This window comes from Rana temporaria, chromosome 13, assembly GCF_905171775.1.
Source record: "Rana temporaria chromosome 13, aRanTem1.1, whole genome shotgun sequence".
In the NCBI taxonomy this organism is placed as follows: Eukaryota; Metazoa; Chordata; class Amphibia; order Anura; family Ranidae; genus Rana; species Rana temporaria.
This window is the reverse complement of record NC_053501.1, coordinates 26058903-26347260: the sequence shown is the minus strand read 5'-3', so window position 1 is coordinate 26347260 and position 288358 is coordinate 26058903. Positions and strand designations below refer to the sequence as shown.

Sequence of the window (288358 nt, the reverse complement as noted above, 5' to 3'; positions counted from 1 at the left end):
CGCTCCATCGGACAAATGTTTTTCGCTTTTTCATCGAACAAATGTTCGCTGTGAAAACAGACAAACTTTCCGGCAACAAATGTCCTACGTCGGCTAATCCAATCGTGTGTACACAAGTTCATCGGACTAAAATCCAAAGTACAAACACGCATGCTCAAAACCAATACTAAAGATCAGACAACAATAGCAGAAGTTGCCCAAAGGGTGGCGGTAAAGGGCTTAAAGCGGATGTCCGCTCAAAAAAAAATATTAAAAGCCAGCAGCTACAAATACTGCAGCTGCTGACTTTTAATAGTAGGACACTTACCTGTCCTGGAGTCCAGCGGCGTCCGCAGCAGAGGACGAGCGATCGCTCGTCACCCTGCTGCTCCCCCCTCCATCCACGGTGAGGGAACCAGGAAGTGAAGCGCTCCGGCTGTGTGCTGGGAGCCGAGTGTTCCTAGCACACAACGGGGGACGGACGGGATGTCAGAAAAAACCCGTCTTTTGCCCGTGACGTGTGGCCGGAAGTGGGTGCAAATACCTGTCTTTAGACAGGTATCTGCACCCCCCTCCCCCCTGAAAGGTGTCAAATGTGACACCGGAGGGGGGGAGGGTGCCGATCAGCGCGACTTCACTTTAGGGTGGAGATCCGCTTGAAAAAACACGTGATTTGGTGAAAGTTGGCTGAAAAAGTCCTGCCGTGTGTATGCAGAACAAGTTCACGGCCAATCCCCTTCAAACAAAAATCCACAGAAAAGTCGGATGGAAGTCCGTTCGGGTGTATGAGGCTTTAGATGATCGATCCTCCAGATAGGTCAGCCTGGGGATATGTCAAGATAGCTCGTACACATAGGATTGTTCCACATGAGTGTCAGGCCCCGTACACACCTCCGAGAAACTCGACGAGCAAAACACATAGTTTTGCTCGTCGAGTTCCTTGTGAAGCCGCCGAGGATCTCGGCGAGCCAAGTTTCCTCATTGACTAACGAGGAAATAGAGAACATGTTCTCTATTTGACCCGACGAGATCCTCGTCGGTTACCTCAGCCAAAAGGGTTCACATGACCGGGTTTATCGGCAGAATACGGCTCCGATCGAGTTTCTGGCTGAATTCTGCCGAGAAACTCGGTCGTGTGTACGGGGCCTCACTGTTCCCATAGACATAAGATGACAGTAACAATATCCTGGGAACAATAGCATTAGTTTGGGAAAACTCATCATGGATGGTCAATATCTCCCAGATAGGTCAATCCAGGGCTTTGTCAACTTAGCTAATGGACATACGATTGTTCCCCGGGAATATGGACTAAGGGTACCCATTGACATAAGATGGCAGCCGCAAAATCTAGGAAACCATAGCATCAGTCTGGAAAAACCCATCATGGATGGTCCTGTTCACATGTCAAGGTAGCTCATAGACATACAATACAATGGTTTCCCACTGAGATTGTTAGCAGCTAGTTTGGATGCCACTAATATGTATATGAGAACCTTATATTTGCCAATTATTAAAGAAACAGTCCACCCAAAAGTGATGTATTATAGGAAATAGGACCAAGTTGGCTGAGTCAGACCCCAACATTTTAGACATTGTGACATTTTTACAAAATTTTAATTTTCCTGACACAGTTCCTGTTCCTGTCCTCCTGGAAGTTTTTGGTGTTCTTGCTCACCTTCAGTGTTCCAAGTTCCTCTTTTGGCATTCTCCAAAATATAAAGTAAGCAATTTAAAACAGAGTGGCCACAACATCCAAGACCTGAAGCCCAGATATCACTTGCCCGTATGCGTTACTTGTCAAACAGGTGCCAACTGTAATGCAATGTAAGACATCGTTGATGTCTTTAAATATAGTGCCCCCTGAGATCAATTTAAAGAGGTAATAAAGTCAAATAACACAGGAAATTGTAGGATATCACAGAAGCCATCAACTGTGTAGATCAACCCATCCACCAATTAAATTAGAGATCCTTGAGAACCACTGTCACGTTTTTACCTCTGTCTGTAACCCATTAGGGAGATCCCGCCCCACTTCCTGTCCCTGTGACACCTGTACATGAAATGAGAGTGCAGTTGTCACCTGAACAGGAAAACACAGACAGGAGTATAAATGACATTCTGCCCTCTTTACTAAAATTGTATTTTGTTTTGATTTGTGTTTCTGTTAGGCCTCGTACACACGACCGAACATGTCTGCTGAAACTGGTCCGCGGACCAGTTTCCGCGGACATGTCCGACCGTGTGTACGGTCTAGCGGACCGGATTCCTGGCCTAGCGGACAGGTTTCCAGCGGACAAAAGTATCTTAGCATGCTAAGAAACTTGTCCGCTGGAACCCTTATCCGATGGTTAGTATGACTCATCGGACATGTCCGCTGGTTATGACGTATAACCAGCGGCCCGAAATCCCGCGCATGCGTCAAATTGGATCGACGCATGCGTGGAAGCATTGACCTTCCGTGTCAGAGAACGTCGGTGTCATCTACCTCACCACGTTCTCTGTCCGTGGGGATTTTGGTCTGATGGTGTGTACACGCATCAGACCAAAACCTCCCAGCAGACATGTCCGATGAACCGTGGACCGTTTTCATCGGACATGTTCGGCTGTGTGTACAAGGCCTCAAGAGACTTCCCCATCATTCCCAGTCTGGATGGGAAGTGAAATAAAATTTCCCCAACAGGGACAGACCACAATAAAAGCTTGAGAGCATTTTTGTAGCATAGCCCCCCAGCTGTCACTTATTTGAATTGACTGTCCCTCTTCCGGAAACTAAATCTTGGTTATTCTTTCCTTAAAGTGATTGGAAAGGATATTTTTTTTTTATCCACTCTCCACTACTTCTTCTAAGGAGTTCCCCCTGAGCCAGCCGTGTGCTAAGGGGGGAACCCGTGCAGGCATGGATCTAAGACAGGCTCAGGGGCGAACTGACAACTTATGGGGCAACCGGGCAATAGAAGATTATGGGGCCCCTGGGCTTACAGGTGGCCACCACGCCAGGTGGCAGTGCAGAGATGGGGCAGCTAAAATCTCAGGATTTTCACATCAAAAGCATGTCGGTATCGGACATATCAGGGACAGATGTAAAAAAAAAAAAACACAGATTTTTACATAATGTCCCTGGTTTTCACTGAGCCTGGCAACCCTGATGGGGCCCCCTAGTGGCATGGGACCCTCGGGCAGTGCCCGAGTTCCCGAATGGACAATCCGCCCCTGGACAGGCTGTGTGTGTTCATAGATACGGCTCAGCCATCCTCTGCCCCAACGTGGTCATCGACAACCTCCCCTTTCCTACCAAAAATGTTATACTACAATGTCTTAAGCAATTGCAAAGCTGTCACATATAATCACCATAATGCATGTGTAATATGGTTGTTTCCTATAATCGGGAACTCCATCTAATGGCCATAATTCAGTATTTTCCTAATTGAGAGATTTCAGGAAAGTATCACATTATGGCCACTGGATGGAGCATATGATGATAGGAAATAAACACTACTCATATTAAAGTGATTATTTGCAATAGCAAATTCTTTTAAATAGACCCCAAAGCCTTTCATATAAACTCAAAACTAGATAGGGCAATATGAAGGAAAAGTACAGTAGTGGTGAAAATCCCAATTATATTTTGTGTATTCTGGTTTGTGGACGGCACAACCGTAGTCATGGCAAGGGTGTGTCTGTAGCCTACATACTTTATACTAAGAGGTGTCTCTCTTACTCATGTCAGAAAGTTGTAAAGTATGCATTTTATGCTCCTGATCGGATACTGGCGATATCTGCTGGTACCCGCCACACATGAGATAGAACACAGCCTGATCACACAACTGTCTTGTCTATGCCTAGTTTTAAATGCAGTATTAGCTGCATTACTGCACTTCATATGGCCTTGAGAATCTTCCCTTGCATCTGTTAAGGAAATAGTTCTTTATGTCATTAAATAATAGTTTTAACAATAGGACTATAAAACCTGTTTAGTTTTAATGGGCAACTCCACTGTACTTTACAATAAATTAGTCAGGATAAACAAACACGTGAAGAAAAGTCTCATGGGGAATAATCTACAGGCGACATTAACTTCCTATTCAGATGCTATTGTCATTGGGATTTCCTTTCTGAGTCACTAGCAGGCCGTGTACAGTACTTATGTTAGGAAATACTCATAGCGAATAGGGAAGTAAATAGCGTCTTCCAAAGATAATGGAACGGTAAGAAATTAAAAAAATTTGCAATGTGATGTGAATAGAGGGCCAGATTCACATATAATTGCGGCGGCGTAACGTATCATATATACGTTACACCGCCGCAAGTTTTCATCGCAAGTGCCTGATTCACCAAGCACTTGCGTGAAAACTTACAGCGGCGGCGTCCGGCGCAAGCCCGCCTAATTTAAATGGGGCGTGTACCATTTAAATTCGGCGCGCTCCCGCGCCGGACGTACTGCGCATGCTCCGTTTTGAAATTCCCGCCGTGCTTTGCGCGAAGTGACGTAATTTTTTTGAAGGGCGACGTGTGTAACGTACGTTCGTATTCCCGGACGTCTTACGCAAATTCGACCCGGGAAAGACGGCCATACTTTAACATGGCTCGACTAAAGTTAAGCCATGTTAAAGCAGCCTTAACTTTGCGTCTGGAAAAAATTACTAGCGACGAAGTAACGAACGTGAAAACCGTCGTGGATCGCCGTAAATCCTCATTTGCATACCCGACGCTGGAATACAACGCAAACTCCACCCAGCGGCGGCCGCCGAAGTATTGCATCCTAAGATCCGACGGTGTAAGACAATTACACCTGTCGGATCTAAGGGCTATCTATGCGTAACTGATTCTATGAATCAGTCGCATAGATACTCTGAGAGATACGACAGTGTATCAGAGATACGCCGTCGTATCTCTTCTGTGAATCTGGCCCAGAGTTTTTATTTCATTTATAGGCAAGGGAAGGGTCAGAATCTAGATCATGGAGTATGTTGCAACAGGTTGGAAAAATTCTGCATGTGATGACTTGGTAATCAAGCGGTCACTCTGGGAGAACAATTTTGCGACTCCTGTTTAAGCCAAGTACAAGCACATTTTTTCCGTAGTCCAGTGGTCTCCAACCTTTTGCTTGGTAGCAAGTAAAGAAGGTACTTGTTGCCAGAGCTCACTTGGATACTAAAGGGTGGGCCATTTATATGGATACACCAAAAACAAAAGTTGGATTCAAAATGGCCGACTTCAAAATGGCCGCCATGGTCACCCCCCCCATCTTGAAAAGTTCCCCCCCTTACATATACTAATGTGCCACAAACAGGAAGTTAATATCACCAACCATTCCCATTTTATTAGGGTGTATCCATATAAATGGCCCACCCTGTAAAACCAGAAGCACAGTGGACATTGCGAAGAATAGAAGATGAGCATCGTTATGGTCTACTTGACAGTGTAAGACCTTTAGCACCCACCTGACCCACATCTGGTATAAAGTCCCAAGTGGGCCCTTGTGCAGCTTCACAATCTGCAAAATTAGTCTGTTTCTTCGTAGCATTTTGACAACATCAAACAGGCCCGTATTTTGCCTCTCATTGGCCCCTCCAAGTGCTCTCCACCTTGACTCTCACTATACTGTACGCCCCACTTCCGTGCATACCCAGCACTCTCATCATTGCCTCCCCAATCAGCTAGAGGCTGGGATATAACAGCAGTCATGTGATCGTTGAGGATATTATTGTAGCTCTTTTACTCCAGTGGAACCCTGATAAAATTAACTGGGATCATGCTAAGAATGCCCCTAGTACATTGGTGGTCAGAATACCATCTTTCAGACAGCCAAGATGAGAGCCTGCTCTTCTACGTGCCATTGGACCTGGAATTATGCAGGCACCATCAAATGGGAAGTCAGTCAACCACAGCTCACGGATCTCCTAGGAACTCTAGTTGAGAATAGCTGTTGTGGAGCCACAATGCAGACTTATTGGTGTTGACTTACTAAAGGCAAATAGGCTGTTCCAGCACTCTGCCCCCTCCACATAAAAAAAGTTCCCATCTTCTCCCGAGACTTCATAAAAACAGTCCCCAGCTGGTAGCTTGCTGTAACGGCACTGTTATTGGCGGTGACTGGGCAAGGACTGGCGCCAGTTATGGGGCATGCTTGGCCAGGGGGGGGGGGGCAGGGACTGGCACCCCCATAAAGCATCCGGTGACTGGCCAGACCGGCTGCACTTAAATCAACCGGTGGAGCATTCCAACTCGGTGGCATCCTTACATCCTATCTATCAAAACTTTCTCCCGGCTCCTAGCCCGGTCTCTGTGTCGATGATGGGAGAGAGGAGGGCAGGAGGAAACCCCAGCCCAGGACAGGTGCGATTCTTACACCTCTTGGGCACTTCATGGGTGACACCACTTCAGTTTCTGTTCTTATTTGCTGCACTGATTGGCACGGATAAGGCTGCACTGATGGGATTGTACTGATGGGGCTGCACTGATGGGCACTGGTAGGTTGCACTGATAAACTGCCCTGATGGGCACTTTTAATGTACATACATAATTGGATGATGGAAGTCAGCAGAGCTTCATTCCCTTGCAAAGTGTAACTTTTCTTGCCAAGTGAACAAGTCTCTTGCATTCAATAAATCATCCCCAATGTGTCAATGATTGCAGGCCAAGGTTACCATTTGGGGATGTCAGGTGTCTTAAAGGGCACCTGTCACTGATGAATAACAAAGGCTGTCATAACTGAAAATGCTAGTTTCCTGGCTTTCATGCTGAAACTTTGGCAGACAGTTTTGTCCAGGTAGCAGATCCAAAACAGCTATAGCAATAGGGAATTCTGATACCCCTTAAAGTGTGTGTATTTATTCTTTGTCCCAACATACTAAAGGCATTTTTAACAGGAGACCAGCAACGGAAGCCCCCATACTTTCTTGCATGACAAGTTAATTTCAATGATAAGCAATGCTGTCCCAGAACAGAACAAGCAAAGATTCCAGGCATGCACGGAGGAGAGGTTTCTATACACGCAGAAAAACCTAGATACAGTAGTAACTTAAGAATGAGAGGGAAGGGGCAGTAGTATTATGGGCGTGGAGAGATGGCATCAAATATACAATACAGGGCCGGCCTTAGGTGTTCAGGCGCCCTGTGCAAGCTAATCCTGTGCCCCCCCCCCCCCCATCTTCACCCCTCGCCCCCTGGTCACCTAAACATACACAAAGAGGAAAAAAATATTTGTAACAAATAATTTGTTTTAATAACAGTTAATTTAAGTGCATGTGCAAACAATTACAATAATAAATAACTGGATAGACTGGTAACAATGATGTATATTAAATACATTAACCACTTTACTACTGGCCGCCGTCAATTGTCCTCGTTTTGCAGAGCCACTAGGGGGCGCGCCGCGTCACTGGGAACCCAATGCGCGTGCCCGGCGGCCGGGTGTGACAGGTGAGATGAGTGCGGGCACTGGCGTAGAGCGGAGGATGGAGGGCACAGGATGGCAGCCTCAGGGACGGCCTTTAGGGTGTGCGAGCTGTGATGGCCGCACGGCGCCACTGTTGCCCATGGCGCCCTGTGCGGCCGCACAGCTCGCACACCCCAAAGGCCGGCCCTGATACAATAATAGATTTTTTTTTTTTTTAAACATTCAAAGTTTATTGTAATAAACAGAGGCAGGACAGGTTACATCATATAGCAATGTAGCTGCTCGCAGAGCAGTAATATGATAAGAGCATGACATAGTAAGTTATAAGATATGCCAAAGGCAAACAAATAGAACAAAACCAGTACGGCCCATGTAAAGTGGTGTAAAAAGACAAAAGGAAAAAAGGATTTCCAACATAACCTTGCTTGTCAAATAATTAGTATTGCCCGAGGCAAAGGTAACTGTTGTTGGATAATGCTGGATAATAGGCCTCAGCCAATTTCTTTCTCTCTCAAAAGAAAAAACCAAAGCAACCACAAAAACAGAAGACCCCGGAATAATAGCTTTTTATTGATACAAAAATGTTAAAACCAAGGAGGAAATGTTAGGTACTTGACATAATAAAAAATGTTCCCGGTTTTCAATGCAATACCAAACTCCACCGCAGATTTACCAATATGGAGATGTGTGTGCATAGGCTTTCCCGTCATGGTGTGCCGATTCAGCTGTGTTATCTGCCTTTACCATGTGCTTGTCGTTCTGTGTAAGATCCAGCATAAAAGGAAAGAGATTACACTGTACAAACCCAGTTTATTGTAAGAAAATAAGTTCCCAGGTTATCTGGGTGTCCATGCGTTCCTACTCAGAAAGAGAAACCGCTCTAATAAAAACATGCAGAGAAACAGCTACATGACCCAGAACCACATTAACCACTTAACCCCCGGACCATATTGCTGGTCAAGGACCAGAGCACTTTTTGCGATTCAGCACTGCTTCGCTTTAACCAACAATTGCGCGGTCGTGCGACGTGGCTCCCAAACAAAATTTGCGTCCTTTTTTCCCTCACAAATAGAGCTTTATTTTGGTGGTATTTGATCACCTCTGCGGTTTTTATTTTTTGCGCTATAAACAAAAATAGAGCGACACTTTTAAAAAAAAAATTATATATTTTACTTTTTGCTGTAATAAATATCCCCCAAAAATATATAAAAAAAAAAATTTCCTCAGTTTAGGCCGATACGTACTCTTCTACATATTTTTCGTAAAAAAAAAAAAAAATATCGCAATAAGCGCGTATTGATTGGTTTGCACAAAAGTTATAGCGTTTACAAAATAGGGGGTATTTTTATGCCATTTTTATAATTTTTTTTTTTTACTAGTAATGGCGGCAATCAGCGTTTTTTTTTCGGTACTGCGACATTATGGCGGACACTTTGGACACTTTTGACACATTTTTGGGACCATTGGCATTTTAATAGCGATCAGTGCTATAAAAATGCATTGGATTGCTATAAAATGCCACTGGCAGGGAAGGGGTTAACACTAGGGGGTGGGGAAGGGGTTAAGTATGTTCCCTGGGTGTGTTCTAACTGTGGGGGGATGGACTGACATGGGGAAATTACTGATCTTCTGTTCATACCTTGTATGAACAGAAGATCAGCATTTCCCCCCCCCCCTGACAGGACTGGGAGCTGTGTGTTTACACACACAGCTCCCGGTCCTCGCTCTGTAACGAGCGATCGCATGTGCCCGCCGGCGATCGCGCCCGCCAGGCACGGGAGTCGGGGGAGAGCGGGGGGCACGAGTGGCCTGCGCAAGAGCCAATGTATAGCTACGTGCTCTCGCGCAGGGGAGCCGACCTGCCACCGTAAAACGACGGCGGCTGGTCGGCAACCAGTTAAAGCCCCACTGAAGACACAAATATATATTCAGCCATATAGACATTGTACTAATATAGGGACTGTACCGCAAACTGAAGCGTTTCTAACCCAAATTTAGTATGCAGGTAGGCTGTAGCCAGCCTGAGCTCCAACTTCAACAAAATAGTGGCCGTGCCTACAGACTGTGGCTCCCTGTTGCATAAATGTGAATGAAATGGGAAAAAGATGGCTTCAGCTCCTGTTCTGCACCTGTAATTCCTCAGATGCGTTTTGCTCTTTTTGGGGTTTAATCAGAGACCTTTACCATTTAGTCCCTAAAAGGGCGAAATGCGTCAAAAGGAGTTCTCTAGAGGTGGAGAACAGGAGCCAAAGCCATCTTTTACCGGTCTCATTCACATTTATGCAACAGGGAGTCTGTGTACAGATGGCCACCATTGTGTTGAAGTCTTCTGGAGCCTGACAAGCCGATCCTTTCTGTCCTGCACCAGTCTATGCCCATAAGGATCCAGCCAATACATGTGTGGGGGGCATTGAGTGGTACTACTTTCATTGTTTCACCCTGAGGTCTGGTTATGTTTCTGATTTTTTTGGGTTTGCCCTAGCCCTAGGGCACGGTTTACTTCTGCCTACCCACAGGGAGCGATCTCCAGTGGATAGAGCAAGAAGATACAAAGTTATTGGTTATGGAAGATTTCCTCTTGTTCAATCACTAATCGGTTTATTGCCAGTGATGTGGGGTTGGTAAGGAAACAAAAGTTTGAGGAATCCTTCTAGAAGGGTCTTTTCCTCCTAGGCTTTGCCTAGAGAGCATGTCAGTGTGAAGGATCCCATCATTGCCCTTGGGCTTGATGCTTTGCCTCCCTAGGCCTGATGCCTTAGCAGGGAATAGCTTTAGAGTCAAGTCCCATTGACATTAGACCTACGCTGGGGCCTAGGGGCAAAAGATGACTTTTAAAGTAAGGTGACCAGATTTTTAAAATTAAATTTTTCGTGCTTGTCCAATCGAATAATATCGGATGAACTGTCGTGATCGGCTCTCAAGTAGTGTACACACGATCCGAAAATCGTACGATTCTTCCTTGGACGATCGTTTTCGTCCGATATTCGGATCGTGTGTACAGGCCATTAGAGAGGCAGAAGTCATTTATTTTTAAGCGGAGGTGGGAGCATACTTTGCCACTATTTGGGTATTCTGTTACCTCCCCCCCCGACCCCCTCTTCCCTGGAAGCCAATAAAACCTGCAAGCAAAGAATGGCAGAGTGAACATCTGAATGGCGCCCATGCTGAGGAAGTGACCTCCTGTGTTCACCAAGCAGCACTTGGCACAGGACCAGAAAGCTAGCGGCAAACACTGTGGCAGGGTCGTCTTAATAGCATCATGGGCCCCTGGGCAAAGAAATACTCTGGGGACCCTACAACGATGACAGTGCAGGCAAACGGACATCAAGTAGGTAGGAGGCAGACTGCCTCCCCTGTGTATCTATAACTCTCAGTGCCACCATGGGGCCCCCAATTTTGGGGCAGCATGGGCTCAAGGACTAGCTGCTTTGGGGAAAGTGCAGGGCCCCCCCCATGCAGCTGGGGCCCCTGGGCAGTGCCCAGGTGTGCCCTCTCATTAAGACAGCCCTGCACTGTGGTAGCGGTAAGGTACCTATACAGTGATTTCCAGCATCCACAATAATCCCACAAGTATACAATCATATGTACATTGGTCTTAGCTAGTCTGGTGTTAACCTTGCAAGCAAAAAAAAAGAAAAAACTGGAATTCAGCTTTAAGAAAGTCTTCATACTGAGAAAGTGAATGTGGAGGAAGCAGATTACCCACGTAGCTTTTGTCTAACGTCGCTCACAAGTCTTTTGTAATACCGTGCTGGCAGTGACGAAGAAAATCTAATTAAAGTAGAGCACCAGATGCAAGATGTAATTCAATGTACGCTTCAAGATTCAGCTTGTTTTATGAGCATATGTGATGTACTCGAATCTGCTACAAACAGTCGCAATTTTTTTTTTTTTTAAACTGGTGATAATTCTAAAACATCTGAGCTTCTAAAATATATTAGCTGAATACATATAATACAGAGAACATAGAAGCTACAATCAGATTAGATGAAGCTATCAATAGTCTAAGCAGGCACGGTTACCCAATTGGTGCAAATGGAATAGATGAATATATACAATGTACACATAATAGAGTGGTTGCTCTAGCATTTCTGTGTGCCTTAAAGGGGTTGTAAAGGTTTGTTTATTTTCTAAATGGGTTCCTTTAAGCCAGTGCATTGTTGGTTCACTTACCTTTTCCTTCGATTTCCCTTCTAAAATTTTTTTTTCTTGGCCTGAATTTCTCACTTCCTGATTCTCCTCAGTAAGCTTACCCCCCATCATCCGAGCCGTTCTGGCTGGGGGTTAGTCAGCGTGCTCACCCCCTCCTGTGGGACTACATTCCTGCGGGAAGACGCTGTGTTCAGCGTCTCCCCACAGGGATGTAGTCCCAAGGGAGGGGGCGAGAACGCTGTCTAACCCCCAGCCAGAACGGCTTACTAAGGAGAAACAGGAAGTGAGAAATTCGGACAAAGAAAACAAAAATTTTTAGAAGGGAAATCGAAGGAAAAGGTATGTGAACCAACAATGCTAGCTTAAAGCGGGGGTTCACCCTATTAAAAAAAAATATATTTTTTTTTTTTTACTACCATTACATTCGGCATCGTAGCACGAGCTACGGTATGCCGGTCTTAAATTTTTAATCCCCGTACTCACTGTGCTATGGATCATTGAAGATTCCGGGGAATGGGCGTTCCTATGGTGAGAGAAGGTGATTGACGGCCGGCCCTGGCACGTCACGCTTCTCCGGAAATAGCCGAAATAGGCTTGGCTCTTCACGGCGCCTGCGCATAGCCTGTGCGCAGGCGCCGTGAAGAGCCGAGACCTACTCCGGCTGTCTTCGGGGAGCGTGACGTGCCAGAGCCGGCCGTCAATCATCCTCCCTCTCCATAGGCACGCCCATTCCCCGCGGGAGTCAGAATCTTCAATGATCCATAGCACAGTGAGTACGGAGATTAAAAATTTAAGACCGGCATACTGTAGCTCGCGCTACGATGCCGAATTTAATGCTATAATCATGTTAAGGAGGGTGAACCACCGCTTTAACCACTTAAGGACCGCCTCCTGCACATATACGTTGGCAGAATGGCACGGCTGGGCACAGCACGTACAGGTACGTGCTGTGCTATTGTCCAGCCGTGGGTCGCGGCGCGTGCCCGCGACCTGGTCCGAAGCTCCGGGACCGCGGACGCGATCGCCGCTGGAGTCCCCGGAGCTGAAGAACGGGGAGAGCTGTATGTAAAAAAACAGCTTCCCCGTTCTTCACTGTGGCGGCATCGATCGTGTGATCCCTTTTTTAGGGATTCACAATCGATGACGTCAGACCTACAGCCACACCCCCCTACAGTTGTAAACACACATGAGGTCACACATAACCCCTTCAGCGCCCCCTTGTGGTTAACTCCCAAACTGCAACTGTCATTTTCACAGTAAACAATGCATTTTAAATGCATGTTTTGCTGTGAAAATGACAATGGTCCCAAAAATGTGTCAAAATTGTCCGAAGTGTCCGCCATAATGTCGCAGTCACGAAAAAAATCACTGATCGCCGCCATTAATAGTAAAACAAATATTTTTTTATAAAAATGCAATAAAACTATCCCCTATTTTGTAAACGCTATACATTTTGCACAAACCAACCGATAAACGCTTAATGCGATTTTTTTTTCCAAAAATAGGTAGAAGAATACGTATCGGCCTAAACTGACGAAAATTTTTTTTTTTTTATATATATATTTTTTGGGGATATTTATTATAGCAAAAAGTAAAAAATATTGCATTTTTTTCAAAATTGTCGCTCTATTTTTGTTTATAGCGCAAAAAATAAAAAACGCAGAGGTGATCAAATACCACCAAAAGAAAGCTCTATTTGTGGGGAAAAAAAGGACGCCAATTTTGTTTGGAAGCGACGTCGCACGACCGCGCAATTGTCTGTTAAAGCGACGCAGTGCCAAATCGCAAAACCTGGACGGGTCCTTTAGCTGCATTTTGGTCCGGGTCTTAAGTGGTTAAAGGAACCCATTTAGAAAATAAAAAAACAAACCTTTACAACCTCTTTAACGAAAATCTGTACTTGCAGCTATACTTGGGATATCACACAAGAACACAGTATGTCACATCAGAAAAGTTATATTATAATAGAGGTACCCCCTAAACGTAAGACGATTGTCATGCAATCTGACTGACAATAGACTAGAAATCAGTTGTATGGCTGGGATGTACTCAACCTGTGTAAACACTATAAGGCCGGCCATAGATGGAGCAAATTTATTTTCTGCAACCACGGGTTGACAGGGGAATCCCAACCGCCGAGCCATTGTGGTCTCCCAGGAGGGTGTAGGGGGGGAGCTGTCCCCGAAACCCTTTAACAACCACTTGCATGTAAAATTCAGCAGGCTGGTTGATCAACTTGGGTAAACTCAGCCTGCCCATACATGGTTTAAATCTCAGCTGGTTCCTGGCCGGCTTAATGCAGGGGTTCACCCTAAAAATAATTTTTTAACAATACATGGAGCCGACCTAGGAGACCAACAGTATGCTGTTTTTTTTTTTTTTCGTACATACCGGTATAGCGCTATTTTCACCCCCGGCTTTCCCTCGGGAGTGGGCGGTCCTAATCACAGGCTGTGATTGACGTGCTTCTGACCGGCGCATACTGCGCGTCACGAGTTGCCGAAAAAATCCGAACATCGGTGCGCATGCGCCGTATAGAGCCGCACCGACGTTCGGCTTTTTTCGGCAACTTGTGACACGCAGTAAGCGCCGGTCGGAAGCACGTCAATCACAGCCTGTGATTAGGAACGCCCACTCCCGCGGGGAATATTGAGTGACAGGGGAGAAACTGCTGCAGGACTAAGGTAAGGATCGCCATTAAAAAAAAAAAAAACAATGGATTAATTATTGTCTCTGCCTGCTAGTTTACTTGAGCCAAAGTCAAAATTTCGGGTGAACCTCCGCTTTAAGTCAACCAATTACAATTGCAAGATAACAGCACTGCAACCCAATCATGCAATCAAGGCAGGGGCGGATCCAGAGTCTCGTCTTGGGAGGGGCACTGCCAGAAAATAAGGTGTTGCTTACAGAACTGTACTTAAACGTATCATACAATTAGCTAGTTAACCTAGTTAGTCACCGGCACTTTGTAAGACAACACCTCCATAAAAGGTCATCATCAGGAAGCTTCCCGATGACGACCTTTTTATAGTTTAAACGCGTTGAGGCCAAATTTTCATAATCATCGCAACGCAACTTCCGCTGACATCTATGGGCACCATGCTGCACTTCCAGGAGCGATAGACCAACACAAAGTGGCAAAGAATTGTGAAGTAGAAGGAAAATTTATAAATGGCAGTCAATTTTTTTTTACACATAAATGTGTGATAAGTGCGGTGTGTATTTGTATTCAGCCCCCCCCATTGGTGACAGTGGGATAATAGTGCCCCATCATTGAGGTCAGTATATATGCCCCCTATTGGTGGTAGTGGGAGGATTAGTGCTCCATCATTGGGGACAGTCGGAGGAAAAGTGCCCCAAGGGCCAGATAAAATCATGCAAGGGGCCACAATCCGCCCCTGGTGGCATTTGTAGACCACGGTTCTAGACGTAACAAGTAACCAGTGCAGAGGAAGGGGGAGAAGCCCCCACTGCAAGGACTGTTTGAGTCCAGAGATGAGCTTTAACTGCCAACTTTTGGGCACAAAGACTTTCACCCAAGAAGCATGGCATCATAAACCAATATGAAGTATGACATCAGTAGAGGGTGTGCAATGTGAGGGGAAGTGGAGAGATGGGGGAAGACAAGCAATTGGGTTGGATGAAGGAGCTTAAAATAAATTGCCCGTTTTTTTCTAAATAGCCAGCGCCAGTCTCTTTAACCATTTAAGCCCCAGACCATTTTGTAGCTAAAGGACCTGGCCCCTTTTTGCGATTCGGTACTGCGTCGCTTTAACTGACAATTGCGCGGTTGTGGCTCTCAAACAAAATTTACGTCCTTTTTTTCCCCACAAATAGAGCTTTCTTTTGGTGGTATTTGATCACCTCTGCGGTTTATTTTTTTGCGCTATAAACAAAAATAGAGCGACAATTTAAAAAAAAATGATAGCGTCTACAAAATAGTTTTATGGCTTTTATGGATAGTTTTATGGCCATTTTGTTAATATTTTTTTTTTACTAGTTATGGCGGCGATCAGCGATTTTTATTGTGACTGCGACATTATGGCTGACACATCGGACACTTTTGACACTATTTTGGGACCATTGTCATTTTTACAGCGAAAAGTGCTATAAAAATGCACCGATTACTGTGAAAATGACACTGGCAGTGAAGGGGTTAACCTGTAGGGGGCTCTTAAGGGGTTAAGCGTTTCCTAGGGAGTGATTACTACTGTGTGGGGGCGTAGCTTGTGATGTCACTGATCGTCGTTCCCTATGACAGGGAACAGACGATCAGTGGCAATCACACTAGGAAGAACGGGGAAAGGTTTGTTTGCACTTACCTCTCCCCGTCCTTCAGCTCTGTGACCCAGCGGCGATCGGGTCCGCAGGTCCCACGGGCGTGGTCGCGGAGAACAGGACCAGCCGCGCTAGCGACCCACGGCTGGGCTCTTCAAGGCGACGTACAGGTACGTGCTTGTGCCCAGACAAACTCTTCTGCCAACGTATATCGGCGTGAAGGGGTCCTTAAGTGGTTAATAAAGAAAAGGTTAACATGTGAAATATGACTTTGTCCCTTTTTAATATAATGTTCACACACCCGGGGGTCACACTGAGATCCTGAATTGCTGTTAAGGCTCCATTCACACTTGTGCGACTTGTCATGCAACTTTGGACATGAAGGTTGCATGACAAGTCATTTCCAAATGATAAATATTCATATATGTGCGACTTAAAGTTGCAGCGACTTCAAAGTAGTTCATGCCATACTTTAGTCCGACTTTCATGCAACTTGAGGGCCATAGACATCAATGTTAACCCTTTCTTTCCGTGGTTGCAGGAAAGAAATTTGCACTGTGTACGGCCTACCTTCAGGAGCTCTATACAAATATTTTTCAGGACTGTCTGGTTGATCGCATTCCAGTGAAGCATTCAGTAACATTTTCCTACAAAAAAAAATGTTACATTCCAAATCTTCTCAAAATACAGGCTGAAGACACACCCAACACTCACAGCGTACGCCTCACCGTATGTCATAATACCCCCCCCCCCCCCAGCTACATTCCATGGACAGGATTTACATTATTGCTGAGATGAGAAAAACGGTTTCTGAGGTGATGAGGCTGTATAATTGTATTCAAGGTCCGACTTTAGATATGTACCCCTCACACCAACTTTTGTTCTAGAATTTATATCAAGTCTTAAGAAGTACAGAACAGAGTACATAGTAAGCTTCAGCGCAACATTAAATGTACAGAATGTAAACAAAGATAAGCAGCTGAAACATTTTAGGCCTCTTGTACAGGCCTCAAAAAAATTATAAATAAAAAAAAAAAAAAAAAATCTGCTTTTGCGATTGAGCTTTTTTTTTATCTCTGCCTCTAAGGCCCCTTTCACATTACAGCGGGAGCCGCAGTGGCGATATATCGCCGCTAAAAATAGCAGCGCAATACCGCCGGGATTGCCGCGGGATTCGGCTGCTAGTGGTGTGGTATTAACCCCCGCTAGCGGCCGATAAAGGGTTAATACCGCCCGCAGTGCGCCTCTGCAGAGGCGCATTGCGGGCAGTATTGCCGCGGTTTCCCATTGTTTTCAATGGGAAGGAGCGGTGAAGGAGCGGTATACACGCCGCTCCAAAGATGCTGCTGACAGGAGATTTTTTTTGTCTCCCGCCAGCGCATCGCCTCAGTGTGAAAGCCCTCTTAGTTTTTAGGCGGTATAGCAGCGCTATTTTTAGCGCTGTACCGCCTGAAAAATTCCTCAGTGTGAAAGGGGTCTAAATGCCCCTCCATGTTAGGCCCCTTTCACATTGAGGAGTTTTTCAGGCGGTACAGCGCTGTTATCCCGCCTGAAAAACTCCTTCACTGCAGACTCAATGTGAAACCCGGACGGCTTTCACACTGAGGCGATGCGCTGGCAGGAGACAAAAAAATCTCCTGTCGGCAGCATCTTTGGAGCGGTGAGAGGAGCGGCATGTATACCGCTCCTTCCCATTGAAAACAATGGGAAAGCTCTATAGAGGCGCATTGCGGGCGGTATTAACCCTTTATCGGCTGATTCCAGCTAGCGGCTGATTCCCGCGGCAATCCCGGCGGTATAGCGCCGCTATTTTTAGCAGCGTTATACCGCCACCGCGGCTCCCACCCCAGTCTGAAAGGGGCCTTACATTCTACCTTAGGCTGTGAGGAGATTTACTAAAACAGGTGCACTCAGAATCTGGTGCAGCTGTGCATGGTAGCCAATGAGCTTCTGACCTCAGCTTGTTCAATTAAACTTTGGCAATAAAACCAAAAAGTAAATAACCAAAGCGCCAAAGATAATTAATAACAATAATCCAGTTACCAGCTGCAGTGATATAAAAAAAAAAAACTTGCTGTGCAAATATACGTATGAAAAATCAATACACCGCGCTAAATGCTATATTAACAGATTTAACCACTTAAGGACCGAGCCTCTTTCTGAGATTTGTTGTTTACAAGTTAACATTTTTTTTGCTAGAAATTTCCTTGAACCCCAAACATTATAAAAAAAAAAACGAATTCTAACACCCTAGAGAATAAAATGGCAGTTGTTGCAATATTTTCTGTCACACCGTATTTGCTCAGCGGTCTTACAAGCGCACTTTTTTGGGGGAAAATACACTATTTTTTTTTATTAAAAAATAAAAAAACTGAAAGTTATTTTTTTTTTATATTGGGAAAAATAATGTTACGCCAAGTAAATTAATACCCAACATGTCACACTTCAAAATTGCACCCGATCCTGAAATGGTGACAGACTTTTACCCTTAAAAATCTCCATAGGCGACGTTTAAATAATTCTACAGGTTGCATGTTTTGAGTTACAGAGGAGGTCTAGGGCTAGAATTATTGCTCTCACTCTACCGATTGCGCCGATACCTCACTCACATGTGTGGTTTGAACACCGTTTTCATATGCGGGTGCTGCTCACGTATGCATTCGCTTTTGCACGCAAGCTTGTCGGGACGGGGCGCGTTTAAAAAATAAAATAAAATATTTTCTTATTTATATTACCGTTTATTTTTACACTGTTCTTTTAAAAATAAATAACATTTGGGTCACTTTTATTCCTATTACAAGGGATGTTTACATAAAAGTGACCCCCCCCTTTGCTACAGCTGCGGACCGCGAAATGTCTCACTGCCTGTGATTAGCGCTGTGCAGTGTCGGCTTCCTGGAGGTTTCAGGCATGTTTCGAACACGCCAGAGCCCATCTCTACCAGGGATGCCATCACTTTGGAGGTATTCCTTCTCACTTCCTGTCTTGGCTATGGGACAGGAAGTGAAGGGAAATCTCCACAATGGGACACAGATGACTTAAAAAGGAGAAGTTCACCTTTTTGCAGGAAAAAAAAAAAAAAATTAAAAATTTGCCTTTAGTTCTACTTTAAAAAAATACTGCCCTTCTGAACCTTATTCACACCCAGAGACAGTCATGCACCCCCATAGTGTGTTGTACAGATCTGACATGGATGACATTCTTCAGCCTTCCCCTTCATGTTGAGTCTTACAGCCATTTACTAGGCACACCTCTCATAATGAGCTCTTTAAAGAAATCCTTGTGAGTTTCATGCTTGAGTGACGCTGTTTTTCCAGCTGGGGATGAATGATGGTCTGTGAGCTCTTCCAGGTATATTTACTCCTGAGCTGCTGCGAAAGATAAACCATTCAGGTAAGATGGATTTTGCTTAGTAAATAAAACTCACCACAAAACCAAATAACACGCCTCAATTCACAAAGATACAGATCTTTATTTTAGACATAAGTGTCATTTTCTTAACCTGTTAAAACAGAACTGTCACTTATTTTTTATTATTATTATTATTAATAAGGATCTTTAGCACAGAGTGTTAGCTTTGTGAATTGCACCAGATTCTAATGGTGCCCATACACTAGGCGAAAAATCGTTAAATCTGTCAAATTAAAAAAACGGTTGTGACGGTTTTGAGGCCAAAAAAATAAAATAAAAATGTATATATAATTTTATTATTATTATTATTATTATTATTATTATTATTATTCCTTTACCAAATGCATGATAAATTGAAAGGTTAATGTGTTTCTTGCCCGTTAAAAATTAGACTTCTTTGTTAAGAAAAAAGTAAAATTTTTAAACGGGCAAGAAACACATTAACATTTCAATTTATTATGCATTTGGCAAAGGTTTTCTAATAATAATAATAATACAAATATATATAAAAAAATATGATATATTTTGTTTAACAAAGAACACATATATATATATATACCGTATTTATCGGGGTATAGCACGCTCCCGCGTATAGCGCGCACCCCTAAAGTTGCCCCCATTCCTGTGGAAAAAAATTTTTTTTGTACTTACAGTTTTGGTGTCTTGCGCGGCGGCTTCGGGTGTCCTCTTCGTCGGGTGCGGCGTCCTCCCCCTCATTTCCCGCGCCGAGTTTGAATACTGAGCCGGCATATACCGAGCGCAGTACACTGGGGCAGGCTCGGCTACTGTCGCGCTCACGTCCAGGACGTGAGCGCAGAGGAATCCGAGACTGCCCGACTATATACGAGTGTACTGCGCTCGGTATATGTCGGCGCAGTATTCAAACTCGGCGCGGGTATCGGCGTATATCACGCACCCACGATTTTGCCCTGATTTTCAGGGCAAAAAAGTACGCGGTATACGCCGATTAAATACGGTATATCTGTTGGTTTGCCTGATTTCATACAAATTGAAACTCTTAAGGTTTGACCTCATATTATTCGGTTTTGGTAAATCTAAAGGAAAATTGTATAGTGTGTATCCATCTTTAGAGATACATACAAGTGTGGATATTGTAGTCAGAATACTGAATGCACTTTACACATTACCCAAGGAAGGGATGATTGCAGATCTTCCCATGGAAAACCATCCACAGACGGTGTAGTCACCAATAGGATTTTATAATCAGTGTGGCCTGTATGGGGGGGGCTGGGAGCAGTGCTGAGTCCAGCAAGACGTGGCTGGTCGGGGATTATGTTAATTACGGAGATTTTCATGTTACTCGTTGTGCAGCCAACTCTCATTCCTCAATCACATGGGAATCACTTGTGTTTGAGTCAACATTCTCCTCTTCTCTTAAAGAGGAACTGCAGTCTGCTCACATAATTTGTAATAAAAACTGATTTGCCATTCTGAAGCTTCCCTCCAACCACTTTGCATATTATTTTATATATACTGTGATTCTGTACTTGCCAAATATGCTGCAGAAATCTCCCTCCACTGAGTCTGGCTGCAGCCATTTTAACTGTGGGCAGATGAAGCTGCTGCCTGTTCACTTCCTGGACTCACACAGAAGCACACCTGCAGCTCTCATTGGCCCTCTTATGACTCATCCCCCCCTCCCTTCCTGGCAAACTCTTATGAGACCTAAAGAGAGAGAGAGAGAGAGAGAGAGCTGTGTATGATGTGATAAGCCTAGGCTAATTACCAGACAAGAAACAGGAAGTGGGCTGTATAAGGTATTTACTGGCAGAAAAAAAAAATTACTATCCAAAGTTAAAACAAGAGCAGAAGATTTAATAGATGGAAAGATGAAAAAAATCACTGAAGTTCCACTTTAAAGAGGAAAAAACAGGTCAGGATAGCAGATAATTGTAGATACCAGGGGGAGGCTGGAGGACACGCCTGCCCAGTAAAGTAGGACTATGGACAAAATTAACCACTTGCCGCCCGCCAATGACACATTGACGTCGGCAAAGTGGTTGTAGAATCCTGACTGGACGTCATATGACGTCCTCAGGATTCTGAGCTGCTGCGCACCCCCGGGGGCGCGCATCGCGGCGATCGCTGTTGCAGGGTGTCAGTCTGACACCCCGCAACACCGATCAAGGTAAAGAGTCTCTCACGGAGACTCTTTACCACGTGATCAGCCGTGTCCAATCACGGCTGATCACGATGTAAACAGCCGTCCCCTAGTGTTAACCCCTTCCCTGCCAGTGTCATTTATACAGTAATCAGTGGATATTTTTAACTTTGATCTCTGTAATAATGTCACTGGTCCTCAACAATGTCCGATCTGTCCGCCACAATGTCGCAGCCCTGCTAAAAATTGCTGATTACGCCATTACAAGCAAAAGAAATAAAATGCCATAAATCCATCCCCTATTTTGTAGATGCTATAACTGTTGTGCAAACCAATCAATAAACGCTTATAGCGATTAATTATTTGTATTTATTTATTTTAAGCAAAAATATGTAAAAGAATACTTATTGGCATAAACTGATGAATAAATTTGGTTTGTGTATGTTTTTATTGAATATATATTATATCAAGAAGTAAAAAATATTGTTTTTTTGTTTTTTTTTTTCAAAATTTACGGTCTTTTGTTTTGTTTATATCAAAAGGTTTCGGACACACTCCTAAACCTTGTGAGCCTCTTTCCCAGAAAAGTTGGAGCTGTTATAGCTGCAATGAGTGGGCCAACTCAATATTGAACCCTACAGACTAATGCCGCATACACACCATCACTTTATGTGATGAAAAAAAACGACATTTTCTGTGAAGTAAAAAACGACATTTTTGAAACTTCAATTTTCTAAGACGAAGTTGCCTACACACCATCGTTTTTCTCACAATGTTCTAGCAAAGCGAGGTTACGTTCTCACCACTTTTTCCATTGAAGCTAGCTTCTGGGCATGCGCGGATGTAAAAACGTCTTTTTAAACGACGTTTTTTGCTACACACGGTCATTTTCTGTGAAGTAAAAAACGACGTTTTGAAAAACGACACATAAAATTGAAGCATGCTTCAATTTTTTTTGGTCGTTTTTTACAAGACATAAAACAACGTTTTCCCCCACACACGGTCAATTAAAGTGACGTTTTTAAAAACGTCGTTTTTTTTCATCACATAAAGTGATGGTGTGTACGGGGCATAAGGCTAGGATGCCATCAAAGTTGTGTGTGTATGTGTATATATATATATATATATATATATATATATATATATATATATATATATATATATATATATATATATATATATATATATATATATATATATATATATATATATATATATATATATATATATATATATATATATATATATATATATATTGTGTGTGTGTGTGTGTGTGTATTTCTATCTCTTTTACACCTATATCTAAAGATCAATAAAAAGACCTATAGATTCCATTTATTGGAACACACCAGAAAGGTGGAGATATACTTTATTGTCCTCGGGGGGAAGGATGAAGAGATGTTTGGTCTTTGTGAAGAGAACAAGCCGGACGTTTTATAGCACGTTTGACGTTTTTTATTCTTCCAATTCCAACTAGTTGTGTTGACATCAGTCATCAATAAAGAATTATCTAACGGAGCCACTGTACGGAAACTAATCACTATTTCCTTCCTGTGAAAACTTCAATAGTACCGCATGGCAAGGACAAAGCAAGTCTATGAAGTGTTACATTGTAATAAGAAAAAGGTGTGTTGTGTCTACAAATAATGGAACCTTGTTAATTCAAATTGAGATTAAACATGATTGTCTGAGTTCAAGATGAATTAAAGTCCATTCTTTATCACTGTAGAGCAACTGTGTGGTTGCTTATCAATGGGCTGGGTTCACACAGCTTTGTTTTCCTTGTATTTTAAAGTGTGAAAAAAATTCCCATAGCATGTCCCAAACTAGCCGTGTCCTTATGGATGTGCCTGAATGTACTCTAGTTTTATTACAAAGTCCAGTTTGATGCATTTACACTTGCATTTAAAGCGGAGTGACACTTTTTTTTTTTTTTAAGTCAGCGGCTACAAAAATTGTAGCTGCTGACTTTAAATAATTGGACACTCACCTATCCCACGGTCCAGCAATGCGGGCGCATGAAGCCTCGCTCCTCTCCACGGTGCCGGCATTCCTACTGTGGGTTCCCGGTTGTGAAGCCACAGCTGGGCACGCGCTGCGCATGTGCGAGCCACGCTGCGCGCTGTGAATGGCCGGGCAATCTTCTGGGACCTGTGACGTGTTCCAGAAGATTGCGGGGAGGGAGGAGGGGGGGAGAGGTGATCTTCCTCCAGCACCAAAAAAAACAACATGCCAAATGTGGCATGTCAGGGGGTCACCGTCGCTTAAAGCAAAAGTTACATTTTTGGGTAGAACCTGACAGAGCATTAAAGGATTTCTAAATAGGGAGCCATTTAAACTATGCATTGCATTCCTACAACGCGTTACCATGCGATAAGGCACACTGCGTTAAGGCATCCCATTTATTTGCAAGGTTGAGATAGGTTTGCATAGACCCTAGATTGTCACCCAATCTGGCTGATCTGGGGGACAATTTTCTAATGTCTATGTGCACTTTTTAGGGGAAATATTAGAAAACAGAGGACTTAAAGAGTAACTCTACTTTTGTTGAGGAAAAAAACTTCCCTCTGGGTGATCTTTGTACATTACGAGGATTTTAACAAACTTTGTTGCAGTTTCCTACCTTTGTTATTCTGAAGAAACCCCTGTGTGTTTGTCTGTGCCTGTGCGCAAAGTGAGCCTAATGGGAGTGGTTTCATAATTATCAATCAGCTGCTGCACCTGCAAAGATCTAATGAGGAAAGTTGCAGGGTCTGCATCCCTTTTAGATGCGATTTCCTATTGGGAGGATCTCACCAAAGATGACATTTTTGTTGCAGGGGATGCCTGAAATCTGACTTGTATCTCAGTGCAGACTCCTGGGGAAAATCAGTAAGCCAATCACACAAGCAGGAAATGACATATCTTCGGGGGCGTTCTGTACACAGAATGTGTACAGAACGCCTCCAGGTAGCCATATTGCATTGCATATTACAGAAAATGACAGCATTGAGATTAAAAAGTAAAGATAATTTTTAATAACATTCAATTAGAATATGACTTTTGTCACAATTGTATACACTATGGGGCAGATCCACAGAGATCTGCACCTGCGCAGCGTATCAGAGATACGCTACGCCGCTGTACCTTACCCGGCTTTAGTTCTAATCCAGAAAGATTTTGCGCCGTAAGTTACGGCGGCGTAGTGTATTTCTGGCGGCGGAATTCAAATCGGCGATTAGGGGGCGTGTTTCATTTAAATGAAGCGCGTACCCGCGCCGAATGAACTGCGCATGCTCCGTTTCTAAATTTCCCGCTGTGCATTGCGCTAAATGACGTCGCAACGACGATTTTTTTTTAACTTAGACGTGAACTACGTCCATCCCGATTCACGGACGACTTACGAAAAAAAAAAATTCTAATTTCGACGCGGGAACGACGGCCATACTTAACATGGCAAATCTAACTATACGCCGCAAAAAAGCAGCTTTAACTATACGCCGGAAAAAGCCGACTAGAGACGACGTAAGAGAATGCGACGGCCGCGCGTACGTTCGTGGATCGTCGGAAATAGCTAATTTGCATACCCGACGCGGAAAACGACGTGAACGCCACCCAGCGGACGCCGAAGTATTGCATCTTAGATCCGAAGGCGTACGAGGATGTACACCTGTCGGATCTAACCCAGATGCCGTCGTATCTTGGTTTGAGGATTCAAACCAAAGATACAACGCGGGTATTTTTAAAGTACGCCGGCGTATCAGTAGATACGCCGGCGTACTCGCTCTGAGGATCTGCCCCTATGACTATATTATTTTTATTTTTCAATTTTTTCCCCCACAAAAGCAGAATTACTCTTTAAAGCATAACTGAAGGCAAAATTTCAAAAGGGACACTAGTCCCCCTGTACTCTATCCAAAGTGATTGTTTTGCCTTTAGTTCCACTTTAATGCACAGCATTCAGAGATTACTTTTTTGTATGACAGGCTGTTGCAACACACTGCATGTGCAATGTAGTGCACCACAGTGGGGGTACGTTGCTGCTGCTGTAATAGTGGGTTTGGGTGCCTGGCTGACATGCTAATTCAATGGCTGCTCTGGAACAAGTATGTAGATGAAGAGTTATGGCTTTTCAACATGTTCAGATCAGTGACACCAAAGACAGCCAGACAACTACTCTTATTAGGAGGGAGTGATCCAATGGCAGCCCTGTATTTTTTTTCCATACAGATTTCCTTGGATCTACGGGACCCAAAACTCACCGCACATAACATGAATTCTGATAGGCTGTGTAATTGATCCCTAGAAAATGTGGCATGGATCCCTGGAGAATCTAGACTTGATCTCTGGTCTTGATGGTTGAACCAGACCCGAGTACAATGTAATGTCTACTGAGCAGTGACTCATCCCTTATTTGGATGGCTAAGTAGTTCAGTCAGACAATGGGAGCTCCAAAGCAAGCTTCTCTCCTGTGTTATATCTTTAGCTAGCCCTTAGTGCTTTGGGAATGCCAGTGCTCAGCTCAGTGTACATTTGTCAATGAGAATATGAATAGGCAGGTAAGCAAAAGAGACATGGTGTTGATTGACTAAAACTGGAAGAGGGCAAAATGTGGTGCAGCTGATCATGGTAGCCAATCGGCTTCTAACTTCAGATTGTTAAAGCGGACTTCCACCCAAAAATGAAACTTACACTTTTTGGAATCCCCCCCCCCCCCTCCGGTGTCACATTTGGCACCTTTCAGGGGGGGAGGAGGGAGCAGATACCTATATAATACAGGTATTTTGCTCCCACTTCCGGGCATAGATAGCCGAGCCACCCGCGTCTATCTATGCCACGTCCGGTGCCTCCTCCGCCCCCCCCCCCGCTGTCTTTTGGGAGACACACAGGTCCCAGAATACAGCAGGGACCAGTGGGATTGCGCAGCACGAGTCGCGCATGCGCAGTAGGGAACCAGAAAGTGAAGCCGCAAGGCTCCACTTCCTGATTCCCTTACCAAAGATGGCGGCAGCAGCACGTGTCGACATTGCTGGCACCCTGGACAGGTAAGTGTCCTTTTTTTAATCCAAATTCAAATACTGTAGCTGCTGACTTTAAAAAAAGTAAAAAATTTGACAAAGAAAAACCTGGAAGCTGATTGGTTTCTATGCATCCAAATTTCCACTTTAAGATTGGAGATAAAGCTGGCAAGAATGTTCCTAGGAGGAGTCGGTGCTGTGTGTAACCTCTGCATGATTTGGCCGCTGTTTACCAGCTGTATTTAGTGCGAGAAAGAATGGCATGGAAATACACAGCGATTGTTATGGGACAATACCCCGACTGTGCGCGGCTCTATGCTGAGCTCAGGGTCAGCCTCAATGTACAAGTGTAATGTCATGCTCCACAAAGCCAGAGAGAGAAAAGAAACACAAAAACATTGTTGTGGTTCTTTTAAATGCAAAGAGATTTCTCACGGGTCTGCTGAGTCAAGGCACATAAATATAGTATAGAAAAGTAACCTGCTGCTTAAAGGGAAACTATAGTGGTATATTCTGGAATCAAACATTTTGTGTTCTTTTTGTATACCTGAATAATGCAGCAAAAGATCTGTGGTGGGTGTGTTTGGGAACACCTCTTGTTGGGAAGTAGAATGAAGGTGTTCTCAGATCACCACCAGATTACAGGCAAACTGGATTGGGTGGGCCGGTGCACTACAGGTATGCATGGATGAAATATTGACCATTTCAATTAAAATTCAATTCAATATTTGATCATTCATCTTCGCCTGTCAAAGCTGATAAGAATAGACACCTAACTGTTTAGGGCAGCCCTCGAAATTTCCACTCGCCTACTCGCATTAGGGGAGTGGGAATTAGCTGAAGGCGAGTATGGAGCCGCATTGGAGGGAGGGGGCGGGCACCGGCTGGCAGGTGGGGTTGAATAGAAGCCGATTATCCTCCCAGCCTCCGCCCCCCGTCATTCTCTTAGGGCCTGGCATACAGCGGGAATTGGCAAAGAACTATATGAGGTGGGGACGGGGGTGGGGAGGAGGGTTGGGCGGGAGCTACCAAAGTTTACTTTTCCTATTCTGGTGATTGGTTAAGCAGAATGCCTAGCAACCAATCACCAGCTTGTTAATAGGAAAAGTTAACTTTGAAGCTCCGGCTCCCCTGTCCAGTGCTGTGCTCTGCTGCACGTCTCTCTGCATCCTAAATCAGTAAAAGAGTCATTCGTTGGTTTTAATTTTTTTTAATGCTATATTTAATATAGCATTAAAATATTTACTTAACAAGGCAATAATGATGTGTACAGTATAGCAGCCAATCTTATTTTATTTATCAGAGTCAGATCAATGAAATATGCTTTATGTTGTTAATATTTATTTTTGTAACTTAATTCTGCATAAAACATTTAACAGTGTCATTTCATGAGATAATTTACAAGGGCGTGTTTAGGGGCGGAATAATGGGGGTGGGGCAGGGTAGGGGTTGGGTGGGGCAACTGGTGGCGAGTAACTCGTAAGGCTTGGCTAGTAGCTCAAGATTTTAAGTTTTTTTTGGGGGGGTCATTAAAGCATCCAATGCATTTCGGAAGATATACCACCTCCCCTTTATCAGGGTTCCAACACATTTCGAAAGCTACACTTCTCCTCCCTCATCAGGACTCAACACAGGATAAAGCTTGTATGGACTCAGTGAAAACAGTGGGCCATATTCCCGTAGATTTTGGGCGGGCGGCGCGTAAGCCATTTACACTCCGCTGCCCCAACCTACAGGAGCAAGTGCTGTATTCCCCAAACACTTGCTCCGTAGTTTGGGGCGGCGTAGTGTAATTGGCCCGGCGTATCCCCACGTAAATCCAAGGGGGCGGCTTGTATTTAAATTAAGCGCGCCCCCGATTCGAACGAACTGCGCATGCGCCGGGTTTAAAATAGCCCAGTGCGCATGCTCCAGTTCTCGGCGTAAAACGTCAATGACGCCGACGTGTGCGTCATTGACGTAAAGTCGTATTCAAGAACGACTTAGGGAAACGACGTACCCGACAGGAAAAGACGACGCGGACCCAACGCCATACTTAACATGGCGTACGTGGGACTGGCGTAAGGTTACCCCTCATATAGCAGGGGTAAACTTACGCTTACGCAAACGACGTTAGCGATGGTTACGCGACGCAAATTCGTTCGGGAATCGGCGTATCGGGCTCATTTGCATAAACAAATGAGACCTGAACGTAAACGCCACCTAGCGGCCGGCTGGGTAATCACATTTAAGATCCGACAGTGTAAGTGACTTACACATGTCAGATCTTAAGCGTATCTATGCGAAAATGATTCTAAGAATCACTTGCATAGATACGCGGGCCAAAAAAGAGAGATACGACGGAGTATCCTGAGATACTCCATCGTAACTATACTCAGAATATGGCCCAGTAACTTTTACAGATCTGTATAAGAACCTGTATTGAACTCCTTACATGGAGGAACAACCTAATAGATATTTCTGAGTGGGTTCCTGGTGAAGGAGGTGTGGTATTGTTAATTCAATCAAGCAAACTGAAGTTCATATAAAAAGTTTGTTGGTAATTGACAATATATGCTTGTAATTTTGAAAATTTAATAAACAAATTTGACAAAAAAAAAAAGTTTGTTGGTATTATGTTATGTTCTAGAATTTGTGGTGTATATACTCAGATACATATCTAGACATAATTATTCATCAGTGTTACTATGTTTTAGATGTGTAGCCCTGATGAAGGGGGAGCAATGTTGGCCCTGAAACATGTTGGCAGTTTTTATAACTTTGTTTTACCAACAATTAAAATTTTCTTGGACCATTTTATCTGGGTTTGGTCTGGCACTTCTTGCTCTATTTCTGTGGTTTGAGTTTTTCTTGAGAAACGCACAAAGAGGATATTGGTTAGAGTCAAAAGAGCTAGAATTTGCTTAGTGATACTCCCACAGCTGTCATTTGAACTTTTTTTTTTCACGGCCATCCAAAAACCTTCAAAGTACGCCCAGGATTACATTTTTGCTACGATATTAGACAGAATACCCAGCATGAATATGTAACAAGCATGACATTTATATCATGGAAATCTATAAGCACAAATACAAATTTTAAATGAGTTCTTCATATTGGCTATATTATTTATATGTCTGCTTTCTCCCTCTAGGAAAAACTACCAAAAATGTCTCTTAGCAAAGAAGGCGCCCATAAGAAATGGGTGAGCCTAAAAGAAAAGCTGTCACCTCAAGAGTCGGACCAAAGTGAGGCCAACTTAGAGAATGCGGATCCTGAACTTTGTATTCGTCTTCTCCAAATCCCATCTGTGGTGAACTATTCTGGCCTGAAGAAGAGACTGGAGAGTAGTGATGACCAATGGATGGTTCAGTTCCTGGAGCTCAGTGGTCTGGATCTTCTACTTGAGGCCTTGGACAGGCTGTCAGGCAGGGGAGTGTCAAGAATCTCTGATGCTCTTCTACAACTTACTTGTATAAACTGTGTCCGAACACTAATGAATTCCCATAAGGGGATTGAATATATTGTCAATAATGAAGGTTATGTCAGAAAGCTTTCTCAAGGTGAGCTTGTCATATGTACCTTGGTTTGTTCCAATGCCATTCCATCTTTAGCCTCATCTAAAATAACTATATAATGGACTAACATGCGTGCTAAGTAATGTGTAAAGGTAACATTTTCAGGTATTTTTTTCCACTCCCCCTAACTATGTCTAATGCCGCGTACACACGATCAGAAATTCCGACAAGAAAAGTTTGATGTGCGATTTTGGTCGGAAATTCCGACCGTGTGTAGGCTCCATCTGACTTTTTCTGTCGGAATTTTCAACAGCAAATATTTGAGAGCTGGTTCTCAATTTTTCCGACGGGAACATTTCTTGAAGAAATAATTTCGGACGGCTGCACTTTCAAAAATCCTTTTATTGAAGCTTCATATGACAAGTGGTTGACAGATGGAGCAGTCCACAATTCAACGCATGCTCGGAATCATTGAACTTAATTTTCTCGACTCGTCGTAGTGTTGTACGTCATCGCGTTCGGAAATTTTAGACAAGATTTGTGTGACTGTGTGCGTGCAACACAAGTTTCAGCCAAAATTCAGTTGGAAAAAAATCCACGGTCAGAATTTCCGACTTGTCATGCGACTTTGGCCGCCAAAGTCACATGACAAGTTGCGGCCCAATCTTTTCAATGGCACCCCTCCTGATCGATCTAACTTTCCCTTAATTTGCAGGGATTCCCTATCACTTCCTGTTTGACTATGGCACAGGAAGTGAAGGGAAATCTCCACAATGGGACACAGATGGAGAACTCTCCCTTACTCTATTCAAAATGAAAAAAAAAACCTTTGCCTATAGTTAACATGTTACTTCAATAGAAATTGATTAAATATTCAACTTTTGTCAAGCGGTGGAGCTCACACTAGGGTTGCCACCTCATCCCTTTAATGGATTTTTTCATCAGATATCCAATGAAGCTGACTTTCATCAGACTTGCCTACACACCATCAGTTAAAAATCCGTTTGTGTCAGAACGCAGTGACGTAAAACACAACGATGTGCTGAGAAAAATGAAGTTCAATGCTTCCGAGCATGCGTCGACTTGATTCTGAGCATGCGTGGATTTTTAACCGATGGACTTGCCCACAGACGATCGTTTTTTTCTATCGTTTTTTTAACCATCAGATCATTTTAAAACAGGTTCTAAGTTTTTTCATCGATGTGAAAAAAAACAATGAGGCCCACACACGATCGGTTCGTCGGATGAAAACGGTCCATCAGACCGTTTTCATCAGACAAACTGATCGTGTGTACAGGGCATAACAGTTCCCATTTTATAGCCTTTTAGTTACATATGTGAATAATTACTCCTCTTCATTGGTATTACCCCATAGAGACTTGATTGTATTTGTATTCCTATATAGCTCTGGACACATCCAATGTCATGGTGAAAAAACAAGTGTTTGAACTGATAGCAGCCTTATGTATCTACTCGCCGGAGGGACATGCCTTGGCTTTGGATTCACTCGAGCATTATAAGGTAAATAATTCTGTTGATTGACAATCTGAACCCTTCAACTGCCTGCCGATTAGGAAATCCTTGCATTTCTTGTGTTCTCATTTTTCAGCCTTGTCCAGATATACAGGGCCATATTCCCGTAGATTGTAGGCGGGCGGCGCGTAAGCCATTTACACTACGCCGCCCCAACCTACAGGAGCAAGTGCTGTATTCCCCAAACACTTGCTCCGTAGTTTGGGGCGGCGTAGTGTATTTGGCCCGACGTATCCCCGTGTAAATCCAAGGGGGCGGCTTCTATTTAAATTAAGCGCGCCCCCGATTCTAACGAACTGCGCATGCGCCGGGCTTAAAATAGCCCAGTGCGCATGCTCCAGTTCTCGGTGTAAAACGTCAATGACGCCGACGTGTGCGTCATTGACGTAAAGTCGTATTCGCGGACGACTTAGTAAATGACATACCCGACGGGAAAACACGACGCGGACCCGACGCCATACTTAACATGGCCTACGTGGGACTGGCGTAAGGTTACCCCTCATATAGCAGGGGTAACCTTACCCCTACGCAAACGACGTTAGCGACGGTTACGCGATTTCGTTCGGGAATCGGCGTATCAGGCTCATTTGCATAAACAAATGAGACCTGAACGTAAACGCCACCTAGCGGCCGGCGGAGTAATTACATTTAAGATCCGACAGTGTAAGTGACTTACATATGTCGGATCTTAAGCGTATCTATGCGAAAATGATTCTAGGAATCACTCGCATAGATACACGGGCCAAAAATGAGAGATAAGATGGAGTATCCTGAGATACTCCATCGTAACTATACTCAGAATATGGCCCACTGTGTATATGATATGATAGGTAGCATCATGTAGAGAATGATAGAAGTGACCACATTGAACTACTAGCCGTTTACAGATGGTGCTTTCAGGACCACCTATGGCTCAGATTTCGGTTGATTTGAGTTGTCTTTGGGCAGTCTAAAGGCCCATACACACGATCAGACTTTTCGACAATAACGGTCCGACAGACCTGTTTTATCGGACAATCCGATCGTCTGTATGCTCCATCGGACAATTGTTGTTGCTTTTCAACGGACAAATGTTCGCTGTGCATGCTCTCAAACTTTTCGACAACAAATGTCCGATGGAAGATAATCCGATCGTGTGTACACAAGTTCATCGGACTAAAGTCCAAAGTACAAACACACATGCTCAGAACCAATGCTAAACATCAGCCAATAATAGCAGAAGTTGCCCAAAGGGTGGCGGTAAAGAGCTGGTGAAAGTTGGCGGAAAATGTTCTGCCGTGTGTATGCAGAACAAGTTCACGGCCAACGCCCATTCGGGCGTTACGCCGCTGTAACTTTGGGCGTAAGTTTCGTATGCAGAAAGAACTTGCGCCCTTAGTTATGGCGGCGTAACGTATGTGTGGCGGCGTAAGCCCGCCTAATTCAAATGGGGATATTGTGGGCGTGTTTTATTTAATTTTAAGATGACCCTGCGTTTTTTACTTTTTTTGAACGGCGCATGCGCCGTCCGTGAAATATCCCAGTGTGCATTGCTCCAAAGTACGCCGCAAGGACGTATTGGATTCGACGTGAACGTAAATTACGTCCAGCCCTATTCGCGAACGACTTACGCCAACAACGTAAAATTTTCAAAACTCGGCGCGGGAACGACGTCCATACTTAACATTAGCTACGCCTCATATAGTAGGGGTAACTATACGCCGAAAAAAGCCTAACGTAAACGACGTAAAAAAATGCGCCGGCGGGACGTACGTTTCTGAATCGGCGTAAATGCCTAATTAGCATATTCCTTGCGGAACTATACGGAAGCGCCACCTAGCGGCCAGCGTAAATATGCAGCCTAAGATACAACCGTGTAAGACACTTACGTCGGTCGGATCTTAGGGAAATCTATGCGTAACTGATTCTCTGAATCAGGCACATAGATACGACGGCCCGCACTCAGAGATACGACGGCGTATCAGGAGATACGCCGTCATATCTCCTATATGAATCCGGGCCAGTAAATATAAGGGGTCAGATCCTCAGAGCGAGTACGCCGGCGTCTACTGATACGCCGGCGTACTTTAAACTTACCCGCGTTGTATCTTTAGTTTGAATCCTCAAACCAAGATACGACGGCATCTGGGTTCGATCCGACAGGCTTCGTATGCCTTCGGATCTAAGATGCAATACTTCGGCGTCCGCTGGGTGGCGTTCACGTCGTTTTCAGCATCGGGTATGCAAATTAGCTATTTCCGACGATCCACGAACGTACGAGCGGCCGGCGCATTCCTTTACGTTGTCTCTAGTCGGCTTTTTCCGGCGTATAGTTAAAGCTGGTATTTTGCGGCGTATAGTTAGACTTGCCATGTTAAGTATGGCCGTCGTTCCCGCGTCGAAATTTGAATTTTTTTTTTTGTGTAAGTCGTCCGTGAATCGTAATGTACGTAAGTACCGTCTAAGTTAAAAAAAAATGACGTCCTAGCAAAGTCATTTAGCGCAATGCACGCCGGGAAATTTAGGGACGGCGCATGCGCAGTTTATTCGGCGTGGGGACGCGATTCATTTAAATGAAACCCGCCCCCTAATCGCCAATTTGAATTCCGTCGCCAGAGATACACTACGCCGCCATAACTTACGGCGCAAATTCTTTGAGGATTCAAAGCAGCCAAAAGAAAGTTACAGCGGCGTAGCGTATCTCACATACGCTGCGCCAATCTATTTCTATGTGGATCTGGCCCAAGATATTCATAGCAAATAATTTTCATTATTCTGATTAGAGAGGAAAAAAAACTATGCATGTGTATGTAGTACATATACCTTATTCCTGATCATAATAAAATAAATACAAACACAACCTGCATAGACTACACATCTTTCAATCAGGAAGCACAGCATGAATATGTAATGGGCATATTAAGCCGCCCTGTCTACGTATGTGTTTATGTGTTTATGTGTTTATGTATCTACAAATTATAGACCGAGAGAAATGATTCTCGCATTTTGTATAACATCCTTCTCTTTATAAAACATTTATTTCCAGCCCGGCGCTTTCTTTGTTTCCGCATGCGATGTCTGTGTACTGTATAAATAGCTGTACACAGAGGAGCAGAGCTAAAGCAGCATAACATGAATAAATGAATTAACAAATTTATTATGTTACTGCTTATTATGCTCTATAAATTGAAACCTGGGATTACTCAACGCAATCTAATTAAATGCAACATGTGTTTTGATTCATAAATTTCGCTTTTTTTTGTTCTGCGCTGGGATTCGGTGAAATCTGCAAGACAGAACAAACAAAGCGTCTGACAGCCATTGGGAATGAATGTTTGTAGAAGACTTTTTTTTTTTACAATGACTTCACCCAACGTCCTCAGATAGGAAAGAGGGACACCTATTGGCAGGGCCGCCATCAGGAATTAAGGGGCCCCTTACACAGCTTCAGGCATGGGCCCCCTGGAGAAGAGAACTGGGGGGGGGGGGGGCGGATGGGGGAGCTGCCGCCTGAAATTGAGAAGCGGGGAGGCTGCCACGAATTGAGAAGCGGGGGGGGGGGGCATTTACAAAAAAATAAGCAATAAAGAAAAATATATGTAAAAAAGGGGGTAGCCATCCGGGGCCCTGGGGACCAGATGGCAACCCCCCTTTAATAAAAAGAAAAAAAGAAAATATATATATATATAAAAAATATATATTTAAAATTATTTATTTTTAAAATGGGGGGGTTGCCATCTGGGGCCCTGGGGACCTCTGGGCCCTTTAATATATATATAAAAAAAATTATATAAAAAAAAAATAAAAAACATTTATAAAAAAAGGGGGGTTGCCATCCGGGGCCCTCTGGGCCCTTTAATAATAATAATAATAATAATAATAATAATAATAATAATAATAATAATATTATAATATATATATAAAAAATAAAATAAATAAAAATATATATAAAAAAATATTTTTTTTTTTTTATAAAAAAGGGGGGGGGGTTGTCATCCAGGGCCATGGGGATCTCTGGGCCCCTGGGGATCTCTGGACCCCTAAAAAAAAAAAATGGCCCTTTAATAAAAAATAAAAATATATTAAAAAATATATATATTTTTTTTATAAAAAAAAAATAAAAAAAGGGGGGTTGCCATCTGGGCCCCTGGGAACCTCCGGGCCCCTTACAGGTGTACTGCCTGTACCCCCCTGATGGCGGCCCTGCCTATTGGCACAAATTATGCAGGTACAGAACTCGCTGCCACCCCCACTGCACCCCAGTGTCATAGGTCATAAACCCCCAACTTTTGACCACTGAACACTTCTTTTGTGTTGCGGTAGGTTATTGATGATGCGTTATTTTGCCCCTTACCATGCATTTGTTTTGAATAGACTGGCAACAACCACAAGGAAAGTTTAACCACTTAAGGACGACCTGCGCACGACTATATACGTCCTCTTTTTGAAGAGGGATACCTCGGTAACGGCAGCAGCTGCTGCCACAACAGAGATATCTATCTCTTCAGGCGCCGGTCCTGTAAACAATAATGGTGGTCTCCGCGGCGGATTCACAGCGAGGTCACCGTTATCGGCGGCAGGAGAGGGGGCCCCTCCCGCCACACTCCCGTGCCCTCCACCGCTTACCGGAGCCGTCGGCAGAGGCGGAGGCGATCGGGTCCTTCTTCCTGCTTGCAATGGATACCAGTGAGAGCAAGATGGCCCCCACCCGTCTCCATAACATAGCAGGGCGGAAGCAGCGTCAAAACGCCACTTCTGCCACTTCCGCCCATACGTTTAAGGCCGCGTACACGCGACCGAACATGTCTGCTGAAACTGGTCCGCGGACCAGTTTCAGCAGACATGTTCGGTCGTGTGTACGGCCGATCGGACAGGATTCCAGCGTACATTTGCCCGCCAGACCGTTTTCGAGCGGACAAATGTTTCTAAACTTGCTTAGAAACATGCCCGCTGGAATCCTGTCCGTCGGACATGTTCGGTCGGCTGTACAGACTTACCGTACATGTCCGAGCGCCCGCCATCCCTCGCATGCGTCGAATGACTTTGACGCATGCGTGGAAGCATTGACCTTTCAGCGTCGCGCACGTAGCCGCGTCATCGTCGCGGCGACGGCGCGAACACGTCACCGCGCTGTCTGTCCGCGCGGATTGTCTCTCATTTCTGTATGATGGTGTGTTCAGCCATCATACAGAAATCTCCGGGCGGGCATGTCTGCTGAAAACGGTACGGTGGACATGTTTGCCCGTGTGTACAAGGCCTTAAAGAGACAATTTTGTAATTTTTTCAAATGACATCTTTTTTTTTATTTATTTTTTATTGCATTTTAGCCCATATATGAGATCTGAGGTCTTTTTGAGCGCAAATCTCATATTAAGAAGGACCTGTCATGCTTTTTTCTATTATAAGGGATGAAAAAACTGCTTCCAGGTTTTTTTTGTCAAAGTTTATTTGAACAAGCTGAAGTTAGAAGCTGGCTACCATGCAAAGCTACACCATATTTTGCACTCTCCAGTTTCAGTAAATCAACCCCAATGTATCCTTGTTCTGTAGCCTTCATGAATACCACATCACATATTCCAGGAGGCAGCAGTCGCGGGGCACTCACAATGGTGTTTGGGTTGATCTAACGCATGTTACTGGGGCCAGGTGCCTAAACCCAGAAGAGGCAGCTGGTTCCTAATGACTAAGGAGGACCAAGGTGAGACCAACGGCTTGCAGAAGGACAACACTGAATTTGTTGTTCAGGTGAGTATGTGAAGTAAAGTTTATTCTTTAAAGCCGAGTTCCTGGAATTCAGCTCTTTTGTAAAAAAAATGAAGGCACATTAAAATTAAGGACGTGCATGATATCTCATGAATATCTCTATTATTTATATCTGACAGGTATATAGTACTCCCAGAATAAAGCTATCAATGTAGTTCAGGGAGCCTGACCTTGATTCTTCAGGTCTAAGCATCTTCAACAGTAAAGTCGCTGCAGCTGTTATTCCTCCCCTTTTGTCCACCTGCCCATTCACAGAAGCCTTTGTATTATGTGAACTTATTCATAAAATACAAAGGCTTCTCTAAATGGGCAGCAAGGAAAGGTCAGGCACAGCTTCCCTGTATGCCTCTCTCTTCTCTCACATCCCTGAGTGTCTTGCATATCCTCCTGCAGAGCCATAAATCTATCAGATATAAATAAATAGGATAAGTTCAGGAGATGTTGTGCACCTCCTTGGACTTAAATCCCAGTGTGCCTACGCTTGGTACAAAGTGGCTGAATTCCTGGATTTCAGCTTTAATCAACATAACTATGAAAATACAAAGTTTTGAATAGCGTGTAGAAGGATTGGTTTGGAGTGTGGAATAAAGTTTGGAATCTCATTCAGATTCTTATTGCTGTCCTTGTCCCTGCTGGGGAAATTTACTCTCCCTATTCGTTATAGGGACCATTGTCACCAAGGCACATAGTGTACCGAAATCCATGGGCTTAGCATCAGGGGTTGCAGGGGTTGCAACTGTGACCCCCCCCCCCTAGCTCCAGGGGGCCCCACAGCTCCCTGCTGTCATATTACATTTGATTTCCTCCACAAATTCCAAAGCTGGAGCCCGGCTCTGATCCACCTTGTGTCCCCCAGGGCCCAAGCCAAGTTCTATAATCCAGTAATCAGCTTCCAGTTTGCCTTCTCCCCAGTCCATACCCTTCCTCTACTCCTTATTGGCTGGGGTCATGTCATTACTAGGATGAGGGAGGGAGGGAGGCAAGGTCATGTCATTACTAGGATGGGGGGGGCGATGGTTTCTACAAAATATTATGAATTACCCTCTCAATATGTACATACATCTCTGAAATAACTCTTAAGCCACTCTGAGTATCTTGGCGCATATTGGGAGTATCTTGGTGCGCAGTGGAAGGGGCAGATAGTAGTGAGGGGCCCCAGGACAACTTTTGCATCAGGGCCCACAAACTTTAAGCTTCACCTCTGCCGAAATTCATTTTCAATTGTCACAGAACAAAATGGGAGAAAACATGTTCCTTTATGGACACCTGTTCTGGTCACAACTGTCCAAGGCCTCGTACACACGATCGGAATATCCAATGGGAAAAAGTCAGACGGGCTTTTTCCATCGGAATTTCCAACCCCTGTGTATGCCCCATCTGAGAAATTCCGATGAATTCCATCGGAGATTACATAGAGAACATGTTCTCTTTTCCTTTTTCCTCCGATGGAATCCCGATGTGAATTTGGTCGGACAAAGGTCCGATCGTGTGTACAGGGCATTTGAGGAAATTTCCTCTTGCTTTGGAGAGATTTGCTCTTCTAGGTTGAGCCGCCAGAACAGAAGTCAAAAGGAAATCTCCCCAATGGAACACAGACCTAAAAAACAAAAACTGATAAAGGGTTTTTATCCAAAACTGGAAAAAATTGTTGTGGATAGAACCACACTTTAAAGCTGAATAGTTATGTAGCGCCCCCTTGCTTTTTGCATGGGCACTACGCCTAAAGTTAGTGGGGAGTGGGAGAGTTACCTTGCTCCCATTCAGTGTTTACTTCAATTTTGGGACTTCTGTCGTTCCAGAAAGTCCACTGGGTCAGCCTGCGGACAGGGGGTGCAATGCCACCTCTGGCCGGCAGTTGGCGCCAGAGGGGTTCTGGCGGAGCAATTCTTCCCCAGCAGCCAATTGGAGGAGTTTATGCCTCGCTGGGGGAGGATATATCTGGGACAGGGGTCATGTGTTCGGGAGTCTTCGCGGGGTCCCCGTTCCAGGTGCGGTACCCACCTTCAGGGTACGCACATCCATGGACCCCGCCGGCGCGGCCCACCTGGTCAGAGCTGACCTCTGCATCGAACCTCATCCTGATGGGAGAAGGGACCTCAGCGTTTCACTGGGTTCCAAGGCCTGTTGACAGAATCCCAGTCTGGGATCGGGTGTCCGGACCACTGACAGGTATGCTTGCTGTCATCCGGGGACTCTTTATAGAAAAGCCGACTGGGAGGATTCTCTTTTCCTTATTCACCCAAGTCTTCTATTGAAATTGGCCCGTGGCAGGGGCCCTAGAGTCGGGTCTGTGAGATAGACCTGTTCCTCCCAGTATTATCCAGAAGTGGCGCTCCGGCTGCCAGGCCTATCAATGGGGTCTGTCCGGGGGCACTTTACCCACTCCGAGCAGAGTGGCGACGTGTAGCAAAGTTGGTTCTATACAGAGCAGTGTTGATTGCTCCGTTCTATATCCAGGCCTGATACAGCATGGTTCTATTTCTTCCTTCATCAACCTTGACCTTCCCAATGTGTGTTGATGTTGGCCGTGTTTGGCCTGGGCAATAAAGCATTGAAAACTCTTTATTGAATGTCTGCACCCCCACTCACTGCTGCTATTCTCACAGTTACACCCCTAGACACTGCCAGGTTAATTTGGTAGGCCGGTCCCAAATCAAACAGCGGCTCCTTCGGGGGTAGCGCTACAGTTGCATCCTTCCAAAGCCTAGTAATTTTTATCATATCTAGCTGGGGCTACTTCAGGAAAATGATCTGTGGCCTTGAATTAATGTCGCTTTTTTTTTTTGTGAAATATATTAATTTAAGCATAATGTCCGCTGGCTCGTAGTGTATTATCTAATTACAGTCACTACGTGCCGTTCTCCAAACCGCAGCTCCCTGAGCACACTTGTATGCAGAGTGACTTCTTCCCTTGTAAAATTATCATTTTTATTGTAATTGGTTTGCAGATATATACGCTGCTTGTTAATTAATTGGGGAATACTGCTCCGATGTCTATGTAAATTAGATATGGAATGTTATCAAATATGATGTTTGCTGAATACGTACTGCTTCCTCAATTAATTTATTTTTAAATTCAAGATTAAAGTAATTCTAAAATCATGACATGTCAAACATGTTACACTTAACTGCTTCTTGCTATGGGGGCACTTGAGCAGGCTCGCTCCCGAGCTGTGCTATGTGTGTCCATTCACACACAGAGAGCATCTCGCCCCCCCTCACTCTCTCCTCACTGGCTGTGATTGACAGCAGCAGGAGCCAATGGTTCCCAATGCTGTGTGAGCCAATAAGGACAGAGAGACTCTTTGGTAAACAACACAGAGCACTGGACGGAGGGAGTGATCTCTCAGTTTCTCATCTATGGTAAAAGCAGCACAGTTGGGCACATTTTTAACGCCTTAATCGCCCTACTTGTTAACCCCCCCCCCCCCCCATGCCAGTGTCATTAGTACAGTGACAGGGCCAGATTCAGAAAGATAAGCGCATCTTTCTTCCGGCGTAACGTATCTCCGATAAGTTCTGTATTCAGAAAGAACTTGCGCCCTTAGTTACGGCGGCGTAACGTATGTGTGGCGGCGTAAGCCCGCCTAATTCAAATGGGGATGTTGGGGGCGTGTTTTATTTAAATTTTGCTTGACCCCGCGTTTTTGAAGTTTTTTTTGAACGGCGCATGCGCCGTCCGTAAAATATCCCAGTGTGCATTGTTCCAAAGTACGCCGCAAGGACGTATTGGATTCGACGTGAACATAAATGACGTACAGCCCTGATCGCGAACGACTTATGCAAACGACGTAAAATTTCAAAACTCGGCGCGGGAACGACGGCCATACTTAACATTAGCTACGCCTCATATAGCAGGGGTAACTATACGCCGAAAAAAGCCTAACGTAAACGACGTAAAAAATGCGCCGGCGGGATGTACGTTTCTGAATCGGCGTAAATACCTAATTTGCATATTCCTTGTAACTATACGGAAGCGCCACCTAGCGCCCAGCGTGAATATGCAGCCTAAGATACGACGGTGTAAGACACTTACACCAGTCGGATCTTAGGGATATCTATGCGTAACTGATTCTCTGAATCAGGCGCATAGATACGACCGCCCGCACTCAGAGATACGACGGCGTATCAGGAGATACGCCGTCGTATCTTGTTTCTGAATCTGGCCCACAGTGTATAGTAAGTGGCTGGTGCTCAAAATTTTTGGGGGGCGCAAACAAACGGAAAAAAAAAACCACATCAAATTGCAGGCTCACTGTGCCCATCAAACACAGCTTCTGTGCCCATCAATTGTCGCCACTGTTCCATCAAATCCTGCCAGTTTGCCCCCTCAAATGCCGCCAGTTTGCCCCCTCAAATGCCGCCAGTTTTCCCCCTCAAATGTAGCCAGTCCCCCCCCGGCACTTACCTTTCTCGGGTCAGCCGTCCTCCTCCACGCTCCCTCGATGTCTTCTCTGCTCGCCTGTCGCTTCAGCCAATCAGGTGACCGGTAACAAGACCCGGTGCACCTGATTGGCTGAGAGGCCGGTCGGTGTTAGGGAAGCGATTCCCTAACACAGCACTGTTTAACCAGGGAACACACAGCCCGTGCGCTCTCTGGTTAACCATTTGGACGCCAATTGGAGCCCACAGGATATTATCAGGAAGCCTTTTAGAGCCATCCATACGCCATCGTATCTCTGAGTCCGGCCGGTCGTATCTATGCGCCTGATTCTTAGAATCACTTACGCATAGATATCTTTTAGATCCGACCGGCGTAAGTCTCTTACGCCGTCGGATTGTAACTGCATTTTTCCGCTGACTGCTAGGGGCGTGTACGCTAATTTACGTGTCGAAATATGTAAATCAGCAAGATACGCAAATTCACGAACGTACGCCCGGCCGACGCAGTACATTTACGCCGTTTACGTTAGGCTTTTCCCGGCGTATAGTTACCCCTGCTATATGGTGGCGTAAGTGCGGCGTACCAATGTTAAGTATGGCCGTCGTTTCTGCGCCAAATTTTGAATATTTTACGTCGTTTGCGGAATTCGTCCGTGAATGGGGCTGGACATCATTTACATTCACGTCGAAACCAATGACGTCCTTGCGGCGTACTTTGGAGCAATGCACACTGGGAAATTCCACGGGCGGCGCATGCGCCGTTCGGGAAAAACGTCAATCGCGTCGGGTCAAGCCTAATTTACATAACACACGCCCACCTCTTCACTATTTGAATTAGGCGGGCTTACGCCGGCCTATTTACGCTACGCCGCCGCAACTTTCTTTTAAGAATACGGCACTTGCCTGTAAAAGTTGCGGAGGCGTAACGTAAATAGGATACGTTACGCCCGCACAAAGAAACGCCGATCTACGTGAATCTACCCCATAGTTTCTGTGCGGCGTGATTTTGCAAAAGGGTGAGGGGCTTCTTTTGTATGTTTCTCTCACACACAGGGCTGTCCATCTACATGAATGGGCTGCCCTACACACGACATGCGGAAGGATGCATGCGCTCCATTATACCTGTATGGTGTATACAGAGCCATACAGAGAGTATAGGCCCAAATTAATTATAATTTTTTTATTTAAAAAAATTCTGTTCTATTGTATCTGATGTCCTTTTTAAAATATTTTTTTTATCACTGGAAAGAAAAAAGAAAATCCTTTTTAACATAATGATAGAGCTTCACAGAAGATTTCCTTTCCACTAACAGGCAGTGAAGAACCAGCAATATCGATTTAGTGTCATTATGAGCGAGCTTTCAGCCACGGATAATGTTCCCTACATGGTCACGCTGCTCAGCGTCATCAACGCCATCATTTTCGGGACGGAAGAGCTGAGGATTCGTGTGCAGCTGAGGAACGAAATTATAGGTAATAATTCTGCAAAGATAACGTTATTCATGCTTTCCCCCTCATTGGGAGATCTATGGGATACGTATTTAATGTTTTCTTATACACGGCTCGTGTTTACTAAGGTAAGATTAGAAGGAGAAAAGCGCTGTGAGGACCATGAACTCCGGGCACCAAAGCTTTCATTTAAATATACACTATATTACCAAAAGTATTGGGACGCCTGCCTTTACACATGAACTTTAATGGCATCCCAGTCTTATGGCTAGATTCACGTAGGGTGTCCTAACTTTGCGGTGGCGTAGCTTAGCGTGTTTAGGCTACGCCCCCGTAAGTTAGCGAGGCAAGTACTTGATTCTCAAAGTATTTGCCTGCTAAGTTACGGCGGCGTAGCCTAAAGCGGGCGGGCGTAAGGGCGCCTAGTTCAAATTTGTCTGAGGGGGCGTGTTTTATGATAATGAGGCTTGACACGATGTGATTGACGTTTTTTTAACGCCTACATTTCCCAGTGTGCATTGCGGCTAAGTTCGCCGCACGGGCCTATTGATTTAGACGTGGACATAATCGACGTAAATCCCTATTCACGGACGACTTACGCAAACGACGTAAAATGTTCGATTTTCGAAGCGGGAACGGCGGCCATACTTAACATTGACTACGCCTCCTAGGGGCAGCTTTATCTTTAGGCGGCCTATCTCTTACGGAAACGATGTAAAATTTACTGCGACGGGTGGACGTACGTTCGTGAATAGGCGTATCTAGTGATTTACATATTCTACGCCGACCGCAATGGAAGCGCCACCTAGCGGCCAGCCAAAATATTGCACCCTAAGATAGGACGGCGCAAGCCGTCGTATCTTAGATAGGTTTAAGTGAATCTCTGTTTGAGAATACACTTAAACCTAGGTCGGCGCAGATTCTGAGTTAGGTCGGCGTATCTACTGATACGCCGACCTAACTCTTACTGAATCTAGCTATTAGTCTGTAGGGTTCAATATTTAGTTGGCCCACCCTTTGCCGCTATAACAGCTTCAACTCTTCTGGGAAGGAGTGTGTCTATGGGGATGTTTGACCATTCTTCCAGAAGCGCATTTGTGAGGTCAGGCACTGATGTTGGACGAGAATGTCTGTCTCACAGTCTCCACTGTAATTCATCCCAAAGGTGTTCTATCAGGTTGAGGTCAGGACACTGTGCAGGTCAGTCAAGTTCCTCCACCCCAGACTCACTCATCCATGTCTTTATGGACCTTACTTTGTGCACTGGTCCTAATCATTTGGTGGAGGGGGAATTATGGTGTGGTGTTTTTCAGGGGTTGGGCTTGGTTTCTTAGTTCCAGTGAAGTGAACTCTTAGGGCATCAGCATACCAAGACATTTTGGACAATTTCTTGCTCCCAACTTTGTGGGAACAGTTTGGGGATGATTCCTTCCGTGCAGACTTCCTGGCGGGCTTTGCATGTGGACTGTGCGAACACGCCAGAGCTCATCCCTACTAGGAACAAACGATATGTCTCCTCTCCCCTGACAGAACAAGGTTTTGTGTGTTTACACACACAAATCCCCATGCTTGCTCTCGTGCCCGCGAACGCTGCGGTTCAGGAGGCGCGTGCGCCTCCGGTGGCTCGTAAAGGGGACAACAGATACCCATACGTTGTTTTGCCCAGCTGTGCATTCTGCCGATGTATATTGGCGTGAGCCGTTTGGCAAGTGGTTAATGCGGCTTGCGTTTTTTGGGAGGTGTCTGTTGTCATGCAGGAGAAAACGCAAGCATTGCATTTTTTATGCATTTCCGTTAAAGTCTATCAAACCAAAAACGCAACCTGACCCTGACCCTTTTCAAAAAATACATTGGTGGAAAACGCAGAGATGTGAACGTGACCCATAGGAAGTCATGTTAGGCTCTGTTCACACCTGTGCGTTTTTATTGCTTTATGCAGAAATGCACTACAGTCCATTTAGCATGGTTTCCTATGGGACACGTGCACATTTATGCTTTTTTTTCAGCCACTGGCCCGGATTCAGAAAGGAGATACGATGGCGTATCTCCAGATACGCCGTCGTATCTCTGAGTGCGGGCCGTCGTATCTATGCGCCTGATTCAGAGAATAAGTTACGCATAGATTTCCCTAAGATCCGACAGGTGTAAGTGTCTTACACCGTCGTATCTTATGCTGCATATTTACGCTGACTGCTAGGTGGCGCTTCCGTATAGTTACGCAATGAATATGCTAATTAGGTAGATACGCCGATTCAGAAACGTACGTCCCGCCGGCGCATTTTTTTACGTCGTTTACGTTCGGCTTTTTTCGGCGTATGGTTACCCCTGCTATATGAGGCGTAGCTAATGTTAAGTATGGCTGTCGTTCCCGCGCCGAATTTTTAAGTTTTTACGTCGTTTGCGTAAGTCGTTCGCGAATACGGCTTTACATCATTTACGTTCACGTCGAATCCAATACGTCCTTGCGGCGTAATTTGGAGCAATGCACACTGGGATATTTTACGGACGGCGCATGCGCCGTTCAAAAAATACGTCAAAAACGCGGGGTCAAGTAAAATTTAAATAAAACACGCCCCCAACATCCCCATTTGAATTAGGCGGCCTTACGCCGCAACACATACGTTACTGAATACAAGAACTTGCGCCCAAAGTTACAGCGGCGTAACGTATCTGAGATACGTTACGCCAGCAGAAAGATCCGCTGATCTTTCTGAATCTGGCCCACTGAGTTTTAGGAAAGGGTCAGGGATACATTTGCCTCCATATCCCTTTGAAAACTGAACGCATATTAATGACACAGGTTCTGTGGGTGATTAAGGTGGTAATTAAACTCACTTGGTGCCTTATCTGCATTAAATTAGCCTCAGAACCTGCATAATTATTATGTGTTCAGGTTTAAAGGGATGAGGTGCCAACCCTAGTCAGGCACTTTTTAAATTGGTTTAGCCCTGGTTCACATTGCTGCTACTTTGAAATCGCGCTACTTTACTTGAAGTAGCGTGATTTCAAAGTAGCAAGGTCAGTGCGATTTCAGGTGCTACCTGATAGACATCTGTGTGTCTTCATGCACAGATGTCTATTGAAGTCGCACCTGAAATCAGCAAAAGTAGTGCAGGAACTACTTTTGCCAATCAGTGCGGCGCTGACAAAATCTGTGTTGCACCGATTGGAACAGCGCCATTGCCTCCAATAGGCTGCTACTTATCAGGCAATTTGATCTCTCAAATCGCATCACAAATTGCTCCAATGTGAACCTAGGCTCAATAGACTTCGATAGAGAAGCTGCAGAAAAGTATGTAGTGCGTTTTTGCAGCAATTTGAATTGTGCGTTTTTTACCAAAAAAAAATAAAATAAAAAATGTGTCCAAAATGCACTGCAGAAACGGATCAAAAGCAAACTGCATAGGTGTGAACCGAGCTTTATGGACTGTAGTGCATTTCTGAAAAAATGTGTTTGTATACCTTTTTGTCTTATAAAGCCCAGGTTCACACTGGGTACGATTTCCTTCGATTTGAGATGCGATTTCACATGTGAAATCGCATCTCAAATCGGCGGCATTTGCCGCCAATTGTCGGCAATGACACTGTCCTAATCGGTGCGACACCGCATCTGCGGCGCTGCACCGATTTCAAAAAGTAGTTCCTGTACTACTTTTTGCGATTTCGGGCTGCGATTTACATAGACATCTGTGCAGAAACCTGCACAGATGTCTCCTAAATCGCGGCCGAAATCGGGACTGCTGATCTGCCGTGCTGGTTCCAGGTGTCCTGGAAGTTCCAGCGCATGCGCAAACTGATGCGCTGAGCTGGTTCCAGCTATCGGGAAAGTTCCTTCAAGCACTGCGCAGGTGCAAACTTGCTGACGGAAATCCCCGAACGGCGGCCGGCATCCAGGGCGACGTGGATTGTGAGGTAAGTGGCCAGTCGGCCTCACGTCCTCGCTGCGCTCGGACGGCTCGCTTCGCTCGCTCGGCCTCCTGGCTCTTTTTTTAACATCCTCCAATCCACGGGGATGTTAAAGAATGAGCCTGGATGCCGGGCGAGGTTCGGGGATTTCCGTCGGGAAGTTTGCGCCTGCGCAGTCAGTGAAGGAACTTCCCCCACAGTGGAACATTGAGGACAATACACCGGCGGGAGTGAAATCGTGCGAGTTCAGCTGAACTCGCACGGCTTCACTCCCGCAGCCCAGTGTGAACCAGGGCAAATAAAGACATTGAACGCACTGAAAAACGCAGGTGTGAACCAGGCCTAACAATATATTACAACATGCACACAGCACATTTGTCATTAAAGAGTTAAATGCAATTTCCAAAAACCTGGGTCACTTTAAATTGAACTAAAGGCAAACATCGCCCTCTAGTGGACAATGAAAGGTAAATGCCAAAATCCAAGCAAGTCAATCAATGCACTTAATGATCACCTGCTGTACCAATCTCAGGATTCCCCCTGACTCCCTCCAAGGAAAGCCATCAGCAGAGCACAAGTGCAAAAAACATAAAATAAAACATGTTCTGCTTTAAAAGTTAATTTTGTACTAAAGAGAGAGAAATATGCCTTCATGAACTGATCTCAACCTGGAGTAAAACTGTTGAAAGATTCATCCATACATGAGAACATTTCCCATCAAGCTTAAAGATCACATCCTGTGTGCATTCTGTAACCTCAGCTCAGGTGAACTGGTCTGTATTGGGGTTGGAAGGCGGCTGTGGTGTGGTGCAGGTTCAGGTTGTCTCTGTGTAAAGATTTCACTGATAATTGTTATTTCTGATGAATATGTCCCTATCATGGCTGTTGATTGATGAATCCAGGGACACATGAAGTTACATTTTTAAAGTATATATGTATTTTGCTGGGATTACTTGTAAATCTATAACTGCCCATTATTTATAAATGTTGCGCCTGTGTGTATAGCAGTGTTTCTCAACTCCAGTCCCCATGGCACCCCAACAGGTCATGTTTTCAGGCTTTCCATTATTTTGCACAGGTGATTCGATCAGTTTCACTGCCTTAGTAATTACCAGAGCTGTTTTAATTGAGGGAAATCCTGAAAACATGACCTGTTGATGAACCTTGAGGACTGGAGTTAAGAAACACTGGTGTATAGGGACTTGCTGTATACACAACAAGTACAAATGAGTATTTTTTTATATTTGCTTGTAAATGCTATTCTGAAAAACATCAGATTCAGTAAACATTTATCAAGACAGCTTTTTTTTTTTTTTTTTTTTAAACCCTGTAAGTAGCCACAATTGCTTAGTAAATGTTTGCCGAGTGTGAGCTCTTCAGGCTAGTACTTGTAAGCTTAAAAAAATGTCTCTGTACATAGCCTTCCATGTGCGGGGCTCGTTCATACATATTGTATTATTCAGGGGGGTACAGGCATTACACCTGTAAGGGGCCCGATGGTCCACAGGGGCCCCCCTCCCATTTTTTATTTTTTTGTATTACACCTGTAAGGGGCCCGATGGTCCACAGGGCACCCTACAGGCCCGGCTGGCCCTCCTCCCGTTTTTTTTTTTTTTTTGTTAAATTTTTTCTTGCATTATTTTTTATTTATTTTTTGCATTACACCAGTAAGGGGCCCAATGGTCCCCAGGCCCCCCTCCTGTTTATTTCTTTTTAATTATCATTATTTTTTTTGCATTGGGGCCCGATTGGTGTCGTTTCTCATGCGAGGATGTTTTTAATGCGATGGTGTTTCTCATGTGATGACGTTTCTCATGGTGTTTCTCATGCGATGACGTTTCTCATGGTGTTTCTCATGTGATGACGTTTCTCATGGTGTTTCTCATGCGATGACGTTTCTCATGGTGTTTCTCATGTGATGACGTTTCTCATGGTGTTTCTCATGCGATGACGTTTCTCATGGTGTTTCTCATGGTGTTTCTCATGCGATGGTGTTTCTCATGCGATGACGTTTCTGATGGTGTTTCTCATGCGATGACGTTTCTCATGGTGTTTCTCATGCGATGACGTTTCGCATGGTGTTTCTCATGCGATGACGTTTCGCATGGTGTTTCTCATGCGATGACGTTTCGCATGGTGTTTCTCATGCGATGACGTTTCGCATGGTAGTCGCTCATTCGGTTACGTTTCTCATGCGATGACGTTTCTCATGGTGTTTCTCATGCGATGACGTTTCGCATGGTAGTCGCTCATTCGGTTACGTTTCTCATGCGATGATGTTTCTCATGGTGTTTCTCATGCGATGACGTGTCTCATGGGTTTCTCATGCGATGACGTTTCTCATGGTGGTTGATCTTGCGATGACGTTTCTCATGGTGGTTGCTCATGCGATGACGTTTCTCATGCATTCATGTGGCTCATGGCATTTATCGCATACGTTACGTTTCGCATGGTAGTCGCTCATTCGGTTACGTTTCTCATGATAGTCGCTCATGTGTTCACGTTTCTTATGGTAGTCGCTCATGCGTTTACATAACTATAGTATCATGCGATTGGTCCCCAGGTCCGAGACACGCCCCGCATATTATCTTGCGTCAGGACAGAAGAGATTACACTTGTATTATTTTCTGTCAACCCCCCCCCCCCCTCGGTTCTCTGCTCCAGAGGGGCCCTACCTAAAGCTGTGTAAGGGGCCCCAAAATTTGTGATGGCTGCCCTGTCTATATTACATGCATTTGATCAGTTTGCATTGTGATCCTTTTTTTTTTTTTCAAGAAAAGCAAGTCTGAAAGAAAATTGCATGCACATGTTCATTGTATTTTAAATTGTTGATCTGAGCAATCCGACCCAAACCCCTACAGAGTTGGAGTCAAAGGGGAACTAATGCTGGCCATACACTATACGGAAATCCCGCCGACATTCGGTCGTTAAGAAAGATCTTTCGTTTTTCGGCCAGTTAATAGGCACAAAATCGATAATCGTTTTGACGTTTTTGAGCCAAAAAAACGAAGGACAAGTTTGGAAATTTTCTGCCGAACGAACGATAAATCGAAAGGGTAATGTGTTTCCTGTCCGAACTTTCTGTACTAGGTATATGTAAAAAAAAAAAAAAAACATTTTTATTTTATTTTTTTTGATGTCCACTGAACGATTTATTCGGTCATTACATGATGGCACTATCGTTTGCGTTTACGAACAAACTTTCGTTTTTCGAAAGTTGGTTCGGACGATTTTTCGTGGAGTGTATGGCCAGCATAAGCCCTGGTGTTCACATTGGTGCATTTTGACATGCGACACCACCATGTGCTACACCACAGAAACCGCCTTTACCCCCCCCCCCCCCCCCCCCAAACCTGAACACCATGAGACCCATTCCAAATGAATCTGTGCAGTGGAAGTAAAAATAAAAAATGGAAAAAGTGCCAATGTAGAATATATGTGGGGTTTTGACGCCCCCCAGAGACCCATGCACTGTGGCTAAACACCCGGTGTGCCTGAGGCCTATAGTGATGTAATATACATACATTTCCTACAACATGCAATCAGGTGACCTAATTATCGGACCTGCGCTAGACATGGGTTGCTATGGGTAACGGCTTCCTATGAATGCATTATACAGAGAGGTGTCTTGTAAGAGCAGCCACCTATGTCTGAGAGGGATTACTGTAGGTCTTGCCGTCGATCAATAATGTTATATAAATAAAGTAGATTTGCAAAGACGAAGCAATTAATCTCTGTACTTTTCAGGTCTTCAGCTGCTGGATGTGTTGACAAAATTAAGGTAAATTTAATTTTAATTTTTTCAAAGCATGCTTATTACAAATGTTTCTAAACGTCCTTTTTTTTTGTTTTTGGCTAATGTGAAATTGTTCAACTTACGGCTACCCTGTCACTGGCTGAATACTTACCTGTTATAGCTGCTGCTGTCCTACATTTCCAGGTGTGTTGGAAAGCAGCCAGGGCTGTTGTTAGAATTCACAGGGACCCCATACAGCCTACCTGACGGGGCCCCCTTTCACCCGTCGGAAAGTGACTGAGGACATCGATTTTTATCTGTCCTTTTCTCTGTAGCCTCAGTTGCACAGGTAAATGAATAGGACGCGCTCAGAGGCTTCCTGTTCATTTAAAAACCAGAAGCATATTAAACAGTGTACTATGTTTCAGTGATGAATGGACACAGGAGTAATTGGTACCGACCGCTCACTGCATTCATTCAGGACAGAAAGGATCCAGTAAATTTAAATATTAACTGGCTTCTTTCCCTGCTCTCCATCTTGAAACATCACCCTGCGTGTCCATAGCAGCTCCCGATAGGAGGGAAGCTGGCAATGCTGTGGGGGAAAGGGGCACACGGGGGGCCCAGAGAGCAGTTGGAAGGGGTGCATGTGCTAGGACCTATCCCTCTGCAGCTGGAGGGGAGAAGAAGAGGAGAAGTTGGGTAGCGCTGCAACGGGGAGGCCGAAGAGGATCGGTGTCTGCAATAAGACATTTCAGCCAGTCCACAAGTGCCTAGGCCCCTCTTTTGAACTGATGGGTCCTGGACCCAATACAGGAGGGCTGGCTGTAATGTCTTCTCAGCGGCCCTGTCCCTAGCTGCTCACCATGGTTTTTCAGACTGTCCACTTCATCAATACAGCACAGAATAAAGGCATGAAGGTTTGGCGGAAGAAACCACAATTCCCAGTGGGGGGTGAGCTATCCAGCATACCCTGATAGCAGTGTCTGTAATGCAGCTCGAATTTCGCCTGGTTCAGCAGGGACCGGCCAAAATTTGAACCATGTATGGGCAGGCCGAATGTACCCAAGTTGATCGATCAAATTGGGTACAATCAGCCTGTTGGATTTTAAATGCAATTATTGTTAGCGGCTATTATAGCCGCCATCAGTATTCACTGTCAGAAGAACACAATGGCTCAGCAGGAGGAATGCAGTCTGTTGTTGAAGGGGGAATGGAGCGATTCAATGGTTGAGCCCTGGTTCACACTGATGCTACTTTGAAATCATGCTACTTTACTTGAAGTAGCGCGATTTCAAAATAGCAAGGTCAGCGCGATTTCAGGTGCTACTTGATAGACATTTGTGTGGCTTCATACACAGATGTCTATAGAAATCGCACCTGAAATCGGCAAAAGTAGTGCAGGAACTACTTTTGCAAATCGGTGTGGCGCCGCAAAATCGGTGTTGCACCGATTGGAACGGTGCCATTGCCGCCAATAGGCTGCGACTTGTCATGCGATTTGATCTCTCAAATCGCATGACAAATCTCTCCAATGTGAACCTAGGCTGAAGGAAAGAAATTTGCTCCTTCTATGGCCGGCTTAACCCTTGATTTACCTCACCACCCTCTAGGGAGGTAAGTATTCAGCCTATTATTTTACAGGGTGCCACTTTGCAGTCTATGTAGGATATCGACCTTGTTGTTTTAAAGGAAGCCGGTCCCATTGGGGTCAAAGGGAAGGGGCAGTAGCATGTATGCCAAAGTCTAACTATAAAGGCTATGCTCCCTGTTCGCATAATATAATGAGCTCTTAGAGCTTTGGGGTTCTGAAGGATATTTAGGATGTGAGGGGTCCCGACAGTCGATGTAGGTTAATAAATAGGATTGACAACATGTATTAGTATCATAAACTTGACAACATGTATTATTAACTCTGCCACACAATCAGATTGCTATATTGAATCTATTTTCTGCTTCTTGGCTCTTGTGCTGCGTAAAAAGACTAGCTAATGCTGGGTACACACGTAAAGTTTTTTTTTTGTTCAACCCAGCGGGCTGAACGAAAAAAAGCTTACAGTTCGCCTTACTTTGTGTGGCAATTTCCCCACTGAGCTATTTAGGTAGATTCAGGTACATTGGTGTATACTTGCGGCGGCGTAGCTTAGCGTGTTTAGGCTACGCCGCCGTAAGTTAGCTAGGCAAGTACATGATTCACAATGTACTTGCCTGCTAATATACGGCGGCGTAGCCTAAAGCGGGCGGGCGTAAGGGCGCCTAATTCAAATGTGTGTAAGGGAGGCGTGTTGTATGCTAATTGTGCTTGACCTTACGTTTTTCACGTTTTTTTTAACTGCGCATGCACCGGGCGCCTACATTTCCCAGTGTGCATTGCGGCTAAGTACGCCGTACGGGCCTATTGATTTCGACGTGGACGTAAACTATGTAAATCGCTATTCGCGGACGTTTTCCGCAAACTACATAAAAATTTCGAATCTCGAAGCAGGAACAGCGGCCATACTTTAACATTGCTATTCCATCTAATAGATGGAATAACTTTAGGCCTGATAATGGCTTACGGAAACGGCGTAAAAGTGCTGCGGCGGCCGGGCGTACGTTCGTGAATCGGCGTATCTACTCATTTACATATTCTACGCCGACCGCAATGGAAGCACCACCTAGCGGCCATCCTAAATATTGCAATCTAAGATAGGACGGCGCAAGCCGTCCTATCTTAGATATGTTTAAGCGTATCTCTGTTTGAGCATACATAAGTCGGCTTAGATTCTGAGTTAGGTCGGCTTATCACTGATAAGCCAGCCTAACTCTTACTGAATCTACCTATGTGTTCTGACAGGGGACCCTCCCCACCAGAACACAACGGTCAGCGCTCACCCATTGGCTTGCGAGCTCTGATCAAATGTTGGTTTTCCAGCATGTTTGTTCGACAGAAGACTTCTGTCCGACAAGGAGCTGTACACGGGCTGAAAAGTCGGCCGAATTGACGTTTTTCAGTCCGTGTGTCCTTCGCTTAAGGTTTGGCTGGAGTCGTCTATTTACCTTGTATATTGACCCTGAAGTAAGCCACTGTTAATGGACCATCCAACTATATCCGATGTATCCATTTTTGATGGAGTCTGCTAAGCTGGTTTCTTGTACCTCTCAGGGGCTCACAGCAGGTGGAAAGATGAATTCCAAGTTTTGACAAAACCTCCTTTGCCATTTTTTCCCAATACAGAGATCGCAGCAGAGAAATTGCATAGTAGATTTTATACCAATTCCATCCACCATGTCTTCTCATTACTGATCAGAGGTCTTCAGTTCTATAACTGTTATTGATGTTGCCTAATCTTAGGTCTGTTTTCTGTGTCATTCAGAGATTTGGAGGATGAAGACTTGTTAGTGCAAGTCTACGTCTTTGAAGAAGCCAAGTCAGAAGATGATGAAGATCTTCTCAAGCTATATGGAGGAATTGACATGAACAATCACCAAGAGGTCTTCTCCACACTCTTCAACAAAGTATGCTTCCATATGCAGTTACAAGATAAAGAAATCAGCTTTGTCGAAAAATATATTTCAGTTCCACTGGTTGTATGACCAGCTGTTACATTCCATGTAAAAGTTGAGGCCAGGCTTACAATGTATTTACTCTGTAAATTGATGACTTAGACCAGGGTCTCCAAATTTTCTAAACAAAGGGCCAGTTTACTGTCCTTCAAACTTTAGGGGTGCCGGACTGTTGCCAGTGGGAGTAGAGAATGTCTTGGCGTAAGTGGGAGTAAACCATGCCCCATCCTTCTAGGGGGAGGAATAGTGCCCCATCATTGGTGTCAGTGGGAGGAATTGTGCCCTATGGGGCACAATTCCTCCCACTGACGCCATCTATGGGGCACAATTCCTCCCACTGACACCATCTATGGGGCACAATTCCTCCCACTGACACCATCTATGGGGCACAATTCCTCCCACTGACACCATCTATGGGGCACAATTCCTCCCGCTGACACCATCTATGGGGCACAATTCCTCCCGCTGACACCATCTATGGGGCACAATTCCTCCCGCTGACACCATCTATGGGGCACAATTCCTCCCGCTGACACCATCTATGGGGCACAATTCCTCCCGCTGACACCATCTATGGGGCACAATTCCTCCCGCTGACACCATCTATGGGGCACAATTCCTCCCACTGACACCATCTATGGGGCACAATTCCTCCCACTGACACCATCATTTGTGTCAGTGGGAGGAATAGTTCCCCATAGAGGGTTCTCAGATCAAGGAATAGTTCCCCGTAGAGGGTTCACAGTTTGAGGAATAGTGCCCCATAGAGGGTTCACAGTTTGAGGAATAGTGCCCCATAGAGGGTTCACAGTTTGAGGAATAGTGCCCCATAGAGGGTTCACAGTTTGAGGAATAGTGCCCCATAGAGGGTTCACAGTTTGAGGAATAGAGCCCCATAGAGGGTGTCAGTTGAAGGAATAGTGCCCCATCATTGTTGTTAGTGGAAGGAATGGTGTCCCAATCGTTGGTGAGTAAGAGGACTAGGGCCACATCATTGGTGTCAGTAGAAGGAATAGAATAGCAGAAACTATGCCCCACTGTTGCTGACAGTGGAGGGAGTAATGTCCTAAGGGCCTGATGAAAACGAGCAAAGACCTTCAATTTGGAGGCCACTGACTTAGAGTATGAGATATGTTGGTGCGCTTTTCAAGAGAGAAAAAGTTCTTTCTATATGTAATCATTGTGATGATGTGTACCAACGTCACATATAGCAGGCAGGAGGTTGAGTAATGGGCCATACTACTTAAAATTGCCCCCCTCTTGTACCCCACAGCCATATAACACAGCAGGTGTGAATGGGTATACATTCTACTCTTCAAACCGTGCGGCAAATAAACAGTTCCTACATTTGGGCTTCAAATGTTTTAAATTGTTTGGCTGGAGTTGTCTGCAAACTTGTTGTAGATGTATCTATTACCTTGCTTCTTCCTCAGCACCATGCATCTCTTGTGCTGCCTGGAGCTAGATGGGTTAGCACAGCCATTCTCAACTAGAGTTCCTCGGAGGTTGCTATGGGTTCCTTGAGCTTGGCTGGTTTACCTCCCATTTAAAGGTGCCTGTATAGTTCTAGGGCCAATGCCACTTGGGCAAAAACCTCTATGATTATGCCACAAACCATTATAATATAGAACAAATATATGGCCATGTCTATGGGTTATTTTTATAATGTTCTCCTTGAAACAAGGGTTTTGGATCTCCATGACCAAGTAGGTTTGTAACTTTATATGGTGCGCTGTGTAATGCCCACACTATACAGGCAGTACAGCTTCCAGCCACACAACCAAAAATCCCCAGTGACTGGTCAAGGATTCCCACCACAAATCATATCTGCTTCCTTTCTATTGGCTTTTACTATTATTCTGACAGTTGCGTCAACACATAGTCACTTGTGATTACAGTAGCTCAAGGTCCTTAGATGTGGTGGCTGTATTGGCTTTCTTTTTTCGTTTTTTCTTTTTTGATTTATTTTCACCTGGTGATCCGATAACACACTATCTGTCATGGGTGGCTACATGTTTTCCTCCACTTTATTTATGGAGGGAGCCCTGGTTACCATTCGGACTAGGCTTCAACCAAATGTGTCCATTCTCATTTTACTGGGGCTGATAGATTAGTAGTTTTGATTACTGGTTAGATTGTTTTGATATCTGTCAAGCCCATAGCAATTGACAAGGACACTGCATTTATGGCAAGGCCAACAGGTATTTTCTGTACTTGCTAAAAAAAACGGTTTTAAAAATAAATTAATGCAGCCACTATTTGATGGTGCCCGCATAGTTTCAGGGCCAACGCCATTTGGCAAAGCCAAATACTTGACACCAATGATGATTTTCTGTAAGGGTGGTATTTTCATCCCTACCATAAGAGGATAATTCTTCCCTCTGGCCACCATTGTAAGGGGCATTTTCCCCACTGACTCCCAATGAATTTGTTCTAGCCGGGGTTCCCCGAGAGCTGAAAAATGTTCTAAGGGTTCCTTTGGGGTAAGAATGTGGAGTAAGGCTGGGCTAGCAGCAAGGTGAGGTGGGGATTAACAAAGCTCTGGGCTGTACCAACTAGCCAAAGGGACATATTGTTACACACCAAAACAATAATATACTACTTTGCCTGCTTGTGAAAACATAAAATTATTTGGACAAATTATCTTTCTTAGGGCCCTTTCACACCAGCAGACAGTATGTCGGTATTTCATTCATCCATTTTCAGATGAAATATGGCCATACATGAACATCCGCTGACTCCCGATCTCATCGGTGTCTGCTATGCTCCAGGCAGTGGCCTCTCTCCTCAACCACCAGGCAGTGGCCTCTCTCCTTCCAGGCCTCAAGCCAGCTACAGATCCCCTATCCTGTCATAGTTCCTTCCAGTTCCCATAGTGCCACCCATCCTGCCATAGTGGGTCGCAGTGCCCCTAAACCCCTTACAGCGCCCTTGGCAGCCCTCAACCCCCACAGTGCTCCCGCACTTGCTGCAGAGCCTCCAGCTCTTTATAGTTCCTTCCAACAGTGTCTGCAGTCCCTTTAGGCTCCCCTAGTGCTACACAAAATCCCCACCACATAGAGAGATCTCAAGCGCCCTTCAGAGACACATTCCCTACAGTTGCCCTAACCCTCTTTACAACCCCCATTCCCCACAGTGACACGTAGCCCCATCTAGAGCCTTCCACAATAAATACAAATTTTGTATTCCCATACTTAATATTGTGCGATATAAAGGGGTTGCAAGCCCAAACGTACACTGGTTTTACCTAACTGTAGACCATTTATCTTTATTATATTGTGGGGTACAATCCATTCCTTTCTTTTGTTTTGTTGTATCTTTCAGATCAGCTGTTCACCGCTATCGGCCCAGCTTCTTTTTATTCTGCAGGGCCTGTTGCAGTTTGATGTCAATCATCCTTCAAGTGCCCTTCTCTGGGAGGCCCTGGAACACGTGGTGAACAGAGCTGTACTGCTTGCAGATGACTGTAGGTATCATAAAGACCAACCGCTATACAGCATTTAAAATGTTTTGCTGCTTGGGGGTCTAATGTGGAATTCTTCACCCTGCCCTCAAGAAACCGTTCTGACAGGAGGGAAGGGGTGGCGTTTATGTCCCTGCAAAGCAGGGAATAAATTCCGTCTCTGCAAAGCAGGGAATAAATTCCGTCTCTTCCCCTAGTAAAAGCATCTCTCACAGTATAGTAAAACATTGGCTAGGCACACAGTTAACCTTTGATCGCCCCTGGTGTTAACACCCAGCCAGTGTCATTAGTACAGTGACCGTGCATATTGTTTAGCACTGATCACTGGATTAGTGTCACTGGTCCCCAAAAAAGTGTTGTTAGTATCAGAATGTTTGCCGCAATATCGCAGTCCTATAAGTCGCTGATCGTCGCCATTAAAAAATATATACCATAGCTTGTAGATGCTATATCTTTTGCATAAACCAACTCATATACACTTATTGGGATTTTTTTACCAAAAATGTGTAGCAGAATACATATTGGCCTAATCTTATAAAGAAATTCCATATTTTTTTTGTTATTGGATATGTTTTTAGAAGGTAAAAAATATTATTTATTTTTCTAAATTGTCTGTCTTTTTTGTTTATAGAGCAAATAAAATAAAAAAACGCAGAGGTGATCAAATGCCACCAAGAGAAAGCTATATTTGTGGGGAAAAAAAATTACGTAAATTTTATTTGGTTACAGGGTTGCAATTGTCAGTTAAAATAACGCAGTGCCAAATCACAAAAAAATTGCCTGGTAATTCTTCCAGGTCAAGTGGTTAATTATGTATAAATATTATTTTTTTGACAGGTAAAGATAGCACCCTTGAGGGAGTTATGGATAGGCTCTTGACTTCAAAAAAACACCCAAATAAAGAGAAGAGCCAAGACAAAAAAATTGAGAAAGTTCATGTAAGCATACAAACGGAAAAACCTACGTATGAATCCAGCAAAGAAGGAATGAACAGTCTATCTCTAGCAGATGCATTGCTTGAACACTCAGGGGATGTTCAGAAGGTACCGGTTGGAAAGCCTTCTACCCATATTACTATAGCTGGAAGTTCACCTGCCCCTTATCCATCCCTTGGTGCTGATGTACAGTCTACTCCATCACCGCCTCCACCTCCACCTCCTCCTCCCCCTCCCCCATGTGAGATGTCATCTTTTTTCCCTGGCATGAACTCCTTTCCTTCTCCACCTCCTCCAGTTACAGGCACAGGAGTAAGTCTTCCACCACCTCCCCCTCCCCCCTTGCCTACCATGGGAGGTATTCCTCCACCGCCTCCATTGCCTGGCATGGGAGGCATGCCGCCACCACCACCTCCCCCATTTCCTGGCATGGGAGGCATGCCGCCACCACCACCTCCCCCATTTCCTGGCATGGGAGGCATTCCCCCACCTCCCCCATTTCCTGGCATGGGAGGCTTTCCCCCACCACCACCACCTCCCCCATTTCCTGGCATGGGAGGCATCCCACCACCTCCCCCATTTCCTGGCATGGGAGGCATCCCACCACCACCCCCTCCAGGAGGCTTCAGTGAAGAAGTTGTATTTGCCCGTGTGGATTATTCTTTGGGATCCTTCAAACCAGCTTGCTTCAAGGTCAACAGGCCTTCAATAAAAATGAAGAAACTGAATTGGCAGAAATTGCCTCCTAACGTTGCCAAAGGTAAGACCTTTTAAAAAGTTCCAGGCCTTCAAGTTGATACAAGTACTGTATCTAGATGTATATAGCAATGTGAAAGAGTGCAACTTTATTCCTGTATGCTCCGAGCTGATTTAAAAAAAAAAAAAGAATTCTGATGATGAAAAATGGTTAAAATGTGTCTGCATCCAAAATGTTTTCTTTGTTTTGGGTGGCATTTAGAAAAATTAGAACTCCTGTTGCATTTGTACTGCTATCCAGGGCTCCCTCACTTCCTATTCTGCAGGCAATGATTTACCAGAGCGGAAATGAGGAAAACTGTCCAGCGGTAGTAAAGAACAAAATAAAAATGCTTTTTATTTTAGAGTAGCGGAAGACTAGGACCCCCTTCTCTCCTCCCTTTATTTTTTTTTATTTTTTATGCTCATGCCTCTGTCCTTTCCGAATTCCCAAAATGAGAAGAGCTGATCAGTGAGGGAGAGAGAACTGTTACTGAATGGCAACAGGAAAACTGCTGGCTGGTACTAGAGCTGTACGATTCTGGCCAAAATGAGAATCACGATTTTTTTGCTTGGAATATAGATCACGATTCTCGCGTAAAATCTTTCACATTATGCAAAAACAATTTGGCCTAACTTGGTTAGTTTTTTTTTTATTCATTAAAGTAATTTTTTCCCCAAAAATTGCATTTGAAAGAGCGCTGCTCAAATACAGCGCGACATAAAATATTGCAACAACCACCATTTTATCCTCTAGGGCAGTGGTCATCAACCCTGCCCTACAGGGCCCACTAACAGGCCAGGTTTTATGTATTACCTTGGGGAGATGCAGTCTAGAATACTGCAATCACTGAGCAACAAATGATATCACCTGTGATGTATTTCAGTTATCTTGCAAACCTGGCCTGTTAGTGGGCCCTGAGGACAGGGTTGATGACCACTGCCTAGGGTCTCTACTAAAAAAAATATATGTATAATGTTTTGGGGGTTCTAAGTAATTTTCTATCAACAAGCAATGATTTTAACTTGAAAACAACAACTGTCAGACAAAAGGTTTGGTGTTTAAGTGGTTAAAAGTTCCTAATTTACATACAAAAGTGTATTCCTTTGATGTAAAAGTCAAATTGATACAATGTTTAGACTTAACATTCCACTGATAGAATGTTTTAAAACTTGGCAGACTGCTCAGATTTTGACTTTTGATGGCTGAGAGCAGAGAGAAAATTCTCTGCATACCAAAGATCGGGAAACCCTTTGACAAGATCCCAATGGGGAAAAATCGCGATAATGATTCTTGAAGATTAATCGTGCAGCTCTAGCTGGCACAGATACAAAAGGGCCATCAGATTGTGTCTGCACATTTCGCCCCTTCTAGTGTTTTAAGGCCAGTTTAATATCTTGAGTAAAAAGCCAGCGACTATCAATCAGTTTTAGGATGGGTTCACGCTATTGCGAACTGGATGCAGGTTTCCCTGCATTCAATTTGCAGGACAGGAGAGTGTGACTGGCCTTCAATGTATCATACATCTTTGGGGTGGCCGCGGAGCGCACAGCAGAAAAGTCCTGTGCGTCTTTGGCTCAGCTTGGGGGTCCAAATTCAGCCAAAAATTCTGACCTAATTCAGACCTGAAACAGTGAATGGGGACGCACGGACCCCCTGCTTTTCCCCATGGCTACACAGTGTGAACCCAGCCTCAATCTTTGATCAATCCAGAGCAGGCAGACCAGCAAAAGAGGTTGTTTGGTTGTTATGCATTATTGCACTTTTCTGTAATCTCGCTTTTAGATGGACAGTCAATGTGGTCTTCAGTAAGCAGCTCTGAAGAAACTATGGAACTCAATTATTCCAGCATTGAGCAGCGGTTTTGTGTTCCACAAGCCAAAGAAAAAGATAAAGAATCAACGCTGGCAAAAAAGCCACCTAAAGAGGTATGATTTTTTAGGGTACATCCCAACAACTTCCAAAGTATGCTGTGCAATGCTAAAGTGGAAGTAAAGTCTAAACTTTTCTTAAAAACATTCCCTCCCCTTCCCCCTACCTATCCTGCATAAAAGGATCTGTACAATTACATATTTTTAGTCTGGTCTGGCCACGTGATTCCACAGTCCTGACCCCTGCAAGAGGGGAGGACTCGACAACGGCTGTGAATTGCACTAGCCATGACATCGCTCATAGGATACCATGGCCCAGCTTTTCTTGGCACTCCCTCCTCTCCCCTGCTGCAGCAGTTCGCTACAGGGGAGTCAGAGCTGCATGATCATATGACTGGACCACAGTGGATTAAAAATGGGTCTGGTATGTACACAGACCTTTTTAATACAGGGTATGCAGGATAGGTGGGGCGGGAATATTTTTTAAGAATAGTTGGGCTTTCCTTCCACTTTAATTTTCTTATTTTTACTACTTATTTATTTAATTATTTTACACAGATTTCCTTTTTGGATGCCAAAAAAAATATGAATTTGAACATATTTTTAAAGCAGTTTAAAAGGTAAGCGTTTAAATTTGATTTTTATTGCTTACATGTATCTCATTACAGTTAAATAATGTTTAAAATGACTCTCTGTGGCCAATAATTGTCCTTTCGATAGACACCTTAAGATCTGAGTCATGTCTTCCAAACCTCTGTAGAGCATGTAGCACAAGAAATGGAAGGCTGCTATTGCTGGAATCCTAAAGTCCTTCTCTGGGCAGAGATGAACTACCTCTCACCCCCTCCCACCCATTTAAAAGCTTTAAAAATCCTTCTGAATCGGTCTTCTGCTCACCCAAGTCTGCCATCCATGCCTTGCTAACCCCTATTCCAGTGGGGAGACCAGTGATCCAGTGGTGCATCACCTGGTCAACCATACTGATGGCACCATGATGTGCAATCTTCTAAAGCTTGAGGGAACCCCACCACTGTATAGCCAATAGAAAGTGTCTATGCTACCCAGGTAGTAATGTTGAGACCCAAAGAAGGACCCCTCCACTCTGCTGTAGGAAGAAAAGAAGACTCAGAACGTGATGCATCATAGGAGCTTTAAAATTGTAATTCATTGAATAAGATCAGGAGCTCTAACTTACTGTATGCTTATTGCAGGTCGGTAATCAAAGGCTTAAATAAAGTCATAGCTAACTATACAACCACTATAGGAACCCAATACTGCCCAGCTATGCAGGAAGAAATTTCATTTGGCAATACATAAATAAATTGTGTGGATGTTTTTAGTTGGGAAACCTCTATATAAATTAAGCTATGAAATTGGATTCTCTATCACTAGAAGGAAAGCCTGTGAGATGGAAAGAGGAGAAGGAATGGTTTGTAAATAATGAAGCTCCATTTTAAAAATTTGTAACCCTGTTAGTAATTCAAAATACTGAAGCCAGAGATGCCCAGGTAACTAGCTAGTTCAGGGCAAGGTAAAAAAATAGAAGCTTTCTTCTTTTCTCTCTGTACAGAATTGGTTGTGGATTGGTCATTATAGTTGTAGCGGCATCTCGGACCTCCAAAGGCCTAATGATGACCTCCAGAGTCAGGGAGAGCTGACAACCTTCCTTGTTGTGTGGGTTATTAGGCATGGTGGGTGTAATGCAAGTTGGAATCATTGATGGCAGTCACTTTTTGGAATGCAAGAAAAGAGATGCATTGTCTCTTAAACAGAACTGAGGGAGAGAGGGTTAGGGCCAGGACACGCTTAGGCGGATGCAATAGTAATTGGCAAACTTCACAACAAAAAAATTGTCAGACAGCTATACGGGTAGAGGGCCTTTAAGCTGGAGGCTGCAACTGTATTTGTAGAACTGCCATCTCCTATGGCAACTGAACTTTGAACAGTCAATATAGATCCATACACGTAACTCACAGTATAATCCATTATAGATCTTCTCTCACAGTATCCTACTGTAGATCGTCACTCTCTGAGCTCCCGGTCTCTCACTAGACTTCAAGATCCCATGTGTCACTGGATCCCCTAAGCTATTCCACAGCTAAACCCACTGTAAACTCCTCAAGCTTCACCCACGCTACCCGCTGGGTCCCTGGCTTGGCACTCTGCTGAAGCTTTCCCACTTCTTAACCATCTCCGGCTGATGAAAAGGCTGCTCTGGTACTCCTTCAGACTTCCATACACTGGCCTCTGATGACAGGAATGATTGCCTGCTGCTTGCTACTATTCCTCCCTTTACCTCTGGCATTGATCATCAATTGCCCCTTGTGACAGGAGTGGTCGTCCCTTGTGGCAACTTCTTCTCCCTCACTGCTGGCAACGATCCAGTTCCCCCGACTGGAACTTCTGTAACTTGGTTGGGCTTCCAGCCTGAAGCCCCAACCCAGCTCTGCCTCTCTCAAACTTGGATAGGCCTCAGATGGCCTAGCAGCCAGGTGCTCCTGGGATAGGCCCCAGGCTTCTGGCCTAGTAGCCCAAAGCCTTGTGGCACACGTTCACCCAGACAGCCGTCCAAGTGGCACAGAACCCTGATCACCTGACTCCTCCCAAATAAATAGGTTCTTCCAGCAGGCCAAGGGACCAAAGAAACCCCCTGCCAATTGGAGTCAACCTTTTCACTCCTATCAGGATTCTCTATGCCCTTATCATTCCACTGCCACAGGCAACAATGCCACCTAGAGAAAGAGAGGTGCATCAAATCCAGAGTTAGGTAAAAAGCCAATCAGCCAGGCTAATTACCAAGAAGCTAAATTAGTTGGCAACCCTGCCTTCTATCAAGGTGCTACATCGTCATTTCATGCAACATTTTCTGACAGAACATGTCGTGTTTGGGGGGAAGCCTGCATTGATCAGGTAAGAAAAAGTGCTTTTTACTATAATTAACCATTTAAAGCCAAACTAAAGTAAAAAAAAAAAAAAAGAAATGCAAGCAGGCAGGCTCTTTAGTGCAGAAGAGACATGCAACAACTCCTCCCCAATTAAAAATAAACCTACCTGCCTGCTTGCAGCCTTCTTTAAAATGCACACTGAGCCGTGCATGCTCAGCTCATTTTACATTATGGCACAGTTCCTGTGTGCCAGGATGACTGAATTCCTGGGCATGCTTAGAAGTGACATCATCCCATGTTTTGTCAATTTAGATGGCTGAAGTCTGGCACCCTTGCCGGCATCAGACCATTAAAGTAAGTATTTAAAACTTTCTTTTCACTTTTAACCCTTGCAAAGAGGGGGGTAGCCCCTCTGCAAGGGAGGATTTTTGTTTTCTCTGGAGCTCAACTTTAAAGACAGTATTCCACTCAATACATCATTAATACATTTGCTATATGTCTGTTTCATTGCTTTGTAGCCCCAATCAACAAGTTGTTTCCATGATTGAGCAGGGAGATCGGTCAAAGTTTGATATTGAAGTACTAAAACAGTTTCTCAAGCTGCTTCCTGAAAAACATGAAGTAAGTTTAATTTGATAACCTGTTCATTACAATGGTTTAACTGACATAGTGGCTACTAGTCATTCTCAATCAACAGCAAACTGTAGGTATTTTTTTAGGGTTCCTCTGGGGTAAAAAAAAAAAAATGAATAATGGTGTTCTAGATCAGTGGTCGCCAAACTTTCAGACCTGACAGGCCACTAAATACACAACTTTGAATCTCGAGGTTCACTAACATTAATTTGCATGCCGTAGACACACAATCCCCCCTGGATCACACTGTTGCCTTGTATACACACGAAGGTCTGGCTCTCTGACCGACCCCCTGTCTCCAACGCCCCCCCATGTTGGATCACACTGCTGCCTTAAACAGATTAATCATTGCATCTCATTATCTTATCCAGCCTCGTGCTCAGTACTGCCATTGGAAGTCCTCTCCTTCTTCACCTCCTGCTCTCTGCACTACTTCCAGTGCCTCCCTCTGAGTTTATAGAAGCCGGAACTACAGAATAGGCATCAGGTATCAATGCGTGCTGACAGTATTGACTGTCAGCGCACATTGCGAACAACATTGGGTGGATTACATCTGCCACAATGATGATTCGCGGCAGAACCCCTGGGGACCACCAAAATGTTCATGTCGATCATCAGTGGTCCAAGGACCACTGGTTGGCGACCGCTGTTGTTGATAATTGGACAAATATCTCATAAAGCACCTGTAGACATAAGATGACTCCAGGAATGAAACCAGTTCTGAACAGTTGCTGATGAACCAAGCAGTGATCTGCATTGGTCATAAACACGGCTTATTACTTGAACATGTGATGTCCCAAACTTTTCATCTACACAACGATTTTTATGGAAGTCTGATTGCTGTCTCAATTCTGTAGGGTAATTTATAGTAGTATTCTTGAAACTGGAACTGTTTAAAAAAAGTCGTTTGGAGCCTTATAAAATGTATAGCATAAGGCCCAAACTACGCAAGTTGTTTTTAGTACAGCTTCCAACCACACAACCAGAAATCTCCTGTGATTGGCTAAGAACTCCCACTTTAAATCACCTGTCTCCTCCCAATTGGCTTATATTGTTGTTCCTGATCATTGCGTCAACGCACAATCACTGTTGATTAGAGTGTGAGGGTTCTTAGATGGGGTTGGCTGTATTCGCTTTTTCAATTTATTTTCACAGTTGCCACCCAGGCTGGTCTTTAAACCAAATTAGTTCACCTCCATTCTATTAGGCCCCTTTCAGTTTTGACGACGGTCCTGAACAACCGCTCCATTGCAGTCCTATGGAGTGTCGGATGTCAGCGGAGACATGTCCGCTGACATCCGACCCGATCCGCCAAAATCAGACAGATGGCAATACGTCCCCATCCGTCCATGGCGGATCTGATTGGGTGAGATCTGACGAAAACAGACATTCTGTCTGTTTTCATCAGATCTCCCCATAGGAGACAGCGGCGCTGCGCAAGCCCCTCCCCGCTCAGTGAGCAGAGAGGGACTTGTCATCCGCTGGCTCAGCGGAGAGATCTCCCACTGAGCCGGCGGGAGCTGGAGGACTCCGTAGCAACGGAGTCCGCTTCGTGTGGAAAAAGCCTTGGGGTTGGGTTGATGGGATTAGCAGTTTACACAAATAAAGATTAGATCATTTTGGTTTCTGTCGAGGTCGCCACAAAGTGACAAGGACACTAAATTTATGACAAGATCAACAGGAATTTTTTGCATTTGCTGAAAATGGTTTTAACTTGGGGGGGCACCACATCTAAGGACTGGTAAGATGCGATATATTACATTTTTGTTTTTGGATTTAGATATCTATTGGGGCCATTCTCAACCAGGGTTTCTCCAGAGAATTCTAGGGGTTCTAGTTTTTGAGCTGTAGCTGATTTATCTCCAATTTGATGGTGCCTGCATAATTCTGGGGCCAACATTACTTGGCAGAGCCAGCTGCATGACACCAATGATCTATTTAAGCTGTCTATTAAGGGTGGCACTTTGACCACCACTATGAGAAGACAATTTCTTCCCACTGGCTACCAATAAATTAATTTTTTTCAGAGGTTCCCCAAGACCTGAAAAATATTTTAAGCATTCCTCTGCGGTAAAAAAGATTTACAAAGGTTTGTCTGAAGTAGAGAGATATCCCTATCTACTTTCCTTTTCCTTAACATCTGTCGTTTACAGGTGGAAAACTTAAAAGGGTTCAAAGAAGATATTTCCAAGTTATCAAATGCAGACCAGTTTTACTTGCTGCTTCTCGGAGTGACCAAGTAAGTGACTTTAGAGAATTGTGAGATTGGTGAGATATCCTATATTAGTAAATGTGCTTGATGAGGATACCCTTAGGAGGCTATTTTTCTGACACTTGGAATAAAAACATTTGATTTTATATTTGCTACAGAGTAGGCTTAACCACTTCCATACAGGGCTTTTATACACACATTCATACCAGGCCTATTCTGGCACTTCTCTCCTACATGTACAAATCCTATTTTTTTTGCTAGAAAATTACGCAGAACCCCCAAACATTATATATGTTTTTTTAGCAGACACCCTAGGGAATAAAACGACGGTCATTGAAACGTTTTATCTTGCACGGTATTTGCTCTATAATTTTGAATAATAATTTTTCAAACGCCTTTTTTTTGGAAAAAAATTGTTTCATGAATTAAAATAACAAAACGGTAAAGTTAGCCCAATTTTTTTGTAAAATATGAAAGATGATGTTACACCGAGTAAATAGATACCTAACATGTCACGCTTTAAAATTGCGCACACTCATGGAATGGCGCCAAACTTCGGTACTTAAAAATCTCCATAGGCAACGCTTTGATTTTTTTTACAGGTTACCAGTTTAGATTTACAGAGAAGGTCTAGTGCTAGAATTGTTGCTGGCACTCTAACGCACGCGGCGATACCTCACATATGTGGTTTAAACAGCGTTTACATATGTCGGCGGGACTTGCATGTGCGTTCGCTTCTGCGCGCGAGCTACTGGGGACAGGGGCGTTAAAAAAAAAATGTTTTTTTTTACATATTTATTTATTTTTTTACACTTTTTATTTTTTATTTTTTATTATCACTTTTATTCCTATTACAAGGAATATAAACATCCCTTGTAATAGGAATGTGTGTGACAGGTACTCTTTATGGAGAGATGCAGGGTCAATAAGACCCCACATCTCTCCTCCAGGCTGGAAAGCATGAAATCGGTGAAAAAAAATTCACCGATCTCATGATAACTGTTGCTTAGCAGCCGCAATTGTGGCTTTGTTTACTTACGGGGACCCGGGCGTGACGTCATCACATCGCGCCCGGGTCCTCCGACGGTCATAGAGATGACTGGTGACCATCTAGAACATAGCTGTAGGAAACACTGTTGGGATTTCCCCCTATCCCTAGTGTGCACAGAGAATTGTATACTGTAATAGAATAAGGTTTCATATATCACGTTTATGTTTACAGCTACCAGCTTCGGATTGAGTGTATGCTGGCTTGTGAGGAGACCAATGTTATGCTGGACATGTTACGACCAAAGGCTCAGACAGTCACCTTGGCATGTGATGGTAACTCGATCTATTCTTGCTCATTATTACGTATTATAATAATGGTATTTTATGTTTAGTTTTAGATCAAGTAGGGAAGGGTGAAAAACCCTGTTGGGTTATTTTTTTGCTGCTTTTGTCCCTCTGGAGAAATATACCTTCGCTTTGTGACCTGGAGACCCAACAGAGAGCCCGAAAAACTCTCCACAAAAAAAACCCCATCTTGGGGAGTTCTTACAGAAAAAGATGTCCCCTTTGTTCTGGTGACGAATCCGAATTTTTGGATTACTCCTCACTTTGAGTGACAGTGGTTATCTGTGCACATAGTGGGGAGACTATCCCCAGCAGGGACATAGAGAACAATACAAAATGAGCAAAGGGTCTAACCCTTCTTACTTTATTTGGCTGTTAATGAGTATTTATTTTTTTTTTTTTTATGTTTTCAGACGTTCTTGGCAGTCAGAGACTTCCACTCTTTTGTCAGCTTGTTCTGAAAGTCGGTAACTTCTTGAATTATGTGAGTATTTTGAACTGTTTTACACTGAAAGTTTGAATATTTAAATATTAGGGGAGGTGACACTGACCTTTTTCTAATGATGCCCTGTAAGCCCAATACTAGACATGACTACTTAGAAGCATAGGCTCATTTATGACCAATAAACCAGTACCTTGGCCCCCCAAAAAGACACAGAAGCTGATCAGGTTGGAAATAGGGCAAGGCCACAGCTTGACTGCTAAGAAGCATAGGCATGTATTAACCAGCTATTACAAACCAATACCTTGCCCCCCAAGAAGACACCATAATGATTTAAGTTGGAATTCGGGTAAAGCCACAGCTTCATTGAATTTACAATATTCAAAATACCACATAATGCCAGTCACAGTTATACCGTGAGCATTCAAAACAAAACACAGATGGTCTAGGAGACCTGTCCCCACCATCAGTGCGAGGCAGGCATTAAACGGATCCCAGAATTAAACTTGAGGGCATGGCCCATAAAGTAATATGCATTGCTGGCAGGATAAAACCCCAATAAAGCTGTGATGAAACTCACAACGGGCGGGTGGGCAACTCTTGTGATGTCAGAATTTCTTTAGAGTAGTGGGATGTGCCCTTGCGTAGCCTTTTTCTAGATGTCAGGCTCCACACAGTCACCCCGTACCAATCTAATTGGAGCCACTTAACCTCCCCGTTTTTAGGTTAATGCCCACGTAGTTGCCAAGCTTCCAGCAGTCAAGGCTTCCCTTTGCTTGGAGGGAGGGGGGGTCATTATTGAACTTTCTAAATGTACCAAACAACAATGCCAGTCACAGTTATACTGTGAGGACCCATAAAACATAAACTCACATGGTCTAAGAGGCCTGTTCTTGCCATTGGTGCCAGACAGGCATTAGACCAGCCATTCTCAACTAGGATTCCGTGGAACCCTAGGGTTCCTCCAGAGGTGGCTAGGGGTTCCTTGAGCTGTTACTGATTTACCTCCTGTTTGATGGTGCCTACATAGTTCTGAGCCAATTCCACTTGGAGGAGCCAGTGGTATGACACCAATGATCTTCATAGTTCTCTGTAAGAGGGCCATTCTTACCACCACTGTAAAAAATTGCATTCTTCTCACTGACCACCAAAGTAAGGGACATTGTTCCCACTGACCCCCAATGAATGGGTTTTATCAGGGGTTCCCCGAGACATGAAAATTATTTTAAGGGTTCCCCTGGGGTAAAAAGGTTGAGAGAGGCTGCATTAGACTAACCCTAGAATTTACCTTGAACGCATAGCCCATAAAGCAACATCAATTGCTGGCAAGGTCAAAACTGCTAATAAAGCCATGACAAAACATCACAACAGGCGGGAGGGTGGGTAACTCTTGTAACAGCTGAATCTCCTCAGAGCATTTAGACATGTCCCAGTGTAGCCTAATCCTATAGTTCAGGCTCCACCCAGTCACATCAGGTCTTTGTAGCCTATCCTAAATGGAGCCACTTAACGTCCCTTTTAGATTCACACCCACAGCGATGTCATGCTTTTAGCAGTCAAGGCACCCTTTCCCTAAAGGGGGTTTAAGGGGCCTTCACTATGGCTTCTCTATCTTTGTGCTAAAACAACTGTAAGTCAAACACAAGAATCAAGAACCAATGCCTCACCGGATCTAGGCTAGACCCAAGTTAATGTAAGTGCCTTGAATGACTATGCATATCTTGCCAAAGCTGCTCCAGCGCAAGCTCCCCAGAGATGCAATTGGGTGCTTTGCTTTCTGGTTTTGCCCCTGTATGTTTTCCTGCCTTGTACCAAGTGCAGCTGACTTTTTAAGTTCTAGGCTTTTTGATGTTTTTAGTACACTGTGTAAGATTAATATACAGCACGAGCCAGGGTGTGCCCAATTGGCTCTGTTTTGTACAGTTCTAGAAGACCATAATCAATTAGAATAATTGCTGGATTCAGATTTTCTGAAGATCACTAAAATTATTACTGGGTGCATTGGTTCTGGTTAGACAGCACTCCAAAAAAGACAGACCTTGGACACAGAGAGAGAACCTAGTGTTAAGAATCCACATACATACAGTTCAATGAGGGCACCAAACAATTTTCCAAGATTTTTATACAATTCATAGCAGAAAAACCCCAAGGCATTTTGGGACCTAACACGCTCACCCTTCATCAGGGCTACAAAGTATGTATATTCATTTATTTTTGTGTTCATGACCTTTTTATATTTATGACCTTTTGTACTTGTTTTGTACCCCCCGATGAAGGTGGAGTATATTTGACCCCTGAAACCCGTTGTATTCTTTTTCTGCTATGAATCCATTTTATTATTAAAAACCTTGGACATTTGTTTGCCACTCTCATTGGACTGTATGTATATGGATCCACCGCTAGAAGCCAGTAAGGTTCATGTCTTCATTGTTTGGGTTTATCTGTGCTATAATCATGTGTCATAAATTACATTTTTCCGAAACACTTTCTTGTCTCTGATGCCCAATTCTACTGGGTGCCAGCCTGGAATCTACACTTGGATATTATATGTTTGTGATGGTTCTAGTAGTAGTCACATTTAATTGGTCTTCTCCTGTAATGTTTAAGACATTCCACCACTTATCGAAGGAGCTTTTAAGGTTCTGAGTACCAGGAACATACCCCGGTATGCACAGTCACACGTAACTCAATCGCCAATAACAGTGTTATGAAATTTTGGATTGTTGTTTATGAGATATTATGTTTTTTTACATTGAAATGTACTGTACACAGGGTGCATTTGGTTGACTGGATCTTTCTTCTGTCACGTTCTAGGGAAGTCACACTGGAAACGCAAATGGCTTTAAAATAAGCACTTTACTAAAGCTGACCGAAACAAGGGCAAACCAAACCCGTATGACTCTACTGCACCATATCGTGGAGGTGAGGTCTCTCAATAAAAAAAAAAAAAAAAAACGCTAAAAAGACGAAAAAAATCCAAGACCAGCAGGTTTACTAGCAGCAACCAATCAGTTTTAGCTAACATTTCTGTAGTCCATGTACAAAATGAAAACTAGTTAGTGATTAGTTGCAGTGGACAACATTTTATTTTTTTCTCCCTTTTTGTCGTATTTGTTTTTATAAATCAGTTCTTTACATTTCAAGGCATAAGTAAATCTCTTAACAAAAAAGTCTATTCTTTGCTAAAGTCCAGTTCATGTTTTAGAAAATGCTGCCTATATTAAGCTTGTAGAATTTCGTTAAAAATGTTGAAGAATTTGTTTTCCTTTTCGTTACCTTAATTTGATTTTCTTATGGTTACTGGGGTCAAATTGGCGATGGTTTCCGACCATAGTGGCCAGATTCAAATGAGAAGGTGACATTTTTTTTTTTCTATTTTTTTTTGTGATATGAATGTTTTAGGCATAAAACAAACCTGTTTAAGATGTTTGGGATTCTATTGAAGCAGCAGGACTGGATACAATTTTAAAAGGCTTAGAAAGTGAAAATGTTTTGCTCAGGGATGGCGAGATTAAATGCGCTGATATTTTCTGCCTGTGTATGACCAGATATAAAGTGATCTTAAACCCTTTTACTTTTCTCGGGTCCCTCCTCCCAGTAGATAGGTTCCTGCTGCTGCGAGTCAATCTCCGCTGACCTTGGTGTATCCACTACAACAGTGGCCCCCAGATTCTGTCCCATGGGCCAGATGCAGCCTTTTGCTTGCCTTTATCCAGTCCTGTTCTTCCCACTAATGTGAGGCACTATTCGTCCCATTGATACAAGGCAGTATTCCTCCCACTGAAGCCAACATTTAGGCACCATTTCTTCCACTTGACACCCAACAGTGGAGAATATCGATGTGTATTCTTCCTTCCAAAGACCTACATTTTGGAAAACTATTGCTTCTACAGACACCAATGATGCAGCATTTTTCCTTCCAAAGTCACCAATGATGGGATGCTTTTACTCCCATGGACACAAACCATGGGGCAGCATTCCTCCCACTGATATAAATGATAGGGCACTATGCATCACACTGACACCAATGATGGGGCACTATTCCTCCTCCTACTGACCACATGAGCCATGTAATTTTTATTTACTCCCACTGACCACCAAGACTGGTCCCATTAATGCTGGGGTATTATCTACTCCTACTGGCTACAATCCAGCCCCTCTAAAGTCCAAGTGACAGTAAACTGACCTTTCTTTTTTAGAAAGGCTGGAGTCCCCTGCACTAAAACAAATACAGTAAGTATGATGCTGATCAATCCTGGAGGCAATGGTGCTGACAAGAACAGTAGTAGAGTATCTGGGGTAGCACATGGGTAGCACATGTACTGGGGTGTTTGTTCCTTAAAGCAGATATTCAAGCTCGGTATGATGCCACCTCCACCACCCCTTCTCCCCTCCACTGTGCAAATTGGTCTTTTTTTTTTTCTTTTACTTTTTCTTTTTTATAAGATACTTCTGGTCCACCCCCAGACCACAACTCCCCCATGCATGTCACTCACCTAGGTGATTGATATGCACTTTTCCCACTGTGCCCTTTGGGATATGTATGTCACATAACCCAGGAGGCATAGTCCTTCATTGAGAAAGGGGGAGGGGGTGGGCCTAGTGGCACGTAATCGGGAGAACAGCTGGCTGAACCTGGAAAAGGTGTCTGCTCGCCGATGACATCATGCAAGAAGATGGAGGCACAGGACCAGAAGAAAAGTGGATCACAACAGGACAATGCTGGATCAGTTGGGTGGGTGAGTACCTTAGCTGTGCCGGACCCGGAACCAGGTAATCGGGGGTTATAACAAAAAATTTAGAGGCGGGGGGGTTGTGAATGCATTTAAGTAAAAGACATGAAGCCTTTAGTAGAACTTTAAGGCTGTGTGTTTCAACAATTCTTCCAGACTCTGTGCTATTGAGAGAACTGCTACAAGACTTACATTGTTAATGACTTCACTTATTATCTCCAATTGCAGGAAATAGAAGCAAATCACATGGATCTTATTGAGCTTCCAAATGATCTTGAGAAGCCTTCAGCGGCTGCTGGGTAATATACACATACATGTTTATAGAATAGGTTAAAATATATTTATACATCTTTCAGCGAGGGTAATGTGAAAAATTACGCATGCATATTTCAAATTGGCCTAGTTTTATTTAGAAGATGAAAATCTATGTTCCCTTTCATGTGTTTACCAGGCTAATTTTAACTGCTTTGCTGACAAAAGCCTGTTTACAGAGCTTACACAACCAATTGCACTCCTTAGACCCATAGGAGAAGCCTGGGCTGGACTTCTCTTTTAATAGTTTAAATTACACACAGCTCCGTGAGTTGGAAGAATGGTTTACCCCGTCTTTTATACCCTTCCCCTCTCTCTGCTCTGTAGCGCTCCATAAAGACTTTCAATTAGGGTGAGAGAGTCTGAAAGTAAACGGCAATTGCTCTGCTTTCCTTAGAAAATAATGATCTGTTAGCTAGATTCAGGTAGAGTTAGGTCGGCGTATCAGTAGATACGCCGACCTAACTCTGAATCTGCGCCGACCTAGGTTTAAGTGTATCCTCAAGCAGAGATACACTTAAACCTATCTAAGATACGACGGCTTGCGCCGTCCTATCTTGGGGTGCAATATTTTGGCTGGCCGCTAGGTGGCGCTTCCATTGCGGTCGGCGTAGAATAAGTAAATCACTAGTTACGCCTATTCACGAACGTACGCCCGGCCGTCGCAGTACAGATACGCCGTTTCCGTAACGCATTATCAGGCCTAAAGTTATTCCATCTAATAGATGGAATAGTAATGTTAAAGTATGGCCGCCGTTCCCACTTTCGAAATTCGAAAATTTTACGTTGTTTGTGTAAGTCGTCCGCGAATAGGGATTTACGTTGTTTATGTCCACGTCTAAATCAATAGGCCCGTGCGGCGGACTTAGCCGCAATGCACAGTGGGAAATGTAGGTGCCCGGCGCATGCGCAGTTACGGAAAAACTTCAATCACGTCGAGTCAAGCCTCATTATCATAAAACACGCCCCCTCAGACAAATTTGAATTAGGCGCCCTTTCGCCCGCCCGCTTTAGGCTACGCCGCCGTAACTTAGCAGAAAGTACTTTGAGAATCAAGTACTTGCCTCGCTAACTTACGGCGGAGTAGCCTAAACACGCTAAGCTACGCCGCCTTAAAGTTAAGGCAATCTTGCTGAATCTAGCTATGTGTGTTTATTTGGAAAAATTAAGGGATATTTAGAGGGCAATATGTCATGTAGCAAAGCAAAGTCTCACTTGTCGTCCTTTCACATTACCAGAATGGACATTGATTTGATGGGGTAGTACAGACATGGGGCCAGATCCTCAAAAGGGATACGACGGCGTATCTACTGATACGCCGTCGTATCCCTGTTTCTATCTTTGGAACTGATCCACAGAATCAGTTTCCAAAAGATAGGCAGAAGATCCGACATGTGTAAGGGACTTACACTGCCGGATCTTAGGATGCAGTACCGCATCCGCCGCTGGGGGCATTTCGAGTCGAAATGCTGCTTCGGGTATGCAAATTAGCACTTATGGAGATCCACGAAGCTTTTACGTTTCGTTTTTTCTCCATAAGTATTAAGTTGCATGTGTAAAATTAGGGCTGCTTTTACAAAGTGTAAACTGTTTACACCTTGTAAAAGTAGACCCTTCTTACCCGCAATGCTGTTATATTTTTTATTTATTTTTTTTTTTTTTTCCGCCGTATCTTTTTTTTTTCCCGACACAACTTTTTTTACCCGGCACGATTCACAAAACTCGGCGTAACGTAAAACCGCGCTATGCACGTCGGGAAAATTACGTCATGAGCGTGCGCAGTACGTCCGGCGTGGGAGCGCGCCTAATTTAAATGGGACTCGCCCCATGAAAATAGGAACGCCTTGCGCCGGACGGATTTAAGTTACACAGCCGAAAATTTCTAGGTAAGTGCTTTGTGGATCGGGGCACTTAGGTCGAAATTTTGCGGCAGTGTAACTTAAATCAGAATATTTAAGTTACGGCGGCTCTTTGTGGATCTGGCCCATAGATACTCGGATAGTTGGATTTTTATTTTTTTTGTAATGGTTTATAGTTCGAAATAAGTGCTTCCATTCCCAGTGTCAACCTTATCTTGAGCGTGAGGGCAAGCATTCATCTTGAGAAAAAAAAAGTAAACCGCAGGCAATGCTGAGCTTTCTCATTGGAAACACCAACATCATGTGCAAACGGAGTGTCGCTGTGCTACATGGTTTTGTAAAATAAATGTTATGCAATGTGAAAAGGAGAGATCACATCAGTTCACAAACTTGTACACTTTCAAAAATAAATAAATTGAAATTGACCGGCAGCCATCATACTTTCCATTTAAGAAATGCAAGCCTTATGTTTCCCATTACCTTGGGATGATTCACAATAACATTGAATGCACTTATTAGAATGCTATACTAGTACATAAAGTCTTCAGATATCTTGGAAAATGTTGTGTCTGAGTGAAATGAGGTTCACCCTGGCTGCAGATTGTAGCCTTGCTTCCGAAAGACCGCTTCTTTAGATCTTTATTGTAGTAATAAGAAACTAAATAACATGGTAACTGTGGGCCAGATCCACAGCCAGCCGCCGTAACTTAAAAATTGCCATTTAAGTTACACTGCCGCAAAATCTCTACCTAAGTGCCCGATCCACAAAGCACTTACCTAGAAATTTTCGGCTGTGTAACTTAAATCCGGCCGGCGCAAGGCGTTCCTATTCAAATGGGGCGAGTCCCATTTAAATTAGGTGCGCTCCCGCGCCGGCCGTACTGCGCATGCTCACGACGTCATTTTCCCGACGTGCTTAGCGCGGTTTTACGTTGCGCCAGGTTTTGAGAATCGCGACGGGTTTTGAGAATCTGGCCCTGCGTGACTACGCCATTTTCAATATTTATCGAACACACAATCAGATTTTCTGATGGGAAAAGTGTGGTGGCAGGCTGTTGTCGGATAATCCGACCGTTTGTATGCTCCATCCGACAATTGTTGTCGGGAATTTTCGACAACAAATGTGTGATGTCGGATTATCCAATCGTTGTGTACACAACCTCTGTCGGAAGACAATCCAAAGTACAAACACGCATGCTGAGAAGCAATGCTCACCATAACGCAACATTAGCAGAAGTTGCCCAAAGGGTGGCGCTGAAAAAACACGTAGTTTCGTGTTTGGACGACAATTATTTGCCGTTTTTTGTATGCAAGAACAAGTTCCTGGCCAACGTCCTTCGGATAAAAGTCCTACGATTTGGCTTAATAGTGCTAAATGGATTTTTCCATTCAAACCACTATGTTTTTCTTTCCTGCAGGTTGTCTGTCTGTATAAAGGGCTTCATTGGTTATGCCTTGAAAGTTACATTTTCTTTAATTTTTCTAGGGTCAATATAGAACATCTGTATTCCGAAACTAGTGCTAATCAAAAAAAACTGAAGGATCTGCTGAATAAACTTTCCAATTCAGAAAATGATGTGAAGGAACAATATGAAAAATCAATTCAGGTATGCTTTAAGTGGGCCGGGGTGCAGGTTTGCAGGGTTTTTGCTGTGATTTTTTTATTTTATCTCGGGTGGCGCCCTCTAGGGATGACAACGTTTTCCTTATACCTATTAGTGCTAAGCAGGGGACGGAGTATTCCTGTGCTGTTTTTGTACTACCTTTACTATGCAAAGCAGCAACTACTGCTACATAGGTTGGGAAAAAAAAGACAACTGTCCATCTAGTTCATCCAAGAGAAAAAACAGAACTGGTGTGGTGTTCCTCCCGCTCTGTGAGATCAGAAATCTGAGGAAGCGACAAGGATTTCTTTTCCGTACATCACGGGACACAGAGCGGCATATTCATTACTATGTGGGTTATATGGAGTACCTTCAGGTGATGGACACTGGCAATCTCAAACAGGAAGTCCCCTCCCTATATAACCCCCTCCCATAGGAGGAGTACCTCAGTTTTTTCGCCAGTGTCTTAGGTGTTGGTCACAGAGAAGTTTGCCTCCAGGTCTTTGAGACTAGGCAGACTATACCGGATCTGTCCAAAGTGCCTCAGAGCCAAAGTGGACAGTACCCGGGCCCCAAGTCGTGGGGTTTCGCCTATAATGCCCCTTCACTAAGGGGCTGGATCCTGGGCCCAGAACTTTGAGCTTTCCAAAAAGCCCAAAAGGCACTGTTGCCAGGATGCTATATAGGTCCAGGGCAGTGGTGTTCCACCGGACCCGGGTCCCTGAAGGTCTAGTACAGACCCCACGGAGATGGGGGAAGATTGGGCCTCTTGCTTTTTGCAAAGCCCTGCAGCGTGGAGCAGGTAAGAGGGGGGCCTGCGGAACTTGGTTCGTCGGCAGGTCCCTCAGGGGGAAGACTAGTTGGGTTTAGCCTGGGATGCTCTGCATGGGCAACTTCTACCACTATGTCTGCTAGACAGGATGGTCACCTCCCATTTACTAGTGTACCCCCCCTCCCCCACGGACTGTGTCTGCTTGTGGCTGTCCCGCATGGTTTTGGGGGGTAGAGGCTCCTTTGCCTGGTTCTAGGGAAAGCAGGGCAGGCCCACCCCCCGTTATCTCCCGGCTTAAAGACCAGGGACTTGCCTGTATTGAGTTCCCCTGCAGCTCTGGGTCCTCTTGCGCCGCCGGCGTGCTGCTCCTCTCCTCATGGATGCTTCCCCTCTGGAACGCGCGCGCGCGTGCGCGCGCATGATGTAGATGCGCGCTGAGGGGGCGGGGAGCGTCGCGACGTCGGCGGGGAGAGGGGGGCGTTCCCCCCTCGCTGGTATCAGCAGCAGTTCTGTCCTCCGGTCAGTGTGGGATTCGTCTGCTGACCGGAGGGACACAGAGCGTGGACAGAGCGGAGGAAAGGGTGACACCTGGTGGCGGTAAAGAGACCTGTATAGGTCTGGAGCTAAGCTCCTCACTGATTAAGGGAGAAAATAGGAAGTTTTCCCTAATTTTCTCTATTAGCCAAAGGGTCTTTGACAGCAGTCTGGCAATTTACACAGTCCCTTTTAAAAAGTGCAAAAAAAAAAAAAAAAGGTTGTTTAACTATTTAAAAAAAAACAAAAAAAAAACAACAAGACAAAAAAAAAAAAAAAAAAAGGGAAAGAGGTTTTCTTTCAGGGGAAAGGTGTGCACTACCTTCCCATAAGCTTATAAGGTTTCGTGCCTTAAGCTACTTGTATATTTTTGGTTTATTCTCCTTGCTACAACAGTCAGTTGTTAGTAGCGGAGTGCCTCGGTATTGTATCATGGGCCCTAAAGGTTCGGGGACTAAAGGTGCTAAACAGGCAAAGAAACAGAAGGGTTCCCCCTCTAGCTCTGAGGATCTTAATCTATCTATGCCGGTTCTGTCCTCTCCTAGTAAGCTAGAAAATACCGCCCTTGAGGAGCCATTAGATGTGGTGGGTGCTGTGGCTGGCCCCATTCTGCCCGACCCAGTGTTTGTCACACAGGATATGTTATCTGTCTCCCTGCAGGGGTTAGAACAGAGGCTGACAACTTTGCTTACTAATTCTTTGACAGCCAAAAAGCGGACTAGATCTCCGTCCCCTAAATTGGTGTCCTCTGATGCTGAGATTCTCTCCCCAGAGGATTTAGAATCCCAGGAGGACCAAACGGAGCAGGGCCTAGAAGGTTCAGACATTGAGGAGTCCACTATTGAGGAACCTTTTTCGGTATCTCAAGCGGAGAATCTGTGGGTACAGTCTTTAACGGACATGGTCCGCTCGGCTTTTAAGCTGCCCTCGCCAGGGCCTCAGATTCCTGCCGTATCCTCTTTGGGCTCCTTAAAAGCACCATTAAGTAACGCAGTGTTTCCGGTTCACCCATTATTGGAAGACCTGATCTTTCAAGATTGGGCCCGGCCCGATAAAATTTTTGTGCCTCCTAAAAGGTTTTCTGTTTTGTACCCCATGGAGGAAAAATTTTCAAAGAAATGGGTGCTTCCCGCTGTGGATGCAGCGGTCTCCTGCGTAAACAAATCTTTAACTTGCCCAGTAGAAAACATACAGATGTTCAAGGATCCGGTTGATAAGCGGTTGGAAACCCTTTTGAAGGCATCCTTTTCTACTGCAGGGGCAGTGGTGCAACCGGCCGTGGCTGCAATTGGCATTTGTCAGGCGTTAAAAGACCAGACTAAGCAGATGCTAAAAGAGCTCCCGGCTCAGCAGGCACAGGATCTGGCCGACCTTCCCAGGGCTCTATGTTTCGCGGTGGATGCCATAAAGGACTCCATCCAACAAGCTTCCCGTCTATCGCTGTTCTTGGTGCATATGCGAAGGCTCCTGTGGCTAAAGAATTGGTCGGCAGAGACTCCGTGTAAAAAGCTGTTGGCGGGTTTTCCCTTCCACGGAGGAAGGCTCTTTGGGGAAGATCTGGATAAATATATACAGACGATATCTAGTGGCAAGAGTACTCTTTTACCAGTCAAAAGGAGATTTCGGGGTCCAGCGTTTAAGCGGCAGCAATCCCCAGCCCCAGGGCCCTCGGCCCCCAGGCAGTATCGACGGCCTCCTGCACGGTCAAACTTTGGTAATAAGTCGCAAGGGCAGGCCGCGGGTGGCAAGCGACCATGGGTCCGCAAGCCAGTTAAACCTGCTCCAAAGTCAGCGTTGTGAAGGGGCGCCCCCACTCAATCGGGTGGGGGGCAGGCTTCGATTCTTTGCAAAGGTTTGGGAAGCCAAGATCCCCGACAAGTGGGTTCTTTCACTGGTGGCGACTGGTTACAAAATAGAATTTCGGGAGTTTCCCCCTCCGCATTTTCAGGAATCAAGAATTCCAAGCGATCCGGAAAGGAGGGCTGCCTTGCTAACAGCCTTGGATCGTCTTCTAAACCAAGGGGTAATCGTAGAGGTACCAGTTCAGGAGCACAAGCTAGGCTTTTACTCCAATCTGTTCGTCGTGCCAAAGCCCAACGGCGATGTAAGGCCCATCCTAGATCTAAAGATTCTAAATTCTTACCTGAGGATTCGGTCCTTTCGGATGGAATCCATACGGTCTGCCTCCGCAGCCTTGCAGCGAAACGATTTCTTGGCCTCAATAGACATAAGAGACGCGTATCTTCATGTCCCAATTTTTCAGGGTCATCAAAAATTCCTACGCTTTGCTATCGCAGGGCGCCACTATCAATTTGTGGCTCTTCCTTTCGGGTTGGCTACTGCCCCCCGTGTGTTTACAAAGGTCCTGGCCCCCATCTTGGCCAATCTAAGGACCCAGGGAATCTTGATCCTGGCCTATTTGGACGACCTCCTGATCATAGATCACTCTGCTCCGGGCCTGTGTCGAGCGGTAGCCCTTTCAGTTCAGTACCTCGAGGTATTCGGTTGGGTGTTAAACCAAGAAAAGTCGGCTTTGCAGCCCACAAAACGATTGGAATACCTCGGCATGCTGCTAGACACGGAGCAGCAAAGAGTGTTTCTTCCTTTAAAGAAGTTCAAAGGGATCAAAGAATTGATTCAGTTGGTGCTAAGCAAAAGGCAGCCAACTATACGATTGTGCATGAGATTACTGGGAAAGATGGTGGCCGCTTTCGAGGCAGTGCCATACGCTCAGGCGCATACTCGAATCCTACAGGCTACCATCCTGTCTGCATGGAACAAAGATCCGCAACGCCTGGATCTTCCGTTGATCCTCCCATCAAGGGTCCGGCAAAGTCTCTACTGGTGGCTAAAGCCTCAGAACCTCCTAAAAGGGAAGTCATTCAGTCCCATCATCTGGAAACTGGTAACCACAGATGCCAGCCTGAAGGGCTGGGGAGCGGTCCTGGATGGGCAAGTCCAGCAGGGAGTTTGGACAGAGTCAGAAAGGGGGCTACCAATCAATGTCCTGGAGATCAGGGCGGCCCGTTTAGCCTTAAAGGCCTGGACGTCCAAACTTCTAGGGTTTCCAGTGAGAGTGCAGTCCGACAATGCCACGGCTGTAGCATATATAAATCACCAGGGGGGCACGAAAAGTCGAGCCGCCCAAAGGGAAGTGAGCTTAATTTTCCTGTGGGCAGAGTTGCATGTACCATGCATCTCGGCGATCTTTATTCCAGGGGTGGACAATTTACAGGCGGACTTCTTAAGTCGCCAGCAGCTGGTTTCAGGGGAGTGGTCTCTCCATCCCCAGGTCTTTCAGGAGATCTGCCAGAAATGGGGATCTCCGGATGTGGACATCATGGCATCAAGGTTCAACAGGAAACTGAGCAAATTCATGTCCCGATCAAGGGACCCTCTGGCCTGTGGAACCGATGCGTTGGTTTGCCCTTGGCATCCGTTCAATCTGCTGTACGCCTTCCCCCCGTTACAGATGCTGCCCCGCCTGCTGCGCAGGATCAGGGTGGAAAACAAACCAATCATTCTGATAGCCCCCGCATGGCCCCGGAGGTCGTGGTACTCACTGATCGTGAGAATGTCAGTGGGCGAACCATGGACCCTTCCGCTTCGGCCAGACCTACTCTCTCAAGGCCCGATACTCCACCCTGCCTTACGGCATCTAAATTTGACGGCTTGGCGGCTGAATCCCTGATCCTCAGGGGTAGGGGCCTATCTAGCCAAGTTATTACTACTCTGATTAAGGCTAGAAAACCAGTCTCCAGAGTAATTTATTACAGGGTCTGGAGGGCCTACGTAAGCTGGTGTGAGTCCCAGAGATGGCTTCCACGCAAATACACCATTGACAGGGTATTGCGTTTCCTCCAGATAGGGGTAGATAAGGGTTTGGCCTTAAGTACTATTAAAGGACAGATTTCTGCCTTATCAGTATGGTTTCAGAGGCCGTTAGCCACGCACTCTTTAGTTAAAACCTTTTTTCAGGGGGTCCTACGCATTAATCCCCCCATCAAGTCTCCGGTTTGTCCGTGGGATTTGAATCTTGTGTTGTCAGCACTGCAGAAACAGCCATTTGAACCTCTGGCGGAAGTTCCGTTAGTTTTACTGACTCGGAAATTGGTATTTTTGGTCGCTATGGCTTCCGCTAGAAGAGTTTCAGAGCTGGCAGCCTTGTCTTGTAGAGAACCTTACCTCATTCTACATAAGGATAGGGTGGTTCTCCGTCCACATCCGTCTTTTCTGCCCAAGGTGGTGTCCAGTTTTCACTTGAACCAGGATTTGGTCCTACCATCCTTTTTTCCAAAGCCCTCTTCTAGAAAGGAAGGGTTACTGCACACCTTGGATGTTGTCAGGGCCATGAAGGCCTATCTCAAAGCTACAGAAGAGATTCGAGAGACGGATACATTGTTCATTCTGCCGGAAGGGCCTAAAAGAGGTCAGGCAGCAGCTAAAGCTACCATCTCTAGATGGATTAAGCAAGTAATCGGTCAAGCCTATGGCTTGAAGGGGTTGCCCCCTCCTTTATCAGTTAAAGCCCATTCTACTAGGGCCATGAGCGCCTCCTGGGCAGCACACCACCAGATCTCTATGGCTCAGGTTTGCAAAGCGGCAACCTGGTCATCGGTCCACACGTTCACAAAATTTTACCAATTGGACGTGAGACGAAGGGCCGATGCAGCCTTTGGACAGGCAGTGCTGCAGGCTGCGATTTGAGATCCTCTAGACTCGGGGCACCCTTGATTGATTAATGAATTAATTAAATTAATCAGAATAATTATTTTTTGTTGGATTTAATTTGGATTTATTATGATTTAAAGAATACTTTCTGAATTAAATCTCCTGGCTGAGATGTCTCCCTCCCCTCATTGGAAGCATTGCTTTCGGACATCCCACATAGTAATGAATATGCCGCTCTGTGTCCCGTGATGTACGGAAAAGAAAAGGGGATTTTTAATACAGCTTACCTGTAAAATCCTTTTCTTGGAGTACATCACGGGACACAGAGCTCCCACCCCTCTTATGGGGAACATTTTGGGTGGCATACTGCTTGCTACAAAACTGAGGTACTCCTCCTATGGGAGGGGGTTATATAGGGAGGGGACTTCCTGTTTGAGATTGCCAGTGTCCATCACCTGAAGGTACTCCATATAACCCACATAGTAATGAATATGCCGCTCTGTGTCCCGTGATGTACTCCAAGAAAAGGATTTTACAGGTAAGCTGTATTAAAAATCCCCTTTTTGTCACTTCCGGTTTCGCTTTGATGTTTACAAGCATCGGATCATACCGATCTCAGTTTGATCAGATGCTTTGGAGGCCAGAGAGAACCCTATAGACGCAAGATCCCTCCAAAAGGACCTGTCACAGCCCAAGCAGGGCCGGATTCCTGACGAGGCCAGGCCTTGGGGCCGCAGTGGGTGCAGGGGCGGCATAGTGGTTGAGCTGGCGGGCGGCTCGACGTACAAGTGACTGTGCAGTCGGGGGGGTGAGTGAGCTGCCCATCCCCTCGGCGCTTGCACAGTCACACTGACTGTGCGAGCAGAGGCGGCTCGGCGGGCGGGTGAGAGAGACCGGAAGCCGCCTGCTGGGAGGCTCGGTGGGTGGAAGGACCCAGCCTTGGGGCGACAAAGGGAGTAAATCCGGGCCCGAGCCCAAGTGAAGTTGTTCATCCATTGTAATAGCAATTAAGTTAATACAAAAAAAAGCAGTGTTAAAGTAAAAAATCACTCCTTATCTCCGCCCCCTACCCACCTCTGAGCACCGTCGCTTGGTTCCACCTACCTACCAACCAGTTATGCCCTTTTAGAGAATACAAAGCATCGTTTTTGTGGTGATAAATCCATTTGTATGGAATTTGTTATTGATAAACAAGCAATAAAATCAATCGATCTGCAGCCAGCAAAATAGATCCCCCACCCTCAACAAAATACCACCAGTAACAATAGATCCACATGAGCAGCAATATATCTCCCAACAGTCAGCAACAATAGACTCCTCCCTTAACAGTAGATCCCTCCCAGCAACAACTGCTTCCCCACAAGCAACAATAAATGCCCCCACTATAATATATCCCCCAGCAACAATAGATTCTCCAGCACACCCCACTACTTTTTGGCATTACATACATTCAGTGCTGGAACTACGTTCCCCCGTGTTCCTGCTGAAAAAAATGGCACTTTTAGGGTTAGGAAATGTTTAATTGTACTCAGCTGTACTCAGCTGTTCGCATGTAACCGCTCATCTGAGCGGTTACATGTGAATAGAGCCTTCGAACGACCATTGACATGACCAGTGCACATCAAGGGTTAGCGTTTCTGATGAGTTTTGGCCACACATACCTGGCAGCAGTAATTTAACCCGTTTGTATGCAGCCATAGCACAGAGTTGTCCTGTGTCTGCCAGCTCTAAATGCAGCAAACTGTCTCCACCCTTGTGATCTTAGAGCTTAGCCTTAGATGGGCCTATAGTTTAAAACCAACTTTAAGCGAGCAACAAAAAACTCCAGGTTAAAGCGGACTTCCGCTGAAATTTCTTTTTTTAAAAGTCAGCAGCTACAAATACTGCAGCTGCTGACTTTTAAAATATGGACACTTGCCTGTCCAGGGTGCCCGCGATGCCGCAATCTGTCCCTTGGCTCTCGGGTTGAGGCACCGCCATCTTCGGTAAGGGAATCAGGAAGTGAAGCCTTGCGGCTTCACAGCCTGGTTCCCTACTGCGCTTTTGTGAGTCGCGCTGCGCGTCCTTACTGGTCCCTGCTGTCTTCTGGAACCTGTGTGTCTCCCAGAAGACAGCCAGGGAACGGAGGAGGGGCTGTACGTGGCGTCGATATCCACAGCTATCTATGTCTGGAAGTGGGAGCAAATACTTGGCTTGGACAGGTATCTGCCCCTCCCCCCTGAAAGGTGCCAAATATGACACTGGAGAGGGGAGGTTTCCGAAAAGTGGAAGTTCCATTTTTGGGTGGAACTCCGCTTTAATGCTTTTAAAAATCCCAGAAACAGAAAATGAACATCAGCAGAAAGGACATACTGTAGATACAACATATCAATACAATATTGTGATGGAAGGCTTGTTTTCTGGCCTGTAGGACTGCGTTGATGCGCTGAAGGAGCTTGAGGGACTGTTGGAGGACCTCTCCCAGAAGAAGAAGAAGCTGGCTGATTACTTATGTGAAGATGTAGCTAAACTATCTCTGGAGGAAACGTTCAGTACTATGAAAACATTTCGGGATCTCTTCATAAAAGCAAAAAAGGTTCGAAACTCATCTAGGGTGTTTTTGTTTTGTTTTTTGTAATTCCTTTATTTAGCCATAAGTTGCATTGTATAAACCGTGGCAAGAAATTGTATGATACAATTATATGGGTAGGCAAATAGCACAGACTAGGAAGTCCACTCAACGAATAGAAGCATAAAAGGTACCACAGGTTTCAAGTCATTCAATCCTATCCCTGTCACTTTCCTTCTATTGGCATGCCTTTTTTGTTAGCACATGAATGGATTTGTTCCTTGTGATCCCTCTCAGGACTGGGAAGTTATGGTTGTCATAGTTGATCCTGTCTGCACTGTGCTGGCAGATTTCAGTTACCGTATTTATCGCGGTATAACGCGCTCCCGCGTATACCGCGCACCCCTAAAGTTGCCCCGAATCCTGTGGAAAAAAGTTTTTTTTTGTACTTACAGTTTTGGTGTCTTGCGCGGCTGCCTCGTCGGGTCCGGTGTTCGTCTGCGGCTTCGGGTATCCTCTTCGTCGGGTCCGGCGTCCTTCTGCGGCTTCGGGTGTCCTTTTCGTCGGGTCCGGCGTCCTTCTGCGGCTTCGGGTGCCCTCTTCGTCGGGTCCGGCGTCCTTCTGCGGCTTCGGGTGCCCTCTTCGTCGGGTCCGGTGTCCTTCTGCGGCTTCGGGTGTCCTCTTCGTCGGGTCCGGCGTCCTCGCGTCTTCCCCGCTCGTTTTCCGCGCCGAGTTTGAATACTGCGCCGACGTATACAGAGCGCAGTACACTCGTGTATTGTCGGCAATGCTTGGCAACTCTCGCGCTGACGTCCTGTACGTCCAGGACGTGAGCGCGGAAGGAGCCGAGACTGCCTGACTATACCCGGGTGTACTGCGCTCGGTATATGTCGGCGCAGTATTCAAAACTCAGCGCGGGAAAGCGAGTATCGGCGTATACCGCGCACCCACGATTTTGCCCTGATTTTCAGAGCAAAAAAGTGCGCGGTATACGCCGATAAATACGGTATACTGTAAACTAGATGTGCTCACTGTCTGTCCTAACAAATGTTTGAGAATCTTAGGGCTGTGGTAGTGCATTGTATGGTAATGCACCTCATTTCAGTCTGTCTAGGAAATTATTCAGAATAGCTTGCAGTTCTGTATACACCTGCTCCAAGTCAACAACTTAAAAGGACATATTTTTTAAAATTATTTTTAGATATAATGGATAATAAAAAACGCATAATAAACCTATACTGGTGGAGGGTTTCCAGTTTAACATGGAACTACACTTTACCACCTCTTTCCGGAGCTTGAATATCTTTCAATGTCATAAACTGGCCAAGGGAAATGGCACATGTCCAGTATGGCTGCCTGATTGGAAGCAGTTAAATGAAAGACGGATGCAAATGGAACAATCAGTGAGTCATACTGATTGCATGGAGAACTGTGTAAAAACTGCAGAAAGGGTACCAATAAATAAGACTCCAATCTGAACATTCCCCAGGGAGAGTTTTATATATATTTGCCTGTACAACCTATTGAAGCTATTATATGAATATAAAGCCTCCCTTTATTTTAATTTATTATTTTATTTGCTGTATTACTGAAGACCATATAAAAATTAACTGGTCTTGGAAAAGCTCTGTACTTAAGAATAAATGTTACAGAGCTAGTTATCCACTGCTTCAAGTTCAGCCCCCTGTCCTGTAGCTAGCATACTGGCCAATAATGGTGTGCTATGATACCAGGTAAGTTCTGCTATGGGGCAGGGCTGGACTGGGACAAAAATTTGGCCCTGGACTTCATCCAGACTGGCCCACTTTGACAGGTCTCTCCCATGGCGGCCGGACAACTCCCGCACCCCCGGCCACCCGCACCCCCTCTCCCCCTTCACTAGCTGTTCTACTTTATTAGAGTAGAACGGCTGGTACTGGTATTCTTATAGGCAGTACCAATGGGGAAGCTAGACATTATTTTGCAAAGAATCAGTTTGGTGCCCCCCCCCCTTTATGGGACAAGATTAGGCAGAAGTGAGAAACTCCCAGGCCATAGCTGTTGAGTCAGCTGTCTGTCCCCTCCCCCATGCCCCTCTGTCGTCATCCCTGCTCCTCTGGTCCTCCCCCTGCTTCTTTGTTCCCCCCAAGGTGAGCGCTGCAGGAAGGGAGAGACAGGGGGGCGGCGGTCCGCTGTCACTGAAGCCGGCCCACTGAGCCATCGGCCCACCGGGAAACTCCCTGTAGTCCCAATGGCCAGTCCATCCCTGCTATGGGGTAGGTGCCTGTAATGGTGTGCTGGGTTCAGTTAGCAGGACCTGAGTCTTCAGTGCAGGCCTCACTGTTCCCTTGTGCTGTTTTACTGTTAATTATTATTGCCTCTATTTGTAGCTGCATATCAATGCATGACCACCTAAATCTATTTTAATTGTAGGACAATAAAGATAGAAAGGAGCAGGCGGCTAAAGCTGAAAAAAGGAAAAAGCAACTAGAAGAGGAAGAAGCCAAGCGACAGAAGGGTGAAAATGGAAAAATCAGTGAGTCCTACTAATAGAACGGTGTTTAAGCAATGTATTCATGTCACTGTGGCCATTCACCAGAAAGCTGAGAAGTGCAAAAAATATCTATCTATCTATCTATCTATCTATCTACGCTGCAAACATTTTAGGCCGGTGTAAAAAGATGCTTTAAAGTAGGAATGCTTTGAAAAATATACATTTTAATTGTTTATTTTTTTAGCAATTTGCAAAGTGAGCAAACAGAAGAAAAAATGTAATATCGGCAAATCAATATTTTACTGTGACTACCCTTTGACTTCAAGTCAGCATCAATTCTTACACTCGCACACTATGTGCACAAAGTTAAATATTTTGTAGGGTTAGGGCTCTTTCACACGGATGTTCCTTTTTTTCTTTTTGTTCAGTTCCTTTTTTTTGGGGTTAAAAGCGGATGAGTCAGGTGAATAAATTAACCAATTATACCTAGCAGCTGCTGATGAGATTCAACTTCATATAAAGGTTAAAACGCAGTCATTAACTGAAACAAGGCTTAAAACTGGGTGAGGAACAGCCAAACTCTGCTACTAAGGTGGTGTTGTGGAAGACAGTATAATGTCACAGGTCATACACCATGGAAAGACTGAGCCCAGCAATAAGATGTAAGGTAGTTCTGCATGAGCAAGGTCTCCCCCAGGCAAAGATTTCAAAGTGGACTAGGGTTCCAAGATATGCTGGTTAAGCCCTTTTGAAGAAGCCCAAACAAATTGGCAATATTGAAGACCGTGGACTCAGTGGTCAGTCAAGAAAACTTAATGCAGCAAATGTGAGACACAATGCTTACTTCCCTTCAATATCATAAAAATGTCCAGCAGTGCCTTCAGCGCAGAACTGGCAGAAACCAGTAAGACCCAGGTACACCCATCTACTGTTAAGAGAAGTCTGGCCAGAAGTGGTCTTTATGGAAGAATTGAGACCAAAAGCCATGCCTCCGAAGTGGAAACAAGGCTAAGCAAATCAACAATGCACAAAAACATAGGATCTGGGGTGCAGAAAAATGGCTGCTGGTGCTCTGGACTGATGAATAAACATTTGAAATATTTGGCTGTAGCAGGAGTCAGTTTGTTTGCCGAAGGTCTGGAGATCAGTACAATAATGAGTGTTTGCAAGGAACAAGCATGGTGGAGGTTCCTTGCAAGTTTGGGGCAGCATATCTGTAAATGGAGTTGGAGATTTGGTCAGAATCAATGGTGTTCTCAAAGCTGAGATATACAGGCAGATATTTATCCATCATAAATACCATTGGGGAGGAGAGTGATTGCCCCCAAATGTATTTTGCAGCAGCAGGACAATGACCCCAAATGTACAGCCAATGTAATTAAAAACTCTCTTTGGTGTAAAGAAGAACAAGGAGTCTTGGAAGTGATGGTTTGGCTCCCACAGAGCCCTGATCTCAACATAATCAAGTCTGTCTGGGATTACATGAAAAGACAGAAAGATTTGAGGCAGCCTACATCCACAGAAGATCTGTGCTAAGTTTTCCAAGATGTTTGAAATAACCTACCTGCCGAGTTCCTTCAAAAACTGTGTACAAGTACACCTAGAAGAATTGATGCCGTTTTGAAGGCAAAGGGCGGTCAAATAATATACATATAATTTTTTTTTTTACATATTGCTTATAGCAATCACTCTAACTGACCTCTGTGAAGGGTAATTATTTTTTCTGCCCTCAGATAATGGTGATCTTAAAGTGGAGGTTCCCCCTAAAAAAAAAATTCTAACAATACATTGAGAAGACTGATTACACTGCGGGTAGGCTGTTTTTTTTTTTTGTTTTTTTTTTTCGTACATACCTCGATATCGCCGTTTCATCCCTCGGCTTCCGGGTATGATTCTTGCTGGACCTAGTTGATTGACGTTCCTCCGACCGGCGCATACTGCGTGTCACGACTTTCCGACAGAAGCCGAACAGTGTAATCAGTCTTCTCAATGTATTGTTAGAATTTTTTTTAGGGGGAACCTCCACTTTAATACTGATTTGAAGGTTATCATCATCCATGAAAAGTTTTTATCAGAGGTTCCGTTTTTTTTATATTATTACATGAATGAGCAATTCCTCTATTTTTATGGAGTAGAGGTCTCCTTGCCACCCTTCACCTTAACTATTCTTTCTGTAAATAAAGATTAACTTTACTAGCAATTCCTAAATAATTTTGCGCTGATATTCATTTGATGGTTTGCAGTGTCATTGCTTTTGAGAAAGCAGGCTGCCATAAAATAGGTTTGTAGCAAAGGTGGCCATGTCCCTTGCATTTTTGTTTTTATCCATGTACTTTGAAAAATATTATATTTAAAGTGGTTGTAACTCAAAAAAAAAAGATAATGTTCCTTTAAAGCATGTTAAAATGCATAGTGCTTGTGCAGTGTCGGTTTTCCTTTTTCTAAGCTGTAAAAAACCTGGTTGATCCTGCCTGCTTGTGTGTCCTGACCACGGTAGTCATGGCTGCTAAACCCTGGTTACTGTGGTCAGTTTACATGCCTCAGACATCCCGCAAGCACTCCTCTCTCCCTGTCAGCTCCTGTATGTGAGCAGCTGCTCCCTTTCTATCGCTGTTCAGAGTGGCAGTAATGTTACTGCTCACAATTGCTGGCAGGCCGCTTGTTAGGACAAAATTTTTTACAATGTTTTACTTTGCTGATCTGCGGTCACGTGACTGCCCAGCAGACTATCAGAGGGGGAGCTCAGCCCTTCTCTCTGTAGTGCATTTATCAGAGAATGAGACTGACGGGTGGTCACGTGACCGCTGATTGGCAATATGAAAAAAGGTATTTAGAAGAAGACTTTAAAAAAAAAAACATACACTGTATAGTACATGTTATGCTAGCAGAGGGGCTGGCATGGATTGTGAGCATTTCCCTTACTACCCCTTTAATGGGGCAATTTGCACAAAATTTATATTTTAGAAATGGGCCAAGACTGGTGGGCTTAATCACCCATTGGCTTCTCCTACTTTAAAAGCATAGTAAACCTTCTACGCCTACACATGGTGTTTTTCAGCTGCATAATAAGTGCCTTGATTATGATAGATCCTCTTCCCTGCCCACCTTTTGGAGCTTTAGGTGTTCACAACAGCCTAGTAGCATTGGCTGGCTGCATTATTTATTTATATATATATATATATATATATATATATATATATATATATAATCAACTGCAAAAAAGTTGGTACCCCTTAAACTGACCATTGTAAATATGAAGACCTCAAATAGGTACACCAGACCATCACTTGAAGAACTAGGTAAAAAATGTTGGTCTTCCCTACCTTCACAGAATAATTATGTTATCTGGTATATTGGTGCATTGTGATATAAAAATGTGGGCTATTTTATTCATATTTATCTATTTTTTTTTTGCACTGTCTAGTCCGAAAAGGTGTTGTTAAGGTGGAAGAAGACTGTATTATCGATGCCTTGCTGGCGGATATCAAAAAAGGTTTCCAGCTACGCAAGACTGCAAGAACAAAAATGGAATCTGGGGCCCTCAAAGCTTCTACAAATGATTTGGGCACAAAACCTCCTACAGAATTAGGTATGAGATCTGCTGCCTCGCCCAGGAGATCACTCTCGCCCAGGAGATTTAAGCTAAACAGAGACTAGTGGCTTTCCTGCAGACATTTCTGGTCTAGGCGTTTCTGAGCTTGTTTGCATGCTGCCGCTTTTACTGTCTTCTTAGAAAAAAAAATTGCTTGCTTGCATAGTTTGTAGGCTCTGCACGTGCATTGTTTTACATATGTTCTTTTTGTTTCTTGCTTATATTTGAGATACAGGGATCAATTGTATGCCCAAAAAAACTTGCAGTAGTGACACATTGACAAAAGCAGTGGGAGGTCTATTTTGTTGCTACCCCTGTGATAGAGTAGCAACATGTTAACTTTTTTGCAGACTTTCCTACGATGCATTTGCTTTGATTAATCACGCTTGATTGATGCAAATGTATTGTGAGAAAAATTACTAGGATGTTGGTTTTTGCTTTCACTGATAAGGAAAATGTAACACAAAAAAGCACTTAAATGGACAAATTAGCATCAAATTTATAATCTAGTCTCATTTTAAGGGTAGTCCACTTTCGGAGGAGTGGGAAAAGATTTTATCCAGTGGGAAAGGATTTTATCCTCCAATAACACTTCAAATTTTGCCTTTGACTCTAGCTGGAAAAATTGATCCATTTACCCATAGCAATAGCAGGTCAACTCAACTAGCGTACTCTTGTGATTGGCCTAAGTGAGTTCTCCATATATTCTAATGGAGAATCTCTAGTAGAAGGTTAGCATAAATACTGTATCGTATGCCCGTTCAGTGGCTACATCAAAGGAATAAATGGAGAACTTGCTGGTCGTTGATCCACTTGGCTCTTCTTGAAATACAAGTGCCATCTTGTATGGCAGGGCAAGGAATACGATTGAATTCTTTGCTTAGGATTTCAGAGAGCAGTGGCGATCTGGCAAAGAATCGGACACTGCACCAATTAACCAAAAATATGGGTATTTAATATTGGGTTAATAGTCCTTCAGTCTAATGCGCATTCTGTGCAAGCTTCCCTCTGGAAGGGGTGATATGTGACCATTTAGCCTATTGCAAAGAACAGACTTTGGGACTGACATAAAAAAATAAATACAAATTTTGTTAATGAGACCCATAATGTGTCGTATAAAAAAGGGACATTCGGTTTCTGTAAGAAAGAAGCAGTCTGGAATATTCCGTCCCTAGAGCTGGTCATCTATATTGTGCTTTAGTGATGTCACGCATTCCTTGTCCCTATAAAGGCTGAATATTTAAAACAAACCACAAGATTGCAACTTCCATTTTTGTGAGTATTATACCTTACAATTTTTCATATACACCAGAACATTCTATCTTTAGTAACAGGAAAAATTATTCATTTTCCATATTGTACGGAAATTAAACAGGTAAACGGATGGTACAAGAGTTGGAATAAAATGTATTATTTTGTTAAAAAAATAAAAGAATGGTGGTAATGGTTAGAATAGTCATATTTATTTTGTAAATAAGGATACATTTCAGATTAGGATGTGCAATATGAGTTTCTTTGTTTCATTTACCAAAAATAAGAATTTATCTCATTTGCATGCTAAGAAATAAAATAGATTTTGCTATGTTGTCTGTCCTTGATATGATGTAAATATCTTGTCTGGTTCTCTGCATGCCAGGAAATAAACTAACTTGCTTGATTTTTTATTTATTTATTTTTGCTTCTAAAATGCTTTCCCTAACTTTATTGCATGCCCAGTGGCAAGTACAAGAAATTGCTTGGTGTCGCATGTTTATGTGCGCTACTTACTAGTGTCTTATATGAATCCACTAAAACTGTCTGGTCTTGTTTTTATGAAGGCAAACCTGTGCAATTATTGAATGGGGATGCAAAAGAGACCACTAATGACGGTCCTTCCACAACAGTTGATGAAAGTGTCTCTAAATCCTCTCTGCCAACTGAGGACAACAATAATGTGGGTCACATTGAACCAAAGGACCATGTCAAGAAAGAAGAAGAGCCTTTATGTCCTATAAACCAAGTCACTAAACGTTGCTTGGAGAACACTGATAATATACAGAGTGTTATCTTGGGTCCAACCACACATCTCATTAATGAGGCCAATCTGGAAAAAGAAAGTCTTCCAGGCAGTATGCAGATTCAGTCTTGTGAAGCTGTTATCCCAAAGAATACAAGTACTATTGGATGCCAAGAAGATTCTCAAAAACCTTCACAGACCAATGTTCTATCTTATGTAGGTGCTTGTTCATCGGAGACGAGACGGTACCAGTCAGATGAAGTGGACTCCAAAATCACAGATGTGCTGAATAATAATAACATCCAGAGTGCAGAAAAAGACATTTGTAATAAAGGGCTTGCGCATGATCAAATTGATTCTTCAGTTAGTGTTTCTATTGGATCGCCAACTTCAGTGGTTGATGGCCCTTCAAACAATAATTCATCTGATGTGCCTTCTAAGGAAGATAAATCAGTGGCTGATGGTGTTTTGCCAACTCAGAACCCAGAACCAAGTTTTTTGGAGGAAGAAGACAGTGGGAATGTGTTTCTTATTTCAGGGTTAGCTGAGGAGGTTAGCGTGGCTGTAAATGAGAAGGATAAGAGTGTAGAGGTTTCCCCACCAGCTCAGGATAAAGATATTGCCAACATGCCGACATCAGCACTTAACAATGGGAACACTGATGTCTCTTCTAATGAAAATATTGAAATTTCTGATGTTCCCTCACCAGATCAGACAAATGGGACCCAAGTTGATAACAATGGTCCTCCCGATGCTTCCACACATGGGTCACTAGACATTGTCTCACAAACTAAAGAAAACCTGTTAACTGATGACTCTGTAAACAGATCTTCAGAATCGGCCACTCCTGTCCAAACTTCTGATGATTGCAAGGTCAGAAAAGGCTCTTCCAAGAACAAAAAGAAAAAGAGGAACTCCAAAAGCGGTGAAGGTAATTGGCTATTTACATATCTCTAGATTGTATATCACTTTATTATCATACCGCAGTACGTTTTTAAATGAGCATTTCAAATTATGTTGTAGTTAGTATATTAGCAGAAGTGTTGTTGGGTGTAGTGCTTTTTGAGGGGAGGCTTTCAAGAGCTACAAATGCCCTAAATATCCCCTAAATGGAATCCTTTAATCACAATGAATACTTTCATTTGGAGCACTGCTATGTAGATCCAGGGAAGTTCCTGGGGCTCAGCTGCTGCTTTAGTGTGTTCAGTGGAACTATTACCTATACTTACAGCTAAAAACAGGCCCACAAAGGTGTGGATCATGCCACAAGAGCTAAAATGTTTTATTGACACTTTAAGCTATATGCACTTTGTATATGTTCCAAACACATTCCCTTATGGAATCGCATATACAATTTTCAGTGAGGAGGGAGAAGTGCAATTTTCAATAAACCATTTGAAAATGGGGAGGGTAGTGCTGCGCTAATCAGTGGTGAATGGATAAGTGAATAAACAGGTGGGGGAGGGGAATGAAAGTAGGTGTAATTGAAATGAGGAGCAATATAGCCCAAATGGCATCAGCATAAAAATAAATATAAATGATCAGTGAACAATAACAGTAATGGTGCAAATCATATAACTACACAGGTTCCTCTTAATGTGATGAAATACACTATAAGTAATGGTGCAAAAAAAATTTCAGGTAACTGTGCTAAGTGACACTCCTATATTGGTGATAAACAGTCCATCAACAGAGTTTCAAAAATATTAGCAAAAAATATAAGTAAAATTTCAAAAGTCCAAGAAAGCAAAAGTGCAAGTGTAGGTCCGCAATATGGAGTGAGAGGAAAATGGGTATCCAGTGATCCTTTTAGGGTAAGTAAGGATGTCCCCTTACCTTACTGCTGTAAGGTAACAGCATATAGATCCAACCACATTAGATGGTTCACTCGATGGGCTCTGATCCAACAACGGCAGGTCCTCCTTGGGGTTCTCGTCCCAGATTGGTCAGTTTCTCGCCCCAAAGAAATAAAGCATCGATGGTGTGATACCGTTTTAAAAATTTTAATTCTCAAAGAAAATAGACAGGGGTACTCACATAATCCAAAATACAATTGAGCATGTAAAAAAGAGGGGCAATCTGTCGCCAACGTCACCTCCGATACCTCTCAGTGGACGTTGGCGACAGATTGCCCCTCTTTTTTACATGCTCAATTGTATTTTGGATTATGTGAGTACCCCTGTCTATTTTCTTTGAGAATTAAAATTTTTAAAACGGTATCACACCATCGATGCTTTATTTCTTTGGGGCGAGAAACTGACCAATCTGGGACGAGAACCCCAAGGAGGACCTGCCGTTGTTGGATCAGAGCCCATCGAGTGAACCATCTAATGTGGTTGGATCTATATGCTGTTACCTTACAGCAGTAAGGTAAGGGGACATCCTTACTTACCCTAAAAGGATCACTGGATACCCATTTTCCTCTCACTCCATATTGCGGACCTACACTTGCACTTTTGCTTTCTTGGACTTTTGAAATTTTACTTATATTTTTTGCTAATATTTTTGAAACTCTGTTGATGGACTGTTTATCACCAATATAGGAGTGTCACTTAGCACAGTTACCTGAAATTTTTTTTTGCACCATTACTTATAGTGTATTTCATCACATTAAGAGGAACCTGTGTAGTTATATGATTTGCACCATTACTGTTATTGTTCACTGATCATTTATATTTATTTTTATGCTGATGCCATTTGGGCTATATTGCTCCTCATTTCAATTACACCTACTTTCATTCCCCTCCCCCACCTGTTTATTCACTTATCCATTCACCACTGATTAGCGCAGCACTACCCTCCCCATTTTCAATTGCTTATGGTTTGATACACCTTCCAGTGCCGCAGCTGTACCTCCACTTCTCATCACTTTCATTTCCCCTCCCCCTTTCTTCCCCTCTCTGTTTCCCCTCCTTTGATAAGCGCGGTAATATCCATTTTTCCACTTTCAATAAACCATACCAACAAAGCGCTGACAGATAAATGTAAAGAAAAGTATGGCGGCAATTATCGGTTGTTGAGGAGTCGAGCCGCCGCATCCCTAACAACTGATGACATTTCAGCTGTCGGCAGGATTCCCCTCCTCTCCATCTCGCCAGCTGTCCCTTCTTCCTATTGTCTCCCCTTCCCTCCACCAGCTGTCGCCTCTATCCCTATCTCTCCTCCGCTCATAACCCTCAGCAGTCTCCAGCCCTCCTGTACCGACCTGCTTCTGAAAACTCAGTGAGGGGTCTGAGGGTAGAGCAGGCGGGGACTCCAAAATTCTGTGCACCAATAAGCGAATCCCCGTTGTGCAGCTTCTTTTTTTTTTTTTTTTTTACTTCTAAAGGTCCCCTGTGTTCAGTGGGGGCTGGGGGACAAAATTAAAACTATTTAATCACTTTTGGGTTTAGGCCGATGAATCCACAGCAAGGCTCCACACAACTGTAGCCTGAACGCTTTAATATCAATACACTGGGGGCTGATGAATCCGCCTAAACCCGAAATGTATTCAATAGTCCCCTTTCAGTCCCCCGACACCCACTGAACACAGGGGACACGGAGAAGTTTATTTTAAAACAGCCGGTCATGTGATTGCAATCTCGGCTCTGAAATAAGGTATTTGCAGCGCTTTATTTTTATGAATCGTACACAGAGGGGAGAGGGGGACACTACAAGGCAGTGCCGATGGTGTATACAGGTTGGAGTGGCTGAAATGGGTTGTAAACCCTCGTGTTTTTTCACCTTAATGTATCCTATGCATTAAGGTGAAAAAAGTTCTGACACTGACCAGCCCCCCAGTTTTACTCACCTGAGCCCTTTGATCCCTTGGCGGAGATGCACTGTTCCTCTCTGCCTGGGGTTATCAGGTCTTGATGGGATAGATTGATAGCAGCGCAGTCATTGGCTCCCGCTGCTGTTAATCAAATCCAATGACGGGGGTGCCCGAGTCCATCTTCTGTGTCTATAGACGCAAATGCTTGACTCGGGAGTGTGCCCCCAAGGCAACCCCCTGGGAGAGCGCTTCTTCTAGGGGGTTTCCTGATGCAGGGAGGAGCCGCGAGCACCACCGGGGGACCCTAGAAGACGAGGTTCGGGGGCCACACTGTGCGAAACAAACTGCACAGTGGAGATAAGTATGAAATGTTGATTTTAAAACAAACAAAAAACAAAGGTTTAGTTTCACTTTAACAACCACTGTCGCCAGTGATCGGAAGCAGGGCTGCAATTGCCATCAGGCACAGAAAAGAAGGCAGGTTTTCCCTTTAGAAATTCTGTCCTGGTCAGAGGTGCTCATTATTTCAAAGGGAGATTTTCCAACATGAAGTAGTAAATACAGAGTAGTAAATATGGTCAAGAAGTAAAAGCGTCACCTAAGTTTCTTAAGTCTAGATGATTTTATTTATTTTTTGCCACAGTAAAAGTCACAGGAGTATCCAACGCATTTTATGGGCATCACATGCAGAAACATTTGACAGTAGATATTATAAGATCAAAATACTGTACATATAATATCCATTTTAAATTCATACTTCAAGAAAGCTACCAGCCTAATACTGCATGTATAAGATCTATAGAAAACAATTCTAAAAAAGAAAGGAAAATTCTAATAATTGTACGAATATTAAATGTATAGTATATGACCAGATGAACATATTTATATCTAGAAATTCTAAAATGGTGGTTTCATCTTATACTTTCTTGGGTATATGGTTCTATGGTTGGGGTCCCCAAACTTTTAAACAAAGAGCCAGTTTACTGTCCTTCAGGCTTTAGGGGGCCAGACTATGGCCAGTGTGGGTAGAAAGTGCCCTGGTGTCAGTGGAAGTAAACTATTCCCCATCGTTGGTTTTAATGGGAGGAATCGTGACCATTGTATCGGATGCCTTCATCGTTGGTGTCAGTTGGGGGAATGGTGCTCCATCATTGGTGTCAGTTGATGGAATGGTGCCCCCTTATTGACGTCCATGGATTGAATGCTGCCCCAAGGGTCAGGTATAGACAAGTAAAGGTCCACATCCAGCCACGGCCCGAAATTTGGAGACCACTGCTGTATGGGCACCATTCCTCAATTTAAGGACAAATGAACACCTCCTATCCATATAGCACAGAGGTAAATATTGGACTTTAAATGGGCCACACATGGGTCGTAATACATATACACACACACACACACACACACACATTCACATTATATATATATATATATATATATATATATATATACACAGTACTGCGCAAACATTTTAGGCAGGTGTGAAAAAATCTTGTAAATTTAAGAATGCTTTCAGAAATAGAAGTGTCCATGTTTCTTTTGGGAAAGGCTTCCTTTAAGCCCACTAGAGTGAGGCTGAAGATGAGTGGGACCTTCCCACAGCAGACAGTAGTGAGGGCCTGACAGAGTATCAATACCTGTCCTATGCTGAAATCAGTGAATCTATTTAAAATTGTTAATTTGTTACAAAGTTCAATTATAAATCTAATATTATGCATTTATTGTTTTCTATACAATATATTTTCACCAGTGACCTAAAAGCCCTAGTCTATCATACATGTTTTTGTATTTGCCATATAAATTATAAAGTGTAAGCACAGGCTATGATGCCAATGTGGTTCTCCTAAAAGCCATAAGTGATCATTGTATCAAAAGCAACATTGCATTTTCTCTCTCAATGAACAGAGCTGGGAGTTGATTCTGGCACTCATAAAACAAAGAGTTGTGTGGTACAGTAAGGTATGTAATCCAAGGATTTATGTTGACTAACGTGGTCACCTATGTCCAGATAAACCCTCGTTCCCTACCTGGAGTTTAAATCAAAATTATACAAACTAATTGTTTTCTTGTTTCCAGCAACTTCTACTTTTGTGTCGCTTTTAATGTCAACTAAATTTATTGTTTATAATCTTTCTCTTCCTTTTAATCCAATAATGAATAATCACGTGGTGTAACTCTCATTGGCGTGGTCAAGTCGCTTCTCATGGGCAGTGGGTGTGGTCTTGCTGGAGAAAAGAGAGGTGTGGCCTAGCCAACACTTTATTATGTGCCCTTTTGGGCTACTTTTATTGCACTTTACACATGTGACTGGGTGATGGGATATGCTATGAGGACTGCGCTTTGGCTGCCGTATTTAAAATAAGCCTACAAGACTTATTTCATGTTAGGGCCTCTTTTCTGGTTGCAAGCTTTAGGTGCTAGATCTGTATATTGATTTGTTGCTTATATGGGCCATAAGTTAAATAATTTGATTAACTGTTTTGATAAATTATCAAAAATAGGTGACATGGGTGGTGTGTGTTTTTTCTTTTTCTTATTAATATACCTACCTACCTTATAACATTTGAACTCCAGGGAGCTATAAAAAATACCAAAAACTGCAGTTAAACTGTAGATTTGGCAAAAAAACAAAAACCTTGACTTTATTTAAATGCTACTAGTACAGGGCCTGGTACTAATTCAACAGCATAAAGGCACAGAGGGGGATAGGGGATACTCAGAAAGTTGGGTTGCTCTACGTGCAGAGGGAGGGGCTGACGGGAGGAAAAAACAAGATTAGTAGAGTGATGACTTTATCAGTGTGTTGCGTCTTTCATTGTACAGCAGAGGTGTAGAGTTTTACCCAATATTCTTGACCAAAGTTTGCCATATATGGCTAGATATTCACACAAACATTTATCAAATGAAATTCTATGTGTATGACCAAATAAAAGTGATTGTAAACCAATTTTTTTTTTTTTTAAATAACAAACATGTTATACTTACCTGCTCTGTGCAATGCACAGAGCAGCCCTGATCCTTCTCTTCTGAGGTCCCCTGCAGGCACTCCTGGCTTTACCCCCCACCTGCTGAGTGGCCCCATAGAAAGCGGCTTGCTATGGGGGCAATCATGGGGGCTGGATCCCACGCATCGTGGTTCGGCCCGCCCTCCCGCTCACTGGCTGCTAACAACAGCAAAAAGCCAATGGCTCACACTGATGCTTCCCTGTTTAGTGAGAGAGCAGAGAGAACCACTGGTCCCAGGCACAGCACTGGATGGAGATGGGGCTCAGTTAAGTATAGGGGGAGGAGCTGCACATTAAGGCTTCATTTCCACTGGCGTTTTAACAGCCACTTTTCTGAACGTTTTTTACAGCTTAAAAACGCCGGTCCATGTTATTCTATGGCATCATGCCCACATAGGCGTTTTTGAGCTGCAAATGGCATAGGCGTTTTTGAGCTGTATAAAAAAACGCAGGGCCAGGGCGTTCTGAAGCTCCAGAGTAGAGCTGTAAAAACGCCAGACGTTAAACGCTCAAAAACGTGCGAAAACGCTCAAGTAACCGCTACCGCGGCATTTTTAAAGCTGCAGCTCACAGTTTTTTTTTTTTTTTTTTTTTTACAAAATAAACATGGACAGGTGTTTTTAAGCTGTAAAAAAGGCTAACAGTGGCTGTAAAAACGCCAGTGGAAATGAAGCCTTAAGGTTTTTTACCTTCATGCAGAGAATGCATTAAGATAAAGCAACATTTTTTAGCTGGCTGTAACTGAGACATGAGTGCTAAGGGAGTGATGGTAAGGCGAGTTTAACTGAGTCGGGAAGGGCAAAGGATTTGTCACTAGCACACCAAGGAACTCTATAAAAGAGTCCAGCATTTTTATTGAACAATTGCATCACAGCAATGAACAGTGATGTTTCAGAGACACACAGAACCCCCTTCATCAGGCATGTGACTTGCCTGTTGAGGAGGTCCTGCATGGCTTTGGCATGTCGCTGTTGTTTGCTTAGATGGGATTGTTCAATACAATTTTGGACCCTTATACGGAGTTCCTTGGTTTGCTGGTGACAAATCCTTTGCTCTGAGTCATTCGTTTTCAGCCAGTGATTGCTCTTGCACCCACTTGCTTTACAGCCACTTCCAGGAATGTATGCGTTGGGAATCTTGTTCTGGATGAGTCGGAGAGTTCATTCATTACAATGACACTGGGACTTTGTCCCGCTTGACCAAGACAACAGTGTACATTTTTTATTAAGATGAACTACCCTTGTAGCAGAACTTTTCTCACACTGCAAGGCCTAACATATTTGTTCTTGTCCAAGATAGTTAAAAAGCAGTTTTAATTACCTTATCGCTTGCACCCCTGGCAGCCAGCATTCTCCTCTTCCCTTCAGCACCTAGGATTGTAGATGGGCTCTTTGGCCTCACTTACAATGCCGAACTGCTAATCCTGAACTCATACGTAATCATGTGAGAAATGCCTACAACCAACAGAGAATAATGGATTATTTGGCATTATTCACAAAGGCGCCTATACCCATAGTCTCGGAATGGATCATGTTTTTAGGTGGCTAGAGGCGGCACAAGCTGCATGCAGTCAGCCTATTCATTGTCTATTGGAACGGACACAGCCACCCATCCCAATTTGACAGCCGTGTGGGCCCAGGTGATCACAGGCAGTGTCAAATTGGGACCAACAGCTGTGACTGTGCATCCATTGCATTTCCATAGACAAGAAATGGCTGCCTACATGCAGCACGAGATGACTCCAGCCATTTAATCACACGGCCCATTCAGGGACTACAGGTGAACGCACCCATGGGAATAAAAACTTCTAAAACAAAAAGACTCCTCCTGCACTTGGATGTGGTGGATATAAATCATATTCTAGTTTACACAGATCCTTCAAATGGCCAGCATCTTCCCAGGTCACTCAATGCATTCTAGTACCCATGTGAATGAGGCCTTAGAAGGACAGGTTGCACAGAAACGAGGAATACATAAGTGAGGAACAAGATGAGCTAAAACTGCTTTTTGGAGGTGTCCCAGACAAAAATTAGCATTTAACCATTGTGTGATGGGAAAGTCAGGTAGTTGTGAACTTTCCTGGAATTCAGTTTTAACTTTTGATCTCTCTGTGGTCTGAGAATCAGAAACCTGTGGTTGTATTGGGCCTAGTCAAATGAAAAGAGCCTTCAGGAGTCCGTTCAGTCACCCAGCAATTTAGGACATTACAAACATTACGTATCAACAAACTTTTTTTTTTTTTTCAGGTGCATTGGCTAAAGCCTAGTACACACTGTGAGTTTTTTTTATTCAACCCAGTGGGCTAAACGAAGAAAAAAAACTCTCCCGCTGAGCTATTGAGTTCTAACGGGGGGGGGGGGTGGCCCTCCTGACAGAACACACTCTGAGACATTGACTAACAGCACAGATCAGATGCAGATCGGCAGACCTTTTTCGGTAATGCACCTTCAACAGAAGCCAGACTGGCTGCCATACACCCAGGCCTAATGTCAGCTGGTTTCTACTGAACTGGTCGATAGCCCCCGATATTCGGCCTGTGTGTATGGCCCTCAAGTGGTTATTAGTATTTGTCCAGCTCAGACCTAATGGTTAGCTTTGCATCTTCTTTTTTTTTTTTTTAATTGTCCCTCTCCCAAGTTGTATTAGTGAGGACAGCAATCCACATTCGGTTTAGTGTTGAGTTGATGCAGCTTGGTATGGGGGGGAGACACAAAAGACGATGCATGTCTTATTCATACACTGGCCCAAATCTGAGCAGCTTTAGATATGTACTCGTTTCTAAAATAGCCTGCCCATAAATGAAGAAAACCCTCTCGGCTCACGCCAATGGCTAGTTCCACCTCTATATGTTTGTTCTATAATCAACAAATCCAAAATTAAATTATATTTTCCCTTAGTCTTTCCTAAATGTTATGTATTTGTGTTTAAAGTTTAATAGGTGACTTTTATGTCTTCTGTTGTATATGTTATGTTTGGTGTTGTGGTCTTTTTAACAGATCCAATCTCATAATTTTTCTAGCTATGCGGTAAGTATCATAAAAGCATTGATAACTGATAGGCTGACCCCTGCTCTTGTGCATCAATGTCTATCAGAATACAGATTATAGACCAGTCATTCATCCAATGCTGGCTATTTGCAAATGGACATAGAGGAGATACAAGCAGTTTGAGAGTACTACGAAGGCCCAAAGAATAGCACAGTTGTGTTCCTATTATATGTATAATTTATTAATTTTCGAATGCTTGTTTTGTAGATTTAAAGATACAGAATCAGTTCCCCACATGCTGGTTCTTTGTTATAGGCAATAGTTGCCTTTTTTTATTTTTTTTAATTTATACTCCATTTTTTTCCCTCATGGTAGATTCATCTTCATAGATGCCCCAATGCAGTATATATTATTTATATACAAGCATATGCCTTGCCCAAAAGGGCAGATCCATAACAATAAATTATTTATCCTTCTGGTTAATAGACATGTGCACTGCCGAAAAATTTGTTTGCATTTGTTGTATTTATTTATGCAATTCGTAATTCGAAAATAAGAAAGAGAAAATCTGAAAATTCTAAAGACTAACTAATAACAACTAACTATTGTAGGGATTGGAATTTCCTTTAAAATGTGTCTGTTGGTGAATGTAACAAAGTTAGGAATTATCCGAAATAACGAATGCCGTATCTAAGCAAATAGAACGGAACAAATGAATAATAAAGTTTTAATTATTAATTTGTTACGTTCCATTCGTTCAGATACGTCATTCGTTATTTCGGATAATTCATAACTTCCGATAAATTTGTATTTGTTACGTTCAATATCAGCCATGTTTTTAAAGGAAATTTCAATACCTATAATTTTAATTTCATATTTAATCTTTTATTTATTTAGAAGGAAGCAAGGAATACACTTTAACTTTATAAACATCATTTATGACAAAATATCAATATCTATATACTGATCTAGTGTACATCTAAATTCCTTTTCTTCTAAAACATAAAACCCTGCCCACTAGATACATCAAAATCAATTCTGTCCCTTTCTAGTCACACAGATACACAAAACAAAAACAACCCCCTATCCAGAACCCACAAATCTCGGGCTCTGGGGGACTTCTATATCCATAAAGTGTCAAACCATCTCTTGTCTCCATATTGTATAAACAAAAAACCAACCCCCCCCAAAAAAAATGAATAGTTATCATTAGTTATTTCAGATTTTCAAATATTCGAAAAAAATTACTTAAACGGGTTTTTCGCTAATTCAGATATTTCGGAACAAAACGAATTGCACATGTCTAGTTAATAACGATGTTAACTGACTGGTTGTGACGTTTGTCTAATCTATAACATTTTTACTTTACTGTAGGTTTCAGAACAAAGAAAATGCAGAAGCAGTGAATCCTGGGGCAAAGCTTGCAACTGCTCTTCCACTATATCTATTGTGACATACAGAAAATGACTAAATGCTATTTATTAATAATTTTCTATTCCTCTTCTATTGAAAAGAGGCAATGTATATCAACACCTTCTATTAGTTATACTATCTGCTAACTAAATGGTCATTTAAAAGGATCTCATCACACTACTATAAACTGACCCTACTTTCAGTTACTGTTCTGTATCCTGAAACAGGTGTAAGTTGTTTCCCGAGACTCTATACATTTTTTCCCGACAGCAAGTTTTCTTGGCTGCCTTGGTGTTCCGTCCACAGGGAAACTGCATGGAGGGGGAAGTTCAGGTGATTGGGCAATTAAATTGTCTTTTAAAAGCTTTACTTGAACCTGTTGCAAGTGAGAGCCTATTGGGAAAATTAGAAACAAAGCATTAGAATGTAACCCAGATTTGTTTTCTTATGACACCAGCACTGCAATCCCACTGCCAGCTTTATAATAAAATAGAATTTAGAGCTGTGCAGAGAGGTCAGCCTACTCAAAATGAGCAGAGTTCTAAATGTTATATCCAGAATCACACTCTCTTATATTCAATAGGAATAAAAGCATCAAAATTCCCCTCTTAGTAATCAGACTTAAACAATCACCTGAACTTTTAGTTTAAATCAGCTGAGCTAAATTTACATTCCAAGTGCACGAAAACCAAAGAGGGGGGGGGGGACGATTAACAAAGATTGGCGTATGTAAAAAAAAAAAAAGTGCCAGTTTCTATAGGCCGGCTTGCTTGTTAATAAAAGTGGCCTATCGCAATTTGATAATTTGTCTCATACTGGGGCGCCAGATAAGTGCGATTACTCCGCATGTGCCAAAAATTTGCTGCAAAACTGAAGATATGGGTGGATAGATCTATCTAATCCCTACTCTACTTTTTGGTAGAATATTGGGTGTAGGCTGCTGCCATAATAAAATCATAGCGCAGTTTTTATTTTCATCATTTGTCATTAATTTTTTTTACTTGCTCCAAAGCGCAAAATTGGTTTCTTCTTCAAAACTAAAGATATATTCACTAGAGTATTTACCGTATATACTCGAGGATAAGCCGAGGCACCTAATTTTTACCACAAAAAAACTGGAAAAACAATATATCCCACAGCAACTAGAATCAATAGATCCTCCAGCATATCCCAGCACCCCTTGCCATTACAGACATTCAGTGCTAGAGGTGAAGGAGCTGCATTCCCACTGAAAAAAAATCCTCGACCAAAACGATATCATCGAAAGACCCACCTTAACAATGTATTCAATTATTATGAAATTAGGCAGGCCCTTGCACAACACTGTTGATAGTAGATCTAAAGGAGATTGTACCATCCTAGTGTATGGTCACCGTAAAGCGGAGTTCCATCCAAAATTGTACTCTCCCCCCCCCCCCCCTTCTCTGGTGTCACATTTGCCACCTTTCAGGGGGGACAGCATACCTGTCTTTCACAGGTATGCTTCCACCACTTCCGGGAGCCTCAGCCGGAATTTTTGCAGCAGTGGGCGGAACACCACTTTAAGACACCGACTGCTTATAATGACCATGGGCTTTATTTTCTAATTGCCTATTACCTAAGCGACAAATACATGAGCTTTTCAAGACTTTTTTTTTTTTTCCTTAAAAATAAATTTTTGCACCTTATCTTAAAATCTATTGTATAATATATTATAGTGTTAAGCAACAGTCAGCTGTTTGACTGGTAAGAGTATTACGGTTTCTATGATCGCTGTAGTTCAGCACCTATCAAGGCTTTTTAAGGGCCAAATACAGAGACACTCATCCTGGTGTTGCTCATTCTTTAGTCACAGCAGCACAGTTGTATTTTCCATAACGCACACTTGGGCCTATGCCTAGGGCAGCAGTGTAATAGAGGGGAGAACTATACATACAAGGCTTGGGCATCATATACACTGGCATATAAAGCCTAGTTGAACCTGCCATGGTAATGCAGTGAATACATTTGGCTATAGCTCCTTTTAAAATAGTTGGTCCCTTGACCAGTAGTCAGCAGAACAGGACTGCTGTGCTCTATATTGGAGAATATGTCTCTCTGCAGCAGTCTGACGCACCCCCTTGCCCATCAGAGGTACAGAATCTGGATCTCAAATTGGCAAAGCTCATGCTTACTGCTGATTGGAGAGCGGTAGTTTTCACAGGGTGCGTAATCACCTCTGCAGAGGGACCGCTTGTCTCATGCAGAGCATTGCGGTCAGGACCGCTGTTAGGAATCACGGGGCCCCATACAGTCTACCTGACGAGAGGGGGAGAAACCTGGGTGAGAGACACGGAGGGCATTGTTCTTCACCGATCCTCCTGCTGTCCAGGCCCCTCTGTGTGCCGGGGCCCCCTACAGGAGGGCTGGTGGTCTCCCCCTATCAGCAGCCCTGATTGCGGTCCTACATTGCAGACTACTCACTGGGAACAGGCTATATTAAAGGAGCTGGAGCTGCTTTATAAACAAAATAAACATTTAGGCTTTCATATATATTGTTTTTATGCACCCTGAATGGATTTACAGCATTAAATGAGAATGTTCATTTGGGCTTGCTTTTTTTTTTTTATGCTGTTCTTAATTTTTATTTTTTTTTTAACAAGAGAGTTCTTACATTTTTTTTACATTCCGTGAACATTTATAAACCAACTCTAGCCAAACTCTTTTTTTTTTTTTTTTTTTTTTTTTTTTTTTTTTTGCATAAAGTGGAAAAGGGTTGAAAAACTTTTGGGAGTTTATGACTGTATCCATTTTAGGAAAATACTGCATTATATCCACCAGATGGTGCCAATGATCATAGGAAGTAAACATATTAGATGAAGTATTTGTCATGGCTGTGTGAATAAATAAACATTTGCACAGCAATTTTTGTTTTATAAATAGTCTAATGTCCAGCTTTTTTCAACCAGGGATCCATCAAAAGCTAGGGTTCCTCCAGAGGTTGCTAGGGGTTTCTGGAGCAATTTCTGCCCCTCGGTTAAGTAACCACTGTTCCCATTGATCCTTTTAGTGATATGTAAGGGGGGGGGGTCTTAATGATCACTGATATAAGGGGGCCTTTCCCCACTGACCACTAATGGAAGGGGGCACTTCACTGACCACCAATGTGAGGGAACACAACAGCTTTCTGACCATTAGCATTATTGTTTTTATTCTGTCGTATTGTTTTTATTCTCTTCGTATTTGCATTATTTTTACTGGGAAAAAAAAATATTTTGTTTATTGGAGGTATTTCAGGCAGGGGTGCATTTAGGTTTTGTGCTGCGCTAGGCCTGGTAAAACTTGCGCACCCCCTACTTTATATATGATGCACCCCTTCCTTTTTAAGACCCGCCCTATCATTTTCATGGGAGGACAGAGGGACAGGATGGGATGAGGACAGGGGGACAGGATGGGATGAGGACAGGGGGACAGGATGGGATGAGCACAGGGGGACAGGATGGGATGAGCACAGGGGGACAGGGTGGGATGAGGACAGGGTGGGATGAGCACAGAGGGACAGGATGGGATGAGGACAGAGGGACAGGATGGGATGGGGAAAGGATGGGATGAGGACCGGGGGACAGGATGGGATGAACACAGGGGGACAGGATGGGAAGAGCACAGGGGGACAGGATGAGATGAGCACAGGGGGACAGGATGTGATTTTGCCGCCCCCCGCAAAGTGCCGCAGTAGGCCTGGGCCTTGTCGGCCTAGGCCATAATACATCACTGATTTCAGGCAAGTACAAAATGTATAGGCACAGAGAGATTGGTAAGTACATCTCTCGTAATGACCTTACCAAAATAAAAGAAAAAAACAATAAATGGAATAATAATAAAAAAAACAAAAACAAGGTAAGAAATATAATTTGAATAAACAAGAGTGCATCTGTGAGGTAAGATAAGTGAGTACATGTTACGTATGTTTAGGTCAAGACTATCCACACAATATCACCATCGGTACTGGAAACGTTATCATAAAAAGGCCACAAATCTGTTTTTTAGAAATGGGGATGTAGTTTGTTTGGTAAGCTTACCATAGGTGTACGCAGCTTAATTCATTAGGGAGTGCACCCCAAAGCAGCGCAAAACACTACCTACCGATCGCTCACTATCTTTATTCAGAAAGGGAAGGGGCCAGTAAATAACATATTTACTGGCCCCTTCCCCTGTTCATCCTAAAACTTCCCCGCAGCAACAGCCACCGGCAGAGAAGGGAAGCTGGTAGCGGTGCGGGGGCTAGAGGGAGTAGCTTGGGCAGTAGGGAGAATCTATGCTGCACAGGGTGATTAGGGTGTGCCTGGGCACACCTGGCACACTCTGTGCGCACGCCTATGAAGCTGACCAATGTTCCATTTATGGTCAAAGATGTGCATGGAGTTCATGAGACTGTGATGAACCCTTTCCGTCGATCTAATAGATTCCATGCGGAGGAGCACCTGTGACCATGGTACGAGGGATATAGCCAGTTTAGGGCGGTAGCCCATTGGATAGCACTAAAAAGCATATGTGCTAACTTTTGTTGGGGGGGGGGGGCGGTTTAGAGGCGAGACGTCTGGGAGTTCAGAGCAAATAAAATTCACATCTGATAAGTCAGGGTGACGGGTACACTTTGTTATTTGGAGTACCAGCGAGGAGGTTTTTTTTTGCTACAAGGATCTCAAAACAGTACAGGTCCAGAACGTGTGATAGCCGGAGAATTTTGAGACCTGAAAGTTATTTTAAAGGTTCTTCCTCGTTAAAAAGGTTACAAAAATGTTTGATAATCCACTAACCAAGAATGATTGCCTCTATAAGGCAGGGGTCACCAACCTTTCTAAACAAAGGGTCGGTTTACTGTCCTTCAGGCTTTTAGGGTGGCCGTACTGTGACCAGTAGGAGTAAACAATGCCCCTTCTTTGGTATTAGGGGAGGGACAGTACCCAGGGGCGGACTGACCACTTGGGCACTGCCCGAGGGCCCCATGCCACTAGGGGGCCCCATCAGGGTTGCCAACCTCAGTAAAACAAGGGACAGTTTGGAAAAATGTGTTTTTAAAAAAATGCCAAGATTATAGCTGCCCCCTTATAGAGTACCTTTTCAGTGTGTGTATTAGAGCTGCACGATTAATCGCGGAGAGAATCGCAATCTCGATTCTCCTCGCCTGCGATCTCCCCGCGGGATGACCCGCGATTTTTATGTGTCACCGCCATTCCACGTAACCAGCGTGGAACGCAAATGCCGCCGACATCAGAACAGACGTGAGCAGCCTGGGCTTCTCTCACAGTTCAATACAACTCTAGTGTGTATCCATGCGCCACCCAGTGGTTGTCGGCGGTACTGCTTCTGATGTATTTATCTTTCTCACAGTTCTTTTACAACTGTGTGTATCCATGCGCCACCCAGTGGTTGCCGGCGGTACTGCGTCTGATGTATAAAAAACAGACCAGTAATATGTGTATATTGTTAAAGACCATATAACGCCTATGAAAAAAGCAAAATCAAAGTTTGATTCTGCTTTTTTCAAAGGAGTTATGTGGTCTTTAACATTATAGACATATCACTGGTCTGTTTTTTATATATTCGTATTTCCAAATAAATCACAGGTTTATTTATTTGGGGGGGGGGGGGGGGGGGGGGGGGTTCTGGCAATCAATTTTTGAGAATCGTGAGAGAATCGTGATCTTTAGTCTAAGCAAAAGAATCGCGATTCTCATTTTGACCAGAATCGTGCAGCCCTAGTGTGTATGTGTATCCTGTGTGTATGTATACTGTATGTGTGTGTGTGTTAATACTGTGTGGCCCCATAATCTATTGCCCGGGGGCCCCATGAGTTGTCAGTCCGCCCCTGATAGTGCCCCAATGTTGGTGGGAGGAATAGCACCCCATCATTGGTGTTAGTGGGAGGAATGGCGCCCCAATGTTGGTGTCTGTTAGAGAAATCATGCCCCATTGTTGGTGTCAGTGAAAGGAATTATGCCCCATCATTGGTGTCAGGGGGAGTAATGGTGCCCCATCATTGGTGTCAGTGGAGAGCGTAATGCCTTTTATCAGAGGGAAGAATAGTGCCTGGATAAAGGGCTGGATAAAGACAAGCATAGGGACACAGGCAGCAGTTTGGAAACAACTGCTATAAGGCCTCATGAACACTGGATGCATTTACAGCTGCTGTTTTTGGCCACAAGTGTTTTTTTGTTTTTTGTTTGTTTTTTTTCAGACGGTAAATGCCCCAGCATGTTATCCTTTGTGTCCATTCACTCTAAAAAAAAAAATGCTAAAAAACATGCATATTCAGTGTTTCTGAGCGTTTTTAAGCCATAAGATTTGTGGAGGTATAGTTTGGCTAAAAAATGCTAATGCTGCAAAAGACCTCAAAACCTCATTTTTTAACGCAGCATTCTATAGTTAAAAACTACTGCAATTATCATAACGTCCAGTGTGCATGAGGTCTAATTGGCGTGATGTAAGATTCATATATAAGCTTTTCCTGCGTATAACATTTGCATGGGCACGACAGCCCATTCATTTGAATGGGCTGCTGTACCTGTGGGAATGCAGGGAAGAGGTCTCTGCACCTTTTCAAAACCACTGCTGCCTCATGCGGCTTTATGCACCCGAAAATGTGCTGCATGGGGATTGGGGGTGCCATTAAGAATTAATGGCACCCCTAAGAGTCTGCTAGAGAGCAGTGTGTTTTGCCTGCAGGTGTGAGAACATGTGCAATCTGCACCAGCATAAGTGTGAACCTAGCCTAACGATCGCTGGCGTGCTGTAACTATACCAAGATATAGTGATATGAACAAACTAAAGACTAATGAAGGTGACATTTATAATTGGTTGCTCTATGTTAGCATATTGTAGAACAATAGCCATCGGCTTTGCCTAATGTAGAACATTCTGCACTATCAGAAAAATACACATTATTTTGCATAAAATGAATACTATATAATGCTTGTTCTGTATATAGAAGTATTTTGGAAAGAATATTTTGATTCTTCTGTAATCAGTTTTGCAAAGTGCATACTGCCTTCTTAATAAATTATTTTCTTTGCAAAAATGTCGTCGTCTTCTTTTTTTTTTTGCACGTTACACTCATTATTAGGGCATACATGATCCCAAAAACAAAATTGCTATTGCACCCAGAATCGCAGGGTGGTACTTCTTGCCTTTTTTTGTTTTGTTTTAGCATTTTCCCCTGGTAGCTTTAGGGCCATCAGTTAGAATCCGAACTATGGCGCTGCCAGGAGTTTCCAAACACAAAATAAACCAAATCAGCACTGCCCCCACAAACTCTTCAATGTTAACAGTCTATATGGAAAAGTTCTCTCTTACTCTAGGGCAAGCCGTGCGCGCTCTTTTCCTTGTATACTGCCTGGAGTTTGCATGTTCTCCCTGTGCCAGTTTCCTCTGGGTGCTCCGGTTTCCTCCCACACTCCAAACACATTCTGGTAGGTTAATTGGCCCTAGTATGTGTAGGTATGAACAGCGGCAGCCCATCAATAGGGTGCGCTGGGGTACCTCCCTCCCCCAAGGCTAGTGATAAAAAAAAATTGTTCCTTTTAAACGTGTGTGGGGTGCCGGACACCCAGGAAGCATGGCGTTCTGCGGTCATGTGATTGCAGCTCGGAAGTTTGATTGGCTTCCTTTAGAGTTTCCTCGGGGCACAGAGCAGTGCGCCCAAACACTCCCACTGTACAATTATTCTTTGTGTGGTGATTTATAATTGGTGGAGCACGTTTGGCAGTGCTTATAGCCAAACCGCTTCACTTTTGCTGGTCAACTTGTACCGGTACCCTGGTGGTTGAACACAAGGATTGAGCGTGGGAGTCCCCCCCCCAAATCCACACCAGACCCTTACTTGAGCACGCAGCCCAGCTTGTCAGGATGGGGGATGAGCAAGTGCCCCCTCCTCCTGGACCATACCAGACCTCATGCCCTCAACATGGAAGGTTGAGTGCTTTGGGGCAGGAGGAGCCCCACCCCCAAAGCACCCTATACCCATGTTGATGAGGACAACCCTGGCCATTGGTTGTCGGGGGATTATCAGAATCTGGGAGTGCCCTTTAACAAGGGCCCCCCCACCCTATGTGACTGAGTATATCATACCCATTCACCTGGGCAAAGTGTGTGTGTGTGTGTGTGTGTAAAAAAAAAAAACAAAAAAAAAAAAAACCACTACATAGGTTTCTAAAGTAATTTATTAGGCAGCTCCAGGAGTCTCTTCCGACTCTCCGTTGCTTTCTGCTTGGGCCCACCCTCTTCTTGCAGTTCCTTTACTGGGGGAGGTGGGCGCAGTCTTCTCCCCTCTTTCTCCATTTCAATTGTTGACTCGACGAGAGCTCTCCCGCTGTAATGCTGTGTGAGTGTTGCGCAAGCATTTATATAGGCATGGTCACTGGATGACCCCGCCCATATGACATTACAGTCCCATCATGCCTCAGGACTGGCATCATACGGGTGGGGTCAGATCAACATGGGAATAGGGTGTTTTGGTGTGGGGGAACCGTAGGACAGCCCCTGCCCCCAAAGCACTCTCACCCCATGTGGAGAGCATGCGGCCTGGTACGGTTCAGGGCTCGCTCGTCCCCACCCCCTTTACTGATCGGCCAGGCTGCATTCTTGGATAAGGGTCTGGTGTGGATTTTGGGGGGACCCATGCCATTTTTTTCAGCATAAGGGTTCCCCCTTTAAATCCGTACCAGACCCAAGGGCCTGGTATGCTCTTAAAGGGGGAACCCATGCCGGGTTTTTTTAGTTACAATTTGGCATGGAGTTCTCCCTCAAAATCAGCAGAGCATAAGTCGCATGCCAAAGTCCACTCATGCAAGACGACTTCAAATGATATTCAATGGAGTGAAGTAGGATCAAAGTAGTACAGGGAGCATTTTCAAACTCAGTCCGACATGTGTCCAGGGACCAGTTAAGACGGCTCCCATAGGGAAAGATTGATTTTCACACGACATGAGCTCTCAATGTCGGAGCATTTGTCGGACCAGTATGAACCCAGCTCAAACACATCTTTTCTACAAAACTAAATAAGAAGTATACACAGGCTAAGATACAGGTACATTTACAATCTGCAAAAACCAGACCATTTGTAATGGCAGTGTTTCTTCTTCCCCATGTGTACAAGGCCTTACATTCAGCACTGTCCGCTGCAGTTACTCATTTTAACCATTAGAGATAACAGAAAAAAAAAAAAAAAAAAATACTTGGTGGGCACACCCTAAAAATGCTATACATCCAAGATGGTGCTGCTGTAAAACGTACATGGAAAAATGACATTTATCCTGCAAGGCTAGTTAAACACCTGAAAATATCCAAAAATACAGGGGTTTGGTCATATAATGCCAAGCACACTTACTACAAAGTACCCCCAAATTAGTGGGTCCTAACCTTTAATAGAATGAAAAAACCTGGTGTCTCAACCATGGGAGAACTGAAGGGATTATTCCTACGCACTGGTAGCCAACAAGAATTAATATGGGGGGGTCCTTTAGCCCAAGAGACCCACTAATTTGGGGGGGGGGCACTTAGTGAAAAATACAGGGGTTTGGTCACACTATGGTCATATAGTGCTAAGCCCACTTACTGTGACAATGTTCAGGTGTTTTGAACTAGCTTTGCAGGATAAAATGTCATTTTTGCATGTGTGCGCTATAATCTGTTTAACCATTAGAGGTCACCAGTCTTCTGAATTGTAAGACACCCAGGGTCATTCAACCCACTATGTTGAAGTGCATGATGTCATAGGTCCACCCTGTGGAATGTCAGAGGAACACATTTAGACATCACTGTATTCACAGTGCAACTAGTCAATGATGCCCTCAAAGTTCTTTGCATAGGGTAACCAGACCAAGTCTGTCTCCAGATTGCCCCTTTTCAAATCCAATTTCAAAGACAGACAGTGCAAACATAAAAAAAAAGTACACATTGCCACTCCTACTAGCTTGGGGGATGTATTTTTTCCACCCCCATTATCTGGGCCCCTTTCTGATGAAAATGTGCCGATTGGAGTAGAGGGACCATTTTAGTTTCAGGTGCATGCCAATTCAGCTCCACTCACAGGCAGTGGCGTGGGTTGTCAGGGCAAGGCAAGAAATTTGCGCACCCCCTAACCTGGGACTCTGAGTCCCTTCCTACAATAGTACTGACCAGCCTGATTCCTATACCAACTTCTACACCAGGTGATGGCAAACTCAGCCCTCCAGCTGTTTTAAAACTATGGGATTTGCAGTTTCAACACAGCTGGAGGGCTGAGATTGCCCACCCCTGCGCTACACAAACCTACATGATTCCTAGGCTGACCATTACATTTACCTACCTGTCCACTGCACTGACCTACCCGATTCCTACACTGCACATCACACCAAAATGGCCACCAGGGCTGATGCAAGGATCTTTGACACCCTAGGCAATACCCAATTTTACTGCACCCCCGACTCCACTTTACCCTGCAACACATCTGCCCCTTCCGACACATGCACTGATCCACCTGAATCCCACTTCCTGCACTAATCACATTACACTGACTGACACATACACCAACTTCCTGCACTACTCACACACATCTTGGTGCAGATCCATCCTCTGCTCTTCGTGGCTTCCCCGCCAGCACCATATACCTGCCCACTCCATGTGTCCCCCCCCCCCACCACCAAAGCCTGGCCAGCGCCAACCACCCCGCTCCATGATGCCCCTGCCGGGCGGGAGCCAGAGGTCAGCTATCAGACCCTACACCTTGATGGTCCCATCTCCAAGCCCCACACAGCACTGCACCAGAGAAGCCCCGGCGGCTCACGCTTTCCAGTGCTTGTCTCGAGTCCCGCCGCCATATTCAGTGTTTCCCGGCGCACTGTGATTGTGCGGAGGCGGGACTTCAAGAGCAACTGAAATAGGCCAACCCCACATGACCCCCATAGGCCCAATCACAGGGTGCCGGAGATCAGCAGGACACTGAAATGAAAACTAGGAGACAGCAGCCAGTAGTGACACTACTGGCACAAAATTTCGTGCCCCCCCTAAATGTCACGCCCGGGGCCACGGCACCCCCCCATGCTACGCCACTGCTCACAGGTTCTGTTTTGGCTCAAGTCCTGGGCAAGCCATCTGCCCGCTCAGCTCCTTGCCTTCCCCAGCAGAATCATCCTCCACTCCCCACCCAGTAGTAGCCCAGAGAGTAAGACTTGACAGGCTGTGAGGCAGGTGACGGGCAGAGAGTCACTGATTGCCACCATTACTAGAAAGGGGGGGGGGGTGGAGTCCCTGGATTTCATTTAAAAAATCTGTTCACCTTATCTTTGCATCAAGGTATGCACAACACCAGGGAAGAGTAAGAGGACTGTGTAAATACATTATGGAGTGAAGGCAGTTTGGAACAGAGGCCTACATTTTGAAATGGCTGCCAAAAAAAAACAGACATCTGAGACAGTTGGAAGTGCAGACAAACTTTATTTCCGGTAGTGCTTTGTCTCAGGTTTAGTGACATTTACATTCATTGGCCATTATACAGTTTAAAACCAGCAAATAGGAAATAAATATGACACTACTCCATACAGGGCTAGATAAGACTGCAGTGTGATGGTAAAAAACAAGCTGGTAAGAAGAAAGCCCCAATTGTGCATTTTTCTAGAACATGGCAAATAAACAAAATAAACTGGATTATGATCTCCAATTAAGCCAAACATTCCAACATCAGATCCAAACATTTGAGATGAGCTCCTCTCCTTTAGGAGTACCATGTGCACTGCTGTCCAATAGAGATGCAATAAACCGTAGTCATGTCCGATAATTGGCAGTGAGAAGAGTTTGCCTACATTCACTTTCGTAGGAGAACGCAAATAAGGTTGCCAATGCATGGCAGTTACAGTAACCCTCTAGCTTTAAAACTTTTCCCCAATCTGCGTACTTGTTTCAGATCATTAGATTTACCTTCTTAAGTGATCCCTCTATACTCAGTGCAGCCCACCTGGGGAAATACATTTTCTTGGTCTGGCAATCTTCAAGGTGTAGTCGTGCCCAATGCTATACACATTCTTTAGAAAGCATCCCTGTCCAATTCATTCCTATAGGGAGCCCTACTCATGGCAGCCTCCCGCCACCATGCAGGTTACAGATCTAGCAGTGATGGTGAACCTTGGCACCCCAGATGTTTTGGAACTACATTTCCCATGATGCTCACCTACACTGCAGAATGCATGAGCATTATGGGAAATTTAGTTCCAAAACATCTGTGGTGCAAAGGTTCACCATTACTGCCCTATAAAACTCACCCCTACCCCTGTTGAATCAATGATGCAATCCCCTTAATGCCCTATAGGGATATTGCTTGCATGAGCAGAATGAAGAACCTGGCTGGGTCACACCACCTGAAGCAAGGCTACACAGTGAAGATCACTGGAACAATGACAGTATGGTATTCAGAGATACAAAAGCACCAATAAGGGTGTGGTAGGCTTAAAGGAACCACTTTGGTTTGTTTTAAATGGAGGTGGCTCAATAAGCACAACACATCAGTTTATGCGTTTACTAGTATGTCAGATCACATGCTGCCATTTTGCATCGCCATCAGAATTACAAGTTAAAATCAATAGTAGTCATTTCAGTCAAGTGACACCTTCATTATGACCTTGGTGTAGCAGGAACCTGCTAAACCTTAAACTAGAGAGATTTCATCCTATTGCACCCTCAGAAGCTGCTCGGGGTAATTCCAATGCAGTAGTAGCCAAAAAGTGGAGATAATTAATCAGTTGGTGGAACATTTAAAGCTGAACTCCAAGCAAACGTCTAAAGACAGAAAACCGACTTTCGGAAGCAGTTTTACCTTTCAAAGATCTATTTTCTGCCCATTGAATTCTGTACTTCCAAATAGCACAGCCCTGGGCAGGAGACTAGTTTTGTCTCTAATGCAATTAAAGCCCAACTCCAGGGGGGAGGGGTGTAACCAAAAAACAAACACCCTCACAAAAAAAAAAAAATCAACACCTGCAATTTAAGGGTTAAAATGCTCAGTCTAGGGCAGGGGTGGGCAATCTCAGCCCACCAGCTGTGGTGAAACTGCAACTCCCATCATGCCTCTGCGAGTCATGCCTGTGATTGTCAGGGACTTGCAATGTCTCATAGGACTTGAGGGCTGGAGGGCCGAGTTTGCCCTCACCTGGTCTAGGGTGTAGACAAGAGGCAGGATTAATTACCCAATTCCTTACTATAGTGTCGTCTTCAATAAGCTCCAACCTGTGGGTAGTCCCTTGGCATCACATATGACAGGGCCATTAACCCTGTATTATAAATGGCTGGGGCAAGCATGCAACTGCAGCCAAGAGCAGCTTAGAAAGAAATCTGCATGGGACGGGTTGCAGCACTGAAGAGCCTGCTGGAACATTGAAAAAAGTAATGCAACCCATTTAACAAGCACCTGTTCTTACACTTTTAACCTTTAATGTAAGGGTAGTTTATTTTTGTCCAATGATGGCCTTTGAAATTTTTCAATCTAATACAAGATGTGCTTATTCTGGAGTTCAGCTTTAATTTTGAAAATTGGTTTAGATTTAATAGCTATTCAAAAAGGGATTGTTTCTTTAAATATTTTCAAAGCAGTGGGAGATTTACTAAAATGTCTACAAAATCTGGTGCAGCTCTGCATAGAAACCAATCAAGTTTTTTGTTGAAGCTTAAATGAACAATCTGATGTTAGAAGCAGATTGGCTACCATGTGCGCCAGGATTTTGCCCTCTCCATTTTTAGCAAATCTACCAGATTTCTGCAAGGGATTCCCCTTTGTAGATATTACTGCACTGACAGCTGCCTTAGGCCCCTTTCACACCTATACAACTTGTCCCACGCTTTGTGAGGGCAAAGTAGCATGACTTTCCCATTATTTCCAATGGCAACTATTCATATTACGACTTCAATGTAGTTCCTGCACTACTTTGGTCTGATTTTGATGCCACTTACACAGGCATTCCCTGAAATCACAGCTGCAAACCGCAGCAAAGTCACAGTAAAATTGCACGACTGAAGCCGCAGTATTGTGAAAGGGGCCCAAACGAAGAACCCTTGCAGTTTTAGTAATTAACCCCACTGTCTATTTCATAGTGCAAAATCTGGTGCAGCTGTGCATGATTAGCCAGTTTCCAAGGCTGCTTCACTCTGAGCACCTGTGCCGCTAAAGCGGCGCTCATTTCTGCAGCACTTGAAAAAGTCTAGGTTTTGCGACGCTTTCGTGCTTCATCGCAATGGGCAGGGGGTTTTGGGAGTGCCATTTACAATGCTCCCAACCCACTCTAAAGATGCTGCTTGCGGGACTTGGCAACATCCTGCAAGCGCACCACCCCAGTGAAAAGACACTGCAGTGAATGGGAGGTGGTATTAAAGGCCATTTCTAGCGCTAAAGCACCTGGAAACTGCCTCAGTGTGAAAGTAGCCCAACAGCCTGTTCAATTAGGCTTGCATTACCAGGAAGCCGATTGTCTACCATGAACCACTGCACTAGATTTGCAATCGGCTTCCAGGTGTTGTCAAAGCATAATTGAACACGCTGAAGTTAAAGCCCAGGTTCACACCAGGCTGCGGGAGTGAAACCGTGCGAGTTCAGCTGAACTCGCACGATTTCACTCCCGCTGGCAGTCCCGATTTCGGCCGCGATTTTAGAGACATCTGTGCAGGTTTCTGCAAAGTAGTACAGAAACTATTTTTTGAAATCGGTGCAGCGCCACAGAAAAGCAGATTCGCTACCATGCACAGCTGCACCAGATTTTGCACTCTCCAGTTTTAGAGCGCAATATAGCAAGAACATTATAAGAAGCCAAACACAGGGAAAGGAGATTGACCTTTGTGCACAATAGAAAAAGTTAGCACCCATCCCATTAGTCAGCAACCAAATCCAACATTTTAATAGCGATGAATGAATGGATTCCATGGGCGTCAAGCATTTGCCAACACAGGAGGCCGATACATGACAAGGCTGCTTTGTAAGCGGTGGTCCCATTCCAGAGGAAACCTACTGGAAAGCCTTCAAGCTAAATTGTAAGTGCTTTCTACATGCAGATTGGCTGGGGAAATCTATACACTAAGACACTCCCTGCTAGAATGTCTACAAGACCAGTCCAGCCAAATGTTTTAGATAGACTGGAGCAAGTTAGATCTTTGGTCAGGTTTTCAGCAGTGTCCCCATTGGAGAGTTTTAGTTCATATAGTCACACAGAGAAGATGCAAGGAGAACCTCTGAACAAAGAAAACCCAACATTAAGGCAAAATTTGCCTTAATGTGTCCAGCCCCAGGATGGGGGCTAATGTGCCTGAAGCTAGTCAGGGGCTTCCCCACCCAATCTGATCTCTTCCCATAAAAAGGGGACTACAGCAACAAATATCAGTCAAGACCACTGATGCTGGGTTCCAGTCAGTGGTCCTACGCTGAATATGAAAAAGTGTAGCACTTATTTTAGTGGTCCTATGCTGGAGCCATCTCAAGGAGAGTACCAAACATCAGGATGAACACTACACAGACATCTATGGACGAGTGAACCCTAGTTTATGCACTTCATGAAAGGACGATAGGGGGCTTTTAAGTTGGTATTGCAGAGCACCAAACAGGGAACAAGCACTCTTTGGGTTTCTAAAGCAAAGCCTATTGCATATAACAGTAGACAAAAAAATAAAAACATTTATAAAAAAAAGAAAGGGTTTCTACTCGCATATCAACATAAGGCTACATAATGGTCTTCCTGGGTTAGATTATAGCATAACTAGAGGAGCTGGAATTCTTGAATTTGTGAAAAGCTGCACCAAGCTTCCTCCACTACTAGCCCCATTGTATCTCATCACAATCTCTGATGCTCAACATCAGCCAGTGAAATAAGCCTCAGCAGAGGACGTGTAACATGTGCCTAAATCTCTGGCCAGAACTAAAGGGGGACAAAATTAGCATTTTCACCTAGGCAGGCCATTTCAGGGCTTTCATGCTTTTTCATTTGTACCTTCTGGTGCCAAAATAAGATACAAATCCAATGCATAAAGCCCAGAATACACCCATGCATTAAAGTGCACCAAGTATTTGTAATACAACTAAAAAAAAAAAAAGCCAAAATTGGAATTCTTTGGCATGAGAGAGTTCATGATACAAGCATACAAAGTCATAAATTACCTACAAAAGATTCTAGCAAGAAGGGAAACGGGCGAAAAAAGTTAACACTTGTGCTTTCAATTTATACAACCCCCCTCCCCTTCCCAAGCCCTCATCCGGCTAACAAAAAGGTTCCAGTTTGGGGGCCAACATTCTAATATTGCTTACAGTTACAATAAGTTCCCCAAGAACACATTAAAATACCTCCTTATCACTCAACTATCCCAGCCCTGTCTACGTACAGATCTGTATTACCAGGAGGTACCATTATAGCAATCTGGAGGCTCATATTGGACAATTTTACAGGTGCAAATGGACCACTTTCATAGCAGCAAACCTGAGCATGAAAAACATCTATCCTTCCCATTCCCCTGCTGGGCTACCTTATTCTGATGCAGTCATTGACCAGCTGATAGAACGCAACCACAATGCAAATTTTGGTTGTTTCATCAGGATCTGGCCAAACTCTGCACAATACGGCCAGTTTTAAAATGGGAGATCTTCTCCAAGCTTCATATAAACCGGACAGTTGAAATGGCTTTGGTGGAGTGCAGGTGTTCCTTACGGGCCTGGAAAGGAAAATACTCTGAAAAAGACTCGTTCTGACTGCTATGACTTGAGACCCCAAGGTGCACGACATGTGAAATCCCATGTTAGTCAATGAGAGCCGTCTTAATAAGCACTACTAAAGTCACTCCGACTTTAGAAACGGTTCCTGTACTAAAAGACGACTTCAATCCAACTTGTGCCAATAAAGTTTAATGGAAGAAGTCGCCTCCCAGACCGATCCTCAACTATATTGATGTTATCGAGATCCAACATTGCCAAAAGTTGCATCAAAGTAGTAAGCACGTTGCAGCAGTGTGAACCGAGCCGCAAGCCTCATGCACACGGGTGCTTACACCCATAGTAAGTGGATGGGCCATGTCTGGAGCTGCCAGGTGTGTGTACAACTTAAGATAAACAGCGGGGGGTTTATAATCCGATATGATGTACGCTTGTGGGAGATTTCACTAGAGTGGAGCAGTAGTGAGCATAAGCAAAAAAAAAAAACACACACACACACACACACACACACACACACACACACACACACACACACACACACACACACACATTTTAAGCTACACTTTAGAGGAAAAAATATATTGCAGTATCCCATAATAAATCAAACATGTCAATGTGTGATCCCAGATCACACTTGGCAAAAAAATAATAAAGTGTATTATGTGTTAATGCAAGGCAATACTGAAGATTTTTTTTCACTACTAGGACTGTTAAGACATAAGTCCCCAAAAAAAAAATATATTAAATTATATATATATATATATATATATATATATATATATATATATATATATATATATATATATATATATATTAGATGAAAGACCTATTCCTCTGCCGCATTTAAAGAAAACTTTTGCATAGTCATTTGTTCATTGAATCTGCATGTCAATTTGTTCTGTGTGCATGTAGAAAAATTGAATGTTCTCAGGGTATAGTCTCCACAGATAAAATGTGTCAAAGGGAAAAATACAGCATTATGACCACTAGATTGGCAGCACAATCATAGAAAGTAGGCTCATCAGCGCCATCTAGTGGCTATAATTCAGTATTTTCCTCTACAGAAAATATACCCCAAGACATTTAACTTTGCCTCATTTGCAACGCTTTTTAAAAAGCCTATTTAAATATTTTTTGGAAAAAAATAAATACAGAATACCCAAAACAAAGTCCATACAATAAATTAGAGACATGGGGAGGGGGAACCACACAAAATATTTACATGCAGTCTTAATGGACTAACCGCTAGGCAAATTGTATAACTGATTAGTGAACACCAGGCAGGTTTAATCACCACTTAATAAACTCCCTTGGAGTACAAGGGTGGCAGGGAACTATAATATATATATATATATATATATATATATATCTATATCACATATACATATGCGCATGTCTCTGCAGTGAAGGCAGCAGATTACTTAGCCGTTTTATTATGGAAAAAACATTTTGGGAAAAACACTTGGTCTTTATATTTCCTTGTTTTGCAACATTCCTATGTTGTCAGTGCCATCTAGTGGCCAAAGTGCAGTATATTTTCTCATTGAGATTTCAGAAAATGATACAGATTGTGGTTTCTAGATGAAGCGGACAACATAGGAAATCTATGCAAAAGCAAAACGCACCACCCCCACACATTTTAGTCAGTCAATTAAGGTTTGACATTCATCCAGTTTTAAAACTAGCCCTTCATCAGCACAAAACTGAAGCTTCCTACATCTGCCTTCTGTGCATGCACCACCCAGGCTCTCAACGAGCCCCCATACAGAAGATTGATTTGTAAAACCGAGACATCAACATAATTAGGCATAGATGGATGCCTTTCCCTGTTGCCAGGCTCACACAGGGGAGGTCTACTATCGTCATTCAGGTGGGATGTTTTACAGACATGAAGCGGTTGTCAACTTCCAACTTAATCTGCATGGGGGGGGGGGGGGGGGGGGGGAGGAGACATACTCCCAAGGCTAAACTACAAGCAAATGCTAAAAAAATACAACTGAACACACATATGGAATGGTTTTACAAATCACACTAGGATCAGTTGGATATATTGCATTACAAGGGATCAAAAGCATAACTGCTGCATTTTTGCCAACACAACATAAAGCATGGTAGTTCATTACCATGCATTTGGGGTGCCAATAAAAATGAATAGCACTGTGGTAGACAAGCGTGAATGGGCCCTTCAAGATGTTCTGGGAAAATGATCCTCCCCCTGCACTAAAGGTAAATTTAGTAAACTGGGAACAGCAATTTTACTTACCCAAGCCTCTGATCCCACAAGCTTCTGCAACTTTCTCCATGCCCCGCCAACATAAAGATGAATGCAGGGCCCATAGCCCTTCACTCTATGCAAGGAGGAGCAAGAATTACTGAAGCATAGGGGAATGCCATCTGTTTGATTAGAGAATTGAATAGGGGAGCCAAATGGCTACCAGGTACAGCTCAGATTTTTCAATCTCCAGTTGTAAAAAAACAAACCCATAGTCCCAGTCAGCTTTCCATCACATACAGGTCTAATGCCCAAGGAGTCAAGCATTTGCCACTGTGGTGCAGAATCCTCCCACAGAGGTCAGGAGTCTTGCGATCTCCTGTAAATCACAATATATCAAGACACCTTCCATGGTTAACAAGTTCAGAGTAAACCCAGAAAAGCTGGTTCTAGCACCCAAGCATTGGTACTTTCACAAACATACCTTAAAACACCCCCAACTCTAGGGAGAATGGTTTTATGCCTTGCAGTGGGGCCACACTTAAACTGCTAGATCTTGTCCACATAGGCACTTCCACCCATAGTCTGAATGGGTACTTGGTGTGTTTGAGGCCACTTTCCTTCCCCACTGTGAAACTGGACCAAGTGTAGATGTCTTAATGCAGTGGCTGCACAACTATATAGCAATGAAAGAGACTGCCTACGTATTCTTGTTCCCCTAAACCAGGGATCTGCAATTAGCGGACCTCCAGCTGTTGCCAAACTACAAGTCCCATCATGCCTCTGGGTGTCATGCATGATGCTGTCAGAGTCTTGCTATGCCTCATGGGACTTGTAGTTTGGCAACAGCTGGAGGTCCGCTAATTTTATATCCCTGCCCTAAACCTATCCAAATATTTAACTCTTGCAGTGCTGGGGCAAGGGAGATTTGACCTTTTAACTTTTCCTAGAGTTCAGTTTTAAACAATTTTCTGTGCAAGAACTGACCCAAGTTCACAATATCCAGTTTAGGTGGCATTGTCCTTTTACAGCAGGGAGCCACATGTTGGGTTCTTTGTTCTCAAACTTTTTTTCTCAGACAATTGAGATACCTTTATTGGTTTTTGGTAACTGGACAGTGCCAAGGGTTAGATGAGGATGTGAACTGGCATGTGAGGAAAACAAAAAAAAAGTATACTTTCAAAAAGCTAATTCACAGCAGCCACCTGGAAAAGGTCTACCTAGCCTATCATTTGTATTAGTTTTGGCCACTTACAAGCACAACTAAAGCAGCTCATTGTGCAGTTAGGATCAGCTCCATTTTAAGTAGAAGATGGACACTAGTACACTGGAGGTTTCATCTTCAAGGGCGGTTTAATGCAAACTTTTCTTCAAGAGTCAGGATTTGATAGAAAATTTGTCTTTACACATGAAACGCGTTGTGCAAAAAAAGGATGCACCAATACACAATTTCCTTAGGTTTGCTGCCAGTTGCCATGCCAATCCTGAAACCTCTTTAGTATCTTGGCAAGTCTTAAAAGGACATTGGCATCCAATCAACCTCTGCAGTGTTGGGGGGAAAAAAAAAAAAATTATAGGAATGTATGCAAATGCAGCGTTACCTCAAAACGTAAACAAAAGCTATTGGACACAGCTTACTGTGTCACACCAAGGAACAGCTGCAAAAGGTGCGGGTGCATTGTTCAGTCAGTAGGGTCACGCTAATGCGTTCGCTCCAAATGTGAAGAGAACAGGAGTCCCCGATAATGGCTCGCTCAGTAGAGGTGGGGCCAGGGCACAGCCACTGGTTGGACATATGGTTCCGTACCATCCAGAGGTTCTTGGGGTAGACGGCAAGCTGTAAGTAAATTGAAACAAAGATTTTAATATAAACATATGGCATATGACCAACACCCCATTTTCATACTTTCAACATTTCTACAAATTGAGCAAGACCAACAAAACCAAAAGTGGCATCTATTGTCCTTAAAATTACCCTGCAACCAGGCTATAGACAAGCAGATGCTTAATGTAGAACTTAAATGGTAAATCTCTCCCACCCCTCAAAACTAGCCTTTTACAGCTGCATCCACCATCGAGAAATAAGTCTGTAGAGTTGACAGCAGGAAAGTCATCCAATATCCTCAATTCTGCTTTCCCTGGTCTCTACCAGCAGGGAAAGCTCACCTCTTGCAGCAGGGACTGGGTAGCTTCTCTACACTTTCCCCCAGCAGGGACTGGTTTCCCTACTAGCCTCCTGAGCTCTGAATTAGCAGCTCAGCTTCCCTTACAAGCTGTTGGCATGCATACTGCTTGTGTCCACGGGCACCATTGTTTCTGGAGCTTTGTCCTTGTAAAAAGTTTGAGATGGGTTTTCTTTCCTCAACTCACTTTTGCATTTACACCGACTTGTATGGGGACAGTAGCGATCCTAATATCAAACAGAAAAAAAAAAAGTTGCTCTACATAAGATTGCCAAGACCCTGAAACTGAGCTGCAGCATGGTGGCCAAGACCATACAGCAGTTTAACAAAACAGGTTCCACTCAGAAAAGGCCTCGCCATGGTCAAAGTAGTCGAGTGCACGTGCCCAGCATCATATCCAGAGGTCGTCGGGAAATAGACGCATGGGTGCTGCCAGCATTGCTGCAAAGGTTGAAGGGTTGGGGGGGGGGGGGGGTCAGTCTGTCAGTGCTCAGACCATACGCTGCACACTGCATCAAAATGGTCTGCATGGCTTTTGTCCCAGAAGAAGGCCTCTAAAGATTATGCATTAGAAAGCCTGCAAACAGTTTGCTGAAGACTAAGGACACAGATTACTGGACCATGTCCTGTGGTCTGATGAGACCAAGATAAACTTATTTGATTTAGATAGTGTCGAGTGTGGTGGCAATCAGGTAAGGTGAACAAAGACAAGTGTGCAGTCAAGCATGGTGGGACTGTCATGGTCTGGGGCTACACGAGTGCTGCCGGCACTGGGGAGCTACAGATCATTGAGATAACCATGAATGCCAACATGTTCTGTGACATACTAAAGCAGAGCATGATCCCCCTCCCTTCGGAGACTGGGCGAAAGGGCAGCATGCCAACATAATGACCGCAAACACCTCCAAGACAACCACTGCCTTGCTAAAGAAGCCGAGTGTAAAGGTGATGGACTGGCCAAGCATTTCTCTAGACCTAAACCCTATTGAGCATCCTCAAACGGAAGGGGGAGGAGCGCAAGATCTCCAAGATCCACCAGCTCTGATGTCGTCATGGAGTGGAAGAGGACTTGTGGTAACCCGTGCGGCTCTGGTGAACTCCATGCCCAAGAGGGTTAAGACAGTGCTGGAAATAATGGCTGTATAAATCGTAGGTATCCAGGCTTTGGCAAGGTTGGGGCTCCAATAATGAAGCACCAAAGAGATAGGCATTTTATGAAGAGGTGGGTGGCGTTGCCCAATCACCTGAAGAGTGACCTCCAGGGGCGATTGTCCACTAGCCACATTAAAGTGCTGCATGAAATGTATAAAACAAGGAGTGTAATGTGCAGATGATGTATAAAGCAATTAATGAGGTCACCCTAATAGGCTATATCATACAGAGTGTAATAGAGTGCACTGTCTGTGTATAGAGAGTGCCATATCCCTATATGTGCATCCAGATATACAAGTGGAATTAAATTGGATTAAATGAATAAAAAAATGCAATCATAAGAAATCTAAAATAATTTCATGTGTAAAAATATATAATGTATACACCATACAAGGTGTGTAGAAAATACAGAATGCCTACACGTGCATCCAAGGATATAGGTAGAGTTAAATTGAATAGATTAAATATAAAAAACAAATATACAAGTTCATCAGGAGTTCCAAAAAGGAGAAAAAAGAAAAAAAAAGTCTCATGTGCAAAAGTAAAAATGTACAAGTCCAATCTATAGTGCAAATTTCACAATTCCCAAGTGACAGGTGAAAATATCCAAGGTGACTTGTGCAAAACTTTCACAAATCAGATCTTGCGCAAAATGTGGGGCGACGTTCACCAGTGATTCTTCTATACATACGAGGACACCCCACGGTCTTGATGTGCCACAGACTGTGGATCTTGCAACTGCATCCATTGCTGTTCACCCCAGGAGGGTCACAAGGTTCTGGACACCCCAGGGTCTGATACACCAAGAACTGTTCCAGATATCCCCCACTATGTGATTTACCCCTGGGGTATAAGGATCTGGAGAACTGAAGGACGCATGTCACCCCACGTTGTTTGCACAAGATCCGATTTGTGAATAAATTTTGCACAAGTCACCTTGGGAATTGTGAAATTTGCACAATAGATTGGACTTTACATTTTACCTTTCCACAGGAGACATTTTCTCTTGGATTTGCTGATCAACTGATAAAATTTGATTTTATATTTTTTAGCTAATCAATTTAATGCCACCTACATCCTTGGATGCATGTGTTTTTTTAACACACAATTCTCTTAATTTGGATTTCTTATGATTAAATGTATAAAAAAAAAATGCAATCTAATCAAATTCCACTTATAGATCTGGATGCACATATAGGGATATAGCACTTTATATATATGGACAGTGCACTATATTGCATACTCTGTATTAGAGCTGCACGATTAATCATAAAATCGTGATCTCAATTCACCCCCACGATCTCCAGGTGCCCCCGGGACGTAGCGTGGAATGGAGGAGAAGCTGTCTGAACCAGTGTGGAACGCAAATGTCTCCGATACCAGAACCGGCGTCAGCAGAGCGTGATGCAGTGGATGCCTGGGCAGTGCCACGTTACTTCGTCAGATACCCCAGCCGGGAAACGCCAGCATTGATCCAAGCAGGCATGGCATTTTTTCGAACATGCGAGCTTCATTACGACTGCACAATCATAGTCAGTAATCTCAGTCCTCCCTATGTACCACTCTGCGAAATATAATCACACGTGTAGAAAATGGAGCCTGGGCTACAACATTGCCAAGCAGATGTCCCAATGTTTTCTAAAGCCATGGGTGGAGCAGCATCAGTGCGCTGCGCAGTCTCGCAAGTGCCATTTTTGAGAATTGTGGCCCAGCCAGAGCCCAGACTTAAGCCCGATTGAACATCTCTGAAGAGATCTGAAAATGGATGTGCACAAACACTTCCCATAGAGCTTGAGAGGTCCCAAAAATATGTGTGCCAACCTTGTAGAATATATATATATATATATATATATATATATATATATATATATATATATATATATATATATATATATATATATATATATATATATATATATATATATATATGACTTGAGTTGAGGCTGCAATTGGTGCTACAAAGTATTGCGCAAAGGCTGTGAATACGTCTGTACATGGGATTTAGATACCTTAGATACCGTATACAGCCTACTTCCTGTTTGTCTAGTAAAAAAGCCTAGGCTTATGACATGCACAGCTCTCGTGAGTTTGCCAGAAAGGGAGGAGAGTCATAAGAAAAACAATGAGAGCTGCATGAAGTGAACAGGCAGCAGCTGTAGGAGTTGTAAAGGCAAACTTTTTTTTATCTTACTGCATTAAGGTAAAAACCTGTGTGAAGCGGCTCCCCCTACGTACCCGAGCCCCTTCTCTCTCTCCAGCGATGTCCACAAACGTCCAAGCCTTCCAGCACACTGATTGGCAGAGAAACAGCAGCGGCGCCATTAGCTCCTGTGGTGGTCAAACAAAGTCAGCCAATTAGGTGAGGGGCTCCGTCATTGGATACACAGAGCTCTGACTCAGCTTGGGTGCCCCCATAGAAAGCTGTGGGGGGCACTCAATAGGAGGAGGAGGGTCCCAGGAGCATCAAAAACCCAAGAGTGATCTGGGCTGCTCTGTGTAAAACCAACTGCGCTGAAGTATATTGCGATTACTGCAGCATAGTACAAAATCACAGTATATGCATTAAATATGCAAAGTGGTTGGAGGGAAGCTTCAGAATAGCAAAGACGTTCATTACAAATTATGTAAGCAGACTGCGGTTCCTCTTTAAACTGGTAAGCATCTGACAACCACTGATACCAGTTTTAGTTATCCAACTTTAGATTCTTGATGCAGGTTTTTTCCAATCAGGTCAGACAAGCTTAAAGGGGTTGTAAAGGAAAAAAAAAAAAAAACCCTAAATAGCTTTTCCTTTACCTTAGTGCACTCCTACACTTACCTCTTCCTTCCATTTTGCTTTTAAATGTCCTCACTTCTGAGAAATCCTCACTTCCTGTTCTGTCGAACTACACAGTAATGCAAGGCTTTCTCCCTGGTGTGGAGAAAGCCTCTTGAGGGGGTGAGCAGGACGCCCACTAACACAGCTCCTTTCTCTATCTGCAACGTAGAGAGTGTCCCGACTCTCCTGTAGTTCAAGGAAGGGGGCGAGCACGACACTCCACACCAGGGAGAAAGCCTTGCATTACTGTGTGGAGTTAGAAGAAAAGGAATAAGGACATTTAAAAGCAAAAATCGAAGGATGGAGGTAAGTGGAGGACTGCACTAAGGTAAAGGAAGCTATTTAGGAGAAAAAATAAAAATATACATCACACACACACACACACACACACTTTACAACCCCTTTAAAAGCCATGCAAAGTATGCAATAAATCTATGCACTGCAGCCATTGGAGGAGCTCTCATCCACCGGTAGATGACCCTAACCTAGCGACTCACCTTCCTCGCTCTCCTCTGGCACCTGCCAGTCTGGGCAAGTCTTCATCACTGTCATATCTTCTAGGATTGTCAAAAAAGTATGCTCTGGACCCAAAGCTGTGACTATTTACCATTCCGGCTGCTTCCTGCAAAGAAAAATAAAAAATTAAGTGTAACAGATGTCCAGCTCCAGGCATCTAAATAAAACTCAAAATCTCCACCCACATTGGGTTATGTGCACTTTTTACCCCAGACCACTACCCGGAGAGGGGGGGCACTTACCAGTAAAAGCCATAAAAAAAACGCAGATAGCAGAGAGACCGTGTCAGAGTCTTCCCTTCAGTCTGCCAGAGTTGTACAGGCGCCTCTCCTATACTGAAAATCACTTATGCCCCACACACGATCGGTTTTCCTGTTGGGAAGTCGAGCATACGGTCGGGATTCCTGACCAAAAGCTCTGCCTTATTCCAACAGGAAACTGCTGGAAAAACCATTGGTTCCCCCCGACGGGAAAACCGCTTGTGTGTACGGGGCATAACCACTTTCACAACACACTGAGCGTCTCACAATGTTCAAAAGAAGCTGCATCAAGTTAGATAGGGCCCACTTCATTTCCTAGCTGGGGACATCCATCATCAAGCTTTCCTTCCCAGTCTGTTCTGTTTAACTCTCCCTATCAAATCACAATTGTGACTTCCCAAGTCCAAGCACAAGCTTTAGAAGTTGGTGATAACAGTAGGTGTTACCGAGTTGAGAGGTAGCCATTTTGTAGGGTTCTGCACTGCTCAGTCATTTTATAAAGCAACAGATTAAATAAAAGTCCACTGTGTACGTTTTAAGAGTACTACTGCATTGAACAATTTTACAGGTTTCCATTTCATATGCAAAGTAAAAAGCATGGTACAGAAAAAGTATGCAATTACACAAAAGAGCAACATGACAATTCTGTGAAATTAGGTAGGGTTGCTCTTCACAAATTTACTTGCCAGGAATCTTGGTTGATTGTTGGGAGAGATCTATTGATTTCTCCCCCAAGTTTGGCCTTGTTGCTTTTTTCTATTCTACCTCCAAGTGCCTAGGTGCTACTTGAGAAGGGCAACCAAGGGTCAGGTTATGGGGCATCTCAGTCAATGGGCAGGGGTTTTCTTGGATCCCTTGGCCTGCTGAGAGCCTATATATTTGGGTGCAGTCAGCTGATCTAGGTTTGTATTGCCCAGGCTGCTAGGCTGGAGATTAAGCCTATCCCGGGCATGTCTGGCTGCTAGGCTGTCTGAGGGCTTATCCACAAGCAGGAGAGCAGCACAGTGTTAGGACTACGGCTTGCAGTTTAACCAGAAGTGATGGTTCTGCCGGCCAGGGAACCTGTTGTGGTCGGAGGTAGAGGGGAAGCTGTCGCCACAAAGGATCCAACCACCTCATTACCAGGGACCACAGTGAGCAACTGAAGTACCGGAGCAGTATTCTCACCAACCGGGGATAGAAATATGGAAACTGAGCAGGCATCAAGCCAAAGACACAGCCAGCAGAGGCGATGCTTGCAGAGCAGCCTTGTGTGTCAAGATGGGACTGAGCAGGCTGGGGGGGGGGGGGGGCAAAGCTTGAGAGCCAAGCTAATGCACAAGGCTGGAATGGGCTACAAGACCAACAGCAAGAAGCTTAACCATCAATCTCCCTCAGTCTGGAGCTCCATATACGATTTTGCCTCAGGGCAAGGAGGATCATGAGAAAAAAATAAAAAAAATAAAGTGAGGGATCAGCCCAGAACTACATAGGAGGGGCATGTGAATGATCAAGGCCATTGGGATCAGTGTAAAAAAAAAAAAAAACATTAGTAACACAATATGCCACCATGGATTGAAAATCCCCCATCTCTCTTTACTCACTGAACTGCAACTCAATTTATAACATTTGTATCGTGGTTTTTGGTTCATATTCTGTCTCATAAAAAGTACACCTATGATAAAAATTAGGGTTGCACCAATAACCACTTCTAAAAACAGTACTTGTCGATTACCGTTTTTTTTTTTTTTTTATAAAGGTCATGCAAATTGTGGACAGTCAATTTTTTTACAATTTTAATATTTGGTTTTATTATTTAAAAAGTAAAAAAAAAAAGTAAAATTGTAAACAATCAACCTGGGGAGGGAAGTTGGGCTTTGGCGAGATATCAGGGGTCTAAAAACAGACCCCTAACCTCTCCTTTGAGACAGGGAAAGTGATTGAACCCAAATTCCACAGCCTGAGCTGCACTGAAGATGAAGGAAAAGACAGAGGCTCCTCTGAAGACCGTTTTTGAAGCTCAGTTATGAATGGAGTCTGATCACAGACTGTCCATTCAGATGAGGGAGCTGGTAAATGATAGATTTACTGGCTCCTTCCTCCGCTCTCCATACTGGCAGATCTGGGCAGGGAGGAAAGCAGAGCAGGACACGGAGAAGGAAGAGGAGGACACAGGGGAAGTCAGTGATGATCTATGCCAGGGGTCCTCAAACTATGGCCCTCCAGTTCAGGAAATACAATTCCCATCATGCCTGGTCATGTCTGAATGTCAGAGTTTTGCAATGCCTCATGGGATGTGTAGTTCTGCAACAGCTCGAAGGCCGTAGTTTGAAGATCCCTGATCTATGCCATTACAAGCACCGCTCTCCCTGTATAGAATTTCAATAAAGCTTCTGGAAGCTGCAGGGAGAAGCGGCTGATTTTTTTAAATCTATACATGGAGATCGGTGCAAGTATTGGCCCCCCCACCGCGGCACCGATCCCTTGACTGCCAAGGTAGCAGATTAGGCATCAGAGCATTGCAAGTGCTGGGTACCAATACTAGTATCGGTGCAACTTTAATAAAAATGATAGGCCCTGATGGGTAAACTTACAAAATCTGCAGGAGAAGCAAATAATTTTCCTTACTTTGTAACAGACAAGTAAATACAGAAATTTATCTGACAGGACATTAAATACTGATCTTGACATGGGAGATCGCAGCATTTAAATGTATGCACCAGAAAGGAGCCTTAAAGTCAAGGGACCAAATCCTTAAATGGGCAAATTGAGGAAGAGGCAACACAGGCACATCTATACAGGATACCCAATGGAGGCAGACAAGGCGAGTCCCAAAACAAAACCCTGATAGCATACAGGAATTGTAAAAAAACCTGTAAGTGAATGACAGCCATATGGGGGACCAACCGCCAAAAGGGAAAAACGTATACAACTCCCATGCAGGATGTGCCGGGTGTTGCCCTTTCCTCCATTGGCCCAGTTAAGGCTTTAGTCCTTTGACTTATAGGCTCTGTTCTTGTGTACACATTTGGATGCTACCAACTCCTGAAGTGGTGAACAGTGTTGACAAAATGTGTCAATATTCAAATCCACCTTCCTGCAAGAGCAATTTGAGTATTTACTTACTACCTACCTAGGTTTTTCATCTTTATGTGCGTTTACTTACCTTTGTACCATGCTTTTACTTTAAAAAGTACATCAAAACCATGAATATTTTTATATAATGGAGCAGGGTTTTCCTGGCACAACTTTAAAGTCTCTTGGGCACTTTAGTTTTTTTTCAGTGACAGTTCTGCCTACATTTTTCACTGTGGTTTACACACTACTGCACATTAAGATTTGCAGTGACTTTCCCCATCAACCTTACATACCAATGTACTGGAGTTGAAGAGCTTGCATGCCACCAAGTGGCCAGAAAATGTTTACACATGGAACTATCCCCCCCCCCCCCCACCCATCTCAAAGCTAGACTTTCCGACAAGTCTCAGAATCACATGTGGGCATTACCACAGCTTCCCCATTTTCAGGAAGATGTGAAGCACATTACCAGGTCATGAAATTGTGAATAATTTGAGTATGGCTTCAAATATTAAGGCTTTAAAACGCAAATACCATCATTTCAATTTTATAACACAAAATTACATATATAAAAAAACAAAAACATACAATTGAGCAATCTAGATATAAAATCAGGGTGAAGGAAACTTCACACAGTACACAAATACTTGTAGGTTTTATCCAATGATTATCACAGATTAAACAGTCCTCTACTTGTTTCACGGTCCATAGGCCGCTTCTTCAGGAGGAATAATCTATAAGACAAGTAATGTATTTAGAACCAAACACAATGTTTACAAAGACATGTTAGAAACTTAAAGCGGGAGTTCACCAGAAAAACAATTTAACATTAGATTCATGCTCATTTTGTCAAGGGGAATCGGGTGGTTTTTTTTTTAAATCAAAGCAGTACTTAACGTTTTAGAGATCGATCTTCTCCGCCGCTTCCGGGTATGGTCTTCGGGACTGGGCGTTCCTATTTAATTGACAGTCTTCCGACGGTCGCATACATCGCGTCACGAGTAGCCGAAAGAAGCCGAACGTTGGTGCAGCTCAATACGGCGCCTGCGCACCGACATTCGGCTACTTTCGGAAAATCGTGACGCGATGTATGCGACCGTCGGAAGCCTGTCAAATAGCAACGCCCAGTGCCGAAGACCATACCCGGAAGCGGCGGAGAAGGTCCATCTCTAAGACGGTAAGTACGGCTTCGATTTAAAAAAAAAAAAAACATAGATTCCCCTTGACAAAATGAGCCTCAATCTAATGTTAAAAAATTCGATTTTTGGGTTAACCTCCACTTTAAGTCATTAGCAGTAGCACCGAGCACGCACTTACCTGTAGATCCAAGGTCAATGGCCGTCCCTAATCGCCCAGAAAGTCCCCCTGTTGTGGACCTGGGGTTTTAGCAGAAGGTGTATCTAGATGAGAGTAAGGGCATGCAAAAGATAAAATGGTTCTTGGGGTAGTGTCCATTAAGTGATATATCTATATGACCAAGAACCATTTTATATCACTTAATGGACACTACCCCAAGAACCATTTTATCTTTTGCATGCCCTTACTCTCATCTAGATACACCTTCTGCTAAACCCCCCTCCCATGTCCACAACAGGGGGACTTTCTGGGTGATTAGGGATGGCCATTGACTTTGGATCTACAGGCAAGTGCGTGCTCAGTGCTACTGCTAATGACTTAAGTTTCTAACATGTCTTTGTAAACTTTGTGTTTGGTTCTAAATACATTACTTGTCTTATAGATTATTCCTCCTGACGAAGCAGCCTATGGACTGCAAAACTAGTAGAGGACTGTTTAATCTGAGAAAACCCATTACCAGATAAATGATTGGGAAAACCTACAAGTATTTTGATATTGTATGAAGTTTCCTTCCCACTAATTTTATATTGAGATTGCTTTTATATGCAATAAATGATATTTTACTTCAAGTTTACTAGTACCAAGATAGTCCACAATCTTTCTTCTGGTTGGAGTGCGTAGTAAAACAGCTTCACCAACTCTCCCCACCCCATTTCCAGGTCAGGACATTGTTCTTTGGTGTCTACAGAACTACACCCTTTTAACTTCAAGGAACAAATAGAGTCCCAAAGTTTATCTGGTGTATTGTCCTGATACAGCAGGGTGTTCTCACCCTAGAACAGCCCGTTACTGGCAGAATAGCAAGAGGGGAAATTCTAGGTTATACTTACCCACTCTGTACAACTGGCTCCGTGTATGCTCTTGTGTTTAAAGGCAAAAAAAAAAAAAAAAAAAAAAAAAAAGCCAAAACCACAAAAGACAAACTTACCAAGTTCGGACTTGTTTTTTTAGCACGGAAGAAATAAGTCATGAGACACATTGGCAGGAACTCGCAGAAAAGGAGAATCAATGTAAAGATCATATATTCCATATCGTTTTTTTCTGTAAAAGCCTGAATAAAAAAAAAAAAAAAAATTAAGAAATATAAATTGAAGCTGAAATTTAAAACATTAAAGCGCCAGCAAAAGAGTTGTCTTACCAACCCCCACACCTCAAGACTGCTGATCACCTGCAACCTTCAAAGTCTACAATGACTCTCCCTAGTGTTGGCTGCACAGCATTGCTGTGGAATGACCAAGTCATCAAGTGTAATGAGTTTTAAAAAGTTTTAAAAAGATGATTTCTTTGGAAACGACTTCTATAAGAGAATAGTTAGTGATTCAAATTTACTTTAAAGTGGTTGTAAACAATGTTTTCACCTTAAAAAGGTGAAACGCACCACCCACTCCCCAGCCCCCCCATTTTACTTGAGTCCTGAATCTCCGTGGACACGATCCCACAATGCTTTCCCCCAGCTATTCATTGGATGATTGATGGCAGTGCAGCCATTGGCTCCCGCTGCTGTCAATCATTAACATGGTGCGCCAGGGCCAAGTGACAGACGGCTATGGCCGCCGGCTGCATTACACAGGAGCGTGCCTGCAAGCTAACCCCCTTGGGAGAGTGCTTCCCAGAGGGTGGAGCCGAGACAGCTGCCAAGGGACCCCAGAAGACGAGCATCGGGGCCATTTTGTGCAAAAACTGCACAGTGGAGGCAAGTGTGGAATGTTTGAGAAGCGGGGGTGCCACCGCAAATTGAGACGCAGGAGGGCTTTGGGTGCTGACAAAGAAATAAGATCCAGACCCCTAGGGGGGGGGTTGATCACCAGGCCCCTTACAGGTGTACTGCCTGTACCTCCCCCCCCTAGATTATCACACACACTTTACAACCCCTTTAAAGAGGAATCAAATGCCACAAATTTTAATTGGGACACCAGGAGCTGTTAGCCATCATGTAATATTAAGCACAAACTATCCCCTCCAGTGCTGCACTGTTAGCGCTCCCGCTGGTCGTGGGCACTTACATTTTCTCCTTATCTTCCTTCCAGGTCCAGATTGTTGGGACACTTGATTGGGAGTAATGTCATCACGGCACAACCATGCATGGAGTCTCATTACCACAGTGCCGTGCCATAAATATAAGCAGCACATGCATGGTCCAGTGTACAATAATGCCGACAAGCAAGCAGAAGCACTTCTGATAGAAAAGACCGATAAGGTCTTTTCTGTAATAAAATGCCACACCGCCAGGGTTTTATTTTCCAGGTTTAATGGCTAGTTTAGACGATTACAAAGTTAGGGACCTCAGATTGTAAGCTCCTTGAGGGCAGGGACAGCTGTGAGTGTGCAAAAGTTGATGGTGCTATACCATGACACAGACAGGTGCATCTCAAAAAGTTTAAATTTCAGTAATTAAAAAGTGAAACCCATTATAGGATTCATTACACAGAAATCCATTTCAAGCTTTTTTCTTAATTTTGATTATGGCTTAGAGCTAGTGAAAAGCCAAAAATTTGGTTACACAAGACCAAAAAAAAAAAAAAAAAATATGCACTCAATACTTGGTCAGGGCTCCTAATGTATAAATTACTGCATCAAAGCGGTGTGACATGGAGGCGATCAGCAAGTTTGCTGATCAAGCAGCGATACCATGATTAACCACTTGTCGACTGCCTAACGTAGATACAAGTCGGCAGAATGGCATGGGCAGGCAAAGAAACGTACAAGCACACGCACTGACAATGTTGCAATCATGATATACGTTTTCTTCAAAATTGTCGCTCTTGTTTATAGTGCAAAAAATATGCAGAGGTGATCAAACACCACCAAAAAGAAAGCTCCATTTGTGGGGGGGGGGGGGCCCCGACATCAATTGTGTGGGTGCAACATTGCACAACCACGCAATTGTCAAATTAAGGCGACGCAGTGCAGAATTGCAAAAAATGCCCCGGTCATTGGGCAGCCAATTCTTCAGGGGCTGAATTGGTTTAACCAGGTTTTGGTACTTTTGGCAGTGTGGGCAGGTGCCAAGTCAAACTGGAAAATAAATCAGCATCTCCATAAAGCTGATCAGCAGGGGGAAGAATGAAGCTCTAGAATATCCTGGTAGACTGCGGTGTTGACTTTGGACTTGATAAAACACAGTGGAACCCCAGCAGATGACATGGCTCCCCAAACCACCACCGACTGGAAACTTCACACTGGACCTCATGCAACTTGGATTCTGTGCCTCTCCATTCTTCCTCCAGACTCTGGGACCTCGATTTCCAAATGAAGAGGACTTGATCACTGCGCAACAGTCCAGTCCCTTTTCTTTTTGGCCCAGGTAAGGCACTTCTGACATCTGGTTTAGAAGTGGCCTGACAGAGAATGCAACAGTTGTAGCCCATGCGTCGGATAGGTTTGTGGGGTGGCTCTTGAAGCACTGACAGCTGCCATAGTCTACACGTCTCCCCCAAATTTTTAAATGGCCTTTGCTTCACAATACTCAAGACTGCAATTATCCACTGTTGCGTGTGCATCTTTCTACAACACTTTCCTTCCACTCAACTTTCCGTTCATATGCTTGGATACAGCACTCTGAGCAGCCAGCTTCTTTAGCAATGAACTTTTGTGACTTGCCCGCCCAGTAGGGAACCGGGAAGTGAAGCCGCAACACTTCACTTGCGATACCATTGCCAAGGATGGCGGCAGGGCAGCAGAGACCCGAGCGATTGCTCGGCTGCTGACATCACGGGCACCCTGGACAGGCAAGTATCCTTATTAAAAGTCAGCAGCTACAGTTTTTGTAGCTGCTGACTTTTTAGGCCGGACCTCTGTTTTGAAAGCCGTCAGATGCTAGAGAACAGGGCTGCACAAGCAATGAGAATAATTTTACATATTAGAGCAAAACCAATCCCAAATACACAATGCCCCATTGCAAGCTACTCAAGATAAAATCTACCACAGTCTATTCTGTGGTGGCTGCATTACTTTTTTGGCCATGTACATTTTTGGCAAATTCCAGAATACCAGTTGATCCTGTCACAATGCACGTTTTTGTAATTTCTGCATACTGAACCAATATCCTAAAGGCCATAGCCTTCCCAGCCATCTTTTGTGAACTACAGTAAACAGACTTTATTGAAGATAGTGTGTGGGGGGGTGTTTATAGTTTGAATTGAGAACAGCCTAGGGCAGTGATGGCAAACCTTGGCACCCCAGATGTTTTGAAACTACATTTCCCATGATGCTCCACTACACTGCAAAGTGCATGAGCATCATGGGAAATGTAGTTCCAAAACATCTGGGGTGCCAAGGTTCACCATCACTGGCCTAGGGCAACAAATTTGCACTTTCGAAACACTGGTAGGATCAGAGAAAAATGAGGTAGGGTATATACACTTGTAAACTGCAATACATTTTTTGGGAGGGGGTATATAGGCTGTACATTCCTCTTGACACAAGCATTTATAGGTGTGCAAGTGCTTACATGATCAGATACGCCATTCCAGCCATAACTGAAGGGGGTCGGCTTGCTGTCAGATTGGCTGAAAAACACCACCAGGTTGTACATGGCCCTCAATATATACAGTGTGCTGATCAATGAGCCAGTCATGACCGCTTGGTTTCCTGAGGTGCCCTAAGAAAAAAAAAAAAACAGAAACAAGGCATAAGATTAGGACCAAACATCAGCTTCTCAAGCTTTGGTTATTTGGAAGCTAACAAGGAAGATAAGCCATCCCATAGAGCTCATATGCAGGTTTTCATATAAAGCACAGCATACCTTAGACTCTAGGTAGACATGAGCAGGGGTCATATTAGCAATCTTGTAGGTGTTGCTGGCCAGCGAGATGGAACAAGCTGCAAAGAGACCGTTGCTGAATGTGACCCGAGTCACGGGGATCCATCTACGCTGGTCGTCTGTACCATTGCCGATGAAGATGCATAACAAGTTCACTATCAGGAAGGCGAGGCTGAGCATAAAAAATGAAAATTGCAACGGCATCCTGTATGGGGCAAACATACTGTATATTAGAGGGTTGTTTTTTGGCAATGGAAAGAGCAATTTCAGGAAGAAAAAAAAAAAAAAAGCAAATCTGAAGACATTGGGGTGGATAGCTATAGCTAAAAACACAATTTTTTAATCTAGCAAAACACCTGGCACATTCATTCTGGGCAAATTAGACAACACCGAGTGTTCTCCAATCAACAGGGAACACAAATGTTGCTCTAGAGGCAGCATCTCAGATCTCTGCATAGAGACCACTGCTTCACAAGAGAGCAAGAGTCTTAATCCCCAACATGCTGGCAAGCAGGATGGACATCAATCAAGTTACACACCCCCCCCCCCCCCCCCCCCCCCCCCCGATTTGATTAAAAAAAAAAAAAAGATTTTTATAGATTTAAAGCAAATGGTAATACATGTTTTTGGAGAAAAAAAATATTTAAGGTACATTGATAATTTAGTTCATTCAGCATGAAATGGAGCTTAGATATGTAGCGGGAGGCTGTATATTCTGCAATATTTACAATTTTAGTAAACTCCGTCAATCCAAGCTCTGATTCAGTCACACAATTTCACAGTAACCATAAGATAAAAAAAGTTAATATTCCTTTAGCCCATTGTTTTGCAAATATATGTACACTAGAAACTGTATGATTGAATCGGTTCTGATATCACCGTTTTACTAACCTGATAACCTTAATTATTCAAATATTAAGGTGCCAACTACCAACAAGAATAAGTCCTTACATTTAAAGAGCACCTGTCATCTCAGATTCATCATGGCAGCGCCTGTTAGGCATCTACTTACCTGCTGCCGCCATGTCCCTCACGTTGTGTCACTGCCACATCACCAGCCACCCCATTAAAGTGAATGGGGCCGTCGGTGAGTCAACAGCAGGTCAGAGATGACAGCTGCTCTTTAATAAAGGATTTAAATAAAGTTGATCTAAATCAAGTGTATTTTACTAGTGATTTAAATAGACTTGATTTAAATCAAATCCACCCTGCTGGCAAGGGACAGACTTCCATACTCAGGTTATGGCCATTTTCTAAAGAAAATTAATACCAGGATGTCACCTTTTGTTTTGATGCACCTGGAATACCTTTATTTCCTTAAAGGGGTTGTAAAGGTACAATTTTTCCCCCTAAATAGCTTCCTTTACCTTAGTGCAGTCCTCCTTCACTTACCTAATCCTTTCATTTTGCTTTTAAATGTCCTTATTTCTTCTGAGAAATCCTCACTTCCTGTTCTGTCTGTAACTCCACGCAGTAATGTGGAGTTAGACAGAACAGGAAGTGAGGATTTTTTTTTTTAGAAGAGGTGAGGTAAGTGAAGGAGGACTGCACTAAGGTAAAGGAAGCCATTTGGTGTAGAAAAAAAATTGTACCTTTACAACCCCTTTAAGCCCAGTGCTGGGCTATAGGCTCTGCACCAGTCGTGATATCAGGGGCATACTACTGCCAGAGGGCAAGAACTTGTCAGAAGTGCCTCTGCTGATAGAACAAAGCACCAGGGAGAAACTACACTTAGAGAGACAAGTAAACACAACAGATATACATGTGTACGGTTCAATTTTTATGAATGGGGTTTACAACCACTTTAAGACAGGTTTCTATAAATTCAGAGTTGTAAAGGATGCCAAGTCAACCTACTTATATCTGTTGAACTCTGGAGTGCAGCAAGCTTTAAGGAGAACCTGAAAAAGAAAAGAAATTAGCAGCACATCCAAACTTGCAGCAGACTGTTTATTACAGGTGTTCCCGTTCACTTTACTGGATCAGATCACCTAAAGACATGGTGTAGAACACAAAGCCAGAAAAAAAAAAAAAAAAAATAGAAAAAAATTATGCTGGGGTTCCAGAGATGCCAGTACAGAGGCGCTCTGCTGCAGGATGATGTCATTTATTGCAAGACCACCATTGGATACCACCACTTGCCCAAAGCTCCTGTAGAATAGAAATAAAGGGGGTGGGGGCTGGAGACAAGATAGGCAATCAGGGCAAGGGGGTTATAAGCAGAAGCCATAGCCCAGCAATAATGCATCTTGCTTCGGGTAGGGAAAGGTTTGAGCCTCTGTTGGCTTTGCCATCTAGACATTTTTTACGATCCCAGCTGAAAGGCTTTGCTTCTTGACCATGGCTTGTCAAGTTTGATAGGTGGCGCCATTCATCAAACCTGCCCACTGAAAATCAGAGGGGCTATGCCACAACCTTGAGCATCTCTAAAAGCTGCAGGAAGTCAGAAACAGCCCACCTCATTTCCTGGGTGGAGGACATCCAGCACGCCGCTCAGTCTGATGCCCATTCACTCAATTAGTCCTTTCAACTATTGAAATTTAGCACCACATGTGGGGATAGTCTGCATGCCAACTGCCTATACCTCCAGGCTGACATCCATTTTGATTTTTTCATAATTCCTCCCATTGCTTAAATCAGGTTTGAGGGGGGTACTGCGGCTGTGATGTTTTCAGTTAGTCATGTACATCACAACACCAGCCCCTACCAACAATACCAACCTACCATAAGAGCCAATCCAACAAAAAAGCTTGGTTAAAATATTCCCAACACCTCAACATGCCTCATGAGGCTTTTTCTGGCATTGGCACAGTAAAGGCTTCTTTATGTCAACATGACAATGCAGCCATTTTTTTGGTACCATAGTATTGTTCTACAAAAAACGAAATTCCAGAGTAGCCTGAATTTCACTTGAGGTTATGTGGGTTCCCTTTGTAGTCTGAACATTTCTTATGTCGGTTGTGGCTGCAAATTTATATTGTCTACCTGATCTTGGCAGCAAGAGATCCCTTAATTTTAGAATAAGCGATTGAAGAGTACCAACTGGCATATTCAAGGCTTTGGATCCCTTTATATAATTCTCCATTTTTATAAAAAGGTCTTTTGACAGTTCTTTTATGCTCCCCATCAAGCCTGCTCAGTGCATTCATGCGAGAGCTAACCGACTATACACAGACACTAACTGCAATGTAAAGAGCCACATGTGGGAAGGTAACCCTTTAACTACCATTTAAACTTGCGAGTCTATCAAGGCAAAAAACATTAATGGGGGATGAAAACTTTTGATCAGGGCCATTTGTTATTTTGATCGAAATAGTATCCAAACACACACACACACACACACACAAACGTAAACAAACACACGTAAACAAACACACGTAAACAAACACACGTAAACAAACACACGTAAACAAACACACAAGATTTCTAAGCCCTGGACACCTGGCATCGATATAACCCAGCTTAGAACCAAAGATTACCACGGTCCAGGTCAGTGGGACCGGGGGGGGTGAGGGAACCTGTGCAAGTTCAACCTTACATATTTTTATGTAAAGGTGAGCTTAACTTTTAAGGACGCCCTTGCTGGCCCCCCTCCTTAAAGCGGTTCTCCACCCTAAAGTGAAGTCCCGCTGATCGGAACCCTCCCCCCCTCCGGTGTCACATTTGACACCTTTCAGGGGGGAGGGGGGTGCAGATACCTGGGCAAAAGACAGGAATTTCGTCACCTCCCCTCCCCCCCCCCCCCCCCGTTGTGTGCTGGGAACACTCGGCTCACAGCGGGAGCCAATCGGCGGGCGCGACTCGCGCATGCGCCGTAGGGAACCGGGCAGTGAAGCCGCAGCGCTTCACTTCCTGGTTCCCTCAGCGTGGATGGAGGGGGGAGCAGCAGGGTGACAAGCGATCGTGCTCTGCTGCAGATGCCGCTGGACTCCAGGACAGGTAAGTGTCCTTATATTAAAAGTCAGCAGCTGCAGTATTTGTAGCTGCTGGCTTTTAATATATTTTTGGGGTGGAACATCCGCTTTAACCAGCTTTTGTGCCGCACATTGCAGGGCATTCAGCGGGGCGAACACCCAAACACCCTACAAGTGCGGCCATTTCTTGAACATTTACCTGCATTGCAATGGGCCCCAATACCTGCGTGATGTTCAACACCAAAGCCTATACACATAGGAATGAAGGAAGCCAACACTCAGGGCTAGGTTCCTTGTATGGAGGGAAATAGATACCCATAATGTAATCCATTCAGAGAAAATATGACAAGAAACTAATATACCGCAAAATAGGCCAAAACTAAGAAGAACCATTTAACAAAGCTTATATTATAAGCCTAAAAATCATCTGCTCGGTCACCCGACGGCTCTACAGAAAAACAAGGTCATATGATCCGTGCTGCTCAATCAGACTGCATTTGAATAACAAAGAAGAGTCAGACGGTCGCTGCGGTCTGAACAAATCTGACCCAACACAGGTCATGTATCTCATGGTCGTTTTCAGAGCAAACTGTAGCAACACCCAAATAAAAACCCACACAGAAATCAAACCAGTCCATCGTTCCAAGGGGCTAATGCACAAGCTGCATTATTCATACAATAGATCAGGGATATGCAATTAGCGGACCTCCAGCTGTTGCAAAACTACAAGTCCCATCATGCCTCTGGGTGCCATGCTTGTGGCTGTCAGTCTTGCTATGCCTCGTGGGAATTGTAGTTCTGCAACAGCTAGAGGTCCGCTCATTGCATATCCCTGCAATAGATAAACGCCAACTATCACAATATATAAAAAGTCTGGTGAAGTTTTCCCACTTATGTTTTAGACTGAACACAGCAGTTCCAGTCGGACTCCCCTAAACACAAAGCCAATGGGTGATTCAGTCCACTCAACATGTAGACCGGTCCTTTAACTATTTGCCGGCGGCAGGTTGGCTCTCCCGCGCGAGAGCCCGTAGCTCTACGTCGGCTCTCTTGCAGGGAACTAGGGGCGCGCGCCCCCAACTCCCGTGCCCGATCACCGCCGGGCACACGCGATCGCTCGTTACAGAGCGGGGAGCCGTTTGTGTAAACACACAGCTCTCGGTCCTGTCAGTGGGGGAAATGCTGATCTTCTGTTCATACAATGTATGAACAGAGGATCAGTGTTTCCCCTAGTGAGGCCACACCCCCACAGTAAGAACACACCCAGGGACATACTTAACCCCTTCACTGCCAGTGGCATTTTTATAGTAATCCAATGCATTTTTATAGCACTGATAGCTATAAAAATGCCAATGGTCCCAAAAATGTGTCAAAAGTGTCCGCCATAATGTCATAGTACAAAAAAAAAAAAAAAAAAAAAGCTGTTCGCCGCCATTACTAGTAAAAAAAAATATTAAATAAAAATTCCGTAAAAATACCCCCTATTTTGTAAACGCTATAACTTTTGAGCAAACCAATCAATAAACGCTTATTGCGATTTTTTTTATGAAAAATATGTAGAAGAATACGTATCGTCCTTAACTGAGGAAATTTTTTTATATATTTTTGGGGGATATTACAGCAAAAAGTAAATATTAATTTTTTTCAAAATTGTCGCTCTATTTCTGTTTATAGCGCAAAAACTATAAACCGCAGAGGTGATCAAATACCACCAAAAGAAAGCTCCATTTGTGGGAAAAAAAGGATGCCAATTTTGTTTGGGAGCCACGTCGCACGACCGAAATTGTCAGTTAAAGCGACGCAGTGCCGAATCGCAAAAAGTACTCTGGTCTTTGACCAGCAATATGGTCCGGGGGTTAAAAGAAAAAAAAAAAAAAACAGAACTGGTGCAATGTAGACAAAAAAAAAATTAAAAACTTTAGCAAAAAGGGAGGACAGAGCAAAGAGGTGATGCAGCAGCCGTCACTGTACACATTTTGTTGGTCAGGAGCGCGTGCAGAAAAATAAAAATTTAGAAAGCTAAACTGACAGGTGCAGGAGGTCAGGCTGAATCCATTAGCTCTGGGGTGATAAGCTGGGGATGTCATCAACACTACACAATGACACGGCTTTCAAGAAAAGATCAATGAGCTGATATCATCTTTATTACTCAGCAGGGAACATGCCCCCTGCAGGTCAAACGATGAATCAGCAGTGCTAAGAGTGATGTCACCCCTTACTGCACAAACAAGCCAAGAGACTGAATAAGAAAAAAAGCGAGATCCACAAATCATTATCAGTCTTTACTCAGCAGAAAGGTCTCTGGACCATCAAATGGCAGAACAAGCAGCTTTTTAAGTCTTAATTAGCTTCCCAGTGAGGTCAGCTCAGCCACTGCTGAACAAAGGGGGAAAATATTTTAAATAAATAAATAATTATTATTATACAGGATTTATATAGCGCCAACAGTATATATATATATATATATATATATATAAAAATGACCGAGGCCTACAAAAAAAAAAAATGATATCCCTTTCAAGTCTAGCCCCCCCCCCCCCCTCATTAGTCCACTTTCAGATTTTACATAACATGCAGATTACAGAAAATGACAATTGTTGCCTGGAAAACGCCCACACCTCAAATCTGCGCACTTTAAAATGTTGAAGGGCCAAGTGCATCCGTTTACTAGGAATTGTGGGAAGTTTAGCAAGGCGTGTTTTCATGCATGCTCTAGGTGTGAATGGGACCCACAATAACACCCCCCCCCCCCAAAAAAAAAAGTAGATGTCACTTCCTGTCACACAAATTACTTTCCCACCACACTAGTGACAGACACCCAACTTGATAGCAAGCGTTTAATACACCGACTTTCTGCTGGCATCGCTCTCCAGGCTGCTAGAAAGGTCCCAAGTGAAGTGCATTGGATGGCATCACACCACATGGGACAAAGCGGGGGTTTACCCCCCAAAAAAAATTTAACATTACATTCAGCCAAGTTGTCATAATGACAATCGGCTGTTTTTTTTAAACTTTTACCCCCTTACAAATCGTATTTTCACCGCCGCTTCCGGGTATGTCTTCTGCGGGACTGGGCGTTCCCAATTGATTGGCAGGCTTCCGACCGTCACATACAGCGCGTCACGAGTTGCCGAAAGAAGCCGAACGTCGGTGCGGCTCTATACGGCGCCTGCGCACCGACAACTCGTGACGCGCTGTATGCGACGGTAGGAAGCCTGTCCATCAGATAGGAACGCCCAGCCCCGCAGATAACATACCCGTATGTACGGGGATAAAATTAAAAAACAGCCGATTGTCATTAGGACAACTCGGCTGAATGTAATGTTAAAAATTTATTTTTTGGGTGAACCTCCACTTTAACATCCCCGTGGATTGGAGGATGTTAACAAAAGAGCCAGGAGGCCAAACGAGCGTAGCGAGCCGTCCGAGCGAAGCTTGGCCGACTGGCCACTTACCTCAAATTCCACGGCACCCTGGAGGTTCGGTGATTTCCGTCGGCAAGGATTGCGCAGTCCTTACAGCAGGGGTGCCCAACCAGTGGCCCGCGGAGCCTTCTGATGTGGCCTGCGACCTCCTGCGCTGAAATCGGACCCTCCATTTACCTCTATGGAGCGACTGATGTAAACAGACTTTTGTCCGTTTACACCTGCCTACCTCCAATCCAATCTGCAAAAAAAAAAAAAAAATAGAAGTGGATTTGCCCCCTTCTATCCGATTGGATCAGAGGGCCCATAGAGTAGATTGGGCTGTGTGTCTGCTTTGCAGATGGAGACTGGACACAGACCTGTCATCTGCCCACTCCGCTCATTGTGGCCCAAGACTGGTTACCAAGTCGCTTAAGTGGCCCTCGGCCCTCAAAAGGTTGGGCACCCCTGCCTTACAGGAACCATCTCGATAGCCGGAACCATATCGTCAGATCACCGGCTCTATGCACTCGGATGCTCTGGGATGGCCAGACAGCAACCTTTCTATCACGGCCTGAGCTTGACGCCCCCCAAAGCATAGGCTTTCCTGGTTTAAGGTCAAGGGCCACATCAAAGAACTGCACAGGTTGAGCACCCCTGAGGCATAGGGTTAGGCAAGGATCTCACCCATTGCAGATGAGAAATTTTTTTTTGGGGGGGGGGGGGGGGATTATATCACACAACCAGGGTTGAGACAAGGCGTGGGCAGGAGGGACAGCTGCCCTTGGCACAGAAGAATACTGCAAAAAAAAAAGCCATGCATTAACAATGGAGGTGGCATTTCCACATCCTTGCCCTGGGCACTAGACAAACGTGTCCCAGGACTGCACACTACCACATGAACACAGGGCAATAGCAACTGATATTCACTTGTAGGAAAGCAAGGTTCCCCCCCTGCAGGCTGGAGGATGTAAACACATGCAAGTGCTGATACCCTGTGTTTGACCCTCTGATACTGGGAGAAACAATTCAGAACAAATTACTATTGGATTCTGATAGGTAGCCAGTGTGCCCCCTTTAGGAGAAAGGATGAACTATCCCACCTCTAGAAGAACTGCCATGGGAATATAAGAAAATATTATAAAAAAAAACACACACACACACCACAGACTACACCCCACCACTCCCCAGAGGAACTGAAATGGTTGAGCACAGTGAGGAAACGTAGGCAGATGGGAGAGAAGTTAGCACCCCCCCCCCCACAATATTGGAGCAGTGAACATATGCAGGTAGTTTGGGGGGGGTGGAAGCAGTTAGATGGACACCCTCCCCCCCCCCCCTACAGCTGAGAGGGTAAACTGGAACCAAATGTGCCCCCCAGAAACATACATACACTACCCCCACCCCTTAGATGTACTATTGTGTCGCCCATAGTTCATCTAAAGGTTGGGGCGGTCATATTTGAACATAGTGAAAATTTTCAGGTAGGGTGGGGGTGTGCAAGTAGATGTACACCCCCTACAGCCCAGGTGGTGAGTTGCCACCATGTACTATAAAGACAAAAGGGGGGGGGGGGGAGTACTGGAGGGAAGGAGACAACTGATACAAAACAGGACAGCATTCCACAGAACGAGGAAGTGCACAATAGGAAGTGTCCCCCCCCCATCCTTCCACATTCAGGGAAGCACTTTTTTTATATGAGATAGCACACCACCTGCTGGCAAGAAGCAGAACTTGTTTATTTTTTACTAGGCAGGGAACCGGCACGCCCCTGGTGGTGAGGAGGGAAACTGCACGCTTTTTACCAACAATAAATCGGCACGCCCCTTGTGGCGAGAAGAAGCACTGCAGCCATTTGGATTTGTTTTTTCCATTCCTATGGAGAGGTAGCACGCCCCCCGCAGGCGGGAGGGGAGAAGTGGAACTCACCTGGGAGAAGTAAAGGTGGAGCAGACAGAGGGTGAAGAACTGCAGGCAGATGGGGGCGTAGTAGAGCAGCCAGTGCGGGAATGGGTAGACTTCATTGTCCTGGGCACAGTTGGTCAGGTAGAAGGAGAAGAGGACGGTCCTGCAGCCAGCCCAGAGCAGGCACAGGAAGAGCACGGCGCTCTGATAACTGAACCTCTTCTGCCTGTAGCGCAGTAGCAGCCAGAGATGCCCATAGACGTAGAGGAAGAGCAGCAAGCACAGCCCCGTGACGGTCGCGGTGAGCCCCAGCACCACCGTCCAGGGGATATGAGCGTCTGTCATGGTGTCATGTCCCCCTGTGCCCCCCGCACTGCTCGCCTCCTCTGCAGTTCAAAACAACTCCGCTGGAAGACATCAGCTGAGCCCCCCGACCATTTGAGGCACTCAGCAGCCAGCTCATTGGTCGCCCCCTGTCCCGCCCATCTCCCTCATTGGGCGCTCCCCCCGTCGCTCCGTCCGGCAGGGGCCCGCCCACCTCGGCGCGTGGAAGGCACCGCGGCGCCATTGGACGGCGGCGGCCCCGCCCAGCGACAGCGGAGAACGCGACTGGCCCTCCCAAACGCCCGTCACTCCTTTGTCTCGGCTCGTTCGCCGCCCCCTCCTCTGCGCCTATTGGACGGAGGCGGCGGCGGAGGAGGGGCGGGAGGTCCAACAACGGAGCGCCCCTTTCAACGCTCGAGGTGCTGAAGAGGATGGCTGTGACTGGATAGGTCGGCCGTCTGTCACTCGTCTCTTCTGAGAGCTGATTGGACGGTTGCGGTGAAGGAGGGGCGGGGCTGCTGTCAGTGTTGTAATCAGTGGTACCCCGGCCGGAGGAGGGATGCTGAGTGAGGTAGGTAGGTACAGCTTCACCGGGCCGACTCTCTGCCCTTTCTTTCGGGATTTGGGCAGCTTGCTGAAGATCATTTACTATTCATAGCCGCCCCCAACCTGCCTTCATGTCATTGGGAAGAGTTGGCACCTCTGGCAGGCTGTGAGAGATTTCTCCTCACTTCCTGTTCTATTTCCGGGTGTCACCAGGACAGGAAGTGAGTGAAAATCCCTCCAATGAGGGCACAGGCAGCAATAAAAGTGGCGTCTCATTAATGTCCCCCCCCCTTCTCATTAGTACTGGGGGGTTACATCCTCCGTCAGGTTTTTATTGCTCTGTCACACCTTAACCCCTTCCATACCGGGCCGATTCTGACACTTCTCTCCTACATGGAAAAAACATAATTTTTTTTGCTAGAAAATTATGCAGAACCCCCAAACATTATGGCCCGGATTCAGAAACGAGATACGCCGTCGTATCTCTGAGTGCGGTCGGTCGTATCTATGCGGCTGATTCATAGAATCAGGTTACGCATAGATTTCCCTAAGATCCGACAGGTGTAAGTGTCTTACACCGTCGTATCTTAGGCTGCATATTTACGCTGGCCGCTTGGTGGCGCTTCCGTATAGTTACGCGATGAATATGCTAATTAGGTAGATACGCCGATTCAGAAACCAACGTCCGCCCGGCGCATTTTTTTTACGTCGTTTGCGTTAGGCTTTTTTCGGCGTAAAGTTACCCCTGCTATATGAGGGGTATATGCGGCGTATCCTATTTTAAGCATGGCCGTCGTTCCCGCGTCGAAATTTGAAAATTTTACGTCATTTGTGTAAGTCGTTCGCGAATAGGGCTTTGCGTAAGTTACGTTCACATCAAAACCAATGAGGCTTTGCGGCGGAATTTCCGAGCATGCGCACTGGGATTTTTTCACGAATGGCGCATGCCCCGCTCAAAAAATACGCGGGGTCACAATTCATTTTAATAAAACACGCCCACATCATCCCCATTTGAATTAGGCGGGCTTACGCCGGACGAGATACGTTACGCCGCCGTAACTAAGGGCGCAAGTCCTTTCTGAATACGGAACTTGCGCCCAAAATTACGGCGACGTATCGGAGATACGTTACGCCCGCACAAAGATAGAGAAATCTATCTGAATCCGGGCCTCTATCTTTGTGCGGGCGTAACATATCTCCGATACGTTACGGCGCCGTAATTTTGGGCGCAAGTTCCGTATTCAGAAAGGACTTGCGCCCTTAGTTATGGCGGCGTAACGTATCTCGTCCGGCGTAAGCCCGCCTAATTCAAATGGGGATGATGTGGGCGTATTTTATTAAAATTAATCCCAGTGCGCATGCTCGAAATTCCGCCTGGGGACCATCGTTCGGCAGCACCGGAGGTTGGTAGGAGGGGGGGGGTGGCCCCTCCCGCCGCCTGTAAAGCTCACGATCGGGTTTTCCGCGGACAAAGGGTAGGACTTTTGTCCGAAGGGCGTTGGCCGTGACCTTGTATTGCATACAAACGGCAAAGAATGGTCGTCCAACTAACACAAAACAACGTGTTTTTTCAGCTCTTTAGAGCCACCCTTTGGGCAACTTCTGCGAATGTTGTGTTATGGTGAGCATTGCTTCTGAGCATGCGTGTTTGTACTTTGGAGTTTTGTGTACACACGATCAGAAAATCTGACAACACACATTTGTTGGCGGATCATTTTAACGCACGCTATCCCACATGTGTCTGTGGAAAATCTGACAACAATTGTCCGATGGAGTGTACAAAGGGTCGGATTTTCCACCAACAGCCTCTCATTACACAATTCCCATTGGATAATCCGATCGTGTGTATGAAGCTTAACTACTTCCCGCCCGGGCCATTGCACATATATACGGGCGGTGGGGCGCTTCCTCTTTCTAAGTGGACGTTCAGGAACGTTTCTCAGAAGAAGGGGGATGGTGCATGTGCGGGCCCTGGCGTGAGCGTGCCCACACAGCGGCGCAATCCCGATGCATTTGTGTCACCCAGACACGGCGCATCTCCTGATCCAGGGCTCGACAAATCCCGGTCGCCATGGCGACTAGAAATAGTGTCCTGGCGACTTGGCTTGGAAGGTGGGCTTTTTTTTGTGAGCTGGCGCCATCTGGTGGTGAGCCGTTGGTATTACAAGTTATTACCACCAGATGTGAGCTGGCGCCATCTGGTGGTGGCCGTTGGTATTACAAGTTAAGCATTACAAGTTAAACAGCAATTCTAATGTAATTTTTCACTATTTTCACTGCCATCTTCTTCCCTCTAATTAGAACCCCCAAACATTATATATATTTTTTATCCTAACACCCTAGAGAATAAAATGGCGATCGTTGCAATACTTTCTGTCACGCCGACATAAGAGTCATCGGTGAAGCTGAAACAGGAGTACCCCACACCCTGCAAGAGCCTCTGGGTCCCATGGGCCATTTTGTTACAAGGCTCATAGAGGTTTATTTTTTTACCTTCATGCCCCCATAAGATGCAGCTTGCTATTGGGGCACTCAGAGGACCCCCAGAAGAGGAGGATTGGGTCAGCTCTGTGCAAAACCATTTCACAGAGCAGGTTAGTATAACATGTTCTAAAAAAATAATATCTACTAGTTCTCTTTTTTTACACACGCCTGTCATTGAAAATAACCTCTCTACTTAGTTTCCTGTAGTTTGCTCAGTGTGAGTTCTATAGGGTTGTGGTAGGTTTCCTTCATACATTGCTGAACAGTTATACTGTATGTGGATTCTTGTTTGCGTTTTCCTCCACATGTCTGGTTACAGTATGCTTCATAATATGTGTGGTTTTTTCATAATATGTTTTTTTTTTCTTTTCTTTTTTTTATTCCAGACCTTTTAATGGCTTTTTGTGACGTGGTTGTTCTGGGAAGTCAGCAGTACGCGGTCTAGCCCTTTGGATGTCGCACGAATAGGTAAGGTTCACAGACAATGACATGTTTGCCGAGGTTAAAGTACAGATTGAAGAATAGGAAATGTCATTGAAACTAGATATCAGGTAATGTCTAAAAAGTTTTTGCTTGGCTTATACTCTGCGTCTGACCCTTGTTCAGCTCTTGTCTGTTTCCTGGTTTTCCTCCACCCTGTCTACTTAAAGTTGACCTCCAGGCCTCAGTCTTGCTCAGTTGTACAGGCTCCTCTTCTGTATTGAAACTGCTTACTCTGGTTTTATTGCATACTGTGAGCTTCTCACAATGTGCATTAGAAGCTGCAGAAAGTCAGATAGAGCTCACCTCATTTCCTGCCTGGAGGACATCCAGCATCATCTATCTCTTTCCTCCTCGACTTTGATTGTTCCTGATTCACCCCTTTCATTCATTGGATTTCAGTTCTTTCAATCATGAAAACTCAGCATCACTAGGGTGACCACATTTCCAAACTACCATTCAGGGACACCACCCCTCCTTCCCAAAAATCAGCTTGTGCTGTAACGAATCACAGCACAGGGATTGGACACAAGAGGCGGGATTGATGATTTCTCCAATCACAAGCAGGGGGCGGGGATTGTGCTCCTCCAGACATTCCCGGCCAGGACAAGTACTGTCAGTGAGTAAAGCGGTGATGTGGCACTGTGGCAGCCTTTTTTGGGGGCATCAGATTGGCTCGGGGGTTGGCTGTGTCAGTTTCATTCCGGCCGGGACACTGCATTGTCCTGGAATGAATGTGCCCCGGGACAGACCTGTACACACAATGGGAAAATCCGACAACAAACAATTGTTGGCGGACAATTTTAAAGCATGCATCCCACATTTGTCAGCGGAAAAACCCGACAACAATTGTCCGATGGAGCGTACCGACGGTCAGATTTTCTGACAATAGCCTGTCATCACACAATTCCCGTCGGAAAATCCGATCATGTGTACGAGGCTTTTGAATGGCAGCAGTGCCAAATGAGTGACCCCTTGTGGTCAGTGTGCAGAAGATTGCAGCTATCAATGTAGTAGCTCCAACTACTACAGTGATCATCTGCTTCCCCAGTGGCTCCAAGTTTTGAGATACATATAAGTATGCACTAAAGATATAGGGTACTTGGGTCTAAGGTCCCTGAACCAAAGAGCCAAGAGGGAGCAAAAGGGGGCCAGTTAGGACTGTCTCGGTACCAGTATAGAGATTACAAATTAGAGTAAAGATATAAAAAAAGATAAGTTTTTATTCTACAAAACATAAACATAACAGACAATTAAAGAATTAAAATAGTCACAACCAAACAACACCAAAGCGGAGGTCCATCATTGCGATGAGATGAGGGTTGTGGCAGTATCTCAACTAGTTTCGCGGGTAAACCCGCTTCGTCAGGAGAAGATCTAGAGATGATTGAACAGTATATCAGTAATAGATTAAAAAACATTGTACATAAACAAAGGGAAAAGACATGGGTATAACTGCTCACCTAAAAACAGATCCGCCAATGGGGTACAGCAGGCAGGGCCAGGCAATCCCCACACAGTGACCAAGAAGGGACACATGTATGAAGGGACCTATTTGTCTAATATAAACCAATTGTGTATGAGCGCTGGAGCCAGACCTCAAGTAAACGGGGGGGGGGTTGTGGGAAGGGTGGAAGCACACGTGAACGTAAACCATGAAAAAAATGAGTGAAGGGGAATGCACTAAAAGATCATAACTGGAGTCCAGTTTTAACCACTTAAGCCCCGGACCATTTTGTTGCTAAATGACCGGGCCACGTTTTGCGATTCGGCACTGCGTCGCTAACTGACAATTGCGCGGTCGTGCGACGTGGCTCCCAAACAAAATTGACGACCTTTTTTCCCCACAAATATAGCTTTCTTTTGGTGGTATTTGATCACCTCTGCGTTTTTTATTTTTTGCGCTATAAACAAAAATAGAGCGATAATTGTGAAAAAAAATTAATATCTTTTACTTTTTGCGATAATAAATATCCCCCCAAAAAATATAAAAAAAAAATGTTTTTCCTCAGTTTAGGCCGATACGTATTCTTCTACATATTTTTGGTAAAAAACAAAAATCGCAATAAGCGTTTATTGATTGGTTTGCGCAAAATTTATAGCGTCTACAAAATAGGAGATAGTTTTATAGCATTTTTATTAATAATTGTTTTTTTACTAGTAATGGCGGCGATCTGCGATTTTTATCGTGACTGCGACATTATGACGGACACTTTTGACACATTTTTGGGACCATTGTCATTTTTACAGCGATCAGTGCTATAAAAATGGAAGGGGTTAACCACTAGGTGGCGCTGTAGGGGTTAAGTGTTCCCTAGGGAGTGATTCTTACTGTAGGGGGCGTGGCTTGCTGTGACACGTCACTGATCGTGTTCCCGAAGACAGGGAACACGATCAGTGACCGTGTCACTAGGCAGAACGGGGAGATGTTGTGTTTACACTAATATCTCCCGTTCTATCTCTCCGTGAGTCGATCGCGGGTATGCCCGCGGCCCACAACAACCACTTCTTAAAGGGAACGTACAGGTACGTCCTTTTGCCTGCCCGTGCCATGCTGCAGATGTATAGCTGCGGGCGGCAATCGGTTAAAGGACATTTAAAGTGAAAATATACTGAAAATAGACATTGCCAGGAGCAAAGATAGTATGTGCTATACCATGATAGAAGGACGGCTCTTTTATAGACACACAGCTCAGCATGAAAATGACATTAGCAAGTAAACACGCTGGAACAAAAACACACACTGGACCTCCTTGTTTTACGCAAGGAAAAAAATGCTGTTTTAAAAAAAGGCGAATTCTTTCAGTATAAAGCCGCCATTCTGCGTTGACATGGATTGACTTAATGTATGCAATGCAATAGGAATTCTGACGGTTTTTCAAGTTCACTTAGAGGTCTTGATTACAATCCAATCACAGATATTGTTTATTAAAGGGATTTTCTCTTCATACCTATTCTTGTTGGAAATAATAAAAACAGAACTCCAGGCTGATGGCTAAGTACACATTTGAAGGACAATTTCACTATTGACCTGATAATGAAATGTAAATAAAATAAAAAATCAGATTCATTACATACCGTATTTATCGGCGTATACCGCGCACTTTTTCCCATTAAAATCAGGGGAAAATCATGGGTGCGCGATATACGCCGATCCCGCTGTCTCTGACATTAGCCGAGCCGAGTGTACTACGCACTCGGCTAGGCTCGGCCACACTCGGCTCCGCCCGCAGCCACGCGAGAGGAGCCGAGTGCGCAGGAAATCCAGCTCTGCACAGCACGCCAAATTCAAACACACGACACTGCAACCCCGCAGACGGACACCCACAAGACTCAACGGACCCCACCACAGACAGACACCCACAAGGCTGGACGGACCCCGCGCAAGGCCGCCAATGGACGCCGTACAAGGCCGCCGATGGACGCCGGGCAAGACAGCAGACGAACACCGACAAGGCTGGACGGACCCCGCGCAAGGCCGCAGACGGACGCCGGACAAGGCCGCCGATGGACGCCGGGCAAGACAGCAGACGAACACCGACAAGGCTGGACGGACCCCGCGCAAGTCCGCAGATGGACGCCGGACAAGGCCGCCGATGGACGCCGGGCAAGACATCCAAAATGTAAGTTTTTTCCCTAAACTTCCCTTCTCAGCTTGGGGTGCGCACTATACGCTGGCGCGCGGTATACGCCGATAAATATGGTACCTTTTTTCAGATCCAGGGAGGTTGATTTACTAAAGGCAAATATACTGTGCACTTCAAGTGCATTTGCTCTAGATCTAAAGGGGACGTTCCGAAATGAGGGGAAGCTCTGCTGGTTTCTATCATCCAATCATGTGCAAGCAAAAATTATGTTTTTTATTTTACTTTTATTGATTGAGTATTCTTTGCAAAGTTAAGATTTATCTAATTTACTAAGCACTTTTGCCTTTAGTAAATCAACATGGGGGGGTTTATTTACTTGAATCCACTTGAAATTGCGATGAAAGTGGACATGAAAGTGGACATAAGAGTGGACATGAAAGGGGACATGCAAGCTTGCACATGATTGGATAATAAAATCAGCAGAGCTTCCCCTCATTTCAGATCTAGCCCTCCAGTGCAATTTCAAGTGGATTTTCCTTTAGTAAATAACCTCCTGGGTCTTTTTATGCTTCTCTGTGCATTGCAGGCAGATTATGACGGGTAGGAGTGGGGAAGTATTTGCTGGAACCCTTTTGCTGCCAAAGCCTTTTTTTGGGATTATTTTTTATTTTTATTTTTTTGCACGCATGTCCATTGCGTCTTTCAGGCCTCAAAACAAACCGTTTTAGACCCCCAAAACATTATATATTTTCTGAAAGCAGAGACCCGGGAGAAGAAAGTGGTAAAGCCTCATACACACGATCGGATATCTGATGGAAACCTATCCGATGGATTTTTTTCGTCTGATATCCGATGAAGCTGACTTTCATCAGTCGTGCCTACACACCATCTGTCAAAAATCCGACCGTGCCAAAACGCGGTGACGTAAAACACAATGACATGCTGAAAAAAATGAAGTTCAATGCTTCCGAGCATGCGTCGACTTGATTCTGAGCATGCGTGGATTTTTGACCGATGGAGTTCCATACAGACGATCTGATTTTTCTATGTTTTTTTTATCCATAGGAAAAATTTTAAACATTTTCTATTTTTTTTTACCAATGGAAATCAAACCGATGGGGCCCACACACGATCGGTTTGTCCGATGAAAACGGTCCATCGGTCTGTTTTCATCGGACAAACTGATCGTGTGTACAGGGCTTAATAGTTCCAATTTTTTTATGTCAAATAATATTGGCAAAACATTTAATGCATATTTTCAGTAAAAATATATACTCTGATGTTAATTTTAGAGCACACAAATGCAATATATTGTCGGATTGTGGTAAAAGATGAGGTTGCGTTGAGTAAATAGATACCCAACATGTCAAACCTTAAAATTGTCTGTGAAACGGCAACAAACTTTACTACATAATACTGTCCAACTGTCATTAGTTTAGAATTACTTTAATTCGATAGCCCGGTGATACACATATGTGTGGAGCAGTGCATTTTTCTTCACTGAAAGAAATGTTACCCCCAACATTTGATATTCCTGATATGTCCCGTCTATACCAAAACTTATCCTGTTTTCTTTGTATTGCTTCCCTTTGTGTGAAATCCCTGGTGTTTCTGTCAGTCCCTTCTGCTTTCCTATTAAAAACTGTCCACACTATGCGTGAGGGTACAGCAATTCCAACGTGGTTAGTTTTCTGTCTGTGCTGGGAGAACAGCCTGCCTGTCTTCCAATAATCAGACTTCTGCTGGCACGCCCTCTGGCCCCTGCACAGCCATTCACTGTTAAAGGGGAGCTCAACCCAAAAGTGGAACTTCCACTTATCTGATTCCTCCCCCCCTCCAGTGCCACATTTGGCACCTTTCGGGGGGGAGCGGATACCTGATTTTTACAGGTACCCTGTACCCACTTCCTGAAGATCTGGCCACGGCAATTACGTCAGCAGCTCCCTCCTTCTCCACCTTCCCCCTCCCTCCCCTGCCAGGTACCCTTACCCGCAATGGTGACGGCAGCACCCGACCAGCCGATGGAAACATCAGCTGTGGTGCTGGACTCCAGGACAGGTAAGTGTCTTAATGTTAAAATTCAGCAGCTACACACTTTTTTAATTTTAATTTACCGTATTTATCGGTGTATAACACGCACAGGCATATAACACGCATCCTAACTTTAAAGCGGGGGTTCACCCTTAGAGGGCACTTTTCCCCCTAGATTCCTGATCGTTTTGTCTAGGGGAATCGGCTATTTGTTTTAAAATATGAGCTGTACTTACCGTTTACGAGCTGCATCTTCTCCGTCGCTTCCGGGTATGGGCTGCGGGAATGGGCGTTCCTTCTTGATTGACAGTCTTCCGAGAGGCTTCCGACGGTCGCATCCATCGCGTCACGATTTTCCGAAAGAAGCCGAACGTCGGTGCGCAGGCGCAGTATAGAGCCGCACCGACGTTCGGCTTCTTTCGGCTACGAGTGACGCGATGGATGCGACCGTCGGAAGCCTCTCGGAAGACTGTCAATCAAGAAGGAACGCCCGCTCCCGAAGACCCATACCCGGAAGCGACGGAAGAAGATGCATCTCGAAAACGGGTAAGTACAGGTCATATTTTAATACAAATAGCCGATTCCCCTAGAGCGAACGAGCAGGAATCTAAGGGAAAAAAAAAAATTTAATAAATGGGTGAACTCCCGCTTTAAGAGGGAAGTTTCAGGAAAAAAACTTTCCACAGCCCCCTGCACAGTTTACCCTCTATTTTCAGGGTAAAAAAGTGAGTGTTATACGCCAATAAATACAGTAATTCATTTTTAAATTTTTAAGGGGTGGGCTTAAGATCAAGATCAATGTACTGCTCTTTTACCACCCCTAGTGCTCCTTATAAAGCAGAGAACAGAGGTATTTATAATTTTTATTTATTTTATATATATATTTATATATACACAAATGTTTTACCTTTCATTTATATTTTGAACTAAATGGATTGTTTTACAAGGTGACGGTTCACATATACTCTAACTTTGATTGCTATCACATGTTTTGTGTTACGGGTTCTCTTTAATGTTTCCCCTGCTTCCCACTGAATATAATGGACACACAGGTCATGCTCCATTAGCCTTTCCTCTGGACACAGTGCCCGGCGAAAATGACAGTTGAAACTATAACTGACATAACACACGTCACTGCCAGGTTCTTTCTAACAGAAATCAGCAAGCAAATGTTCGCTGGTCCCCCCCCCCCCTCCATCCCCACCCTTTACCCAGCAACACCAGTCATGCCGGTCCCAGGCTCGTGATTGTTAAGAGGAGCTCTGGGAACTTGGCATGTTCCTGATTTTGGTGGAAGCGATCCATCGGCTGTATTTCATCTGTTAGCCAACAGTCAGCTTGTAATATTTACATGGATTCCCGGCTGCTGTAGCAAAAGCCTCTGATTCTGCCGATGTAAGCCTTACATTGTCAGCAGTGAAAGCGTTAAAGGACAACTCCACTAAAAGTCATTCTTTAATACACATGCAAATTGTTTTACTGGCAAATAATTAAAAAATATAAAAAAAGGAAATTGTTTTTGATATGCAGGGCTTTAGGGAACTAAATGTGATTCAGTTTTGGGTTTACATCTGTCAGCTAGGAAAGTACCGATTTGGCAAAAGCTGAAAATATTTTAATAAAAAAAAAAAAAAATGATGTATGATATACAGTGCTTTTGAATGCTGAAGAGTCTGACGGAGGTTGTAGTGCTTCATTGGAGCGAAGATAGGAGACATGGGCCACTGGAGAGGGAAGTATAATGACTTGTTTTGCAGGGACTTTATTTAGGGGCAGATACTGTATAAAAGACACTAACTGCAGCTCTGCATTTATTAGTACATCATTAATTGTATATATCTTTTTTTAAACACTATGGCCCAGATTCACAGAGAGCGGGCGCACATTACTCCGCCGTAGCGCAAACAATGTACGCTACGCCAACGCAGCGCAGAGAGACAAGCATGGAATTCACCAAGCCAGTGCTCCCAACGCTGCGCTGGGTTTCGAAGGCGTACGCCGGCGTAAGTGATAGTGGGAGTGAGCCATGCAAATGAGGCGTGACCCCATGCAAATGATGGGTCGAGCGCCAGACAGATACCTATCACGAACTGTGCATGCGCCGAGACGTGGACGCATCCCCCTGCGCATGCTCACAACCACGTCGGAACAACTGCCTAAACTACGCCGGATCACTGCGTACGGCGTGAACGTAACCTACGCCCAGCCAGACACGTCCAACGTAAAATACGCCGGCTTGTGTTCCCTGGTGCAGACCTTTGCATGTCTGCTGCTGAGTTACACCTCTTTTATGGGGAATAACTACGCCAGCCGTACAACTTACGCGCACTGCGTCGGGCGCACGTATGTTCGTGAATCGCCGTATTTCACTCATTTGCATATTTGAATGGCTAATCAATGGGAGCGCCACAATGCGTCCAGCCTAAATGTGCGCAAGTTACGTCGGCGGGATGAAGCCTGTTTTTAGGCGCATCTTAGTTTGTGGGTTCAGCGCACAGATACGACGGCGCACAGTTGCACTTACGTAGGCGTATCTTGTTATACGTCGGCGTAATTGCTTTGTGAATCTGGGCCAAGAAGTGTAAGTATTTGAAGGTGACCTGGTATCTGTTGACCTGTACAACAGGGCTGGAGTGTGAGAGGAAGAAGCAGAGGAAGTAGCCAATCAGTTCATATACTTGCAAGAAGCTGATAGGAGGAGAGCAGAGTGACAGAGAGATGAGCGCTGTTTCTCTATTCAATATCCAGTCACAGGCCGAGGGCAGGTCCAGGATGACCTGGGCCCAGAGGAAGTGGATTGACATATATAACTAAAGACTTTTAATGGTATACTTAAAGTTTCAATAAACTCATATCATAAAAAATTCAATAAATGGTGTATTTCATGCTGCTCAAAATCACTCAGTCACTATGAGAGTTGTTTTCTGTATTATGCAAAAAAATCTGGTTCATCCTGCTACTCTCTATCTCCCCCTTCTGTTCATGTCCTCGCCCTGCCATGATTGAGGATTGGCCAGCCTCGCCGTGATCACGGATAGCCCCGCCCCACCACCGTACATGACCATTCACAGGGCACAGGGACACAGGAACATTAGGGGGACGGATCCGGCAGTGACACACACTGCCTGGCGTTCCCCTAAATTTATGCACCTGGCGCCGTCCATGCTACCCCACTGGCTCCGCCCTCTCCTTGTCCTCCGACTTCCGGGTATCGGATCAGGCATCGGGAGCATTTGTGCGAGTACAAGTACTCGCACAAATGCTCGGTATCGATACCGATACTAGTATCGGTATCGGGACAACCCTAATTAGAAATGTTATTTAATAGCAAAATATATTTGTACTTTATACTATACTATAAAAAAAATAGCTGTGAGCTGCTAAAGTGTTCGGGTTTGACTTGAAGAAAAGGTGGCAGCCCTAATTCCATGGTACCTTACTGCCTCGAAGCAGTGGTTCCTGTACTGGGTTCGCCTCCTTTCATCACCCCTGTAGTTCAGAAGGCAGGCTCTTTGAAATGTGTGACACAGCAGTGCCTACTTACAGACCACAGTGTCTACATGTCACAGAATTCAAGGAAGTAAATGTGTAGGGGATCTTCACAAAGTAAGTTTATAAACTGAAAGATTGCTCAGATTATTAGGAGGAGATTAGAAATCATTTTTTAAATCCAATGAGGGAATAACCGAGAATACACTGTAATTGTTAGGGTATTGTAAGGGGTTAGTTCGGTAGCGGGGTGTGTGACCTCCTGAGTGGGTTCACTACACACTGAATTATACAGAGAGGCAGCCGTGGGTGGTTGAAAAAACAAGGGTTATGGTTTATTCTTCCATATTGCTGGAAACAAGTGCAAGCATCCAAACAGCATAAACAAAACATAAAATAAACCCTGGCCACTTGGGCCGTCTACCTTCACACAACACAGGAACCTACCTATGGAGTCTGGCACAGCGTACTGCTGCGCGGACACTGCTGATCTTCCAGCAGAAAACAATAGTTTTTTAGATTTTCTTATCACACAGCAAAAATATCAACTACCACTTCACCTTCAGAAGTCTTCCTCAGCTCACTGCTCTCCTTAACTCAACAAGCCTCAGGATGCAGCATTCAGTAGTAATCCTCTGGACAACTTATAGAGGCCTTAATTTTCTCATTCTGAACAGCTGAAGCTATCCAACATCCTTAAACCTTTCTGGCTACCTCTGCAGCCGACACCCGATAGTAATTGGTGAATTTTCTAAACAAGGCAGAAATGTATCTCCCGTCTGTGACAACACCCCCAGATTTACCTGACTTCCTGTCACAATATATACACACTTTAACAGCCAATGGGGCAAATCCACTTTGCACTACAAGTGCAAACTACGGGCCAGATTCACAAAGAGATACGACGGTGTATCTACAGATACACCATCGTATCTCTGACTTACACTGGTCCTATCTATGCGCCTGATTCATAGAATCAGATATGCATAGATAGGGCTAAGATCTGACAGTGTCACACTGTGTTACACTGTCGGATCTATTTTTAAATTTAAAAATGGCGCCGGGGGCGTTCCCGCTGATTTACGATAAATAATATGTAAATCAGCGAGATACGCAAATTCACGAACGTACGCGGACCCGACGCAGTCTTCTTACGACGTTTCCGTAGCGGCATTCCCGTCGTATACTTACCCCTTCTTTTATCAGGCGCAGCCAATGTTAAGTATAGCCGGCGTTCCCGCGTCGAATTTGAATTTTTTAACGTCGTTTGCGTAAGTCGTTCTCGAATACGGACGGACGTCGTTTACGTAAGCGTCTAAACCACTGACGTCCTAGCGGCGTCAGTGGTTTAGATGCTTATGTAAACGACGCCGGGAAATTTCGCGGACGGCGCCTGCGCATTTAAATCGGCGCGGGAACACGCCTGATTTAAATAGTACACTCCCCTAGCCGCGGAATTTGAATTCCGCCGGGGGAGTTAGGATCCGCCGTCGCAAGTTTAGAGGTAAGTGGTTTGTGAATTACCCACTTGCCTCCTAAACTTGCGGGAGCGGATCTTAATTCACGTAGATCGAGCGGATCTATAGATCCGCTGCGCTACGTGAATCTGGCCCAATAAGTGTAAAGTGCACTTGAAATTGCACTGAAAGTGCACTTGGAAGTTCAGTCGCTGTAAATCTGAGGGGTAGATCTGAAATGAGGGGAAGCTCTGCTGATTTTATCATCCAATCACGTGCAAGCTAAAATGCTGTTTTTTATTTTCCTTGCACGCCCCCCTCACATCTACAGCGACTGCACTTCCGAGTGCACTTGTAGTTTGCACTTGTAGTTTGCACTTGTAGTGCAAAGTGGCCTTTCCTTTAGTAAATAACCCCCAATGTGTTACAGTATAGTAGTTTGGGCACCTTTGTATTGTTTGATAATAAAAAGGTATATTCTTGTACTTTCATTTCATTTTTATTATTGAAATAGATTTTTATAACGTTTTTTTCCTTGTTTCCTAGGTTCATCAAGATGCCCGGTGTTCCTGGACTTTTCCTGCTGCTCCTGTCAGTGAATATAGTTTTTCTGACTGCAGCAAAGGCAGTGTTACCTGAATTAAGCCCGGGCTCTTATGCCTCCAACCTGGCACCTGGAAAGAATTCACTGTTGTATTTCAGCAACACTGGTAAGAAATTGAAGAAAGCAGGCAGTGCTTCAGCTGCTGACATAGTGCAAGCGCTAGCATTCTTTAGCACAGCCCTTCTCAACCTTCAGGCTCCATTCACACCTAGGCAGACAAATTCACGGCGTTTTGTCGCCGCAAATCGCGGTACAAATAGCGGCCGGTATTGTCCGCCTAGATGTGCCCCAGATTGACCCCCTCTATGGAGATGCTTCCCATCTCCTAGCCGAACGCCGAAAGCCGCCTGAAAAAAAGGTCCGGGACCTTTTTTCAGGCGGCAGGCGTCCGGCGTTCAGCGTGGAGATGTGAACCATCTCCATAGAGGGACATGTGTTTTCGTCCCTCTGGCGGCAGCGGCGTAGCACTACAGGCGTAAAAACACCTAGGTGTGAATGGGGGCTCAGTGATCAGTAGAAGGATCATCTTGCATTAGGCGATCCCTGAAAAAAATGTCTCTTCAGAGAAGCCTATCCTGCCCCACCTAACAACTGTACTTTTATTTTCTCCATCAGCTCTTCTCCCGTAGTTCTCACCTTTTGCATCACTTGACCCCCCACCCTGCAAGGCCCTCTGATTCCTTCTGTATTGCAATGTATTGTGATTGTACTACCTGCCCTCATGCTGTAAAGCACTGCACAAGCTTTTGGTTCTCTATAAATCCTGTATAATAATAACATTGTTAGTCAATAGAAGAAGGGCCCTCTTACATTGGTGGTCAGTGAGAAAATGACCCTCTTACATTGTAGGTCAGTGGGAGAAGCCCCCCTTACATTGACAGCCAGTAGGAGAAGGACCCTCTTACATTGGTGGTCAGTGGAAGAAAGGCCATCTTACATAGATGATTAGTAGGAGAAGGCCCCTCTTATATTAGTGGTCAGTGGGAGAAGGATCCTCCTACATTGTTGGTCAGTGGAAGAAGGACCTATTTACATTGGTGGTCAGTGCTCAACGGACCCTCTTACATTGGTGGTCAGTGGTAGAATGACCCTTATGCTGCGTACACACGGTCGGAGTAAGGAAAAAGATGGGAGCTTTTCATCGGATATTCCGAGCGTGTGTATCCCCATCTGACTTTTTCCATCGGCTCCTAGTCGGTGCGCAGGCGCCGTATAGCGCCGTATAGAGCTGACTCGCAGGTCGGCTAGTTTCGGAAACTCGTGATGCGCCTTATCCGCCGGGGGGAAGTTTTTGTCAGGCACATCAATCATTTGGGCGAAGTCCCAGACGACATTGCGCCACTGCATAGGAACGCCTACTCCCGCGGGAGCTAGTACCCGGAAGCCAGGTGAAAAATAGCGATAATACCGTATGTACACCCCCCAAAAACAAACAAACAAACAGCATACTGTACATGTTTGAGGTATACAGAATCTAATGTTATATACTTGTTTTTTGGGTGAACCTCCACTTTAAGTGAATAAACCACCTCTAAAAAAGGAAACCAATGAAAAGCAATTAGCTAGCACATATATAGTAATTACGTATAATCAGAGAGTGAATAATAATCCAGATAAGCTTAAAAATCCAAAATAGTGAAAAAAAACTTTTAAATAATATCACAGTCCAGAAAAAATATATATATTCCTTAATCTTTGCAGGGAAAAAACTCCAATCACTGTGCTCCTTATAAAAGGTGCTCCACCACAATGTGTACAAAATGCACGCTTACCGAAACATCTATAATATATAGATATATATCTATATATTATATATATATGTGCTAGCACCTTGCTTTACATTGGTTTCCATTGCATTTGGGTGAACTGAATAAGTACTGCAAGCTGCATTTTTATGTAATGGAACACAATGTTACTCTGTAAAAAGAAATACAAAATGGTGCGAATGATCCTTACACGTTACTTAGCCTGCACTTAACATGAAAAATGTATCTGGTGCTAGGTCTACTCTAAGATCATTAGTAATGAGTGGGAACTATACCAGCTCCTCCTCCTGTCATTTACCGCTTTTTACATCTACACCATGCTGAGGAATTACAGTGACCACACAGTGCCCCTGGTTTCCTTTGGGGTTTTTCCCACACGTTGATGTGGCCACTATCAGTAGTAAGTGTTTTACAACATAAAGGGGGTTGCTTACGAAAGGCAAATCCACTTTGCACTACAAGTGCACTGCAAGTGCACCTCAAAGTGCACTTGGAAGTGCGGTCGCTGTAAATCTGAGGGGTAGATCTGAAATGAGGGGAAGCTCTGCTGACTATATCATTCAATCGTGTGCAAGCTAAAATGCTGTTTTTTATTTTCCTTGCATGTCCCCCTCAGATCTACAGCGACTGCACTTCTAAGTGCACTTTCAGTGTACTTGTAGTGCAAAGTGGATTTGCCGTTCGTAAATAACCCCCAAAGAGTTACATTTCAGCAGCTACACTTGGGATATGGTTTATTCTTAATTCAGCTGCCACGAGGGGAGTTTTCCTTTAAGTATTTGTGCATTTCATTTCAGAGTTTGCCAACAATGTCATTTTTCTGGAGGAATTACAAAAATCTGCTGGGGTTCTGAAGGACTATGGGATTTATGTTGCCAAGGTAAAGTCTTTAACAAAACATGCAAAATATTGCCAACAATTTAGACCTTTTTTTTGTTCTACCAAAAGGGGGTAAAAGGTACACATCAGAAAACCTTTATGTTGACAGACGCTACAAATATTCAAAGAAGTCCTGTACTGTGGAAGATTTGCCCAAAAAGGCAGGCAGAGGGCAAAAGAACCAGTTACTAGTATCTCCCTGCTACTGATCTATTCCCCATTACTGACCTAACATGGCTTGTTCTGCACTGTATTTCTGTGTGGAAGCAGCCATCTTGGTAGAGGCAGAGCTTTGCTTCCTCGTGTAAGAGCTACATCCTCCTCCTTTCCATGGTGGTAGGATGGCTGGAGGTGGAATATTCATAAAGTAGCAAGAGAGATGGAGGAAGCTCAGATCACCAGAATGAATGAAGCAGAAGCAGGTACATTATTGCACTACAGGATCTCAGGTACAACTTCCCCTCCAGCAAGGAGAACAGTGAACAGCACAGCAGTCACATGTAATGGGGTGCACTGTAAACTTCCAGGAGGATTTCAGACTAAAGGCAATTTTGTCAGGTTGTTGTTTAGAGACAATTTACGTTTATGTTTCTATGCTTCCACCTCTCCCTGTACTCTTCAGAGACTACAAGAGGCTGATACCAAGTTTATTTCAGGCACTTATACTGCTATATAATAAAACAAAAAAGCAGCGCATATATTATGCTATAACCACAAAGAAGTGCTAATCGTTATGCAACATACTAAACAGGGAAAATATCAATTGGAAAAAAAATGTCCAAAAAAATACACTGTGAAATGTATTAATTTGTTCACCTCAAGGTGAGTATAAGAAAAAAAAATAGTCTCAAACAATGGCTTCATGTGTGCTTGGAAAGGAATCCAGGAATAGCCAGGGTGACACCCGAAGAAAGATCCACACCAGAGGCTTACCAGAATGCCAGTGACCCCCTTATTCAGGGTGGTCAGAGCTCGCTCTATATAAGAACAACCATCAACACAGGTAAAGTAGGGATGTGTCCAGCAATCAAATGAGTTCTAACTCGCTCTCAGCAGACAGTGGCATGTATAAAGTAAGGCCTCGTACACACGATAGGTTAACCAGAGGACAACGGTCTGAAGGACCATTTTCATCGGTCAAAACCGATCGTGTGTGGGCCCCATAGGTTATTTAACCTTAGGTTAAAAAAAAGACAACTTGCTTTAAAATTAACCTATGGATTGGTAACCGATAGGTCAAAACCGATCGTTAGTAGGCACAACCATCGGTTAAAAATCCACGCATGCTCAGAATCAAGTCGACGCATGCTTGGAAGCATTGAACTTCGTTTTTTTCAGCACGTCGTTGTGTTTTACGTCACCGCGTTCTGACACGATCGGTTATTTAACCTATGGTGTGTAGGCGTGACAAACCATCAGTCAGCTTCATCGATTAACCTAAGACAACGGTCCTTCAGATCGTTGTCCTCTGGTTAACCTGTCGTGTGTGAGAGGCTTTAGAGCTCAACATAGTCTAATATTGTAAAACATCTTAATTTATTGTAAAGTATTGCACTTGCATGGTTAAAACTTGTAAGAAAGCATGTAAAAAATGGAAGAAACGAAGACCAGTCCTCCTGCAGTAACCAAAATGTCCGACGTTCAGCCGCATATGCACGGTAGCATGTGTACGTGGCTCCGCCCTACACGTTTCTTCAGAGATGACATCGGGGGCACAGTGTATTTATTTTTTTATTGATATTTCCCCGTTTAGTATGTTGCATAAGGATTATCACTTCTTTATGGTTATAGCATAATGTATGCGCTGCGCTTTTGTTTTATTATATTTGATGTACCTGGTATCATAGGTATAAGTGTTCAGCAGCTAATATTTGTTTAAATCACTAGCGTTGTTTTTTTCTCCTTTTTTTACTTACACCGCTCTATTAGTGTATTAATAATTTATGAGCTGCAGTAATCTGTGTTTTTTTATATGTGCCTGGATGTCAGCTTTAGCTTTGAATTTATCAATGAAGTGTGTGGCACCCAGGTTCAAGGCGGTGCACAGTGCTGGAAATTGCAAGCTACTGTTTGTTTTTATTATCTGTATTTTCACTGTGATAATTCAGATGATCTGGTTTTATGTTTCCGTTTTACCGGTCAGGTTAATTGTGTGAAAGAAGACACCATCAAGTTCTGTTCAGAAGGAAATGCTTACTTCTTCAGGTAAACAATTACTTTCAATCCAGGTTATCACTGACAGCTTAGGGTCCCCCTCAACCAATCAGAGTGTCTTCCAATCATGTGATCCTTATGTTAGCGATAACAGGCATTGCATGCAGGCTGGAGGCGTCACTGGACAAAATACATTGTAGAAATCTTAAAGGATAAGTGCACTTTAAAACAAATAGGTAGATTCAGAGAGAGTTAGGCCGGCGTATCAGTAGATACGCCGACCTAACTCAGAATCTGCGCCGACCTATGTTTAAGTGTATTCTCAAACAGAGATACGCTTAAACATCTCTAAGATACGACGGCTTGCGCCGTCCTATCTTAGGTTGCAATATTTCTGCTGGCCGCTAGGTGGCGCTTCCATTGTGGTCGGCGTAGAATATGCAAATCACTAGATACGCCTATTCACGAACGTACGCCCGGCCGCCGCAGTACATTTACGCCGTTTACGTAAGAGATAGGCCGCCTAAAGTTAAAGCTGGGCCCTAGGTGGCGTAGCCAATGTTAAAGTATGGCCGCCGTTCCCGCGTCGAAATTCGAAATTTTTACGTCATTTGCGTAAGTCGTCCGTGAATAGGGATTTACGTCGTTTACGTCCACGTCGAAATCAATAGGCCAGTGCGGCGTACTTAGCCGCAATGCACACTGGGAAATGTAGGCGCCCGGCGCATGCGCTGTTTAAGAAAAACGCCAAAAGCGTCAGGTCAAGCCCCATTAACATAAAAGACTCCCCCTTAGACAAATTTGAATTAGGCGCCCTTACTCCCGCCCTCTTTAGGCTACGCCGTCGTAACTTAGCAGGTAAGTACTTTGAGAATCAAGTACTTGCCTCGCTAACTTACGGCGGCGTAGCCTAAACACGCTAAGCTACGCCGCCACGCTAAGCTACGCCGCCGCAATCTCTCAGAATCTACCTAAAAGTGCACTTATCCTTTCCCCTCCCCCCCCCTAACCTAAGGACTTTTTCACACTGATGCCTTTTGATGCGCTCCCATTGACTTAAAGCGGAAGGTGGCTTTTTGGTGTGCTTTTGAAGCAGACTTTTCAAAGTGCAGCACACTTGCAGTATGAACAGTTGCATAGGATTTAATAGGGAATATTTTAGTGTGCTTTTTGTCGCTGTGGAAAAAGGGCACCAGTGTGAAAGGAGCCTAACCCACCCTTCCCCTCCAGAGATACATACTTATCTCTATCTGACTGTTTGTTAACATCCTGTGATGTAAGTCTTCACTTCCTGGCCGCACCTGCAAGTCCCATAGACGTCTACGGGACGGGACTGCTCCAGTTTCTGGTTCTAAACCTGTGGGGATGTAATGCGCAGGCATTACCATGACACTGAAATCTTTCCCCGCTGCATGTAAACAAACAAAAAAACTTCTGTCACTGGATTGCGGTAATCTGTACATCTGTGGAGGTGAAGGGATAAGTTAGGTAAGGTCAAAAGGAGTGGGACAAAAGGGATAAACTTTGTCATTAGTCTAAATTGTAGCTGTAATTGCCGATTCTAAACCTTAATTTTTTTTATAATAAACATGTCTACTTACCTCCTTTGTACAGTGGTTTTGCACAGAACAGCCCCGACCTCTTCTGGGGTCCCCTGCCAGTGCTCCTGGTTCCTCCTCTTGGATGAATGCCTCCATAGTAAGCTGCTTGCTATGGAGTCACCTATGCAGATTCGATCCTGAGCCGCACTGCCTGCATCCTTAGATACAGACAGTCTTGACTTGGCCTTGCTCCCTCATCACAGGATTTGATGTGGATCCCACTGCTGCCTCTCTGGCCTGTGAGGAGAGACAAGGCGGAGAGAGCCACTGCTCTTGGGAACAGCACTGGACTGAGATCAGGCTCAAGCAAGTATTTAGGGGGAGCTAGGTGGGATCCTGATTTCAGAGGGCTTTTTGATTTAATGCAGAAACTACATTCGGGTAAAAATCCCTTAAAGTGGTTCTAAAGGCAGAAGTTTTTTTTTTTATCTTAATGCATTAATTCATTAGGGGAAAACCTTCTGTGTGCAGCAGCCCCCCTAATACTTACCTGAGCCCCATCTCAATCCAGCGATGTTGCAGGAGAGTTTTAGCTGTCTGAGACTCGCCCTCCTCATTGGCTGATACAGCAGCAGGTGCCATTGACTCCCACTGCTGTCGAAGTCAGAGAGCCAATTAGGAGAGAGAGAGTGGACGGGGCCAAGCCGCGGCTCCATGTCTAAATGGATACACAGAGCATCTGCTCGGCTCGGGTGCTCCCATAGCAAGCTGCTTGATGTGGAAACATTTGGCGGGAGGGATAGGCCTGGAGTACCGACGAGGGACCCGAGAAGAGGAGGATCTGGGCTGCTCTGTGCAAAACCATTACACAGAGCAGGTAAGTATAATGTGTTTGTTATTTGTAAACAAAAAAAGACTTTAATATTAGTTTAAGCCTTTAGACAATTTGACAAAAATAGAAACACAAATAATAAAAAAAAAAGGCAAAGTAGTCATAGGCCCAGATTCTCGTAGATGGGCGTAAAACTGTGCGGGCGTAACGTATCTTATTTACGTTACGCCGCCGCAAGTTTTACAGGCAAGTGCTTTATTCACAAAGAACTTGCCTGTAAAGTTGCGGCGGCGTAGCGTAAATCACCCGGCGCAAGCCCGCCTAATTCAAATTAGCCGGGTAGGGGGCGTGGAGCATTTAAATTAAGCGCGTTCCCGCGCCGAACTTACTGCGCATGCGCCATCCGGAAAATATCCCAGGGTGCATTGCTCCAAATGACGTCGCAAGGACGTCATTGGTTTCGACGTGAACGTAAATGGCGTCCAGCCCCATTCACAGACAACTTACGCAAACGACGTAAATTTTAAAATTTCGACGTGGGGACGACGGCCATACTTAATACCTCATATAGCAGGGGCAACTTTACGCCACGCAAATCTAACATAAACGTCGTAACTTCACTGCGTCGACCGCGCGTACGTTCGGGAATTTGCGTATTTTGCTAATTTGCATACTCGACTGGGAAAGCGACGGAGGCGACACCTAGCGGCAAAAAAAAAATTGCATTTAAGATCCGACAGCGTAAGAGCCTTACGCCTGTCGGATCTAATGGATATCTATGCGTAACTGATTCTAAGAATCAGTCGCACAGATACGACGGCCCAGATTAGGACTTACGACGGCGTACATTGCGTTGCGCCGGCGTAAGCCCTTTGAGAATCTGGGCCCCAGAGTTATTGTCACAATAACTGAGACATACTGATGCTTCTAAGGTCATTAAAGGACTAAGTAGCACCCAAGGTGAAAACTGCATCACTTATAGCAACCAATACACAGTTTAATATTCTAACCTCCACTAGCAACATGGCAGGTGAAACCTTGTTGGCTGCACACACTTTTATTCTACTCCTAATACATTATGGGGAATATTTATGTAACGGTTAATTTGGGATTACTAAACTTTCACTGCAGGTGAATCTTCCTGATGCTTTTTACAGCATATTTGGTGAAAACCACCTTCACTGCTTTATAAATATGCCCAGAATAATATGGTCTAACTTGATTACTATTTTTTTTTTTTTTAGGGGGACAAAACTACTAAGGGAATTCCCCACAGACACCCTGTTTGATGTCAACGCTATTGTCGCCAATGTTTTATTGTGAGTACATAAGGGGCGGACATATTTACTCATTACATAGGCAGCTCTGCCTCCTGCAAGTCTGGAGCAAGAAAGAAAGTCTGATCAGAAAGCAAATTCACACTAGTAGGAAAGCTGCCACAGCGATTTACTGCTGCGACAGCTGTGCATTGCCGGCTGTGCTAGGGGGCAGTGTGGTGCGCAATTCAGCGCACCCCCCCCCCTTTATTTTTTGGTTTTGTAAGAGCTTTATTTGAAGTGTACAAAACGTACACTTCATTCACTAACATGTCAGGCTGGTGCAATGTGATAAAATGCAGTTTATCTCAGCACAGCGACGAGCTGTATTGCAGTGTGCATGGGACACATAGGAAACAATTGTGACAGACATTTTACCATGCAGCAAAACGCCTGTCACTGCACACTGTGTGAATTGGCCCTGATGATGCAGCAGTGACTTCACTATTTTCCTCTGTGTAAGTTGGGTCATTTGTCAGCATGCTATAGTATAGAGAGACAAACACATATTTTTCTGGGTTTAAAGGCTATGTCCACCTTTTGAAATAAAAAAATAAATCACATAAAGTGCATTACGACTGCGATCATTGGATCATGGGTGTAGTGCCAGGCTACTGTGGACTTCTTCTCTTCCCTACGGACTAAGACTGGGATGCCATTATGTGCGTGTAAGGCAGGAGTCCCAATACTTTTGATAATATAGGGCCAGATCCACAGCCAGCCGCCGTAACTTAAATATTCCCATTTAAGTTACACTGCCGGAAAATTTCTACCTAAGTGCCCGATCCACAAAGCACTTACCTAGAAATTTTCGGCTGTGTAACTTAAATCCGGCCGGCGCAAGGTGTTCCTATTCAAATGGGGCGAGTCCCATTTAAATTAAGCGCGCTCCCGCGCTGGCCGTACTGCGCATGCTCACGACGTCATTTTCCCGACGTGCATTGCGCGGTTTTATGTTACGCCGAGTTTTGTGAATTGCGCCGGGTAAAAAAAGTTGCGTCGGGAAAAAAAAAGATACGGCGGGAAAAAGAAAAAAAAAAAAATAACAGCGTCGCGGGAAAGAAGGGTCTACTTTTACAAGGTGTACTAACTTTACACTTTGTAAAAGCAGCCCTAATTTTGCGTTTGCAAACTAATACTTACGGAGAAAAAACGAAGCTGAAAAGCTTCGTGGATCTCCGTAAGTGCTAATTTTTATACCCGACGCGGCATTTCGACACGAAATGCCCCCAGCGGCGGATGCGGTACTAAGATCCGGCAGTGTAAGTCCCTTACACATGTCGGATCTTCTCCCTATCTATTGGAAACTGATTCTGTGGATCAGTTCCAAAGATAAAAACAGGGATACGACGGCGTATCAGTAGATACGCCGGCGTATCCCTTTTGAGGATCTGGCCCATAGTGTATGTCCGTTTACACCTGTCTTCCTCCAACCCGGTCCGCTAATAAAAAACAGAAAGGGATCTGTCCTCTTGCGTTTAGGTGGATCGGAACGTAGTCCAGTGTAAATGGACAGTGGAACCTGTTTGCGAAAATGTAAGTTTGTTGTACTTCTGCGCTAGGACTGGGTAAATGAGCTGCTGCCCCCTGATTGGCCCCCCAAATGAGAGGTGAATTGCAAGAAATTTAATTGGTGTACAGGGTATTGGCGCTGCTTAGGTTTGCTAATTTATATGTTAGCGCTTCCGTGCCTTTTTTAATGGTATATCTTCAGTGAGACCAAAGTGTTAAAAACATTTTTTGAAAAAATATATAATGGAAAAGTGTCGGGCACCTAGATAGGGTGGGCTCATAAGATGAGTGATGATCATAAAATAATAAAGTGCGCCCTCCAATGGGCTGGTGATTACTGAATACGTGTGCACTAATGAGCTAAAATCATATGTGTTGTGGCCAATTCAGCTCACTCAATATCCCTCCTAAAGGCCTCTGAAAATGTGAAGTGTCTTTCCAAGTGATTGAAACGTTACTAGTAACAATTGTTATACATTATAGGAAAATATATATATATATATATATATATATATATATATATATATATGTATGTATCAACAATTATATATATATATGTAAATAAACAGAAAAAACAAATATCAACTCAAAAATAAATTTCTGCTTCCTCCAATGTGTGTACTGATGCACATCCAAATATAACATAAATAGTGAGTGTTCCCAGTCTGAAAAGCAAACAAACAGATTTCTCACGTGTGTACACTGGTTTGGTTCAAGTTCATGTGGTTATGCACACGTATTCAATAATCACCAGCCCATTGGAGGGCGCACTTTATTATTTTTTGATCACCAACACTCATAAAAAAGGGGACCCAGTATCACGGGAAGCTCATCTTATGAGCCCACCCTATCTAGGTGCCCGACACTTTTCCATTATATTTTTTCAAACATTTTTTTTAACACTTTGGTCTCACTGAAGATATACCATTAAAAAAGGCACGGAAGCGCTAACATATAAATTAGCAAACCTAAGCAGCGCCAATACCCTGTACACCAATTAAATTTCCTGTTTGCTAAAATGTATACCAAAAAAACAGTTACCCCCAGGGATCAGCTGACTCACACGCTGTTTACACCTAGTGCCAGGCCAGGCACTATTACATTTGAGTGTAATGGCTATTATTGCTTCTGTTTTTACTGTATTTAAAAATTATGACACTATGAGACTTTTATTAAGGCCCCTTTGCCAGCGGTATAGCCGTGGTGCCCATTGATTTCAATGGGCAGGAGTGGTATACACACCGCTCCTTCACCGCTCCAAAATGCTGCTAGCAGGACTTTTTTTTTTTTTACCGTCCTGCAAGCGCACCTATCTTTTACAGCCAAGGAAGCTGCTTCTGTTTAATCTGACATTGCCATGGTGCTGCCATGGTGTGATCAGTTATGACACCAGCCATTTGATGGTTTGACAGTTTAGTTGAGGAGACAAGCAAATGTGACAGTTAGCAATCCCGGAATTTTCAGGAGTGTGAGGCCCTGTACACACGATTGGACAAAACCGATGAAAACGGACTGAAGTTCAGTTTCATCAGTCCAAACCGACCGTGTGTGGGCCCCATCGGTCAGTTATCCTTTGGTCCAAAAATGTAGAACTTGCTTTAAAATTCAACCGATGGATGCCTAACCGATAGGTCAAAACCGATGGTTAGTACGCAAAAGCATGGGTTCAAGACCCGCGCATGCTCAGAATCAAGTCGACGCATGCTTGGAAGCATTGAACTTCATTTTCCTCTGCATGTCGTTGTGTTTTACGCCACCGCGTTGGACTCGATCGTTTTTTTAACTGATGGTGTGTAGGCACATCAGACCATCAGTCTGCTTCATCGGTTAACTGATGAAAACGGGCCTTCGGACCGTTCTCATCTGATGGACCGACCGTGTGTACAGGGCCGAACTGTTTTTTGAAACAGTTATATTCGATGGGTTTAGTTCCGCTTTATGATTTACTGCTGCTCAGGGGCTCTGGGCCTTAGCAAGATGGCGGCCTCCAGCAAGAAGAAATAGGAGCAATGCCAGAAGCAATTTACAGCACACCCCAATTTTGGTGGCATAATTATTAATGTGGAATGTATGTTCCTTGTTATTTTTATCAAGTTGTTATGGGTAACGTTCCGCTTTAAATTCTTTATCTGAAACTTGACAAGGTAAAACGGTAAAAGTGAATCAGCTTGTATGTTGGTAATGTTTTTAAATTACAATTATTTTCTCCTTTTACCTTTCTCATCCATTTTCTTTTAGTGTTTTGCTTTATAATAAAGTAAAATATATCACCTCTATATTGGAACTTCAAAACTTAGAAGATGCCATAAAAGGGAAGAAAAACTTTATTTTTGTCTACGTCCAGGCAGTGGGAACACCAGGTAATGCAAATAGTGAACAAATACAACCAATCAGATGAGTTGAAATACATACACTATATGGTCAGAATTTTATGGACATTGAACAGTCACACACACTATATGAACTTGTTAGACGTCCCGTTCCAAAGCCGGGGCCATTAATATGAAGTCCCCCCAATTAGAACCTCACATGGATTCTAACACCTAATAATTCATTTTTGAACTACCGTATTTATCGGCGTATACAGCGCGCCGGCGTATAATGCGCACCCCAAGCTTAGAAGGGAAGTTTAAGGAAAAAACTTACATTTTGGATGTCTTGCCCGGCGTCCATCGGCGGCCTTGCGCGGGGTCCGTCCAGCCTTGTCGGTGTCCGTCTGCTGTCTTGCCCGGCGTCGCGTCCATCGGCGGCCTTGTCCGGCGTCTGTCGGGTTGCAGCGTTGTGTGTTTGAGTTTGGCGCCTCGGTCGAGCTGTGAAGAGCCAGATTTCCGGTGTGTTCGGCTCCTCTAGGCTTCTCTCATCTTCTCTCGGCTCCTCTTGCGTGGCTGCGGGCGGAGCCGAGCCGAGTGCCCAGTACACTCGGCTCGGCTCTGTCTTTGTCGGCAGCGCTCTGAGACAGCGAGAATCGGCGAATAACGCGCACCCACGATTTTCCACTGATTTTAAGGGGAAAAAAGTGTGCGTTATACGCCGATAAATACGGTAATTGATCTGACTGCAATTTTACTTTAGAAAGAAAGTTTAGTTTCTGCAGCTCTTTCATCCCTGGGTTCAGTTTCTGTTTTAGCTTGAGGGGCAGTTCACACCATAGAAGCGCATTTCAAGTCATTCCAGATGCTTTTCTGCAATGCGTTCCAGTGCGTTTTTGAAGCAGTCCAGTGCGTTTTTCCCCCCTCTTTTTTCTTAAGACCCCTTTCACACTGGAGGTGTTTTTCAGGCGCTTTAGTGATAAAAATAGCGCCTGTAAAGCTCCTGAAAGAAGCCTCATCTGCAATCCCAGTGCTTTCATACTGAGGCGCTGCGCTGGCAGGACATCAAAAAAAGTCCTGTAAGCAGCTTCTTTGCAGCGCTTTGGGAGCGTTGAATACACCGCTCCTAAAGCGCCCCTTCCTATTGAAATCAATGGGAAGTGCTTGCTAAGCACCTTGGCAGCGGCTCTTTGTGGGCGCTTTTAACCCTTTATTTGGCCACTAGCAGGGGTTAAAAGAACCCTGCTAGTGCTTGAAGTTTTAGCGGCGTTTTACCAGCATTTTTCGGGTGCTGGCATTGTGAAAGGGCTCAAAACCTAAATAGGGACATGTGTGTTCCAGTGCGTTCCGGTGAATTTTTGATGCTTTTTACAGCATTCCAGTACAGTCCAGTGCAGGAAAATGCAACATCTTCTACTTTTTTCTGGAACACGAATGCACTGGAACTGCAAGCACTGGTGTGAACTATCCCATTTAAGTGGTTGTAAGCCCTTATAAACACACTTTTTCCTACAGGTAAGCCTATAATAAGGCTTACCTGTAGCTACCCTGTATATCTCCTAAACCTGCACGGGTTAGGAGATATCCCCCTGTATTTGCATGTGCCGATGTAATCAGGGACATGCGGCACGCGCACTGAAGCAATGGGACGTACGTGCCGTTGCTTTCAGTGACTGTGTCGTTACCGGCAGGTCCCGCACACAGGCGCTGTAGTGAAGTTATCGTGTCTCTGGCCAATCACAGCACCAGATACACGGAAGCAACCCCCGGGATGACATGTCGCCGGCCGGTGCTGTGTCGGGCACCGCAGCGGGGGCTTCAATCCAAAGTGAGTATTACATAATGAGCTAGTATGCTATTTACAAAAGTGGGTTTACAACCACTTTAAAGACCAAATAACCTACTTTCCATGCATTTTTGATGCAGAAAAAGAAACCGCACAGGACTGCATTTCCGGCTGGGTAGGGGGCAGTGTGGTGCATGATTTAGCACATTGCACTGTCCCTTTTTTTTGTACCAGCTTTATTTGAAGTGTACAAAATGCGCCCTTCATTCACTGCAGTATCAGGCAGTGCGATGCGCTGTGCTGCCTGACATTGCAGTGCTATTCAGGTCGCAGCACGCTGTGTTGCAGTGTGAATGGGTCACATAGAAAACAATTGTTTTCTGTGTGTCCCTGTGGTGACACGTTTTACCATGCAGTATAATATCTGTCACCTCAGTGTGACTTGGCCCTTATTGTTCATCTGTTCTTCTTTCAGAGCATCGGTCAGTGATGGAAGCAGTTTTCATACACGGGTCAAACCACCAGTTTGTTCTGACTACAGAATCCAGTTTATTGAAGAGTATGAGGTATGCACGTTTTTTTACTGAAAATTTTTATGAATATCATTGGAAATTTCTTTGAGATTTCACCATTTTTAACAAAATGCATTGGAATGAGTGGGAAAGCCAAATTAAAGCTGAACTCCTGCCTTCCCCCAGGGCTGGACTGGGACAGAAATTTGGCCCTGGACTTCATCCAGACTGGCCCACTTTGACAGGTCTCTCCCCTGGCCGCCAGACAACTTCCGCACCCCCCCCCCCCCCCAGCCACCCAAGCTCCCCCCTCTCTACCTTCACTAGCCACTAGCCTTTCTACTTTATTAGAGTAGAACGGCTGGTACTGGTACTCTTATAGGCAGTACCAGTGGAGAAGCTAGACATTATTTCACCCGTAGCAAAGAATCAGTTTGGTGCCCCCCCCTTAAGGGACAGATTAGGCAGAAGTGAGAAACTCCCAGGCCATAGCTGTTGAGTCAGCTGTCTGTCCCCTCCCCCCCATGCTCCTCTGTCATCCCCCCTGCTCCTCTGGTCCTCCCCTGCTTCTTTGTTCCCCCCAGGTGAGCGCTGCCGGGAGGGAGAGATAGAGGAGTGGAGGGGGGCGGCAGTCCACTGTCACTGAAGCCGGCCCACCGAGCCATCGGCCCACCGGGAAACTCCCTTTAGTCCCAATGGCCAGTCCATCCCTGCCTTCCCCCCAGTTTTATACAGTTGTGCAGGCTCCTCCTTTGTACTGAAAATGCTTATTTCTGATTTCACTGCACACTGTGAGCTTCTCACAATGGGAATTAAAAGCTGCAGCAAGACAGATAGGGCCAGATTCACAAAAGGGATACGCAGGCGTATCTGCTGATAAGCCGTCGTATCCCTGTTTCTATCTATGCGGCTGATTCATAGAATCAGTTACGCATAGATATCCCTAAGATCCGACAGGTGTAATTGTTTTACACTGTCGGATCTTAGGATGCAGTACCTCGGCCGCCGATGGGGGGAGTTCGCGTCGTAAACCAGCGTCGGGTATGCAAATTAGGAGTTACGGCGCATCCACAATGGTTTTTCGCGTTCGCTACGTCGCCGCTAGTCAAGTTTCCCGTCGCAAAGTTACACTTTTTTTTTGGTGCCTTAACTTTAGTCAGCAAGTGTATTGCTGTCTAAAGTATGGCCGTCGTTCCCGCGTGGAAATTTAAAAATCAACATCGTTTGCGTAAGCCGTCCGGGAATACGGAAGTACGCTACGCGCGTCGCCGTTCAAAAAAATTACGTCACGGCGCGCAAAGCACGGCGGGAGTTCGGAAACGGAGCATGCGCGGTAGGTCCGGCGCGGGCGCGCGCCTAATTTAAATGGCACACGCCCATTTAAATTGGCCCGCCTTACGCCGGAGGCCGCGGGCGTAGTTTTCATCGCAAGTGCTTGGTGAATCAGGCACTTGCGATGAAAAATTGCGGCGGTGTAACTTATCTAGGATAAGTTACGCCGCCGCGATTCTACGTGAATCTGGCCCATAGAGCCCACCTCATTTTCTGTCTGGAGGATATACAGCATCATCTATCCTGATTGTTCCTGGTCCATCTCTTTCATTCACTGAATTTCAGTTTTTGAAACTATGGAGGCTCAGCATCGCACGTGGGTGTTATTTAGGGTGGTCTGCATGTACAGTAAATACAGCCTTCCCAACTGACACCCACCTATTAAGACATTTTTATATTTGCATAATTCCTGTTAACTACTTGCCGACCAGCCACCGTCATTTTACGGCGGCAGGTCGGCTCCCCTGCGCGAGAGCCCGTAGTAATACATAAAACCTGGCCTGTTAGTGGTCCCTGAGGACAGGATTGATGACCGCTGGTTTAGCTGATACCTGATTCTGTATATAGAAATGGCATCAATATCCTATTGAGTCCAGCCATTTTCCATTCTATATTAGCCCTGATGAAGGGGGGTTGTCTAAACCTCAGAAACGTGTTGGTTTTCTTTTTTGCCAATTTCAGTAAAACTTTTCTGGACTCTGTTATCTTTTGTGTGGTGTATTCACTGCTTTCTACAAACGTTAGTTTCTTTTTTTCTTTTTATTACCACTTCAGTAAACTCTAGCGAGAGACTTATTCAGTATTTTTATTCATTTATTGTCTCCATCTCAGTTTTACATCATCAAGGTATTTTTCCAAGACTTTACTTTTATTCTTTTATTAAAAAAAAAATTAAATATTAAAATCGAATTACCGTATTTATCGGGGTATTGCGCGCTCCGGCGTATAGCGCGCACCCCTAATGTGGACCCGCATTCCTGTAAAAAAAACATTTTAGTACTTACAGTTTTGGTGTCTTGCGCGGCGGCCTCGTCGGGTCCGGCATCCGCCTGCAGCTTCGGTGGTGTCCTCCTCGTCGGGTCCGGCGTCCATCTGCGGCTTCGGTGGTGTCCTCGTCGGGTCCGGCGTCCGTCTGTGGCTTCGGTGGTGTCCTCCTCGTCGGGTCCGGCGTCCGTCTGCGGCTTCAGTGGTGTCCTCCCGGGTTCTCCCGCGCTGTTACCCGTCGAATCGCCGCTTCCCACGCTCAGTTTGAATGCCTGCATACAGGGCCGGCCTTAGGTGTTCAGGCGCCCTGTGCGAGCTAATCTTGTGGCGCCCCCCCCCCCCATCTTCACCCCCTCGCCCCCTGGTCACCTAAACATACACAAAGAGAAAAAAAATATTTGTAACAAATAATTTGTTTTAATAAACAAACAGACAATTTAAGTGCGTCTCAATGGACCTTTCACACGGAGTCCTGCAAGCAGCATCTTTGGAGCAGATTTTGGGCACTGAAAAAAAGACGCTCCAAAAACGCCCCTCTCCATTGAAATGAATTGAAAGCGCTGTAAAAACGCCTTACCCTTTCACACTGAGGCACTGCAAAAACATTCTAAAACGTTAGGGTCTTAGTGGTGCTTTACCAGCACATTGGGATTGCAGATGAGGCTTTGCTTGAATAACGCTCGAATAACGCTCAAGTAACAGTTAAGCCTTTAATTGCCCTAGATCAGGGGGTCTCCAAACTGCGGCCCAGGGGCCAGATGTGGCCCTTTTCTTGCTTTTATCTAGCCCTTGGGGCAATATTTCATCTTGTGACATAAAAAATGGGCCACAATTCCTCCTAATGACACCTACAATGGGCCACAAGGCCTCCTAATGACAGCAACTATGGGGCACAATTCCTCCATATGACACCAACAATGGGGCACAATTCCTCCTAATGACACCAACAATGGGGCCCAATTTCCTTCTAATAACACCAACAAAGGGGCACAATTCCTCCTCTTACTGACACCAAAAAACATGGCATTTTTTACTCCTGTTTACTCCTGATACCGGAACATTTTTGCTATTTCCAGTGGCCACAGTCCAGCCCCCTAAAGTCTGAAGGACAGTAAACTGGCCCTTTGTTTAATAAGTTTGGAGACCCCTGCCCTAGATGATTAACCCCTTGCCAGCCAGTGTCATTAGTACAGTGATCACTGTATTAGTGTCACTGGGTCTCACAAAGTATCAGATTGTCAGTCACAATATCGCAGCCCTGCTATAAGCCGCTGATCTCCGCCATTACTAGAAAAAAAAATTCCATAAATATATCCCATAGTTTGTAGACACTTATTAGGATATTTTGTACCAACAACATTGACCTAAATCAGAGGTCTCCAAACTGCGGCCAGGGAGCCAGATGTGGCCTTTGCTTGCTTTTATTCCGGCCCTTGGGTACAATTCCTCCTACTGCCACCAATGATGGGGCACAATTCATCCAATGACACCGATAATGGGGCACAATTTCTCTCAATGACACCAATGATGGGACACAATTTCTCCTGACAACACCGATTATGGGGCAACCATTACTCCCATTGACACCAATTATGGGGCACAATTTCTCCCATTGACACCAAAGATGGAGCATTGTTTTTTCCCCACTGACATCAGGACATTTTGTACTCCAAATGGCCACAGTCTGGCCCTCCTGAAGCCTGAAGCACAGTAAACCAGCCCTTTGTTTAGAAAACTTGGAGACCCCTGGCCTAAATTTATGAAAAAACGTTTAAAAAATTGGATATGTTATATAGCAGAAAGTAAAACATTTTTTTTTTTTTCAAATTTGGTCTTTTGTTAAAAAAAAAAAAAAAAAAAACATGGAAAAAATAAAATAACGCAGAGGTGATCAAATATCACAGAGAAAAAAAAATTACAAATTGTATTTGTGTACAGCGTCGCATGACCACGCAGTTGTTAAGTTATGCAGTGCACATCGCAAAAAATGGCCTGTCATGGAGGGGGGGGGGGTAAATCTTCCAGAGGTCACGTGGTTAAACCGTGAATTTTTTTTGCCCAGAGTTTATTTATACTTCAGGCAATAAACCTGGGGTGTCACAAACATGAAGTGATCCTCTGTAGGAGTTTTCCATATGACAGAGGTGCAGACATAGCCGGGGGTACATGGTACCAGTACAGACCAATCACAGACTGCCTGAAGTATAAATAAACTCTGGGCAAAAAATTGGACCTCTGTAAGATTTACCCCCCTTTCATGATAGGCCATGTTTTGCTATGTGCAATGCTTAAAGTGGAGGTTCACCTAAAAAAAAAAAAAAAAATTTAATTGCATTTAGGCTATTTAGTAGAATGAGAATCGGCGTTTGTTTTTTAAAAATGCTAGTGGGACATACCTTTTTCTATATAGATGATCAACGCGGCAAATAACAAATAAATATATAAGACATAAAAATCAATAGTACCCTACTGGATATTGCACCCAAAAGCACCAGTGCTGCAAATATAGAAAATTGTGCAAACAAAGCAAGATAATTCCACATGCAGATAAAGTTCATGTAGTAGCAATATCCAAATAAGATGCCCCTGCTGGGTACTGCAACCAAATGCACCAGTGCTGTAAAACATCTAAATATGTGCAAATATGGTGAATAAATAGATAAACCAAATATATTTCATAGGATAATAAAGTTCCTCAATAAAGTGTCCTTTTTTGTGTTTCACATCCCACATCAATGTGTCCAAGCAAATAAATCCATCAAACAGATCCCAGCGGTGATAGAAATGCATATATGACGGTGTGATCACTCCTTATGTACTAACAGCTCACCTCACATCAAGATTTTTTACAGCACTGGTGCTTTTAGTTGCAATATCCAGTAGGTTAAGGTTGTTTTGTTGTATTTATTTGTTATGTGCACATTCACTTGAACTTTATTGATGTATTTGATCTGTATATAAGGAATTTTTTATTTTTATCAGTTTATTCTGCTTTGTTTGCACATTTTTAATAATGTGCAGCACTGGTGTTCTTAGTTGTAATATAATCCAGTAGTGTGCTAATGATCTCTGTTATGGGTGTACCTTATGTTTTTAGCACATTCATCTGAACCTCTTGTGGCACTGAATTAGGGATTGCCACACAGTCACTACAAGTCCCAGCATGTCCAGGACTCCCCCTTTCCCATGCTGGGTTCCTGTCACTTCCTCACATATGGGATGTTCCCAGTACAGGGGGGAGTCCAGGGAAATCTCAGCCCCCCTCAATGTATAGAAGCCCCCCCAGCCATGTCAGTGTCCAGGCTGGACTTTAGAATGCTCCAACTCCCTCCACAGTCCACATCCCCCCCCCCCCCCCGCATCTGATCTCTTGGTGAACTTGCTTGCAGTAACTTCTCTGGCTCCAGCTTAAAAGCATGTATCTCCAGCCGGACCCCGCCATGACTGAGGACAGGTGAGGGGGGTGAGGGGTGGCAACGAGGGATGTGAGGAGAGATGAGATCGCACTGACTTGCAGTGAGAGATGTAAGAGGTGGAGGGGGCGGAACCAGCTCACAGAGCAGCAGGGACAGGGAGAACACTCACGCTGCTGCTTGGAGGCAGTCTGCATACGATGTTCTATGGAGAGCTGATGGCCCGCCCATTCAACTCAGCGGTCCCGTGCGATGGGAGTGGTCTGTCACATTTTTTTTTCACAGTCCCTTCCCTCAAGTGCCTTGGCGAGATGTGACAGCCGCACGGCGCCCGTATTGTTCAAGGCGCCTTGTGCGATCGCACAACCCGCACAACGCAAAGGCCGGCCCTGCCTGCATATACCGTCGTGCAGTACCCTCGGCTACATTCGGCCAGGCTCGGCTTCGCTCGTGCTCACGCTCTGTGACGTTTATACGTGAGCACGAGCGAAGCCGAGCCTGGCCGAAAGTAGCCGAGTGTATTGCACTTGGTATATGTTGGCCCAGGCATTCAAACTGAGCGCGGGTATCGGCGTATATCGCGCACCCACGATTTTCCCCTTGTTTTAAGGGGGAAAAAAATGTGCGGTATACGCCGATAAATACGGTAATAATATTACCCTCTACTTAATAAAGGGGTTGTAAACGTATTTTTTTCCCCCCTAAAAAGCTTCCTTTACCTTAGTGCCGTCCTCCTTCTCTTACCTCATCCTTCCATTTTGCTTTTAAATGTCCTTATTTCTTCTGAGAAATCCTCACTTCCTGTTCTTCTGTCTGTAACTCCACACAGTAATGCAAGGCTTTCTCCCTGGTGTGGAGTGTCGTGCTCGGCCCCCTCCCTTGGAATACAGGAGAGTCAGGACACTCTCTACGTTGCAGAAAGAGAAAGGAGCTGTGTGTTAGTGGGCGTCCTGACTCTCCTGTAGTCCAGGGGAGGGGGCGAGCATGACACTCCACACCAGGGAGAAAGCCTCGCATTACTGTGTGGAGTTACAGACAGAAGAACAGGAAGTGAGGATTTCCTAGAAGAAATAAGGACATTTAAAAGCAAAATGGAAGGATGAGGTAAGTGAAGGAGGACTGCACTAAGGTAAAGGAAGCTATTTAGGAAAAAATTTACCTTTACAACCCCTTTAACTTTTAGAGATTCAATTCTCTACCCTACCCTGTCACAGTCTTCCCACCAGATACAAACGTTAGTTTCATGACAACAAATATAACCCTCGTAATAATTGAAGAATGTCTGCTAGAGTGGGGCTTTAGGGTACATTGAACAAGCTTTCTGACTTTAGCACAGATGTGTATTTGCAGTTCAATGAAAGGATTGCCCTTTTGCTGGAAGTTGCTCTTTTCCCTGTGTGTGTTCCACGGTTGTCCAGCAGAGGTCATGCTTGCTTCATCCTAAAATAAAAATCATATTCTGAAGCAAACAAATGGAGCTGGTTAAAAGGATTTGTGTTTAGCCCTGGTTCACACTGGGTACGATTTGGAACGATTTGAGATGCGATTTGACATGTCAAATCGCATCTCAAATCGGCAGCAATTGTCGGCAATGGCACTGTCCTAATCAGTGCGACGCCGCATCTACGATTTCAAAAAGTAGTTCCTGTACTACTTTTTGCGATTTCGGGCCGCGATTTACATTAAATTGCGGCTGAAATTGCGGCCGCGAAATCGCAGTAAAATCGCGGCCGCGAAATCGCGGTAAAATCGCGCATTTTACCGCGATTTTGAATTCGCAGCAGTGTGAACCTAGGCTTAAAGTTCATAATTGTTTTTTTCATGTCTTTCGCTTGTTTTTGAGACTTTTTAACCACTTAATCACATTTTTTGTATTCATTTTCCTGGAAGAAAAAGTGTTTCCTGAATTATAATGCATAGAAAGCTAAAAACAAGTAATTATATTAATATCTGCATTAATGCCAAACACCCAATTAAAAAAAAAAAATAGAAATGACAGTACATTTTGTTCTAGTTTTAAAGTCATAGCAGCTGGCTTTGGTGTTTAAAGCAGTATTAAATCCAAAAACCAAAATGTAATATATTACAGCTTACTAATTAAATGTGGTGGCTGCATTAGATTTCTTTTTTTCCCCCTTTATTCTCTCTATGTGATCTGGCCAGTAACACACTTTCCATCTTAGGGTGTCTCCACTCTGGATGAATGAGCAGTGGAGACACATTTGGACAGCAGCATTGCCAGTTTGGGTGTGGGTAGTGCTAGACTTTCAGATTTAGATGGATTTAGATGAGCTTGACTATTAAATTAAACAATTCAGACCCGGAAGGATTTGCCCCCTTAATGACCAGGCCACTTTTTACGATACGACACTGCGTCGCTTTAACTGACAATTGCGCAGTCGCGCGGGACTGTATATAATCAAAATTTATGTAATTTTTGTTCCTACAAATAGAGAGTTCTTTTGGTGGTATTTGATAATCTCTGCGTTTTTTTTTTTGTTTTTTACGCTATAAATAAAAAAAGAACAACAATTTTGAAAAAAAAATCTATGGCCCGGATTCACATACAGCGGCGCATAGTTATACCGGCGTAACGTATCGAATATACGCTACGCCGACGTAGCGCAGAGCGGCGAGCACAGTATTCACAAAGTACTTGCTCCCAGTACTTGCCGGCGTAACGTAAATTCGTAGGCGTAAGCTGGCCTAATTCAAAGTAGGTGGAAGTGGGCGTGATCCATTTAAATGAAGCGTGACCCCCATGCAAATGATGGGCCGAACAAACGGCGCATGCGCCGTCCCGTGGACGCATCCCAGTGCGCATGCTCAGAATCGCGTCGAAAATACTCCCTAAGATACATCGAATCACTGCCTACGACGTGAACGTAACCTACGCCCAGCCCTATTCACGTACTACTACGTAAACAACGTAAAATACGACGGCTGTTCCCTGGTCCATACCTTTGCATGAGTTGCGCTTCATAGATGGGGAATAACTTTACGCCGGACGTACGACTTACGTAAACCGCGTATATTAATGCGCCGGGCGCAAGTACGTTCGTGAATCGGCGTATCTCACTCATTTGCATATTCGAATCGTAAATGAATGGGAGCGCCCCTTGCGGCCAGCGTAAATATGCGCCCACGATACGACGGCGTAGGAAACTTTCGTCGGTCGGATGAAGCCTATTTACAGGCGTATCTTGCTTTCAAAGTCAGGCGCATAGATACGACTGCGCATATGTGCACTTACGCGGCGTATCTTGAGATACGTCGGCGTAAGTGCTGCGTGAATCCGGGCCTAGATTTTTAACGTGTTGCTATAATAAACAAAAAAAGAGAAACAATTAAAAAAAATATATATATATTTTTTACTTTTTGCTAATAAATAAATAAAAGAAAACTAATTTGTTCATCACTTTAGGCCAATATGTATTCTGCTACATATTTTTATAGCACAGAGGAGCCCAGCCAGGTATCAGCCAAGCTTGTCTTCAACTATTGTAAAAAAAAAAAACAATAAGCGTATATTGATTGGTTTGCACAAAAGTTATAGCGTCTACAAAATGGGCGATATACTTATGGCATTTTTAGTATTATTATTTTTTTACTAGTAATGGCATGCTCAGCGATTTTTAGTGGGACTGCGACATTGCGGCAGACAGATTGGACACTTTTTTGGGATCATGCTATAAATGGGCACTGATTACTGTATAAATGTCACTGGTAGGAAAGGGGTTAACACTAGGGGGCGATGAATGGGGTTAAGTGTTCCCTAGGGAGGTGTTTCTAACTGTGGGGGGAACAGCAGATCTTTCGCTACTTCCCTGACAAAACGGGGATCTTTCTGTTTACATTGACAGATCCCTGTTCTATCTCTCTGAGGAGAGACCGCGGGTCGCCGGCGGACATCGCCATTGGCTCCTGCTGCTGTCAATCGAATACAGTGATGCGGGGCTTGGGGTAGAATCCCGCTGTCTGTGTCAATGGACGCACAGGCGGGATTCGGGAGCGAGCCCGCACGTGTGCCCCCAGGGAATACTCTTACCGTGGGGGGGCACCCGATGAAGAGGAGGGACTTGGAGCGCTCGCGGGGGCATCCCAGAAGAGGAGGATCGGGGCTGCTCTGTGCAAAACAAGGCGTGTTTGTTTTATTTTATTTTTTAACACAAGGGTACAACCCCTTTGAGACTCTTGCAGGCCCTTACAGCCTAGCTGGAGCGTGAGAGAAAGAAGCCAATCAGTTCATGTGCTGACAAAAGAAGAATGCTGATAGCTCTGTATTCATTAATACATCATTTAACATTTTCTGCAAGGTACTAACTATATTTTGTATGGTTTAAATATATAGCACAGAGGAGCCCAGCCAGGTATCAGCCAAGCTTGTCTTCAACCACTGTAAGTCAGCGATGAGTGTGAGACAGAAATGTCACCAGACGATCATGGCGCAACCTCTGACAACCATCAACATCCACCGCTTCCTAAAAGTCATGGGGCTCCCCCTGGTGGTAAGTTTGAGCACAGCGCATTATTTATTTATAAGGGGTTCTTTAGGCTTCATATACACGGGACGTTGTTCCACCTCTCCTGAATGATTTAACTTGACACCTAGAAACCGGCATCTAAAAACGTCCGTTTAGCTGCGCTTTCATTGCTTCGTTTAGCCACGTTTGCGTCTAGAAGCGTTTGAATTTTTCATTTTTTTTGGTTAAAATTAAAAACGTCTGTAAACGAAATGCTGCTAAATGCGAGTTACCAGTAAGCGGTGTACATGAGGCCTTAACCTAGAACAGAGGTCTTCAAACTGCGGCCCAAGGGCCAGATGCGGCCCTTTGCCTGCCTTTACCTGGCCCTTGGGGCACAATTTTTTCCACTGATACGAGACACTATTCTGCCATCTGACGCTGACAATGGAGCACCATTTCTCCCAATGACACCACTAATGGGGCACTACTTCTCCCTATGATACCAATGATGGTGCACCATTCCTCCACCTAATACCAGATGTTTACTCCCTCTAATGGCAGGAAAATTTCCACTCATGCTGGCCACAGTCTAGCCCTCCTAGAGTCTGAAGGACAATAAACAGGCCATTTGTTCAGAATGTTTGGAGACCCCTGCCCAAGAACAGTGTTTTTCAATTCCAGTCCTCAAGGCGCTCCAACAGGTCATGTTTTCAGGATTTCCCTCAGATGAAACGGCTGTGGTAATTTCTAAGGCAGTGAAACTGATCAAATCACCTGTGCAAAATAATGGAAAGCCTGAAAACATGACCTGTTGGTGCGCCTTGAGGACTGAAATTGAGAAACACTGCCCTAGAAATTAAAAATTAAGAGTCAGCAGCTACAAATAATGTAGCTGCTGACTTTAAGCCCAGGTCCACACTGGGCTGCGGGAGTGAAGCTGTGTAAGTTCAGCTGAACTCGCACGATTTCACTCCCGCTGACAGTCCTGATTTCGGCCGCGATTTAAGAGACATCTGTGCAGGTTTCTGCACAGATGTCAATGTAAATCGCGGCCCGAAATCGCAAAAAGTAGTACAGGAACTACTTTTTAAAATCGGTGCAGCGCCACAGATGCAGCGTCGCACCGATTAGGACGGTGCCATTGCCGGCAAATGCCGCCGATTTGAGATGCGATTTGACATGTGAAATCGCATCTCAAATCGTACCAAATCATACCCAGTGTGAACCTGGGCTTAATAATAGGAAAATATCTTAAAAAATTACTGTGCTATGGTCATAATATATAACAGATGCTGACGCTATGTGCAAGTGATAAATCTAAAAAGTGCAATGCGCTAAAGATGAACCATATTGAATGTGCAATCGAGTATCAAGTGCCCCCTCAGCCAGCAGCTCTCTATGGGGGCACCAGAGCTCCGTGTATCCATTCAGACACGGAGCCCGGACCTGGCCCTGCCCCCTCTGTCTCCTGATTGGCTGCCAATGGCGCCGCTGCTGTGTCTCAGCCAGTCAGGAGGATTACACACTCGTGGACATCGCTGGAGAGCGATGGGGCGCAGGTAAGTAATTAGAGGTGCTTCAGGAGCTGCTACACACAGATGGTTTTTGATCTTAATGCATACAATACATTAAGATATAAAACATTCTGCCTTTACAACTCCTTTAAATAATATACTCACCTTTATCAATTTCCTTCCACAGCACCTAGGCGAGGGTGGTGTCATCTCCCTTCTGGTCAGATCTCGGAGAATGTTGGATAGCCCAAATGTCAGAAGAAGAAGAACCTGCACTGTGCTGTATAGTCTTCACACTAGATTTGTGCAGCTTAAAGGAAAGGTTCACCTTTAGGAACATGTAACATGCCCCCCCCCCCCCACGTGGCAGCAGTACGGGGAGAAGCTTCTGCCCACACAGCCGCATCATTCATTCACACAGCTATGTAGCAAAATTGTGGTTTTGTTGTGCTTCACATGCGTTTGCTGTGCATTTTTGGGTTGCCTGCACCTGTGAAAAATGGACATGCGACTGAAAAACGCACCAAAAGTGCATTTTTCTACAATTTCCATTCATTTCAATGGGAAGCTGCGTTTTTACCGAACCACTAATGCAGCATGCAGGTCTTTTCAAAACGCACTGCACCTGTAACACAACGGTGTGCAAAGTACCATATGAGAGGAAAAAAAAACAGGAAAAATGTATCAGTGTGAAAGGCCCTGAATCATCCCTCCATAGTATAGTGTTGAGTTCCTTAGTAATATTTTGTTAGTACATGACCTGTTTTGGTAGCTGTTCCCAATTTTAGCGCTTTAAAGAAATCAACCAGGTCTCTTATGATAAAAAATAATCATTTGAAGAACAGGATGACGAGGGTTTACATGAAAGGCTGTGATCCAGCACATTTAAACCTTATAAATAAATGATGTCTGTGTATTTCCAGGGCGAAGTTTCCGGAGATCCGGATAAGTTCACAAGTGTTCACCTCCAGCTCGGCCTTCCCGTTATCTTCATTGTCAGCCAGCAGGAGACATATGATGCTGATTTGGAGACAGCAGAAGAAGTGGCCCGGCAACTTCTGGGGAAAGCTGGTGTTGCCATATTACTCAGGTATGATACAGCGGCAAAACATTGTAAACCCAAAAGCAAAATAATATATTACAGCTTACCAGTGCCTGCATTGCTTTTCTATTTTCATGTTTTTTCCCCCTTATGTTCACCTAGTGATCCTGCCAGTAGCACACTTCCTATTTTAGATAGACAACACAAACTGCACTGTGTCTATAAAAGGAGTAGCATTGTCACTCTAAGGCAGTGGTTCTCAACCTTTCTATTGCCGTTACCCCTTGATAAAATTTCCCAAGTTGTGGGGACCCCTAATAGTAAAATTATTTTCATAGCTTGCGTTGTCAGCACCCAAGGCAAGACAAGTAATTTGCACCCCTAACCCATGGACATTTAGCGCTCCCTGAGTCCCCTCCACTCATACAGTATTAAAACCCCTTATGGTACATTTTGGGATAAGCCACTCTTTTTATCTTTGTTCTCCTTTCTTTCCCTTTTATCTCTCTATGCTAATTTCTTGTTCCCCCCCACCATCCCTCTCTCTCTTATTCTTTCTCTCATTTTTTCCTCCCCCTCTTTTCCTCTCCCTTCCATGTCTTCTCTATTTGTATTCCTTCTCTTACTCCTTGGTGTGGGGGGGGGGGGGGGTAGAAAGGGATGAGTGGCAGTGCTGGTGGGGGTTGGGGTCAGTGCCAGTGCTGGGGGGGAGTTCTGATCAGCCAACTTAGGTGCTCTTGATCAAGGTCACCTGCTGATCTGAGAACTGTAGTAGGGACTTTTAATGGCAACTATATTCATAGGGAGTGTTACTCACTGTCTCCCCGGATTCACTGTGTCTTTGTGGTGTCTCTCGTAGCAGTGACACCTATGCCTAAATCAGGAGATAGGGTCTCCTTCAGCCCCTCCCACTTCACATTCCTCACCAGTCAGCTGACCTTGAGTCTCTTCTCCCCACTATGCTGTGAACTGAATGAACAGCTGCAAAGAGGCTGAGTGGGTGGCCACAGGCTCCAGGGACAGCCCTGCTGGGTGGCTGCGAAAAGGCTAGGAGAGCAGTGCGGGCTTCAGGAACAGCCCAGGATTCTATGACCCCTGGCAAATCGTCGATCGACCCCCAGGTTGAGAACCACTGCTTTAAGGCAATAGTACATATATCACTTCCCCGGCTGCTCTTCTTCATAACTTGGAGGGAGGTGTTTTGCAGTCCACAAACATAGCAGAGCATAATGCTAACTGACATAATTTAGCAGAGGTCGAGCAGACAGGAAGTTATCAGCTATCTGGATTTCTGGCAGGATCAGCAAGTTTAACAAGAAGTCCATTGTTAGGGTTTACATAGACCAGGAGTGTCAAACTCAATTTTATTGTGAAATTCCGACAACAAATGTCCGATGGGGCCTACATACGGTCGGAATTTCCGACTAAAAGCTCCCTTCGAACATTTGTTGTTGGAAATTCTGAGCGTGTGTACAAGAGTGGCAAGAAGAAAGCCATTGTTGAAAGAAAGCCATAATATGTCCAATTTGCGGTTTGTAAGAAGCCATGTGGGGGGCACAGCAAACATGCGGAAAAGGGTGCTCTGGTCAGATGAGACCAAAATGTAACATTTTGGCCTAAAAGCAAAACACTATGTGTGGTGGAAAACTAACACTGCACAAACTGTACAGGTTTAGGAGATATCATTTTCCTGCACTCATGTTGTTCTGATTTGTTTCCTGCAGGGAGAAGGTTGGTGTTCAAATTTCTCCTGATAGTAATGTGGGAATAAAAAGAGCAGAAGAGGTAAGCACCAATGCAGACATGTCAGTTCACACCTAGATTGTAAGCTCTAAAGAGCAGGGCCCTCTGATTCCTCCTGTATTGAATTGTTTTGTAACTGTACTGTCTGCCCTCATCTTTTAAAGTGCTGCGCAAACTGTTGGCGCTATATAAATCCTGTATAATAATAATCCAAACTGGTGTAAATAAGGAGGGGGAACTTTTTTATTTGGGGTTTAAATGCCCCATTTTTTTAAAAGAATAAAATCTATTGAGTATTAAGACATAAATACAATGAAAAGCAGGTCAAAGGACTACCAAGATAAAAGAGGTACTTGCATTATTGGTACAGCCATTAGAATCCAATACAGACTAGTACAACATAGGAAGCATTTTTTGGCAATTATAAAGCAGCTTAGAGACAATTGTACAGTTGCAGTTGTGTTATGTAGCCACAGTTAATGCTGATATGCATCGGTGGAGAATGTAGAGAGGGGGAGAATACCGGGTCAGCAACCTGTCTGTTAAAAAAAAAAAAAACAACAACCTTACAACCCCTTTATTACAAACATGTCATACTTACATGCTCTGTGCAAGGGTTTTGCACAGAGTGGCCCCAATCCTCCTTTTCTGGGGTCCCTCAGCGGCGCTTCTTGCTCCTCCTTTTCTCCAGTGCCCCCTCGGAGAGCCACTTTCCAAGGGGGCACTTGTGCGGGCGTACTCCAGAGTCCTTCGGCTGCGTTCATTGACACAGACAGCAGGACTCGGCCCCGTCCCAGGTTCCCGTGTCATTGGATTTGATTTACGGCAGTGGGAGCCAACGGCTCCTGCTGTTATCACTCTATCCAATGAGGACCCGAGACACTGTCTGGGCTCGTCCCCATCGATGGAACGATCAGGCTAAGGTAATTAAAAGGGGGGCTCTGGGGGGCTGCTGCACTACAGAAGGTTTTTCACCCTAATGCATAGAATGCATGAACAACCCTTAATTGGCAGTGAAAACTATTTATTGTCACAGTCAGGGGTCAGGCTCAGAAACCAGTATCTATAGAGAGGCTCCCACCGACCAGTATGATAGGTATAGAAGCAGGTCATCCTGGTGGATGAGGGGTCACCTGAGGTGCGGAGTCTAAGCACTAACCATTATTTATCAGAGTTCCTGATGGTGGAGTTATCTGGTGCGTGGTAGGTTTTGCTTCATGTTTATATCGGGTCATGGTCCTGAGGATCGCCCCAACAGGAAGTGAACAAGCAAGGGACCTCATTTTTTAACTAAACTCTGGAGATTTTAGTTGACTAAAATACGACTAAAAGAATTCAGATGACTAAAATATGACAACAACTAAAATGGCATTTTAGTGAAAAGACTATGAATAAAAATAAAATGACTTTTTTGACATCAAAATTAACACTGGTGTAAAGGTAACTACAAGAGGGACTAATGTAGATATTTAAGTATCTGTCTATTTCTTTTCAACTCTGAGGATGGGACAAGCGCATGACATTTCTGGTAAGATCAACAGATATTTTCTGTGCTTTCTAAAAATGTTCTTAGCCTAAAACACAGGAAAACGAATGCATCCACCACAAGGACTGGTGAGCTGCAATATATAAAATTTCTGGGCCAGATTCTCAGAAGAGATACGACGGTGTATCTCAAGATACACCGTCATATCTCTGTTTTTGGCCCCGGGTATCTATGCGTCTGATTCCTAGAATCATTTTCGCATAGATACGGCGTAGATCCGACAGGTGTAAGTCACTTACACCGTCGGATCTTAGATGTAATTCTACGTTGGCCGATAGGTGGCGTTTACGTGCATTTCTCATTTGACTATGCAAATGAGCCTGATACGCCGATTCCCGAACGATTTTGCGCCGCCTTGTCAACATTTACGTTGTTTCCGTAAGCGTAAGATTACCCCTGCTATATGAGGGGTGTAACGGCTACCCACTGGTGTGAGGGTCTCAGCCGTTGGAGACGTCCTTTTCCCTGGCAAGCTGCGATATGCAAGTACCGCCGGTATATCCCATCGAACGCCCTTTCAAGAAACGAGACGTGCTACGTTTGCAGAGTCAAGCAGACTGACTTTATTTGGCATATTTCACCTGCTTATATCTGGTTACAACTGTTACAAGAACAATGACATCTCCTTGAATTAATCAATTGGCCAGTTTCTAGCCGCTTCGGCACCGCACCCCACTTAACATTTCCTGGCCAGGCACATTCCTTTCTCAATAGAATTCAATTAACCTTTAAAACAATTATCACTCACACATAATCCCCATCAGCATACACCTCACAGGGGGGCTGTTTACCTGCACACAAGAGAGAGTTCATTATCTATGCGAAGGGAACATTAGCATTCAGCAATGAAAAGAGACTTGTCCAATTAACCCTTTGAGCTCAGAATACAATGTGGTACATCCACTTGTGACAAGCCATGCAGTTCCTTGTAGTCCCCCTGCACGAAGATCATAACTGTCCCGGCAGCATGCATGTGTCCGTTACACTACTCCCCCTTTGTGGAACACTCCGGCAGACCCGGAATTGATCCTTTTCGGATCAACTTGGGGATGTCCGGTCTGCTGTTAGGGTAAAAGTTCCGTTTGCCTGGACAGTCCGTCGGCCTTTTCATTGGCTTACCAGGTCGGTAGCTGATGGTGACGGTGAAGAATAGAATTCAATTCTGGAACAGTCACTTGCTTTGCTCTCTCAATGGCTCCCAAAACCTGTTGCTGATGCTCTTGGGACAGATACGGCACCACCTGGATGCAAATCCCATTTAATCTTCTGACAATTTCCGCCTGTTTGTGCATTTCAATGTTCAAGCCACGGGACATCTCATAATACATGACATAGTGTTGTTGCATCTCTGATTTCTCACTGGCCAACTTGTCACATTCCCATTTTAGACTGTGATATTGTGCCGGATCTACAGTACATGTCGGGGAAGGTAGTCTTACCCGGTTCTCAGCAGCAAGCGGGTTGATTCCAGCAACGCGGGTGGTCACGGGACAAGCAGCAGCAGGTGTAGGTAAATAAGCCGAAGTCAGAGGGCCAATGTCGTTGCCCAGCACCACCTCGGCAGGTAGGTTGTCCATGATACCAACTGTGGTCTTTCCTGACCCGGCTCCCCAGTCTAAGTGCACCCGGGTGGTGGGTACGCGAAATACAGCACCCCCTGCGACCCGGACGGCAACTGTGCGAGTGGACACGTTCTCTGGCTTTACCAGATGTTTTTGAATCAGAGTGATAGTAGTCCCGGAATCTCTTAAGCCTTGTGCTACTTGTCCATTCACCCGTACCTCCTGACGGTGATGCTGACGGTTATCCGGAGAGGCCGCTTGTATTGGGTCTGCCTCATACCAAATTCCCAGACATTCCTCCGGGCCCCCCTCGGTCTCCAGGCAGTGGGCCGCAGAGGGACGTGATGGAGTGACCTCTGTGTTGGGTGTTGTGCGTCTCCAATTGTTATTTGTAGCTCTCAAAGGGCAATAACGAGCAATATGTCCCGTGTCGCTGCAGTGATGGCACGTCACCCTAGGCGAATCCCGGGGGTAGTTGCTAGGCCCCTGAGGATGTGGTGGGACTGGAGCCCGAAACTCTGGGCGTGGGGTGACGGTTGGAGTACGCGGTTCTACCTTATGAGCCAGCCGTGTAGTACCCTGGCTTACTTTCCTTGTTTCCGCGTACTCATCTGCTAGCCGAGCCGCCTCGTTTAAGTTAGCGGGACGGCGATCTCGTACCCAGTCTTGTATGTTTGCGGCCAGGTCTTGGAAGAAATGTTCCATTAGGAACAGCTGCAATACTTCCTCCCCGGTGTTGGCCTTGCACCCTTGGACCCAAAGGGATGCCACCCTTTGTAACTGGTTGGCCCATTCCATGTGGGAGTCCACAGCCATCTTCTTGGACTCCCGGAAGCGCCGGCGGTAGGCTTCTGGCGGTACGGCATATCGGGTTAGCAACGCCTTTTTAACTTGCTGATATTGTAAAATATCCTCTGGAGCGAGAGCCCGAAAGGCTTCATTGGCTTTGCCCGACAATTTCCCCGACAAAATAGTGACCCATTGGTCTGGTGGTACCTGGTGTAGTGAGCACTGCCTCTCAAAGTCCGCCAAATATCCATCGATTTCCTCCTCACTTTCTACAAAAGCTTTAAATGCAGTGAACGGTATTTTCTTTCCTGTAGCAGCAGGTGGGGGGGTAGGAACTGCAGGTGTAATGGGCTGTTTCGCTCTTACCAGTTTCAGTTCTTGTCCCCTCTTCGTTTGTATCTCTTCCCTTGCTTCCCGAAACAGCTGGTTGATTAGTTCCACGGACGTTTCTGGATACAAGGATAATCTCCGCTGTACAATCCCAGTAATTACATCTTCTTTGCTGACCGGTGCAAGGGGCTCAGTTCCTTCCATGGATCCATCCATTTCGTCCAGCTCCAGCAGGTCAGCTATCAGCTCCCTCCGTGGTCTGTTGCTGGCGCTCCTACCACGACTCTCTAATAAATCTTTCAGTGTGGATCTTTTCAGCCTGGCGTACTGCGACTCCATTCAGCACTTGCTCTTTGGATAAAAGGACCATCCCACCGCTGCCAACCAATGTAACGGCTACCCACTGGTGTGAGGGTCTCAGCCGTTGGAGACGTCCTTTTCCCTGGCAAGCTGCGATATGCAAGTACCGCCGGTATATCCCATCGAACGCCCTTTCAAGAAACGAGACGTGCTACGTTTGCAGAGTCAAGCAGACTGACTTTATTTGGCATATTTCACCTGCTTATATCTGGTTACAACTGTTACAAGAACAATGACATCTCCTTGAATTAATCACTTGGCCAGTTTCTAGCCGCTTCGGCACCGCACCCCACTTAACATTTCCTGGCCAGGCACATTCCTTTCTCAATAGAATTCAATTAACCTTTAAAACAATTATCACTCACACATAATCCCCATCAGCATACACCTCACAGGGGGGCTGTTTACCTGCACACAAGAGAGAGTTCATTATCTATGCGAAGGGAACATTAGCATTCAGCAATGAAAAGAGACTTGTCCAATTAACCCTTTGAGCTCAGAATACAATGTGGTACATCCACTTGTGACAAGCCATGCAGTTCCTTGTAGTCCCCCTGCACGAAGATCATAACTGTCCCGGCAGCATGCATGTGTCCGTTACAAGGGGTAACCTTACGCCAGTCCGCCGTATGCCATGTTAAGTATGGCGTCGGGTCAGCGTTGTCTTTTTCCGTCGGTTACGTCGTTTTACTAAGTCGTTCGCGAATAGGACTTTACATCAATGACGTTCACGTCGGCTTCATTGACGTTTTGCATCGTAAGCTGGAGCATGCGCACTGGGCTATTTTTACGGCGGCGCATGCGCAGTTCGATCGGCGCGGGGGCGCGCTTAACTTAAATACAAGCCGCCCCTTTTGAATTACGCGGCCATACGCCGGGCCATTTACACTACGCCACCGCAAATTACGGAGCAAGTGCTTTGCGAATACGGCACTTGCTCCAGTAAATTGCGGCGGCGTGGTGTAAATGGCTTACACTACGCCGCCGCCGATTCTATGAGAATCTGGCCCTCTGTTTTTAGATACACTTTAAACGCCAGTCAATGTAATAGTGAAGTGTCAGGTAAAGGTGGAGTCTGGTAGATTGAATCATCAACCCTTTGGGATCCATCCAAAATCTGAAATGTAAGTTTTGGATGGGCTGAAGAGTTATGTGGGTTGCACAATTTTTACTTCCCATAACTCCCGATTATCTTTTTCTTTGTTTTCAGAATTCTCCAGTGAAATACATGAAGTTAGAGGACATTCAACAAATTCAGAATCTTCTACATGTCACAACTAAAGAAGACGCAGCGGAGAAAATGGAAGACAATACTGCTGACCCCGGTAATGTTTGTATTAAAAAGTGTAACTTCACTATCAGTTTTTGAAATATTATCTTGTGCTTTATTCACATATATCCACACAAAAAGAAACATATAGGACATGCCTGGATATATGTATAAAAGCTCAAGAAAATATTTCTGAATTTGAAGGGCAATAATTGTAATACACTATACTGTCAAAAGTTTGTGGATATACCTGCAAATGATGAGTTCATGGGTACTGTTATGATTTGTGTCCGTAGGCTTTGGCCTTATGTCAGTATCAGTTTGACATCAGTTGAGACCTTTTGATATCGTTCAAAATTCATTGACAGGTGCATTTAACATGCATTTGACCTTTGCCGACTTTGACTTACTTCAACATAGGCTCTTAGTGCTACAGCATACAATGACATTTTAGACAATTGTGAGACAGTAGCAGGGGCCTGTGCTGACGGGGGACCAGGTATTCCAGCCATCTGACCTGTTTTAATACTTGCAGCGGCAGGAGGGGGGTTTAGCAGCAAAGCAGCAGCATTTCAAGAAATTGGCTGCCAGAAAGCGTCCAGGATATTAAAAGGGGGTGGGAGCAGGGAAAAGGGAAGGGAAGGGATGAAAACACGGAGGGGGGGGGGAGAGGCACCCTAAACAACCTCTCATACGCCATCTATACGTTCCTTCCATATGCATCTATCCATGTTGACCACACCTTGTCAAACTTTTGGGGGCAATTCCTGCTCTCAAATGTAATTTTGTAAAGGGGGGTAACTGAGTTGATAGTTTTGCTCCACATTTCTATTGTTGGGGGTGTGGAATATTTCCAGCACAGGAGAATCTCTGGTTTTGCATAAAACAGGGCATAAGTGAGAAACAGCTTGGTATAACGATCTGCTTCCACATCCTCCATGTGGCCTAACAAAGCAAACAAGGGTTCACTATGTAGTGGGAGATCGCATAATTGACTGAGAGTTTTTTAGAACTGAGCTCTAGAATGGCACAAGCACCGGACATGGAAAAAGTCACCAACTGGGGCAGCACACTTCGTACATCTGGGGTCAGCCTGAGGGTATATATTAGTTTAATGTTGAGAGGTAAAATATACTCTATGCAAAAATTTGAGCTGTATAAAGCGGTCTTTAGCAAGGATAATCAAGCTTACATAGTTTGACACACAGTCGTCCCAGTCCTTCTCACTAAGCTCATGGATATCTTTCCGCCAGCACTGAAAAATATGGGTGGCCATAGTGTCATGGGCCAAGGATAGGCAAAGATACAAAGAGGCTGTCCCATCACCTGTGAGGTAAGGAGACATTTCATCTGACTCCAGCACAAGTGATTCAGGGAATTGGGCACATAAAGTGTGTTTAAGCTGCAAATATCTAAATAGCATATTGTGCGGGAGGGAATATTTGCGCCACATATTTTCAAAATACCTCACCTTCCCCTCAGAAAAACGTGTTTTTAACTGCCCTCAGCTGTGGGTCAGTCAGGAAGGGAGTAACGATGGAGTAAGGTTGGATTGCCCCATAGGGGGACGTGGGGAGAGAAGGTGTGAGGTGCTCTGGCCTGGGCCCACACGCAAATGGGTACCTGTATAGGGCCTGTAACAGACAGATGGGCCCAGGGACCTCTAAAAACAAGATTGCTTAAGGCAGCATATGAGCCCTGTATAGCTACATCTAAGATTACTGCTGAGTTCTGTCTAGGCTGAGAGAACCACCACCTCACCGTAACCAGGACTGCCACCCAGTATTTTAGCTGAAAATTAGGCAAAGCCAGACCACCCGGACTAGTAGGTAGCTGCAGGGTGGATCTAGCCAGTGCCACACGCAGGGACGACGATGCATCCTCCAGGAACAACAGCACGTCATCTGCGTACAGGGCCAACTTTTCCATTATGGAATTCACAGGTATCCACCTCACCCCCAGCTCTGCCAGCAACAAAATAGCCAAGGGCTCCAAGGCTAGAGCGGACAGACCCGGGTACAAAGGGCAACACTGCCATTTCCTTCTGCCCAAGGGAAAAGAGTCGGACAGAATGTCATTAGTTTGGACCCTGGCATATAGTAGTTACAAATAGCTGCAACCATGACAGGAATCCAGGCCCAAATCCAAAGCCGGCCAGAACCACCCAGAGAAAATCCCATTCCCCAGAATGAAATGCTTTCTCCGCATCTAAAGATGCTACCACCCCTGGGCGGTCTTGTGTGGCCAAGGTTAAATGCGTGTGAAGGCGTCTGATATTGATATCTGTGCTCCTACCAGGCATAAAACAATATTGATCTGGATGAACTAGAGCTGTGATAACTTTATTAAGCCTATTGGCAAAGATTGTTGACAATACTTAACAGGGATATAGAGCGGTATGAGGAGCATAGTTCGTTTTTTTTCCCCTGTATTTGGTATCACCTCATTTACCACACCACTCATAGAGTCTGGAAGGGTGGCAGAGTGCAAAGTGCCCAGAAATAGGGAATGTAACCCAGGAAGTAGTTATTCTGTTTAAGTTTTATAGAACTCCATAGGGATCCCATCTGGACCAGGGTCTTACCTGATTTAAGGGTGCCCAAAGCACATTTCACCTCCCGTAGAGTAATCAGAGAGTCCGTTTTTTCTATAGGTCTCAGTGAGTACAGCGAGATCAATGTCCACAAGATACCCGTGGAGATCCTCTGCTGTGTACGTCACCCGAGAGCTATACAGTGTCCAGTAGTGTGTAACAAAGCACTCATTATGTCTCGTGGGTCAGTTAGCAGTGCCCCGGTCCGATCTAATATTTGGAGGATACTAGCCGTAGGCATCTGCTCCCTTGCCAGCCATGCCAACAGTTTCCCATTTTAATGAAACTTATTTTGGCTTTATTCTTTCTGTAATTCCCCTTTTTTTCTTATTTACTTAAAAGTCTTGTTTAATTTAGACATCCACCCATTCCAGTTCATAAGACATAAAGGCATCCCCTGACATGTTCCTTTACTGACAGATGGCTACTTGATATTTTGCCTTGGGATTGGTATTTAAACATGTGTCATTGACTTGTAAATATTTAAGTTTCTGATACTTTTTTTTTCTAACCGCAGAGGTCCAGGATGATGAGGTAGCGGAAGCCGTATATAGAGACAGAAATCGCAGCCTGCCACTGCAGCTGGTACCTTCCATGACAGATGAGATGTTCAAGATGGTTGCACTCAGCCCTCGCCACACGGCCGTTCTCTTTTACATGAGCTGTAAGTTTCCAGATACATTCCTTCCTGGAGATAGAATCATTGACGTGACAGTGTAAATATATGTCAGAGTGTTTAATTCTGTGTTAGTTCAGCTATGACAGAACACATATAATACATCTGAGGGGTGTCTTCAGAAAAAAGCTTTGTGACGTTTATGGCACCCATTCACGTATGTACATACTAATCTAAACAGCCGATCCATTTCTGATTTCAGATGCTTGATTACGTTTGTTACATTATTCCAAAGTGTTGCATTAATGTTAAGACAAAATGAAATTTTAGACCGACACACGCTGTCAGGATCCTAATACTCCTTTATTTTACACAGGGTTACGAAAAACAATTGTCCTTATTTGCTTACATGTTTCAGCCCTGTGTGGGCCTTAATCATAGGAGGGAGGGATTAAGACCCACACATGGCTAAACCATGTAAACAAGTTTTTTTTTAAAGGATAAGTTCACCTTTGGGAACATTTTACATGTTCCACCTGTTTGTAGGGTGGAACATGTAACATGTTCCCACTGCTGCAGCCACTCACCGTCCCCTCCTCTCCCTGTGACAGCAGTACGGGGAGAAGTTCCCTGTACTAGCTGTCACTTTTTGAAAACAGCGCAGCCGTGTAAGTATTCAGAGTTCTGCGTGTGAATTACGTAAAAGCCCCAACATCCTTTGCGGCTGTTGGCTTGTAGTTCTCAATGAACTACCACAGCACTGTTAAGCACTGTGGTAGTTAATTGAGTCTTCCTGTCAGTGTGAAACTGCCTGGCTGTACGATGTACGGGGCAAGCAGCTCACACTGACAGTCTGCAGGTGATCTGATGATTGCTGGTGCAATACTTTCCAGGCTCCTAAAAACAAAATAATAAATGCACATATTTTTAAGTGAATTTATCCTTTAATCCTGTGTTAAATAAAGGAGTATTGGGATCCCGCCAGCGTGTGCTAGTTTGCAACTTAATTTTGCTACTGTTGCTGTCAGCAACCTCCCGAGCACCACACACTTGCACCCAGGGCCGCCATCAGAAAATTTGGGGCCCCTTACACAGCTCCAGGCATGGGTCCCCTGGAGCAGAGAACCGGGGGGGGGGGGGTGCTGCCGCCACCGCAAATTGAGAAGCGGGGGCAAGCATATTGAGAATGGGGGGCATCAAGAAGCTGGGGGGCCTGTCACCGCAAATTAAGGTCAGGGGGGGCTTTGGGTGCTAACGAACCCAGAACATTAAAAATAAAAAAGGGGGAATGCCATCCGGGGCCCTGGGAACCACCGGGCCTCTTAGAGGTCAGGGGGGCTTTGGGTGCTGACGAAAAAAAAGGGGGGGGTTGCCCTCCGGGCCCCTTACAGGTGTACTGCCTGTACCCCCCTGATGGCGGCCCTGCTTGCACCAGACCTATGTGGACTTTCAGGTTGAGTGGCAGCTGCTATTTTTTTTTCTAAAGATATGTTTATTGAGTTTTTCAGAAAGGACAAAACTGTACAAAAGGCGACTGCTATTAATCCTAAGGCGCCTAGTTGAATGCAACATCACCATCCTTCCAGCAAGACCTTGTAAAAAAAAAAGCAAGAATCCCAAACTGTGCTAAAGCATCTTCTTGTAAGATAAGTGCAAGGATCTCGCTGGAAGAATTGTGATATTTGTTTTCTAACTTTTTGTACAGCATTAATGCTGACTGGGTGTGGGATTGGGGATGGGAGGTCTGATGTATTTAGCAGACCTTGCATTTTAGTGCCTGCTTTACACTGCTCACTTTCAAATGTGTGTCTGAAAAAAAAAAACAGTTAAAAGAATATAGTTTTCCTTTTAAAAGTTCCTACTGATAGTTGATATTAATAGGTAAATTATTTAATTCAAATACACATCATAATTTTTCATCAATATTTCACTATTTACCTAACATACACTTCCACCAGCACATTGCAATATGTTGCTGTGTGATAAGATGCCAACTGCCTCATTGTTTTGCGGCACACACCAACACAGTGGGGTTAATTTACTAAAAATTGTGCAAAATCTGGTGCAGCTCTTTATAGAAATCAGCTTCTAATGTCAGCTTGTTCAATTAAAGCAGTCCTAACTCCATTTGTTTATTTTCTGGCACTCACCTGTCTTCCTGAACGCAATGTCTCCAGTGTATGTTTTATTTAAAAAAATGCCGTTCTATACTGTATTCCCTAACATCGATTGATGCTCACGTGACCGGCCGCTGCTCCCTTTCCCGATCTGACAGGTAGAGCGGGAGTGGCCGAGAATCAGCCGCCGCCGGCCAGTCACATGAGTGCCAAAGGGCTTTGGGTCTAATAGTGAGACATTTTGGAACTCTGCTGAAGTGTAACAGGTTGCTATGAGCAACAACGCTTGTTGTCCATAGTGCAGTTTTATACACAGGGGGCTAGATTCAGATAGGTTAGCGGATCTTTAGATCCACTCATTTACGATACGCCGCCGCAAGTTTTTGAGGCAAGTGCTTTATTCAGAAAGCACTTGCCTGTAAATTTGCGGCGGCGTATCGTAAATCCCCCGGCGGAATTCAAATTCCGCGGGTAGGGGGTGTGTAAAATTTAAATCAGGCGCGTCCCCGCGCTGAACGAACTGCGCATGCGTCGTCCGTCAAATTTCCCAGCGTGCATTGCTCTAAATGACGTCGCTAGGACGTCATTGGTTTCGACGTGAACGTAAATTACGTCCATCCGTATTCGCGAACGACTTAGCAAACAACGTAAAAAATTCTAAATTCGACCCGGGAACGACGGCCATACTTAACATAGGATACGCCGCATATAGCAGGGGTAACTATACGCCGGAAAAAGCCGAACGCAAACGACGTAAAAAAAAAAGCGCCGGGCGGTCGTTCGCTTCTGAATCGGCGTAACTCCTCATTTGCATATTCCTTGCGTATACAAACGGAAGTGCCACCTAGCGGCCAGCGTGAGATTGCAGCCTAAGATCCGACGATGTAAGTCACTTACACCTGTCTGATCTTAGGGATATCTATGCGCCTGATTCTATGAATCAGTCGCATAGATACGACGGCCGGACTCAGAGATACGACGGCGTATCAGGAGATACACCGTCGTATCTTCTTTCTGAATCCGGGCCCGTGGCTGCACACAGCTTAGTTGCCTATACAGAGCTGTAAGCTGCTCATGGGATTATCTGTATATATTTCCTGTTATAGCTACATGACTAAGTACATCCTCTGATAATTGCAGGTCAGGAAGGCAGGGAACGCAGAATCCATCACATTCTAGGAATCTGTGGGAGATTTGAATACCAAAAAATCTCATCATTTTTAACCAATCATTAATTAAACATCTGTTTGCATTTATATGTATATTTACAGTGTAGGAAAAATCTATAGCTTTTTTTTTTTTTTTTAATTCGCAGCAAATGTGACCAACTTAAAGCGGAGTTCCGGCCACAATTTCACTTTTTAAATATAAATACCCCTGTAATACACAAGCCTAATGTATTCTAGTAAAGTTAGTCTGTAAACTAAGGTCCGTTTTGTTAGGTTGTTACAGCATTTAGACACTTTATAAAATAGAAATTGACTGGGGCCATCTTAAGTGTGGGCATCATGAAGCCAGAATGTATGACTTCCTGGATTTCAGCCTTGCAAATCTCGCACATGCTCAGTGCTGCACAAGCAGTGTCAGATCAGGTTTCAGCACCTGTGCTGTCCAAGTCACATGATTCTTTGAGACTGGGGAGTGCACAGACTCCTGGAAAGTTACACCCACTACATTCCTAGGAGTCTGTGCGGTGTAGGTTAGGAAGCTTAAGCACCTAGGTGCAGGAAGTGGGAAGATTAACTATTCTGCCTAGCAACAACACTTTGAAGGCATCTAAAAAAAAAAAATTTCCGTAAAGGACTAATGACATTTTTTTAAAACTACTGATGTAATGTTATATTTATGGGTGGAACTCCACTTTAAAGTTTATTTCCACTTTTTCTTATCCAAATTTTTTATCGAAAATTCACATACAGAAGATCAGAGTAAGCAATTTAATTGAAATAGCCTTCACACAGGGAGAATAAATGAATGGACAGCCAAGTAGGATACAAATGACAGCACAAAAAGCTATTATACAAAAATGCATGGATGGCGCTCCCCGATGTTTGACAGCAATGGGGAATTGTGTGTTCATAACACAAGAGGTACTCGGAGAAATCAGAGGAGAAGGTGGCAGTATACCCCTAACCTGGGCAAAGGGTAGGCAGAGGAGCAATGAGAGAACAAAGGATGGGATTTCCACTTTTTCAGCCAAGTTGGACTTCACACCCACTTTATGTTTGTTACAGGTTCCTTTAATATATCATAATATTTTATATATATATATATATATATATATATATATATATATATATATATATATATATATTAGTGCTGTCAGTTAAACGCGTTATTAACGGCGTTAACGCAAACCCATGTTAACGCCGTCAATTTTTTTATCGCGCGATTAACGAGGCGGCGTTCGGGGGTTATACCGGTACCGTTGTTTAGAGCGGGCGATCGGCTATCCAAACATAACAACCAATGCGGCTAAAAGCCGCTCGGTTGTTATGCCGGAGGAGCGGGAGGGGACATCCCCCCCATCCCGCCGCCTTTCGCCGCTCTGACCGGGCCTCCCGTCCCACCGGGAGACCCGATCCTCCATCCGGCGCCTTCTGTGTCCAGGCGGAGACTGACACTAAGCCGTAAACGGCTTTGATTCAGTCTCCGCATTGAAACCACGGAAGCTGCGTCATGACGTCACTTCCGGGTTTCTCGGCTGCCAATGGCGCCGGATTTAAAAAAGTACACAGTATTCAGAATCGCCGTTTTCTGCGATCTGAATACTTTGAAGTGCAAAGGAGGGCTCGGAGGTCTTTTAGACCCCCGATCCCTCCATAAAGAGGACCTGTCACCACCTATTGCTGTCACAAGGGATGTTTACATTCCTTGTGACAGCAATAAAAGTGATCAAAATCTAAAAAAATACATATATATACATATATAAAATCGCGCGATTAATCGTGTGTTAACTATGACATTAATGCGATTAATCGCGATTAAAAATTTTAATCGCTTGACAGCACTAATATATATATATATATATATAGATAGATAGATAGATAGATAGATAGATAGATAGATAGATAGATAGATAGATAGAAAATTGCTGTTTACATTTTTGCTTTCTGTAAAAAAAAATTGGCTATCCCCTTCTATGTAATGTTAAGGAAAGGGCTGGAAACTAATGCTTGCCATAATTCACCCTGCCTCTGCTGTGCTGGCAGATCATCATTGTCACTTGTAAACTTGATGCTACCCATTTTCTATCCTAAAAAAAAAAAAGGGTTAAAGATGTACAGGCTTGGTCTCTGCATTGTATGTTAATGTACTTTAAAAAAAAACTCCCCCACATTCTCTCCTATCTTCATATTGCCATCTATTCTAAGCAATAGAAGCTGCCTATAGAGTTTTGTGTGTAAAGATGGCCATAAACAGAGCGGATTTCCACCAGTTCTTGATGAACTGGTCAAAATTTGAGCTGTGGGTGGCCCTATTAGCATCTTCCCGTTTGAAATCCTTAAATCTGAAAATCAAAGGAGCTGGGCAAATAATTGTTGATCATACAATCCAGTCAGATGCAGCCACCCGCTATCAGAATACAGTAGCCATCAGGAAAGATTTTTTTTTTTGTGGATAGCAGAATCAAGTGATTTTTCCTGTGGGCTGTACGAGAGCAATCTTACAGTGTTTGAATAGATTAGGTCTGGGGAAAGGGGCAAAAAGGATGAATGCACTTTGTTTTAAAGTGCACTTATCCTTCAACTGGATACAGTTATTTATTTATTTATTTATTTTTTATCTGCCTGTTTAGCTTTACATTACCTGTTGTTTTCTGTATTACAATGTCTAGTATTTTCTTTTCTAATTTACAGGGGATACGGTGTCATTATCATTCTTGGAGTTATTTGCAAATATGGCAGTAAAATATAAAGGTAGGAAATGGTCTCTCTGTTCTAATACATAAAACTTGTCTAAAAATTAATTTATGTCTGGTAGAAGCTCATGTCAAGAATTACATGATATAAAATGTCTTATTTAAAGGTGTTTAAAAAAGAAACATACAAACAGAGATAATCTGCACATTACCATACCAATGATGCGTTTCGCGCAAATGTTAGCGCTTAGTCCAGGGGTGGGCAAACTTTTTGACTCGAGGGCCGCAATGGGTTCATATATTGAACCCGGGGGCCAGACCAAGAGTAGATTGCCGGTGTGTATGTGTAAATTAAAATAAATTACATTTAAATTTGTAACATTAAATGTTTAGATTAATTTAAGGTAGAAAAGCATAAAAATAGTTATTTTACAAAACTTTTATGCAATGTATTTCTTTCATAAAATAATACCTTGAATTTTAGTGGGAACAGTGTTGTTGGTCTCCCTTTTACATGCAGTAACGTGACCTACATGCACAGACATGACCTACATACACAATCACTGACCCCCATGCTACTATCTCTTATTCTGTCAAGGTGGGGGGAGTCCCCCACCTTGACAGAATATGAGATATTAGCATGGGGGTCACCATTGCACAGAGTGGCAAGACATAATTTAGTACCAGCTTTGGATTACAGGGATTTAACATTTGCTGACATGATTAATTAAATCACTGACCTACCTCAGCACTGTCAGCAGCTAGCTGGGGTGTGGGGTGTGCGGCGCCGCCGTGTCCAATGTGCCTGTCAGAGAGATGCATGCAGCTATTTGCCAGAGGAGGTTTAGGAGCCAAAGAGGTTTAGGAGCCGAGGAGGAGGAGAGCGCCAAACCGAGCGCCGAGCAGGGAGATCAGCAGGGATGTGGCAGCATTGTAATTTCCGCCTTCTGAGCTTGCAGCGTCTATGATGGACATCACACGTCCTGCGGTCCCGGGATTGGAGCAGTGGGACGTCCATCATAGGCTCTGCAGTCTCCAGAAGGCGGGACCCACAATGTCTCTCGGCCGCGCTCGGCACTCGGCGGAGCTCGGTGGCGGTCATACACAGACTTGTTAGTCAGCACTCGGGGGGTCGGATTAAAAGGTCCGCCGGGCTGTATACGTAGTTTGTCCATTCCTGGCTTAGTCAATGACTAAGCGCTAACATTTCCACGAAACACATCTACCTCTTTATCCCCTACTCCATCTGTCAACCACTTGTCATATGAAGCTTCAATAAAAAGTGCAGCCACCTGGAATTGTTTCTTCATGTTACACAGCATGCGAGCTGGCCTAGCACCTGACTAGTGTGTGTGTGTTGGGGGGGGGGGGGGGATTAACCAAAGACTCACTCACCTGGAGCAGCTTTTCTTGTTTCATGTTAGATTGTCTACAAAAGTAGTTGAAACTTTAATATGTAAGGTTCTGTAAGCAATTATCACAGCTGAAATAATAAGCCACATTATCCTGGCATGGATTTGAAAACGAACCTATATAACTCCATTTCCTGGAAATATTTAAAACACAATGTTGACTCCGTATCACCTTAACAAGAATTGACTTGAGATATAAATACAGAGATGTAGTTTGTTGCACTGTTACCACCTTACATCACAATGGCGAGAAGTGAATGGTTTATTTTGACGGTGCAGGATTTCCAGTATTGTTCAGTGAGTGTAGATGTGTTTATCTGACTCACACAGAATGTCAGTTTAATGACCCCTCTTGTTTATATGAAGTATGGGAAAATGTAATTCTTTTCTCTGCGAATAAGACAGGTTAGGTCACTTTGTATACTGCCATTGACACGACTGCTGACTGAGTACCCGACACTTTAAATATTGCACAAAGGCTTGAAATTTGGCATCACTAGTGTGAAAATGAAGAAAATTAGAGGTGGATTTAAATACAGTATACTGCATAAAAAGATAATACATATATACTTTAAAGTGGAGGTTCACCCTAAAAACATGTATTTAACATTCTATTCGGCATAATTAAGTAGGTTAAAGAGATATTGCTTGCACCTACAGGTAAGCCTTAATCTAGAGATTTTATTACAACTATGTATTGCACTCACATTAAAAACACTTGTAAAATATCATTCCAATATTCCAGCACAAACTGATTAAAGACTTGCCGTTACTCCTCGTAGCCCATCTGTGACATCCCCTCACTCCTCCTACTCCTTTATATATTTAAATTTATTAACCACTTACTAACCGCCCTATAGACGATATACGTCTACAAGGCGGTTGCTTAACTCTGGGAGGACGTCCATGGACGTCCTCCCAGAAACGCGCTCCCGCGGGCCGTCTGGGGCGCGCACAAGGGAATGTCCTCCGGGTGATAGCGGCGGTTTACCACGTGATCGCTCCAATGACGGAGCGATCACTTGTAAACAAACCGGCGTCATGTGATGACGCCGGTTCCTCCCTCCCCTCTCTGTACCGAACGGTACAGTGTGAGAGGAGAGGGGGGGGAGAGAGCGGATGCAGCACGAGTGCTGTGGGCTGGATCTGTGACAAATGCAGTCACAGATCCAGCCAGCCATCCATCCCTGCTCAGCCATCCCTGCCCCATACTGTGCAATACTCCATACCCATACTGTGCAATACTCTGCAATACCCCACACTACTCTGCAATACCCCACACTACTCTGCAATACCTCACACTACTCTGCAATACCCCACACTACTCTGCAATACCTCACACTACTCTGCAATACCCCACAATACCCTGCAACATTGCCTATGGGGATTTTTAAGTAGCAAAGTTTGGCGCCATTCCACGAGCGTGTGCAATTTTGAAGGGTGACATGTTGGGTATCTATTTACTCGGCGTAACTTCATCTTTCACATTTATGCAAAAGAATGAAGAAAAAATACGAAATTTGCAAAATTTTATAACAGAAACAAAGAAAAAAACATTTTTTTTACAGAATTTTCAGTCTTTTTTCTCTTATAGCGCAAAAAATAAAAAAAAACAACGGTGATTAAATACCACCAAAAGAAAGCTCTATTTGTGTGAAAAAAAGGACGAAAATTTCATTTGGGTACAATGTTGTATGACTAAGTAATTGTCATTCAAATTGTGAGCTCACCAAAAGATGAAAATTGGTCTGGTTATTAAGTGGGTTTACGTGCCTGGTGGTCAAGTACCTAAATACCTTCTTCAGCTCTGTGTATACAAAGGAGCATGGGGGAGCTCATGTCCATAATGGGGGTGGTAGTGACACAGCCCCAAATGATCCACAATGGCTCAAAATTTATATGGCTCAGAAATACAGAATAAAGGTGGATAAAGCACCTGGACCAGATGGCATCCACCCACGGATCCTAAAAGAATTGAGCTCTGTCATTTCAAAGCCACTTGACGGGAATAGTACCACTGGAATTACGTAAGGCCAATGTGCTGCCTATATTTAAAAAGGGATAAAAAGTCTTTACCAAGTAACTATAGAGCTGTTAGTTTAACTTCTATAGTCGGGAAGATACTGGAGAGTTTATTAAAAGACCACATAAATATAAATAAATATACTATATTTTAAGCAACAGACAGCATGGATTCATGAAAGACAGAAGTTGTCAAACAAATCTATTGTCTTTTTTTGAGGAGGTAAGTAAAATCTTGGACAGTGGGGTGGCAGTGGACGTGGTATACTTGGAATTTGCAAAAGCGTTTGACACAGTTCCCCCACACATGGCTAATGTGTAAGGCAGGGGTCGGCAATCTACAGCCCACAGGTCGCACAAAGCCTACCGCCGCTAAACTCAGACTCTGCCCTACCATGGTTCGCATCTTTTCTAGAAAATCGCTCTCAGACCGTGAAACTTGGAGGCCTCACGTCAGAAACACGGACCATTACATGCGGAGTCCCGCAAGGATCACCCCTTTCACCTGCACTCTTCAACATCTACATCCGCCCCCTCCTCAAAATCATCAGCAAACAGGACCTGCGCTACCACTCCTATGCTGACGACACGCAGCATAGGTTTCGAATCACCAACAAAAAAGACCAATATCATGAACTAGGAAAATGCCTCACTCTGATCGATAATTGGATGATTGAAACCTCCCTCAAACTCAACGGATCCAAAACGGATCTACTCATCCTTCACGCAAATCGGAAATCTAATTCTAGGACCACTTGGACACCACCCACCATCCTCGGACAAACCATCACGCCAAGCAACAAAGTCAAAAGTCTTGGAGTCATCTTTGACTCGGACATGACGATGGATGCACAAATAGGATCAGTCGTCAGCGGTTCTCATCATCTTCTCCGCATGCTACGTAGACTCATCCCGGAAGAGGACACAGCAGTAGTGGTTGGAACCATCATCAACTCACGACTCGACTACGCAAACTCCCTCTACTTAGGACTACCGAAATACCAGATTTCACGTCTACGAGTCGTCCAGAACACAGACTGGTAACAGGTAAAAAAAAACGTGGGAATCTATCTCTCCGGTCTTGAGGTCTCTCCACTGGCTGCCCATACAGGACCGGGTGACTTTCAAGACGCTCTGCCTCACCCACAAATGTACACAAGGAAACGCTCCTCAATATTTAAGCGAGAAAATAAAACCTTACGTTGCCAAGCGCGCGCTCCGGTCAACCTACCAAAACCTTCTCCAAATCCCTAAATCACGCTACAAATCTAAGGGAGAACGTAGATTTGCAGTTCAAGGACCCCGGCTTTGGAATGCACTACCCACGACCATCCGCTTGGAAGAAAACCATCGGGCTTTTAGGAAAAAACTAAAGACCCACCTCTTCTAATGGATCAGGACAACACTGGATGCAAAGCGCCTTGAGGCGATTAAGTTCGCATTTGTTGTGCTATACAAGTTACTCACTCACTCACTCTAAATGTCCGGCCCATCAGTGCATGTGATAAATTCATGTGCACCCAGCCTGCGGACATTTTAACCCCGGACGGCTTTCTTGGGACAACAACCAATGTGGCTAAGAAGCTGCTTGGCTCTTATCCCAAGCAGCCAGAGGGAATGTCCTCCCCCACCCCCTCCTGCCGCCATCCGTGATCTGCCCGGGCTCTTCCGTTTCTCTGGGAGGCCCAAGGGACCAGCCAGCATGTGCATCGGCTGACCGGATCCCCGAAACGAAGCCAGGATCGACTTTGATTGGGTCTAAGATCTAGTAACCTGGAAGCGGTGTCTTGACATCACTTCCGGCTTACAGAAAACTTAAAGGTGCCAAATTTAAAAAATGTCAGTATTCAAAACAGCCAAACCTGGCATTTTGAATGATTTTAAGTGCAAAGGAGGGATTTGGGGTCTTATAGTCCCTGGATCCCTCCATAAAGAGTACCTGTCAATGCCTATTACTTCTAACAGCAATAAAAGTGATCAGATTTTTAAAGGGACCGTGTAAAAATGAAATATAATAAAGAAGAAAAAAAAATCAACACGCCCCATTCCTCCATGCTCGCGCGCAGACGCTAAGGCAAATGTAAACGGTGTTCAAACCACACAAGTGAGGTATCGCCATGATCGTTAGAGCGAGAGCAATAATTCTAGCACAAGACCTCCTCTGTAACTGTAAACATGTAACCTGTAGGCTCCCCACCCTATGTGAAAGAGTATGGGGTACATTGTACCCCTACCCATTCACCTAAAAAAAAGTGTTAAAAAGAAAACGCAGTACACAGGTTTTTAAAGTCATTTATTACATTTATTACATGTCTGCCGACACCCGCTGCTATCCAATCCGATCCTGTCCGTGAAATCCAGATAGATAGAGAACCTATTTTCCATCCGTCTGGCAGATGGGATCAGATAAAAACGGACAGGCGGGACTCTGACAGGTCCAATCTCAGCACAGTGAACGGAGACGGACCTGTCATCCGCCTGCTCAGTGGTGATCAGTGGATAGATACCCCGCTGAGCAAAGCAGGGTCCACCGTGCCGACCGCCCGTGTGAAAGGGCCCTTCATTTTTTTTATTCATTCCAGCAAGAAGCTACATACGCATTAGGCATGTATCTAAATTTAAAGTGGATGTAAACCTGAAATGTATTTTATTTTATTTTTGATGTCACAATGTACAGTATAAGATTTCCTATCATCTGTGCCCAGTCTTGCCAAACAGAGTTAATTCAGCTCTGAGCAATCCTCTTTTATTGTTCAGTGAAATAAAACGGACTTACAGGGAAAAACCTTAGTCCGTTCCGCCCCTTTGCTGTGAATGACAGGTTATTTACATATCTCATGCACTAGCCTGGAGACAGGCATTATTTTTTAATTCCCACCCCCACTCCTTTTCTAAAGTCATGTGGTTACTTTTCTGGATTTTGACTGGATGTTAGTGATCATAGCAGAATTCAGTGTAAGGGGAGTATAGAGGTGGGGGCGGGGAGTCTACTGACATCAGGACTCCACCCACAGAGCTCCAGACAACAGATCCACCCCCAGAATCTGCAGTTTTTCAGTTCTTATAACAGACAGAGGGGAAACATGTGACAGGTAAGGATACATGCAGGAGGCATCTATATCCTTATAGGTCAGCACTATGGCAGGAGTTTAGAAAGGATGGGAGTGGCTTTACATCCAATTTAATGTGTCATCAATTTCAAATAACTAATTTATTTATTTATTTATTTTTATGGATGAAATATAAACTTACCTTTTAAAGCAGTATTAAACCTAAAACTGTATTATACTGCAGCTTACCAATCATTCGATAGATTTGGTAGTGGCTGCATTCGTTTTCTTTTCTATGTCTTTTTTCCCCCCTCTGTTTTCTAGTGATCTGGTCAGTAATACACCTGCTGTGTGTAAAACACAACTCCGGAAGAATGTGCACAGGAGGCACAGCAGACAGAAGCATTGTCTGTCTGGGGGGAGGGGAGTGGTAAATGATTTACAAGATTTAATTACACAAATTGAAGTCAAACTCCAGCTTTATAATTGGTTACAGCAAACGTTTTTTTTTTCTTTTGGGATAAAGTTTTTGCATAAATAAATAAAACCTGGTCATTGTAATCACCCCTGCCAGTGTTAAACGGAGTTCCGGCCACAATTTCACTTTTTATATATAAATACCCCTGTAATACACAAGCTTAATGTATTCTAGTAAAGTTAGTCTGTAAACTAAGGTCCATTTTGTTAGGTTGTTACAGCATTTAGATACTTTATAAAATAGAAATTGACTGGGGCCATCTTAAGTGTGGGCATCATGAAGCCAGACTGTATGACTTCCTGGATTTCAGCCTTGCAAATCTCGCACATGCTCAGTGCTGCACAAGCAGTGTCAGATCAGGTTTCAGCACCTGTACTGTCCAAGTCACATGATTCTTCGAGACTGGGGAGTGCACAGACTCCTGGAAAGTTACACTCACTACATTCCCAGGAGTCTGTGCGGTGTAGGTTAGGAAGCATTAAGCACCTAGGTGCAGGAAGTGGGAAGATTAACTATTCTGCCTAGCAACAACACTTTGAAGGCATCTAAAAAAAAAAAAATAATTCTTAAAGGACTAATGAATTTTTTTTAAAACTACTGATGTAATGTTATATTTATGGGTGGAACTCCACTTTAAGTGATTTGTCTCATCCATGTAAACTGATACAGTCTGCTGGAGAGCTTCAGCTTGTGAAAAACAACAGGCTTGTTGGCTGGATCACCAGATAAAAATAGAAGGAAGAAAGCCTAAAAAAAAGAAAACAAATGCAGCCATCACATCTAAGAATTGTTAAGTTGCAATATAATAAATATTTGCCTTTGCTTTAATTAATAAATGTTGGGAAGGCCCCTTTTTTTTCCAACACCAAAATGTATAACAGAGGCGAAGAAGGTGTAACATACCTACGTGAGAGATTTTACACATTGTTTGAAGACAAGGGCCATACTTGCCCATGTGAAGGATGGGAGTGACAACTATATTGTCACAGGACACAACTGCCTTTGTCACCCACATAGGCATCTAGGGGAAAGGCTGCACAGGTGTCGGAGCCTTTTGTGATAGAGACATGAATCATTCAGTGGAATGCGATTTACAACTATCCAGGTATGATGCACATTAAAGATAAGCTGATGTCACCATGACTTTCGCACCCAAACAGCTTTGTATCTGTGGCCAAGTATCCTCTTTTCTTTCCTTTGTCATGTGTCTGAACATCATAGGGGACAAAGTGGCAAATGTCTGTGGCCATTCATAAATGTAGATGTAAACCTGATCACTAAAGTCCCATATTAGTTTTAAAATGTTATAGGTGGATTCACAGAGAGCGCCGCAACTTTATCGTATTTACGCTACGCCGCCTTAAGTCAGAGAGGCAAGTACTGTATTCACAAAGTACTTGCCTCCTAACTTATGGCGGCGTAGCGTAAATGGGGCCGGCGTAAGCGCGCCTAATTCGAATTAGGATGAGGGGGCGTGTTTTATGTTAATGGTGGGTGACCTGACGTGATTGACGTTTTTTACGAACGGCGCATGCGCCGTCCGTGTACATATCCCAGTGTGCATTGCTCCAAAGTACGCTGCAAGGACGTATTGGTTTCGACGTGAACGTAAATTACGTCCAGCCCTATTCACAGACGACTTACGCAAACGACGTCAAATTTTCAAATTTCGACGCGGGAACAACGGCCATACTTAACATTGACTAGTCCAGCTATTTGATGGAATAACGTTACGCCTGAAAACGCCTTACGTAAACGGCGTATCTTTACTGCGAGGGGCGCACGAACGTTCGTGAATAGGCGTATCTAGTAATTTACATATTCTACGCCGAACTCAACGGAAGCGCCACCTAGCGGCCAGCCTAAATATTGCACCCTAAGATACAATGCCGCAGGCTGTCGTATCTTAGCTAGGTTTAAGTGTATCTCCGTTTGAGAATACACTTAAACTTAGGACGGCGCAGATTCCGAGTTAGGTCGGCGTATCTACTGATACGCCGGCCTAACTCTCTCTGAATCTAGCTATTAATGTCATCTCAGAAGGCTAATAGTAGTCAAAATAAACTGGACTGTAATCTTGGAGACGTTACATAGTCATTTTTTCAGTTCCAATGAGTGTCAGCAAGATTCCCCAACATCTATAACCACATATAATGGTATTACACGTCGATATACATCAGCAGAATGGCACGGGCAGGCAAATGGGCGTACAGGTAAGTCCCCCTTCAATTTGCCGCCGCATTCTCCGTGACTCTTCCCGCGGGCCCTGCAAACTTGATGTTTGTCGGCGGGCCGCGATCGTGACACAGAGAGGCAGAACAGGGACAATCCTATGTAAACAAGGCATTTCCCTGTTCTGTCTAGTGACAGGACACTGATCTACTGCTCCCTGTCATCGGGAGCAGTGATCGCTGTCATGTCAGTGGTAGCCTATCCCCCCCACAGTTAGAATCACTTCTTAGGACACACTTAACCCCTTAATCGCCCCCTAGTGGTTAAACCCCTTCCCTGCCAGTGTCATTTACACGGTAATCAGTGCATTTTTATAGCACTGATCGCTGTATAAATGACAATGGTCGCAAAATAGTGTCAAAATTGTCCGATGTGTCCGCCATAATGTCGCAGTCATGATTAAAATCGCAGATAGCCGCCATAACTAGTAAAAAAATATATTAATAAAAATGCCATAAATCTATCACCTATTTTATAGACGCTAAAACTTTTGCGCAAACCAATTAATTTAGGCTTATTGCAATATTTTTATATTTTTTTTCCAAAAATATGTAGAAGAATACATATCGGCCTAAACTTTTTTTATACATACATATATTTTTGGGATATTTATTATAGCAAAAAGTCAAAAATATTGCTTTTTTTCAAAATTGTCGCTCTATTTTTTTGTTTATTGCTCAAAAAATAAAAAACGCAGAGGTGATCAAATACAGTAAAACCTTGGTTTGAGAGTAACTTGGTTTGAGAGCATTTTGCAAGACAAGCAAAATGTTTTAATACATTTTGCCTTGATATACAAGCGATGTCTTGATATAAGAGTAGTGTAATGTCTCAACTGAGTATAAAAAAGAAGAGAGGAGCCTCTAAGTGTAGCAATATGGTTACATTTAATGAAGGTACAAAATTTACCAACATTTAACATATTGCTACACTTAGAGGTGCCTCTCTTCTCTTTTATACCCTGTAAAAAAAATGCTTTGATATACAAGTGCTTTGGATTACAAGCATGTTTCTGGAACAAATTATGCTTGCAAACCAATGTTTTACTGTACCACCAAAAGAAAGCTCTATTTGTGGGGAAAAAAGGACGTCAATTTTGTTTGGGTGCAACATCGCACGACTGCGCAATTGTCAAGTAAAGCAACGCAGAGTCGTATCGCAAAAAGTTCTCTGGTCAGGAGGGGGGTAAATTCTTCTGGGGCTGAAGTGGTTTGAGGTGTGGCTTGTGGAGAGGCACTGGCTGAGGTGTCACATCACCTTTGCTACACATAGGTTGGATGGGAGACCAGTCTCCCTCTTGCTTACTAACAAATTGATAACTTTAGCCATGTAAATTGAAGAATTAACCCCTATGCAGATTTCCTGACAACAAAGATTGGAGATAATGTAACTAGAACAGGACGCTTCTACAACTTTCACTGCTCCCATTCTGTTTTTTGACTATCAACAGAGAGACATAGACATAGACGTGTGACTCATCAAATTGGGAAGAGATATTAAAACCACTTCAGCCCCGGAAGAATTTAAAAGAGAAGTAAGGTTTTTTTTTTTGGGGGGGGAATCATACTAACCTAGGTGATGCAGCCTCGCTGAGAGGCTGAGCCGCGTGCCAGTCCAGGCATGTGGGCGAAACCCGACCATATAGTCACGGTCTTGCCCAAGCCTGGAACAGCTCTGTAACGTCAGCGGACTTCAGCCCGTTGTCTGCTAAACAGGGGTGACAAGAGTGCAGGAGAAGTACAGCCAAATTAACTTTGGCTGTACTTCACTTTTAACACATTCCATGGCAATTGGATTAAGGTGTCTGTGTTACCTGTGTCCATATAAATGCTGGGGTAGTTCCTGCCACTCTTTAGAAGGAAGGAAGTGGTTTGGATAACAATTTTTCATCAACATTACAGCACAAGCCCAGTTTAATGTGACCAACTACTACTAAGCCATACCATGACTTGGATAAATGAGAACCTTCACAGCCATAATTTGTAAGAAAAAAAAGATTCACATTTGTGACTTTTATTAGGACAATCACTGGTGATCCTGACATGAAGGTTCTTGCTCAGATACTTCTTATTATAGGGGTTGTAAATAAGGATGAGCTCCGGCGTGTTCGCATAGAACACGTGCGGAGCCCGCTAGGAGGTCGGCACCCGCGCTGCGCTAATCACAGCCAGGGAGACATTGTCCGATGCCCGGCTGCAGAGATCGGGAAATGTCTGCCTGGCTGTGATTAGCGCAGCGCGGGTGCCGACTTCCTGGCGGGCTCCGCACGTGTTCTATGCGAACACGCCGGAGCTCATCCTTAGTTGTAAAGTCAGAAGGTTTTTTATCTTAAAGTGATTGTAAAGGTTTGCATTTTATTTTTTTTAAATAACAAACATGTCATACTTACCTCCACTGTGCAGTTCGTTTTGCACAGAGTGGCCCCGAACTGTGTTTTTTCTCTTTTGGCTCCTCCCCGCCTCAGATAACCCCCTCTGGAAAGTGGAGCCCTAGACCTCCTCTGTAACTCAAAACATACAACCTGTAGAATTGTTTAAACGTTGCCTATGGAGATTTTTAAGGGAAAAAGTTTGTCGCCATTCCACGAGCGGGCGCAACTTTGAAGCGTGACATGTTGGGTATTAATTTACTTGGCGTAACATTATCTTTCACAATATAAAAAAGAACTGGACTAACTTTACTGTTGTCTTATTTTGTACATCAAAAAAGTGTTTGTTTTTTTCAAAAAAAGTGCTCTTGTAAGACCACTGCGCAAATACTGTGTGACAAAAAGTATTGCAACGACCGCCATTTTATTCTTTAGGGTGTTAAAAAAATTATACAGTACAGACCAAAAGTTTGGACACACCTTCTCATTCAAAGAGTTTTCTTTATTTTTATGACTATGAAAATTGTAGATTCACACGGAAGGCATCAAAACTATGAATGAACATGTGGAATTATACAGAACAAAAAAGTGTGAAACAACTGAAAATATATTTCAAAGTAGCCACCTTTTTGCTTTGATTACTGCTTGGCACACTCTTGGCATTCTCTTGATGAGCTTCAAGAGGTAGTCACCTGGCGCAGCACCCCATCACTCTCCTTCTTGGTCAAATAGCCCTTACACAGCCTGGAGGTGTGTTTGGGGTCATTGTCCTGTTGAAAAATAAATGATGGTCCAACTAAACGCAAACCGGATGGAATAGCATGCTGCTGCAAGATGCTGTGGTAGCCATACTGGTTCAGTATGCCTTCAATTTTTTATAAATCCCCAACAGTGTCACCAGCAAAGCACCCCCACACCATCGCACCTCCTCCTCCATGCTTCACGGTGGGAACCAGGCATGTAGAGTCCATCCGTTCACCTTTTCTGCGTCGCACAAAGACACGGGGGTTGGAACCAAAGATCTCAAGTTTGGACTCATCAGACCAAAGCACAGATTTCCACTGGTCTAATGTCCATTCCTTGTGTTCTTTATCCCAAACAAGTCTCTTCTGCTTGTTGCCTTTCTTTAGCAGTGGTTTCCTAGCAGATATTCTACCATGAAGGCCTGATTCACACAGTCTCCTCTTACCAGTTCTAGAGATGTGTCTGCTGCAAAAGGTGGAAGAACCTAGAATATGAAATATATTTTCAGTTGTTTCACACTTTTTTGTTATGTATAATTCCACATGTATTAATTCATAGTTTTGATGCCTTCAGTGTGAATCTACAATTTTCATAGTCATGAAAATAAAGAAAACTCTTTAAATGAGAAGGTGTGTCCAAACTTTTGGTCTGTACTGTGTGTGTGTGTGTGTGTATATATATATATATATATATATATATATATATATATATATATACACATATATATATAATGTTTGGGGGTTCCAAGTAATTTTCTAGCAAAAAAAACTGTTTTTAACTTGTAAACACCAAATCTCAGAAAGGGGCTCGGTCCTTAATTGGTTAAGAGCTGCATTTTATTCATATGTTGTTTAGAGAATCAGAAGAGCGGGGAACAAAAGTATAATCTCGAACAATCTTTTTCCTTCTTTTAGACATGCTGGATGTTTCTTTGGCCAGAGTAAACTGTGCGGATTGGACAGATGTGTGCAGTAAGGAGAATATTACCATTATCCCTGTGATAAAGATCTACCAGACTGGACAGGAGCCATTTACGTACACAGGAATGATGGGAACCGAAGAACCGGCCAACTTTCTCGTGCTGTAAGTGTTTAGTGTTTGAGAGAGCCAGTGCAGGGTGGGTAATTCTTTTGTTTAATAACTTGCTATCTAAATTTTGCTAAATTCACTGTTATTTGTATTCAGTTGTTTTTTGTATAGATTTAAAGCCTATCTCACCCAAATTAGTGAAAACTAATACAGACACCCCATCACAGGACTTATAAGCTGCAATATATAACATTTTTGTTCTTGGATGTGGATACGCTTAAATCAATCACAGGAGCTGCGGTGGCTCAATGCGATTGGCACTGCGCTGACAAGCCATTCACCTCTACAGCTAGAGGTTCGGATCCCGGTCTCAGCTACATGTGAATTGAGTTTGGTGGTCTCAGCCCGGCTCCCGGTGGGTGTGCTATGCGAGGTAAGCCTGCACTTAGTACGCCCACCCCCCTCCCACAAAAACCACCACACTTACACGCACTCGAAATTGGGTTAACGTGCACGCACTTTGACCACGCGTCTCTAAAAAGTGAGCCGAAGGACTAACGGGGCTGGTTGAGCAGGCTAGATCCTCTCACTCCCTTATAGGGTGTCCCTCTGCCCCGTTGGGCTTCAAAGTGGAGCAGGTAGGGCGGGCTGTGTGGGAGGACCCCCTCACACACCCACCATTGCCACCCGGGGCATGGAGAAAGGTGGCAGATTGCCTCTGCCTACTCCCAACTCCTGCAGTCCGGCTCCTCTCTCAAATACACGCACAAAATACACTTAAAAAAAAAAATCAATCACAGAATCTGTGTAGTTAAGATCTGCCAGCAATTAAAGGGTAGGCCCGGGTTTACACTATAGCGAACACAGATATTGCATGTGATTCGCACCCGCACTCTGGTGCCGATCGCATGCAATGTCCGTGCAATGCGAGTTCAGCAATGTAGTCGTATGACTGAACTCTCATTGGATTCGCACAAAAAAAAGGTGCGGGGACTTTTTTTTCTCCCACACTGGATTCAGATTGCATAGGTGTTCTCACCCATGCGATCTGATTCCTGTCCGGATCCACATTTCGCCGTACGATATGTGAACCATTCTGGGGGTGTTATTAACATTGTATTCATGAAAAGGAAGTGTCACCAGCACACCAGGGTACAAAAGGGTAGGGTACAAAACTTTAATCACATAGTATCAAAAAATGAAAGCGACGTTTCAGAGCCACGAAGGACCCCTTCATCGAGGTCACATACCTGATGAAGGGGGCCTGCGTGGCTCAGAAACGTCGCTTTGGACCCAATTTTGGAGATCCTGGTATGCTGGTGATACTTTCTTCTCATGATTGCAGTCGGTTCCAGCCATTGGTCATTTCAGCACCCAATCTAAGATTCAGCCGTTTGTGCAGAAGCGTGTGCATTGGGAGTATTGCATTGGAGATTAATATTGTATAATAACATTGTATTGACACCCGCAGCGGTTCGCAGAGGGCATTGTGAACTGCCTGTGGGAGAAATGCGATGCAGGAACCAGTGCTGGAATCGCGCTGGTCCCCACATCGCTACAGTGTGAACTTAGGCTAAAAGTCATATTTCAGATTTTGCTGCTAAAATAAATGAATGCCCAGCTCCAACGAAATATATTTTTTATTATTTTAAGCCAGGGCTTGATAAATTTGCTTGGAATCTAGGAGCCAGCTAAAAAAGTTAGGCGCCAGTCTTTCGGCTGCATGCCCCTCTATTCCCCCCATGCTGCTCTGGTCCTCTCCCTGGCTAGTTAACTTCAGCGTGACTGAATACAGACATGCTCCTCGGGAGTCGCACTGAGAAGCTCATCATATGATCCGGAAGGACGGCTGCCACACACAGCTGTGACATAAGCTTCCTCTGCACTTGTTCTCCTGGTCTTTCCTTCCCCGCTCTCCATCTAGATTTTCTGCAGCAGCAGACAGGATGGAGAGCGGGGGAAGGAAAACCAGGAGAACAGCTGTGTGTGGCCGCCGTCCTTCCGGATCGTATGATGAGCTTCTCAGTGCTACTCCCGAGGAGCATGTCTGTATTCAGTCACGCTGCATAACTAGCCAGGGAGAGGAGGTGAGCGCTGCAGGGAGGTGGAGACAGCGGAGGGGGGGGGGGGGGGGCGGTCCGCTGTCACTGAAGTCCCGATGGCCAGTACATGCCTAGAGCCAGGTCGCTAATTCTAGTCGCCAATGCGACCTGGCACCTGGGGTTTATCGAGCCCTGTTTTAAGCGTTTGTTACCCCAAAACGTAATATTTCAGATATGTGTCTACTGTACCATGTACTTGTATAAGAAAGTATCCTGACCTTTTTGTATTGCTTCCTTTGTGTGAAATCCCTGGTGTTCCTGCCACTCCCTCTGCTTTCCCATTAAAAAACTGACTACAGCAAAGCAGGGGAAACAACTGTATGAGTTCTCTAGCTATGCTGGGTACTCGGCTTGCTCTCCTCCACTGATCAGACTTGTCCTGACACGCCCCTGCTGCACAGCCATTCACTGGGAAGCTCATGTGCTTCTGCTGCTTCTCCTCTCCCATGCAGGTTAGAACAGAGGGAATGTGATCACTAATAAAAAAGGGAAAAAAAATATCTATATAAAAATGTTTTGCATATCTTTTCTATTTTACAAGGTGATCGTTTACAAGTATAGATTGTAGAGGGGTTAAAACCGCTGTCAGTTATTTTGCTATTTGTGTCCCTATTTGAGAAATTTCTAATTGCTTCCTATTTGATGGGTCTGAGATAGAATAGGAAGTGCAGAAAATCTTTCCAGTTCATGAATATTTTACTTAAAGCGGTTGTAATCCTGCATACATTTTTTTTTCTACACCTGCAAGGCAAAAGCCATAATGAGCTAGTGTGCACCGCATATTAGCTCATTATGAAATATTTACCTCGGAACGAGGTAGGGAACTTACCTGGTCCACGCCGAGCCGAGCGTGTCTTCCGGGTATCGCCGCTCCAGCGCTGTGATTGGCTGGAGCGGCGATGACGTCACTCCCGTGCATGCGCGCGGGAGATTTCCTTTCCGGCATGGGTCGGCTGGGCCGGCCCTTCAGCCGAGGATCCCCCCTGCGCATGCGCCGCTGCAATCAGCGGCGCATTGCAAGGGGAATATCTCCTAAACCGTACAGGTTTAGGAGATATTCTTTATACCTACAGGTAAGCCTTATTATAGGCTTACCTGTAGGCAAAAGTCAAAAAAGTGGGTTTACAACCACTTTAATGTCAGACAGAATGGGAAGCCATGGGACGTCCCTAACAGTTACACAGGTAGCAATAACAACAAATTATCTAGTAGCTTGGGAAAGGTTTGGAACACCTGTGAAAATTGTATTCTCCGATCTACAGATTGTCACAGCGTGTATAGTACACATTCCCTTTTGGATTTTTAAGCTATTGTAAAGCTGTAAAGTCAAAATAGACCTCAAAAAAAGTTGTCCAAAGGAACTCAATGTTTCCAGGTCAACGCTACTTTTTAAATGATCAACTTTCTTTTTTTTATTTTATTTTTTATATTATGGTGTGATCAAAACCAGGTACTCTGGTAAAGGGATCTCATCATTGGGAATCCCTAGAGAGGAAAAAAAAAAACAATACTGGGTGAAGAAGTCCACCAGACTTCACCTACAGATAAAGTATCACTCTTGGACGGACTGACCCTTTTAAGTCCATCTTTAGAATAATTTACCTTATGTTTGCTGTGAGTTTTTCAAAGTGGTTCTAAAGCTGAAAAGTTTTTTACCTTAATGCATCCCCTGCATTAAGGTAAAAACCATATTAAAAATGTCTGCACCCGATTCTCCTGCATGACATCTTATAAGAATTGCTGAGCATGGTAATGGAGAGCACATGTTAGCATGGTAGACGTGACTGTTGCTTTACATATATAATTACGCGTAATTCACAGAGTCTGTAAATTGATATTCTGCTCAGAGCATGTATCACGGAAGGAAATTAGGGGAAACTGATCATTGAATAAAGGCATAATAAAATAAGCACGCTGTGTAATTAGGAAGTAGAGAGGTCCTACAGACGGCTAAGGTTCTGCAGAAATAAAATGTGTTCTGATCGAAGATTAGTATTCCGGGACTTTGTATGTTTCCTTGATATAAATCAGAAGGTAGGCAGATGTAGAAAAGCAGTCATTTAAATCGGTTATCTATACAAAGGGAAATAATTTCATTAACTGTAAAAGTTTACTTAGACTAAAAACTCCCCTGCCCCACCTTCGTAGCCTCCCAGCCTATTCTAAACCCATGTGCTACATATTTCCTGACAGCAATCTCCCTTCTCTTACCTCTCATCTCCTCTACCCCTTTCTCCCCTTCTCCCTCTTTCATCTCTCCTTTCCCCACTCTTCTCCCTGCTCCTCTTCTCCCCTCTTTCCTCTTCTATCTCCTCTCTCTCTCCCTCCCCCCCCCCATCTTCTCTCTCCCCCATCTTCTCTCTCCTCCCCATCTTCTCTCTTCTCTCTCTCTCTCCCCCCATATTCTCTCTCTCTCTCTCTCTCTCTCTCTCTCTCTTCCCCATCTTCTCTCTCTCCTCTCTCTCTCGCTCCCCCCCCATCTTCTCTCTACTCTCTCTCTCCCCCCCATCTTCTCCTCTCCTCTCTCTCTCCCCCCCCATCTTCTCTCTCCTCCCCATCTTCTCTCTTCTCTCTCTCTCTCCTCCCATATTCTCTCTCTCTCTCTCTCTCTCTCTCTCTCTCTCTCTTCCCCATCTTCTCTCTCTCCTCTCTCTCTCGCTCCCCCCCCATCTTCTCTCTACTCTCTCTCTCCCCCCCATCTTCTCTCTCCTCTCTCTCTCCCCCCCATCTTCTCTCTCCTCTCCCCCCCCCCATCTTCTCTCTCCCCCCCATCTTCTCTCTCCTCTCTCCGCCCCCCCATCTTCTCTCTCCCCCCATCTTCTTTCTCCTCTTTTCTCTCCCACCCTCCCATCGTCTCTATCCTCTCTTCTCTCTCTTCAATCTTCTCCCTCTCTCCTACTGCTCTACTCCTTCCTCTACCTTCTTCTTCACTCTTTCCTTTCGTCCCCCCGCCCCCCCCCCCTCATTATCTTCCTTCACTCCTCTGTACTTTTCCCTCTCTTTTATCTACTCTGCCCTACCCTCTCTCGTTCTATCCTTTCTTCTCTCTACTTCCCTCCTTTTGGCTTTTTTTTTTTTTTTTTTTTACACTTTCCTTCTATTTTCTTTGTGAAGCACATCAATACTCACATAATCTGTTTATTATTACCAGGATGAAACAGGAATGCCCCCTGCAGCTGAATACAGTGGAGGAAGCAGAAGAATTTTTGAGTGAATACATGCTGAAGAAATCATTACTGGATAATAACATTTTAATGCTGGGAATATTTACCCCCGACATGAAAGAAGGTATATCACAGAGGTGTTCTCACTAGGGTTCCAAAACAAGAATTGTGGGAAATAATTATGAATTGTGAATGTATAATAAATATATGTAAAGCACTGCGTAAAATTGACGGCACTATATAAGTACCCGAAATAATAATAATTGTTCTACAGTTTTAGGACATGTCAATGTTAGTTTGTGGTGGGGCTAATTTAGGGCCCTAAGTACTTTTAACTAAGGGAATTACAATTGTTATTTTAGGATGTAGGTGGTGGTGCCCTTTTATTGTTGCACAACATGGAAAGAGTTATAAGACTGTTCATGTGACTGCGGCCTTAAAGACGTTAACATTTTTAAAGCGTTTGTTAACCCCCCCCAAAAAATATAGATTTTCTAGTACCTTAAAGCAGATTAAACAGCACAGTGCTTGTGCTGTGTAAACTGCCCCCCTCTAAACTATACAAATAAATACAAATAAATGAATCTGGCACTTCCTGTATCCCCTCTCTAATTAGTCCACAAAAATCAGGGTAGCTCCGCCCTGATCACCGTGGTCTAATTGGCCTCCTTTTATATGCTGCTGTCCCCTCTGCTCTCCTGTCTTCCCCCTCACCCCCTCCTTCCTGCATGTCAGCTTGTGTCTGTGTCTAATAGAGAGTCTGGCAGAGTTTGAGTTATATGGGTTAACAAACCCTTTAAAGGGGTTGTAAGGGTAAAAAAAAAAAAGAAAAAATCCTAAATAGCTTCCTTTACCTTAGTGCAGTCCTCCTTCACTTACCTCATCCTTCCATTTTGCTTTTAAATGTCCTTATTTCTTCTGAGAAATCCTCACTTCCTGTTCTTCTGTCTAACTCCACACATTAATAAGAGGCTTTCTTCCTGTAGGACATTTAAAAGAAAAATGGAAGGATGAGGTAAGTGAAGGAGGACTGCACTAAGGTAAAGGAAGCTATTTAGGATTTTTTCTTTTTTTTTTTTACCCTTACAACCCCTATAAGTGATCACCGCCCTATTGAAAGCTTGCACGTAAAAAAGGGATACTACAGTTAAAGGGTCACTAAAGGAATTTTTTTTTTTAGCTAAATAGCTTCCTTTACCTTACTGCAGTACTGGTTTCATGTCCTTATTGTTTGTTTTTGCTTTGAAGTAGCTGTAATTCTGCTGTGATCTCCACACTTCCTGGTTGCCTGTTTCCTTATAACCATGGTACTGGGAGATTTTCACGGTGGTCTAAGCTGTCATTACTGTGTGTCTAAAACTCCTCAGAACCAATCAGATTCATTTTAAAAACAAAACACTGCCCTGGATTTGTTTGTTTTTGTTCTGTGAGTCTTCCCGACTCACCTCTCACCCGGAACTTCATGTATGTACCTTTTAAAACCGAAAGTGAACTAGAGGCACATTATATGATAGATTAAATTCAATTTTTAATCATTTTTAAAAGGAATCAGTTAACTTTTATGTCTCTATACCCAATAAACAGTCATTTCAGCAAAAATTTTTTTTTCCTTTAGTGACCCTTTAAACCAAAAAGTAAATAACGTTAAAGTTATCTGGAAATAAAGCTATACTAGAGCACCAATTACAAGGAGGAACACCAATAAGAATACTGATGTTGATACTGCAGCTACAATTTAAAGTATCAGGAAATTAGAAATAGTCACATCTTCAGTCTACTCTATGCTGACACTTTTTTTTTTCATTTGAATGATGCTATTAAAATCTACTTTAATGTAGTTGTGAGAATAAAACGATTTAGGCCCCTTTCACATGAGGCAGACTGCAGCTGTCCTCAGCCTCATTGGGCACCTTCAGGATAAATCGAAATGGCAATTGTGAGCAAGGCCTTTTCATCTGACATCAGTTCCCGACCATCACAAATGTTTTTCTGGCTAAATGGGAAAAATCACTTTATCTACACAGACGCACTGCAAAATCTTGTGGGCAGCCTTCCCAGAAGAGTGGAGACCATTATAATGGCAATGCTGTGGGTGAGAGGGGTCAATCCTATACTAATGCCCATGGTTTTGGAAAGGAATGCACAACAAGTAGAAGTGTGACCGTCAGGCGTGAATTCTTTTTTGGTCATTGTACATACTCTTGTTGCTTTTATTGCACATAATAGCAACAGGTATCTCTGCAGATTTTCATAACCAACAAGTAGCTACTCTGGTTGCAGTTTACTATATAAGGCCACAAATGAAAATGTTATTTCCTAGCTCTCTATATTTTCTCCTGGTCCTTTTCTGGTGTTATGTCTATGTGTGCTACAATAGACCTGAGTTCCAGTTATTCATTGCAAGCTCTAATATACAGATTATACTAAAATAAAAAAATAATATTACTAGGCACTCCAAGGAAATTACCCATTGTATGGTGTATGGTTATTCATTTTGTACATGTGTAATCTGTATTTAGAACTTAATCAAAACTTGAATAATAACTATAAGAAGTAATGATGCTAAATGTTCTCATCAATGACAGAATCCGATGGTTTTATCATTGCCGGAAAAGATCTTCGAGGTTTTGCAAGTGTGGGAATTTACACTGGAGAGAAAACATCTGTCCTGTGAGTGTGAGATCTTTTTGCCTAAAATAGTTCTGTGTATATTTATTTAAAGCAAGACCTAAAGCCAAAAATAGTCTTCTGATTTCCCCTTGATGTTACCATTACAGGAATGACCCCCAAACTGCCTCAAATACTTACCTCATTCCTAGGGTGGGGTCCCAACAGCCATGCTTCATGTCCTCCTATGTTACCAGCAATGGAGGGCTGGATCTGTGTGTCGTAGAGGTTTGATTTGGCTCCCTCTGTCTGAAGAGCCAATTACAGCCTCCAACTTAGGCCTCGTACACACGACCGAGTTTCTCGGCAAAAACCAGCAAGAAACTTGCTGGGAGATATTTTTTTGCAGAGGAAACCGGTCGTGTGTACATTTTTCCTTGACGGGAATGGAGAAAATTGGCTTGTCGAGTTTCTCGACAGCCTAACAAGGAACTCGACGAGGAAAACGATGTGTTTCGCCCGTCGAGTTCCTCGGTCGTGTGTACGAGGCTTCACACAGATCTGCTCCTTCACCACAACCAACAGTAAGTAAGACAATGGCCCCTGAGAAGAAATTATTTGGGAAGGTCAGCTATTAGAAGTATCAGTGGATCTAGTGTGTAATTTTTATTTTAGATTTCCTGTAATGCATGCAATAGGTTGTGTTCAGCATCCCAATATTGAAGCGATAGTAAAGCCTTGTTTAAAAGAACAAAAAACAAACATGTTATACTTGCCTGCTCTCTGTAGTGGTTTTGCAAAGAGCAGCCCGGATCCTCCTCTTCTCGGGTCCCTCACCGGCGCTCCCGGCTCCTCCCTCCTGCCCCCACAGCAAGTAGCAGGCGCTCTCCCAGCCCGTGGTTCTTTGTGTCCATTCATACACAGAGCTGTGGCTTGGCCCTACTCCCTCCGCCTCCTGATTGGCTCACTGACTGTAATTGACAGCAGTGGGAGCCAATGGCTCTCAAATTTTTGCTGTCGGAAATTACGATCAAAAGCTCGAAATTCCGACCATGTGTACGCGGCATAACTCAAAACCTGTAGAATTTTTAAAATGTCGCCTACGGAGATTTTTAAGGGTAAACGTTTTCGCCATTCCACAGACTGTCGCAATTTTGAAGCGTGACATATTGGGGGTGATTTACTAAAACTGGAGAGTGCAAAGTCTGTTGCAGCTCTGCATAGAAACCAATCAGCTTCCAGGTTTTATTGTCAAAGCTTAATTGAACAAGCTGAAGTTAGAAGCCGATTGGCTACCATGCACAGCTGTACCAGATTTTGCACTCTTCCAGTTTTAGTAAATCAACCACATTGGGTGTCAATTTACTCGGCGTAAAATTATCTTTCACAATTTAAAAAGAAATTGGGCTAACTTAATGTAACAGGCGCTTCGCGCACCTGTCTCCTTACTATAGACTGGCGCTTTCAGCGCCGTAATGCGTTCCATGCTGGAACGCATACGGCGCTCGCGTAATGACATCATCGCCCGGCGCAGCGCCGTGCGTTCCAGCGTGGAGCGCAGAAGTGGGCCTTACACGGCGCCCTGTTTGAATTCTTGCAATGCACCGCACTGCCTATAAAGGCATTCAATGGAGATACAGCTAGCGTTCTATTATTGTCAGCTGTAGCCTCTCAGGCCTTGCCTGTCAGCTCAACCATGCTGCTGCTTTTGCTCCCTTTGCCGGAACACCGCTCCAGGAAACAACTACTACTTTGCTGCTAAGACTTCCTACAACAACTGCATTGCTGGGAACTACCTTCATGCCATGAACATCTTGCACCATGGACATTCCATCTCCTGCATAGATATCTACAAACGGATAAGTTGTCATTCCTTCACTTGTAGTTCTATAGGAAGGTCTAATGCTAATGTTTCATCTATAACAATTGTAGTATTACAAATACCGTGTGGATATTACTATAACTTCTGGGAGATACTAATGTGCTAAAGCTTATTGCAAACAAGTACTTTAAAGGCACAGCTACCTCTAAATCATTATAGCAATATTTACCTCATGTATGCTAATCGAATTACTACAGCTATAATTGCCTCTCATATGTGTGCATTGCTACATCTATAACTACAGCTCATGTCTGCAACTACATTTACCTGAGCTATACTGCCTCTCATATGCAATAGTATTATATGTACAATATTCACCTCAAGTATGCTACTATAATTACCTGAGCTATATTGCCTCTCATACGCAAGTACTATTACTCAACTAAAGTACCTGTCATATGCAAGTAACAGTTGTCACTACAACTTCTATTACTACGAACCCGACATAAGTACAAATCCTCATAGGCCTTGTCCTAATTTGAACATGTTCGCTCTAACTTTTCTATGCTAGGGGTTGATGCTATTTCATAGAATCTCCCCTAGTGGCCTAATACATCTCTACATGCCAAGGTGATATGATGTAGAGAACCCCTAGACTCCTGTTATGAGGAGAGACGCCTGGGGTCCCTTACTGATAATCACCTGCATGTAGTGGTGTATTGGGATATTGTCCTTGAACTCATTTTAAACGCTAAGCTCTGGTCGCATGCTGTAATGCGTCCATGCTTAGTAGCTCAACGCCTTTTTTTATGTGACACAGAGATGATGTATAGATCCCCCAAACTCCTGTTACGAGGAGTGACGCCTGGGGCCTAATACGGAGTTGTTGCATAGAGAATCGCATTGAAGTCCTTGCTAACTGCAGTTGTGGTTCACTCCGTTCACCAGTGCTGTTACACTTTACTGTTGTCTTGTTTTTTTAATTAAAAAAAAGTGCGCTTGTAAGACCGCTGCGCAAATACGGTGTGACAGAAAGTATTGTAATGACTGCCATTTTATTCTCTAGGGTGTTAGAAAAAAAAAGTATAATGTTTGGTGGTTCTAAGTAATTTTCTAGCAACAATTTTTTTTTTTTAACTTGTAAACAACATATCTGAAAAGGGGGCTCAATCCTTAAAGCGGTAGTTCCCCCTCCAAATTTTTTTTACCCTTAGATTGATGCTTATTTTGTCTAGGGAAATCGGCTAGTTGTTTTAAAATCGACGCTGTACTTACCGTTGTAGAGAGTGATCTTCTCCGCCGCTTCCGGGTATGGTCTTCGGGTATGGGCGTTCCTTCTTGATTGACAGGCTTCCGACGGTCGCATCTATCGCGTCACGAGTAGCCGAAAGAAGCCGAACGTCGGCGCGGCTCTATACGGCGCCTGCGCACCGACGTTCGGCTACTTTTGGAAAATCGTGACGCGATGGATGCGACCGTCGGAAGACTGTCAATCAAGAAGGAACGCCCAGTCCCGCAGCCCATACCCGGAAGCGGCGGAGAAGATCGCTCTCTACAACGGTAAGTACTGCGTAGATTTTAAAACAACTAGCCGATTCCCCTAGACATACTGAGCATCAATCTAAGGGTAACATTTTTTTGGAGGGGGAACTACCGCTTTAAGTAGTTAAATACTCTTTGTATCTACAGCAGCTTTCCACACTTTGTTTTCTGTCTGAAAAATGGAGAATAGCGTCTGCATGTTACAGTAGACAACAGTTTCTCTTTGTGGTTCATAAACCAGAGATAAGAAAAAGGAAGAGAAGACGAATGTGGTCACATCATATTAGGCCTCTGCTTCCTCTCACTTCTATATTTTCAAAGTCTTGACCTGAACTGTGAACTTCAGTATATCAGAATGTTTCCTAACATGGGAATTTATTTTTTTAAATAAACAAAAGCTTTTGTGTGTAAAGCTTGAGCTATTAAGCTCTGTAAACAACAAAGGGGCGAACGAGTGTATGGCAAACTTGTAAAGGAGACTAAAGCCCCGTACACAGGGGCCAAACGTCAGTAGAGCTCTGCCGGTTTAATAAAAACTGTCTAACATTCGGCCCGTGTGTATGTCGGTCTGTCCGACCGAAGCTGGCTTCTGTCAGATGTGCATGCTTGAAAGCCAGCAGCCGACTAACTCCCGATTGGTGCTCTCAGCCAATGGCAGAGAGCGCTGATCGGAGTGTTATGGGCGGGGAGACCGTCCACCTGTCAGAACATAACAGCTCAGCGGGAGAGATCGCCATTATAACTTCGGATTGGTTAGTACAGCGGATCCGACCGGAGTGGTCAGTTTTTTTTTGTAGTGTGTACCAGGCATAAGGCTCCACCTGTAGGCTAACAGCAAGAATACAAAATATGAATACGAGTGCTTTCACACTGAGGCGCTGCGCTGGCAGGGCATCAAAAAAAGTCTGTGCAAGCAGCTTCTTTGGAGCGGTGAACACACCGCTCCTAAAGTGCCCCTTCCCATTGAAATCAATGGGCGCTTTTAACCCTTTATTCGACCACTAGCAGGGGTCAAAAGTGCCCGCTAGCGCCCAAAAAACGCTGGTAAAGTGCCGCTAGCTTTACCAGAATTTTTCGGGCGCTGGCAGTGTGAAAGTGCTCTAAATCGAAATGTACACCAAATGCCTTTAGAAACTAAGATTTTAGTAGCGGTGACATCACTGTGCAAATAGTAGAGCTGTGGGAGGGACCATGCAGGCTCCACCCACTACAAGCTGCCTGCAGAAAGTTGTGGGAGGGACCGAGTAGGCTCCACCCACTACCAGCTGCCTGCAGAAAGCTGTGGGAGGGACCAATCAGGCTCAACCCACTACCAGCTGCCTGCAGAAAGCTGTGGGAGGGACCAAGCAGGCTCCACCCACTACCAGCTGCCTGCAGAAAGCTAGAGGAGGAGAGCGACTTACCTTTAACACAGGAAACTCTGCACCGAGGCAAACTTCAGGAGTTATTTCATTCTTGCTTACTGCACAGATTTGGAAGAAAGCACACCATGAGTCAAGTATGAAAACACATGATATTTCTACAGTATTTGTTTAGCCTCGATTTCAGCTACAAAGTAAAAATGTTAAATATAAAAAATGAGAAGTTCATTAAAAGATGAAATAAAAAGTAGCTTTTGTTGCAATACCAACCATTAATCCAAAGCGGTTTCCTGCCATACCTCTTTTCAGCCAGTCTTCTGGGTTAAATAGCAGGCAAAATCATTGAAACCAACTTCCGCTGAGCCCAGGTCTCCTTCACTGTCTGTGACGGACAGTGAAGGAGAAGCAGCAAAGTGATGACCTCATACCTCATCTTTCTATCACTTTGCTTTCTTCTGCTGTCAGCATGTTGCTTGTCAAGACATGAACTGATTAGCTCTTTGTACTGCTTATTTCTCTTCCAGGCTAACATACTCTGCTTGCATTTAAATACACTATATTGTCAAAGTATTGGGATGCCTGCCTTTACACGCACATGGCATTCTAATCTGAGCTTAGCTCTGAGTAAGGGGGTACGCCCCCGAAATGCGCCAGTTTCACCGTTGGTTTGCTGTGTCCGCACCTTACCACATTATGTATCTGTAAGGCTCATTGCGAGCTGTCACTCCGTGAGTATCCACTTTTGAACATTTTTGACATCCACTAAATGTCTCTTGTAATGCACTAGGTGTGCGCCCCCTCATTTTGCCTTCTTCCAACAACATGAACAGTCTTGTAGGGAAACAAGGGCCATCCCCCGGGATTCTGTGTTATCAACATTACCTGTCACAAGTGACTCATGCAGATAGCAGAGGGAAGAACGAGCAGAAAGGAACCACACTATGGGGCTGATTTACTCAAACTGGAGCTCTTAGATCAGGGATCCTCAAACTACGGCCCTCCAGCTGTTGTAGAACTACACATCCCATGAGGCATTGTAACACACTGACATGACTAGGCATGATGGGAATTGTAGTTCCTAAACAACTGGAGGGCCGTAGTTTGAAGACCCATGTCTTAGATTATGGTGCAGCTGTGCATGGGAGCCAATCAGCTTCTAACTTCTGCTTGTTCAATTAAGCTTTGACAAAAAAAAAAAAAAAAACTGGAAGCTGATTGGTTTCTCTGCACTGCTGCACCAGCTTTGCACTCTCCAGTTTTATTAAATCCCCCTCTATGTGTATTGGGCAGAGGCAAGTACACATTATAGAGAGATATGTTTGCTCATATTTTAGTTCAGAGTTCTGCAACCATTTCAAATAATACAATGCCTGGAATGCACTTTAACCACTTCAGCTCCGGAAAGTTTACAACCCCACCCCCCACCTCCCCTGCGGACCAGGTCATTTTTTGCAATACGGTACTGCATTTCTTTAACTGACAATTGCGCGGTCGTGCAACGCTGTATCCAAATAAAATGTATGCTTTTTTCCCCCACAAATAGAGCTTTCTTTTGGTGGTATTTGATCACTTCTGTGGTTTTTTAATTTTTTTGGCGCTATAAACAAAGAGAGACTGATAATTTTGAAAAAAATAAATAAAAATTTAGGCCAATATGTAAAAAAAAAATCCATTAAGCTCATTTTGATTTGTTTGCGCAAAAGTTATAGGGCTAGATTGAGGTAGGGGGACGTAGGTTTATGCAGGCGTAGCGTATCCTATTTACGCTACGCCTCCGCAACTTAGACGGGCAAGTGCATTATTCACAAAGCACTTGCTCCGTAAGTTGCGCCGGCGTAGCGTAAATCTGCCGGCGTAAGCGCGCCGAATTCAAATTGTCAGGAGGTGGGCGTGTTTTATGTAAATAAAACATGACCCCACGTAAATGACGTTTCTCACGAACGGCGCATGCGCCGTCCGTGAACGTATCCATGTGCGCATGCTCCTAATCACGTCACAAATAGTCAATCCTTTCGACGTGGACGTAATTTACGCAAAGCCCTATTCGCGAACGACTTACGCAAACAACGTCAAATTTTCAAAATTCGACACGGGAACGACGTCCATACTTAACATTGGCTATGCCTCATATAGCAGGAGTAACGTTACGCCGGAAAAAAGCTTTACGCAAACGACGTAAAAAAATCCGCCGGGCGCACGTACGTTTCTGAATCGGCGTATCCAGGTCATTTGCATATTCTACGCTGAAATCGACGGCAGCGCTACCTAGCGGCCAGCATAAATATGCACCCGCTAGGTGTAAGAGACTTACACCAGTCGGATCTTAGCCTAATTCCGACGTGAATACAGAAAGAAGATACGCCGGCACAGCTTTGAATTTACGCGGCGTATCTGTAGATACGCTGGCGTAAATTCTTGCTGAATCTAGCCCATAGTCTGTACAAACTATGGGATAGATTAATGGAATTTTTTATTTTACTAATAATGACGGCGATCAGCGATTTTTAGCGGGACTTTGTGGCGGACAAATCTGACAATAAGGGGTTGATTTACTAAAGACAAATAGATTGTTCACTTTGCAAATGCAGTTTCTTCAGAGCTTAGTAAATGAGGTAAAGCTTTACTTTGCAAAGAGTACCCAATCACATGCAAGGAAAATGTAAACTACAACAATTTTTCTAGCACATGATTGGATGATGGAAGTCAGCAGAGCTTCTACTCATTTACTAAACTTTGGAGCAACTGCTCTTGCAGAGGGCAACTGCAGTTTGCAAAGTGCACAATCTATTTGCCTTTAGTAAATCAACCCCTAAGTGACACTTTTTGGGGACAAATGACACCAATACAGTGTTTAGTGCTAAAAAAAATGCACCGTCACTGAACTAATGACACTGATTGGGAAGGAGTTAACATTAGGGGCGATCAAAAGGTTAAATGTGTTCCCTGGGAGTGCTTTCTAACAGTGTGTTTGTGGGGGTAGGGAGGTGCATTTACTGAGGGAAGGCAGGATCTTTCCTTCTCAAAGAACGGCGATTGGCCTTGTTTACACAGGCAGACCGCCGTTATGCTGATCCCTGGAACGATCAGCGCGTCCCGGTGGACTCAAAAGTGTCAGATCACTTACTAGGTACCTGATCTGGCACAGAGCGGCTGCCCTGCCGCAGTAGGTGGTCGCTAACTATTTAAAGTGATAGTTAAGATTTGTTTTTTAAATAACAAACATATCATACTTGCCTTGCCTCTGTGCAGTTTCATTTTGCACAGAGTCCTCCTCTTCTGGGGGTCCTCGGCGGCTCTCGCGGCTCCTCTCCGCATTAGATAACCCCCTCTGGGAAGCTCTCTCCCGAGGAGGTTACCTTGCGGACGCGCTCCTGAGTCATACACTCGCCGCCCATAGACGCCTGGTGTATAACTCGGCCCCACCCCCCGGCACCCACGTCATTGGATTTGATTGACAGCAGTGGGAGCCAATGGCTGCGCTGCTATCAATCTATCCAATCAAAGTTGAGACTCCGTGGAGAGAAGGACGGCGAGACCGCGCCCATGGAAATTCAGGGCTCAGGTAAGTAAAATGGGGGGGATAGGATGCATTAAGGTGAAAAAAACACAAAGGTTTACAACCCCTTTAAAGTGGAGGTTCACCCGGAAAAGTTAATTTTTAACATTAGATTGATGCTCATTTTGTCTAGGGGAATCGGGTGTTTTTTTTAAACTCTAAGCCGTACTTACCGTTTTAGAGAGCGGTCTTCTCCGCTGCTTCCGGGTATGGTCTTCGGGACTGGGCGTTCCTTAGGATAGACAGGCTTCCGACGGTCGCATCTATCGCGTCACGATTTTCTGAAAGTAGCCGAACGTCGGTGCGCAAGCACCGTATAGAGCCGCACCAACGTTCGGCTTCTTTCGGCTACTCGTGACGCGATAGATGCGCCCGTCGGAAGCCTGTCAATCAAATAGGAACGCCCAGTCCCGAAGACCATACCCGGAAGCGGTGGAGAAGATCGCTCTCTAAAACGGTAAGTACAGCTTCGTTTTTAAAAAAACTACCCGATTCCCCTTCACAAAATGAGCATTAATTTAAGGTTAAAAATTTTAACTCCCGCTTTAAGTTAGAGTTTATTTAAAAAATATTTCCCTTTTTTTTTTTATTACATCGTATTATTCAGAGGCGCATTCATTCCTAGCCACATGTTTTGCGCAGTTTTTGTTTCCTTAAGCATCGTGTCAACATGCAGGCTGATAACATCAAGGATGGACTCCTTAGAGCAATGTTGTGAGCTCCCTGGTAATGGTGCATGGCACAGAGCCTGTATTACAGATCCTGGAAGACTTAAACATTGCATAATGTATTTTTTTACTTTGAAGCTTCCCTTTTATGTTCAGGAGTCTGTTGCGGTTTTGTGGTCTGAGTGCTTCACCTAAAATAAAAGTTTCCATTCTTCCTGAAAACAGGAAATTATTGAGTTTTTAAGTAATGTCTTCTTTCATGCCTTTTGCATTTGAATAACTTGATTAAAAGGAGATCTGTCACGGGAGAAATACTGACCTGGCATGAAGCATATTGCTGACCCTTCTTCTTAAAATGCTATTTGTCTGATGGTAACAATGGACCTCTTGCTTCTGTACTTCTTTAGTCACTGTACTGGAGAAAGCATGCAGATCGAGATTTCACAAGCTGAATGTTTTGGGTCCATGACTTGGAAAATATTACAATAAGACCCCTTTCACACTGAGGAGTTTTTCAGGCGGTACAGCGCTAAAAATATCGCTGCTATACCGCCTGAAAAACTCCTGCCCAGCAACCTCAATGTGAAAGCCGGAGGGCTTTCACACTGAGGCGGTGCGCTGGCAGGAGAGAAAAAAATCTCCTGTCAGCAGCATTTTTGGAGCGGTGAGAGGAGCGGCGTGTATACTGCTCCTTCACCACTCCTTCCCATTTAAAACAATGGGAAACCGCGGCAATACCGCCCGCAATGCGCCTCTGCATTGCGGGCATGAAAAAAAACGTTGTTTTCAAAAAATGGCATTTAAAATGATCGTGTGTGGGCTTCACATAATTTTCCGGGTTCTGAAAAACGACAATTTTTTTTTTGAGCATGCTGCATTTTTTAACAACGTTTTAGGCCAGGTTCACACCTATGCGAATTGAGTGCGGTTTAAACCGCATCTAATTCGCAGGGCATTTCAAAATACATTGTTTTCAATGAGGCTGGTTCACATATGTGCGATGCATCCGCACTGCGTATTGCCTCCAAACCGCATGCGGTTTTTATGTCTTGCGGTGCGGCTCAGGTGTGAATTCAGTCCCATTATCTTCTATGGGTACGCATCTAATTCGCACATGTGTTCAGTTCTCTGCAGGAATTTCTCTCATTCAGCTCAATACAATTCTCCCCCACTCTCCTCTCACCCGGAACTTCTCCCAGGTCTCCAAATTCGCACCTGATCTGCAGCTAAACCGCAGTTGATCTGCAGAACACCCTCTAGAGAAATTTGCAACGACAACGCAGCTCAAAAAAGCAACGCACTAGTGTGATTCCGGCCTCAAACTATGTCATTTTTCGGGTTGTAAAAAATGATCGTGTGTGGGCTAAAACGATGTTAAAAAACCCGCACATGCTCAGAAGCAAGTTATGAGACGGGAGCGATCGTTCTGGTAAAACTACCGTTCATAATGATGTAAGCACATTCATCACGCTGTAACAGACAGAAAAGCGCGAATCGTCTTTTACTAACACGGAATCAGCTAAAGCAGCCCAAAGGGTGGCGCCATCCGCATGGAACTTCCCCTTTAGGGTGCCGTCGTACGTGTTGTACGTCACCGCACTTTGCTAGAGCATTTTTAAAAAATGATGGTGTGTGGGCAACGTCGTTTTAATGATGAAGTTGGAAAAACTGTTTTTTTTTATGCTGAAAAATGATCGTGTGTACGCGGCATTATGCTTCAAAATGGAGTTCCACATTAAGTGAATAGTTTTGCAAATATTTATTCTTTCCTGCTGCTTGATTGTGGAAAAATAATGTTGATGGTAACTGAGTCAGTTCTGGCAAAGATTAGACGGCAGCTTCCCCTGTGACCACACCATATGACTTTCCCTGCTTCCTCCCTCTACAAATTAGGATCTAATTTAGGAGTCTGGTTCCTCTGAATTGCTGGCTTTCCAGACCTGCAGCCTCCCATGTGGAATAATAGAATGAACGCTATGGATTATATAGACTTTCCCAGCAATGGAAATGAGGATGATAGTGACAGATAATTTCCCTTTTTGTGACGGCAGAGGGAATGTTTTGAAGCCTAGAAACTGGGAATAAATGATTGTGTGACAGCAGCCGGCTATATTGTGTTTCCAGGGAACAGTGAACGCTAATTTACTTATACATTACCACGGTACACCCAGTTAGAGTGTATTTTCTCCTCTAGGCACTTTGACATTCATTTTGTAAATATCAGATGTCACTGACATTTGTATAAACATAATATTGTAGGTGATTAAAGGGGTTGTAAACTCTCAGGGCTAGATTCAGCAAGAATTTACGCTGGCGTATCTATAGATACGCCGCGTAAATTCAAAGCTGCGCCGGCGTATCTTCTTTCTGTATTCAGAAAGCAAGATACGCCGAAATTAGGCTAAGATCCGACTGGCGTAAGTCTCTTACGCCGTCGTATCTTAGGGTGCATATTTACGCTGGCCGCTAGGTGGCGCTTCCGTCGTTTTCGGCGTAGAATATGCAAATGACCTAGATACGCCGATTCACAAACGTACGTGCGCCCGGCGGAATTTTTTACGTCGTTTGCGTAAGGCTTTTTCCGGCGTAACGTTGCTCCTGCTATATGAGGAGCAACCAATGTTAAGTATGGATGTCGTTCCCGCGTCAAATTTTGATTTTTTACGTCGTTTGCGGAAGTCGTTCGCGAATAGGGCTGGACCTAATTTACGTTCACATGTCGAAAGCAATGACGATTTGTGGCGGAATTTAGAGCATGCGCACTGGGATCTTTTCACGAACGGCGCATGCGCCATTCGTAAAAAACGTAAAATACGCGGGGTCAACAATAATTTAAATAAAACACGCCCACATCATCCCCATTTGAATTAGGCGGGCTTACGCCAGCCCACATACGTTACGCCGCCGTAACTTAGGGCGCAAGTTCTTTATGAATACGGAACTACCTGAACCCGTTCTTTCCAGCGACGGGGACGAGCACACCAGCTCCAGCCAGTGTCACGGGTCCTCATTGGATAGATTGATAGCAACAGGAGCCATTGGCTCCCGGTGCTGTCAATAAAATCCAATGACGCGGGCCGGGTCCTGCTGTCTGTTTCAACGGCCGCAGCCCGCATGAGCACCCCTGTTCCGTCAATTTTTCCAACCCATCAGAAACTCCAACCACGTCACTTCTGGTTTCTTTAAAACCTTAGTAATTGGAGATTTTGATGAATTGCTGTTTGGACACAACACCGACAACCGAATAGAGTACAGTACAGGAAGATTGAGCTGTTTTGACAGCACAGTGGTTAACAAGGACAACGTTGTCGCCGCCTTGGAGGTGGCCATTTTGTTGGCTAGTATCAGAGCGGAGTAAGAACCTCCGCTCATATTATCCTGATTTTGGCTAAATGCTGAGATCAGGGGAGACGGAGACAAGGGGCTGCTGCATCTGCACAAAGCGGCACAGGATCTTTAGTAGGGGGTTCTCTCCTCCTCACTTCTACCAACTGCTTAGATAGGGGGAGGAGAGAAGAGCCTCTCTACATGAAATGGCTTGGTGGGCCAGATTCAGCTTGCAGGCCTTGTATTTGACTAATGTGGCTTAGTGAATGAGGGAAGTTATTCTGACTTCAATCCTTTAATCAGGTGAAAAAAATCTTTATTTTTTCTTTATTTTACAAAATTGTACCTGTTGTAATTTTGCTAACACGGTGCACGCCATCTTACAATAGTGCATTGCAGTGCACTACAACACAAATGCGTTGTGGAGGTGGGTTGTGACTATGACATCACAGCACACCAACACTTATCCATATCTGTTACCAAAACACAATGGTGTGAACTGGCCCGCAGGCCGGGTTCACACTATATTACACGACAGTAGTACGACTTTCATCCTACTTTGCTCTGCGACATCAGTCCTACATTGATCCTACATTGGTCCTACATCCATCCGACTTTCATGAACAGGATACTACTTTGATTTCGACTTTGTGATAGTCTGACTTGTTCTTTGACCAATCAAAACAATCCCAGAGTGAGATAAATTCCTTTTACTGCTGCTGTAATCACCAAATCGGATGTCAAAAGTCGGATGGTTAGGACAAGGATCCTACTTTGATCCGACTTTAATGATATTCAATGGGCTGAAGTAGGATCAAAGTTGGACCAAAGTAGTACAGGGAGCATTTTCAAAGTCGGACCGACTTGTGTCAGACCAGTTAAAGCGGATCTCCCACGCCAATTTTTTTTTTTCTTAATGCCTAGTTAAACGGTTAATGCCCCTAATTTGAATAAAGTGATTGATGAGCGCAAAATAGTGGTATAATAAAATAAGGTGGCAGTGAAACGTCCAATTAGAGAAAATAACACTAATAAAATATGATCTCCAAAGTGATACAAAAGTGTAACGAATAGTGCCAAGTAGGCACAATGGATCTACAAAATCCAATGTGTAAATGATACAAATAATGAAAAAATAATAAAAAATGTGAAAAAAACCAATTGTGACAACAGTTCATATGTGACAGTTCATGAATCACAGGAGTGAATGACAATTCCAAACGGTGACTGTGTATCCAAGCAGAGTGATGAGAAAATCCACATGCGCAGCTGAGCTCACAATGTGCTTACCTCACACACATGCAATGACAGCATGGTATCTCCACAGATGAAATCCGACACGAGAAACGAATCCTCCTCACCTCTCCTATAGTGACACAGGTCTGTGAATGGTAGAGACGGCGTCCTTCTAGTTATGTCTGCAACTCCGGACTTCACCAAAATGGAGGATCCGTATGCAAGTGCACTTAGAATGGTCCCAAAATAAACGGAAAGAATCTCCAATAGTGAAGTATGTAAAAGCGATTTAATGTCATCCACAAAATAAAATATCAGGAGGTTCAGCTAAACAGAGCCTGAACCAAAACAGACAGCGAGAACGGCTGTGTGATCGGGTAGGTGCGTCACTTCCGGTCACGTCTTTCGATGCCTTACGCGTTGCGTCACGTCACGTGACTTCATCAGATGAAGGCATCGAAAGACGTGACCGGAAGTGACGCACCTACCCGATCACACAGCCGTTCTCGCTGTCTGTTTTGGTTCAGGCTCTGTTTAGCTGAACCTCCTGATATTTTATTTTGTGGATGACATTAAATCGCTTTTACATACTTCACTATTGGAGATTCTTTCCGTTTATTTTGGGACCATTCTAAGTGCACTTGCATACGGATCCTCCATTTTGGTGAAGTCCGGAGTTGCAGACATAACTAGAAGGACGCCGTCTCTACCATTCACAGACCTGTGTCACTATAGGAGAGGTGAGGAGGATTCGTTTCTCGTGTCGGATTTCATCTGTGGAGATACCATGCTGTCATTGCATGTGTGTGAGGTGAGCACATTGTGAGCTCAGCTGCGCATGTGGATTTTCTCATCACTCTGCTTGGATACACAGTCACCGTTTGGAATTGTCATTCACTCCTGTGATTCATGAACTGTCACATATGAACTGTTGTCACAATTGGTTTTTTTCACATTTTTTATTATTTTTTCATTATTTGTATCATTTACACATTGGATTTTGTAGATCCATTGTGCCTACTTGGCACTATTCGTTACACTTTTGTATCACTTTGGAGATCATATTTTATTAGTGTTATTTTCTCTAATTGGACGTTTCACTGCCACCTTATTTTATTATACCACTATTTTGCGCTCATCAATCACTTTATTCATATTATTCATTTGTTGTTATTGCAATTTTAGATTTGAGCAGCATTAAGTTTATTGTATCATTTTTAGTACTTCATTTTCCACCCTGCACATTTGGGCACTGCTAGCGCTTTAGTTTCCCCTTTACATTTACCCAATGCCCCTAATTTGCTGAACTCACGTTTTCTGTCTCCCGCGGGCCGCTCCACTGCCATCCTGTGTTAAATGTAAACTTATATTCCTCCTTCCGTTTTGGTTCCATTTTAACTGTGGGCATAAGCCCACAGGCCTGCACTTCCTTCTTCCGGTGGATGCTGATGTCCCAGCATCCACCGCTCGATCTCGCGCATGCGCATGCGCACGAGCAACGGCTTTCGAAATCGCGCGAGATGAACACAGTGAACACAGGGAGCTATGGAGAGAAGCTCCCAGAGCGCACTGCATCTAACAGGAAGTGATGCAATGCCCGAAAAACTCCCGCATACATGCAGACCGGAAGGTACAGTAATGTACAGGTACTGTACACATTTAGCTAAAAAAAATAACCGTTTTTAGCATAACAGATAGCGCCAATGTTATTAAGCAAATGATGCAATTAGGGTGGAGATCCGCTTTAAGACGGCTCCCATAGGAAAACATTGATTTTCACACATCATGCGACATGAGCTCCCAATGTCGGAGCGTTTGTCGGACAGGTGTGAACCCAGCCTCAGTGAAAATTCCCTGTGCAATATGAACATATGTCATTCCTTTAGTGAATCAACCCAATTTGCCGGTTAAAGGAAAGATCAAACAGCTTTGGTTCAGCTGGAGAAAGGGAGAGCCCCGGGGGTCACCACTGCAGGGACCCAAACCAAACGCACAAACAGAGCCGCACTTCTCACCACCAGTATTCTTGGTATTTTCCCGGAGCAGTTTGTCTTTTGCACACATATTTTCCATCATCTGTTTTTTTCTTCTCTCTACATCTGTAGGAAGATATTTATGTATGTCATTGGGGACTTTTGCCTACTGTAATCCTGTAAATCAGTTTCAAGGATTTCATGTGCCAAGGTCTAACATTTCCCAACATATACATCTGTATCCCCTGGAAATCTGTGCATGTCTTATATCAGGACGTATAGAGACGGACTCAGGATATCTTGTAAAGCTTGGAACATTTCGCTCTCTGCACATTATGACACTTACATTACATTGGAGGAGGAAGCAGATGTTTTATATTGCCCAATATTCACACAGGATAAAAGAGACTTTTGCCTACTATAACCCTGTAAATCAGCTTCCAGGATTTGGCATGCCAAATTAGGAATTCAATTAGGAGTTTCCAACATTTACATCTGCATCTCCAGCTCAAAATCTGTGCATGTCTCATATCAGCACATATAGAGATGGACTCAAGGGGCCAGATTCACAAAAGAGATACGACGGCGTATCTACTGATACGCCGTCGTATCTCTGTTTCTAACTATACGACTGATTCATAGAATCAGTTACGCATAGCTAGCCCTAAGATCCGACAGGTGTAATTGAATTCTAGGCCGGCCGCTAGGTGGCGAGGCCATTGCGGCCGGCGTAGAATATGCAAATGAAGACTTATGGCGATCCCCGAACGTCCCGTCGATCTAAATCTACGGGTTACGCCGCGTAAAACTAGGGCTGAGCCCTAGTTCTCCTAAGCCATGTTAAGTATGGCCGTCGTTCCCGCGTCGAAATTTAAACATCCACGTCATTTGCGTAAGACGTCCGTGAATGGCGCTGGACGCCATTTACGTTAACGTCTAAGCAAATGACATCGGTGCGACGTCAGTTAGCGCAATGCACGTCGGGTAATTTACCCGACGGAGCATGCGCAGTACGTCCGGCGCGGGAGCGCGCCTAATTTAAATGGGACTCGCTCCATTCTATTTGGCCCGCCTTGCGCCGGACAGATTTAAGTTACACCGCTGCAAATTTCCAGGTAAGTGCTTTGTGGATCGGGCACTAACTTGGACAATTTGTGGCAGTGTAACTTAAATGGGAAAAGTTAAGTTACGCCCGCTATTTGTGGATCTGGCCCATGGTACCTAGGAAAGCTTGGGACTTTTTCCTTTATGTATATTCTTACACAATATATGTGAGGAAGCAGATGTTTTATGTTTGACAATAGGCACAAGATGCATTTGTTTTTGTAAGTAATGGGTAGTATAGGGAATTTGCTGACTTAAAGGGGTTGTAAAGGCAGAAGTCTTTTTTATCTTAATGCATTATATGCTTTAAGATAAAAAAAAAAACGTCTGTGTGTAGCAGCCCCCAAAGCACCCCCTAATAACTTACCTGAGCTCCTTCTCTCTCCAGCGATGTCCACAAGTGTTTAATCCGTCTGGGACACTCCTCCGGATTGGCTGAGATACAGCAACGACACCATTGGCTCTCGTTGTCAATCAAAGTCAGTCAGCCAATCAGTGGAGAGGGATGCGGGGCCAGGTCAGGGCTCCATGTCTGAACAGATACACTGCTGGCTGAGAGTCAGGACGCCCACTAACACACAGCTCCTTTCTCTACCTGCAACGTAGAGAGCATCCTGACTCTCCTGTAGTCCAAGTGAGGGAGCGAGCACGACACTCCACACCAGTGAGAAAGCCTTGCATTACTGTGTGGAGTTACAGACAGAAGAACAGGAAGTGAGGATTTCTCAGAAGAAATAAGGACATTTAAAAGCAAAATGGAAGGATGAGGTAAGTGAAGGAGGACTGCACTAAGGTAAAGGAAGTTATTTAGGGGGAAAAACGGTACCTTTACAACCCCTTAAATAAACTGGATTTTTCCTTTCTTTTCTAACCTGGAGAGCGTGATACCAGGAAAAATCTGATTGATTGCTATAGACCTTGATATATTTTTTTACCAGATGCTTTTGAGAAATGAGGCCTGAAGTTTTCAATTTGGTTTTGGTTTGAAATCTAGGCAAAGCTTGAAATATAACAGCCAAGAGATTTCCATTTTGCTTAGAACTCGTTCTTTCTTTCAGGGCAGAGAAGTATGGCGTCCACCCCCCAGCTGTCCTCTTCTCCAGACAAGGTGTTCAGAAAGTCTATGCCGTGTCTCTTCTCAACACTCCTCGCAGTCAGGTTCTTCCACTCCTAAGACGGGGATTACTCGGAGAGTTTGTGAGTGATAATCGTTTCATATGATCATAATGCTCTGAGCTCAAAGATAAGTGCAAGTTCTATAAATACATGGGCCTCTCGTTGGGGTAAAGTATGTGATGTATATACTGTACACACAAACACACACAAAGGGTTCACAAATGGATCCAAAGCATATGGTTTTCTTTAACAATTGCTGGAGGAATGCAGGCGTTTCTACCGCCATGTTATATAATTCCATATGAATACCTCTTTCTTCTACTGCTTTTTTTATTTGGGATAGATTAACTCAATTTCTAAGTGTACTTCATCTCTAATACTTGACTGAGGGCATTTTGTATGTTTGTGATCAGAGAGGTTCCAGTTAGATGGCTTTGTCGACCATTTTAACAACCTTGAAATAATTTTAGGTCTGCGGGGACCCCTGCTAATAATTACTGGGTCGGATTCAGATACCTGGGCCATATTCTCAAACAAGTTACGCCGGTGTATCTACTGATACACCGGCGTAAATCGAATTTCCCGCCGGCGTATCACTGTTTTGTATTCACAAAACAAGATACGCCGGATTTAGGCTAGGATCCAACTAGTGTAAGTCACTTACACTGTCGGATCTTAAATGTAATTCGCCGCCGGCCGCTAGGTGGCGTTTACGTTCAGGTCTCATTTGTTTATGCAAAGGAGCCTGATACGCCGATTCCCGAACGAAATCGCGGCGCGTAACCGTCGCTAACGTCGTTTGTGTAAGCGTAAGGTTACCCCTGCTATATGAGGGGTAACCTTACGCCAGTCCCACGTATGCCATGTTAAGTATGGCGTTGGGTCCGCGTTGTCTTTTCCCGTCGGGTACGACGTTTTACTAAGTCGTTCTTGAATACGACTTTACGTCAATGACGCACACGTCGGCGTCATTGGCGTTTTCCGTCGAGAACTGGAGCATGCGCACTGGGCTATTTTAAGCCCGGCGCATGCGCAGTTCGAACGGCACGGGGGCGCGCTTAATTTAAATACAAGCCGCCCCCTTGGAATTACGCGGGGATACGCCGAGCCAATTACACTACGCCGCCCCAAACTATGGAGCAAGTGTTTGGGGAATACAGCACTTGCTCCTGTAAGTTGGGGCGGCGTAGTGTAAATGGCTTACGCGGCGCCGCCGCTGGAACTACGTGAATCTGGGCCCCTGAGCGTATTTCTCCGGCCGGCGTAACGTATCTTAGATACGTTACGCCGCTGTAACTTTGGGCGCAAGTTCCGTTTTCAGAAAGAACTTGCGCCCTAAGTTACGGCGGCTTAACGTATGTGGGCCGGCGTAAGCCTGCCTAATTCAAATGGGGATGTTGGGGGCGTGTTTTATATAAATTTGCTTTGCCCCCGCGTATTTTACATTTTTTTTTAACGGCACATGCACCGTTCGTGAAAACATCCCAGTGCGCATGCTCGAAAATCGGCCGCAAAACGTCATTGCTTTCGACGTGAACGTAAATTACGTCCAGCCCTATTCGCGAACGAATTTCAAAACTCGGCGCGGGAACGACGGCCATACTTTACATTAGCTACGCCTCATATAGCAGGGGTAACTATACGTCGAAAAAAGCCTAACGTAAACTTACATCCAGCCCTATTCGCGAACGACTTACGCAAACATCGTAAAATTTCAAAACTCGGCGCGGGAACGACAGCCATACTTTACATTAGCTACGCCTCATATAGCAGGGGTAACTATACGGCGAAAAAAGCCTAACGTAAACGACGTAAAAAATTGCGCCGGCCGAACGTACGTTTCTGAATCGCCGTATCTACCTAATTAGCATATTCCTTGCGTAAACATACGGAAGCGCCACCTAGCGGCCAGCCTGAAAATGCAGCCTAAGATACGACGGTGTAAGACACTTACACCTGTCGGATCTTAGGGATATCTATGCGTAACTGATTCTCTGAATCAGGCGCATAGATACGACAGCCCACACTCAGAGATACGACGGCGTATTAGGGGATACGCCGTCGTATCTCTTTTCTGAATCTGGCCCACTGTATTTAACCTTAAGGGTATAGTCGTGTGGTGGTTGGTGGAAAGAATGCTCCTTACATTGGTGGTATGGTTCTTATTGTACAGGTCTGTTAGACGCATGCCTCCCTTAAAGGATAACTAATGGTTCAGTTTAAAAAAAATAATAAAATAACAAACATGTCATACTGACCTCCTCTGTGCAGTTGGTTTTGCACAGAGTGGCCCCGATCCTCCTCTTCTGGGGTCCCTCAGCAGCGCTCCTGATTCTTCCTCTTCTCGAGTGCAACATCGGAGAAGCGCTCTCTTATAGGGCACTAGTGCAGGCGCGCTCCCGTGTCCTGCTGACACAGACAGCAGGACTCGGCTCCACCCCCCAGCTCCTGCATCATTGGATTTGATTGACAGCAGTGGGAGCCATTGTCTGCGCTGCCATCAATCTATCAATCAAATACCACCAAAATAAATTTCTATTTGTGGGAAAAAAAGGACGCCAATTTTGTTTGGGAGCCACGTCGCACGGCCGCGCAATTGTCAGTTAAAACAATGCAGTGCCAAATCGCAAAAACTGGCCAGGTCCTTTAGCTGCCTAAAGGTCTGGGTCTTAAGTGGTTAAGGAGATATCAAATGCAATCATAAATATGACCATATTCATCATTAAGCCCTGGTTCACACTGGGTACGATTTGGAACGATTTGAGATGCGATTTGACATGTCAAATCGCATCTCAAATCGGCGGCAATTGTCGGCAATGGCACTGTCCTAATCAGTGCGACGCCGCATCTGCGATTTCAAAAAGTAGTTCCTGTACTACTTTTTGCGATTTCGGGCCGCGATTTACATTAAATTGCGGCCGAAATCACGCCAAAATCTCGGCCGCGAAATCGCGGTAAAATCGCGCATTTTACCGCGATTTTCAATTCGCAGCAGTGTGAACCTAGGCTAAAGTTGTTTTTTATATTGAGTAAACTCCAAATTAATGCTGACTCCATATTATTGATCTCTTCCAGGAAGATATCTACCACTTATTTTGTAATTTCTGCACCTGTTACAAGTAGTAATTTGGTTGCCTCACTAATGATGAGCAAATTTAAGATAAGATGAATGTCTGGGTGGTGTGTAGAGATATATACAAAGTAAACACTATTCCGGGTGCACTTAACAGGCAGAACATTGCCAATTGTTTCATTACAGCAGATAATTGTGGTCTGCTAATTCTCAGGAGCATATCTCTCTTACAAATGTACCATCCTTTTTTCAGATTTGTCACAAGTCAGGCGAGCTTATAGTGCTTTTTCTGTTTCACACTGGGCTTTTTTACACTTGCAGTTGGAAGGGCAGTAAAAAAAGGCATTTGGGCTGCATTTTTATGGCTCCACAGCCAACAAAGGTAGCTGGATAGAGGTGTATACATGCTGCAGCCATGTAAAAAAAAAAACAGCAGCAGCAGTGTGTCGGTTCACACTAGGGCGACACGACTTCCAGCACAACTTTCAGAAGCAACTCCAACACGACTTGAACATGAACCACAGGGCGATCTGGGGAGATTTACAACACAACTTGAAGTCGTCTCCAGGACAGGAGACTTTCTAGTGGCCAATCAAACAACAATCAGCTCTGGGAGAGGGAGGGGGAGGGAGGGGTTTGCCTGAGAAATGTATGTTATCTTCCTGGAAAGTCGCTTCACTTAAGACAAGGATCAGACTTGGAGGCGACTTCCATTGAAATCAATGGGTACAAATCGCCTACAAGTCGGATTGAAGTAGTATAGGAACCTTTTCTGAAGTCGGATCGCCTTGAGTCGTGTGTATTAACACCGCTCCCATTCACTTCCATTGTTTTTCTCTACAGCGCGACTTGGGACAACTTGAGGCGACATGAAGTCGGATCGCAAGTCGCCCCAGTGTGAACCGACTAACAATCAACAGATTGCAAAGATTTCAGACTGAGAGCCGGTTCACACTGGGGTGACTTGCGATCCGACTTCATGTCGCCTCAAGTCGTCCCAAGTCGCGCTGTAGAGAAAAACAATGGAAGTGAATGGGAGCGACACGACTCAAGGTGATCCGACTTCAGAAAAGGTTCCTGTACTACTTCAATCCGACTTGTAGGAGATTTGTACCCATTGATTTCAATGGAAATCGCCTCAGAAGTCGGATCACTGTCTCATCTGAAGCGACTTTCCAGGAAGATAATATACATTTCTCAGGCAAACCTCTCCTGCCCCCCTCCCTCCCCCTCCCTCTCCCAGAGCTGATTGTTGTTTGATTGGCCACTGGAAAGTCTCCTGTCCTGGAGACGACTTCAAGTCGTGTTGTAAATCGCCCCAGATCGCCCTGTGGTTCATTCTCAAGTCGTGTCGGAGTCTCCTCTGAAAGTCGCGCTGGAAGTCGTGTCGCCCTAGTGTGAACAGACTCTGATTGTTATGTTTACCACAGAGTTTTAGTAAGCAAAAATACAGCATTTATGAATCCAAGGAAATTGGTAATTACTGCGTGACACTACTTAAAGCAGAGCTAAGCTCTGCAATACTTATGCAAGAGTGCAGTCATCTCAGCACACAGGCACTGTGCTGGAATATAAACTGAGCTGTGTTTACACAGCTAGTGTACATTTCAAAGCAGACTACAAACAGGAAGGTGCGTTTCTTTTATTGCAGAAGAGATATTGCATGTCTCTTCTGCAGTAAACAGCCCGCCTGCTCAGTTTCTGAAAGTTTGAGTCCTCCACCCCTCTGCCGCCTCCCACCTTTCTTGGAGGTCCCTTGGCATACTTTTTTTCAGATGAATTTAGCCCAGTCTGGTGATGTCACTGGCCCTCTTGACAGAATAGCATTCCCCTGTGAGCTCACAGGAAGTCGCCTAATTGATGCTGGGCATCAGTAAAGTGATACTAAACAGACACTGTTAAATTGATATTGTCCCTTCTATTTCTGTATGTGGGAGATGGCACTTTAGATATTTTAATTTAGGAAAAATGTAGAATTTTTTTTTTAATCTATATACAGCTGTCACATGACCCAGATCGCCTCCAGCCTGTCTACAGGAAAGCATGAGCAGAAGGAGCTTCTAGTCCTCTGCTGCTAGTCCAAGAAACAAAACAGAGTAACAGAGTAACACAAATAAATAAATAATATAAATAGATTGTTTAACCACTTAAGCCCCGGACCTTTAGGCAGCTAAATGCCCAGGCCAGGTTTTGCGATTCGGCACTGCGTCGCTTTAACAGACAATTGCGCGGTCGTGCGACGTGGCTCTCAAACAAAATTGACGTCCTTTTTTTCCCCACAAATAGAGCTTTCCTTTGGTGGTATTTGATCACCTCTGCGGTTTTTATTTTTTGCGCTATAAACAAAAATAGAGCGACAATTTTGAAAAAAAAAACAATATTTTTTACTTTTTGCTAGGGAACTCAGGTAAGTGTTAGGGGGGCTGCTGCACACAGAAGGCGTTTTTTTCTTAATGCATAGAATGCATCAACATAAAAAAAAACTTCTGCCTTTCCAACCACTTTAAGGTAAATTAAGGGAGAACTTCTTGACTAGCACAGTTTATTAGCTCACTGATTTGCCTGAAATTACACTGTAAATTGATCCTGTGCCAAACTTTCTTTGAGAAAGAATAATTGTTGTAAGAACCGTAGTCCCCTTTGAAGCCACATGAATTACATATGATGCTAAATTTGTTTGATGGAAACTGTAACAAAAAAAAAATGTATTTTCCAAACAGGATAGATTGCATATTAAAATAAGTGTTCTCATTGTTTTTACAGCTTCTTGTACGTACAACTTCCCGTGGTTTGCTTAATTTATGTTTTCTAGAGGTTCAGTCCAAACAAACTTTAATTTCAAAGGATGTGAAACTTCTTCCAGGTTTGCCAATAGTAAATCTGCTTTATATCCTTGTCCCACAGCCAGAGGTCAGGGTGGAGACCCTGCCATCCCTTCTCCAGAGCCAGAGAGCCCTTCTTATCCTCTTCTCAGAAGGCCCTCTCCATCACGGCCATGAGAAACACATTCTGAGCCTGGTGCGGGGGAAATACTTGGAGCCATATTTGGCTTGTTGGTTAAATCTGTAAGTACCAATCGGGTAATGTGCCCATTAATGTACAATGTTGACATTATGGAACTAACATGAGAATGTTTCCATTACTTTGTGTCTATCTGAAATGAACAGTCACCTTTCCATGCTCAGTACATAGCGGAAGGGTGTAACGGGAATGTACTGTATAGTATTGTGGAATATATTTGCATTTTTTTTATAGGTTAATTAGAAATATTGAAATATTTATTTCCAGTCAAAGGTGGAGCTATAGGCTCCTTTACACATTTACCAGGTTAATTGTAAATTCTTTGATTTAGCCTTTACCAGATTCTGATGGTATAAGGTGATATTGTGGAGTGACTTGTAAAGATGACATCAGTTGTTACCCATGATCCTCACTTTTGCCAGCCAGCAGAGGAAGTCTAATTTTAGAGCAGAGGCGGCAAACACAAGGCCCGCGGGCCAAATCCGGCCCTCCAGGCCATTTCATGTGGCCCTCGCACCTCCAGCCCTCCTCCATTCCTACTCTAGACCCTTACTTTCTGTTTTCAAGAAATGCATCCACTTTCTTCCCAGCAGCAGCATAAGAAAAGGGGGTGCACTGTGATGTAAGGGAGAGTGGGGGACTCAACTTCTGATGGTGGGGGAGCTATTGACATCTAATGTAAGGGGAAGGGATGTGCTGGACATCTAATATTACAGATACAACCGGCCCTTTTGAGGGCAATCATAATGCTGATGCGGCCCACGATGAAATTGAGTTTGACACCCCTGTTTTAGAGGGTTTGTAAACCTTCAATTTTGTATTTATTTTTTTTAATAAAAGATAACAAACATGAATATACTTACCTGCTCTGTCCAATAAATTCCTCTTCTTCTGGGGTCCTTGCCGAAGCTTCAGGCCATGCCTCTTCATCGGGTTCCACAGGAAGCCGCTTTTTCTAGGCTCACCCGTGCGGGCTAGGTCCCAAATTCCGCTGCTGCGTCTATTGACACAGACAGTGGGTCTCAGCCCCGTCCCCCGCTTCCGTGTCACAGGTTTTAATTGACAGCAGTGGGAGCCAATGGCTCCTGCTGCTATCAATTTGTCCAATGAGGAGAGAGACAGCGGCTCCTGCACATCACTGGATGGATTCAGGCTCAGGTAAGAAAAAGGGGGGGGGGGTCTGGGCGGGAGCTGCACACAGGTTTTTCCCCTTAATGCAAGGTGAAAAACCTCATGGCTTTACAACCACTTTATAGCTTCATACACACTACGGCCTCGTACACACGACCGTTTTCCTCGACAGAATTCATCAAGAAACTTGGTGGCAGAGCTTTTTTGCCGAGGAAAACGGTCGTGTGTATGGTTTTTAATCGAGAAAACTGTTGAGGAACTCGATGAGAAAAAAAGAGAACAAGCTCTCTTTTTCCTCGGCGGGAGTCTCAATTTCCTCGTCGCGTTCCTCGTGGGGCTGTTTTTTGACGAGAAACACGTTCGTGTGTATGCTTAGAAACCGCGCATGCTCAGAATAAAGTATGAGACGGGAGCACACCTTCGGTAAAAGTAGCGTTTGTAATGGAGATAGCACATTCGTCGCGCTGTAACGTCGCGACTGAAAAGTGCAAATCGTTTACTTAACACGCAGTAACATGAGATTAGCAAAAGCAGCCCCAAGGGTTGTGCGAGTGGAATCGAACTTGCCCTGCCGTCGTACATGTTGTACGTCACCGCGTTTGAGAACGACGAGATTTTGTCTTGACAGTGTGTACGCAAAGCAAGCTTGTCAAGTTTCTCAACAAGCCTAACAAGGAACTTGTCGAGGAAAACGTTGTTTCATTTACGACGAGTTCCTCGGTCGTGTGTACGAGGCCTACTAGGTTTTTTTTGTCCAACCCAGCGGGTTGAATGAAAAGAAACTGACAGCTCAATCCGATGTTAGTAAAGCGATCTCCCCTGCTGTGCTATTGTGTTCTGACAGGAAGGCATCCCCCGCCAGAACACTCCAGTCAGCACTCTCAGCCATTGGCTCAGAGTGCTGATCGGGGTCGGTTGGCAGACCTTTTTCAGTCATGACCCTTTTTCACCAAAGCCGGCCAAATGGCTGGCTTCTGACGGACCGTCTATTGTACACATGGGACGAATGTCGGACAGTTTCTATTGAAGCAGCCGATGTCTCCCGACATTCCGCCTAGCTGTACTAGGCTTAAGTGTTACAGAAAAGATAAAAAGGTGAACTAACACTCTAGATCAGTGATGGCGAACCTTGGCACCCCAGATGTTTTGGAACTACATTTCCCATGATGCTCATGCACTCTGCAGTGTAGGTGAGCATCATGGGAAATGTAGTTCCAAAACATCTGGGGTGCCAAGGTTTGCCATCACTGCTCTAGATCCTCTCCATTGGAGAGGGCCTCCATCTAGGTGTAGAGGTTTATTAAAAAGATTTAAAAAAGACAAAAATGCACTCACTAGATAAAAGTGGATCAAGGTTTGTCATAAACCTATATAGACCTCCATAGGATCCCCGTGAGCTTGCAAAGCTCGGTAGGCAAGTGGCTTGCTGAAGCAGCGTGAGGCCGGAAAGCTGTTGGGGTGTGAGTACAGCTGTCAGGCATCAGGTTGGAATACTGTATAGGCAGCAGCGGTTTCCAGGGGTAACAAGATGGCTGTGGCTCCTCTCTTGGCTTTTTATATATATATATATATATATATTAAAGGAAGCCTGTCATATGGAGAAACATCCAATATGTACATTTCTGTTATAAATAAAACCTGTATCCTTATGAGATGACAAGAGACTGATGTGCTTACATGTGCAAAACTAGCACCTTTCTTTGTAGGAGAGCAGAAAATAATTTTGGCAAGGCTGACAACACCACTTGGGATTTCAGTGCAGCGCAGCACATTTTCTTTTCATATAATGTATCTTTAGAGGCACTGTGTTGTCAGCTCAGACAGGAAGTTAAGAGCTCACTAGATTCTCTCTGTATCTTTCAGTACATACTTTTATAAAACATGCAAATGTGCGCATATTAGAGATCTGTGGTCAGGTACACATTTTGAATATGCAGCAAATGCACTTTAATACTGTCAGTGTGTACATTACATAAAAGTGCGAGTCAGTTCTATTATATATTTTGCAGCAAGGAAACTCCTGTGGCATATGAGATGCTGAAGAAATACTTTGGCCTGATCCCACACCTACCAGTGCTTGTCCTGGTTACTTTTGGCACCCAAGGACAAGTGTTTGCACTCCCGGCAGATCAGCCTATCACTGAAGTTAATATTTTATATTGGCTAGAAATGGTAAAGGCTGGAGAGGAAGCCCCAATCTGTAAGTATTTAATGGAGCTTGTTTGCATGATAGTAGGAACCTTTTTTTTTTTTTATCAAACCACCCATTTACTGCAAACTAAAGATGCAAGTCTTTCACCAGAGCATTATCCTATTGAATGAATGTCTCTCCAAAGTAAGATAAGTGACCTCTTAGGCCGGGTACACACGGACAAACATGTATGGTGAAAGCGGTCCGTCGGACCGTTTTCACCATACATGTCTGCCAGAGGGCTTCTGTACGATGGTTGTACACACCATCGTACAGAAGTCCGCGCGTAAACAATACGCGGGGCGTGTCCGCGGTGTCGCCGCGTCGATGACGCGGTGTCGCCGCGACAATGACGCGGCGACGTGGGCGGCCCGCCTTTAAAATGCTTCCACGCATGCGTCGAAGTCATTCGACGCATGCGAGGCACGGCGGGCGGCTGGACATGTACGGTAGGTCTGTACTGACGACCGTACATGTCCGAGCGGGCTGAATTCCAGCGGGCTGTTTTAAAACAAGTCCAGGAATATTTGTCTGCTGGGAAAAGGCCCGGCGGGCAAATGTTTGCTGGAATTCGGCCCGCTCGCGCCCACACACGACCAAACATGTCTGCTGAAACTGGCCTGCGGGCCAGTTTCAGCAGACATGTTTGCTCGTGAGTATGGGGCCTTAGACAAGTATTATTGTAACAAGTGGATGATTTCTTCTTTATTCCCGGTTGAATGACAACTCATTATTTTGTTTTTTCTATACTTTCATTTCCAAATAAAGAGGGTAAAGAGAGAAACAAACAATAAAAACTTGACAGGAGTTTCAACCCTCATCACTCTATCCAAAAACAAAATAAAAAATTGGCTTTAGATACACTTTAAATGATACTGTAGTGAATATAATAAACTATTATTATTATAATAAAGGATTTATATAGCGCCAAAAGTTTGCACAGAGCTTTACAATATAAAGAGATTCCATACTGTTATACAGCCTGGAAAACCCCTTCAATTCACTAGAGAGCAAAGTTGAAGTCACTTTTAATAGTGACTCCCTTTGTGATTCATTGTACAAAGGTCGGGGTCACTGATTCATCTAGCTGTGTTGTGCTGTTAGTTCATCACACACCCATACTTCCTGTTATCTGATATAAGTTCTTATAGTGAATAATGTCTGCTAGTGGTTATGTCTTGCATTCTTTTTCAGCCTTAACTGAATCCACAAATGTTTTGACTGCACATTCCAGAACAATTAGATTTTTTATATTGTTGTGCTTTCAGATTCCTTATCTAATGAAGACTGGGGTCCTCCACTCCCAGACTACGATTTCCTTGCCATGATGGATGCCGCCGACCCCAGCTTTGCTGCTCAGAAGATTCGAATAAGCATGAAGCCCCGCAAACGTAAGAAGGCAGAACTGTCCATCGATGACGAAGGTGCAGACGCCAAACGTCAGACGGGAAGAAGTTTGCGTGGAACCGTTCCAAAGTTTTTGGAGCATGAAAAGGTTTCTGAGCAGCACACGGAACTTTGAGTCTGACACACATTTAAAGTGGTCCTGTCCTGACAGCAAGACCTGCAATGGTCATTTTAAACTACTTAAGAGCCCAATGAATCTTTCAGTTTAAATTGGCTAAATACATTCCTTGCACATCAACACAAAAGGTGTGCAAAGTCTTACAGTTGGTTTCTTTATAAAAAATCCGTGGCCGAGATAGTAAAGCCTTTTCACTTCTAGTATGCTCTGCAGAGGTCCATCATGCTCCCTGCTAATTTAGACCTGTAAAGCCTCGTACACACGATAGGTTAACCAGAGGACAACGGTCTGAAGGACCGTTGTCCTAGGTTAACCGATGAAGCTGGCTGATGGTCCGTCACGCCTACACACCATAGGTTAAATAACCGATCGTGTCAGAACGCGGTGACGTAAAACACAACGACGTGATGAAAAAAACTAAGTTCAATGCTACCAATCCATAGGTTAATTTTAAAACAAGTTTTTTTTTTTAACCTATGGTTAAATAACCTATGGGGCCCACACACGATCGGTTTTGACCGATGAAAACGGTCCTTCAGACCGCTGTCCTCTGGTTGACCTATCGTGTGTACGAGGCTTAACTCTGCAACCAGCTAAGATCGCGCTCCCTGCCAATTGGAGAGAAATCTCGTAACAATGGAATCTGTTGACGGTTGGAGTTGGTTGTTATGGCATTGGGGATTTTTCTAACTCAGCAAGATATCTACCCATCCATTGTCATCCTAATTTCTGCAATATTGTTAAGCTTACACGGAAATTGAGGCCATTTCATAATGACCATAGAAGGTGTATGGAGCAAATATCTCTCAATCATATTTATGAACGATATAAGGAGACCAGTAAGTGGTTCCACCTTCCACTGCAAACCCACAATTAAAATATAAATTTTGGGTAGACTGTCCTTTTTAAACACTTTACCTTATATTAGTTGTATACTTATGACACGAATAGAGTATGGTACCCATACAGCCATTCCTAAACCTTTTACCGAGCATGAGCTGTGGATGCTGCGAGTTACTTTGCATTGGTTTAACCAAAAAACGTCATCCATTTCATCGGTTCTCATATTACTAAAAATGATACAAACACAACTCAATATTGTAGCTTCTAGATTTTCAGCTATAACAGTGTATTCTGGATTGTATCAATCTCATCATAAATATTGGACATTTCCTTAAAATCACAGTCTAAGTCTAATAATTTTAAATATGCTAATGTAGGAATATGGCTGTAAAATGTTACACTTTACATAATCCCCAAAATGACCACCGAACTTTAGAACCAGAATTACATTTCACTAGTGTATACATGAATAATTGTATTTTCATGGTCAACTCACTCAACTAATCTACTGTATCTATCTATTTATCTCTATCTCTCTCGCTTTTAATTACTAAATCTATCTAGTTTGGAATGTGTTAAAATTGGAGTTTTTACACTCTGTATCTTCCTCTTTCTATTTTAATCTCAATTTTATTTAGTATCTATCGATCTATTTCTCTTTCTCTCTCTTGATTGGTCTATTTCTATCTGGAACAGGGGTCTACAAACTTTTCAATATGGGGCCACATCATATATTTTACATAAATTCACAGACCAAAAAAGTAAACTTTTATAATTGAATGAATACATTTTACTTTATTTGAATCGGCATGATATGATTCAAAACAAAAGATAAAGAACTTCAGTAAAAGATTCTCCCCTTACATAAGGGTTCCCATCAGAGGCCCACCCCCTTTTAACGTATGGGTCCATATCAGAGCTTCGTGATCTGACTGAGAGTCCTGGAGCCGCAATTGTCAAGTATTACGCTATGGTAGCTCCATTTATTTTTATTTCTATGGGGACTTATTAACATTGAGTTCATGGTGAATGACATAAAAGCGGTGTAGGAGTGTTTGCTGTTTTTCATTGAGACCTAGAGCTGGGTAATCAGCCACATGCGGATACGATCTCCCTAAAGAGAGATCAAACCTGTCGGTAAGCTGCATTGATATCTCAGGTGGAGGATCTTTCATCTATCTTATTGCCACACTTTTTCTTTGGTGTTCATTGTTTGGAGTCACCGTGAATTTCTTTAAGAAGACCAGTCATCTCTTATGAAATATGTATTTCACCATTCTGTGAATTATTTGTTTTATTATTTATTTATTATTTCATCCATTTTTGCCAGTTTTCATTAACTGGGAATTAATCCTAGACAAGAAGTATTTTTTCAATTGTTTCACATTTCATTGATTTCTTGTACTCATCACTTATAAGTTTGGTGTTCATCATTGAGCGAACGTTTGTGGTGTACATGGTAGTTTTGATACTAGTATCATTGAGCACTAATCAATGCACATGTTAGCATTGATATATTCTAATTGCAGCGCAGCTTGTTTTTTTGTTTATAGATTCTGGTGTGTGTATCTCACATTAGAGTTGTAGCAGCATATTCATTTGCACTTTATTTCACATCTTTTGGGTTTACACAATTGTTCATTATTGTACACTCTTTGGGTGTCATAGACAGCGCAGTAATTCACCTTGTCCATATCAGATCTCCCTTATGTCAGGATCCCCAACAGAGTCCACGTTTAAGAGCCCTCCTTAACATCAGTCTCCCTTTACATCAGGGTCCCCATCACAGCCCACTTACAGTTCTTCATGTCCTCATCAGCGGGGGAAACCTGACCCTGTCTGTGGGCCAAATTCATTTTTTTTTGGGTGTTGCAGCGATACTGGTATCAATATTGGTGCCAATACTAAACATTTGCTCAAGTACTTGTACTTATGCAAAAGCTCCGATACTAAAACCCAACACCTTTTTTGCAATTCTATTGACTTCTGCTAAACGAAGTTAGAAGCCAGAATGAAATCGGAGGGCCAAATCGTACTGATCTGCGGCTGTGAAATTTTCTTGGAAGTAGCGCAATTTCAAAGCCGGACTAGTGTAAATCAGGGCTTACAGTTCTTCATAATTATAAAAAAACAGTAATCATTTTTTATTACTCTAAAAAAACTGTCACATGAAATTAAAAATAGGTATCGGTAATTGGTATCAGAGAAAAAGTATCTTGAGAAAAGGTAGCGGTAAAAACTGGTATCGGTGCATCCCTAATTCATGTAGACTTGGTCGGGGGGCGTGGTCTGGACATGCTGCTGTGAGGACGTGTCTGCCTTGAGCTCCGGCGCCGGCACAATCTTTAGCCCTTTTTTGCACCCCTAACTCCACCAGAAGCCAGAGCTAACTATGCGGAAGAAGACAGGCAAGTCTCTCCCCAAGGCTGGACCACAATCGGGCTCCATCAAGCGGTTTCTGGCCGCGGAGGCGATCGAGGGAGAAGACACTGATGGCCTAGGCCGCTCTCCACGAGGCTTGACTCCCGCCACAAGCTCCGCCTCCCGCCGCAAGTCGGATCGGACGCGCCATTCGTCTGCCTCTTCGGCCTGCTCAGACGGAGACGATAGCCCTTCCCGCCGCTCGGAGATCCGGGTGGATGACCTGCCTACCCGGACAGAGCTGACCTCGCTTTTCCAGAGCCTGGAGAGGACCATCAAAAAAGAACTCTCAGCGGTGCGGGCGGACCTATCACAGGTATTGGGTCGGGTGGAGGAGACTGAGCACAGGCTTGATCGTCACGCCTCGGCCATTAGGTCCCTGCAGGCTTCCACCCGGAGCCTTGCTATTGCCCACAGAATGGCTCTATATAAGATAGAAGACCAAGAGAACAGGAATAGGAGGAATAACATTCGTATCAGAGGCCTCCCGGAGGCGACGGGTGATGATGACCTCCTTCCCTCGGTTCGCGGCATCTTCAACGGCCTTTTGGGCCTAGCAGCAGACAACCCGCTTAAGATAGACAGGGTTCATAGGGCCCTTCGCCCCCGCGCTCTATCCACAGATACTCCCAGGGATGTCATCTGCCGTATCCACTACTTTGAGGAGAAGGAGCGTATCATGCGGAAGGCCCGCGAAATTCCCTCCCTGGACTTTGATGGAGCCATCCTGACCCTCTTCCCCGATTTGGCTAAAGAGACTCTAGACCGCCGCAGGGCTCTGCGACCGCTAACAGAGAAGCTCCGGGAGGCGTCCATTAACTACCGCTGGGGCTTCCCTGCTGCTCTCATCGCCAACAGAAACGGCAGAACGGCCGTTCTACGGTTCCCAGAAGACCTGGAGAAGTTTTGTGCTGACATCGACATCTCCCCGCCCGAGCTTCCAGGCTGGCAGGACACCATCCCTACCCTGCCGGGTTCCGCAGACCCGCACTGGCAGAAAGTTAGCCGTGGGAATCGTCGTTCAGCCACCCAGGGGGCCTCTCCCTCTGTAGGCTGATCTATGGTGATGTGGTCACCGTCTTGCTCCTTCATGGTTCATTGAACTTGAACCTCCTCTTGATGCTTCAACCAGTTGTTTTTTTTTTGTTTTTTTTTTTTTTTTTGGTTGGGTTTATTTTTCCCTGACATTGCCTTAAGCTTTATTTTATTTTTTATTTTTATGCGTTTTGCTGGCTTTGTTTCGGGTTTTTTTTTTTTTTTTTTTTTCTCTCCAGCTGAGACCCATGGTGAGGCCTCTCAGAAGATGCCTATCTCTCTGCTGCGACATAGCAGTCTGTTGCTTGATGACTCGTGTTAGTCTGACTTTTCTACTTTTTAGTACCACGCTGTCGGAACTTTAGATGGCGATCTATGATCGCAGGCGGGGATATAAGTCCTGTGATTGATATGTTCTGTTGGCTCTGCTTTTTCAATTTTTTTATTTTTATTTTTTTTATTTTTAAGGTGTTAGGTTTAACGTTTTATTTTATGGTGTGCCGGCGCTGGGGCGAATGGGCGGAGATTCTGGCGGAGTTGCTGCCTGACGCTCGTGTCCATGCGCCTCCTCCTATTGGGGTCCGGCGCTGCCCTGTCCCCCCATGCTGTCGCCTCTTCGGGGGCGGGTGGCGGGGGGGGGGCCGGGCTGCGTGCGTGACCCTTCATCGCACGGCAGATTTATGCGTGCGCATGCTCTCTCCCTATGTGGGTGTTCATGTCTTGATACATGGATGTTGTGTGTTCTTTTCTTACTAAACTTATGTTTTCTCTTTCTTTTTTTCCTCCCCCTCCCTGCCCCACCCTTCCACGTCGTCCTCCGGGGGGTCTTCCTCTGCCTCTGGTCAGCCCTGAGAAGTCCTGATTTTCAATTACTATGGCTAAGGTGAAGTTGCTCTCATTTAATGTGCGGGGACTGCATACTCCAGGTAAGAGACACCAATTGTATAGGGAACTGGCTCGCCTGCAGGGGGACATTGTTCTCTTGCAGGAGACTCATCTCACGTACACCACATCGGTGAAGCTTTACTCCCCGCAGTATCCTCTGTGGTACTATAGCCTCTCAGATGTTCGTGGCGCTAAGGGAGTAGCAATTGGGTTCTGTAGGGGTTCATCTTTCGTGTTAGAAACCATGATGAGTGATCCCACGGGCCGCTTCCTGTTCTTGAAAGGTAGCCTGGGTAATATGCCTTGCACGATTGCGACCATTTATGCTCCCAATCGTAGTCAGGTTTCTTTCATTTCCAACACCCTTAGGAAGTTGACAGACTTCGCCAGTGGTTGCATCCTACTGGCGGGGGATTTCAATGTCCCGATAGAGCCCTCGGTGGACACGTCGTTGGGGACCTCATGCATCTCGTGGAGGCGCCTAGCGTTCTTACGCAGACGGCTACATGAATCCCAACTGATGGACGTGTGGAGGATTATGCATCCTCGTGCGAGGGATTATACCCATTTCTCCCACTTACATACATCCTATTCGAGGATCGATTATTTCCTCATAGACCATCACCATTTGTCCCTTCCCACGGCTACGTGCATCGAGACCTCTCCTATCTCAGACCATGCTCCGATTTCCCTCTCACTGACTGTCCCTTCCGTCCCAATTAAAAGCACCAATTGGAAACTTAATGATAACCTGATGTTAGAAGATGTAGACAAAAAAGTGATCGGAGATGCGTTGGCTCAATATTTTGTAGACAATGCAACGCCGGAAGTGTCGCCTGGAACGCTATGGGAGGCCCATAAGGCCTACATTCGGGGAAAATTTATGGAGATAGGAGCTAAGAAAAAGAGGGAACGCACCTACCAACAAATGCAATTGCTTAAGGAGATTGAGGACCTAGAGCGCAGACACAAGGCCGGGCTTTTGCAATCGGTTTTCCAGGATCTGGTCCGGAGGAGAGAGGAGCTGAGGAACCTCTTCCATCTGGAGCAGAAACAAAGGTTTCGGGTTATCGCTCAGAGTTTGCACGAGTGGGGTAACAAGCCTGGTCGGCTATTGGCACGCTCGTTGCAACAAAAAAAATCTGCTACGTTCATTCCCAAAATTAAGACCCCCAACGACTCTATGGTGTTCGAAACCTCGGCCATTGCCAAAGAATTTCGTTCTTTTTATCAATCCTTATACCACGTGAGGCAAACAGTGGAAGACAGGGATAATAGGGCGCAGCTCATACGCGAATATTTAGCTCAGGCTGGCTTGCCGACACTTCCTGCAGGGGAATTGGCTGCTCTGGATGGTGAGTTTACCGTTCCTGAGCTGCGGATTGCACTGAAGGCTATGGCCAACGGTAAGGCGCCAGGCCCCGATGGCTTCACAGTGACTTATTATAGGGCCTTCGCGGATCTTCTACTTCCGCGTTTAACTAAGTATGCTAATGCGACCTCGGGAGACGGGTCTTTCCGTCCCGAGACACTTCACGCCCACATTACAGTCCTTCCTAAGCCGGGTAAAGACCCCTGTGCCTGCGGCAGCTATCGCCCCATTTCTTTATTGAACCTTGATGCTAAGCTATATGCTAAAGTGATTGCCAACAGGCTTCTCCCACTCGTCCCCCGATGGGTCTCTAGAGACCAGACGGGATTTATCCCTGGTAGAGAGGCGCGGGATAACTCTCTCCGCACCTTGTCATTAATATCCCATGTCAGACGGACCTCCCAGCCCACCCTGCTGCTTTCCACAGATGCTGAGAAGGCGTTTGATAGGGTGGACTGGGAATTCCTGATGGCCACGCTTTCCCACCTTGGTGTGGGTCCCCCGCTCCTTTCACATATCTCGGCCTTATACAATTCCCCTACTGCTCAGTTACGTATAAATGGAACGCTAAGCGAATCCTTCACACTTTATAATGGAACCAGACAGGGGTGCCCCCTTTCGCCCATCCTATTTGCCCTTTGCCTTGAGCCCTTTCTATCTTCGGTTAGGCACAATCCGAATATACGGGGGATTACAGTAGGCACTACCGAACACAAATACGCTGCCTATGCGGATGACATTTTGTTTTACGTACAGCAACCTGTTACAACCCTTCCAAATTTAATGGCGGCTTTCGATTCTTTTAGTGCGATATCCAATTTTAAGATTAATCTATCCAAGTCAGAGATACTGAACCTAACGGTCCCCCCTCGTATTGTGCCGCAATTGAAGACATCCTTCCCCTTTAGTTGGCAGGCTCACTCGCTGAAATATTTAGGCATATTTCTCACCGCTAACCCCGCATCCCTATTTCTTACAAATTTTATTCCCCTACTAAATGCAATTAGGTCTGATCTGCAAAGGTGGTCGCAATTAGCACACTCATGGATGGGGAGGATTAGTGTGCTGAAAATGAACATTCTGCCCAGACTATTGTTTCTATTTCAGATGATCCCATATAGGATTCCTGTGGGATACTTCACGATAGTGCGATCATTATTTTGCAAATATGTATGGAACAGGAGGCGGCCCAGGCTAGCTAGGGACACACTGATTAGGCCCAAGAGGGAGGGGGGGCTGGCTTTACCAGACGTCAAAAGATATTTCCAAGCTGTGATTCTGACTAGGATCTCGGACTGGAGATACAATAGGGTGTCTAAACTATGGGTATCACTGGAGATGGATCTGTGTGGCAAAGACCCCTACGCCCAAATGTGGATCCCGCGGAAATATAGGTCCCTATCTATTATGACATCCCCTCTGACGCGCTCCACCCTGATGGTGTGGGATTCATTATGCAAGACCCATGGCTGGGCGTACAACTCTCCCCTGATGCCGCTTTCTGGTCATAATTATTTCCCCCCTGGAAATGTCCAATCACACCATCAGACATGGTCTTTGGGATCCGCAACGCTCCTCCATCATGTTGCTTCTTCAACAGGTATTGCCCCTCTCTCTAACATTGTTGGGTCCTTAGAAATGTCTCCCATGGTATCTTGGAAATACCGTCAGTTGTCGGCTTTTGTTCGCTCCCTACCTCAACCCCTTAGAGATGACACAGCTCTGACACCGGTCGAGTCTGCATTTGCTGAGGACAGACCAGTGGAGAGACCCCTTTCTTATTTTTATAAAGCACTGTACTCTATTTCCACCCATGGTACCCCGGCCTTTCTGTTTAGGTGGGAGAAAGATCTCCAAAAGGAGATCACACCTACTCAGAGAGACACTGTTTTGTTGCTAGCCAACACATCCTCTATATCATCTAAATACGCTGAAGTTAACTATAAGCTGTTGACCCGGTGGCATTATACTCCGGTAGTGCTGCATGGGATCTTCCCCCTGACGTCCCCGTTCTGTTGGCGGGGTTGCGGTGAGAGGGCTTCACATGCGCATATTTGGTGGTTCTGTCCACTCATTCGCCCATTTTGGTCAACTATCTTACACTGGATGAAGGAAATACAAGGTTTTGAAACTCCAAATGACCCCTGGGTGATATTATTGCACTGTACGGCCGAACCAATCGGATCATATAAGAAGTCCCTCACTCCACATTTATTAAACGCCGCAAAGTCCCTCATCCCCCGGTACTGGAAGCAGACGGTAGTCCCTTCGCTGAGGCAATGGTTGGAAGCGGTTGATCACATATATTACATGGAGGACATCACTTACTCCCTTAAGAATAAATCTGATTTGTCACGGAAAATATGGTCCGATTGGTTCGCCTTTAAATATAAATCGGCATATGCTGAAATTATGTCTCAACCCGGCTAATGTTCCATATCTTACTGTCACTTTACAGCGATGTTACCTTTGACATACTTCTCTGCTTTGAGGAGGCGGCCAGGGGCGGAGGAACTCCCCCTAACCTATCACCCCCCCCACTTACCCTTCCCCCATCCTATCTTTCTCTCTCTGCCCTTTCTTTCTCTCTCTTACTCTTCTCTGTACTTCTCCTTACTATTATTTATTATCATTTTAAGTTCTCTTTCTGATTTGAAGGTTTTCAATATTATGCCCTTGTGTACTGAGCGAAACAAGGTTCAGGTTTGCGAGCCGTGGAGCATTTTGAAAAGAAAAGAGTACTAACAGTTATTGTCCGGTATATTGTTTCACTAAGTGCTCTTGAAAGTATTTTTCACCAATATGCCTCCATACCTCTAACGGTGATTATTGCCCGATTATGTTGTTCGCCAATACTGGGGTTATTTCTGCCACTGTTAGTATTTGTGGGGAATATTCACTTCACTTTTATTTCATGTATGTCCTTTGATACTGTATGTCTTTACTTATACTTTCTACTCAATAAAAACTTTATTGAACAAAAATGTAGACTTGGTCGGATTCGGCCCACAGGCCATAGTTTGGAAACCTCTAAGCTAGAAGATTGGAAAGTGTTAAAGTTGGAGTTTCTTCCTCATGTTAAAATATCTCCAACGTGTACTTAGCACTAAGCATTTTCCTTGGCCAGACTAAGTGTTTCTGGTTTGTTTCTTTGTTACAGATTTAGCTTTCATTCAAGAATGGATATCTTTCAAAAAAATTGCAGTTTTCAGTTAGCAGATGTTGACTCCTAATAGTTACACCAGCAGAAAACCAGCAACCAGTGACAACAAAGATGACCTTAAAGGGGTTGTAAAATAGAATTTTTACCTTAATGCATTCCTCAGCCCCCCTTTACTTACCTGAGACCCCTTTTTAATCCACCACCGTGCACTTCCACGGATCGTTTCTCCCCTCACTTCCGGGTCCCGCTGGCTTTGCTTGGGCATGGGGAGCCATTGGCTCCCAGTGCTGTCAATCAAAGCCAGTGACAACGGAGCGGGGGCGGGGCAGAGTCCCTCTGTCTGTGTCAATGGATGCAGCAGAGGGACTCGGGTGTGAAAAGAGGAGGTAAGTATAGACATGTTTATATAAAAAAAATCCCCTGATGAAGTCACGTGATCGTGACGATACGCGTCGGGATTGGTAGGCAGGACACACCACAGCATCTGACGAACGGACATACGAGTTCGCCGCTCGTAAGGATTGTTGCAGAGTTCCTGTATCTATATGTGAGTTTTAACTTTTTGTTTTTAATAAAATCGGTTTACATTGCTGACTGGGCTATACTATGGGTATGTTTCTCTCACCCCTTTCCCATTACAACGCCATCTGAGCGCTCCACCTGAGCTAATGAGAGAGGGATAGGAGTCACCATAAGCCCACAGCAGCTGAGACAGCGTTACACACTGAGAAATCCTGGGGAGACCAAAACAGCCAGCATCTGAACCCTGAGAATTAGTGGAAAGAAGCAGAAGAAAGATAGAGGGACCAACGAGTGCGGTACTCGTGGATATGAGTCTGAGATCTCTCACTCACATGTGAGTGCACTCCCACCCGCCAAGATCCCAATTGCTAATATATCTTTTTTGTGACGGTATTTCACCATCAGCCTCTTTTTGTCTTTTTACTTTGTTTTTTCATGTTAAACATCGGATGGAGATTTACATGTGTTATTTGTGGACTGTAACCATCTAGACCAGTTTGACCTGGACATATTGTGGTCAACTCGAGGTGAGCAGCTGGGTTCACCAAAGGTGTTTACATGTAACTTTGGTGTTGGCTCAACTATCCTATTTCACCTATATTACGGATCTAAGGGTCTCATATATATTTCCTTCAGAACTTTTTTCCGTGTACCTTTTGCATTTTCATTTTTGATTTTGATTTTTACACAATACCTGCACCGTTGGAGATTAGGATTTATCTCTGTTTGGAGTACACTAATACACGGCAGGACTGCACTGGATCTGGACCTCCTCAGAGTGCAGATTCTTTCATTAAGGACTATCCCTGTATTGGTTTCATTGTTATATATGTCTTATAATACTGTTTTCACTAAATAATATTTTCACTAGTCACTTATAAATATTACCGCCCATTACATACTCCCTGCCCCACACTTTACAGCGCAAGTATTGCAATTTAATCTATATAAAAAAAATGTTTTACCTTTTAAGACCCCTTTAAGCCTTAGATCCTGAACTGGTGAAAGTTTAATGTCTGCAGGAGAAGTGCATATTTTGCCATCCAAAGCTTATCTGGGGGTATAGAGATTGGACAGGTTAGATGTCCATGTTACTGTTATCTACTGATAAACTGGCAAAAACATAAAGACCCAGATAGCAGGTTCCTCATATTAAAAGGTTTAGTCGCTGGACGGGAACTCACGATAGCAAATGTGTATGCCCCTAATGTAGCACAAGCCACCTTTTATGCCACCTTCTTTAAAATCTTCGAACGATACTCTTCTACACATATGTTTGTAGGAGGGGGATTTTAACCTTGTAGGCCATCCCCAGATAGATAGAAGCACTACTTCCCATCTCAATACAGCTTTTCCCAAATCAATGTCCACGACACTACAATTCTTTCAATTATCTGATGCCCGGCGAGCACATAATACAGGTGCAAAAGATTTCACCTTTTATGCTCACCCCCATAATTATTTCACCAGATTGGATTACATGTTTTGCACTCCCATCATTCTGGCTAATTCCACAAACTCTGCTATCCACCTCTGCCCTTGGTCGGACCACTACATGGTTACCTTATCTACCTCTTTAGTTAGCTTGTCAGACACCCCCTACACCTGGCGATTAAACGATTCCCCGCTTACTGACCCTGTAACACGCCAAGAAATCTCTGCTGCTATTCAAGACTACTTCGCCTTAAATGCCACCCCGGACATGTCCCCTAGTATCCTATGGGTTGCCCATACAGCAGTTTTGAGGGGCCATCTCATTAGTATAGCCTCACGCTGGCAACAAATTTATACATTAACCTCTGAACTAGATAAATTACATAAAATCCAAATAGGGAACCCATCAAGGTCCACCGAACATATGGTAGCTCAGAAGAGGCTTGAGTTGGATGCCCTGTTATCAGCCAAAACTGAAAAATCCCTCCGTTAGTCTAAAGCTAAATTTCTCCTACATAGCAACACCGTATCCTCCATTTTTGACCATAAACTGAATCAGACCATGAACCCCCCCCCCCCCCCCCCCATTTCTATAAACTCTGCAACTCCACCGGTAATATGGTCTCACACCCTAAGGCTCTAGCTGATAGACTTGCTAATACTATTGAGACTCTGACCTCTCCTGACCAATCGGGCTTCATTCTAAATCGTGCTTCATTCAGACTCATTACCGACAATATCCGTTTGACACTGAATGTTCTCCAGGATGCTAATCTACATAAGAAACAGGTCCTTCTATTGAGCTTAGACATTAATAAGGCTTTTGATAGTGTACTCTGGCCTTACCTATTCTCTGTCCTACAACTTATGGGCTTCAGGGACAAATTTCTGATGGGTGTACAAGCCCTGTACCACCACCCGAAAACAAGAATTAAATTGCCTGATTGCAGCTCTGAGTTTTTCACACTGGGTAGAGGCACCCGTTAAGGATGTCCACCATCACCCTTGTTGTTTGCCCTAGCTTTAGAACCCCTAGCAACCGCTATTAAACAACATCCAGACATATCCGTTGGCATCCGCCCTTTCTAAACTCTGTATGTATGCGGATGATGTCATGCTCTTTCTGACCCAACCTCAAATCTCCCTACCCAATTTATTCACCTTCATTTCTAAATTTGCCTCTATTTCTGGACTTACAGTAAATTAAAAAGTCTACTGCACTCCCCATCAACTTACCCTCTGCTCAGTGTGAGATGCTCCGAGGATCCTTCCCATTTCAATGGTCATCTGGCAAGATACCCTATCTGGGCATCTATATCACACCACAATGGTCCTCCATCTTCACTGCAAACTATCCGACATGTGTGTCCCGACTTCGGAATCTGCTTAAAGTCTTGCGTTCCTACCGCATTTTATTTCTTGGAAGAGTCACGGCAGTTAAATTGACCTTTTTACCGAAACTTCTGTATCTATTTAGAGCCCTCCAATGGCAGAGAGCACTGATTGGAGTGTTCTGGTGGGGGGCCAAATCTGGCGGGGGGGCCTGTCAACGCACAACAGCTCAGTGGGGGAGATGACTGATAGTACAGCGGCTCTGACTGGAGCCAACAGTTTTTTTCATGCAACCTGCTGGGTTGCATGAAAAAAACTAGTGTGTACCTAAAGGTGCTTTTAGGGGGCTGAATACAAATCAGCGTTTTTTATAAGCTCTGTGTGTATGGGGCTTCAAAGCGGTAGTAAACCGCTGATTTTAGAAAATGCATAATGTGCTAGTATGCCTCTGACGGTATGCTGGACTATCACCAGCTGCATCTGGTGTGAATAGGAGATATTCACTGTACCTACAGATAAGCCTTATTATAGGCTCACCTGTATGTACAAGTTAAAAAATCAGTTTACTACCACTTTAATCCTCACCGTACACATTACAGTCTCGACTCCCAAACTCCGTACAACCAACTTTAAGTTTTCCTATGTAATATGAGGACCATCTTAAACTAGCCAATACATTTGTAACCAATCAGGCAGGTCCTTGCAGTATGTAGCTAGAGGGGATTGTACAGTCAGAAAAGTTTTAAACTCAGTAGGCAATAAAGATTTTGGTTGAGATAAAGTTATAAGATGCAAAAGGTTGTGTGCTAAAACAATTAGCAAACGTGCTAATTTTCAGAACCTGAACAAAAAAAACAGTTAACCATAAAATGCTAATTACCATGGCTGTCTCTGGTTACATGGCTTTGTTATACCGATCCAGAGGAAGCATTAAACCAGTAAAGTCCAAACTCCTCATCAGACAGGCAACCAGCACATGCCGGGCGAGGTCAGCAGCCCCCCCATAATTCTGTCCTGACGGGTTTTCTTGAAACAAGGCCTGAGACAAAGACGTAGACTTGCATGCGGTGACTGTGGAAAACCAGAGACCTGGAAGGCTGGAAAGGTCTTGTGTGTCTTAAGCCAAGAGCTTAGTATTACAAACCACACATCTGTGTTTCTACTGCTTTTCAGTATTAGACATTTCCATCGGATGACAGAGCTTTGTTCACAAGGCCAGACAAGATGTTCCCCAGAGAACACCAAAGTCATGTTCCCCTCTCTGGTATTGTAATCACACAGTGTAGTAAGGGCTGTTTTACCCAGGCAGCTGAGATTGCAGTAAAAACAGGCAGCAGAGCCACGTTTTTACTGCCCCCAGCCACCCACCCAAGTCCTAACAATACAGCAGGGCAGGGGTGTACATGTGCCATGGTCACAATGTTTTGCCTTGCTTCGCAGCTGCTGCATTTATAACTTCAGCTACAGAGTTTGACAAGCCTGTCAAACTCTCCCATTATCTTCAGTGGGGACAGGCAGCAGCCGCTTAAACCACACACAACTGCAGCGCAGTATTGCAGCATTATATAATGCTTCCTCACTAAGGCGCTATAGCGCTAAAAATAGCGCATCTCCTCTCACTCTGGTGTGAAAGCCCGAGCGTCGCGCTAGCAGAACACTCCTAAAGTGCCCCTGCCCATTGAAATCAATGGGAAGTGACGGTAAAGCAGTGTTTGGCGGGCGCATTTAACCCTTTATTGCCTGCCAGCACCCCGCTAGTGGCCGAAAAGCGCCACTAAAATTAGCGGTGCTTTACCGTCGACGTCTGGGCGCTGTGAAAGGGCTCATACTATTTCATTTACTGACACCAACAAAAGGGACACAGTTCCTCCCAATGACACCAATGATGGGAGACCATTCCTCCCAAGGACACCAAGATGGGGCACAATTCCTCCCAATGACAACAATGGGGCCCAAAGACACCACTAATGGGGCAAATTCCTACTGAAGACACCAAGGATATGGCATAATTCCTCTCACCGACACCAAAGATGGGGCATTGTTTTCTCCAACTGTTGCTGAGACTTCTACTCCCGGTAGACACAGTCTGGCCCCCCTAACGTGTTAAGGACAGTAAACTGGCCCTTTGTATTGAAAGTTTAGAGACTCCTGTTCTAGACTATAGTACATGTAATCCATATAAAATAATAAGATACCAAAAATACAAATACTAAAGCAAGACTCCATGATCTACCCTTCACAAATGATAACGGTACTTATATTGTCAAAAGAAGTATTTAAAGTTGAGCTCCAGCCTTCCCTGTGGTCCTCCCTTAGGCCAGAGATGTGGTTCATTTCATTCCGAATTGAAATTCAGACAAATTTTTAGTTATTCAGAAATTCGGATGTATGTGAATTTCCGAATGATCACAGTAACAAATTTAAACAAATCCGAAATTCTAATATCAAATAGAATAGAAAAGAATAGAATAGAAAAAAAATAGAAAGAATATAAACTTCTTCTGAAATTCTAATTTTCAAATAAAATAAATTTAGAATTTGAATAGAATAGAGAAGTATAGAATAAAAATAAAATAATAGAATACAAAAGAATAGAAAAAAAAACAATAGAATACAAAAGAATACATATAACTATTTCCCAAAAATTCAAATAGAATATAACCGTCTTCTGAAATTTGAATTTCGTATAGAATAAACTTGAATAGAATAGAAAAAAAATTGAATGGAATAGAAAGAATATAGCCATCTTCCAAAATTCGTAATTTTGAATTGAATACATTTGATTTCCAATAGTATTAGAATAGAATACAATTTGAATAGAAAAAAACAATAGAATAGAATGGAATATAAAGAAAGAATATAACCATCTTCGAAATTATAATTTTGAATAGAATAAATTTGATTCCAATGGAATTCAGTTTGAAATCAAATAGAAAAAAACAATAGAATGGAATTGAATATAAAAGAACATAGCCATCTTCAAAAATTCAAATTGAGTAAAATTTGATTTCCAATGTTATTAGACTAGAATTCAATTAGAATTTGAATAGAAAAAAAAAACAATATAATGGGGCAGATCCACAGAGAGAGTACGCCGGCGTATCTACTGATACGCCGGTGTACTTTCAAATTTCCCGCGTCGTATCTTTAGTTTGAATCCTCAAACCAAGATACGACGGCATCTGTGTTAGATCCGACATGCGTACGGCTTCGTACGCCTTCGGATCTTAGATGCAATACTTCGGCGTCCGCTGGGTGGAGTTTGCGTCGTTTTCCGCGTCGGGTATGCAAATTAGCTATTTCCGACGATCCACGAACGTACGCCCGGCCGTCGCATTCTCTTACGTCGTCTGTAGTCGGCTTTTTCCGGCGTATAGTTAAAGCTGGTATTTTGTCGCGTATAGTTAGACTTGCCATGTTAAGTATGGCCGTCGTTCCCGCGTTTAATTAGATTTTTTATTTTTTTTTGTGTAAGTCGTCCGTGAATCGGGATGGACGTAAGTCACGTCTATGTTAAAAAAAAATGACGTCCTAGCGACGTCATTTAGCGCAATGCACGGCAGGAAATTTCGGGACGACGCATGCGCAGTTCATTCGGCGCGGGGACGCGCTTCATTTAAATGAAACATGCCCCCTAATCGCCGATTTGAATTCCGCGCCCTTACGCCGATTGAGATACACTACGCCGCCGTAACTTGCGGCGCAAATTCTTTGGGGATTCGAACCGGCCAAATGTAAGTTACAGCGGCGTAGCGTATCTCACATACGCTGCGCCGATCTAATTCTATGTGGATCTACCCCCAAAGATTGGAAAAGAAAGAATATAACCATCTTCCAAAATTTGAGTTTTAAATGGACTAAATTAGATTTTGAATGAAATTCAATTCGAAGAAAAAAAAAGGTATAGAATGGAATAGAAAGAATATAACCATCTTCCAAGTTTTTTGTTTTTAATGAAATAAATTTGAATTCAATTTGAATTCAATAGAGAAAAACAATAGAATGGAATAGAAAGAATATAACCATCTTCTAAAATTAGAATTTTGAATAGAATAAATTTGATTACGAATGAAATTGTATTTCAAATTGATTAGAATTTTCTGTAAAACAGTTGAATTGAGTTAAATTTGACATAATTCCAAAAATTATAATCGATTTGAATAAACAAAACAAATTCCGAAAACAAAATAAACAAATTAAACTAAACTCATTTATGCAAATAATGAATCAAAACTAATAAAAAAAATTATGTTCTGCACATGTCTATAAAACACCCTGGCGGCCCCGCCCACCAGCCATAATCTGCCTATATTGCATAGAGAAAGACCTAGGAGACATAGCAGCTGCCCCGGAGATATGTAAACCGGCTCCATAGAGAGCCAGTCACATTCTCCTGCTATGCGAATTGAATGTGGAGAAACCAGTGGATGTGCCACAGTGTGGATGTGTGGACTTTTTTTTTTTTAAATACATTTGTAAAATTGTTATTCAGTGCTACACAATGGTGTTGCTTTACTGTTCCTTCCCACAATGCAAGTCAATGGAGTGGATTTACTAAAGTCAAACAGACTGTGCAGTTTGCAAGTACAGTTGCACTCATTTCCCCCAGAGCTTAGTAAATGTGGTAAAGCTCTGTTGATTTCTATCATCCAATCACGTGGAAGCAAAAATGTTTTCGTTTCTTTTTCCCCTTGCACCTGATTGTGTATTCTTTACAAAGTGAAGCTTTACCACATTACATTTACTAAGGAAATAAGTGCAACTTCACTTGCAAAGTGCACAGTCATTTGCCTTTAGTAAATAAACCCCAATGAGTCACCTGACCAGCTGAAAACAAGGCACTCCCGGTGTGGCTGATATTTTATCCCTACAATTGTTAAAACAGATAAGCAAATTGCACATTGAGACAATGAGTGCTCCCTCTAGTGGCTAATCTAGGGTTTGACAAATTTGCTTGGAATCTAGGAGCCAGCTAAAAAAGTTAGGAGCCAGAAAACGCACCCCGTCCCGACGAGCTTGCGCGCAGAAGCGAACACATACGTGAGCATCGCCCGCATATGTAAACGGTGTTCAAACCACACATGTGAGGTATCGCCGCGATTGGTAGAGCGAGAGCAATAATTCTAGCCATAGACCTCCTCTGTAACTCAAAACATGCAACCTGTAGATTTTTTTTAAACATCGCCTATGAAGATTTTAAAGGGTAAAAGTTTGTCGGCATTCCACGAGCGGACGCAATTTTGAAGCGTGACATGTTGGGTATGAATTTACTCGGCGTAACATTATCTTTCATAATATTTAAAAAAATGGGGATAACTTTACTGTTGTCTTATTTTTATATTAAAAAAAGTGTAATTTTTTCCCAAAAAAGTGCGCTTGTAAGACCGCTGCGCAAATACGGCGTGACAGAAAGTATTGCAACGATCGCCATTTTATTCTCTAGGGTGTTAGGATAAAAAATATATATATAATGTTTGGGGGTTCTAATTAGAGGGAAGAAGATGGCAGTGAAAAATGACATTAGAATCGCTGTTTAACTTGTAATGCTTAACTTGTAATACTAACGGCAACCACCAGATGGCGCCAGCTCACACAAGGAAGAGCTGGGGACTTCGCAAAGCCACGGCCTCAATTACCGGACATCACGGGCCCCCCGCGATCGAGCGGCGGGGGAGGTGGGGGCCTAGTCCGCCGCGACCATGGGGAAAAGGCGCTCTGCGGACTAGGCTGAAGCCGCGGCCTCACCTAAAACATCCTGCCTGCAGCGATCCTGGGAAAAGGCCTTTTCCCAAGATCGCGGCGAGCTGCGAGCAGGATGTTTTAGGCGAGGCCGGCGGCTTCGGCCTAGTCCGCGGAGCGCCAGGCCTATGGAACAAATAATTTTTTGTTTTTTTGCCCACCTTCCAAGCCAAGTCGCCAGGACGCTATTTCTAGTCGCCCTGGCGACCGGGATTTGTCGAGCCCTGCTTTATTCAATAATAAAATATTTAAGAACAAGCATGCAAAATTTTTTATCATGGCAATATTATCTTTACAATATGGGCTCAATGGAAAAAAAAACTACACTATGCTCCACCTAGAATAGAACAGTAAAACACATCCTGTGGCATAGCCGTCAGTGAATTACATACTGGGCTGCTCCTTTGTTCCTTAGTTGCTTTCTCCTGCTGTGATGGGCGAGTTATTTATGTCCCAGTAAATGAAGGAAACCCCATTTTTTTTATTCTGTAACGTGTTGTCACTTTATAAAGTAAATGCTCTTTTATCTGTAGGCGGTAAAGTGGTGCAGTCTGTTTCTGTCTATTGTAATTGTGTTTCTCTTCCTCTTTATTTTCATGGTGCAGACTGATAGCATATCGTATTCTATACACACCCAGCTTACAGGATGAGATCCTCCCCCAAACTAAGCCTTAAAATAGAAGTCTGGAAATTAAAATATACATTTTTAAAAACCATACTGGTTAAAACTCCAGGCAGATATAAAAGACACAAATTAGTTTGGCTTTGTAACCGTTAATACGTCATTAAAGTTTTAATTTTTTTAATGCAATTATATATGTCCCTGAATTTGACTTGGTATCAGTCTCCTGCAGTCCATGTACAGCAGAGCTTAGAGAGGAGGGAGGGAGAAGCAGTTCAAGAAGCCCATTAGGTTTGCTGAAGTGCTTACTGTTTGTGCTAACAAGGGACATGCTGATCATCTGTGTGCTCCTTCTCCTTTCACTGTCCAGTCACAGGCTGGGAAGGGACAAGTGCTGTAAAGTCCCATACACACGATCGGACCTTTGTCTGACCAAAATCACATTGCAATTTCATCGGAGTAAAAGAGAACATGTTCCCTCTCTAAACTCCGATGGGATTCATCGGAATTTCCGTTGGAATTACTCAGATGGGGCAAACACAGTCAGAATTTCCGATCTGACTTTTTCCATCGGAAATTCCGATCGTGTGTACGGGGCATAAGTGTTTTATAGCTACAGCAGAGAAAAATCAGGTCTCCTCTCCAGCCACACAAGGCTGTGCTGTGTGGTAGAACTGCGTTAACCAGTCTCCCCCCCCCCTCCAGCCTATTACTATTTGACGTCCTCCCAGATCGCACCCAGCGCAGGGCCACGCAGTGGCATGATCTGTCACTGGTTCTGTCCACCGGACACAGCAGATGACTGTTTAGAGTACCGGCTCGCTGTCGGTACCATGTGACTGCCTTGACCAATCACATGACACATAGCTCCCAACTATCCCCGATTTTAAAGGGATTGTCCCTGATTTGCAACAATGTCCCCCCTCTTTACTCCTCATTTGTCCCTCATTTTGGTCTGATCTATACAGTTGTATATAAAATGCACTTTTCTATCTTCCAAAAAGTATTTCCCTTTCATCCAATTTTGGAATGGCTGCATTTGTAAATTTCAAAAGCCAATATAAAGGCATAGTAGTGGGGCTTTCCCCCATGGAATGTACGTGTCCCCATGGAATGTGGCTTTTTCCGTGGGGGTGCTTGAAGGGGAGGAGCTAGGAGTGCCGCTGTGGGGACCCCACATAAGGAGGATTGGGGATGTTCTGTGCAAAACACTTGCACAGAAAAGGTAAGCATAACATGTTTGTTGTTTTAAAGCGTATCTAAAAGCATGACCTGGCAATGAGGGAAGTATAACAGCAGGCACGCATAGTAGACAAAACTCATGTTTTTTTGGAAAAAAAATTAATTAAATCTTAAAAATCCTAATTACACAATTTTTTTTTATCAGCAGACATGTAACTGCAAAGTCTCTCTGATTGGTGTCCTGCACAGGAGGCATGATTGAAACTGCAGCTGTCTGAAGTGCAGAAACAGGTACGCAGGGGGATCTGTACTGCAATGGATTCATTCCCCCACCGGCTCTAAGACCGAGAACTGAGCGATCAAAGACCGGTGATCACTCAGCTGAATGAACAATAATGTGTATATATATGTGTAGCGCCTGTGTACTTTCTGTACAGGTGCTATTCTAAATTTAAAGGGGGATGAGAGAGTTAGTTAGCTCTCATCCATTTGATTTGGCTAAATTGGGCCTCTGCTTTAGCTGGGCTGTACTGTGGGTCAATTCTGTTGTTTCCGGAGTGCTATACCACCCCGGAGCGACAGGTGGTGCCGGTGGAGTCCAGGCTAGGGTGCCTCATGCCAGCAGCCAATGGGAAAGGTTTTTCCCTCGCGGGGCATGCTGGGGGAGGGTACTTCTGGAGCAGACGCCATTAGGCGGGGTTCTTGTTCCGGGTGTGGCGCCCACCTTCAGGGTGACCACACATCACGGCTCCCCGGCGAGATGGCCTACCAGGCCGGGGTGCGCGTGCCACACGGTGTTCCTGGTTCCGGGACCATGTTGGCCCGGAACATCTGAAGCTGTGGCAGGGGTCCCAGTGATCGACTGGGTCCCCAAATTCTGAGGAAAGATCCCAAGCGAGATAGCTGTTCGGTGGGGAGTCAGCCTGAGGAGAGCCAAGAGAGGCTGGTGACCCAATAGGGCCTCGACAATCCATCGGGATCAGGGTAACCAGACACTGAGGGGTTGGATGTCATTAGCCTGTCAGTCGGTGACCCAATTGAGAACTGCCTGAGGGATATTCAGGCACAAATACTACTGAAGAGAATTTTCTTCCATGATCCACGTTCTGGGGAAGGGTCTGTGGCAGAGATCTTTTCCCTCAAAGTTCCGAGTGATACTCTGGTTGCCAGGTCGGTGTGAGAGGCCTGTCCAGGTACACTATACCCACTCCGGCTGGAGTGGGGACGAAAGTAAAAGTGCTGTGGGAATCAGGACTGCTTCTGTACTACTGAACCTGAATCTTCTATTTCTCCTCCTCATCCACCTTTGCTATCTACCTCAAGTTTATTGTTTACCGTGTTGGGTAAAATAAAAGCACAAGAAAAGACACCTGCTGTTTGGACATTCCATCATTGCTGCTCTCGTCATCTACCCCTAGACGCTCACAGAGGTAACACGCCATCCCAATCTATAACCAGCGGCTCCTTCGGGGGTGAGCGCTACACATATATATGTTTTTGCCCAATTGGTTCTGTTGTGATATTGCAAGCAGCTTTTTTTCACTTAGGTTATTATCACCTGCACAGTAATATTTTTTTTGCGAAATACAGATAGCCTTCAATCTGTTGTTTTTGCTTGTTGAATTGAGTGGAAGAAATTCTCAACTTTGTAAATACTAGAGCAAATGAAAATCTGTGTGCTGGCCAGAGCAATCAGATTGTTGATGTCATTTTTTTTTCTGGCTCGTTGCTCTCATTTTACTAAGAACATTTGCAGATGCAAATTCCATTTCTAACACAGTCTAGTTTATTGACAGTCATTTCCCTGAGGAACTATTGTTTATTCAAATTACATTTCCAATGCAAAGGAGTCTGGTGTACAAGCGACTAAGCTTTAATGAGAAATAACTGCTGTAAATAGATAAGAGGCTGGAGCAGAACTTTACCGAGCACCGATTGCATCTAAATTGACCACAAAAATGATCCTAGGGCAAATAAAAACAAAAAAATAGTCTTTATACAAAAAAAAAGTTTGTTTATGGGATTGCCATGGCTCCAATAGTCAGGCACAGTTGTGAAATATCCAAAATGAAGCTGTGTGGCCACTTAGCACGCCATAGCTAAGCAGGTTTGCACTGGAAACAACAAAAATTTGTCTCTCACAGATCAACACAGACTTTTTTTGGACTAGTTTACAACAGTGTTAGTGATGTCTTGTATGGGTGGTTGGTGGGGTAAAAATAGGCAGCAGAGCTGCAGTTTTGCTGCCCACCCAAATGCTAACATTTAAAAAAAAATTTAACCTAAAAAAAAAGAAGAAAAAATAATCATGTTCCTTTAATGCAGTGGTTCTCAACCTGGGGTCGGGACCCCCTTGGGGGTCAAATGATGATTTGCCAGGGGGTCACAAAATCCTGGGCTGTTCCTGGAGCCTGCAGCCGCCCATTTAGTTCAATGCATGGCTGGGGGGCCGAGACTAGAAGTCAGCTGACGTGAGGAATGTGAAGTGGAAGAGGGTGGAGGAGACCCTATCTCCTGATTTCAGCATAGGTGTCACTGCTACGAGACACCACAAAGTCTGAGACAACGTGAATGCGGAGTAACACTACCTGTGATTAGAGTTGCCATTAAAAGTCCACACTACAGTTTTCAGATCAGCAGATGACCTTGATCAAGAGCACCCAAGTTGACTAATCATAACTCCCCCCCCCCAGCACTGCCACTGATCCTATTAACCCCACCAAGAAATAAGAGAAGGAATATAAAGAGAGAGACTACATGGAAGGGAGAGAAAAAGAGGGGAAGGAACAAAGAAAAAGGGCTAGAGAGGCATGGGGGAAAAAGGGGAATGAAAGGAGAACAAAGCGAAAGAGGGGTACATCCTCAAATGAACCAAAGGGGGTTTTAATAATGTATGAGTGGAAGGGACTCAGGGAGCGCTAAATGTCCGTGGGTAGGGCACAAATTACTTGCCTTGGATGCTGACAACCCACGCTACGAAAATAATTTTACCGTTAGGGGTCCCCGCAACTTGGGGAATTTTATCAAGGGGTCGCAGCGCTAGAAAGGTTGAGAACCTCTGCTTTAATGCATGAACAACAGCACAGTGCTTGTTGTGGTGTAACCCCCCCCCCCCCTTGTAACACCTGAAATACCTGGCTGATCCTGCCCTTCCCTTTTTAAACTGACCACAGTGTATCACCATTGTTAGATTATGTGCCTCCTTCATCCGCAGCTCTCCTCTGTGCTCTTCTCCATCCTCTCCCCCCTCCCCTCCCTGCCTGTCAGCTCTGTGTCCATGCTCACCCCTGCCCCTCCTGCTGCTCAAATTACTATTCATTTTTTTACAGTATCCTCTCTGTTTATTCATGTTATCTGCCTCTGTGTCGTATAAAAATAATGCAGCGGTGCTCACGTGACCCACTGCCTCTCTCCGCCTCTCCTCTTGACTAATGTCAGCAGGGGATACTTGACCCCGCCCTCTGCAGCTGTCAGGCCGAGAGAGGAGAAAGGTAGCAGGTCATGTGAGTGCCAATCGGCGATCTAAAATTAGGTATATAGCTGCAATATTTTTATAACGCACAAAGAGACATGATTAAACAGAGAGGATACTGTAATTTTCACCTGGTGGGTTAACAACCACTTTAAGCCTGACAGGGCTGTACAGTTGTGGCCAAAAGTTTTGAGAATGACACAAATATTAGTTTTCACAAAGTTTGCTGCTAAACTGCTTTTAGATCTTTGTTTCAGTTGTTTCTGTGATGTAGTGAAAATATAATTACACGCACTCCATACGTTTCAAAGGCTTTTATCGACAATTACATGACATTTATGCAAAGAGTCAGTATTTGCAGTGTTGGCCCTTCTTTTTCAGGACCTCTGCAATTCGACTGGGCATGCTCTCAATCAACTTCTGGGCCAATTCCTGACTGATAGCAACCCATTCTTTCATAATCACTTCTTGGAGTTTGTCAGAATTAGTGGGTTTTTGTTTGTCCACCCGCCTCTTGAGGATTGACCACAAGTTCTCAATGGGATTAAGATCTGGGGATCTGGCCATGGACCCAAAATTCAACGTTTTGGTCCCTGAGCCACTTAGTTATCACTTTTGCCTTATGGCACGGTGCTCCATCGTGCTGGAAATGCATTGTTCTTCACCAAACTGTTGTTGGATTGTTGGAAGAAGTTGCTGTTGGAGGGTGTTTTGGTACCATTCTTTATTCATGACTGTGTTTTTGGGCAAAATTGTGAGCCCACTCCCTTGGATGAGAAGCAACCACCACACATGAATGGTCTCAGGATGCTTTACTGTTGGCATGACACAGGACTGATGGTAGCACTCACCTTTTCTTCTCCGGACAAGCCTTTTTCCTGATGACCCAAACAATCGGAAAAAGGCTTCATCGGAGAATATGACTTTGCCCCAGTCCTCAGCAGTCCATTCACCATATTTTCTGCAGAAGATCAATCTGTCCCTGATGTTTTTTTTGGAGAGAAGTGGCTTCGTTGCTGCCCTTCTTGACACCAGGCCATCTTCCAAAAGTCTTCGCCTCACTGTGCGTGCAGATGCGCTCACACCTGCCTGCTGCCATTCCTGAGCAAGCTCTGCACTGGTGGCACTCCGATCCCGCAGCTGAATCCTCTTTAGGAGACGGTCCTGGCGCTTGCTGGACTTTCTTGAGCACCCTGAAGCCTTCTTCACAAATGGAGTGGATTTTTTTTTATGGGATTAAGTTCATTTTCATGGCAAAGAGGAACTTTGCAATTAATTGCAATTCGTCTGATCACTCTTCATAACATTCTGGAGTATATGCAATTTCCCATCTCAAAAACTGAGGCAGCAGACTTTGTGAAAATTAGTATTTGTGTCATTCTCAAAACTTTTGGTCATGGCTGTGCACATGCTTTGCTTAGTGGCCGCGGCATGTTTGGCCAGCATAGAGGCAACCGTACAGAGCACCAACCAAGAGAGTGATGGTTTTTCTGTTGCCTGAGCTATGAAGAGACTTTTGACTCCTATCAGAATCCCCTGTACTCTTTTCCCCCTACAGCTCTCTTATTGAATTAAACCAACAATGTCAAAAGATTATCCGAAGAAGGAAACAAAATAATGGAATTTTAACTTAACAAATTTGTAAGTTTTGAAGTTTGGTGCCCCCCTCCTTTGCCCTGCTGTCCTAGGCTCTGGTCCACAACTGTAATTATGATAAAGGTAGCCCTGAACCCATCTTCATAAATTAAATATTATGAACAGGTTATAATTAGTAATCTAACAAACTCTGCCATTGGAGACAATAGTAGAGTTTTTGTTTAGATGGGGATATTTTTTGTAGCTCATTATAAACATTTTGGAACTTTCTCACAGATTTTATGAATATTACCAGATATACAGATATATAAAAGTACATCATTTGAGAATTTTAATGAGGTCCTCTTAATAGCAACCCCTACATTCTCTAATACTTGAATGTTTCTGCATTTTTCCTGCCACCTACTTCAAGAAACAGGAACCCCTGAGTCGAATATGCCTGTGCAAGCTCCATGTCGGCCTGTGTCAGAGCTTATACAGGATCCATGACCTTCTCTACTTCACCACATGATAGTGTTTGGGGCTTGAGATTGGCTGCTCAGACCCAAGCATTTCATCTTAGGAAAATGGGAATAAGGTATTTTTAAAGGTGAACTAAGAATTCAGGATGGAGAGTATAAAAGGACTTTTCCCTAAATGGAATAACATGGCAGAAAGAATGGTATTTCCTGTCCCTTCGTGACTCCACTCAACAGTATCTAAAGCTGGTCATGTGTAAGTAAATTTTCAAGCATATTCTCATCAGTACGTTCGATAATGCCAGTGGGCAAATGTAGTTCAAATTTGAATTTGTTTTTTTAACATTTGATTTTGGAATGAATATATTTTCCTGAATGAAAAACACATTTGGTGGTAGAAATTCTGAACATTTTTCCATTCTACTCCTTGGAATTTTTTCGTCATTTGCGGTTGAAAATGAACAATAATGTGACCCCCCCCCCCAAGGATTTAAAAATCGAAGGAACGTTACTAAAATAACATGTTTAAGCAAAATTGTATGGCTAGATTCAGGAGCACGTAAGGAGCCATAGTTATTACACAAAGCTGGACTTCAAATATGTCCACCCATTAATTTCCATTGTATAGTGGATTCATACGCGCAAGCACAGGGTGGGTGTGCCTGAACACACTCTAATCACCCTGCGCAGTGCAGATGTTCCCGCTCTACTGACTCCATCCAGGTTTTCATGTTTTAATACATTTTAAAAGTTTGTTTTGTGGTAAGCACATATCCCATTAATTGTTTGGGACCTATCCACATTATTGGTGCAGTATCTGGTGCCAGGTGCACTTATACCAGCTATAGATCACCCTCCACACCATCAGTACCATTCAGGTTTTACCACTTTATTTATTTATTTGGATGATTGTCCACATATTAGCGCTGTTTTTATCAGTTTGAACACCTGTTCACGTTTATTGATTCTACTAGTTATATACTTGCAAAAGGTTTTTACCTTTTTAAAAAATAGCTGCTCACAAAGTTTGTGCCATCTGACACCACTGACATAACTTTTTCACAGCATACTTTGCTTTTACTATCCACTCCACATCTGTTTGTCTCCACCTCTAACACACTCGGGTTGAGTCACTTAGTCCTTTGGCGCCGGAAGTGCAACTTTAGGCCGTTTCGTTTGCACCCTTCTATACATTTTAAAATGTGTTGTTTACATTCATTTATAAAAGTGTGTGTGTAATTTATACAGTTGTGCTCATAAGTTTACATACCCTGGCAGAATTTAGGATTTCTTGGCCATTTTTCCGAGAATATGAATGATAACACGAAAACTTTTCTTTCACTCATGGTTAGTGTTTAGCTGAAGCCATTTATTATCAATCAACTGTGTTTACTCTTTAAATCATAATGACAACAAAAACTTCCCAAATTAACCTGAAGTTTACATAACCCAGTTCTTAATACCTGGTAATGCCCCCTTTAACATCAATGACACCTTAAAGTATTTTGTGGTATTTGTGGATGAGGCTCTTTATCTTCTCAGATGGTAAAGCTGCCCATTCCTCTTGGTAAAAAGCCCCCAGTTCCTGTAAATTCTTGTGCTGTCTCGCATGAACGGCATGTTTGAGATCTCCCCAGAGTGGCTCAATGATATTGAGGTCAGGAGACTGAGATGGCCACTCCAGAACCTTCACTTTATTCTGCTGTAGCCATTGACAGGTCGACTTGGCCTTGTGTTTTCAATCATTGTCATGCTGGAATGTCCAGGTACTTCCCATGTGCTGCTTCCTGGCCGATGAATGCAAATGTTCCTCCAGTATTTTTTGATAACATACTGCATTCATCTTGCCATAAATTTTGACCACATTTTCTGTGCCTTTTGTAGCTCACATCCCCAAAACATCAGCGATCCACCTCCATGTTTCACAGTAGGAATGGTGTACTTTTCATCATAGGCCTTGTTGACGCCTCTCCATATGTAGTGTTTATGGTTGTGGCCAAAAGGCTCAGTTTTGGTCTCATCACTCCAAATGACTGTGCCAGAAGGTTTGAGGCTTGTCACTGTGCTGTTTGGCGTATTGTAAGGCTGCGTAAACACGGTCGTTCCAACCGATGAAAATGGTCCGACGGGCCATTTCCATTGGTTCACCGCTGAAGTGGCCTGATGGTCTGATGTGCTTACACACCATCGTTCCAAAAACCGATCGGGTTAGAACGTGGTGACGTCAAACACACAACATGCTGAATAAAACGAAGTTCAATGCTTCCAAGCATGCGTCGACTTGATTCTGAGCATGTGTGGGTTATGAACCGATGCTTTCTGTACTAACCATCGGTTTGGACCGATCGGGCAGCGGGCCATCGGTTCGATTTTGAAGCATGTTTTAAAATTTTGGACCGAAGGACAACAGACTGATGGGCTATACACACCGTCGGTTTGGACCGATGAAACTGAACCTCGGTCCATTCTCAACGGTTTTGTCCGACCGTGTGTACGCGGCCTTAGAGGAATACTTTGTGGCATTTGGGTAGTAATGGTTTACTTCTGGTGACTCGACCGTGCAGCCCATCTTTCTTCAAGTGCCTCTTTATTGTGCATCTTGAAACATCCACACCACATGTTTTCAGAGAGTCCTGTATTTCACCTGAAGTTATTTGTGGGTTTTTCTTTTATCCCAAACAATTTTCCTGGCAGTTGTGGCTGAAATTTTAGTTGGTCTACCTGACCATGGTTTGGTTTCAACAGAACCTCTCATTTTCCACTTCTTGATTAAAGTTTGAACACTGCTAATGGGCATTCTCAATTACTTGGATATCTTTTTTTATCCCGTTCCTGTTTTATACATTTCAATTACTTTTTCCCACAGATTCTTTTACAATTCTTTTGTTTTCCCCATGACTCAGAATCCAGAAATGTCAGCGCAGCACTGGATGAAAGATGCAAGGGTCTGTCAGGAGTTCAGAAACTCATTGACCTTTTATACATACACACACTAATTACAAGCAAACAGATCACAGGTGAGGATGGTTAACTTTAATAGCCATTTAAACCCCTTTGTGTCAACTTGTGTGCATGTTATTAGGCCAAAATCACCAGGGTATGTAAACTTCTGATCGGGGTCATTTGGGTAGTTCCTGTTTTCATTCTGATTTAAAAAGAGTAAACACAGTTGATTGATAATAAATGGCTTCAGCCAAACACTAGATAGAAAAGGTCCTGGACCGCCGCACTCCTTGAAACTATGTCTTTATTTTATTTAGCAAATGGAGTTCAAAAAACAACCAAAAACAATGCAGTCAAAAAGAAGTGGACAAAAGGAAAAAGGTGGCTGACATGTTTCACATTGTATGATGCTTACTCGTAGGAGCCACCTTTTTCCTTTTGTCCACTTCTTTTTTTTTACTGCATTGTTTATGGTTGTTCTTTGTTTTTTTAACTTAATTTGCTAAATAAAGACATTGTTTCAAGGAGTGCGGCGGTCCAGGACCTTTTCTATCTAATGCACCTGTGCACAGCCAGCACCCTTTTGGTTCAGTGGGACGGAAGCAAAGCCAAGGGATCAGCAGTTTACAGAACGGTATATTTTCTCACTTCAATCCAAACACTAACCATGAGTAAAATAAATGTTTTTGTGTTATTCATATTCTCTGAAAAATGTGAAAGAAATCATAAATTCTGCCAGGATATGTAAACTTATGAGCACAATTGTATATATAATATACGCACATGCATGTGCGTTTTAGCTTTGGGGTACACCACCTTATTGCAATAGGCTGCTCACACCTAAGGGTGGATTGATGGGACTAATGGTTTACACAAGAAAGGTAAGAAGATTTGTGCTCTCTTTTTACCTAACAGGAAGAGACAAGGGCATTTCTGGCAAGATTAACAGGTTCTGTGCTTGCCAAAAATGTTGTTAGCCTTAAAAAAGAAAACGAATGCAGCCACCACAATTAAGGATTGGTAACCTTCAATATATTACATTTTTGTTTGGGGTTTTAAATACACTTTAATTTATTTGTACAAAATGATTCCCTTTTTTTAACGGCTGCAAGAAACTTTAGTTGCTATAATTTAAATTTGTATCATGACATCTGGAATTTGGATGGAGTTCATATTTTCCAAAACCTGAAATTGTTTACATTTGATTTAGCAGTGGGAATATGAATGACATCTGACC

The 288358-nt window shown here is 44.1% G+C and overlaps 3 protein-coding genes across 11 annotated transcripts in view; 2 read left to right on the top strand and 1 right to left on the bottom strand.

The window, feature by feature from the left end:
* INF2 (inverted formin 2) overlaps positions 1-105053 on the top strand; it is a 111940-nt gene extending 6887 nt beyond the window's left edge. The window contains exons 1-23 of one of the 6 annotated variants that reach the window (XM_040332327.1): positions 18997-19201; positions 29472-29880; positions 31241-31356; positions 42807-42966; positions 50596-50629; positions 53941-54082; positions 57455-57596; positions 58431-59288; positions 61050-61192; positions 61694-61755; positions 64539-64641; positions 66807-66892; positions 68088-68188; positions 68614-68684; positions 71457-71564; positions 73604-73674; positions 77033-77153; positions 85538-85702; positions 88088-88190; positions 91573-91737; positions 93558-94667; positions 99396-99449; positions 104857-105053. In XM_040332327.1, the coding sequence (XP_040188261.1) occupies positions 29487-29880; positions 31241-31356; positions 42807-42966; positions 50596-50629; positions 53941-54082; positions 57455-57596; positions 58431-59288; positions 61050-61192; positions 61694-61755; positions 64539-64641; positions 66807-66892; positions 68088-68188; positions 68614-68684; positions 71457-71564; positions 73604-73674; positions 77033-77153; positions 85538-85702; positions 88088-88190; positions 91573-91737; positions 93558-94667; positions 99396-99448 (4308 nt within the window). In that variant the 5' untranslated portion in view covers positions 18997-19201; positions 29472-29486 and the 3' untranslated portion in view covers position 99449; positions 104857-105053. Of the gene's footprint in view, positions 1-18996; positions 19202-29471; positions 29881-31240; positions 31357-42806; positions 42967-47101; positions 47622-50595; positions 50634-53940; positions 54083-57454; positions 57597-58430; positions 59289-61049; positions 61193-61693; positions 61756-64538; positions 64642-66806; positions 66893-68087; positions 68189-68613; positions 68685-71456; positions 71565-73603; positions 73675-77032; positions 77154-85537; positions 85703-88087; positions 88191-91572; positions 91738-93557; positions 94668-99395; positions 99450-104856 lie in introns of those variants that run through there. The other 5 variants (XM_040332325.1, XM_040332326.1, XM_040332328.1 and 2 more) reach the window with 5 other exon arrangements.
* Positions 105054-125107: 20054 nt separating this feature from the next.
* Positions 125108-149562, bottom strand: GPR137C (G protein-coupled receptor 137C). 2 transcript variants are annotated; one of them, XR_005744842.1, is made up of 8 exons: positions 149125-149562; positions 141735-141778; positions 139860-140082; positions 139566-139715; positions 136044-136166; positions 130424-130548; positions 129344-129436; positions 125522-125610 (listed from the first exon to the last, which is right to left on the bottom strand). XR_005744842.1 is itself a non-coding variant. In XM_040333915.1 (7 exons), exons 1-7 carry the CDS (start codon positions 149443-149445, stop codon positions 125469-125471), a joined length of 1128 nt encoding a protein of 375 aa, XP_040189849.1. In that variant the 5' UTR covers positions 149446-149560; the 3' UTR covers positions 125108-125468. The 2 variants fall into 2 exon arrangements, 1 of the variants encoding a protein (XP_040189849.1); XM_040333915.1 differs by lacking the exon at positions 129344-129436 and having other exon boundaries at positions 125108-125610; positions 149125-149560.
* A 263-nt stretch (positions 149563-149825) lies between these two features.
* TXNDC16 (thioredoxin domain containing 16) lies at positions 149826-258245 on the top strand. Of its 3 annotated transcripts, none has more exons than XM_040333837.1 (21): positions 149826-149995; positions 152841-152922; positions 164045-164208; positions 166666-166748; positions 168891-168952; positions 172519-172593; positions 176341-176462; positions 178673-178763; positions 188790-188946; positions 191342-191508; positions 193185-193245; positions 199001-199115; positions 202171-202317; positions 208247-208306; positions 221469-221637; positions 226837-226973; positions 229435-229519; positions 247104-247242; positions 253139-253299; positions 256396-256586; positions 257846-258245. In XM_040333837.1, exons 3-21 carry the CDS (start codon positions 164055-164057, stop codon positions 258097-258099), a joined length of 2430 nt encoding a protein of 809 aa, XP_040189771.1. In that variant the 5' UTR covers positions 149826-149995; positions 152841-152922; positions 164045-164054; the 3' UTR covers positions 258100-258245. The 3 variants fall into 3 exon arrangements, with proteins under 3 accessions (XP_040189771.1, XP_040189770.1, XP_040189769.1); XM_040333836.1 differs by having other exon boundaries at positions 149826-149999; XM_040333835.1 differs by lacking the exons at positions 149826-149995; positions 152841-152922 and adding an exon at positions 152942-153005.
* Positions 258246-288358: the final 30113 nt, after the last annotated feature.

Coding starts and splice junctions, on each gene's coding strand:
- GPR137C (XM_040333915.1), bottom strand. CDS start 149,445: ATGACAGACGCTCATATCCCCTGGACGGTGGTGCTGGGGCTCACCGCG. Junction 141,779..149,124: donor TCCACCTTTACTTCTCCCAG/GTGAGTTCCACT, acceptor TTTCTTTTTCAG/GTTCTCCTTAAAGCTTGCTG. Junction 136,167..139,565: donor GGAATGGCGTATCTGATCAT/GTAAGCACTTGC, acceptor TTTTTTATTCAG/GCTTTTACAGAAAAAAACGA.
- TXNDC16 (XM_040333835.1), top strand. CDS start 152,983: ATGTCATTGAAACTAGATATCAG. Junction 166,749..168,890: donor ATGGGATTTATGTTGCCAAG/GTAAAGTCTTTA, acceptor TTTACCGGTCAG/GTTAATTGTGTGAAAGAAGA. Junction 247,243..253,138: donor GGGGATTACTCGGAGAGTTT/GTGAGTGATAAT, acceptor CTTGTCCCACAG/CCAGAGGTCAGGGTGGAGAC.